The sequence below is a fragment of the Anabas testudineus genome, chromosome 6 (genome assembly GCF_900324465.2).
Source record: "Anabas testudineus chromosome 6, fAnaTes1.2, whole genome shotgun sequence".
In the NCBI taxonomy this organism is placed as follows: Eukaryota; Metazoa; Chordata; class Actinopteri; order Anabantiformes; family Anabantidae; genus Anabas; species Anabas testudineus.
The window spans coordinates 19,820,447-20,091,177 of NC_046615.1; the positions used below are offsets into that span (position 1 = coordinate 19,820,447).

At 40.0% G+C, this 270,731-nt stretch overlaps 12 protein-coding genes across 21 annotated transcripts; 10 read left to right on the forward strand and 2 right to left on the reverse strand.

The window, feature by feature from the left end:
• The first annotated feature begins 3,470 nt into the window (after nucleotides 1–3,470).
• LOC113165387 (WD repeat-containing protein 78-like) lies at nucleotides 3,471–9,392 on the forward strand. Of its 2 annotated transcripts, none has more exons than XM_026364815.1 (17): nucleotides 3,471–3,639; nucleotides 3,751–3,940; nucleotides 4,031–4,236; nucleotides 4,510–4,613; nucleotides 4,897–5,053; nucleotides 5,260–5,399; nucleotides 5,585–5,749; nucleotides 5,837–6,022; nucleotides 6,198–6,352; nucleotides 6,735–6,821; nucleotides 6,998–7,152; nucleotides 7,263–7,423; nucleotides 7,646–7,764; nucleotides 8,005–8,103; nucleotides 8,376–8,602; nucleotides 8,729–8,882; nucleotides 9,053–9,392. In XM_026364815.1, exons 1-17 carry the CDS (start codon nucleotides 3,590–3,592, stop codon nucleotides 9,095–9,097), a joined length of 2,400 nt encoding a protein of 799 aa, XP_026220600.1. In that variant the 5' UTR covers nucleotides 3,471–3,589; the 3' UTR covers nucleotides 9,098–9,392. The 2 variants fall into 2 exon arrangements, with proteins under 2 accessions (XP_026220600.1, XP_026220601.1); XM_026364816.1 differs by having other exon boundaries at nucleotides 4,031–4,191.
• A 2,063-nt stretch (nucleotides 9,393–11,455) lies between these two features.
• On the forward strand, nucleotides 11,456–18,514 carry snx22 (sorting nexin 22). Its single transcript, XM_026364675.1, has 8 exons — nucleotides 11,456–11,542; nucleotides 12,111–12,278; nucleotides 14,800–14,883; nucleotides 15,201–15,305; nucleotides 15,616–15,710; nucleotides 16,085–16,114; nucleotides 16,931–16,998; nucleotides 17,395–18,514. The coding sequence occupies exons 2-8, from the start codon at nucleotides 12,189–12,191 to the stop codon at nucleotides 17,511–17,513; spliced, it is 591 nt and encodes a 196-aa protein (XP_026220460.1). The 5' UTR covers nucleotides 11,456–11,542; nucleotides 12,111–12,188; the 3' UTR covers nucleotides 17,514–18,514.
• Nucleotides 18,515–20,006: 1,492 nt separating this feature from the next.
• adpgk (ADP-dependent glucokinase) lies at nucleotides 20,007–26,582 on the forward strand. Of its 2 annotated transcripts, none has more exons than XM_026365514.1 (8): nucleotides 20,007–20,221; nucleotides 21,332–21,574; nucleotides 22,458–22,683; nucleotides 22,794–22,856; nucleotides 22,972–23,092; nucleotides 23,173–23,369; nucleotides 24,234–24,332; nucleotides 24,490–26,582. In XM_026365514.1, the coding sequence occupies exons 2-8, from the start codon at nucleotides 21,348–21,350 to the stop codon at nucleotides 25,051–25,053; spliced, it is 1,497 nt and encodes a 498-aa protein (XP_026221299.1). In that variant the 5' UTR covers nucleotides 20,007–20,221; nucleotides 21,332–21,347; the 3' UTR covers nucleotides 25,054–26,582. The 2 variants fall into 2 exon arrangements, with proteins under 2 accessions (XP_026221299.1, XP_026221300.1); XM_026365515.1 differs by having other exon boundaries at nucleotides 24,493–26,582.
• A 1,006-nt stretch (nucleotides 26,583–27,588) lies between these two features.
• On the forward strand, nucleotides 27,589–31,545 carry ppib (peptidylprolyl isomerase B (cyclophilin B)). Its single transcript, XM_026365517.2, has 5 exons — nucleotides 27,589–27,844; nucleotides 28,813–28,926; nucleotides 29,302–29,395; nucleotides 29,948–30,132; nucleotides 31,119–31,545. The coding sequence occupies exons 1-5, from the start codon at nucleotides 27,710–27,712 to the stop codon at nucleotides 31,239–31,241; spliced, it is 651 nt and encodes a 216-aa protein (XP_026221302.1). The 5' UTR covers nucleotides 27,589–27,709; the 3' UTR covers nucleotides 31,242–31,545.
• A 13,679-nt stretch (nucleotides 31,546–45,224) lies between these two features.
• On the forward strand, nucleotides 45,225–56,608 carry oaz2a (ornithine decarboxylase antizyme 2a). Its single transcript, XM_026365216.1, is given in 6 exon segments — nucleotides 45,225–45,425; nucleotides 51,431–51,497; nucleotides 51,499–51,579; nucleotides 52,943–53,115; nucleotides 53,748–53,833; nucleotides 54,269–56,608. Coding segments are annotated over 6 exon segments (645 nt in total). The 5' UTR covers nucleotides 45,225–45,318; the 3' UTR covers nucleotides 54,400–56,608.
• On the reverse strand, nucleotides 55,626–62,794 carry psma4 (proteasome 20S subunit alpha 4). The gene is made up of 10 exons (XM_026365213.1): nucleotides 62,752–62,794; nucleotides 62,287–62,316; nucleotides 61,872–61,914; nucleotides 61,549–61,711; nucleotides 61,233–61,310; nucleotides 61,043–61,131; nucleotides 60,580–60,710; nucleotides 59,838–59,961; nucleotides 57,771–58,487; nucleotides 55,626–56,679 (listed from the first exon to the last, which is right to left on the reverse strand). The coding sequence occupies exons 2-9, from the start codon at nucleotides 62,287–62,289 to the stop codon at nucleotides 58,330–58,332; spliced, it is 789 nt and encodes a 262-aa protein (XP_026220998.1). The 5' UTR covers nucleotides 62,290–62,316; nucleotides 62,752–62,794; the 3' UTR covers nucleotides 55,626–56,679; nucleotides 57,771–58,329.
• Nucleotides 62,795–67,659: 4,865 nt separating this feature from the next.
• On the forward strand, nucleotides 67,660–176,172 carry LOC113165503 (unconventional myosin-IXAa-like). Of its 8 annotated transcripts, none has more exons than XM_026365062.1 (44): nucleotides 67,660–68,018; nucleotides 95,116–96,085; nucleotides 122,223–122,317; nucleotides 122,527–122,589; nucleotides 125,127–125,226; nucleotides 127,343–127,396; nucleotides 131,546–131,646; nucleotides 132,165–132,291; nucleotides 136,949–137,038; nucleotides 143,106–143,222; nucleotides 145,029–145,163; nucleotides 152,541–152,662; nucleotides 154,195–154,336; nucleotides 155,961–156,156; nucleotides 156,748–156,867; nucleotides 158,403–158,478; nucleotides 158,739–158,882; nucleotides 159,519–159,558; nucleotides 159,671–159,793; nucleotides 160,031–160,111; nucleotides 160,212–160,322; nucleotides 160,798–160,920; nucleotides 161,013–161,162; nucleotides 162,045–162,346; nucleotides 162,657–163,850; nucleotides 163,987–164,071; nucleotides 164,601–164,801; nucleotides 165,931–166,028; nucleotides 166,136–166,239; nucleotides 166,466–166,686; nucleotides 166,771–166,887; nucleotides 167,034–167,222; nucleotides 167,319–167,366; nucleotides 167,450–167,561; nucleotides 168,693–168,754; nucleotides 169,610–169,802; nucleotides 170,016–170,144; nucleotides 170,245–170,350; nucleotides 170,566–170,697; nucleotides 171,164–171,287; nucleotides 171,828–171,881; nucleotides 173,084–173,304; nucleotides 173,436–173,578; nucleotides 173,840–176,172. In XM_026365062.1, exons 2-44 carry the CDS (start codon nucleotides 95,183–95,185, stop codon nucleotides 174,226–174,228), a joined length of 7,437 nt encoding a protein of 2,478 aa, XP_026220847.1. In that variant the 5' UTR covers nucleotides 67,660–68,018; nucleotides 95,116–95,182; the 3' UTR covers nucleotides 174,229–176,172. The 8 variants fall into 8 exon arrangements, with proteins under 8 accessions (XP_026220847.1, XP_026220849.1, XP_026220848.1 ...); XM_026365064.1 differs by having other exon boundaries at nucleotides 166,139–166,239; XM_026365063.1 differs by having other exon boundaries at nucleotides 131,549–131,646; nucleotides 173,840–174,228.
• A 1,896-nt stretch (nucleotides 176,173–178,068) lies between these two features.
• Nucleotides 178,069–180,698, forward strand: LOC113165349 (protein PML-like). Its single transcript, XM_026364770.1, has 3 exons — nucleotides 178,069–178,223; nucleotides 178,368–178,416; nucleotides 179,907–180,698. The coding sequence occupies exons 2-3, from the start codon at nucleotides 178,368–178,370 to the stop codon at nucleotides 180,443–180,445; spliced, it is 588 nt and encodes a 195-aa protein (XP_026220555.1). The 5' UTR covers nucleotides 178,069–178,223; the 3' UTR covers nucleotides 180,446–180,698.
• Nucleotides 180,699–181,569: 871 nt separating this feature from the next.
• On the forward strand, nucleotides 181,570–183,814 carry LOC113165276. The gene is made up of 2 exons (XM_026364664.1): nucleotides 181,570–181,774; nucleotides 182,782–183,814. Exons 1-2 carry the CDS (start codon nucleotides 181,696–181,698, stop codon nucleotides 183,468–183,470), a joined length of 768 nt encoding a protein of 255 aa, XP_026220449.1. The 5' UTR covers nucleotides 181,570–181,695; the 3' UTR covers nucleotides 183,471–183,814.
• Nucleotides 183,815–184,558: 744 nt separating this feature from the next.
• mpi (mannose phosphate isomerase) lies at nucleotides 184,559–192,176 on the reverse strand. The gene is made up of 8 exons (XM_026366380.1): nucleotides 192,133–192,176; nucleotides 191,101–191,228; nucleotides 189,985–190,185; nucleotides 189,566–189,707; nucleotides 189,164–189,343; nucleotides 188,258–188,431; nucleotides 187,905–188,113; nucleotides 184,559–187,613 (listed from the first exon to the last, which is right to left on the reverse strand). The coding sequence occupies exons 1-8, from the start codon at nucleotides 192,146–192,148 to the stop codon at nucleotides 187,395–187,397; spliced, it is 1,269 nt and encodes a 422-aa protein (XP_026222165.1). The 5' UTR covers nucleotides 192,149–192,176; the 3' UTR covers nucleotides 184,559–187,394.
• A 776-nt stretch (nucleotides 192,177–192,952) lies between these two features.
• Nucleotides 192,953–203,290, forward strand: scamp2 (secretory carrier membrane protein 2). Its single transcript, XM_026366022.1, has 9 exons — nucleotides 192,953–193,131; nucleotides 197,086–197,163; nucleotides 197,407–197,484; nucleotides 198,118–198,229; nucleotides 198,740–198,868; nucleotides 199,294–199,453; nucleotides 199,681–199,782; nucleotides 201,055–201,172; nucleotides 201,838–203,290. The coding sequence occupies exons 1-9, from the start codon at nucleotides 193,075–193,077 to the stop codon at nucleotides 201,985–201,987; spliced, it is 984 nt and encodes a 327-aa protein (XP_026221807.1). The 5' UTR covers nucleotides 192,953–193,074; the 3' UTR covers nucleotides 201,988–203,290.
• Nucleotides 203,291–210,243: 6,953 nt separating this feature from the next.
• Nucleotides 210,244–262,408, forward strand: map1ab (microtubule-associated protein 1Ab). The gene is given in 7 exon segments (XM_026365652.1): nucleotides 210,244–210,508; nucleotides 214,930–215,025; nucleotides 252,243–252,325; nucleotides 253,274–253,411; nucleotides 253,583–260,422; nucleotides 260,424–262,197; nucleotides 262,200–262,408. Coding segments are annotated over 7 exon segments (9,333 nt in total). The 3' UTR covers nucleotides 262,337–262,408.
• Nucleotides 262,409–270,731: the final 8,323 nt, after the last annotated feature.

Below are 270,731 nucleotides of genomic sequence, written 5' to 3' on the forward strand. Positions count from 1 at the left end.
CCAGTCGACACCTTATTAACCAACATTTCATGTCATTTCATGTTGTAGGACGTGTAAACACCTTTTAAAAGAGGAGCTGAACTCAGGCACATTGGCATGGTTTAACGACTCAAGCAACATTTCACATCTGTGTTGTTTCCAAGGAGACAACAAGGTCGAGTTACTGCTTTTACTGTCATGTTTACGGACAAACTGGTTAAGCTACCTCCACTGCGCGCTCAAATCGATCAAACACAGACCTACACAGCAGACAGCCTGCACTCGAAACACTTAGCAGAGGCTGAATTTAACCAACATGCTTAAAATGAATGAGTAATGTTCAGCAGACAAGTGTCAAGGCAAAACCTCCTTCTCCTGATCCAAAGGTCACAGTTCACAGCAACAGATTCTATCATATATGAACAATGAGCTCCATCTGCTGGTGGGTTGTGGGAATAAATGAGTCCTGTTAACAGCTGGTGATACTGATACTTGACTTAAACTTAAAGCTCTGGATATGAAGCAATGCAGACATTATCTAAAGAGACTGATTTTATTGTAAGGCTGCATCCAACGAATACTTGTGTTATTACATATACAACAAGATTTAAAAGGTTGGATCTTATGTTTAATCTGAACTAATTTACTTTTTATCATAGGGGAAATTCTGTTTTTTTTTTTTTTATTATATTATCTGGTGGTGTGGGACTGAGTTTTGTATGAGGTCTTATGGGAGGTTTAGAGAGGAAGATGTGGGGATGCCCATTACTCCACGAGGCCACTTGACGCACCTGTTATTATTTGATATTATCATTAACTTTCAACCTTAGCTAAGTCCACATCAACCTGGAGTAAATTAAAACACCTTGTGTGCAGGTCCTGTCACATATTTTGATGATTCAAAGGCTCTTACAGGTCAACAAATAAGGTTCATGACAAACTGTACATTCCTACATTAATACATTAGCAATTTCCAAATAGTATGTTTTCAAAGCCGTATACAGAACCTCATGTTCCTTTCTCTGTGTCTGTTGGACCAAACACATTTTCTCTTTTTCACAGAAAGCATTTTGGCATTGGACAGCTGAAGAGACACATGTGATAGTGATAAAATGGTGATGCAAAGATGAGCTGAAAAGCTACACCTCTCTGTAGCTGTCTGCTCTGTGTGCAGACATACCTGCTAGTTTACTAACAGGATGTAATCATGGATATCAAAACAAAATGACTCTCTGACACTTACTTCTGTTACTTACAAAATTTAAGTTGGTTTGTGAAAAAACTGAAATATTTTCTTTGCATTTCTGTCAGATTAATAAAAGTTCAGGTGAATTAGCAAATCACAGATTTTTGTTTTTATATCGTTTTAGGAAAATCTCAAGTTTTTTTTAATGGGGTTTGAATTTTTTTGATTATTATTTTAAGTTCCATACAAATATCATGAATGAATAAGCTCAATTTAAAACTTTTTCCACAACACGTCTCTGTAGCCTGCTGCCTACTTTAAAGTTACTTTATGTAAGGGTACTAACAAATCAATAAGGCAAGTGCTGCATAAAACGTACAGAGGCTGTTATGTAGCTGTGTTGTGCTGCTTTAAAAACCAAAATCAAAGTGTAAGTTGCAGTTATGTCCTCAAAAAGTTTAGTGAGTCACATACAGTTGTGTGTATGCTCACCTTTGATCATCATTATTATTTTAATTATTAGTTGGTTTATCAATGGACACAACATTAATCCTATTATCACTTGTATTGCATGCCACTGATATAAAGTAGACTGTGTTTTGGTTCGGAGTGTGTTTTCAGTCTGACTGTGCTGGATGATGCACATGGAGCTGCTGCCGCTCTGCGCGCTGTCCAGCAGGGGTGGTGCTGAAAAGCTGCCGCTGCCGAGGCCTCGCATCCCGTGTAACCGAGCCGTTCACCACTCGGCTCACGAATACGGAGTCAATACTGGCGACACACACACCCGAGCCTCTCCTAGTCTAAACACAAACTAGCGAATGTGCATAGATGACAAGTGCACACCGGCACCGGGCCTTCGTTTGACGCTACGAGCTCAAATCACGGCGCGACCGGCAGACGCCGCTTTCCATCCCGGGCCTTCGCATAAACAAAGTGCACTATAATGTTTTTATTATTGTTGCACAAACTGCAAATGCACTGACTTTAAAATCACTTTCTGTGCATTTTAACACGCAGGAAACTGCACCACAGCCGAACCCCACCACCACAATCTGCCACACAAACAGCAGCACCGAGGCAGGTGGCTCCGTACCTTTTGTAGTCGGAGGAGAAAATCCCCCCGCTCGCCGGGTCGTGACCATATTCCGGCTCCCCGACACTGGACGAGCCTCCTTTCTCGTCGTTGAAGGAGCTGGCGGACATTGCCGTGGCTTTTCCGTTTTTATTTATTTATTTATTTATTTATTTGCGTTCTCGTCCTCACAGAGCAGCGATGGAGATTTAGTGCAGGAGGCAGCGGGATGATCGGCTCTTAAAGGCGCACAGACACAGCCTCTGTCTCCGGGATGCTCGGTGGACGGTGGGGGGGTGAGGGGCAGGTCACATGATGTCTAAAGCCGGAAGTGTTGGACTGATTTCCAAACATACACAAAGTTATTTATGATGATTACTTTGTGTGACATATGTAGGAATAAGAAAACAATGTAGTAGTGTTGAAGTGGTCTATAAAAATATTAAAGTCTCTAAAGACTCTATTATTGACACCTGGAAATGCTGCCTATCAACTAGTAAATGCTTATATTCTTTTATGTATTACGTAAAATCAGCCCTTTGTACTTTATAATGCACGTGGGAAAAAAAGTATCTACACTTTACTTGAGTATTGATTTTGTGTACTTTTTCCACATCTGTAAATAGTTGATCAGCTGCAGCTCCTTCACCATTCACCTTGTGTTAATGAGTATGTTGGACCACTACAGCAAATAAATGGGTTGCAAGAGTAATTTCAATCTTACTTTTTGCAGTTTATGCCAAAAGGAGATTTTCAGCAATAACATTACATCACTTGCATCTTGTAGTTTTAATATTGTGGTGGACGGGAGTCCATGTAATCCATAAGCAGGAAGATGTGATGCACTGTGTGCTCACCTGCTGTTTACAGCAGCTTTACATAATATCAATATTTTAATGTAGTGGTTAAATGAGTTTCATTATTCATCTTTATAAACTGCATTTCAGCAGCATCAGGCAGGTTTAATATCGTAGTCTGAGTTGTTATTTAACTTTATTTTCAGCATTAAGACATGACAGTCAGTCAGAAAGTAAAAAGTACTTCAATTAATGTACTTGTAGTATTTACCACCACTGTGTATTAGTATTTAATACTGAAGTCAGTTTCAGATTGGAAGAAATTGATCTTCCAATAATAACAGATGTTTACGTGTAAAAGAAAATCAACCTATAAGAAGCCAACTTCAACATCCTCGGACAGTCTTCTAACTGACGTCACAGGGGTCGTCATGGATACTGTGAGCGCAGCTAGCTTAAAAAGTGTTAACGACATATTCGGTGTTAGCTAAACAAAGAAACATTATTATTATTATTATTATTATTATTATTATCAGGAGACATACATAACACAACATGTATAGCCATACGAAAAAAGGGAACAAAACTAGTTTGGTGGCTAACTCGTAAGTCCAGGAGTTTATTACCGTTAGTTTTAGCTAGCTAACTAACGTTAACTAGCTAACTTAACGTTCTGTTAGCTATGCTAGCCTAAATGTAATTTTGCTTTCTCCTAGACCCTCTCCAGTGATGCATAGCTCAGGATCTGGAATGAATCAAGTCAGCCGAAGTTCAAGACACACATGGAGCTACAGAGGTTCTCAGGTCCGAAAAAGCTCCATCACCTTCGGCGGTAGCAGCCGCAGCAAACTTTTCAGTCTGGATAGAAGTGATAGAAGCGAAAAACCTCTCAGGAGAGAAGTTCGGGTAATGCACCGTGAGGCTATCCTCTGAAAAGCTAACATATGTATGTACATGTAAGCTTAACAGATTCTTGCTGTTGATGCCTCTTTGCAGGTGTTGGACAATGCTGGCAATGATGTCACTCCTCTGCCGCTCCACGCAGAGCCAGAAGATGTGCAGTCTAAAGCAGGCACATTGTTTCTGGGTGAAGTCTTCACCAGATCTGGATCAGACCACTCGTTATCCACTTCAAGCAGCTCCATACGCACTTCCAGGTACCGGGGTGTCATTGTTATGCAGCTGATTTCAATGTCATACAGGTAATTTGAAGATGGATGAGTGAAAGCTGTGATGTCCATTAGTTGCGAACATTTAGGCTTATTACACAATATATATATATATATATATATATGAACAACCTCATCACTTGGTACTATTGTGTACTGATTCAATGATAAAGTAAATAGTGATGACCATAAGATTATGAATACAGTTATTAAAGTACATTACTATATATGACGACTGTGTGTTACGGTAGGTTTCTGTGTAGCTTGTTAGATATGCTGTGACTCAGTAGTAACATTGTTTTGCAGCTCATTTATGAGTGGCAGCCGACTATCAAGCCTGTGTTTCAAACCATCACTGTCTTCAGGGATAGAGGATATTCCAATACCAATACAAATCCCAGTTCCATGTGGTAACTTATATATTTTGTAAATATTTATACATAATTACATTTTATATTATCAATATTATTGTCAATATACTATCATCTTTTATTCTTCAATTATATAGGGTAATATTATTTTTTTGTTTTCATGTGAAACAAAATATTTCCACATGCTGTAGAAGGCAGTTAAAGGTACAATGTGCACAATGTGGAAGATTTATCGCCATCTAGTGGTGAGAGTGCAGAATCCAACCCTACCCAAATAGTCTTTCATTGTATTTTATTATTGTTACCTTTTGATCTCCGCCAGTGGTGCCAAGACAAATAGAAACTGTGAAACAAGGTGTGACTGAAGAGGAGCTGGATGAGGTAGTAGACATCTGCCTCACTGAGACCGATACCATTTCACTGATGGACATTCCCAGCACCTTAGTGTCAGAAGATGCTGATGACGCAGAGGCAATAAAGTGAGTAAATTGCACAGCTGACAGGTTTTCTTAAATATCAGACAACATCTGAGGTGCATAATGCTTGGGAACCGCTTATCATGTACTGTACAGTATGTGCGAAGCTGCATACCAGTTTATGTTCTGTACAAACAGACTTGCCAGTAACATGTAGTAATGTTTTTTGTTTGTATTTTTCTGTTGACATTTTCACCTTGTCCGTACAGAATGGCAAACATTCGCTATGCTGAGCTATGCAAGAACCGACCGGGCAATGACAAGTATGTAGAGCGAGCAATGCAGACATTTAGTGGAGCTCATAAAGACAAACAGATCCAGTGTGACCACATTGTCACGGTGGAAGAAGGTTAGACCTTATTTGTGTACTGTTTTTAGCAGTAGCAGACTCTCTCAGGTTCATTATTAGATGAAATTACCTGCTTCTAAAAAAAGAGCATCACAGTTTTGCTACAGTATGGTATGGTATCTAGATAGATTCTGTGCTTTACTGTTAGTTATCACTGTTCAGTTAAAACTCTGTTATGTCCACAGGAACATCTGCTACTGTCTGGGATATCTATGATTCTTTCTGTAACCTATGTGAGAAGCCAGCAAGTGTGAATGGTAACTATCCACAATCCACTACTGTGACCATCAGCAAAGGTCAAGAGAAGAGAGGAGAAAAGAGCAGCAGCTATGGCAGCTCCATCAGCAATGGTAACAGTACCGGAGGAAAAAATGAGCTTAACAAACAAGAGTCCGTTTTCAAGTCATTCCTAACTTTCTCATGTATAACTTCCTCAGGCAGCATCGTTAGCTCTGTGTTAGAAACTGACATTTTGGGGAATAATACCAATAATGAGCCAGACCCACAGCAGATCCTGCTGTCAGAATCATTTCAATACAGCTTATTAATAATGGAGCGGAACATTGTGGCAAACATCTTTCAACCCAAGTTGGCTGCATATAGACAGCTGCCCATACTGGAAGGTAAACATGCTAATAATAACCTTCACTTTATTGCTGAAGTTACACCAGCCCATAGATTTAAATGCCAGGCCTCTCCTAAAACTACACATTTGGCTGGTTATAAAATGTACAGTAGTGTACTGTAAGTGTGTTTGAATAAATAATGTATTGCATGTAATAATGTTGATGATGTAAGACCCTGACAGCATGGTGAAGCCTGCAACGCAAGAACTGAGCAAGGAGGATGAGGAGACCTCTTTATCTCTGACGCTGGAACATCTCTGGGCTTTTAGGTGTGAGATCACCAAAGGACGCAACATTACCTGCATGGCCTGGAGCAAGAAGAACCCGGTAAAACGCCACAAAGTCTAAAACAGCGCCACCCACTGCTGTTGTTTAAGAGCACCTTGTCGTCATTATGTTGCATGTTGCTAAAATTAGATTTCTATTCAACCACCTCCTTCATAAGCAATGTGTCATAGACATTTGAATAATAACAATACCCAAACAATTGCACCTGCACTTTGGGAAACATTTGATGATAAGATTTGCACATAACAGACAAAGGCAAATTAATGATTACCAAAACAGCAGAACTGCAGGTGTTGTCCTGAGTACAGTTTGGAGTTACAGTGGGCAAACATTTACTTTTTATAGCTCTACTATTAAAACATGAATCGATGTGTGTTATAGAGGTCATTTAAACCTATGTTTGTGCTCTGCACTCTGTAAGGATTTCCTGGCAGTGGGCTATGGTGACCTTGACTGCAGGAACAACAAACTAGGTTTCATCTGCTGCTGGTCCCTCAAAAATCCTACGGTACATTTATGCATTTCTACCCTTTATTTCCCTTCAGCTACATTACTTCATCGCTTACCTCAGCTCCCTAATACTATATTTCCATGCTACATGAATATCCATGTATATAAATACAATACTAATACAGATTAGTTGTTTTGGGAGTTAAAATGGTTATAACTGTGCTTCCTGTCCAGTGGCCAGAGCGCATCCTCCACTGTCATAATTGTGTAACATGCCTGGATTTCTCAGCCAGCAACCCCAGTCACCTGGCTGTAGGGATGTTTGATGGCACTGTAGCCATCTACAATGTCCAGTGCCAAGACAACAAAGCATGTATAGCCAACAGCAGGTGAGGACTGTATGTGGATGGTGCATGGAAATAGACTCTAACATCACATATTAAAAGGAAGAGTTGCCAAACCCCTGGTCTGTTAGCTTTACTAATATATTTCTTTCCAGCAAGTATTTCAAAAAGCATCTACATCCAGTATGGCAGGTCATCTGGACAAAACAAGAGATGAGATTAGCAGGGGAGGAGAGGGCAGAAGTCCTTGTCTCTGTGTCAGCAGATGGCAGGATTACTAAGTGGCTCATTTCCGCCAATTCTCTTGACAGCATAGGTACTGTAGTTTAGAACAGATTGTGGTAATTAAAGTTTCATGCATACGTTTACTTTTAGATGATTTATGAGAAAAACACACTTAGATGATTTTAAAGGAAGGAAAACAGCAAAGCTTAATCTCAATGATTTATGCCATCTTTATTTAACCTTTTGATGTCAGTTCCTTAACATTATTATAATAATCATATCTGTATCTTTTCTAAAATGAATGTGTGCTTAGACCTGATGAAGTTAAGGAGGCTGCAGCTTCCTACGGAGCAGGATTCAGTAAAAGAGAAGAAGATAAAGAGCGTGTTGTCACCAATGACTCCTGGTCTTTGCATTGACTTTCATCCAATAGTAAGTCGTCCAAATAAACACAATAAATAGGGTGGTCTCAATAGACCCCAGGCTACAGCCTAGGCATTTTATTTTTGTGGGTAAACAAAGTTCACAGCTCTGAAGCCTTGCCTTTATCCAGGCAGTTAATATTCATAGTGGATAAGCTGAGGTAATTTTTTTTCAAGTTGTCTGTTTCTTTTCTTTTTGCTCTGACATTATAATTACATCAAAATAAATAACATATGTCTTACCCTGCAGAATTACGGTATCTACCTGGTTGGCACATGGGATGGCCTCATCCATAAGTGCTCCTACTCTAACAGTCAGCATTTTCTGGACACTTACGAGAAACACTTTGTAAGTCCTTCTGGATAAAATGTTATACACATGTTAAATGGTTGATCTCCTTGGGGAAATTGTGGGTGGACAGCTGCTAGACGGTATGTCAGCGCTACACTACGGGGTTTCGGTGTCTTGTCCAAGGACACCTCAGCAAGTAGCCAGGAGGAATTGGGAATCAAACCACTCACCCTGGGGTTCGTAGGCAACTGCTCTATCCCCTGAGCTACTGTGTTCAATGACATTGTTAATACTTTATAGTTTCAGTTGTGTTTTGTTTTTGCCCTCAGTCACCTGTGAACCATGTTGAATGGTCTCCATTCAGCCCTGATGTGTTTTTGAGCTGCTCGTCTGACTGGACCATTCAACTGTGGAAGCAGAGTCACTTTACTCCTGTGCTGAGCTTCACATCTATCCAGAGAGCCGTGTACACTGCTAAGTGGTCCCCAAACTGGCCCACGGTGTTCGCAGCCATAAATGGACAACAGTTAGAGATCTGGGACTTGAATTCAAACATGTGAGTTAGACTGATAAAGAGCAATTCTCTCTCCTAATGTCATATAGGATTTTTTCTTATCTTATTTTAAACATGGTCCACAAGTAACCACATATCAACTAAACATTACATCCCAACTTCTTCTAGCTTGTCCCCAACCACTGTGCACTATTCTACACCTGGAGTAAAGATGACAGCTCTGCTGTTTGCCACAAAGACAGACTGTGTCTTGGTAGGAGACAGTGAGGGAAAAGTGACTGTCTACAAGCTCAAGAACCTAAAAGTGAAAGCAGGCAAGCAGGTAAAACTGTAGTGAGTATGTATTACTTGTTATTTTATTTAATTTATAATTCAGATAGGGTAAGTTAAATTAAGTATTTATAAATGCAGGGTTCTAGAGAAGCAAATATAAGATTCAAGATAATAAATAAATAAATAATGCAGGAAAACTGTCTCCTGGTTATTTTTTAGGTGGAATATTTGGAAGACATCATTCGCGCTGCAGTTTCCAGGTAGATTTAGAGTTAAAAACCTGCAGAAAAACATTTGCTTTGTAATACTTCAAAGACTGACTTTTGCTAGAGACACTTTTGTGTTATCATAGTTAAATGTCTGGTGTGTTAAGTGTCAATTGTTTATATTTTTGGGAGATGTAAATATCTACAACAGCCTGTTTTATGTTTTTTGTTATTACTTATTTTTATTCCGTTTGCTGTGCAGTGTTTGTAAATCTTTATCAACAAAACAACAGATGAACAAATGTAAATGAAAGGTATGAATGTTAATAAATATGCAATAAAGGTTTGTAGTCAGGGAGAAGAATTTGTTACTTATTTAATTCATTCAATGTTATATAAGTTTTCACAGGCGATAAAAAGAGACAAAAGTAGACGTTGTGAATTATTTCAAGCTGCTATTCTGCTGGAGTAATCCAGAAATTAAGCTAATGCAGGGACACATGATACAAAACATCATCCTCATCATTTGACTTAAGATAATTATAATCATACAAAAAATTTATATGTTCACTCATGCTCATTTGATGTTTAGCTTTCATAGCATAGATTTTATGGCAAAGTTAGATTGTTGAAGCATCATTGCTGTTGTATAATTATGTTGTTGTTTTGTTGTACACGTGGAGGAACTACTAAATGGCAGCATCAGCTCACAACTCATACGATAGTTTTTCAGTTAGTAGCAGTAAACAACTAAGTCCAACTGTGTGCAGAGCTCAAGAATGCATCAGCTAACACAGTTATTCTGGATCACAGTGCTTTCTTTCATTCAAGCACCGGCTCTGACAAATTGCATCACGCTCCCCAGACCGGCTGGTATGTCTATAACTGGCAGACTCCAGTGAGTTAAGTGGTGGACACTTGCCTTCACATTCCACTGAAAAGAGGGTCAAAAGAAGGAATTCAAATGTCAAAATAAAAGCATTATAGTGAAACTCTTGTCTATATTTTGCATAACAGCTTCCTGATTTTAGATTCCAGTGAGTTGTACACTAAGTCCTGCATCTGTTTTAGATTTGAAATTCATCATATTATAAAATGTCTCTAATTCTTTAGCAGCATCTGCAACCATGATCGTCTGACATTATTTTGAATGTTAGGAATAGGAATCCTAAACCTTCTCCATCATAAGTCACTAGATCTCAAAGTGAGGCTTGTTTCTGCTTCATGAATGATGTTTCTTTTTCACACTTACTGCAGTGTTTGCTTTTTTTCCATCAGTAACATATGGAGGCTGATGGAAGTGAATAATGTAATTATTGTTATTGTTAAACTACAGCAAGGTTTTGGTAATTGAACTCGAACAAATAAGTGCAGGCTCAAATGACGATTGGAGGTAGGCCTAGATCTCCAGATGTTTATGCTGATTGATGGTTGATGGAAACCTTAGGACAGGGTCCTTGGTCATCACGGAGGTTGTGCTGATGATGTTGAGGTGGTCGGTTTTACAAACAGTACAGAGAAATTTAAAGAGCAAAACTCAATGATTGATTAGTTCAAGATATGCAGGCAGAAAGATCACTGTTCAGATAAGATGATGTTGGGAAATTTCCTTTTTGAAACTAAATGTTAGGTTTGTAGTTAAAAGACTTTCTATGTAATTGGAAAACAGGATTGTGTTTTCTGAGTGTGAGACAGCTGTAAATCAGATCCAAAGGTGTATTTCTATGCTTCAGGTTTATTTATTTGTTACATGTTGCAGGCAAAACCACAGTGACTGCGTATTGGTCTTTGAGTGACGTGAGTGTGAACACACACACTCAGACAAATGCTTCAACAAGCAGGACAACTGAGGCAGGTTTAGTAGGAGGCACCAACTAAAAACTGATTAAAAACTCTTACTGTGATCACGTGCTTCTGGATACAGTTATACTGTACTCAAGTCTGCAAGGAAGAGGAAGATAAATAAGTGTGAGTGAAACTTCCGTTCTTAGCTATTTAAACAAGCCATGCACTGACTTGCAATAGCAAGTGTTTCATGATTCTTACAATAAGTTGTTGGACAAGCTTCATGTTACAGCCACAAACCATGACTCACGTCCTTTTTGTTAATGTGTATGGTCTGTATCTGCTGAGCGTGTGATTTCAAACACAATGAGTGTTCACCGGGACGCGAGGGTTCAAAGGACCCACAAAGGTTGTAGTAAAGTGACGTCACACACTGTGTTTCCCCCACTGTGATCTATGACTCTTGAAGCACGCACCTCTTTGCTTAAGTCAGCTCTTCTGTCGCTTAAATTAAAACACAGTGAGCCACAACAGGGGATGGGAAGATATAAATCCCATGATGACAGGTCACAGACAGAGCATGTGACTCTAGTGGGAAAACTATCTGTGCACGTTGCTATGAAGGCTGAAAGGAGGGAACACTAGAGCAGATTTCTTTTAGTCTTTCCTCACTCCACGATGAGTGGTTAACATTTTAAAGAAGTGAGTTCCAGAGGATGTAAGTAGTACAGTTTTTTACTTTTTGTTACGTGGCCTGGGTTTACATCCCTTTTTTTACCCAATAGATTGTTTTTGTTTTACTTTGTCTTTCAAGTTCACTGGGAAGTGAACCTGGATTTGAAAGTATCATGTGACAGTGTGCAGTCCAGTGTAGTTTAACACTCTCTAATGAAGCATTTCACACTAAACTACCACTAAACTTTGTACTACGGCAACAGGCAGTTATTATGATTAAGAATAATCTTGTATTCTACATTAATAAATACATTTTGATCTATAAAATGCCAGAAAACTCTTAATAAAGTCCCAGTCTCAAATCTAAACATGTCCTATTCACTATAACATACACTCATCAAATCATAGATCATCAAATTCTCTCATTTGAGAAGCTGGAAGCACAAAGTTTCTGTGTGGTTCATGTGCACTAAACTCGCACCAGCAGCGGTCACAGACTGGATGTTTCCGATAAATGTCGGACTGCACCTTTAACGTCCCTGATTGTAGGTGGAGCGCAGGAGGAAACCGACGAGAGACACCGACAGACGTTTTTTTTTTTTTTTTTCCAGTTCCTGGACGCGGATAAAACCGAATGAAGTCCCCGTTCAGTTTCCACTCAGCTGGAGAAAGTTAATCAGAGTCAGCTGATGAAGGTGTTGGAGGAAGATTTCCCGATGATTGAAGTGTCGATACCATCAATGGAGAGAGAAGTGGACGAGTCCGGAAAGTCCAAAAAGGTCAAAGACGCAGTTTTATCTCCTCAGTTTTAATGTTGTTTCATTTGTATCTGCAGCATGAAACTCGTATTTCTTTTACCTGTCCTGTCACTTGGTGGTCTGGTGCCGTGCCGCCAGGTGAGCTGGTTTACCTGCAGGAGTGAAAGTGAGGTCACCTCAGCCTTTCTCTCCTTTCTCCCCAGAGGTGCTAGAAATACTTAAATCTGTTTAAAACCATCAATATAACGATGAAGTTTTTCATAATAATTTGTTTAGAATGGTTTGTGCCAAAGTAACAATGGATGAATTAAATAAAGTAGCAGTGCCACAGAATGAAGATAGAAAAGTGAGTGAAAATACAAACCCATAAGGAAATAATATGAACTTTAAGAAGACTATCAGAACTATCCCAAGATGGGAGGTTTACAGTGCAGCATATTATTTATAAATGAGTAATATATGTGTAAAATCTTAATCTGAAAGGTAACAAGTCACTTTAAGTGTCAGATAATACAGAATAAACAAAGCTGCCCTCTGAAATTTGGTTGTACATGTGTAGAATAGTATAGTCCGAAGTAAGTTGTCGAAATTGCATTTAACTACACATAATATACATAATGTGATAACGTATTGAACTTTTAAATTATTTTCTGCAGGTGGTATTTTGTTTAGGTTAATGTGCAGTATTCAGTACATGCTGAGAGTTCTTCTGAGGAAGTATTTAAATGGTTCACTTTAAGTAAAAGTACAAAAAGCACTACCACAATGTAAAAACATTAAATCACAAGCTATTGAATTCAAATTTAAGTATTACTTAAGTGTTTAATGTATAAGAATGGGACACGTGAGCGTTACACAATCATAAATTATATTGTTAAACATTAAGGTGGCCTTTTAAATGTTTGTTGTGATTAAGCTCATTTAAATTATTTTGTAATTATGTAGTTCAGTAGTGGAATATTTTAAAACTAGTGGAATGGAAAGTAATTATAATTGAAAATAGTAAATTATATTTGTCTCTGTATTGAAAGAAAGTAGAAGTATAAAGTAAATACACTTCGTCACTCTCACTACAATCCATCTTTACTGGTTATAAGCTGTAAACATGAATGCCATTAAACTGCTGAACCTGCCCCCACCCTCTGAATACACACAAACCAACAAACACACGCAAGACAATACACTGGGAACTAAAGACTTGGGTGTAGCCTCTGTAAATGCTTAAGGCAAGAAAAGGATCGTGTATGTAGTGTCTCTGTTACCAGTGTGTTACTAGTGAGATGTGAGAGGTTTTTGGATGTGAGACTTCTGTTGAAACTCCCAAAGCTACGTTACCTACTTATGAATTTATTACAAATCACACTCACATGTGGAAATAAAATAACAAAACTGACACTAGGCTGGAGAATTTGCTTCAGTTGACCCAGGGAGCAGTGACCTCAGTCTCAATAAGAAGGTAACTGCAGTATGTGAGAAGGAAACCCTGCAGTTTGTTCTGCACATTCAAGCGCCAAGTTTCTCCTCTGCAGTAAAAGGCTCTTTTCATTTGCACGGCAAGAATGAAAACATGTTTTCATTCATTTAGGGCTTTGGACGAGGGAGCAGCATCTGCTGCAAGGAGCGGGCAGGAAGAGCCGACTGTGTGCAGATTGTGTGTTTTCAAGGTGCTCTTCACGTGTGTCTGGGGAAATATTGTACTGTTTAACCTTTGTAAGGCAATTAATTATATTATATATGCTATAGTCGTCCTGTTGGGAAAAACCTGAGAGCTCCTGCAGCTCAACTGTCTGACTTGGAGATTAAATGCATTTCATTAAAGACAACACAGACACTGAATCCCAAATATTTCAGATAAACTTTTTTTTAAAGCCAAGACCTTATTACTAAGTTCTTGGCCCAGTTAGTATAATATCCCAGGCACCACTGTGACACACCGAGCTGACGGTCGGCCAGTGTGGATGAATGTCTGTCGCTCCAGTGCTGGTAATAGGCAGCGGTGTTGGTGAGAGATTCTGGCTGTTTTCAGCTTAGCGAGAAGAGAAACAGTTATGTATTAAAGTGGGTGTGACACAACATCTCAATGTAGAGGAACGTAAAAGTGATCGTGTCATTCATGTTCACAGCTCTATTAAGGAACGCATGCTCATTCATTTTCACTAAATGTGGTTCTGTGCCTCCTCCTGGTGGAGAAATTATGTCGTGACATGATGCAAGTACAGTGCAGTACACATCTGCACTACATAGAGAACCATTTAGCTTTATTAATCTATATAATTTAGAGATGAATATATATTTGAATCTCTAAATTATACTTCCTCTATGTTATTGTACTTTAAGAGAACCATATTCATTTGAAAAGAAGGAACTTGTGAATAAGTCAATATATTGCCTTCAAATTCCCGGTGGGGCTCCTCAGGCTAGACCTCCTTACTCTTACTCTGCCTTTGCCCTGTACTTTTTAAGTTGCCCTCTACCTTGTAAGTGTCAATATAGTGTAAATATAAAGGTTTTGTGTGTGTCTCCTTTTCTATTATGTTTGCAGCTCTTCAGAGTTGAAGTCTTGTTTAATGAGAGGAAACATTATGTCCTCAGGAGAAACAGTGAATTCCAGACTCTCCACAGAAAAGTATGTATGTTGTTTTTACATTAAAGTCACATTCATAATTAACACAGTGTTGCTGAATGATCGTGTAATGTACTGTGTGTACTGCATATTGTTTGATGAATAATACATGGAGAGAGAAGATTTCAAGTTACAAAAAAGTTATTTTGATGATGTCCTGTATTGGGGTTGGTGCATTTTGCACATGAACTTGAGTTCAACATATCCTGTGTGTCTAAATATATTTCAGACACCATGACTGGGGTTGAATAACTATTGTGTTTTCCAGAGTGGATTTCCTAAAATGCAGCTCCAGTTTCTCTATTTTGTGGTATCTGCAGCTCAGAAAGATCATCCAGACTCCTGATTTTCCAAGCAAAAGGAACCCCCACCTGAGGACCAAACCTGTGGAGCAGAGGAAACAGGAACTGGAAGATTACATCCAGGTAGAGCATCCAGTGAGGTGGACACTTCTCTGGGTGCTAGCAAGACGCCCCTGTGCTGCTGCAGTGTGACATTGTGCCAGATGGATATCTTACAGATCCCCAAAGGGGGTGATACTGTTTAGCTCAAAAACCATAACATATGAAATCAACACCATCATTGAAAACTTTACCAACCATCATCTTGCAGTTTGTAGAAAGAACTTCATGCATGTTACTATATGTTGTCACTGACGTACAGTGTATTAAAAATGTCTTTTTATTATTTGTCACTTGATTAATGTTAAAATTAGTTGGATTCTCTTCTGGCCAGGAGATCATCTGTCAAAATGAAGATGTGCCGCAGGAGCTTCTGGACTTCCTCCATGTCAAACACTTTCACACAGGGAACAAGATCAGCAGCGTAGAGTAAGTCCTTCAGTGCACACTCCTCTGACTGCTCCCGGACACGCTGGACACGGAGCTATATTTAGCCCTTCTATTTTCAGATTGGGGGCAATGCAGCAACATAATAAAACACCTCTCACAGGGGTGTGGAGCATCTGCACTGACTCTAACCCACAATAAAGGACTATTAGTTGATATTTAATTCTACACCTGTGTATCTTGGTGTGTCAGTGTGCTCAGTAGCTAAGTAGCTGATGTTCAGATGTTGCTATTTTAATTCTGACTCACATTCTTTACTCATGCCTTTAGTTCTGCTTCTCTGTATTTTACTGATTAAACTGTGAAATACTTTTATCCCTGCAGGAATCTATAATCTTTATGTGCTTACATTTCAGATCACTTGAAATGGACTGTCAGGAATGCAGGTAAAAAACACAGTGTCTGTTTTACTTTTCTCACTATTAGTGTGGTGCAGTATTTACGTGGCTTTTACTTCGCATACACACACACACACACACACACACACACACACACACACACACACACACTGAAGAGCTGCTGTGCAAGATTTGGGTTTCAGTTCAAGAATGAGTTGAGTAGTGAACGACTGGCCGTGTAATTACTGGGGAAACCTTCTGATTCACAAACTGGACTCAAACTTAGGGTTCTTCAGAGGAACAAGGACAGACTTGTTCCTTTTAAGTCATAAAAACATCTATGCACCAAACTCACTTAAGTGCCTCCGGCACATTCAAACTAGACCAGAATGTTCCAGTATCTGTATGTAAAAACATGACGTGGTATATTTTACCACGGCCATACTAATGGACAAATGTGTGCTACATGTAAAAGATGAAAGATAAGGTCTGGGTGAAGTAAAATTACTGATTTGTTTAAACAAGTTAATAAATTATTGCTGAAAACTTCTGTGAAACGTCTGTGAACTTACTACTGAAGCTTGATGATGCACTGCACTGAAGTGAACCTGAAACTCATGAAGACCCGATTGAAAATCACACTGAGATTTCTACATCACTTCAGAGCAGAGAGTGCTGCTTATTTTATCATGATTTTGAAATCTAATTATTTACACTTACCATTTTTTTCTGGGTAGTTATAACACCATGGCATGGCAGTCAACATATATTTATTACTGCTTTATTCCAACTTTAATATTAATACATATACATTATTGCTGGGTTGGGAGACTGGTTACTAATGTTCTGTTTTTGTTTGCTCAGTTATCAGTTACTACATCAGCGAGTGTTGGGCTTTTGTCAAGACCCATATCTGTCTGACTGCACATCAGGTAAGAAGAACAGACTGCTTTTCTAAAGAATTTTGTGCTTGAGCCAAAAACTCCACCTCCTGACATATTTTCTCCTAACAAAAATTGTCATTACACTACACAATCAGCCACAACATAAATACCAGCTGGTGGTTTTAATGTTGTAGTAGACAGGAGTTAGCATGGGAAAAGCTGCAGACTAGTCACAGCGGCTATGCTGACCTCTGTCTACCACAACATTAAAATCCACTAAGTGATGTTGTGGCTGACCAGTGTTAAGCTACTAGATTTCCTAACAGGTAAAACTACCTTAAAACTGACTGAATGCACTCTGATTTACAGCTGATTTGACCTCCTATCCTCACTATTAGAGAGTACTTGACAAGTCCAACTTCATAGTATAACCCTGTCTTCCAGATCTTCCTGATGTTGTTGTGGATGGGGTTCTTCAGGGTTTTTACCCCCGTGATGTCCGGGTCAGCTTTACTGCCCCCATTTCCACCCAGCCAAACCCCACCACCACTACTGAGAACTGAAATTGCTCTTTGTAAGATTTTGTGTTTTACACTAATCAGCCAGAACATTAAAACCACAGGCAGGTGAGGTGGATAACAGCGGTTATCTCATTACATTTACATCTGTTGGGCAGTAAGTTACCAAACGTGGTCACGAGCACGCTCACAGCTTACTGATGCACGTGGAGAATGAAGGGTAGCCCGTCTGACACGATAACACAGAAAAGCTACTCTAGCACAAACTGATGATAGTTGTCGGCTGTTATGTTCAGATAGTCAGAATGTTCATCCTGGTTTTAATGTTGTGGCTGATTGGTAAAGTAGAATGTATAACAGTCAAATACACAAAGCCATTAAGGAAGAAGAATGAACAAAACATAGACATGATATAAGCAAGTCAGTGAAGAAGAATAGCTTTTTTATATGGTTGGTCTCAGAGGGACTGAAACCTGTCACCCGGCCAAAGTCTCAATCTAGGTCAACGACCAAACTGAGCTCTGAAAACTGACTCGATCAGTATACTGTATGTATGTCAGTGTTTTTTATCCTTAAGATGACAAAGAAACCTTTTAATAATTTGTGACATTATTATATTGCCACAAGCGGAAAGCATTAAAACCCATACTTTATTTTAGTCATATTGTATCTTAAAAGACGTTGATTTCATTTAATGAAGCGTTCGTGATGCCGTTTAAAACTGAATGTGGAAACTTTAAGGAACACAAACAGTTTACTTCTGAAGATATTGGTGTTTACAGATAGTGTTTGCCAAAGTCATGGGTTGATAAACAGCAGTTCATGTGTGAGACTAAAGAATCTGAGACTCTACTTAGTTTTTGAATGTAGATTCACTGGCTGATTCAAATGTGTCCACTACTTATGCTGAGTCAATGATCTGACATAGTCTGTTCGTCCTATAGTATTTTGAAGGTATTTTGTTAGTGCTATAAATGTTTGTACATAGTTTACATGTTTTTTTATCATTTGTTTTTGTGTCAATTTTAATAAAGAATCTAACGTGACTTGTTCTGTGTAATTTGAAACCTAAGTGGAGATTCTACACTGTGATACCCCTTTATTTATCCTCTAATTTATTAACAGTATTTATATAACTCATATACAATATTTAATATTGAACAGAGTTGAAGACACGTCACAACACATCTAATTTACATGTGTCACCTCCCTCTTTCCCTTGGTCTTAAATGCCCTGTACAGTACTTATGGTCTTGTACGTCTTGCACTGTGTTTCTGTGTTTCAATAAAAAAAAAAAAAAAAAAAAAAAAAAACGTATGCACACCATTCTCAGATAGAAGGCGCCAGTTTCCACTACAGCTGCCACACCTCAAGCAAAATAGTTTACAAGCAGCAACAAGCAGATCAGGCAGAACAATCCATGCTATTTGCTCAAAGTAAAAATTGAGGAAGAAAGGGTTTTTGTTATGTTGTTCGGTTGTGATTAACTAGTATCTAATTGACCTCTAGCTTCTTTAATTAAAAACCTATTGGACCTGTTCTCTCTGAATTCATAAAAGTGCATTTTCTCATTAAACTAACTGGAAGTGTTCCCATTTCAGATGGAAGGACTTAGATAAAAAAACTTGATAACAGTCTCACGTGGATAAGTCACAAGTCAATGGGCCCCTGGGCACAGACATGTAAAAAGCAGCCCATCCCCCATATCTCATTGTTTGTGGTTGTTATGTGTTGCTTTGTGTTCCTTTGGGTTCTCTGTGTGGAAATTATACATCTCTCTTTCCTTAGTGTTGTTCTCTTGTTATTTACATCTCTGGTTACTACATACAAGAGGGTCTGGCCTCCTAACCCTTCAGACCCTCGGACCTCTGCCAGGTGGATCCAGTTGCTGTGCCATGCCCCTCATGTCGGAGCAGGGAGAATTAGGCTACAATCAGCATGTTGTGCAGCAAGCTGTGCCAAATGGGGATTACTACCTCACTAGATATCCAAACCTTTTGTACATGCAGTGATAATTACCTATGCATATTTTTCATATTTGTTCATCAAATAAAAAAGGCACATTAACATTTGTTTATTACAAACAACATAGCATCAGAACTAAGTTTGCATATACAAAACGAAGACTGGTAGTATCAGGGGATGAGTTGTATTCTCTAAACCACTTCTTAGGGGGAGAAATAAGGCCAACACTTTTTGGGCTTGCATTTATTTTCTGAAACTAAAACTAGGCAACCTTGACAGTGATTTTACTGAAAAGAGTTCTGGGCTCTTTATTAGGAAATTCTGTTTCTGTGATTAAGAGGCTATTCTATGTCTTAGTGAGCAAGGTTTTACATTTTTGACCTATGGATACATCAGAATCTAAAATATTTCTTCTTGTTTCTAAACCCTCATACTATCATCCTGATCAGATTAGCTCCAGGTTTACATGAAAACATCAGATTTGATGCTCTCAGGCTTTATTTACCTCCCAGCTTGGAGCGTCAGTCTGTGCTGTTGCGCATGCGCAGCTGAGTAGCCGGAAGCCGCTGCTGCCTGCGGTGGCGCTGTCTCCGTCTCTCTCTCCGTCTCTGTCTCCGTCTCTCTCTCTCTCAGTCATTGCTGCTCCTTCAATGACTTGTTCCTACTCTCACCTCTTCAGCTGCCTCTCCCTCCACCACCGGCATTCAGCAAAATAAATCGCCTGTATGTGAAATACCAGGAAACAGGATCCTCTGACTGACTGAAACTTGAAATCTGCACATTAACGGTACGTGTCGCTAACAACTAAACTAACGTTGAGAAGCTACTTCCCTTTTAACGAAAGCTGTTATCGTGCTGGGGTTTACACTGCACAGGGAGTGTTTGGCTGCCTGTCTCTAAACTAGATCGCTTGCTAATCCGAGCTGGTTAAAGTAAGATTAGATGTGATGAAGAGTAGCTAAAGATACACCCAGCCTGCTAGTGTTAGCATGTTAGCTAACAGGTTCACTGTGTCCACGTTAGCAGTAACTTAACCTCTGTAACATACTGTACCAGCATAGATACAACTGAAGGAGCACAGAGAGTGGGATTATTGTGGTTATAGATGGCATGAGAGAACAGGAAGACTAAGTTTTGAATCCTAAATGTTAGTTAAAGGGCGGCTTCACCGATTTTCAACTTGCCTTCTGTGGTTCCAGTTTGGGAGTGAATGAAATGTGTTGAATTTCCCTCTTAAATGACTGATTTTACTTTTTTCCAACAGGACCCCAGACATTTTTAGACATATACATATTAAAAATGATATCACAGCACTTTATAGAATTGTTTGCCTCCATATAAACATAAACTAGAACCCATCATGATACATTTTGTTTGCCAAAGGTTTGTCTTCATCTCTTTGAGCTATCTGGGCTCTGCCTTTGGAGTGATCTTGGCTGGGAGCCTTCTTCTATGAAGAGTAGCCATAATACCATAAAGTTTCCATTTATAGACAATATAAATCTGTGTCTGATAATTAGCTAAACCCGTTGATATTACTAACTTTTTCCAGCTAAATGCAAATCAGAAGCTCTTGTTTGTGAATATCACACGTATACTGTTTGAGTGTTTTTATAAGTCAACGTAGCTCTAAACCATACCTCCATTCTTGTTTTATTGATTGGACTCCAGGTTTGCCAACATCAACTTCACTTGATGTTTAGTGACATTAGAAGCCTTGTGCTGATATAAGGTTTTCCACCACTTTTTCTTGCAACAGTCATAGTAATAACAGTTCATTCTGAATTTATGTTTATCATTTCAGGTGAGAGTCTTTTGGATTGTGGTGCAGGAATAAAAATATTTCTATGTTTCATGCCATCATCTTGAGAGAACTTACTGGTGTCCTTTGTTGCAGTGTGCGTGGGAGCATCATGTGGCGGAAGGCTTTAGTAGCAGCGCTGCTGGCATTAGCCGTCGGCTTTTTCTACCATGGCGGCCCAGACCTGCAAGAGCATATTCTGCAGTATATTGGTCTGCCAAACTTTCCGTCATCTTCCCTGAGACTCAACAGCAAGGACAGTCTGGAGCACGTTATCTCCTCTGCCTGGCAGACTTTGATAACATTACCAACCCAACAATGGAGCAAAGTGGCAGTAGGGTGAGTGGTACAGATTCCTGCAAGAAACATGACTTATCCTGACAATTGAGGTTCGGGCTGTGTTCAGTCTGAGTTATCTATAGCTAGTAAGTATGTTGAATGACAAACAGTGATAAAATTACATTTGGTAAATGATTTGTTGTTTGAATGTTGCTCACAATTCAGTTAAATGTGGGAGTGTGCTGCGGTTTAGGGCGACAGTACTGTTCACACTGGATTTGGATGCATGTTTCTGACAAACAGGAATGTAAAACATAATCATAAACAGATGACATCTGACTAGAAAATCTGAGCATTAAGGCTTGATATGTGAATGTAACCTAAGTTATATTAAAGAGCTCTTAAAGGGCTCTTAAAGGACAGGATAGGTTGAGCATTTTTCCATGCTGTCTTAATACTATAGTCATATGAACATTGTTACATGATTTCCTTTCTATAATCATTCTGTTGATACAGGCTGGTAAGGGCAATATCCACAGTACTTCCTTGTATAAAAGAGTATAAAGCTTACGTCAGACACATTCATTAATTACAACAAATCTCTGCTACTCAGATAAACACCTCTGACCTGTGACACTGCTGAGCTAGCTACTTAGGCTAACAGGATCATTTTATTGTGGGATTGTTACGGTTAATTATGGCACCAAATCCAAAATGAGTCAGTAACAAATACTGTATTTAAAAGTTTACATTAAAAGATAAGTAAGGGCTTTTGATATAATAGCACATTTCGTCAATAATTAATTAAACAACTAATACAAGAACACTAAATGAATGTGTTTAAAATATTATTAGGCTACCAGCAGGCCTGTAGAGAAGAGAAGACATTTCATTATAATTTATATAATTTATTATGAAATAATCATTATTTCCTCCCTTTCAGTGTGAATGCCTGTGTTGATGTGGTCGTCTCTGGAGTGGGACTGCTGCAGGCCCTGGCTGTGGATCCTGGTACTGGCCAGGATCACGAAGTGTTACACTCCAAAGAGGACCTGAAGGAGGCCTTCATCCATTTCATGGGACGTGGAGCAGCTGCCGAACGTTTCTTCACTGACAAAGAGACCTTTCAGAGGATTGCGCGTGCAGCGGCAGAGTATCCTGGTGCGAAGGCAAGACCACTTCCCAAACTTTTCCACAGGATGAATTGTGTTTGTATATTATTTAGCCATTTATGAGGGAAGATAATTTAAAAAGCAACTTTACGTTTGTCCTCTTCCAGGTGTATGTGGGAGGGAATGCTGCCCTCATTGGTCAGAAACTTGCCACCTACCCTGATCTGATGGTACAGTAATATGTTTATACTATAAAGCTAAATTTAAAAACTCTCTGTGGCAAATTACAATAATTTTACACCATAACAATCCCATTTCAGATAGTGAATATTTTTTGTGTCACAGGTTTTGTTGTGTGGGCCAGTTGGTCCAAAACTTCATGAGATGCTGGATGAGCAGATAGTCGTTCCCCCTGATTCTCTCCAGGAGACAGATGAATATCACCTCATCCTGGAGTATAAAGCAGGTAGAGAGAACAGACTGAGAATCCTTTGCACTTAACAACAGGTTCAGTTTGTTAAAATGTGTTTTCTTCACCGTCTCCAGGTGAAAAGTGGGGTTCGACTCAGGCACCGCAAGCAAACCGTTTCATCTTCTCTCATGACGTATCCAATGGGGAGATGAGCTCACTGGAGACATTTGTGGCGAGTCTGGAGGACTTCCAGCCAGACCTTGTAGTCCTGTCGGGGCTCCACATGATGGAGGGTCAGGGCAGAGAACTCTGGGAGGAGCGGCTGAAAGAGGTCAGCTGCTGAAATAGAATCTCCATATTTGTTTTAATGGTGTATTTGCTCCTAAATGTATACTATATATTAATGTTATTTCTTTGTACTTTCCAGCCACAGGTTATTAAATGATAAGGCCGAGGTTATTTTATGATTTTATTACTGTCACAATACTAACAATGTAACTAAAACGGAACAATGCATCCACTCACAAAACTTGATTTTAGCTTATTTATCTGTGCTGTACACCTCGACTGTTGTCCAAACACTGTTAAAAAGACATTACTGAGCCACATCACTGGACCGGGTGATGTTTCCTCATGGAGAAGCCACTGAAGGAGCAATGTATTATCAGCTCTTCAAGTCCCTGACTCTCAGCATGTCTCTTTCGATAATCCTCTTGTGAATATTCTGGCTCAGACAAGTGTGCTTCTATCACATCTGACAATCTCTTCTTGAGCATCAGACTGAATGCCAGATTCTGGGCCTCACTTTAGTATTCTTGCCTTAAATTTGACTTGGTTTTCTGAATTAGCAAGTTGTTCCACATCATATTATTCAAAGTCGTTTTTTTGCATGAATCAATCATTTCAGAATGATTAGTGTGGTCTATTCACAAAGATCTATGCATACATATGATTTGATCATGTCCGTCTCTTCATGAAACATTAAAACAGATTTGGGTACTAAATTAGACTAAAATTGGTCGTACATGGCCGGCAAGGTCACATCTGTTTGTACAAGTGGTTCTTGTTTGTCAAAAACTAATCTGAAGACACTGTAATGTGTGATGGCCATGCAATCCTGAGCTGTTACTGCTTAGATGTATTCATGGTCTCACAGCAATAAATGAAATTCTATACATTTGTTTTGTCTTTGCAGGCAGTGTCAGCCATATCTGACATTCATAAAGACATTCCCATCCACCTGGAGCTGGCGAGCATGACCGACAGAGACTTCATGAACAGCATCATGCAAGAGGTACATGTGGGGAAAAAAAGTTATCTAAGAATGTCCTTGTTGTAGTGAAATTCACTAAGTGCCACGCAGACAAAAGATGAATGTGCTCAAATTTCACTCATCCCTAAAGAGTTCTGTATATTTAATTAAAGATTTTTTTCCCTCTGTTTCCTGTTAGCAGGTTATGCCCATTGTCAGCTCTGTTGGGCTGAACGAGCAGGAGCTGCTCTTCCTCTCTCATGCTGGCGAGGGGCCTCATGCAGACTTGCCAGCCTGGAAAGGCATCCCAGACGTGGGCCGGGTCAGTGACATCCTCCTTTGGATCCTGGAGGAGCACGGCCGCAGTGACCCATCGTCAGAGGCGGACCTTACTCGCATTCACTTCCACACATTGGCCTACCACGTCCTAGCCACAGTGGATGGATACTGGGGGAATCAGGCGGCGGCAGTTATGGCTGGAGCGCGAGTGGCCAGCACTCAGGCCTGTGGTGGCCAGTCTGTTGACATAAGCAAAGTGGAGCTCAGAGCCCCGCTAGAGTTTCACAGCTCACACACTGAGCCACGAAAGAAGTTGACCCTGAACCCAGCAGAACCTGTTACTGTGTGGCGTCGTGGAAACGTCACCTTTCATCTTACACCGGTGCTCGTCTGCAAACAGCCACTTCGGACAGTTGGGCTCGGGGACGCCATCTCTGCAGAAGGACTTGTTTACTCAGAGTTGAAGACCCAGCAGTCCTTTTGAGATTTCCTCCAGTGTGACTCACTGATTGTTTAAGGGAACTTGGATGGGTGGTGCTTAAAAAGGCCCAGTGAACTTTGACCTGCAGATGTCATTGTTGGGTTGGAAACATGTTTCTGAACTAAGTCTTGTCTTCTTTCCCAAAGCTCCTGTGAGTTTAAAAATGTGATGGATGGCGTCAGTTTTAAATCCTGCCTCGTGACCCCTCCACAAAAGATGAGGCAGAGCTTTGCAGAACTAGATCTGACCAGGCTGTGAGGCAGCCTGACTCTATGCACCGGGTGCAGTTCAAAGCCATCTTGACCAACTCCAAAGAGTTCTGTTGGCTCATGTAACTTACTTTGACCTGCATATATTCAGTATGCTGTGCCTTGACAAAATATCGTTAATAAATGTCATTCATATTTCAGAGCAAAACTTATAATTAAGCTTCACACTACTCACCCTACTGAGATGTATACATACACATATAAATAAATAATGATTTCCTGGAAACTGAGCGTCTTACTATAAGGTAGAATCTAAGTGGTATTCCTGATGTTGTTTCTTTTCAACTTTTGGTGCATTCATGGGAAGTAGTCAATAGAACACTTGAAATTTCATTCTCAAATATGTATTTACATGTTATAACTGTTTTCTAGATATACTTGACATTTTTGTTATTTGTTCTGAGAGGTTAAAAATATTCAACAGTGTTTTTGTATTGTGTCAGTTTATGGCCTAAACACTCCCACTGTAAAGATGTCTTAGTTTGGAGGCTCCATAGCACAGAAACAATTATTATTATCTCTATTACTTGTTCTGTGTTCAAATTATTGATGCAGAGTGATAATGTTTGGATTAAATATTGAAATGTTACACGTATAATTGCAAATTAACAATATGACTTAGTTTACAGTCAGTTGCCAGCTCGTTAACCTAGAGGTTCTGTTGGCAACATACTAAGTTAAAGGTGTCATGTAGGTTGTGTATTATCAGGGTTACTGTACATGTTTGTTTGCTTTTTATTTTGTTTGTACGACCACCTCATTTGCAGGTATTGTTGCCCCATACTATAAACAAAATGTGACACAATTGACTGGAGAGTGCTTAAAACTGCCAGTGTAACAAGAATCAAAAGAAAATTGTTGTTTCAAATTTTAGAATATAGGTAAATTTGACTTTTTTATGGGTGTCTTGTTTTTTTATTACATCTGCCTCACTTTAGTTGGGAAGTATATAACTGTCAGAACAATGTGTTTGTATACCTCAGAATGGCCCCTGAAGGCATGCAATAACAGTAGAGTCTTAATGCAAACATACAACAGAAAGACGTATGGCATTTTGTTTAACAGAACTTATTCTTTGCACTAGTAGGAACTGGCAGGCGTGGCTGCAAAGATGAATGTAACCTTAACTCCGAACCCCTCTTAACGTCTAGCAAGTACAATCTATTCAGCTTTATTCATTTTATAGTTTTTGTCTCATGTTTTTTTAACGTTTGTAACTCTAAGTTTCATTTACTTGTAGTTTGTCATTAAAGTATATATGTAGAGTGCTGTTTGGCTTGATTGGTGGTGTCTGGTTCATATACTGTTTTATTAAGTGTTTGATATACAATTGTTTAATTTTAAACAATTCATTTTCAGTTTAAAAATCAATCTGAAATCAGCTCGGATGTCATTTGATATTACCATTTTTGCTGTAAAAAACAGTTCGCGCCACTTATTGGGACTCATTTTAAAAATATATAATTTATAATGGAGTTAGCATCAATAAACGGTAAACGGTTTGGACACCCTTAATAGGAGGATTACTACTGAGTTCAGACAAAACCTTTGCATACCATTACACACTTGCTTAGATCAAAATATAAAAAAATATCATTTTATACATAGGTCAGAAATCAGGAGTTGTACAGTTTGATGGTCACAGGTAGAAAGGATCTCCTGTGGTTCTCTGTGGAGCACTTCATGTTCAGCCTTTGGCTGCCATCACACTGTGTAGTGGCTGGGAGAGAGTGTCCAGGATTGAGAGTAGTTTGGACAGCATCCTCCTCTCATCTACACCACGTAGAGGATCCAGCTCCAGCCCTCCTGATCAGTTTGTTCAGCCTGTTAGTGTTTGCCACCTTCATGTTGCAGACCACAGCATAGAAGATGACACTGGCCACCACAGTATAATAGAACATCCGCAGCTGCAGACGTTGACGGACCTGAGCGTCCTCAGAAACAACATCCAGCTCTGAGCCTTTCTATACTATGAAAATCTGTTCTGCCGACAAACGTCATTTTTAAAGCATCTGTCTTTTAGCCTCCTCACTAGTCAGAACTTACAATTGCCTGTAAATTCACTGTAAGTGTAATAATTACTATTAAACTTTATTTGACTTGATTCAACAATGATTAAATTTAAACATGTTCTGGGGCTTTGACCGAGCGCTGTTACGCGTCTGCATCTGATTGGCCGACACGCACAGCTACGTAACCAATCAGCGCTCCGTGCGTCTCTGTTGACGTCCGTTCCCAGTGGAGCGGAGGACGCGGCGAAGCCTGGACCGTCGAGCGGCCGCCGTCGCAGTCTCCACCCCCGGACTCCACACTCCTTCCCCCTCCCGGCTCATATAAAGGTAGCACAACTAACAGGCCGTCCTCTCGGGCTGCTGACTTTCTTCTTGTTGATGGTTAGACTGTGCGAGAGAAGGATGAAGTTCCTTGTAGCTGTAACGGTCGTTGTGGGGTCGCTCATTTTCCTCGCTTTCCCAAATGGCTCCTCCGCCGACGAGAAGAAGAAGGGCCCCAAAGTGACTGCGAAGGTAGGCTTTAGCTCGCTAGCTAGCTCCACTGTGGATCATGCCAGAAAATCAAAGCTCTTCCTCGTAGCTAGCGCTTAATGCTAGCAGCTTGTTAAGCCACGTCACAAGTTAGCCTCTAGCCTCCATCCTAGGCGAATAAAGCCAGAATATGTGGTCCTGACAGCTGCTTTGTTAGGCTAACATTAGCTAGCTGACGGTGCTAACAACATTAACATCCGTGTTGGATGACTAGCTACGTGAAACCAGTTCAGCCACTGCTGCCAGACAACCATACAAACCGCTTTTACTCCTCGCTAATCCTGGTCCCAGCTAGCTGTAATTTAGCAGCTTCGTTCGCTCTCGTTATTTCTACGAAATGCTCCACATTGTCTTAAGATGGAGTTTTAATTGACTTCATTTGAATAGCAAATCCTTCTTTAACTAGCTGATCTGTCTGCAGCTTGGAGAGGAGAGGCTCAGCGGATGTTATGTCTGTGTTTGTCCACGTCTACAGTTGCAAGGAAGCTTTGAACTGGGCCTGTAAAAATTATACGGAGATGTTTTTACACAGAAGAAATAAGAAAAGTGCATTAACACTGTAAAGGATAAAATGCAAACCTCTTTTTCATTGACTAATTTAATAATATTCTTCTCACTATTAAACATCTGCCATTTAACTGCAGAAACCCGGTTGTCAGTGGTTTACATAGGTTCTTTGTTTAAAATTCTGGCAGCAAGCCAGTTTTGCATTAAAGCGAGATGGACTATAAAGGCCTGCCCATTTAAATTGTGTCTTGCGCCACAAATCTGCTTTTTATTTTCTGATTAATCTAAAACAGACTATTTCTTATTCAGCTTATTATTTTCCAATAGGAAAAGGTAACTTAAAACTAGCAAACAAGATGCACTTGATGTTCATCAGTCTCTGGCTGAATGTGTAGAAAAAGCTGTTGCTGAACTGTAAAATAACTTCTTAACCTCTTCTATAGGTTTTCTTCGACATTAGAATTGGAGACGAAGATGTTGGACGAGTTGTCATTGGGGTGTTTGGGAAAACTGTTCCCAAAACGGTTGACAACTTTGTTGCACTGGCGACAGGAGAGGTGAGACATCCAGAGCATATTTGTGTGTTTGTCCTACAGTTTATGCATCATGCAACAGCCACAAAAAATGTCTGCGATGATGTGGTTTATGTTGTACTCGGCAGACAAAAGACAAAAAACAAAAAACGTTGTCCAAATTTACTGAGAAAAATGGATATGTGCAAAATCTGTTTGTTTTCACACAGTAACTAAAAAATAGCTGATTAGAAAATTGTTACTCTTCTCTTTACTTCAACCAAAACAAATTTGTGTTTCAAACATTGAATAACTAATTTGACTCGTTTATGTGGCCTAAAATGTCAGATACTTGAAACTGATATTCTTGTCAGACCTTTCAACTGTCGTTAATATTTTGGTTTTGTTTTAAACAAACAGAAAGGATTTGGTTACAAGGGCAGCAAATTCCACAGAGTCATCAAGGAGTTCATGATCCAGGGAGGAGACTTCACCAGAGGAGACGGCACTGGAGGTAAGACAGACACCGACACTTTGGTTTTGACTTGACGTTGTTTTTCCCTGTAAGATCAAATCTGCACATTTACTGCTTTAATTGTTTCAACACGGACTTTTGGGTTTACTAAAGCATTTAAGCTGTCAAAATGTAAAATGGTTAAAGTTTACTTAGTACATTTTATTTTTAATTAAGCTTAATCTACTTTATTTCTATTCAGTTCAGAAGATTTGCTACAGTCTCCTGAGTGTTTAGGCTTAAATGACCTGAGTATTATTTTAGTTTTATGTTTATGGTCCATAGACAATTTTATGTTTTCAAGACTTAAAGATGCTTAAATTGTGCGTTGGCAGCTGTTTTCAAGTGTCACTTTGTCATTCTGTGATGATAATTTTACAGTCCTGTTCACTGTTCACATGTGCCAAAAAGTCATCAGATAAAGTTAGGGTACACATTTGGCAGCAACAACAAAGTAATGTGCAAAGGTTGGTCAGAGCAGCAGTGCAACAAGGTAAACATGAACTAATTGTCTAATGCCGATGTAAATTGTGCAAATTAATTCTTTTACAGGCAAGAGCATCTATGGAGACCGTTTCCCTGATGAGAACTTCAAGCTGAAGCACTACGGCGCTGGCTGGCTCAGCATGGCTAACGCTGGCAAAGACACCAATGGCTCCCAGTTCTTCATCACCACAGTTCAGACTCCATGGCTGGACGGCAAACACGTGGTCTTTGGAAAAGTTCTGGAGGGAATGGTGAGTGTCAGGGCCAAGTTTATTTACACACTTGTGTCCGTCTCTATGGTACAACTGACATAGCTGCATGATGGTGACTGAACAAACAGATCTCTCCAGCATGGATTTAGCTGCTGTCAAAAAGGTGATCTGGTATGTTTGACTCGACTCAAACCTGCTACAAAATCCGATGCCAAATACTAAAATAGCAGAGTTGAGTTTCCTTCCTCAGCCCTCCTCAGGTGCACTATGAATAGAGCTCAAAGGAAGTACAGAATCATTCTTTATAAAGAAGACTGAGCAACGTTTTATGGCTCTGTTAATTTTATACATGCAACTGCACACAATGACAGCCTGCTTGGTCTCAGACGTCAGTAACAGATTGTACAAAATGACTCACAGTTCCATCAGAATGAAAAGAAATTGTCATCTAGTTTGCAAATGGCCATCTGTGCTAGTGATAACGTTCTTTCTCAACAGCTTCAACATTTTTGCTGTTATGACATTTTTATACACATAAGAACAACCTGCAATTGCAGTAAATGGTGTAAAGTGACTCATTTTGCATCATGCATACACATAGCATCAGAAAAATGTAGCAGCATGCGGAAAAATAGGCCAACCAAACACATTAATTACTGCAACTGAGTACTGTGTAGGGATGCTTCAGCATCAATTTGTACTACTTTACTTCCTCCACATTTGGCAGGTTTAGTTGGTACTTTGCAGATAAAGATTTTACTTAGTTTCTAACTTAATAAATATAATGTACTGTTCCCACAAAATTAGATTTTACCTGCTGTGGTGGTGGGTGACAACTTGGTGTACATTACAGAACACAGTGAATTTATAAAGAATAAATAAAATAAAAAAGTTAATCCAATCCAATAGTCATGCCAGAGAGCCCAGTGTAAACAGTGGAAATATATCTTCTTTGGACAAATTTAAATAAAAAAAAATATATATATATTTTGCTGAACCATTTTAATATTTTTATTCTTTTCCAGGATGTGGTGAAGAAGATCGAGAACACAAAGACAGATGGTCGTGATAAGCCTCTGAAAGACGTCACCATCCACGACTGTGGCAAAATCGAGGTGGAGAAACCATTCGCTGTGGCCAAGGAGTAGAGTTCTGCTGGGGGAGAACAAGGATAACAGGACTGGGGGGGGATGTTGGGGGGGGAAACCGTGCAGGCCACCTTGTTTTATCACTAACAGCCATGAGGTCCTGGAGAAGAGGTCCTTGGGTCATTCAGTTCAGTGGCCGCCGTCTTAAGCACCAGATGAGTGTTAAAACCTCGAGCAATCACACTGACACTTTGGGTCCATTTTACCAACGAGCATTCCAAGGTGCACTTAACTGTTCATTGCTGTTTGTTTTTGTAAAAAAGAAAAAATGAAATCTGAAATAAAGGTTTCAAATTTTGTTAAACTGGTGTGTGGTTGAATTTTATTACTCTTGGTTACAACTAGCAGCACAGAAATCAAAATTAAAGCATGAAAATCAGCACCTTCATAAATGTTTTTCAGGGCTTAGCATAATCACAAAATTACATTTATAACTTGTAATTCTAGTATATTACAGTAACTTTATTAGGCATATATAAAAACAGTCCAATCCAGTTGTCAGTACTTCAAATATTTGAGTTACAACAGTTGTAATACATACAATACAAAATACACAATATTTTAAATTATGCTTATTTTCCCTGCAGAGATTACAAAGTGCTTCAGATAAATAGAAATAGAAAAACAAATGCAGTCTTTGACATCATTCATTGAATGGTTTTGATACTAAAGACATTTTTAAAAACTCCTATTAGTCTGCCTTCTGTCATAATTGTTTTTAATTATGACATAGGGGTCTTATTACATGACGAAGTAAGTCAGAATCTTATAAGATCTCAACAAAGGATATATTGTGAATACAGTGTGTTTTGTATATTTGTAATCTATCATGCAACTAACTATAACTATAAGCTATATATGTTATTATTGTGGAAAATTCAATTTGAGACACAAACTAGTGGTTAGATGAGACCTTGTGAACAAAAAATTCGTAGAAATTAGTGACATTCTGCAGAGACTACAACAAGTGTCCTAAAATAGATTGATAGAAAGGCTTCTGTATGAAAAAAAAGTAATTTAGCTTTATGTGTAGGATCAGTAGTTAATCATCCTTTATGTTAATAATTAAAATGGGTTGAAAATTAGGAAAACATTCAGCTTATGAACCTTATTTTGCATCTGAACTGCAGAGGGCTCCCTCACACCAGATACTGGCTCCTCTGCAGATCAGAGGCAGCTCATGCTTGTGGTTTCACATGTGATTTTAGTGCAATAAAATGAGGAATTGTACATTTCCGTGGTTCTCTGTCTATTCTGGATTGTTGAGGACATAAACTGAGTCCTCTGGTTTTCCGTTTGTTTGTTCCACTTCTATCACACGTTATTGCCGGGGAAAGAAAGTGGTTTACAGAAGAACCGTGACACTTTGTTTTTGTCCTGTTCAATGCGACGTCCACACCGGGGCAGCGTGGATGGTTATGTGTTATTTACAGAAAAATGGAAATGAAAACTATAAATACATTCAAATAAATGTTAAAATACTTTGCAGATGTGCTGAGATCAGGAATACTGTCATGTTTGCACAGCATATTCTGCTTGACTGGATGTTGTTTCAGAGTCATTATTAGCAGTAGATTATGTAGAGTAGTAGAGTATGTTTTGCATTCATGCAGCTAAACCTTGGAGATAAGGTTGGACGGTTGGTTGGTTTTTCACACTGCATCTGGAATTTAATCCTGAAAACAATAATGGGCTTTTATAATTGTTTTAGCTTTCCTTCCTCTATACCATCCATGATTGTCCAAACAGTACCCCTGATAATAGCTCATATAATTGTAATATAATGAAATTTATTCCACAGTAGCCATTTTTAGAAGCAGTGTCTGAAAACAGAGGCCATGGGAACGATTCTGGGTGAAGGAGCGGTATTCCTAAACACAGCTGACCTCATCAGAAAAACAGCTTCTGTGCACTCATCACCATTATTGCATACATGGTGTGTTGCAGTGACTCTATGGCAATGCACTAAAAGTTCAAATTTGTTGAACTTTGACCTGAGCTGTGTGGACCTCTGTGGGCACAGCCAGTCAGCATTGGTGCTGAAAGAAACTGTAAAACTGTAGAAACTGTTCTGCCAAGCCACACATGCCCAGCTGCAGCTGCCCAGATTATATGTACCCCTCTCTGCCAGGTTGTCTTCACTCTCCAGCTCCTCTTCTTGCTAATTTCACTGACCATGCTGTTAGACGTCTTGCATTTCTTGAGCTGGTGACTTGCATTTTGTTCTAATGGTTTGTTTTCTTCTCTGCCACACTTTGCCCTGCGGCCACACCCTGCTCTGTCCCGGCTAATACAGGGCTAACACACACACGTCTCTCATTTCTTTGTGTTCCTCTGGAGAATCATCCCACTTTGGAGTTATTGTTCATCGACAGTCACTTTGCCTGTTTTTGATGAGTGTTTACTGGCAGACACTGACAGATTTATTGATCAAATTAAATAAATGTCCAAACATAATCTCACTGCTCACCGGTTGTACTCGTCTTTGGGAAATTATCTGAACAAAGTCTCAGGAGTCCAAGGAAAATCTGAGAACTTGTGGCCAACGTTAGTCCACCATCTTGTCTGCAATATATGATTCTCTGTCTGCAGGCGGAAGAACCCGCTAACTCAGAATATGTCAACGTCGTGTTTTCAAGTTCATAATGTGCTCATTGTTGTTGTTTGTGGCCTTTGGGGGAAGATTATCCAGTATAATTATGGGCCTTGTAATTCAGTCTATGAAAATAACGTGGATATGTATCTTCAGAAGACAGAAATGTGTGAAACTATTCAATCTACAGCACAGCTCTTGTCTGGACTGTACTGTAGATTCATGTTTAGTCAACAGATACAGTTTGCATGTGCCCCTTTCTACTTAAAAAATGCACTTCCCGTTTGTAAAAATACAGATTTGGCAGCTTGGGTTTCAGTTCACACTTGATCAGACATGCTCCATAACCCTCAGACACAGAAAAAACAAACACAGATTCCCTAAATGTGACTTTTGACCGACTGTGTAATGTTTGCATGTTTTCCTGTACAATTATTACTGTAGGTACACACCCTAAGTGAAAAGACTTCTACTAGTGGAGAAGTTCATCTTTATTTTAAGATGTGGTTTAGTATGAAATTGCATAATTACAGAGGAGTGTGGAGACTATGACTGGAGTCATTTGGAAACATTATCTTAATATAAAATGTAATTATATCATGTATTTTTGCTCAGATGGGCTGTGGTTAACATTTGTAAGGAATTTGAAGTCATAAAAGGAAACACTGAGGCACAATGTTTGCTTTAACAGCTATAAACGGAAGAGAAAGATCCTATCAGATAGCTAAACTGAAAAAAACAACACATTTTGACGAGAAAGCAGGTGTCCCGCAGGCCATGTTTTGCCCAGATTCACTCAGGCATCGAATGACTCACCAGAAGAAAAATATGGAAGGAATTCCCTGGAGTCGGCACAACCGTGGTTGTGGTTAAACCCTCTCTTGTTCGGTTTGGCCTTATTTGTGGCAACTGGGAATTGTTCAGTGAAACAGTGTTATTCTTAACTTACTGGCTTTGCTGGAAAAGCCGTGACAGGCCGGACATATCTGGAATAGCTTCCTGCAAGAGCCTTTGTCGAGGAGATTAAAAGAACACTGGAGAGAATCACAACACGAAGCGTGGAGTTATTCTGTCACACTGGACACCAAATATCCACATCCTGTCATCATTTCAGGGTCCAGTGGGCCATATTTTATACATTTGTCTCTTGTGTCCTTCAAAATGAATGAAGCAGATACAGGATGGGTGAATCTGCTATGATTACATTACTCAATATTCCTTCTTATGTTAATAGAATATCTGTTAGGCATTTACGCCTGATGTAAAAGTGAAAGATTTCTGGCTCCTCCATCTTTTGTGAAGCTTCTACCTGTTAAATTAAAGCTGCACTAATCAGTAGTAGAGTTTTCCTATAGGTAGCCTTAAAACTGATTAAATGCCCTTTTTGTGTTGCTTATTTAAGACGTAGGCGCATTTATGAAACAAAATAATAAATAATAAAATTATTATTTTAATTATAGTATAGTACAAAAATATCTCTGAGACCATTCCCCCTTTTCTAATGTTCATTCATTTATTTCTGCCTGTTTTGTTTTGCCAGCCATGCTTTTACCTCAGCTTTTACCCGATCACCTGATTCCCAACACCCATCTGTTCACCGGTTTCCTACTGCCAATGGCCTCATCAGCTTCCCAGTTCTAGTACCAGCACAGTTTCACTCCCTCTTTTCCAGATTCTCTATCATGTCATCATTTTTCAGTGGCTAGTTAACTGCCCATTGCTGATTCTTGGATTTATTTCCATTTGCCAACTGTTTCTACCCGTTACCCGTTTCCAACTCCTACCAGCTCTACTCTACTTCAAGCTTTCCCCAACATGTTCATTTAAAACCTCTGAGTCTAGGAGCTTTGCTTTTGATTCCTTCTTGTTTCTGAACTGGGATGTCCATTGCTTTTACTGTACTTGTCCTTGGTCACCAGAGACCAGGATTTGCATCTGAAGACCCCTCTGTGGTTTGGTTTAGGCAACAGAAGCACTTTGGTTAACGTGGACAGAAATGAATCATCACCCTTCATCACAGCAATACAGCAAGTTCACCTAAAAATACCAAAACAAGCATAAAACTTCAACAATATGCTTTTAATTGACTCAGAAATTAGCTCAGAAATTTACACCTCAAAAAACTTATAGCGACTATTTCCAGCATTTTCCAACAACAAATGTGGACCAACACTAAGCAGGTCTGAGAAACTTGTTTAGAACAACACAAAGACGACTTTGTGAGATATTAAGACCGCTTTGTATTTATATTTTTAGAAGCCAGAAATAACGCCATACAGCCAGACTTCCCCACCCCCCCACTTTATGTCTTTGTGCAGGGATGGACATCAACTCAGATACAAACAACTTCATAAATATTGCACGTCTGCAGCTGAAAGGCCTGAAAAAAACCCAGATCAAGTTCAAAATAACAACAGCTGAAGCACGTCCACAAAGATAAGGGAACACAAACGCGCAGTGTACAAGTGAAAGGGAAACAGTATAAATATACAACACCAGCAGCAGCGTGGGAAAGGTCGTCGTGGGAACAGGGCCTTGTATTTTTGTCAATGAGACTCAGAGAGACCGGCTCTGACTCCAGTACAACAGACTTCTGGGTTCCACCCAGAGCTATAGCTGAGCAGCAGTGTCACGTCCATTTCTTCATTGTTCTCCAGCTTCCTCTCGGGTTTCTGTTCCCCTCCTTTGCAGCTCACTGAGTTTGCCATATCGCTCTGTGGAAGCAGATTTCTTCAGGACGTGGCCAAGGCTGTGGTGACAGGCCGGTTCCCACGATCTCCTGCCCTTCCTCCAGTGTTACTGCTTGCTCACTGCTCCGTACAGGAAAATGGTGCAACAAGGCCACTGAGAGTCTGTGCTAATTTAGGCCGGCTCTGCTGGGTTTCCATTGTCTTACATGGGAACTACGTGAATGACTGTGTGCCTTCTCTGAAGCTCATCACCAGTAAATATAGTTATGATTGTGTGCGTATGATTTTAACTTATGAGTTTTAAATGTCCTTAAAAGGATGGAAAGAATTTTAAATTAGTGAGGACATTTTCCAGTGAAGTTAGCTCAGGGGTAGGTGTAATAGAACAACAACAACACCTCTTACATTTTATATATTAAAACAATCGAGCTCAACATGACACAGAACAAAGACGAAAAAATTCTATTAATGTCAGATAAACAAACACACAGCCAAACGTGTTTAACGTGTTGCAGCATGCAAAGGTGGTCAAAACCTGTTTACCCTCTCTGTCGAGCTACAACACACACGAAGGACCATTCTGAGCTACAAAGGCTGGAACCTTCCTGTCCCAACTATAATGATACCAACAAACAGAATGTGCTGTTAAAGTTGGAACAGCTGTATCACTTTTACCTTGTTATTATTATCATATCATTTTCATTTAATTATCATACAACCATTGCTTCTTCCTGTGACTTTGGTTTAAGGTCAAATACCTGCAGAACTAATGGCATTCATCAGACTCAGCTGTACTTGTTAGCAACAACATGTTAAGATGGTGTGGTGAAACTGAAAATCCAGAAAGTAGTAGCTTGCTTGCATTTGATCAACAGCAGCTTATTGTAGCTTATATTGTTGAGTTACCAAAACTCTAATTAAAACTTAAATTATACATAATTTGTCTCCGTTTTTCCATCTTATAACAAAATGTCTTGAGACCTAAAATCCATCTTTATCTCACCTCCCTCCTCTCAGCCTCAGGATTAAAATGTAAGTGTAGTTAATAAGTAAAATCACAGGGGATAATAGCTTTCTACTTTGCCGTGTGCAGACAGGGTGGCCTTCGTGCTCTATACACTACGTGCAGTGCAATAAGCTAATTAAAGCCACTTCCTTGCAGCCTGGATGCATATTTTTGGGGACATCATAAAACGATAAAGCTGTGGCATGGGAACACTGTTAAGTGCTCTGCCAGTGACAATAAAAGTGCTGCTGCATTCCTGCTCATCTTATGTAGTTGGGTAATAGTATTTGCACTGGGTTCTGTTGACTCTCTAATTTACAGTTAGAGTTTTGTAAGAGTGTGAAATATTTGTCTTACTGTAGTTTGTAGTGTTTGCAATAGAGAATGTGTGTCTGGAAGTAAGTGCCTGTATTTTATTGAAATTTTCATGAGCCCATGTACAAAAAGGAACGATGACTTATGATATTTACACAAAAAGTCTTGTGTGCCTCGCCACAGTCCACTGTTGTGTATGTATATACAGCATGGGGGGTGGAAGTGGGACAGCAGGTCTTATGTAACAAAGCACAGAGCTGAGAGGCAGGATGGGCTTCTTTTAGAAAGAGCAGGTCTGTTGGCAATTGAGGCATCAGCATGTACAGTCAGATATGGAGCCATCTGAGAGATTACCCACTTACACAGCTCCTGGCTCGATTACCCTGGGACGGCTGTCATCCTGCAGTCCTACCACTGCTACTGGTCTGCGTTAGTATGAAAGAACTGCAGCAATTAAATATATACATTTTATACTGCCAATGTACAAATTGAGCATGTTATTGAAACTGTCCATTAACATTAAAAACAACTGTTGTGTGCTAGCTGCTTATTATGACCCAAATTAGTTTTCTTGTTAGGTGACCTTATAGTAACTAAAGAGGAAGTTAAGTGATGTAGTATTCAGAGTGACTAAATTTGTGTTTGGAGGAGATTGTATGAGTCAACAACACACAGGAGACTAATGTTCATTTCCATCTAATTGTTATTATTGTAACCACAGTGAAGAACATCCTCTGATTGTGATGAAGTGTTTATTTAACTCAAACTGTGATTTGTTCATAAAGATCATAAACTTAACCACTTGGTTTTGAGCCCAAGCTAAACAAACCCTTATCAATCCACAAACTTGACTAAATGTTAAATGTTTCTAAATAATTTTTAGAAATATAAATATGGAGAACAAGAGGTTTTTTAAACTTATTTGTACATGGTACAATCACGTTAGAATACATTCACACCTCTCCAGTTATTTCACATTTTACTGGTTTGTAAATTGAATTTTAAATGCAATAAATCATAAATAAATAAATAAAATCTTCATTTTCCCCATTCATTTAGAATTTAATTAGTTTATATGTTTTTGCAAATTGTATAAAAATAAAACTTAAATATCTAATTAACAAAAACATTCACTCTCTTTTTTTTGGACCTGCAGACTCTACTCAGTTGCATTTTGCTTTCATTTGTCCACCTGTGGCAATTTTAACTGATTGAACATAGTCTAAAAAGGGACACACATGAGTATATAAGGACCCAAAATCCACAGTTAATGTCAACAAATGTCAAAACAGCTATGCTCTGTATTTTACCAGGTGTTTCTTAGACCTGGATTAATTTTGTCTTAGAGAAAACATAGTCGTCTTCTCTCAGATGTCCTCTCAGATCACACTTGACGGTCAGACAGATTATTGCTGCTTTCATTAACTGATGCAGTGAGACTGAGTTGACATGTGTCTGAAGATCGAGTCACCTGCAGGGCACGTCGACAGCTCTACCTGGAACACTGAGACACTCCTACAGCGCTGTATTAGAACAGACAATCAGCTTATGAAGTTGCTGAGTATGAATAGAGAGAGAGGACAACGAGGCTCTCAGTGAAGGCATCACATGGTCAGAAAGAGTATTGTCATGTGCAGGAAATATCCTGAGACCAACAAGGTGGCACGTGTGGGAACAATGGGAGCATCCTGTGAAAGAGTGACCTTCAGCTACAGTCTGAATAAACGCAGAACAAATATTTTGCACCTGAAATGCTCTTGAAAAAAGTGCAGCGGAGCTCCATCCAGCTCTATCCATCAATAACTTAAGCTAAATGTAAGTGCACAGAGCAGCCATACTTAAGGTCAAAATGTGGCTCTTCATTGTGTGAAATGTCCCATAACTACTGTATGTAACTACAGTATGTGCATAGTGTAAATATTGTAATATAAATGTGAAGTATGTGCATGTTATTTTTCCAGTAACAAAGAAATAAAGGATCAAATGCACCGGGATCATTTAAGTCACATCTTCTCCAAAACATCATGTAGTGTGATGATCTACTTTTTTATGAGGTTGGTTGCTAATGGAGAGGACAGTCGCAGTATCTACACAGATCTAGCCGCACCCTGTGGATCAGCCCCTGAGACAACACAATAAGCTGCTCTGTAAAATAACATCCGCCGTGCTACTCACAAAAGTACATGTAAACATTCTCAAATCATCTGAAGAACACAAGCGGACAATTTCTCCTTCCTGACGCCTGCACGCCCGAGTCCAACGTTGACGTTGATCACCACACCGACAATCACCATCATTATCAGCAGCAGCTTCACTTCCACTAGAGATTTGGCAAAGAGCAGTTGGCTGTCGCTGTCGCTGTTGTCTGGAGATCACAACAATCACATGTGAGTTAGGACCACAGTGGACATGAAGACAAGAAGTGTGAACAATAGCAAACTCTGGACATGAACTTCAGTATGTCTTTGTGTTTGTTGTGATTACCCGCATGAGTAAATCAACATTTCCTCCCACAGTGGGAGAGACGCTGCCAAAGAGGAACAATGGAAACTTTAATTAGAACAAGAGCAGATACATTAGACCATTTACTGTAGCTACAAACATGAAACCTGAAGATAGACTGTTCAGAAGATCTCATGTTTTCTCCTCTATGTAATATGTTTCAGTGTGGCGTGTGCATCTTACAATTCTTTAGCATCGTTAATGCATTTATGTTGGCATTGTTTTAAAATGTAAAATGTTCTTTGTGTCACTTAAAGCAGAAATTAAAAGAAAGAGGGAGACCAAGAGAGAGAGAAAACCAAACTCCTCCCTGGCAGGTGGCTGCATAAATGCCTGTTTGAGACACATACCTTCCTCAGTAATGGAGGCTTTAGCCCTAATAACACCTCTGTTCAGGTCTGTTTTCATGATCACACTTCAACATATGGTACATCAACAAGTGGAAACTTCTTCAGCTATAGTTTTCAACACTCCTTCCCCACAGAGCGCCTGCTCAATAATTCATCCTCGAAGCAGAGATAGAGTGTCCCATTCTGTTCACGTGATCTGTCTTTTGTCTTCGGTGTCAGGAGTGAAATCAGCCGGGGCAACAGGTCAGAAGCATTGGTCTTAAATAACATAGAGGTGACAAGTTGAAACGTGAGAGACGTTTTGTTTTTCAGCCAGTGTCTCATGTGTGACCCCGTGGCATCGCAGGAGGTCATGAAGAACAGCCGAGGGACAGTTTGTCCGGGAAACTACGAAGCTCAGTGTTAACCTGAGATTCAGCACAGGCTCAGATGCACCTGCACCTGCTGCAAACAATAAAAAGGACTCCTTATGTTCTGATAAGCTTTACGATGAAATGCGTCTTTTAACTACGCTTTTTCCAACTCCCTGACTCCCGGAACACTTGTGTTCTTGGGTCTGTGCCTGGTCGCCCCATTCAATAATCCATGCATGATGCTTCCATTTAGCCCTAATATGTGATTAATCCTATAACCAGTCTAATCTTGCTTTATGTCTTACTGTTCTGCATATTTCTTGTCACTTTTTGATTGTTCATTTGTTTTTATTGAGTGTGTTTTGTTCATAAATGAATATTTAATTATGAGAAACCTGTTGTTCTTTGAGCAAATTCTCACTAAAGTCACACTGTTCCTAAGCTTGTCATGTGAAAACAGCAGCGATCCATCAGTGTGTGTGACTGAAAACAACACAAATAGGGCAAAACAACATCTCAGCACATTTCTTTGCATTACAAATAATGAGGCCAAGAATTTGACCTCGGCCTCAGTATTTGTTTGCAAAATGTCTGATAGACTGAAGCAGAAATGGGCCACTGGTCTGCTCATGCAAGTGTAAACTTGCCGAACAGCTCATTTAATACTGTCAAATTATTAATTTATCATCACACAATGAGGTTCTGTGCTGAACAACAGCGCAGAGTGGTGTTAAAAAACTAATTGGGTATTAGCATGTTATGTGAAATGAGTATTTTCATTTGAGTTGTATTTTAAACGATAGGTCAGGTGCTCATGTGTCCACTCAAACAGGTTTTGCTTAATGTGTAATGGGCCTTCCCATCACCATTTATCGTGCACCTGTTTCTCACCTCGTTTTTCTCCAGCTCTCAGCCACCACACCTGCTTCCCATTCGCTGATAAACTCTCCCGTATACCAGCCCGTCACTTTCCCTCACGTTTGTGTCAGACTGTCTAATGAGTTTCTGTAGCTGTAGTGTTCCAGCTACTCCCGCCTGGTTCTAGTCTCTGTGTTCTGACCTGTTTTCTGGACTGTTTACCCGTGTCCTGATCTGTTCCTTTTGCTCTGCTCTGTTCACTAGCTGGTTTTTAAACCTTACTCAAAACAATATGTGACACTTTCAATGTGAGTGATGGTGCAACAAGCTCACTGATGGTACACCAACGGCCTTGATTTTCACCTTGACATGTAGATTTTAGCTTTTCTTTTCTCAAGTCTTAGCAATGATTTTACATTTTTTTAAATACTGTATATCTGTTGTGCAAAATTAGTGGTAAATATCAGATAAGGTAGACCTTGCTTTCACAATACCTGTCTTCAGATTAACTTAATAAATAGCAAGCTGATTACAATCATGCCCAGTGCAACCAGTGGCTTGTAGAGATGAAATGCCTTGCTCAAGGACAACTTATTGGCAGTTGAGGAGTTTTTACCTTCCCCTGTCTCTCTGGTGTTTCACATTTGGTCTGAGGAATTTAAGACGATCACACTAAAGCCCCAAAATGTTCTGTTATTTATGTTCTGTTATAAATTCCCCACATCTCTTCACTGAGTGTCATATCCTCTGCCTAATCCAATCTACACACCCCCTCAAGTCTAGGTTGTTCCTCTGTTAGCTGTGCATCCTTGCATGTTTGTTCCAGGCACCGCCTCCTGCTGTGACGTGTATTGAAGCAGTGATTCTCAGGAATGGAAAGTTCACTACTTAAGTTAATCTTAGTAAGATTCTTTTTATATCTATGAGAATGGGACAAAACTGAGATACTTGTGCTTTACTTGAATGTTTTCATTTTGTGCTGTGTTAGCTTTATATTCAATTATCTTTGAATAGAATAACTTTTTATTCCACAACGCTACTGTGGAGATTTGGATTTTACATAAAAAAACATGTTAATGGCAGCTACAAGGACAGACAAATGAAACTTTGGTCCTGTTAAACTTGTGATACAGACTCCCTCAGCAGCACTTACTGTTACATCATGATAGTGCTATTCCATGGTGGCCCTGACCCTCCATGTCCCCTGCCTACTCGGACAAGCTGGAAGGCCAACATTACTGCTGTGATGTGCCAGGATCAAGTAGCTGGGATGCTATCTTGTTACTAATCTGCTAATCTGTTTGGCACAGGGGTTATTTTCCATTCCTCCTTACATAACTGGGCCTATGTTCAGATACATACTGAGAGGCCAAAGCTCACAGCTGGAGACTTTCAGAGGAAGAGCATGACTTTGTGATAACTTCCGGGAGCCAAACTTAGCTTCAATTTCCCCAAGGGGATCAATAAAGTATTCATTACTATTACTATTAAATATCTCTTCATGTCAATCCCCAGTATTCTTTTTCTTGTTGGCCAGAAGAAAGACTGTGGAGCTGTTTTTGCTGCCTGTTGTCATTGTTTTTTTGTTGCCTGCTGCTCTTTTCTCTCCTCTTTCCACTCACCCCAACCAGTTGAGGCAGATGGCCGCCCACCATTAGCCTGGATCTGCTGGAGGTTTCTTCCTCTAAAGGGAGTTTTTCCTCTCCACTGTCTTCTAGTGCTGCTCAAGTGGAGTTGTTGGGTTTTCTATATAATTCTATGTACAGTTATATCTTGTAAGGTCTTAAACTTGAAACACTGTAAAGTGCCTTGAGATTACTTCTGTTGTGATTTGGCTCTATGCAAAATAAACTAAAATGAATTAAATTTAATTGGAGTCATTTTGGATACTCGTAAATGGCAGATGGGTGAAAGCTACAGTGCTCTGAGTTTTAAGTTGCACTCTAACTCGCAACCATTTGATCACTTTTACACATCTTGTTGATCATTTACTTTTACTCTGAACTCAAAACTACCTTCTTCATTCCACAATTCAAAGATAACAGATCTCACCACACTCTGCTTCAGGCTTAACACAACTGTATCTTTTGATCACTTTTATTCTACAAGTGTTAGTTCACCTGTGTTGCAACACCAGCTTCTCTTCCTCAGTGTAGTGTGGCTTTCATCTTCACTTACTTTCAACACACATTTTTAAAGAGTCACAGGAACATCAACAAATTAGGACCAATCAACCTTGTCCAAAGAGACAATCTATTAGATTTGAGCTACTGTATAAGAAACATCGCCAAGTACACAAGTATTGGGAAAGAAAGGAAGATTTACTACTTCAAAATGTGCCATATCTGATTTTTAAAAAGACTTTTACTTGTTCTTTCAATGATTAGGTTGAACATAAAGCCTACCTTGTTGGGTAAAGAAAATAACTTGCTAAAAAAAGACAGGATCTCTATGCAGAGCACTTCACTCAGGGCAGCTAATCCTGGAGAGAACTTTAGAGTCAAAACACCCATACAAGTAGGTCAGTCCTTGCAAAACACTACACTAATAGGAAATACAGACTGTATAGCTTGTTATTTACAATGCTGCCACAAGAAAATATGTAATGCATCTGCATGCATATGCATCTAATACTCAATAGTAACATCAAGGAATTTATTTTGATGGGAAATATCCAAGACTTTTTAATTAAGCAATAAGCCCAAAGCTACTAATGACAACATTAGGAATAATTTATCTAGAAATTAATGTATATGAAGTATTATATGATTTTCTTTTATCATGCTGCCTAACATATATTGTATTACACTGGAACTGCTTAAATTAGAAAATCTATAATTTGTTGTAGTGACACCCAAGTATTTTCTAATCAAACGTCTGAACAATCTGAAGTTTGAATCTAAAAATGTGAGCGCTCTGAACCACTTGTCATTGAGTGTTGCAATGACTTAGAGCATACAAACAAAAAGTGCGCCTCAATTATGTACAATTAAGTTATAAAACTCAAATTTGTGGAGGACATGAGAGGTCATACTGGCTCAACCATTGGAAATACTGTAAATTGGACAGCTGATACAAGACCATGAAGTGCTTTAAAAACAGGTAAAATAATTTAAAAACTCAGACAATATAATTCATTATATTACAGTGTTAACTGCGTGTAATGTAAAATCCCATAATATAATTATGATATAAATAATAAAAAAATTATTTTTCTACTTTTTTAATTCCGTAAAAAATACGTCACGCTCTGACGTAGGTTACCCATGATGCCTTGCTGAAGTTATAAATGCTCGCTGCAGCCCTGGAGCGCAGTTGCTTTACTTCGGTCGCGTCTTGACGTCCGGTCCCTTTTAGAAGCAGTCGCGCTTGGTGCCATCACTTTTGCAAAGTTTAGCCTTAACTTACGGATGGTGAACTTATCTGTGGAGCTTTTATTGAATAGTAATTGCTTTGGCTGTCAAAAACATAAAGATCCGTGTTTCCTCGAAGCTATCATGCTGAACACAGAGAAAAGGTAGGAGGACTGGACGTTAATCCTTCTAGAAACATCAACAGTTAACGTTAGTTGTCCTTAATTCTGTTAGTTTGGTCATTTTATTGGATATAACGTTATTTTCAACTTAACATCAAGCTGCCTTCGTTGAAGTAACTTGACTTTAGCTACTTCTAAGATGCTCGCAAGGTAACGTTAGTATCAAAACGGAAAAATCGGGAACTAGCTAGAAGATGCTGAGTAGTTAGCTGTAAACAGACCTGAACAAAAGAGGACGGTTTAATGTTTGCAGATTAAAATCCTGATGCCAAGTTGAACTGAGGGCAACTACAGAGATTTGTTAAAGTTTAGTTTAGTAACGTTAGAAGAAAAGTCCTCATTTGACATTTGACGTTGCCAGTAAAACATTATAAAATTGAGACAGATGTATAGAGAGTGTTTTTACAAGTCATGTTTTATCTCTTGTCATATCAGTTACTATCATAAAATATTTTTTATATTCCTATTTGATTATTTTAACAATAGATTAATTGATTAGTTGCCCACTTAATGTTCCCAGACCTTGTTTAAACCACAACCAGGATAAGTTTTTAAGTTGCTACTAATAATCATCTTCTTGATGAATTGTTAAAAACTATCAGATAATAGGGAATGATGCCTGTTATAACACCCAGAGCCTAAGTTTATTCATTAAGTTGTATTACTTGTCTGATGAACAGATGTACAAATATGTTCAGTTTATTGCTGTGTATGACAAACCATCCTATTTATTTATTCATAACATTTATACTATCAAATACATACAAGTAGTAAGAAATGCTATGAAAGGCTCACAGAGCACAATGTGGCTCCTTCATGTTGCTTCCTTTGTTTAAGCTAAAGTTTGAAATCTAAAAGATGCTATGCTTTTAAGTATTTTGCAGTTTAAAGTTATCAAAGAAAGAGAGAAGCAGCAGTGTTGCATTTGAGAAAAGACTGGGTACAATTTAAAATGATGATGTTCCTCACTATTCTGTTGATAATGGACAAATCAGTTGAACATCAAAATGCTTCAGAATTGAAGAAGTAATTTTAGACCTACTGGAGAAAATGCTGACATAAAAACTTGCAGAAATTATTAGTTGATTAATGAATTAATTGACAGAAAATGAAACCTGGATCCCTTTTATAGTTGAAAACTACATGAACTTACTATCGCTGAGCCACCATCAGGCAATCTGTACACCAGTGTCAATGGATCTGTGAACCCGACAATATATCCAATATGTCTGTGTGTCTGCAGCTCAGTAGTGATTTTATTGTGATGAGCTAATTTTGTACTGACTGTTCTCCTATCGCATCACTGGTACTGTAGTGCTGTGGAGATTTGTTCTTGCTGTGATTGTAATTATGCCTTTTTACTATGTGATAGTTATGTTTTATAGCATGTGAGAAGTGATAAAAGGCCTAAGATAAATATTTTTATGAGTGAGTGCATGGTTAAATTTTAGCATGTACATTTTTCTTTATCTCTGCACATAAGCAGAGTTTTGAGCCTTGTTCTTTGTCCTCTGTGGGTTTATCATCTGACATGCAGAGAGGATGGGAGAGCAGCACGTCGATGCTGTGACTATATTCGCTCTCTGACTGTTATGGCCCTGTCAGCTGAAGGCACCAACTGGCCTACATCAGCCTGGTTGTATAACCCCTCCGGTCTGTGGGTTCACTTCTCAAGCATCAGTGGAATCTGTTTGTGTTGTATATACTGAATATGAGGAGTATGGAGGTGCATTCACTCAGAAACAGCTGGATTATCTAACCTGAGCTAGCTGAGTGTGATTAAGTGCCCCTTTTAGTGACTGGCAGTTTGTGCTCTTTAGAGCTGGTTGCTGTGGCTGCTAAAAGATTCTGTGTCAGAACACTGTTGAATTTTCCGTAATGAAACCGAAACAATAACTGTGCCAGGCAGTTAAGGCTGATGTCTGGAATTATTTGCCTCAGCTATTATGGTTGGCTGCAGGTGAGTCTGTGATAAGAGCGTGTGAACAAAACAATAGGGAATTAATCAACTGCAAACCGGCTTGAAATGAACACCTCAAATAGAAAGCATGTCTACACTTGACAGGTGCAGATACAAAAACAGATCAGTTTCTGTCAGTGCAACAAATGACTAATAACCTGACGATTTATGGGTTATCCATAAAATGTCAAGCAGTAGTACCAAAAACCAGTCAAACATATTGAAGCAGATTGTTTTGGGTCACTTCTTTTCTGTAGGAAGTGGCTGTTAACACCAATCCGATAATGCCTTCTTCACTAATCTTTCAGTGTTTTTAATTAAGCAGTAGGCAAATGCTGGTATCATCTGCTGAAGTATAGCATGGCAGACATTTCATGTGACGCACCACTACTGTCACTTCAGGCAGTTTTATGCCAGGCACACCCTGTGTGTGTGTGTGTGTGTGTGCTCCTGCTGTTGGAGGAATAGGTTAAAGCCAATTCCTATTAAAGCTTATGTTTTCAATACAGGCAATAATCATGTAGACTCAGATCTTGTGTTGGACAAGATCATGAATTATAATGTTATTGTTGCATGTTGTTGCCACAGCCTTTGCAAACTGTACTGACAAAGCCTGTGAACATGCATTTCCTATTCACACATAGATTTCACATGGGTTCTCTGAATTTCTGCACCTTTCTGTCTTGTGATGGTGGCTGTTCCTATTCTGTACAACAGCTATTCTGATAGCTTGTCGTATTGATTTCCATAAATTCTGCTAAATCGATATTGTAATCTGTAGAGTAGTCTGGTTGTTGTTGTTTTGTATGTGTCTGAGCAGCCATGGTTTGGGTCCAGGGGCCAGAGCTGCATGTTTTGACAGGGATACGTCCATCTACACGCAGGTTTCAGAGCACGTGTTCCTTTCCTGTTTCTGTCTCGACATCGTTTCCAACACACTGCTCTGCCAAACTTCCAGGGGTCATTGGAGGACTCAGGACTCTCCTGTTTACTTTCCTGTATGTGCTGTTTGTGTTTGTGTCTCTGACCTAAATCATTTTCATCAGTTTTTGTTTTCTTCAAAAAGCTTGTTTGTGTTGACAATCTGGGTTACAGTTGAGTTTTTTTTTCCATGACTAAGCTGGTAATTACAGTGCTGTAAGTTGGTTTGGTGTGCTTCAGTTTTCTTGGAGGACCTGCCAAAGCACTTCCTGTTTTGGATGAGATGTGTGTTTCTTGGCTGTCAACCAAACTCTGCCTCAGCAGCCAGCAAACCTAGGCCATTCATCCCCTGAAACAATTCACCTCAATCAGTTCTCATAACAACTTGCAGCTCAGGAAGAGCAAACTGGCAGTGGAAGCCTTCATCCTAAAAAATAAAAAAAAATCTCTTATGTACACACACGGCCCCACCCCTCCTGCCAGAATCAGACGATGACGCATTGGCATCTTTGAGTCTCACTTCAACACACAGATGATTAAATCCTCACTGGCATATTAATACAGCCCAGACTTGTGAGTGTGCTTGGACTTTGACTTTGGTGCACAGAGTCTATTTCATCTGTCAAATTGACCTTCTTTAAGAATGTAACCTATATTCTGTTTTTAGGATGACCCTCCTGACCTAATGGGGAGCTAAAGGCTGCAGTGGCATCATGAGATAGGAGGGTGGGGAGAGTTGCTCAAAATGTCAGAGGACAAGGGTGTTGTCTTTCAAAACAAGCTGGCCTTTCCATCAAGGACAGGATCTTCTGTCAGTCCGTGAAAGGGAAGACGGAAAAAAAGAGAATCAGGTCTTGACATCTTGGCAGGCTTGCTTATCTTTTCAGTCCATCATTGGCCTACCTGTTGTCTTTAGTACAGTCCAGTTTCGTTACTGTGGAATAAAAGAAGTTAAACCGGGCTGTGTTTATGGGAGGTTTTTGTAGATTTTGTTGCAGCAGCTGCTGAGTAATGTTGCTTTCAGTGTGACTTGTATGTACTTCCTCCATCTATTTTAGTTATTGTAGTGTTTGTCAGAATGTACCAGTATTTTACTACTACTATACTAATTCTACAACTTTAATATTTACATTTGACTGTACTTCTTTCTGCTATGACACAGCATTTTAGAAAAAAAACAAAAGACTAAAAAGTATGATAGGAAAAATCATTGGCGAAGGGAGATGAAGGTTTCCCCCACTCTGTAATTCTTCTTCAGTTCATATGTTGTCTGAGCATAATTGCTGATTAGACGGAGAAAGGTTGGGTGCAGTTGCTGCTGCAAAGTATCATAATTAACTTTGTTTTCCATAGCTCACTCTGTTGGCTTGTAGCTATGCAGATCAAGTCATCCTGGTTACCTGTCTGGTCTGCAGGGAAACATGAGATGCACCTAGCTGTTTTGCTTTTTCTGTGGCACATTGAATTCAGTGTTCAGTCACAAAGACGCTGGTCTAACTGCAGGAGTTTCAGACAGAAAAATGTGTTAAATAAAGATGCAGGAATCTCAGGCAAAATTCTGAGCCAGGTATTGGAGGATATTCTGTCATTTCAAAGGCCAAAGAGTGACAAAATTAGGATCTCCACACGTCATGTTTGTGTCCATCTCATAAGTCTGTCTGGCAGCATCTGCCAACCAGTCTGTTTTAAGATGCACATGTAACTCAAAACCTTGAAGTGTTCCCGGGAGCTTTGCAAGTTATTTAGAGACGTGTTTACAGATCATGTGCTTGTTTATGATACATGCCTTGCACCACTTTTGGTATGTATTTCTGAATCATATGCTTTAATTTGGTCTGTATCATACTATCAGACTAACTTCTGTTGTCGTGCTGATTCTTCTGATTGCCTGGTAATGCAAACAGAGTGTGGCTTGTTGTGATAAAGTGAGTTATGTTTGATAATGACATTTTACTGTTTAAATGTTGAAAACCTGTATGTTGTATGGACCAACCCCAGATGAGCAAAGCGTATAATCATGTTACATCTGTCTGGCTGTATACTGCAGAGGGTGGGGCGTGTTGCTAGGTGCTTTGTTTTTGCTAATTACAGGGACATACTTAAGTTAACTTGGGGCTGTGAGGCAACAAGCTGAGAGGTTTACAGCAATACCAGCCAATCAGTGGTGTGTGTTGGAGTTGAAGATGCCCAATAAAGGTTTCTTGGAAAGACACCAAAGTTCTGTTTAAATCCCCAGCTTGTCCCGTCCACACCACACAGTGTACTTTCCACACTGTCAACCCCAGTGGTTAGGCCAAAACCTTGCATGGGAGCTTACCATCATTGGTGTATGTGAAAAGGTGAATAAAAGACAAACTGCCTCTCTAGAAATACAGCTATATACGTTTTTCATAATTGCTTCAGTAATTTTGTCCAAGGAAAAGTATTGAAAACATTCATATTCTCTGGTTCTCCAGCAGGTTACTTGTTGGTTTTTCTTTGCCATATCATGGTGAACTGAAAATCTTTTGGTTTTGCACTTTTGATCAGATACATCCAGATATTTGAAGGAGTCACATTGGGTTCATAAACTACATGATCAGAAATAAAATGGCAATGTCAGCAATTTTAGTTGTAGTCCCAGCATTGCTTTCATCCGTGTTTCCTTGTTAACCTTCTTCTTTTCCTTCAGTGTCCATGGATTACTTTTAGTCTCTGGAGGTTCAAATGTCCTGATTCAATGATTTCCATCACCAACAGGAATTTAAAATTGAAAGGAAATCTGACTTGGACAGTTTCTAGATTTCCATACAGTTAACTTTGGCAAGCTTGCAGCTGGTAGTGGGCCACAGTAAATACAGCTCTCTATTAGGAAATGAACAGTCACTGTAAATCAGGACCTCTTAAGCTTCTCCAGGGTATAGTCTGTTTCTTTACATGAAACAGCAGAGAACAGCAAAAAAAAAGAAAGTTGTTTCAATGATTGACTATTTAGATGTTTTGTCTCCCATTATAGTTTAGTTTATATGAAAGAAACTTGGAGTTTTTGTTGTTGGAAAAGAGAGATATGGGTGTGGAGAAGAAGAATGACATTCAGTGAGATGATTCTTCCTCTTTTTCTCTGCAGTTCCTGGTTAGCAGGGTCTCGGCTACCCAGCTCCATCCCTCAGGCTCCAGGGCCTCTGTGGTGCTCCTGATGCCCCTCACCCACAGCTGAAGATCCCGGGTGGGCGAGGGACTGTCAGGGATCACTCTCTCAGCGTGCTACTACACAAGGTGACTGTCCTGGACACACACTCGTTGAGCTATTGTCGAACATTTGCAAAGGTTCCTGGTGACACCTGCAGTATAAAAACACACCAACTAAAACCACAATGCAAAGTGCTGCTGCTGATAAAGTACTGGCATTTCACTGTGTGGTAGTTCTGTTCTGGTCACTTGCTCCATGTGCAAATGTCAGGCTCATTATAAAAACTGACTGAACATCTGTAACTTTCTATGATCTTTGTCCCAGATTGGTATTTTGAATGCTTTTTATTTAATGTAAAATATATTTTCTAAAAGCTAAACAGAGTAATGGTGGATAACAATAAAAGCTTTGGCACGTGTTGTTCCTATTTGCTGTGAGCACTTTGAGTAATAATTGTCATAAGTGCTTCATCCCTCAGGGACTGCACTGACTCTGTTTCCTCAGTTCCACCAGCACTGGATTAAATGTGTTATTAATTCTTAATGAGTTCTTTATTGAACCTGGTTCATCTTGGTCTTAAGATATAAATATCGTCTTAAATATAAGTGGCCATCAGTGTGTTTGTGTGAACTGTAGTATCGCCCTTTCAATGTGTATCTTTCATGCACGCGTGTCAGCTTGTACCCCAGACATGTGACTGACTGTCCCCAAAGGATTAGAGATTTAGACTCAGACAGATCAGTCACAACTGTCATATTAATGTCCTCATCTGCCCTCATTGAGCAAAAACCACTTTCTAACGCTACTTGTTTATCAGATTTGGTCACAACTCTGAACATGAAATTCATGCAATTGTGTAACTTTAATTCCAGGAACTAGGACACTTTATTTTTGAATCATAAGAAAAATATAGATGTAAAGAAATTAAAATTATGTATCAGACTGACAGGATACACATTTAAATTTTAAACATCACCAACATAGAACTGGTGCCCAGCTGTTAGATGCTGTTGTTGCACATGAGAAAATATCAGTAAAAAACATGATGAAGTTTGGTATTTAAAAGCCGAAGTGGAGTTTCAAGCCACGTATCAGTTACTGTAAAAGTTCTGTTTGCTGTATGATTCTCAGTGTTGCTTCTTCAAGATGCCCAAGTGGCTATAACCACTTCCTCTTGTCATTTCAGAGCTGCTTTCACATGCAGAAAACATTCATCAGTGTAAACAGTCAGTTTTCAACCTGTTATTACTCCTAGCTGTGTGTTACTTGGTCTTTTACAGTAGCACACTAAACAACAATTAAGTCATTTAACTATGTTGTTGAGGTTTTCTGATCTGTAGAAGGACAAAACATGCATGTAAATGGACAAAATGCAAAACTTAATTTTGATGAATTAATTTTGAAGAAATCAAACTGAACTTCTCTCATGTCCTTTCTGTATGAATGTAGGATGAGAAGTTAACTGTGATGCAGGCCACTTCAGCGACTGGGAGCACCTCTCTTCTCCGCTTTCACTACCAGCTGAGTGAGCGCCGCTCTGCCGTCTGGGATACAGCGTTGTCTGAAGACAGCCTTTTTCTGGAGATCCCAGGCGGGCCACTGGTGGAGGGGAGCAAGGAGGGGTATGTGAAAGAGGGGTTAGGACTGTTTCCTCGAAACACATAAAACGGCACTCTCTTTACCTGAGACTTGATATTGAGAAACACATTTTCTACTTCAGTCATGTTCATAACTATTACATTTAATGTTGTTTTAGCACCTTTTAGATTCTTCTCTCGAATACAGAAACTGAAACTGACTTGTTTATGTCAAACTCAGTCATTTCCCCCACAGTATCTGAAATTAAATCTGGTAAAATAGATGATACTGTAACCTGTAGAGTCTGGTCTATGACATTGAGCTAACCCACGCACCGTATGGGTCTAAATTCTATGTGAGAGCCTGTTTATTATGATCCTTCGAGGCTGCCAGTGCTCCCAGTTCAAAGAGTATGCTGATAGGTTTCTGTTTTCATTGGATTTGTGTTCGGCTGGAATTGATGCCAGGACAGAGTAACCTTGCCTGCTGCAGGCACAGAGCCAGTCCTACGAGCAGACGGCTTCGCAGCTGCCACTGCATTATTATGTAAAGTTGCAGAGCTTATGTAAAGAGAGGGGGGAAAAAAACGTAGTGTGCGTCATCACCACCCCTCTCTCCTCTCGTTCGCCAACTGACTCTAACTCTGACTCTGTCTCTGTGTCTGTGTCATCCTCAGGCTAACTGCTCTGCTCGAGTTTGCAGAAGAGAAGCTCAAAGTTAACTACGTGTTCCTGTGGTTCCATAAAAACAGAGAGGATCGATGTAAGAGCTCCTGTTATTAAGTACTGTCTTTATGTAGAGACTGGGCTTGTTTCACAGAAACTTTTAATACTGATGTGAAGATAAAAAGACTTTTAACTGACACGATCAAAACAAACCTCCTTGTACACCTTTAGGCCCAATTACCTAAAACATTGTGTCTTATCTTCATTGGGTTTCTCCAAAGGTAAATTTGTCCTGCTGTATTTGTGAACATGGTTGTAAAAAGCCGGTGGCACTAGATAGACTATAAGTTTCAAATTGTGAAATCTGGAGGTGTGACCTTTTCAAACCTCAGTAGCTCTCACCACATCTGTGCTGCAGGCTAACTCAAGGTGACATTAGCTGCTAATAACACAACACGCTGAACGTCTCACTGACCTGTTGTCCGTGTTATCCCAGAACAACCACTGAACGCTGTCTTTTCTCCCCCACCAGTGTCGATCATCAAGACCTTCCATTACATGGGCTTTGAGATGGTGAAGCCGGGCCACCCTCTGGTGCCAGCCCGGCCTGATCTGGCCTTCATGGTTTACTCTCTGGAAAACAGCAGCTCAGATGAGGAGTGACTTCCACACAGTCTCCCTCTCCCACCCTCCCTCCTTTCCTTCCTCCTTTCCTCCCTCCTTTCCTCCCTCACCTGTAGAAACAAGCTTTCAATCAGTTTCTCAGTTGATCCCACTTATTCTCACTCTGACACAAACCCCTCCTCCCGCTCAGAAACCTTTCATCACTGACTGGGAGATGTCATCTTTTCACCTTTTCTTTAGACTTCTGATTTAAGGGGATGCTTGGGAGTGGTAGGATTTTCACGTGACACAGACACCCTGGCCACTCAACCCTTCCCTTCCCTTATGATAACTGCAGAGTGGAGAAACAGGGAGCTTGAACTAAATCATGCATTCTGGATTTTGGCTTTCTTTCTAATTTTTCCTGCTTGGTGGTTTCTCTCTACACCACATTTGTTTGGACAAACAACTGTTTGACATTCGGGAGAAGTTGGTGTTTTACATTTAAAATCAGCATATCTCTACTCTTACCTTTTATAAGAAAGAGACTTTGGTTTGTCTTTGTGTGCTTTTTACCATGCAAACCGTGCTGTTAGGGGTAAAAATGAGGAATCATGCATCTGATATGGTCAATAAAATGTTGTTTTGCTTTATAAATTGGTGGCTTACATGTAGCAGCAACACACTTGTAAAAGTTTATTTACATTTCTTCCTGAAATCTGTCAAGGCATCATTCCAGCACGTCACTCACTTTTTTTTCTTCCGTCTGTCCAAAAGATGCAAATACCCGTTTCGATGCGTCAAAGCTTAAAAAAATGTGTGTAATGTTGCAACAAAGGAAAAACCTCCTCCTCATACTTCTTCTTCTTTTTGCAATAATCAATGTGTCAAGCTGACAATTTTGAATTATTGATGAGATGAAGATGGCCTTGCTGTTCAATCACTGTCATACAGAAACAACTGAAGCTTTATTTCTTTCCAGAAACAATAAGCTGAGTAATTGAGTGTCGGGTTTAAAAGTCCACTTACTGTTACATTGCATTAAAATGTACACAATGTTGAAATCTAATTAATTTCTAGCCCCAGTTTGTGGCTCTCATGTTGCCTTCAGTGAAGTAACACGTAAGCATTTAATTTTTAAAAGTTGGTATACAATAAATACCCAATGTACTTTGAAAAACCTTTGTCATTTAACAAATCTTTTCCAAACATCTGGATAAAGGAAATTAATCATTCACATGATAAAGCCTAACGTAGTTTAAACGTAGCTCCTATATCATGAATGACATATCTCCTTGCTTGGTACGACATAAGAAAAATAGGAAAATTTTATTTTGCAATAAAAGTACAAAAAATGCAATGTAAAATCAGAAATACAGCAATATAAATCTTTCATGCATCATACAGTTTGCACATATGTGCCATCAGAGCAGCAGTAAATGTTGTTAAATGACCTGGGTTTCTGAAAGATCACTGCACCATGTTTTGACTCCAGTATAATGATATGAGAGGCAGAAACAGGCTTGTCAAGCTTCATTCAGCCCTGTAGAGTCAGTCGGTAGTGTTGTCCTGCACCCATTGAAAGCTCAATTGAAACAGGATGTTTTGTGCCTAAAAGAGAAGAGTGCAATGTTAATATTTTTACTCTGGAGTCTTACTGAGGAATGTGTCCAGTTTCCATTTTCCTCTTCTTTTTCTTTTTTAATCCCATGGAGATTAAAACCCACGCTGTGTCAGGAAACGAGCTCATGGTATGTGTAAAACCGGAGCACTTCAGGTGATTAACATATATGCAACTTAAAACGCAGCAGTGATCCTGCACGGTTTTGTTTTTGTTTTTTAAGTTTTGTAGTTTTTAGGACTCAAAACGCCAAAGAATGTGTCTGCTTTCGATTCAAATCATTTTGCTTTTAAATGTCATCTAATTGAAACCTACAATGGTATGTAAAGCAATATTAATTGACATTCCCCGTACCAGCCATACGTCACACCTCAGAGAAACCCGATGGTTCTTTCTTCTGCATGTGTTCATATAAGTCTTCGTTGCTACTGATTGAGCCCTGACTATAAGCTGTTAGGAACTGTCAATATTTGAATTTTCTCAGAGGTATATTTTTATGTATGTATATTTCTCAAATGTTTATTGTGATAGTTTACTTTTTCTTTTTTTCCTGATTAGCATCCATTCAATGACAGTCCACTCTTGTATACTCTGGAATTATTTTGTTTTGTTTTTTGGGGTAAGAAACAATAAAAGTTGTTACCTGAACAGGTGGTTTGTTCAGTTTACCTTTCTTGATCCTGCTTTTGAGTTCGTCATGTTTTCATTGGGTTTGTTGTCTTTAACACAAAGAGCAGAAGGTGTTGTACAACAGTTGAGATGTACGGAGGGAACAGCACCAGAAATGAGCCATGGTAAAAAAATAAAGCTGAAAAACCAAAGTGAAAAAAAAAGCTTGTGTAAGACAAGTACATTAGTGGTGTTGAGGCAAATTTGAGGAAATGATAGCGTGAAACCTCAGTTTCAGCTCATTGCTGACTCAGGAGCTAATCACCACCGAGCTCAGCTGACAGCATATTACTGCTCACTGCTGGCCTCTCGCCAAACTACCTCCAGAGTCAGATGATCTACAGATCTATTTTCAGAGCCTGGTCCAGGATGGACTCGGCTGTGTTATATCTGTCTCTTTAGTGCAGCAGAAACCTGCTTTTAAGCTGTTGTTGTCTCCACCTAAAGGAGAAAAGTCATTCAGTCAGTGTCAGAGCTTCAGGGTACGGTGGCCCTGAGATGCTAAAAACAACACCAACAAAACAGAAACCACGCAAGCAAGTTTATTGCGGTAACTTGCTGGCTTTCCTTTTGATTTTTTGGTATCACAAAGCTAACTTGACTTTAACCAGTAACACAGTAATTCATGCTGCATCTTAAATCCAGAGAATCTCGTCAAAACCTGCCTGACCACTGATAAATAAGATCAGAGGAAAATCATATCGCACACTGTCCAGTAAATCTGCTGCATAGAGCTATAGGTGGTCGACACTTAACTGTTAAATAAAACAAACCTTTGTGTCTTTGTTCTGTTATACTGCTGTTTTCTATAATAATTTCCTCATTATTTTAAATTTTGTTAATCTGCTTTTTAAATTGAGTTTAATCCAGGATTTTTTGTGTTTCGTGCTTCGAGGCCACCGTGTTATTCACTTAATGGCAGCAATTTGTAGCAAAAAGAACTTTAAAACCTCAAATGAACCTCTGGAAAATTCATTTCGTTTGCACCGATATCCTCCTCCAGCAGCACTTATGTCACAGTGATCCATCACCAATGTGAAGTCAAGCATTGAAGCTGTGTCACTAATCCCCTGGACTAAAGGGCAAGAGGGAGATAGTCCCCTTCTGCCCTTAATCTTATGTTGACTTTATATAAACTCACCTCAGATTGAGGTTGATGAGCAGTTCCCAGCATGGCATTTCTCAGAAACCGCTTGCACATCCTCACATCTCCGTTTCCATTGTTTGGTTAGCAGAGTTTAAACCAGTTAGTCAACAGGTAATCCCCTCTGCAAAGACTTTCACTGCTGTTTGAACCAAAGCATACTTTTCAGATGAAATAACTACTGAACACAAAAAAAACAGCACAAGGCCCATTTGTAGTTGTTACAGAGGTTGTTTATCATAGCACATGATCGTCATCAGCAGATAAAGCATTTTAAGGCTTCTTGTCTTGTCAAACCAGCCCAAGAACGAGGTAAAAAATAATAATTTAAGTTTACAAGTGGCTCTTCCTCCAGAGTTCCTCCTAAACTCGTCCATTATTCTGTCATTTCAAGTGATCAAAACACTTAAAAAAAAAAAAGAAAAAAAAAGTTGTTAGCAATGAACCATTTCAATTTATTTTAGAAACAACACGTGCAAACATCCTGAAATCTCAATCTGTACAGACACAAGCTCACATTCGTTCTCATACACAGCTCAAACAGTGTGGTCAGGAGTCACTCCTTGTCCTTCTCTTTCTGTTCCTTCTCCTTCTTGTCTTTCTCAGCTTTGGCCTCTTCAGCCTCGTGTTTCTTGATCAGCTCCTCCACTTCCTTCAGCTGCAGCACCTTGATGCAGGTCTTGCCGTTCTCACGGGTCAGGGTGGCGATCTCCACTGGAACAGATGAGCACACACACACACTGTGAGGTGTCAGCTGCTGCGTTAGACAACTGTAGATCTAAAACCTTAAACTGAGCTGTTGTTGAGATATTGATGTCTGCAGGAGAAGATAAAGTAGGAGGTGTGTGTGTGTGTGTGTGTGTGTGTGTGTGTGTGTGTGTGTGTGTGTGTGTGTCATCAGGTTTTAAAACATCATTTTTGTGACTTTGACTTGACTTTTTCTTTACAAATATCCTAAAAGGATGTTCCTGTTTACTGTTCAACAGACCTACCAGTAAAAACAGGTTGACCTGGTACACACACACACACACACACACACACACACACACACACACCCACCAGCTGATGTCTCTCTCACTGTGTAGAGACCACGTAGACTCGTCTAATGTATAGTGTGTACATTCAATCTAATGAATCTAATGAAACCACATAGATAACAATCTCATGCTAGTGCTTCTACTGCAGATGTTTGTGCTCATGTTTTGACAACATCAGTTAGTGTTTTCTGCTAAAAGGAAAATGTACAAGTCAAGAGGCTTCACAGTGCAGAGGCAGATAGTGAAAGTTATTTTGTTTACAGTCATTTTTACATGAAGGTGTCTCAGCACCAGAGTTTCTTTTAGATCACGTGGGTGCAGTGGAACAAGCACTGAAATATTCAAATACGTTTGCCAACAGCTGCTTATTTACACATGCAGCAACATTCACATTCATTTTGAGTTGTTTTTTTGGCCACCTGATTGATTCAAGTCTAAAGTCTAATACCAACTCTATTTTAACTCTAACTTTTTAGTCTCCATCACCACCAAGGGAAATGTCTGGTGCTTGGGTTACCAAATGCTCCACTGTGCTCTCTAGCTACTCGCATATATATTTTGTCTCTCTGCTGTTTGGACAGTACAGACTGGGCTAACAGAGCCACTATGCTAAATAACACCTGTCTACTATGTCTGGAAATGAGGAGCAGTGAAAGCAGTGACAGTGAGCTTCATAGTTACAGGCTGAGAAACTATGACTATGAGCTTTAGGACACAAAAATCCCCAGATGACGTAAATACAACTGCAAAGGGTGTGTCACGCCAAGACACCTTTCACATTCGTCATTGGACCCATTGTTCAGAAATGCCGATTGAGTTTTTTCAGCTGTATACATACCGTTTCTGCCTGCTGGTAGTGTGACTGTAAATACCGTTTTCAGGTGAAAAATAATCTTTATCTTGCGGGATCTGATCTGAACTTTCCGAAACAGTAAAGTTAACATCATATAAAGTTGCTGTAGACTTGATTTTTGAAAACCTAAATATCCATCTCTCTAAACACTAAAATCTTTCAATCTTACTGCACCTTTCTCTGCAGACAGTTTGCTGACGTCTATGGTTTTACTGAGAACTTTAACGGCGAGGGCAAGGGCTGAGGAAAGGGTCATCTCTCCCTCCTTGTAGTCCTGCTTCAACATAGAAACGGCAGCCTAAGAGTGATCAAAGTAAACACACAGATACTCAAAGTGAAAATCAATTGAAATGCGACACAATCCCAAAATAGCACCCTTATTGTTAGTGCGGCAGAATCACCAGACGAAGACATGCAAAATGGCTTTCACATGAGTTTCTACTTGTTGCATTGAAACCCTCAGTTTGTCCCCTTCTGCAGAGTTGTCTGTCAAATCTCATATTCTCCTGCACAGCACAATGCTAACACTGTCAAGTACTCATGTTACTCAGGCCTCTCATACAACAGCATTAAACACAATTATGTGAGGAGGATCTGTTACCCACAATGCAGCCCTGTGGAGACCCAGTGAGATTAGCAAAAGCCGCCATGAATCAGGATTTACACAGTTAGCTGCCCCTAGAGTCAGCATTAAGTAGGCCACACTGTGTCTGTTTCTGAGAGCGTCCAGTGTTTTGCCATAGCCAATGTAGAGAGCAGCTGCACCCTCTAGTGTCACCATCTATGTTACTTTCATTCTCTTCTACTCATCTAGAATATTTCAGTCTGATGTTTTACTTCAAAACAAACCAATTCAAATAAAACAGTGGCTTCAGGGAACTGAACAGGAGCCTTAAAGGACATCAGAGAGACTTACAGCACTATTATTTCCAATACATGTGGCCTTCCAGCCTCCATAGTTTCCACTTGGGTCACTCTGGTAGAGCTGGAAGCCATAGTGTTTATCCCAGCCCATGTAGAGCAGCGAGACTCCAAATGGACGCTTTCCTGTGAGCAAAAGAACACACACATACAGAATCATTTTTATAAAATAGTTTTAACAGTTTCAACTTTAATACATTTTAAATACAGTTTAATAATGTTTAATGCCATACAACAATACCTTTATATTACAGCAGCAGTCATTAACATTTCAGGCCTATGACTCAGAAATAATATTATCTTATTATTTATCTTAATATAACCTTATTAATAAAATATCATACAGCAGCATCATGCATGTTGCTATTTATCTAATATCATACATCAGTAATAATTACAAATGTGATGCAAAAAACACATCAAACAGATACAGAAAAGTGCAACTGCAACATGAGTACCTCCAAACTGAGTGTAGGCTTGTTTGATGTCACACAATGCTGTAACCAGCTGCTCACAGGGGACTGGCTCCTGATATTGGAGTAGGTATCTGCAAACAAACGCACATCATAGTATTTGCATATTTCTTCTATTAGAAGACCAAGTGGCTGCTGCATTAATGAATGCAACTGGTGCAGTGTCAGAGCTCACCTCTGTGCTATAAGTCTCAGCTCGTTGGTCAGCACGTTGGCATCTGATGTGATTCCTGCCACACTGCACGCCATGTCTCTGTGAGGTGATGGAAAGATGGGAGATCAGTGCAGTAAGTGAATTTACCGTCTCTTTATATAATCTAATTGTCCATGCCAATCACAGGATGATGTAATTCACTTTAGTAGCAACTCTTAATAGTGTTGTGCGTACTTAATCCACTTTTTAAACTTCTCTTCTCTTAAATCTCTTAACTATAGATATTTGTACACCACTGCAACTAAAACATTACCACTAACAGAGTGAAGTAACTCACTCATTCAGTTTGTAGATTTTCTCTGAGAAAAACACTTCATCTAGCAGTTTGTGGATGTTCCTTCTCTCAGCGGCAAGTAGCACTCCATCCTTGGCTAAAATTCCCAGGCAGGTTCCAGCATGTCCGATGGCTTCCATGGCGTACTCCACCTGGTACAGACGCCCTGCAAATGACACTCTGTGCTGTCAAGATGAGGAATCAAGCATAAAGCACTAAAAATGTATGAAATTCAAAGCCATCTGCTGGCTTACACAAGTAATAGTTGGATATAGGACTTAAAACACGCACTAAACAACAAACTCACATTATTCAACAGTTCTTACCTTCTGGTGAGAAGATGGTTGTTCGTGAATCATATCGACGAGACTGTAAGGAAAGGAAAAAGAGAAAAGCTAATCAAGACATATTTATCTTCAAAATACACACTAAAGAGCTTTCAGTATTCAAGATTCAATAATAATTAAGTGTTCAGAAACTAAGACCAAGGTCTTGTGTTGTGTTTCCAGAAGACAGAACCAAACTGCCCACAGTTTTAGACCTTTACAGATCTCCCCTTCCATTTTTCCTGTACGATTTCTGGCTACGTGATGTTGAAATAAAAGTGTAAATATTGTTTGTTATCACCCACAAAGTGCAGCTGCTTTAGCCAAAACTGTGCCTCTAGATGTTTTTAATCCCACAATAAATTATAGTAAGAAATGAGCCAAACAGCACAGTGTCAACACAAACACAACTCACCATTGTTGGAGAGTCCTGTCAGACGAGCCACTGCGGAAACAAACATAAACAAACAGGATTGTCTTTGTGAAGACAGTGATGTTTAATGAAGCTAACCTGCTAGCTTAACGTTGGCTAGTTGAAACACATGCAAACAGACTTGCTTGGTCATGTTGGTGAAAGTGAAACGTATCCACGGGGTTTGTCGTGCCACTGTCTTGATAATCTGAGCTAACACTGCCCAGATTTACACTAGTTCACTTATTTAAATAAGTTAATTTAAGCGTCCATCACCTGCTTTACAGTGAACTGTTCATTCAAATGGGAATGAATCAACAACATTTTAGCTACCATTGCGACTAATAACTTCACACTCATCTTCTAAACAGTCTGCCTGTAAATGTATCACACATACACCGAGTAAAAAGACTTTATGTTCAAATGAGGAAGTATTAGATTGGCAATTTATTAAATTAAAGTGCTTACCGCTTATGGAGTTTTTAGTGGGACGCGTTATGATGACATCACCAAAAGGAAGCATGACGACATTGAGACGCGCCGCTTTATTTATCTTCCAACAGCTGACAACGGACACAACAGGGCAGTAAACACCTATATGAAAGTGGAGTAGTATAAACTTATTTTATCTGAGTTCTCAGTCTAACATACAAAAAGAATAGGTGGTGTCGGCCAAATAAAGCTGTAAGATAGATAAATCTAGTGGGGTAGAAACTACAATATTTTCATCTGGATGTTGTGGGTTGAAGTAAAATAAGATGGAAATAATGTCACTAGTACCTCAAAACCTTACTTAAGTACAGTTCTTGAATAGATGCATTATTGCTTTCCACTGCTTTCAAACAGTAGCGTACCACGTTCCAAAAGGAAAGAGTTTATAAGTTAATCAAATGTTGTCTTTTTTTATTTAATTCATCATTTAAAGATTATTTATGGATTTCCGACAAACCATTGCAAAATGCTTTGTCTGCTGCAGGCAGTTTAAAATCTGCTGATTTTTTTTTATTTCCAGCTGGGTTTTATTAGCAAGTTATTGTCCTTAATGACATTGTTGCTAAACACTTTTAATACATGTAGAAAAATCACAAACGGGTTTGTGTACATGTGTTAAGTCAAGTCATTGTGCTGCCAATAAATGCCTTTTGTTGTGGCTCTAATTAGAGTGCACTAGCTTTAAATAAACAATATTTATATATTTAATGTTTGTTATGATGTTCATTCTCATTGTATGTGTGCTTGACATTAGAATTCTGCTTATCACACTTCTTTAAGACTGGGACACTTTGTGTTTTTGTTAGGGCTGTGTAACCAACCCTTTTACCACCAGAGGGCACCTTGTCTTCAATGTGTAATACGAAGAATAAGACCCATTTTTGGTTAAGTACAATGTTGGAGAACTTTTTTATAACATAGTAATATCAATGATGAAAGTATCTATACAATATATTGAAACAAAAAAATTTCCAAATAATTATTCAGCTCACTCTTGTACGTCATTACTCAAATGAATAATGACTCATCAATAGTCTCCTGTTGACAGACGAGAAAATTCGTCATAAGATATTTGAAATGCCATTCCTCCACATGAAAAGGACAGAAACTTAACATCCACATTGTCAGCTGGCAAATGCTATGTGAGGGCCATGTAACATGACTCAATACTTAATATAGCAGCTAATAAACGGACCTTAAAGGGAGATTGTTTTATCAAGAGATAATTCCTTGTGATAAATTTTACAAAAGTAGAAAATATACTTAGTAGAAATCACACGATGAGATTCAGATGATTCATGTGAAATGGATACAGCACAGCACAGCACTGTTGAACAGAGCTCTTTGTTTCTTGTTTGAGGTTTTCCTCTCCGTAATGCAGCCCTGGGTTGCCAATGCCTGGCTGCTTACCTTGAGATTATCAAAAATAATCACATCCTCACATTGTTCTCTGGGAATTGGCGCAGGGAAGTGGAGAACTGCGGCTTCAACACCTCAATAAACAACTTGTAGCACCACACTGTTTATTCAGACGAGCAGTACACTGCGTTTTGATTTGTTTTGTTGGCCCCAGCATCCGTGGAGGAGCTGGCTCACAGATCCTCCTGGACAGGGTGCATATCTCATTCAGCTTATTTATCTTTTTAAGGCCTTTTACACTGGTCTCACATTGTTCTCCCTGCGGACTGTAATTTCTAACATTTGAGCCGAACCCATAACATCTATTGTATGACTTCTCAGGATAATCCTTTTTAGTAATAGCCACTTTGTTTTGACACACAGGCTTAGGGCTGCGTGATGGATGCAAACTATCCATTCATTTGTTTGGTATCACTGAAAGGGTTTATTCTGTAATCATTATTTAGCTGTCAGAGCTGGGAACCTGCTCCAAACAGATTTTTATTGCCCCCTATAAAACCCAAAGGCAAAGGCGGAAGGTGCCCAGCACCCAAGTGAAATATATGAGGCCGCGGTGGCCAGACAGATCGCCCTGAGGAGGATGGCATGGCTCCACAAAGAAAGCAAACGTTCACAGAATCTCAAACTGTTCCTGTTCATTTTCACATGTGCTTAGTTACCAGGCATGTCCACAGTGCCTCAGTATGTCCCATCAACCTTCTCTCAAACATAAAACATCCTGATGCAACAAGTATTTTTGATTTTCTCTGTTCAATATACTACTGTACTTCCACAGCGGGCGGATGTGCAAGAATGACCACTGGAGTGAAACTTAAGTAAAGAATAGTGTCATTTGTGTCATTGCATTTATTGCTGAAATGGAGTCACCAATCAGAAACTAACAGCATCAGACAAGTCTAATATATGACTCAAACCACTGGGGAGTAATTCATTTAAAACATTAGTTACCACACCCCATAAACCTTAAAGAAAAATATCAGATCAGACAATGTACCTTTAGTAAATCTACATATTTACAGTAAGCTGGTTTCAGTTTTGTTTTTGGTCAGTGAGTCATGCAGTCATCAGACATATTCAGGTAACTGTGACACAAAGCAAAAGTAGCAGCAGATTTTGAAATGGTGGCATGTCCAATGAAATCATGGTCGAGAACTGAGACAGGTATCACAGTGTGTCATCTCAGACGGGTGTGAGAGACAAAAATATCATCGATGTTTCTTTACAGCAACAAGTTTGTGTCAGGCTCTTATGGCTTTAGGTGTGAAAGGGCACCTTTATAGTACATAGACCAGCTGGTTTGCTTGTTCAGCAACAGCAAGTTCGGTTTCTACAGTTTTAATATTGTACAATAACGTAATCTAATTGTTTGATAAAGTCAAATAGACCTATTCCCTAGAAATTATTAGGAATAGTAGAAATCCTGGAAAAATACTGACTTCTCTGTTCATTTGCAGTATTTTTATGGCCTATAGGACTTTGTGGTTGCTTGCCTAAAATATGCAACCACAGAAAAGTCCGGTGGTAAACAGGGCCCTGCACAGACTCTGGAAATAGGGAGCGACGTTTTCTGTTTGACCGAAGAGTCGTATCAGCCTCCTGACTATACTCCCCTCTATTTCAACCTCTCCAGCATATTGTCTCCATCAGCCCACCCTCTGCCCTCAGCTACTGTCTCTGTTGTTTCATGTGAAGCTCCTGTCATTTTGGACACTGACGCTGACCTGAATGTGCATACCGAGGGCCCCTCGACGTGGAGTTGGATTCCAAATTTCAGGGCCGAAGGGAGGATTTCCTTCTCAAAATGTCTGGCTGATAAATATGTCACCGAGCTGGAAACCGATCTCATGAAAAACAGGTGGGATGTTTTCAAACCCTCCACGTGAGTGTGTGTGATCTACTTCTCCCCTCGTACTCACTGAAAGGTAAAGTGTGTCAAGCCACTGCCAGCAGAGGTGTTGCCTGTCAAGAGTAAGCAACCCTGGAACAGTTTATCTGAGATCTGCAGCTAAATCACCTTTAATTAGATCCACCAGAGAGTCACTGTGTGTGTTATTCCTATACGCCTCATGGAGGGATGTATTTCACTTAACACCCCCATGCTGATAAAAAGAAGAAGAAAGAACACCTCTCAACTGACAAATCCATTTTGACAACGAGGCGTGTTGTGTTTTTTGAGCATTGACTCACTGGGAACCTGTTGACATCACATGTCACAAACAGGAAAAAACTGTTACTCATTCTTATAATGAAGTCACAGAAATACTCGCAACGGAAATGAAACGTTTCATAATTAATAACCCCCCCCCCACAGACACACACAAACAGACACTAGTGTACATTTTCAACCTGTTATTTGAATCCCAATTACAGTACAAGTACACAGAGGCTACACATTATTTAAGAGGTAAACAAAAGCCACGCAGCCCGAGTACCTGTTACAGATTAAAATAACATCATACACTGTATGCCACCCTCCAACAGTTGTCCAAGGATCTAATATCAAATAAATCTGCTGTATTCTGAGCTGTAAAGAAAATATTACTGAGGCAGGAGTTCAGGTGCTGAGGTGTTGATGCATAAATAACAATTACACACTAATTAGTAAACTTCCCTTTGGATTTTAGCAGAGACATCAGGAGCTATTAATCTGACTTACACTACAGTTAATGTTTTGACATAGTTTACATCTCTTACATGTAACAAGTCTGTGGTAATTAAATTAATAATGCAGTCACTTGTGTGTAATATGGAGATCATTATAAGTTTTTCTTTGGTGTCATGGCATTAAGCAGCATATAAAACCAAAGAACACTAACCATAGCTGTCAGTAGCTTCAATTAGGCAAATTGTGCACTAGCAAGAACAGAAATGACAAGTTTAACAAGTTTTACCTTCTCAAGGAGTTCTTGAGAAGGTAAAGGACTTATGTACTTAAATATTTGGTAATTGAGGTAAAAGGTAAAAATACTCTCACTAACTAAAAGACTGTCTGATTCCAAGTACGCAAATAAAATAAAATAAAATATAAGTTATAAGTTAAATAAAAACATTTGTAGTTTTGTAAGATTCACCTGTTTATCTAATAAAAAATAAAAATAAAAATCATAAAAACCAAACACCCAACATAAAGATGATATTACTTGTTAAATTGGTAAATACATTCACTAATTCACTAATAAGAATGTTAATAAGTGTGTGTGTTTGTGTGTGTGTCTGTGTGTGTGTGTTTGTGTGTTTGTGGAGGTGGGGTCTGGGGGGGGGGGTCCACACTCATGGCCACACCCCACACACGTCACCTGAGCTGAACATTATAACATCATAAATCCAAATTGAATGGACAATTCTTCTAGTTCACTTGAAAACAATTACTGCGGGGAGAATCCTCCCATATCCCACCCACTCATAGCGCTCACACACTCACACACTCACACACTGTATATAAAGCTCCCATCCTACGGTCCGGGTGGACGCGCAGTGCGAGTGCGCGCAGCCGATTGTAAACGAGAAGAAAAAGGAGAGAGAGCGGAGCGGAGAGGAGCTGTGGGAGGAGGACGACGTGACAGGAGGACTCGAAACAGAAGCTCTCAGGACTACGACAGACGGAGACACACGGGGAACAAAAACTGGATCATATTCTGTAACAGATTTGGAGATTTGAGGAGCCGGATACGTGGTGCGGACTGTTACGCACGACAGCGTCTGCCTGCGGTAAAAGCGGAGCTCTTGGACAGGAGGCGCACGGGTTGCCTGCTCTTCCTCGTCAGTAAAGGGGGTTCATAGCCGGGAGGTTTGCGGAGCAGCGGACTGAAGGCACAGTGGAGGAGGTAAGCGCATTTTGCCCGCATACTATTTACATTTCGCTGTCAGCAAGGGACCAGCTCGGAGCGGGGAATGTCAGTCCTCCTCCTCGTTGCCTGCTTCTCGCTGTTTCACTGTCAGTGCCTGAGCTGCAGCCTCCTGCTCCCCGTTCAGATTACAATACGCACGCACGTAACATGTATTGACGTGCAACAAACGAGTCGGCACATTGAGACGGGTCCCCCACAGCCCTGTGCACACTCCGGGGGCTCCAGGCTACCAGCTCGCCCTCCTCACCTCACCCCTGCGTCGCCAGCTCCGCCGCTGCCTCGGTTAACTGTCACGCTCCTTTCTTACATAATGCGTAAATGTGCAGTTATGGATGTTGTCCGGTGCATTTTAGGCTGCAGCTTGTGTCTGTGGAGTCAGTGCAGCAGCTGAGATGAACATGACGCACTGCAATAAATGGACGAGGTGCTGTAGAGCTCGATCCATCCAGATGACGAGCCGCTCGGGTTCATTGTCGCAGAGGGAGATGGATCGGTGTGATGCTGGCGGTGTTTGGACTGCGGCGCTTTGTTTTCGTCATTTACTCTCCCTCTACTCGATCTGTGACGGATGGACGGGAAATTTTTTGTCATGTTTGGGATGTTAAGGCTGCTGACATCAGTCTGCTGCTGCCTGATGGGGCATGGCTCAGGCTTTTTACAGCTGCACTACCAGGATGTTCAGCTGCTGTGCACTTCTAGTTAAACACAGAATATAGGTTATGCATCACACCAGTGTAAAAGCAACAATGGCATCCAGTGGTTCACAATAAACTACAAACAAAAACAGTGAAATGATTATAGAAGAGAATAAAAATCATTTCCTCCTTAAAACCCCTGTTGCCAAAAGGGGAAACGTGCAGCTACTATGAGTTTACATAACTAAGATTACAGGTGAAACAATATTTGATTCCACAGTTAGTCGACTGACTGGAAAATAATCTCAATTCATGAGTAAAAATCCAAATAAATCAGTGGTTTTATCTTCTGAAATGTTGATATTTTATCGTTTTCTTAGTCTTGTGTGGGATGAAACTAAGTTTATTTGAGGTTTGAAGCGCTGGTTTGGAAAAACAAGTAATTATGAGATGTAGGTTTTTAAAATAAACGGTCTAAAAGATCAGAAGTGGGTCGTTTAAGTGGAAACATCAATTATACATGGCGTACAGTATAGTCAGCTGTAGTTTGCATGGAGCTGCTGAACCAAGGAAGCTGTTTTAAAACAGTGAATCTGGACAAGGAGCAGAATAAGATGATTAAGAGTGCATTTTTATATAAATGACCAAACCTTTTATCTAAGTTTGACACCATCAGCAAACAAAGTGAGGGAGCTGAAGCTGTTTCCATCCAGCTGACATGTCAAAACAGGCCTCACTCAGACCAGACCTGACCACCGCTGCCTCCGAGGTCTCTGTCCACGAGTCCGAAAGCTTCAAAAGGAGACCCACCCACCTTCTCCGCCTCTGGCTCTGGAGTGCTTTACAGGAGGAGCCGTGCCAGAATGTAACACGTCTGTGCTGCCTGTGGCAATTTGATGAAGTGATGTCTCTTTAAAGTGATAAAATAATTAAAGTGCATCATTTGGAGATACCAGGACAGACACGTGCTTTCCTTATTTCACAGCCCCCCGCTCACTGCTGGTTCAGTCAGAGGAGAATTGTTTTATTGCGATGTCAGCTTAGCTGACATTAAGATTTCATTCAGGTTATCATGTAAGTGGCAAAACCCTTGAGAACCAGACTGAAGACATTGCTTTGACAGCTTCAGCTGCCCAGCGAGTGTGGAGGCAGCAGAGCAGCTTAGAAATGCCTCAATGAAGACGTCACGGCAAAAAAGGAGCATCCACACTAACTTATTCCACCCAGTCACAGGTGATATAAGCACCACAACAGTCAGCACATGCACAGTAAAAGAAGGGGAACAGGAATAACAACTACTTTAATAATGAAGCCTCGATTCCTTTTTTCTAAAGCTACCGATACTTAGAGTCGTCACTTCCTTTTAACATCTCTCCTGTTTGTAGTCGACATCAGTGTCCATCTCAACCACTGCATCCTGTTTTCAAAACACTTTGAGATATGTCTGTCGTCAGGTGTTCGTTAAGTATTTATGAAGACAGCTCATCAACTCTGTTAAAAAGGGTTTCTTGATGTCCCGCAGGAGCGGTGCCTCTTCACTGTGATTTAACACAAAGCTGATATTTAAAGTCTTGATAGCTTTCAGAAACCATCCAGGTTCATTTATTTTGGTTCTACTGTGGGAGAAGTTCTTCTTGTGGCTGGCTTTCACACCTTCAGTTTGGTTGATCAAGAGAAAAAAATAGTCTAAAGGATGATAAACCTGCCAATGGACAGAAATTTCAAAACACAGACACCCACCAAACGACTGTGCTACAAAATCAGTAATTAGGGTGACAGCTTAGCATTTAAATTTATGCCGATTCATCTCTGAAAGTCCAACTGTCTAAAGTCCGTTTGATGGAAAAACTAGTGGATCTCATATTTGACCCTTTTCCATTTTTACTGACATCCAATCACTTTCCTTACAGATTTATCATAATCTACTGTACAAGCTCTGCTGATGATGTCTGTATTAGATCATGCAGATAAGCTCATCTGCAGATTTAGAGGCCATCTACAGTAAACCACTGAAAATCATTTCAGTCTACAAACCCACTGACCTGCATTTCTGTTTTTGACTGTCTTGCATTAAGAGTCACTTCACATTCAAGGCTGCTGCTGCAACGCTCAAGGCTGCATGTACCTAACCTAAGCTGCTTTTTTTATACAGATAGTTCATGATTTTGTTTTATTAGGTGCTTTAATAAAGACAGCACATCTCCTTTAAACCTTTTTAACATGTTGGAGCTGCATTAGAAAGTTTCATTTAATCTAGTTTTAATTTAAAGGAAATGAAAACCCCTGGTATATTGCAGGCTTTTTAATACATCCCAGGGTTATTGTGACTTATTTCGGGTTTCATCTCCTGCTTGTACGGCAGTCATTTCCCACTGTACCTTTCAGCAACTTCCAGAGACAGAGCGTGATCTTCTCGCATTAAGCTGTGGGTTTCGTGTCTTGTGAGCTGAAATGATTTTGGAGCGAGAGGGAAAAAAAAGACTCAGAGCCTTCATTCATAAACCGTCAGTCATGTGGCTCCAATGGATTCTGGACAACTAAGGCCACTATCAACAGCAGTAATTGGCGTGCCTTCCTGTTCTTTGATGCTTCTCACTGTATGTTTGTTGAAAGTCTGTGCTGAATTATGAGTTTGGCTTTTGCTTTTACCATCTAGTAGATAACAAAATGTGACATTTTCTGTTCAAGACAAAACTGTTCTACTATTTACATGAGTCTTGTAGTTTTCTGACTTTCAGCACAGACAACAGAAAAGAGTTGATCTGACTAAAACGTCCAGAAGCTGTGAGTGATACTGTAACTAATACAACACAAATCCACGGTTTGGCCTGTGCACAAAGGCAAGTGATGCGTCCTCTGACAGAAGAAATACCAGATTTTGGCCTCACTTTCAGACCCATTACACTCGTGACACGTTTTCATTACAATACTCGTGCACATTGCTGTTGTTGTGAATTTAGATTCAATCCTGCATTGACCATTAACCACAACAGAAGCTGTGTCTCTGTGCAGCACCGACTGATTCTGTCCTGTGCTCCATGAGTCGTGGTTCCTTCTTTAATGCTGCAGCCGGTCACATTCTCCCCTGTTAGCTTGGGATTTTTGTTGTGTTCTTTAGCTTGCTAATAACAAACACACTTTGGCGTACACATCCACACATCTGCACTGGAAAAGAAAACAGGCATTTTGACATCTGTGAAGCTTCTGCATACTTTCTGAATATCGCCTGGATCATTCGGTGGAAATGTGACTGCTCTGCTTGCGTGTACTGCTGGATGGGGCCGCGTGCTGACCTCTCTGATGCTCATGTGACACAGACTTAAAGTGGTTTGTCATAGTGTGTTTACGTGTTTAAGTGAAGCCCACCATATTGACCACAGGCTGAATTAGATAAGAACCACTGGAGACTCACTCAGGCTCTTTTTCCCCGTGTTTTTCATGCATGGTCCAGATTCATTTATCAACATTTGCATGTTCTTTAAAGAAAAACACTCAAAGAAGTTATGTCTAAAATGAAAACGTCTTTCTTGTGCAGCCGTCTGCCTCCATTAAAATCACCTTCACTTTTCTCTCAGTCGCTGCTGTGGTACAATACGTGTCGCTGGCATAAATTGTTAGTGTGATAGTAGAAGTCTTTTTGATTCCAACATGGCTTGATTCTGAGCAGGGTGCAGCTGTTTGTTGTTCCTTCAGTTGTTCAAAGCCCGGCCCTCTGTGAATTTTTGCATCCATTATCGCTTCTCTCATCTCTTTGTGTTATTCACTTAACCTCATACTATGGCTGTCGCTGCTACAGGCATAAACACGGTTTGATGAGGATTCTCTCTGTGGAAATAAACGTGTCTTGGTTTAGTTGCTGAAGTTATTTTGACACAGAGAATTGGAGCATTTAGATGGTGTTTCGAGCAGCAGTCACCAGCTGGTGAGGGCATGGATCAGTCCCTCGACGCTGCCCGGGGCAAAGAGCAGCCAGCAGCATTGCTGCGCTCTCCTCCGTCCTGTTCAGCTGGTTACAGATGGAGAGACAAGCAGAGAGAGTCTGACAAGGAACAGGGATGATGAAGACAATGAGTGCAGGCACTAATACATGTTATTATATATATAACTGAGCAGCAGCCAGATCCTCTCTGCCCAGGTCTGAAAGAAACATCTCACTAGACGGGCAGCTAGTCTTCACTATCTCCTAAGAAAGAAATCTGGCTTTATAGCGAACTGGACTGGTGTGACAGATGTGTTTTTAAGAAGACACACGATGTCTTTATTTGGACATAATGGTAAAAAAATGCTGCAATAACTCATAAATGTGCACAGCAGCTGTTTGCATGCACAAGTAAGGCAAGTCCAATAGGTCAGAGTCAAACCAGAAAGTTGGTCTGTGACCTGTGATGTCTGACACACTTCAAACGTTCAGCTTTGTTTTCTGTTCCAAACGACTAAAGTGAGTACAGGATACGATCATCTGACTACTTGTGTTTATTGCCCTGTCTGACATCTTTTTAGTGATGTTGTCATAAAGGATATGAATAAAAGGACAAAAATAAGACCTGGAACTGTTAGATATTCCCAGTTTACTAGGCCCAACCACATCATCCACAAGACCCCGAGTCCAGGCTGCTGAAGTGTCTCCTGGATCCCCACAAGCCTCAAAGTCTCTGCTACATCTGACCCTACTTTCAGAGGTCAGACTGGTGCAGGCAAATGGACTTACCCCACTCGCTCGCCGATAACATTAATCATTTTGTTTACTAACTCTGGAAGCTGTCCTTCATTTTTTATTGTGCTCCGACCATGAGTTGAACAGCTGAGCACAGCCAGGAGCCAAACCATGACTTCCGCAGCTGGGTGTTGGTTTGAGGAACCCGCAGAAAACAATGGGAGGACGTGATGCACAAATACTGTAACATATCAAATCCCTATTTATTCCAGTGTCAGCTGTTGTGTTGGCTGAGAGGTGGAAAACCGTCCTAAGTCCTGAACCTCTACTTAGTGAATTCAGGTGGTCAGTATTAGCCTCCAGTTTAGCTGTGCTGCTGATGCTTGCATTGTTTGCCTCCGTGTGTTGCCAGCAGATTGATGGAGCCGTTGCTCGGATTGACAGATCTAGCTCAGCCAGCCACTCTCGCCTAAAGCCAGCCAGACTCTGCCTGTGGAAAACGCCTGAGAGGGTAAATCGGCAGTAAGAAAAACTCTCGCCCCTCTGCAATTAGCACCGTGTCATTTTGGGGTTCGGAGGCAGCCGATAATGTCTCATTTCACTTGTGTCTGTGGTGCTGTTGTTAAACAACTTTGACAGGGTGCCTGTACATTCAGGAGCCGCTCGTGTTGCCACTCTGAGAGCTGAATGACTGTCTTTAAAACTGCTTGTCTCATATTTGTGCTGTCAGTTAGTTTGTGAACAGTGTCTGGTTTCAGTCACGGTGGACCGGCTGCTGGTTGGGAGTCGTAGCCAAATGACGCACCGCTGAAGGGTGCTGGCAGCCGACACACACGCGAGAGGAATTTGAATACATGCATGGTACAGCAGGCAGGCAAGACAAGCGTGCGACCTACTGTCTGCCACTGCTTTGTTGCAATATGCTTTTGGCAGTGTGTGTGTGTGTGTGTGTGTGTGTGTGTGTGTGTGTGTGTGTGTGACAGAGAGAGACAGTAGTGGCCAGAGCCAGAACAAAGCAGCCTGCGATCAGAGGACTTGGGTGTGGCGCACTTTGATGAAGCCTCAAATGCAGTCCGATCTCTCCTCCAGACTTCTGCTTTACTACATCTGTTCGTTTGCTGATGTGTCTGTGTATCACACCTCAGACGGAAATGATGCATTGAGGTCTTATTTAGAGATTCAGCGCTTGCTGTTTTGTATGTTGGTTTTTTCTTACCTTAATTTGTGACAATAGAAATACAGAGATGATGTGTTTGGAGAGAGGGAACAGGGGACGTACAGATCTGTAAATTAAGAATGAGGCTGTGATGATTAGCTGATTATTCACACTGTTCTCAGTCAGTTCATTAGGAAACTAATATGCAGTAATGAAAATAATCATTAGTTGCAGCCTTGGCTTGTCTAGTATAGTTACATAGCTTGACACCTGTTTTGTTCAATATAGTATCTGCATTCTAACAACATTTGTAGCTCTATTTCTTGCACATCTTCCCTCCTTTCATCTCTTTCTCTGTGTTTCTCTTTTCTCTTTCTGGCCTTAAAAGCTTAGTCATACGTCCAAGGTTGTTTGAAAGTTGCTCTGTCCTGCAGACTGTCCTACTTTGGTGTGCAACTCCTAATCTGGGACGACACGATGTGAATATAGCAGGTGTCTGACTGGCTCAAAGTCCCATCAGGTAACACTTTACAGAGCAAGGAAGACGTGTTTTAATTATTACATGTTAATAAAACGGCTTCAACACTCTCAAACAAGAGGTTTTACTAGTTTTTAGGTTGTATATTTGGGTTTGAGGCTGTTGGTTAGACAAAGCTCGACATTTAAAAGCTTCATCATGTGCTCCCAGTTATTGTTAGAGACTACTTTGTGTCATATTCCAGCTTAAATTAACCAAGTAGTTTGTAAAACGATCAACAGATTCACCGATAAGAACAATAAATGTTCGCTGAGTTGCAGCCTTAAAGCAACGTTTTACTGTTAGGATCCTCATTAGCTGATTTCTGTCTGGTTTTGCTCCATAAACACACGACATAACAATAAAGACCTGCTGCACAGTCTGCGTTAATCTATGCTAATATGCTAATAAAGCAACTGTCAGCCCCTTCATATGTTTTCTACACACTACTACTTCAAAGCTTGGTCTTTATTCCTCCTCTCTATGCTACGGTTCATCCATTCATTTAAGATCCAGACTCCCTCAGTTGCGCTCATATAAGCAGCTCGTTAGTAACAGTAAGAGTCACTGCTTGTTTTTATTAACAGAGGAGCAACAGAAGGTGAGACTGATCCTCGTTCTACTTCTTTTATATCTAAAACTAACCTCTAATGGCTTAATAGGACAGTTCAGTGCATAAACAGCTGATGAATAAGCAGCAACAGTTCATAGTTTTGAGGGACTGTGCTGTGTGTCATCTCTGCAGCTGTTGTTAATGAAAAGCTCAGTTTCCTCTGAGGTAGCAGAAGCTCTTTAACATAACAAGGCGGCAGCAACAGCAGCAGCACAGTGTTATTTGGAACAAGGATGAAAGCAGCTCGTATAAAACAAGCCGCAGACGGACTCGCACTCTTATTGGCTGGAGATGAATGAGGGGAAGCGAGCGATTGGCTCGTGGTTTCTGATTAGCAGCGATGTGGTTGGCTGTTGTCACGGGGCTGAAAATCCTCATCAGATAGAGTGGGTAGAAATGGGGGGTGCAGGTGGATCAATGACAGTGGTCAAGTGGTGCGTGCATGTGTGTGTGTGTGTGTGTATGTGTCTGTGAAAGGCTTAGGTCAAGGTGAGCACCATGGGATTTAATTTAGTCAGAGCAGGGTGTGAAAGCTCTGCCCGCTGTGGCTACATGGGTGTGAATGAAGGTTGTTTGAGTCATGACACGCTCTGTACACACACACACACACACACACACACACACACACACACACTACTAACTCGACTAACTCATGTCAACATATTATTATTATTAATATTTTTTTTTTATTTAGGAGAAAACAACTGTTCAACTGTGATCGTCTAAAGCTTTTCTTTTTCAAACACGATGGCAAACGAACCTTTTTTTAAAAATTTTAATTTAAAGTGTTTTAGGACATCACATTGGTTGATCAGGAGTGATAATGATCGATCAGTTAAAATAAGTACATACTATCTCGCAGCAATCAGATATTAAAAACGAGCCTTTCTTGTCTTCTTCTTAATGTTTATTCACTGTTAGTTTTTATTTTAGAAACTGTAAATGTATTTTCTGTGTTAAAATAAATAAATAAATAAATAACTGAGTCCAGATATAACTCTTTTAACTTCTGATTTAGGAATTTACACCCACTCTTCCCGTGGATCACTTCAGGACCATTCCTAAAAGCTTCATCTTCTTTTTCTTCAAGTAGTTCTTAGCAGACTTTGGGAAGTGCTTTGGCTCGTCGTCCCGTTGCAGGATGCCAGAGAAAGCGCCATTTTCACCCGGAGTTGACTGATATTTAGTGGAATCCATTCTTTCCTCTATGCATGTAATAGTCTCTGTGCCACTGGCTGCCACACAGCCCTGAAGACTAATTCACTATTTGGCAGTCAAACACTGCTCCTTTCTCGCCCAAACACACTGCTGGAGATTTTGGAGCTCAGCTTTGACTTTATCTGTTTGGCTTATCCAGATGTTGCTCTGCATACTTCAGATGTTGACTTTAGTGATAGGGTTGCAGGTGCGATTTCCTTCTGATGACTCATGATCAAGTTTATAACCTTTTTCTCATTTTGAGCCACATCAGCAGTCAATCCTCACCGTTGCTTCAGTGTGTGTGTGTGTATGTGTGTGTGGGTGTGTGTGTGTGTGTGTGTGTGTGTGTGTGTGTGTGTGTGTGTAGTCGTGTCAATCTCATTATTGTGAAAATGAAGTGCTCAAGCAGCCTCAATCATCGTCCTTTAAGCTGGTTTGCTCCTCAAATCGCCCCCTTCCTGCTGCGACATTGACAGTCACTGCAAATACATTTGTTTCTTGCATATTTAGCATTATATTAAAACAAAGGATGGTGTGTGTGGGGGGCCCATGTACCCTTTAAAGCCCTCATGAGGTTTGAGCACATTTGTCACATTGTGCGTCTGCTTTAGTCTTTTTAGAATTTCTGTTTCAACACATTTAATTTTATTGTTCTGCCGTCACCTTTGAATATTAATCGCTGTGTCATTTGCACCGATCAACAACAGACATTTCTTATTAAAAGTTCCATTTGTCCCTTTATTAAAATTATGTATTCATTACACGTGTTACAAGTGAAAGCTCCAGGGAGCCTGGATCTGTTCATTATGGAGGAAAATTTAAATCTCCCACCTTTCCAGTCCATCTCTGCCTGGCTGACAGTTGATTAGGTGGTCGAGACCGAGCAGCTGCCGCCAGAGAGAAAACAATCAGAGTCACACGCTGGCCTCTAAGTGGATTTGGTGGCTGGATTGAGGGAAGGGGGAGGGGAGACGGCGTCTGCGCTTCATGTCTAGATCGCCTTGTGGACTCTGTGTGTGTGTGTGTGTGTGATTAGATTTGCCTTTTGTTTTCATGATGCATGTGCGTTGCCAGTTCTGTGCCATGTTTTGGTCCTGCCAGCAGCGTGTTGAATGTGCGTATGTGAAGCTGTGCGATGAAATTTTAATGATCCATGTGGGGGAACTGGGTCGTTCCTTCAAATTAATAAGAAGGGGAGTGAAGCAAATAAAATAAATGACCACAAATGTGTGTGAGCAACAACATCAACAGTAAAACAAATCCAAAAATTAAAAGATCTGAAAAATATTTTCAAACTTATACTCTGCAAACGTACACACATATTCGCCTAAACACACATACATGTACGTTGTGCTTAGTAGTGGGTGGAGGTGAATCTGTATTTGTCATACAATAAGGAAAAAACAGAAGACCACAACCTGTAAACATACACCATAAACAAGGCAGCGTTTGCTTATCGTTTTCACACCTCTCTCCCTCATCACCCTCATGGTTTCAGTTTCCTCCTTCCCAACGGCCTTGTCTTTGTTCAGATGAGGTGAGCATGAAAAACATGAAGAGCATGAAGAGTTTTGTCCCCTCTTGACTACTTCTCCTTACTTTTGTCATTTCTGTTTCTCTTCTTGTGCACTGGTTCACTAAGCTGCAGAGACACCGACCAGTCTGCTACTGGATTGGCTGTAAAGCTGCTGTCAGACTAGTGGGACACCCTGCAAACGCTGAGATAACATTAACTGATGGCCAGTCGTCGACTTGGTGTGTTATGACATAAGTGGGCATAATGATAACGTAATGTACATGTTTTATCATTTTCAGGTGAACGTGGTGACAAATGGTTCATGGTCACATAGTTAGTGGAAAGATAAAACCTAATCTGCAACTAATTTGGTAATTAAATAATTAATTAATTATTATTAAAAATATTTGGAGCTTCCAGCTTTTTTAAAAGTGTGTTTCTTTGTCATTCATGACAGTAAACTGCTTATTATTGAGATAGTCATTTGAAGACATGATCCTAGGTTGTGGTAAATTATAACAAAGATTGTTCTGTCATGCATTTGTGCTGCATTATCACTGCAGAGACCCTGAACATGATTAGCCGAGTAGAAGATTGATGGTTACGCTTCGAAACCAAGACTCTATTGTTAGACTACGTGCATAACAAAACATGAAGAGTGAAATAAAAACTGGATCCGATGATGACTGATGAAGTTTCATCACATTTTCATTAGTGGCTGTTGATGCAGGACACCTTGTGACGTGCTCTGTGGGTTTATTTATGTTTGTTTTCAAGTAGCCGTGTTGACAGTGGTGAGAGTTTGTGGTCGTTCTTTAAAGGAAGTGAAGAGAGCTTTGGCTCTGTTTGTCACTCAACCCTCGGCTGGTACAGTACAGTCGTGTTCACACACTCCTTGAACATATCTGAGTTATTAGTTATTCATCACCTTCTTCGCTCAGCATAGGTAAAACAATCACCTTGCGTTTCTGTCCCGCTGACAGCTGACAGCATAGCGTGCTCTTGTTTTTCATGAGCAGTGTGCGGTGGTTTACAGTGAGGAGGAGGAGGAGGAGCGGTGAAGCAGACTTCCTCTCTGTTACACCATCCCATCCACATGTGATTTATTGATGAGGATGTAATCGTCTTTTTTGTTCCCGGGGCAGATTCACACACTTCTTTTTGTATTATTTATCTCGCCGTGGTCGTGTGTGTGTGAAGATTCACACAGTATAGCCGTATGGGTGTGTCTGCATGTATGGGTTCATGTGAATAGTTGAGAAGACGTGGTTACAGTATAAATAGCTTGTGCAGGAAGAGGATGATAATAATGATTTTGTGTGTGTGTGTGTGTGTGTGTGTGTGTACCTTTGGTCACACCCTGTGTTTTCAAACGTGCCCTGAGGCTCATACTTGTGGGAGATACAGTTGGCCTAATGGCTTCATTCTTGAGACTAAATAGAGTGTACCTAATCCATGTCATTGATATCCCTACACACACAAACACACACACACACACACACACACACACACACACACACACACACACACTTGAAAAGCTCATGTCTTCCCTCAGGGCCTCTGCAGAGGAAGCAGACTGGTGGCTGATGCTACAGACAGACCCTCAGTCATCGCTGCAAAGCTTCTTTCTCCTAAATGTCAGCATGAATGTGATGCATCTAAATGTTAATCAGAAAAAGCTGTTGGCCATGAAGCCTAATTACTGCATTAAAAGTGTATTTGAGGATCTCTGACATCATCTGGTGGGATTTGGCAGATGTGGAATTTGACACTACTTGCATTTTCCCCTCTCTCTTTCTTCTCCTCAGCCGTAGCCACCAGTTCTTCTTTTTCTGTTTCTTTTTTCTAGCTGACAGAAAGCAGACATTTGGTCTGCAGGCGACGTGAGGTTTTAAAAACATCCTCTCAGATGTTTGGAGGGTCAGCTTCAGTCTGGAATCTGAGTGCAGAGTGTACAGCTGCAAGTTTGTCACACAGTCTCCATTTCTGTGATAAAACCCTCCCAGGATTCAGCTTCTCTGTACGATGCTCATATCTAATCTGTACAGGATTGGACTGGGAGGGCAGAGAGGGCGATTTAGCCTGGGCTGTTGCCATGGAAACCCCTGGACCAGGGATAATCATTGGACCAGGCGTCTGGTTTCAGGAAAAGCATAGTGAGATGTTATTGAAGTGTTTCTGTAGCTCAGTAAATGAGAATCTCGCCTCAGTTGAGCTGCTTTAACAGCTGATCTTCAGGGCTGGGAAGCGTTGGCTGTTTTTGATTGGAGAGCGCAGACTAGAACAGCATAGACTGCTTTAACTTCAGCTCCGGCAGAGCTCTACATTTTTTCATACATAACAAAACAGTTTCAAAGAAGTCGACATTTTGGGAAATACACTTTTATGCCTTCTTGCTTTTAGTTAGATGAAAAGATTCTCGGTGGCCACTGTAACTCATTAATTAACTAATCTGCTTATAGGAACAGCACACACTCTTTTTGTTAGACCAATTTGACATCAGGACACTAACATAAAGATGTCAGTTACCACATTGTAATAATGCACACAGTTGCTATACTATAGTTATAGGCTTTAACTTACAAATAACCACTTAGAGCATCCCTCAATGACTAAATGTGGGCGGCTGTGGCTAAGAAACTTGCACTGCAGCTTCATAATCAGTGCAGACCATTTATCATTTACACATATAATGGTTAGCGGAAGCACAACTTGATCTAAACATACCTAAAAGATATACAGCAGGGTCTTGTTCGATGTTCAATCGATTGCAAAAGAATCTGTTAAACTTTGAGTAACCAGCCGTCAGCGGTAAATACATCCTGTAGCAGCTCCGCAGTGAGTAACTCTAACCAACTCTGCTGATCTTATTGAGGTAAGACACTGACGTATGACCCTATTTGGAGTCATCGTCGCCAAAGAGCCTTTTGTGTTTGCCTCTTAGCCTCCGGGGCCACAACTGAACTCTCTTTTAGCACATGATTCATTTTTCAGTGATCAGATGCGGTGGAGTGTTCAGCGCCAGAGGTCTTCACTTAATAACAACCATTTGGCTGCAGAGAGAAAATCAAAATCACTATTAGTTCCTGTAGTTCTGAACTGTAACCTGGGGTCAGTCACTCTTTCTATTGTTTCCCTCTGTGCTGCTTTTTTTCTGATGTTTGTCATCCCAAAAAGATATTTACATTTATTTTAGGTTAAACATGTTGGGACCAGTCTAATGAAAAAGGGGAAGGACAATGTTAAGAAAGGTAATTAACAGTTCTTTACAGTGAATAATGGGGAATTTGCTTTGTCCCCTCATCAGTCATCACCACTTAGTCTTCTGGGAGGCCGTACTAAAAAGGCAGGGTTGGTACATGTTGATAGACCAGTGACTAGGTTGTTGCATGTAACTCTGTAAATTTATGCTGCAACAATTCTTCGGTTAGTTGATGAGTCGATCGTGAGGAAAAACCACAGGCAAATCAGGTAACTGCAAAAATGCAAATGAGATGTTTTGCTTCATCTTTTATTTCATTCATTTTTATTATATTAGGTATATAAAAACACAAAGGGAGATGCAGGAAGCGTGTTTATATTTTGATGAGAGTTTGGTCTTTTGATGCTCTCATTCCCTCATTTTTCTCTTCTCACCTTGCTTTAATCTCTGCTGATGGGTTCTTTTTTTTTCTTGTGTGTGTTGTCTCAAACACTTAAATCAGCTTCAGCACAGTCTCCCTGTGCCATAATGATGGGTTAACCAGCCGTGCAGTCATTACCTGACATTGCACCACAGCTTATGTCCTCTGATCTGCACTTGACAGTTTCCTCCCCCTGTCTGTCTGACCTGCTCGGAGCGCCGCAGCAGAGACAGACGAGCAGCTCATCATGAAGGCTTCCAGGCAGCAGGCTGATCTGCATGTTTAGACTACCAAGCATGCTTCGATATTCTGCGTTCAAGCAGTTTTCACAGACACAGAAGAAGAACAAGACGAAGTTATGCTAATCTGTTGGTGGTGTTTTTTTAACTGACCATCCCGGGAAATGATTCACCGTACAGGAGGCTAACACAACACACTGAAGATGCTGAGGTGGAAGTGAAACTGCTGCGTTTTCTCCTCGCCTCTTATTGTGTCACCCGAGCGAAAAGAGGACCTTGAAACATCTTCCTCTTTCCCTAATTGGCGACTCATTTCCCTTTGGATTGCAGGGTGGGAGGGATGTGTGCTGATGTGGTTGAATTGAACTGAGAACTGAGATAAACTATCTACTATAGAGAGAGAGAGTCGGTGAACAGGGAGAAAGATGATGTGAGAGGCTGCCAGCGAGTTGACACAATCAAAACCCTTGTATTGTTTTTGTGTTCGGCCTTGTAGAATTTGCTAAAACGCAAGGTCGGGAACACACAATAGATGCGGTTGAAGCAAGTAGCACAGGCCTTCCTCAGACAACAAATCAAAATGTCAGTAATGGACATTCTCTGAAACAGTAGCACCACATAACCAACCAAAAAGTTAAGGCTGAGATGTTGTCAGAGCTCAGACATGTGGTCGGGGTACATTCTTTTGTCAGTGATCTCAGTCCCAGTCCTCTTTTTACCACTGCTTCAGTTCTGCCCCCGGTTGGATTAAGGCCCAGACAACAAACAGCCTATTAATTTCTACATACAGCACACTTGACCTGTGAACTTTACTTTTACTATTATTAACATTTTATGTCCTTCAACAAAAATTTAACTGCATGAATGCTGTGTGTGGTGTTTCACCCACTGAATGGCTGTTAGTGGGTCAGCATCAGACATCTCCGACCTCGAGCTTTGCTCTTCCTCCGCTCGTCCTTGCTGACTGTGGAGAACGTAAACGTTCCTCTTCCCGTCACTTGCGTGATGTCACTTCTCAGCACCCGCGTGGCCTCAGTTGGTGCCGTGACTCATTGTGACAGGAGTCAACCCTGCAGTGACTTGTTGTCTTCATCCGTAATTTCACATTGACCATATCACAAGTTTTATTTCTGTACCTCTGCATCCTACTCCGTGTCCTCCTCCTGTCCACTGTGCCACATTCAGACTTTTAACAGTTTATCCTAATAGTAAAGTCTGTGTTAAGAATTATCGTCCAACAACTATTTTAAATAATCATTATTGGTGTTGGTAACTTTCACCGAATTCAGCTCTACAACATTAGTGTATATTTGAGTTTGTGTTGCTTTTACTGCACTCATTATTCTCCAACCTGACCTTTATTTCACCAGCATATCACATTCATAGGTTCATCTATTAAAGCAAACAATAAAACCACATAATAGGTAACATATAAAGATAGATAATTTATCTCAGAAAGCCTCTAGACTTCTTTATTCCTTCATAATCCTACACACAACTATTGAAGCTCCCACCTAGCTCTGCTGCTGGTAGTGAAGCAGCAATTTGATGGACAGAATAAAATATCACATCATTATAGTTAATCTGCAGCTATACTGTGGTTTAAACCACAGACTCATCAGCTGATACGCATGATTAATGTTAGGGAAAGAAGGCTATGTACATAACATTTTGTGTGCTGTAAATGCTATTTCCGTTTTGCATTTGTGATGCGTTCCCCACCACACATGCTGTATGCTTTAGCGTTTCTTGAGGAAATCTCATGGTATAAACATTAAAAATTCAAAGGGTAATAACTGACCTTGTTTTCTCTTTATTGCGTCAGCGGTTTTACAGATCATCTCTTTTACAAAGCTTTTTGGGCCACAGAAGGATTGCTGTGTTTCAGTGCTGGGACCGACTCACTGTTCTCTATCCAACTGTCCTTATCAACACTCTCACTGTTTACACAGATTGCTAGTTTGATGATTAGAGAAAAATCAACTCCATCAATAGAATTCTCTAACAGTGGGTATTGAGGGAGTGCTTGTTTAAATTAAATAAGCCCTCTAATGTCTTTAGATGAGTTGTTAAATTAAATATGAGTAACGCCATTTGTGCCTTTGTAAGGTTTGTTCTGCAGCAGATAGATAGACATGTTAGATTCAGCAGGTGCTTCTGTCATTGTCTAAGGCAGCCATCTCCTTTTACTGATTATTAAATACTCAGTTTTTCTCTTCTAAAAACAAGACACTGTTCTGTTTGCCTTTCTTTGCCTTCATCTGGTTGTATGGTGACCATTTTTAGTGCTGCAGACCTCTTCACCTCGAAGCCATTTGACTCCGTCGGCAATGACAGGACTGTTTTGTTGTATTTTTCATACACGTACATGAATGCATTAGCTGCTGACCTGTTTTGCTCTACTGTTGAGGCCTGGCAGGTTGTTGATGTGATGCTCAAATAGCAGCCTGCAGAGAGGAAGTGGCCAAGTGTTCAATCACTCTACCTGTCACACTGTGCTGTGTCTTCATTCAGGTCTGATTTCACAAAGCTGTTCAGCAGACATCGTGTACGGTGAGGAGCCAGGTTCACCATCTGCATCAAAAAGCATAATCCCTTGTTTTCCATGTAAACACATGCACACATCCTGCCGGTTGTGACATGTTTGGTTCTTGTTGGTCCAGAGCTGCAAGGGCCATTATTAGGGCCAGACGTGCTTCACTTTGATCTTACCAAAATGCCATGGCTCCACCATTCATTACGCTGCAGAAATTATGCATGAGGAACTGTCAGTCGGCAAGCATTACTCAGCCTGAGACCCTTTGAGCATGATAGAGGAAAAAAGCGGAAGGAAAAAAGCTGTTTTAAATTAAGGGTTAAAAGAGGATTGCATCCTTTGTAACTATTTAATTGGTTCTGACGTTTTACATCTCAGACATTTTTATGGACTGTCACAGCGAGCAGCTTAGAGTGAGCACTGCAGCCTGAAATAAGCTTGTTGTACTGTTCATTCTGAAGTATCTCCTGTCTGTTTGCACTTAATTTGATGGCAGTTTTTCACATTAATGCCATTCACATTATTTAGCCTAAGCTACACCGTCCACTTGACATTTCAAGCTCTGCAGCAGAAATAAAACTCTGCACATTGATTATTTGAAAATAAAAGTGTTGTCATCTAATGCACAAAACAGAGAGGCTGATATTGATTGTCGTCCTGCAGACACAAATCCCAGCACAGATCTGTGGATCAACGGGAAACAAGGGTGGAAACTGGAGAATCAATGAGGATGATGGAGCCATTAGTGGCACTGTGACCCTGGTGAGGTTTGAGAGGTTTTTATAGCATTGTTTGGAAAGTAGGACTGTTGATGTTGGGTAGCTGTGCAGCGGTTACAGACACAGCTGATGGTACATCTGTGGTCAGTTTGTTGACATTTCAGACGCAGGTTTTCTCGCTTATGTTGAAGCCCGTGCGTCTTTAAGCGCGACAGTTGTTCCCGCTCACGTTATTAAGTTCTAGTCTTTCACTTTCCAGAGTTTTGCGGTGTCCAGTAGTACCTCAGCAATAACTCTCCTGGATGGTGTTCAGCTGACCGCACCTTGAGAGCCAAAGCTGTGGGTAGAGCATTTCTTGTTCTGGTACAGGAGTTTAGAGCAAAGCTGCTTTAATGCATACACACTTCGGTGTTTCTTTTGGCCTCGCTCAAGTTATGGGAGAGAAACCCAAGCAGAGCTTGTCCGCAGCTCTGAGTCAGATCCACTGATTCTACATGGCAACAGCCACAGAAGAGCAAGAGGGATTGGTGTAAATGATATAAAATTTAAAATGTAGTTTTAAACAATTTGCAGAGGTAGATATTTTACTCATGTTAGTTTTACTAAATTATTAAAGACTAAGCTTTTATGTGTCCACATTTGTAGTTGCATATTGTCTGAGCAGACAAGGCATGATGGCCTTTAGCCACATTAGTGTTGTCACTGTAAAGATGGAAATATTGATCAGTGCATTATTGCGATTCACACTAAAATATTTGACGGATTTTTGTCTCTTTAACTGTTCATTTATTTGGTAAATATTACTCCTAATAAACCCCAGCATGCTACTGTAAGCACATGCACATGTAATCTTCAGTCCTTTAAGTAGCATGGCCAGTGACTGTCTTTGACTTCCATATATATATATATATATATATATATATATATATATATATATATATAGATATATATATTCTGTCACGCAACTAATTAAGGTGGAATAAGTATGTTTTCAATAACCCCTGACCTGTTTTAACCTCTGTCAAATTAGTAGTTTTGACCTTTTATGGACCTTTGTTGTTAGTAGTGTTGCTAGCCAATAATTTATGTAGACTCTATAATGCAACATTTTTCATCTCAAGGCACTTTACATAGTAAGACCATACATAATTGAATGGAAAGACCCCATTGAACAAGCTCTAGGCAACAGCAGAGAGGAAAAAAACGCCTTTAATGAAAGAAACCTCCAGCAGAAGTGATTGGGTGGGCGGGCATCTGCCTCACCCAGTTGGGGTTAGTGGAAAGAAGAGCAACAATGCTCATAAAAGCTAACCACCCAAACAGGAACAAGTGATTTGTCTTATGCTCAGTTCCTGTTGGTCACATTCAGGCTAAACCTCAGGCAAACGTACTCCAAGACACGCCCCACCATCCTGCAGGGAGGTCGACATTTTCTCTCTGCACACAGGATCAGATCAATAACGACTTGCTGCTCATCACTTAGAGTCATTTCTGTCTCCCTGGGGTTTGTTAGCCGCATCCAGAGAGAGAATGGAGCATAGATCAAGAAGAAAACATGCTCTTTTCTATGCATGGTGCAGTTTTAAGCCAACATAAGAGTTTGTGATGCACTTAAAATATATAAAGAATGAACCTGCAGAAAATTCTCTTTAAAATGTCCCTGGTGATAAATTTTTATATGTAATGAGATTTATTTTAAGACCATGCAAAGACTTATTTTAATATGCAAATATACTTCTTTTTTTTTTGTTAAATATTATCAGTCAGAATGTCGTGTGTTTACTGTCCTGTAGTCGCTCAGTGTTACTGCAGACGCTGTCCTTTTAAACATACTTGATGGCCAGTGAAACACTTTGTGAGTAATGTTTATTTTTATGTGCACTCACACTGTCAATTCTTCTTTATACTGGTGGATCTGCAGCAGCTTATGTGGCTTTAAAAGATGGATTTAAAAAGAAAGAGATGGAATCGAGCGATTTGGGAAATGCGGTGATAAAAAAACCAGCCCCACCCACCGTTAACCACAGAGGAATGAGAGAAGAAACCCCTCGAGTGAAGTCAGTGTACGAGTGGTGGAAGCACAGAAAACTAGATCAGGGAGAGGATATAAGATGCACATGGCATAGATTGATTTCAATCAGCCTGTAGCCATGGCAACAGATGCTTAGTTCGTGTCTAATTGGTTGAGGAGGGGCCTTTAATCAATACAGCTCCCCAAAGGGGTGTTTCCTGATGCTGATGGTCTATTTGTGTGTGTGTGTGTGTGTGTGTGTGTGTGTGTGTGTGTGTGTGTGTGTGTGTGTGTGTGTGTGTGTGTGTGTGTGTTGTGCCAGGAGGAGAATGGTGCAGGTCTAGGTGATGTCATCCCCACTGGGGGAATAGTGCAAAGGATGGAAAAGTGACTCTGCATCATGTCTTTGACACGCCAACACACGAGAGCATTGACCTTATGAGTGCTCCAGTGTTACTTGTGATGGTTTCATATAAAGACATAAATAAGATTTATACACAGTATAATCCTGCTAAAGTTCAAATGCTTCTCTTCCTCTCCTTCTTACACTTTTAAGTGGTATTGCAGTAAAAGGAGAGACCATGTTACTTTTATGTTGATATAGTGCAAGTAATGTACATCACAACTACAGGTCTTATTCATTTTTATGCTTGCATATTCACACACACACACACACACACACACACACACACACACACACACACACACACACACACACACACATATGCACACACACACCTACGAGAGCTGCACTGAATGACTCTGCACTCTGTGCACAAGTTTCTGGGAGATGTTTGTGTCTGTGTGGGCTCAGTTCCTGTGAGCTCTGCTGGCCCGCTGGAATTCAGGAATTCACACACGCACACACACACACACACACAAGGCATTTATTATTTAGCATTTTTTATACTCTAACCTTTAACTTTTTAAGTACAGTCGCCTGAACACATTTTCTGTTTTCCACTAACAGTGACACATTCACACACTTAGTAAATGCTGCAGTGTGAGCACAGACTCTGTGTGCTTTCAACAGAATTCATCCAGTCATGTACTGTATGTGTGTTCTGATTTATGGTTGAGTCACATTTACCAGTTTTCCGACCATGTAATTTTTGTCTATATGTTCAGGTAAGCATGCCACCATTATGTCCTTCCATCTTTGTAAAAAGCCTTTTGCGGCATCTTACTCTGGTGTTTAGAGCACTTGACTGTACTTTTGTTTCTCTTACCTGCTGTGTAGTTGATAGAAGACATTAGTGGTGTTTGAGTGTGTTGTGTGGACCAGTCTTCAGCTTAATTAACTGCAGTCAAATAGCCCCTATTTTAGATATGAACTCTTCGATTAGTCTTGGCTGGTCAGCGTCTGGTTGTGTATTTGTGTTCCTGTCTGCGTCTGTGTTGTGCGGAAGAATGGAAAGTGAAACTATTGTGGAAAGAAGTGATGTGTACAATGAAATAAATTAGCATAATATGATATATCTATTGTCACATGATATAAATGGTCATATTGCACAGATATTGCAATATGCACGTATTGTTTGTTACTGAAAAGCGTGTTTATTTTACTTCTACATTTGCCTTCTCTCTCTGCAAACTCCAGTGGAAAAGAGACAACACAAGCAGTCAATGACAGTTCTTAGAACTTAGAACCATAACCGACACGTAGTTCCGTTTTTGAGAAGGTGTACGCAAGCTCATGCAGCATGTTGATTTTGATGACTTGTGATGTGACTTTGCAAGAAACGGTATTTGAACCTTTTGGAATTTCAAGTCAAAAGTATTAACAAATATAATATGACTAAAATAATAACACAAAAATGAAAGATCAGATTTTGTTTCTAATTTTTTTATTCACATTGTATTTGTTAATACTCTTTAAGTTCAAGGGTCGTGACAGACGCATTATTGTATACACAGCATACACCTCAGTAACACACTGTATGATGTTGTACTTAAATTAGATTTTTGTGTGAAGGGTAAAAAAATCTGGTTAAAAGAGGTTTTGATCCTGCCTATGCCGACAGGAGATGTGTGAAGTAGTTTTTAGAAAGTTACAAAAACTGTTGAACGCAGCTCCCTTTATTCCAACATCAGAGACTTTAGGGGGGAGATGAGGTTTCAGACGCTGTGATGATCAGAGAAACACACTGTTTGTGCAGCTCTGCTGGAGCAGTTTTAAAAGGACTGGTTGTGTTTCTAAAGGACATTTTAGTGGTAGATACTGATACAGAGAAAAACTTCCTGCGCCCACATTTTCCTTAGATGATGTAGGTATTTAAAATTGCACATATGTGGTGGCAGAACTTTCTGATCCTCAAAATGTGAACTTATCAGGCATCAAAGACAAAAATAGCTGTATGCATGTTATGAATTAATCATAATGAACCAAGTAAGACAAAGGATTTTCTCAACATACTGTAAAGATAGACCACTTAAAAATCCTTTCAGCGTAAAATATTTAATTAAAAACGTACACACAAAAACAAATTAGACAGAAATCAAGGTGACGGTTGGATTTTAACTGGCTTTCATGTATCCAGCTGTATGCAAATGACACACACCCTTCTTCCTCTGAATTGAGTGGGTGGTTCACAAGGTGTGGTGTTTGTCAGGGCTGATGTTTTAGGAGTGTATGTATATAGTCTTTGTAGATCAGAAACGTTACCAGCAGGTAGTAGCGAGGAGTAACCCTACAAACAGTTAAAAATTCCCTGTAATCCTGAAATGATCGTCTCTGATGAGTGATTAGGGCGGGAGCAAGTGTGTGTCTGGAGGTAGAAGAGCTTTAATGCGTTAGTCACATCTCTTAAATCTGTAATTTAACCATGTAGGTCCTATTCTACTAAGGCAGTCATCATGTAGAGTACAAGCCTGAGTTTCAAGAAGAAGATGAAAACAGACCTCCTGTGTTGAAAGATTTCTTACAGTGTCTTTATGTGTGTGAACACTATTGGAAAAATGCTGAGTTTGGGGTTTATTGCCGTTGAACTGGTGAGAACAGACTGTGGGAGAGGAGGAGGGGGTGTTACTGTTTACCAGCCAGACTCTGAAGACCTGCAAGACAAGTCGAGCTTCTCGCCGGGGTTTAATATTTTGGATGAAAGCCAGTCTGATGTGCGCTTCTGGCAACTTTCTCTACTTCTATATGATCTTAAAGACTTCATGTCTCCTCCTATGCATTTGCATTAGAAGCACAGTCCTTTGCTGCACGTTTGTTGCACTGTGCCTCTGTAAATATCAGCTTTTATTCTCTTTCTGGGCTTCACTGATCTAGAAATGTGGCTGATAGAAGAGTTGTTCATGAGTCATGAAAGTCTCACGTCTTTTTATTATAAGCCCCTTTTCAATCAAAGATTTACTGTAAGCTGCAGACACTGAACTCTGTGCATTCTGTTGTGCAGGATCCAGCACTTTTATTGCATATTGCATAAAAAATGTTGGAAAATGAGCAAGACAGTGGCCCTTGGGGACCAGGATTGGTAGAGATTACAGTACAGAGTTTGGTCCTAGAGGTCTACTGCCCTGCCTGTTTTCCAACCATCCCTGCCCTAAGCTCTGATCACCTGGGTCAGGTGTGTCCAGTCAGTCAGAAGCTGTACGATGCCATCTTACATGAGGGTTGAGTGAGAAGAAGATGAAGTGACTTATCTTCCAGGTTCTGACTAAACAGAATCAGATTTAATAGTTAGCAGGGGCCAGGGTTACACACCGAGAAATAGAAAAGGTTCAGGAGCCTGAAGACAACAAAGGGGTCGATGTTGCTCATATTTCATGCTTTTATCTAAACCCCAAAACAAATCTACTAGATATTACGGTATTCTAATGGAGCATCTAATGGACATATGCAACCACAAATGAGACTTGAAGACATCACAGAGGTCTACTTTTCTAATGAGATTAGATTGTTATTATAAGCCAACACATCTTAATTTAACAAATATATTTTGTAATACACACTAAAGAGTAACTTCTGTCCTTCTCTTTAAATATTAAAATATATATCGATCGGTTTCTCCTCCACCTGAGCGACAGCTCTGAATGTAACCGGGGGACTGGAACCTGTCCAACAGTCAGATGACTGGCACGTTCTCATTAAGATGTCCTCCACTCTTCCAGTCGCTCTCGTTTTAAAGCACCAGCTCATTCCACCGCCTCGTCAGCTTACGGGCTTATATCAACACGCTGTCATCGTTTGTGAGTCGACCGTGACAAAACACGACGTAACAGACGTTTAGCCTCCTCCACTTTTCTGCCTCTTTAAAATTCTCCTCTTTCCACAACTTTCTGTTTCTTCTTATCTCACCTCCTGCCTTCCTCGCTGCTTGGCCTGACTTATATCGCTTTCCAGTGGCATCAGTCATCATGAAAACTCAGTCAGCTATAGTTTTTGCAGTAAATGCTGAACGTACAGTATTGAGGTCATGTCCATCCATTGTGCTCGACGTGTCTAATAGCTGTCCATTTCCTGCCTCAGTGACTTCACTGCTCGCAGCTGTTCGAGGAAATGCCAGAAAAGTTTTTTCATCTCTCAAAAAATTTGGCGGCCAGCTTAGTATCTTCACCACATGTGATTTCTCAGACCTTTAGCTGGTATGCAACCGTGACTCCTCACTGTGACCTTTGACCTCTGTGGACCATCCATCATTGCACACCCTGATCACCCTGGGAGTTCACCATAACCTTCCAGTGCCTTCTGATGCGTCCCGCTGGTTCATAAATTCTCAGGGAACAGGCTACTGAAAGCAGGCAAAGAGGTTAATTTTCTCCAAATTGCTCTGGAGATTTGCTGTCCAGTGATTTTCTCCCCCACCCTAGTAGAGATTTGAGGGGTGGGGTGGGGTGGGGGGGGGTCTCAGTTTAACTCAGGGTCATTGCTTTCGAGACAACAGTGCAAGAGAGGGAATAATTAAACACACTGTATATCCGTTTTTGGGAAAAATGCCATTACTCAGAGTAGGGATTTAGATTGTCCTCCTATCCTTTAAACTGGTAATCCACTATATTCTTTAATTTTGCCAACATCTGTGGGGTTTTTCGATGGTATTTCCCAGAGATCATTTCATCAGAGTGACTTGTACTGTAAAATATTTAGTGTTTTGTTCTGAAAGAAATCGAGCTTTTGTGTTTATTACAAACAAGCCCTGAGTTTTATTTGAGAATGTACGTACAGTAATATTCTCTATAGTAAATATAAGCATGCTAACTGTTTCCCACACTTCCACTGTACACTCTCTTCCATGCTACTGTATCTCTCATTCTTTCTCATTTTGTCTTTTGCCCCAAGCGACTCCCGTTTCTCATATGAGGGCATGTCAGCCACACTCATAAGTGACTGTTTTCCAGCTTAATGATTCACTGAGTTGGACTGACAGCTGAGCTAAGTGAGCTACAGTGAACTGATGAAGACCAACCAGGCACCAAGAGCTGGATTCAGTAACTATATGTGTGGATGCAGTGCCCTTTGAAAGATTTTAAAATATAGCCATGTATTCTTAATATAATCTGAATTTATTTCTTCGTCCATTAATCAATCACAGGTGATCAGATTTAGATTCTAGCAGCTTCACAGTGACGTCAGTTTACCCGAGTAGGAGCCTTTGTGTGTTTGTTTGTTCGTCTGGTTTTCTTCTTTATTCATGAAACATCTAAAAGGAAACCACCAGACAGCACAAATGGACACAAATGCTGACTGTATTTACATTTCTGCATAATAGACTTGTATCTCTGACCTTTTACCCGTTTGAGGAGCTCATTAACGTCCCATCTGCATCAGTTGTGGGGGACGTTGTTTTGAATCTCGTGCACTCTCTCTCATCTCTGTCTGTTTCTCAGCTCTGCTTTCTTTGCCTCTGCTCGTTCTTTCATCCTGCACAGTTCATGTCTTTGTTTCTTACATACACCCAGCTGTCTGTTCCCGCTCTCTCTCTCTCTCTAGCTCTGTCTGGTGGTGGTGGTGGGCTGCTGCAGACTGCTGTAGGTGGTCAGAATCACTCCAGACAGCAGGAGGGAGAGGGGAGTCTGTCTGGGGCGCTCAAAGGACGACTGGCTGGCTCATCATGTGCTCAGCTCCGAGAGCCATTCAATTAAAATGCTATCCAGAAAATAAAAACAAGAGATGACATGAAAGAGACCAGGATTCAATTTTGAGTGCATACAAGTGCATTAGAACCTGCTTTCATCCAAATAGTTTGGGCTGCATTGCACTGACAGTGTTTGTTTTATCATTTCTTATTCAAACAGCTGTTTCCCCTACTTTGCGTTGTGGCTCTCAATAAACAGTCATATAAACGGTATTTGAAGTGATGTTTGCTTTGGCACTGAGTCTTCAGAGCACTGGTAAAGAGAGAGAGAGGGGAGAAGCATGAGAGAGATGGAGCCAGATAGAAAACCAGCAAAATAGAAAATAGGAAGATATGATGAGGTGCACTCACTAAAAAAAAACAGGCGTCATTGAAAGGAGCTTCCACCGGCAGGGCTCAGTTAATCCTTCACGGCGGTGGTCTTGGTGTTGGCCTACATTTAAATGTAGTTCCTGTTTGTGTATTTTTTGTTTTTCCATCCACTCTTTTGGCTTCACACACTCTGATATTGATTTATCAGTGTACAAAATAGCACAGTGCTGGTCATGGTCTGGTGTCCAGATAAACACTTCCCCTTTTTACATTTTCTATATTTATTTCTAATGATTGCATCGTGAATTCCTCAGTGGGGCTTAACTTCATATATTGCATCTATCTATTAACATGTGAAGCACGTTTTTCTTCATTGAATAGAAAACACTGCCAGTGATGCCAGAAACACTCACGATGCACTGATTGAACAGTGTGTTATGAGGGATTGAAGTGTAGAAATCATGCAAAAATATATATTATAATTATAATAATTGTTTTGTGTGCTATTTTATTTTAATACACCTTTATTAAATCAGATAGTGAGACTGGATTGTGCAGCCTGCACAGTAATTGTAGTAATTTAAGTAGGTAGGTTTTTCTATGTAGAGCATTTGAGCGAGTTTCTGTGGGTTGATTGTAATCAGCACCTTATTTACCAATGATTTACACTTTTTTTTTTATTTTGCATTCGACAATTCATAGTCTGTAAAAATGAGGACGTAGTGTGTGTTTTTTAGATACAGAGAGAATGGAGTGTCCACTATCAACGGGGAAGTTGTGAATTAAACCATTGTGCTCTCATTACTGCTACATCTATGTGCAAGGTGGCAGCTGTTAATCTTGGCACATGGCTACAGCCTTTGGATTATCACATGAGCACACACACACACACACACACACACACACACAATGCATGTGCTTCTGATAAGCTGTGGACAGTAGCTTTCAAATTCATGAAGCAGTTACTGTTTCTCATTGTTTTGAATAGCTATCAGTTCTTGTCTCATGCTCCCTTTGTGGCGTTTGTGATAGTAGTTCCCTTTACGATCCGAAATAGAGAGCCTATTTAGTCAGCCTACTCCGTCATGGGACAGATGAAATCGCCATGACTCTACTGACCCTGTTGGGAGTCAGTGTAGTGGAAATGCCTGGGACTGTGAGGATATGGAGTGATTTCTGAAATCGCTAGTATCTCCAGTGAACCCTTGTTCAGTTTTTTCCATCCGTTTTTAACCGTCTCCTCTTTCTCTGTCCTCTTCCAGTTGGGATGTCCTGAGTCAGTCCTACGGGCCCAGAGAGCCGTGTGCTGATGGGACCTGCTGCGCCACCATGAGCTTACAAGATGGCAGCTGCAGCTACGCTAGCAGCGCCAACATGGCCACCACTAGTGGCAGCATGCGGCGGCGCCTGGAGGACCAGGAGTTCACCCTGCGGGTCTATCCAGGCGCCCTGGCTGACGGCACAATCTACTGCCCCGTCACCGCCCGCAAGAACACCACAGCTGCTGAAGCCATCGAGTGCCTCATTGAACGGTTGCACCTGGACCGGACCAAATGCTACGTGTTGGCTGAGGTGAAGGAGTTTGGTGGGGAGGAATGGATCCTCAACCCTGGCGATTGCCCTGTTCAGCGGATGATGTTGTGGCCACGAAACGCACTAGAAAATCGCAGTGGACTGGGCAGCGGAGACGACTACCGCTTTCTCCTGCGGGAGAAGAACCTGGATGGATCTATTCATTATGGCGGGAGCCTGCAGATGTGGCTGCGGGTGACTGAGGAGCGCCGGTGCATGGTGGAGAGGGGTTTCCTCCCCCAGCCTGCAGGGAGTGACCCTCCATCTGACCTCTGTGCTCTCCCAGAGCTAACAGAACGCGCCCTTTTGGAAAGCCTGCGTGCACGTTTCCGCCAGGAGAAGATCTACACTTATGTTGGGAGTATTCTTATTGTGATTAACCCTTTTCAATTCCTGCCGATCTACAATCCTAAATATGTCAAGTTGTATGACAACCACACTCTGGGGAAGCTGGAGCCCCACATTTACGCTGTGGCCGATGTGGCGTATCACGCCATGTTACAGCGACGGAGGAACCAGTGCATAGTAATTTCTGGTGAGAGCGGATCTGGGAAAACTCAGAGCACCAACTTCCTCATCCATCACCTGACTGCACTCAGCCAGAAGGGGTTCGCCAGCGGGGTGGAGCAGATCATTCTTGGGGCAGGACCTGTGCTAGAGGTAAAGAACACATACTACTTACTGTAGGGTGTGATTCTTCTCATGTTGTCTGTGAGTTTGTCTGTTGTTAACTCATTATTTGATTTTAGTTTTCTGCCTTTTTATGAGTGCAAGCACACCATCAACTAGCTTAAAAGTCTGTTTCCACTGCATGAGCACACAGACCTTGTGGGACAAAGGCAGAGATGTGTAAAACAAATTTATTTCCTATTCCATCATTTGGTGGAAAAGCAGTTGAGTTCAGTCTGAGACGGCTACATTAAGAATCCAAGGCTGTAGACTGCATAACTCGTTAATTCTTCTTTAATTGTTTTGGATGGATCATGACACAGTGAGACTGGCACACGTTTGATTGACCCCTACGCTATAAAACCACTACAAACTATGCATCTGTGTTGTTTGTGGTTGTTTTGCGTCTCTTTCTCGTCATTTTAATTGTCACTGACGACTTTTTCTCAACTCACTGCAGATATTTTGCACCTCATTGTCCTACACTGGAGATGTAGTGTGTCTTCTTGTGGTTGTTTTATTCCTCTTTGTGGTTGTTCTGCATTGTTTTGTGTCTCTTTGAGGATATTTTACATCCCTTTGTAGATGTTTTATGTCTTTTTATTGTCATTTTGCATTGTTTTGCATTTTTGTGGGTTTTCTGTGGGTGTTATTTCGTTTCTGGGATATTTCGTATTTTGTAGGCAGAGACCTTTTGGGCCCCTGAATTGTACCCTGTAGGCCCATTTAGTAACCCAGTCTTGTGTTTCAGATCTCCCAGTTTGTGTTGACTAAATAAGTTCGTACCAAACTGATGTGGTATAGCTGCACTTACATTTGGGCAGTGAGCTCCGAAGGCCGATTCATGTGGTGTTAGTTTGACATCTCAGTTGAAGAAAGGAAGTGACAAAAGCCTGATGAAATCTGAAGTCAGCAGGCTTAGTGGTGGAATGTCAGCTCATGAGAAGAGGCATGAAATGGATTATAGAAATGTCCTTCTGAAACTGGAATGCCTCAACTTGAAGGGAAATCTATATTCAGCTCCAGCTTTACCACGTATCACTCTTCTATATATTATGTGACCCAGATATGGGGTTTTTGCATGGACAAAAAAAAAAAACCTAATGGAATGTCGTCTAATCCGCCCTGGATTAAAAATCAATAAAGGATTATGGAATTTCAGTTGGAATTTCATGTTTTGGGAAGGTCCTTTCAAGGGCAACACGTTCTCCTCAACCTTATAAATATGACTCAACAGGGCTGCCATTTTGTTCTGTAGCTCGCAGCTTCCTGTCAGGACATATGGGGATGATGTCAAAAGCAGCTGTGCGTGTTGACACCATGTGCGTCCCATGTGGAGTTCTGTATAGTAAAACAAAGCTGTGGTGCGTTCAAATGGACATACATTTTTCATCTGGAAATTATGAATCACCCAATGCATCACCTCCTCGCTGCATCTGGGGAAGAAGTGTTTGGATTTTAACTTTCAGTAAAAACCTAATGTTTTAAATATGCTGCAAAAAAAAACAACAAGCTTTAGTGTAACAGGGTTTTCACATGACTCCTCCTTTATCCAATGATATGCATCCTACAGTAAGAATCTGTGACAAGATTGCAAACAAGGGATGCATCTTACATGGAAAATGACTGCAATTTGGGTCGTGTAGTATTACACATAGATGAGCACCACACCTGCATAGTCGCCCTTTTCTGTAGGTGATGATTTGACTCTGGTGACTGAATGCCTGTCACAGCTCAGATGCCAGAGGCGACAGCGGCTGCAGGGACTGAAAGGCTTGTTTTTGATAATAACACAGATAGAGGAACATTACGCTCTGAGGAACTAGAGAGTAAGGTCCCGACAGAACTGCTGGTGGCTTGTGCGTGGGAGCATGACAGTGTCCTGTATAATCACTTCCCCGTCAATCACCTGTGTGACCAGGCTGTACTGTAAAACAAAGTGCACAGTTTAAATGTTAGAGATAAACAGGCAAAGAGAGATAGTGTAGCACACCATATTGATTTCTGGCTCCACTTTTTTGTGTTTGTGTCATGTTCTTATGGTCTTGGTCATAATTTGCCATCTTAGCAGAAGTTATCAACAGAGAATCAGCAAACTAATTAACATGTTATATCTCAATTCTTAAATTCTGCAAAAAACACTTTAACCTTTAAACATAAGAGCGTAATAGATGTGAGTTGGCAGATTCACTTACCTTCAGACAAAGCCAGGCTCCTTCACCTTCACGCAAATCTAAGTTAACCGTCTGCTGGATGTTGCTTCATATTTAACAGACACATGTGGGAGTGGTATCAAGCTTTTGGCAAGAAAGTGAACTACTGCAAAGATGAATTCTCCTAAAATATCCAAGTGTCTTTCGGGAATTTGACTGTACCTGCTTGGTGGTAACTGCAAAATGTTTAAAATAATGCTTCACTGTTTTTGCATATATAATAATATTTAAGTATAAATTATAATCCTTTGTAAAGCTAACAGGGGGATAGTATAACATCATGTCCTACAGTATGCTTCAGTGATCTAAAACACTAACAATTATACTACAGAGACAGTGAACATCTTGTTTTTTAACCTTTAACATTAACATTTTAATTATTTTTCATGTGTTCTGCACTTTTTCAAACTCTCCTCAAGAGCTTCACATAAGCTTCACAAAAATACACTTTGCATTTTATGAACGACAGCTGGATACAGACAGGTTATAGGCGGCTGTCAATGCCCTCGGGCCTGGAGTGTTTGTTTGAGAAGCAACTCAAAAAGTTTACAGGCTGCCTGAGTTGAACCAGCCGAATTCTTTGGTTGTAATGTCAATTACAAAACAATTTGCTTCGGTCAGATGCTGCTGCTGCTGCTGCTGCTGCTGCACTCGAGCTTTGAGAAAGTTTGAACGTTCGCCCGAGGCACAGTCAGGCTGAAAGTATGAGCTCAGCAAGGCTTATAAGTTGGATTGCAAATGCATGCCAGTTTTGAAGAAATGCTACAATTATGGCCAAATTATTGGTTTCCCTACATGTTCAACAAGATAAGCTCTCTGTCGTCCCACTGTTTCAAGCTACAAGCCTCATATACTGTATGATCCCTCCATCCTCTCTCTGTGTAAATGGGTCTGCTCTTTGTCTATTTGCACATGTATTACTTCATACACAGAAATGGGCAACTTATGGAAAACTGTAGTTACACTGACAGTGTATATTATATTATATTCACCACATTTATATCTGCAGTATCTGAAAGGTGTATTTTTGCAGTACTGACGTGATAAACTGGGTTGCTTTTAGCTAGGTGTACCTAATAAAGTGATAATTCAGCGTATTAGATTACAGTTCTGTGAAATGTGCCTTTAAACATCTTTGCACATCTGCTGCACAGATTGCAAGAAGCAAATTTGGGATTTTGGTTTATATAAATAAAATTTACTCCAACGCTTCCACCCACTGTGCCACATATTCCATATTTCACACATGCAGAGATTGAAAACCAGACATTATGGTTTAACAAGGTATTTTACTGACCATCCACAACTAGCTTAACATCAGCCCCAATAACTGAAGTCCCAAAAGAGAAACAAAACAATGAGAGAAAATAGCAAAACTGTGGCAAGAGCTAAAACTCGTGTCAACAAACAGACGACTCTGGAATAAGCAGTAGACATTCAGACTGTACCAGCATCAAGGAAGAAGGTCTGGATCAAAAAGGAAAACAGTTCTCAGGATGAAATATGTCCCACTGGCAGGAGAAGCTGTGGCTGGGCTTCAAGTTGAGAACATTTGTATAAGAGTCTGCAGACTCAGATAAGTCATTCTTTCTGGATTCACTTAGGAAACTTACTGCCAGCAGGATGAATGGAGTGAAGGTGGGGAACCTGCTGTTTTTTTACAACATTAACTGAATAACTTCAGTTCTTCTGCCCTCTACACTTGATTGACAACATTAAATGTAGATTAAGTAGCACCACAGCGTGTTTGTATTGTCTCTAAACACAGTGACAGCTTCTGTCTGCTCAAGGGAAATAAAGACAAATAAGCTTCAGTGAGCATGTAAGAGACGGTAACACTGAAAAGCGTAATGAAGACTTAATAGAGGCTGAAATGTGACGTCAGCCTCTTCTTTCTACCCACGTCCTCGCCTCCCTTGTTCATCCTTCTCTTTTGGATCCAGCTGTGTGCTGCACGAATCAGCCGTGCGCTTCACATCGTGTTAAAGTGAAGTGCAAGGTCAACAGCTATGCAGGTGAAGGCTATTCTAGTCATTTGTTGAGCAAGTGTGGAGGACTCGCACTCCCGGATGGCAAAATATACAAGCAAATATGTTTGTATACACAACATATGATAGAAAACAAGCTGACAAACGCCTACACAGCTCAGCTCAAACCACAATGCAATGAAATAAACGCAGCTGCATATCAGAGCCGCAGTTCACGTACATTACACTTCCTGACTGTTGGGCTTGAAAGAATTTGCTCAATAAACTATCCAATAAGAAACATTTGATATCCATATTGGCAAATAAACCCTGAATTTATGCTATTAGTTTTGGTTTTGAGATGATTTCCGCTGGAAACCTTTTCTGTCCAAGACCTTTCTCTGATTGTTTCTGGTTCAAAGTTTATTCTTATTTTCTGTCAATGCTTGGAACACGGTTCATTGAATTAGACGTATGTAACCTTGCACGTATTGCTATAATATTGTGTATCAGCATTGTTGTACACAACAGTAGGAGGAATGTTCTCATTACTGGGATTGCAAGTAGCTGAGAAGACTACACATCCATGCTTGACAGATATTTACATGCACACAACTTATGTTCACCTTTATTCCAGGTAAACTGCAGCTGTAGAAGCTCTCTGTGACTGACACAGTGGTGTGTGTGTGTGTGTGTGTGTGTGTGTGTGTGTGTGTGTGTGTGTGTGTGTGTGTGTGTGTGTGTGTGAGTGGGACTTTGAGGGAACTACACAACACTCGCCTTTTCAATTTAGCATTTTCAGCTGTTGACTCACTAAGACCGGGCACATAGGGCTTTATTGTCTTGATTGATAGTCTTCATCTCTTCAAGGACATGTCGGCTGCTGCAGGGATCAGGCTTGTGACCTTTCAGCTACAGTACAGCTTTTGTGGCCACTGAGCTACTGTGTGATGCCTCCCTGATGAAACACAGCATTGCAGTCACATGGCAAATTGTGACCGTCAGCATTACGCCAGGCCTGCGGTATCATCTAACAATTCTCTATATGGTCTGATCGACCACTGGAATCATGAAATGGTCTTTAATAATGCACCGCAGATGGCCAGTGACTGCAGTCGTGTGTAATTTAAGCTGCGTTCAGAGCCAGGCGACAGTAGAGATATGACTGTACAGGGGGAAAGCGCTGATGGGGAGACAGCTGGCAGGCTGATGGGAAGGAGTCAACTTCTGTGGACATGTGTGTCTGGTAGTCTGGTCATTGTTGTGCAGTCAGGTGATGCAGCCTGTTGAGTTTCAGACAGCTAATTATACAGGATACATGAGGGGAAATGTAACTATAATTACTCAAAGTAGATTCAGTGTTTGTCTTTATTTGTGCTGTGAATGTGAAAACTCAGCTCAATGCAGCATGATTAAATGTACTTAGTGCTTCTTTTACAAGCTTTTAGCGTTTACTTGCCCTCTAATCTGCTATGATTGTATAATAAAAACCCAAGTAGCTTTTCAAGTGCTAGTTGTGTTTGCAGACAGTTGTGAGTAACACAGGGAGATTTGTTTAACATGTTGTTGGTATTACAGCTACTGTAGCTGATGGTAAAACTGTTACTCTCCAGGTTTCATGGTTGTGAAGTCCCAGATTTGTTTGACAGATTCTCAAAGGTGAGAATTATGATTGAAATGTGTTGTCAGTAAAGGTGGAACAGATTTTAAACGACCTTATTTAGTAACAGGAGGTTAATCTATAAATTATATTAGTATTTATTAATAGAAAGGATTTTTATAAGAATCTAATCCTGCAAAAAGTAACTAGTAACTAATGATGTAGCGTGGGAATGGAAATACTCCAGCAAAGTACAAGTACCTCAAAACTGTACTTAAGTAAAGTACTTGCGTAAATGTACTTCTGCATGCTGGTGTAAAATAAAGATTTTAATATTGACTTTTAGATTAACTTAGAGAAAGGCTGAACTTGTGTTTGAATGATGTGCACGCTGCACAGACATCTTGGAAAATACATTATTTCCCTCCAAATGTCAGATATAAATATCCTCAGTAAATAGTTTAGGAGCTCATCTTATTCCAAGACGGTTTGAAAGGTCACGCAGCTGCTGAAGGATACGTTCGCTGTAGTTTCTCTGGCTTAAATCCAGTTAATGCAGGAATAATGTTGAATGAAGTTAGAAAGTAAGAAATTAGAAAATAAGTGAATATTTTTCCATCTCGGATTCGGTGCTGGTCGTGTTTCTCTTTTTGAGAACTAAAGGTGAACCAGGCTTCAGCTTCATGACAAGCTTACATCCGTGCCTCGGATCCTCTGAGGCTTTGACTGGGGCTTTGAGACCCCAGCTGTGTGGTGCTGTGTCTCAGGGCAGACAGGCTGAGGGGTCCTGTGGGGCCGCGGGGGCCAGATTACAGCCTGCCTTTGTTCTGGTGGTGTGGTCATCAGACCTGCCTGCTGCAAAGTGGCTGAGTACACCCCCCCCTTTACCAGATGGTTCCCATCCACATGTCCCCCCTGATCTTAACCAGGCCCTCGGGGACAAAGACCTGTCTTCTGAGGCTGATAGATGGCTCCAGGTACTACCTCGACCCTGTGGTTTTAAGTGTGTGTTCGAAGGCCTGTGTATCATTAAGTGTGAATGTGAAAAAGCTTGAGGAGCCGCCTGGTACCCCCATCCTGCACCACAGAGCCGGGGACTGGAGGCAGTTCCTCACACCTTGAATCCTATGTAGGCGTAAGGACACACTCACTGTACAGTACCAGTCCCACATCTGCTGTGGATGAACCCACTGAACCTGGCACACCAAATGAAAACCTTAATGCCTGTGACGAGCCTGGCAGCTCGGGAAGGGAAACATGCATTAGAGGACCTTTACTCAAGGTGTGTGTGTGTGTGTGTGTTTGTGTTGTAGGGACGCTGCATTCACTCCCACTTAAATAAGGGCAACACTGCTTTGCTCTGTTTCCACTGCAGAGTGTGTGTGTGTGTGTGTGTGTGTGGAGTAGAGATACCTGTCAGAACGTGTTAGCAGTCAGCTCTCCCAGCAAAAGGGGAATCTGAGACGTTCACCCACGACTGACTATGTCCTTGGTCTTTAAATCACAATGAGACATCCAAAAGCTCTCTTCTATCAAGGCTGGTCTCTGCAGAGGACAGGCAGGTTTTACTGCAGAGCACTTTGCACTGCTGTTCTGCACATAAGGGACCGCCTCAGTGGATGGTCACATCCGTTTTCATTCACCTTTAGCAGAAGCTGGACGTTTCATAAGGCTGTTGCACGCATTCATGTTCCTGGTAAAATGACCCACTTTTATATTGTCATCTTTCTTTCAGGTTCCCTTTTGTGCATTTTGCATTTTTAAAATGACACCTCCTCTCCAGAAGTCTCACTTCCTTACGTGTGTCTTAATAGCTCAATAGCTGCTGCCTTTACCTCAGAAGGTCATGCATTTATCGGGAGTGTGTGTTGACCAATCACATATGCCACCTCGGGTCCTCTATGTTCCTGTTAACACTTCCATCCCTCTAATCCGTATCCTCTGGGCAGCGAGCGCACTTCAATACGCTCCCAAACATCTGTTTGCTGGATTATCCCCGTCTCCTTCTCATTCTGTCTTTCTCCGGAACATTCCTGTTTTCCTCTCTCAGGAAGCTCAGTGAAATGTGCATTTATTCCTGCAGACAGCTGTGCACACTGTACTCAAATGCTCTGTGGTTGTATAGTTGACCTGGACAAGATTCCACCTGATATCAGCAGCCAAGTTTTCTGTTCTCGCTGCTCTTCTCTGCAGCCTGGGAAATTATTTTCTACAGTTTTCTCAGACTTAATTTGTGTCTCCTCCGTATTTTATGCTTAAAATCTCACAGTTTCTTTGAGCATCGCTTTAATGACTCTCTCATGTATAAATCATCAACAGAGCACATTTCCACATTTGCCCTACATGAAATGTAACAGATGACTTCTCCTGTTGACGTGTTAACTGATTGTCCAATGATAACATACAGAATACAAATAATAATTGTCATAATTTATGTTTTCCTGGAGTGACTCACACTAACTCATATTCAGATCCTGAGAGGACAAGAAAAATCAGCATATTTTCAAATTAAGGACGTGAACTCCAGCAGATATTTGGCATTTTTGATTGATTAATTATCAATATAGTTACAGATGAACTTTCTTTAAACTAAATTTGCAGTTTGCAGACACTCGGATTCTTCTGGCTGAATAATTGTTTAAATTCAACATTAAAATGTCAAACTCTCCCTTTGCCAACAATTGTCTGAATAATTCATCATCATCAGCCTGGGTTTTGCAGCATCGTTGTGATCACCTCGGCAGTTTTAAGTGAATTAAAGAATCACTGACACTTCTGTAGCGTGTGCAGGAAAGGAAATATTCTTTTGAGTAAATGCAAATTATCTCGGATATCACATGTTTGAATAAGTAAAAGTTTTATTTTGTGCAGTGACCCTGAATAAATGTGATATTGTTTAAAAACAATGGCTGACACAGTGTTTGTTATCAGGCTGTAGTGGCACTGATTCCTCTGTGATAGTGAAAGATTAAGCCATGTTTCAGTGAAGTCCTCCTTCTTTTTTTTTTTTATCTTGAGGACTTCAGGATGACTCCACCCAGTGGATTTAGTGAAAGGCTTGTGACAGGAAATTGATAGTCCAAATGGGCCTGATTCAATCTGAGTCTGCTTACGTGGTGTCACAGCAATCAGACACAGATGAGATTACAAACATTAGTTGGACACAAGGCCATCTGGACCGATGGGAGCAATTTAGCAAATTAGATCTGGATTAGTGATCTCATCTATTTGAACCTGTGTTACGGCGTCACCAATGAAACGTGGACATTAATCTAATTAAGCATCACTTGTTGAAAAGGTCAGCTGCTTTATTTTTGGTTTCAGGATTGTTTAAAATTTCAGTTTTATTCCTAGTAGGTTCTCAGTTTAAATTTACATCTGTCTTATGTTTAGTCCTCCTCATTTGGTCTCTAACATACACACACACACACACACACACACACTAGCATGTTACTCATTACCTTTTCTCTCTCTCTGCGCTCTGTGGTTGTGATCCACCCTTTTGAGGAGTTATTTTAAGTTTGAAAAGAAAACAAATTTGGCTTTTGTTTGTGAGTTTCTGGAGAAGGTTTGCCTCAGACTAATTGGTAGCCTTGGTGCATGACAGCATCATATGGTGTTGCACAGAGGACAAAACATCCGAGAGGAAAGAATTCAGAGATGAAATAAAAATATCATTTTCACATGTTGGAACTTGACTCTGCACTATGCAAACATGATTTATTGCCCACTGTTTGTTTAGTCTCTGTTCTTCACACTTTTGAAAACAAATGTTTTAACTGAATTTAGTTTAATAATACATTAAACCACAGTGAATCAAATGGCCAATACTTATATTAAATAAGTATCAAAATATGAGTCATAGTGCCTTTTTGGGACATGGTAATTTAGTCTTCATGACCTGAGACCAAGTATTTCTGTAATTTTATATATTATAAAGAATAGAAACATCAATCCTGAGTATAACCTCTTTTTTTGTAGCCACACTTAGTCATACAGCACCAAGTCTTCATTTCTTGTAAGTCTATATGAACTTGTTACTTCATTTTTCATGATTTGAAGGCCTCCTCTTTCAGAAAGTGCTGTTGTCCTTGTACCAACCTCTAAAAACCTCTTCAACCTTTTTAAATGAAACTTCAGTCTTCAGATGAAACCTGTGCTGCACTGCATCTATTACTACACTGTTACTACCTCTCAGACATCCTGCTGTAATTGATTTTGGACTATAGTGAAGTCCATTACCAGGGATGTTCTTGCTCCATCTTTGTGGTGAGACCCCCTGCTGTTACAATCCTGCTCATTTATATTCACTTTACTGTTACAGCAATTACAACTCTGAATCTTCCTAGAACCCCTTCTGCTTTTTTGTTCCGTCATTTTTTCTTAAGAACTAAATCTGTGTCACACTCTGAAGAAGTGCAAGCTAAGGCTGTCTTAACGTGTAATACGCCACATCACACTGAAATACTTTTTTGTATTACTTTGTTGATTCACGTCTGAAGTCTGTGATGTTTTTTTTTCTTTCTTGTTTTTGTTTTGTTGTTACACGTATTGCTGATTTTATCTGTCACATATAAATGATGTAGGATCTCTGAAGGATGGCGTGTTTTAGCTGAAGTGTTCTGAGATTCTGATTGGTAGTTTGAGGTGACGCTCACACTATTTGAAATGTACATATACACTTGTCTACACCCTAGTACCGCACCTTAAGTTGCATTTAATCAATTAATAAGTTAAATACTAATTAAATCACTCATGAGGTCACTCCTAGCAAGCCTAGGACAGGCATCCTGCAGAGGACTGTTTGCACGCTCCTCTGCGGCTGTGTGCATCTGCAACAGTCGGCGTGTTCATAACCATGCCACACAGATCTCCTTCACACTGTTGACAGTTCTGACTGTGTGCTGGCGCTGTGGACCAGGCTACAGCAGCACACAGGTAGTTGCTGTAGAAGAAAAACACTCGATTCATTACTGTACAGTTTTCTATCTAAGTTTTTTTCTTTTTGGTCTTCATGAATAGTCGTGTTATGTTTTTATTGATGTGTGTTGGAAGAAGTCGGAAGGGAAGTGGTTGGATCAGGATGACTTTCAAATGTTGAGAGGCCTGTGTGCCAGTTTACGGGTTTTGTGCGACTTTTCAGAGAAAGCATGACGCGAGCCCAGCATGTTTACAGTATAATGTTGGCACTGACTGACAAATCTAACTTCCCCCCAGACAGAAGGAGTTGGCCTGTCGAGCTGAGGGAGTGACAAGCTCAGCGTCTAGATATCAAATCTTATTGCTACATGTGTATTTTACATTTTCACAATAATCTATTCCACGAGTTAACTGCCTGAACTAAGCATAAAATACTGCTGAGGCTGATTTACTGAGTCACTCATTAGTTGTGCAGATATTTGGTCGTAACAGTTTTAAAGTTTTGACCTAATGATGCCACCACATTAAAAGCTCTAGTATATTTCATATCAAATCATTCAGTAGTGGCTGATGATATTGGAGAATAATTCAGGGGACCACCAAAGTTGCTCTCAATAGATTAAGAACTGTTGTTTTAGAAAGTATGTGAAGAAAACTGCAGGTTGTTGAAGTAGCATATAATCAGTTTTTAATCAAACTGCACTCAGTCTAGTGGGATTTGGTTTAGCTGCTGTGCAAGTTGAGTAATAATGATGTTATCAGGTTGGCATGAAGTCCTCATTGCTGCGTCTTTCTTTGTGAGCGTCTCTGTGTGTCCTTGTGTATCTGGATCACTGAGAAGGGTTTTTAGACAACAGTGCTCCTAATCATTGTCTTTGTGCGCTCTCACAACACACGTGAAGCACCTGGACATGCAGCCTCATCCATCAGGTTTCAACAGGCCTGTGTGGAAACACACTTAAACAAAGCAGAGCCTCTCCTTCCCACGCCAGCAACCAAAAAAAGTACAGTCCCATTCAGCGTAGCCATTGACAGCGAAGCAGGCTGTGAAGAAATGGGTGAATGAAGGTTGAGATGAATGGTGCATATGTGGCATTTTGGGTGTCCTGCCGCCTGTGTGAGTGGGTGGGTGAATGAAAAGCTTGGGAGGGACTGGTGGAAGTTTGAACATGTTCCCAATGGAGCTGCGGTTCCCAGACTCAATCTTTGTTAAGTGACAATTTGGTTTTAGCTTGTCAAACCATAAGTTAATGTACACACATACGTTTGTTTGTATAATTGCTGTGTTTGATCCTCTGTACTTACTAAATAAAGCAGCCATGAACCCTCCTGACAGAGCTGAGCATACTGTTCTTAAATCACCGCTACCACATTCTCATTCCTGCTCTTTCTTGCTGCAAATTAGTAATTTATCGTCTCTGTCTTTCCTTTCACGTCTCTATGGTTTCAACTAATAAGCCTTCTATAGTGCATTTACTTACATTAATCTTTTCCTTGCTCTGTGATCTCTTTTTACTTCTTGCAGTAATCCTTCACATTTTGAGTGAAACAAAACAGCTCTGGTAAAACAAGGCTGAATGGATTGAATATGCATTTTCACATCCTCCCATAGTAGTTTTATAATGTAACAGTATTTCAGTTTTAACGGCCTGCAGTCAGATCACTTTCTCAGTGGGGGTAGCCACTAACCCACGGACTGAGTTACTTTAGAGAGTCGGTTTTCTTTTTGTCTTTTGGAGGTCATCATCTCACAGCTGTAGTTCTTGGCACTGTGTCTTTCTGGTTAAAGTTAAACATGACGTCACACATCATCACAGGCTCTGGCGCCTCCAGCCACTGTTCCTTCATTAGTCTGGGGTCATTTTTACTATTATGATTCCTCAACTCAAACGTAATATGCATAGATTCAGTACTCTAAAGTACAAGCAAGTAATTGAAAGGGGACAGTAGTAGTAGAACTGAACAGAGAACATGACTAGTATAGTATTAGTATTAATTCCTGCAACTATGTGCAGGAAGTAGTTCAGCAGAATCCAATAAACATTTGCAATGAATAGTTTTGTGTTTGACCTAATTATTGTTGAATTGAGTCTAATAGGGGCATTGTGATGTGTTTACAGTGGTACATACATACTCAAATACCCTCCTAATAAAGGATGATAACTGCTGGAGGTGATGTATTGAATGTTTTCATAATACATCTGTGCTGTTACAGTAGCGGTGTCCTTGTTCTGCTGTATCTATGCAGCCACTCGCTGTGTCTTCTCCCTGATCCCTGATGCAACAGCCCAACAGGGGCAAGATGAAAGCGCTCTGTTGCACCCTACCTCCCTGCCTTCATCTTGTCTCCATCCCACCCACCCTACTACAGCACCAGGGACATATGGGGGATGGAGGGAGATAGAAAAAGGAGCAGAAGGATAAAAGAGAGAGAGAAAGATGAGGGTGAAGGAAGAGAGGAGGGGGAGGGACATGAGAAAAAGAGGATGAAATCCTTGCTTAAATAATGGAGAGTTATTTTCAAGCAGTGCCCCAGTTTTTGGGGTTTAGTGAAATTGAGACGATGCTGGTTAGTCTTCCCGAGGCTGTCTCCACAGTCTTCAGAAGTAAAGCTGTGCTGCAGGAATGTTACCTTCAGGAGCAAACCATCGCTCCTGCCATATCCAGTTGCCTCTCACCCCCTTAGCAGCTTGTTCACCTTGTAAACAAGCAGCATGAAGAAGTGTGTCTGAGTGCCCTTGGAGCTCCGATTTCTCTAAAGATCCTTTTAAGGTTTTTAATAGACGAGGTTTGTTGCAGTCTGCACCATTTATCGCTTCCTCCCCCGTAAATTCTAAAGAGTCCTGGCTTCATCCTAACGATCTCAGCCCGTCAAAGGGCACAGGTAAAAGAAGATGACAGAGCAGTGTCACTTTAAGCTCCACTGATGTGAATGGTGTTTCAGTAACAGAAAGCATATGGCCACAGTCTCTGAATTTTACACTCAGAGGTTTTGACCAAATGTTTTCAAAATACACTGTTCAGCCCGCTACTACCTAATGCTGAACAGGTTGCCTTTAAGATCCTTTAGGTAGCTACATGTAAAACAACTAGAGGGTTTGTTTTTATTAAGCAAAAATATCAAATATTTGATTATTCTAGCTCCTAGAATGCAGCTTTTCTTTGTCTCAACATTACTGTAAACGGAAAATATTTGGTTTCTGGTCAGAACATTTAATCACGTCACCTTGGGCTCTAGTTAAATTAAGACCAATTCATCAAAACTAAGTAGATTTATCACGAGTGAACAATTTTCCCAGCTGCACAGTTTCCACACAAGTCACACAGAGTCAGAGCTGTGTGTTTTTGTGTCATGGACCATGCTCTTCCACATCCATCATATAATGTTCATGCTTGTTTTATATGTTAACCTAAACATAGATGTGTTGCTGCGATCACTGCACTCTGATGATATGGGTGTTTGTTAGGGATTCGTTTTATATGAACCCTGGGGGTGGCTTTTTTTGTATTTGTTGGTGCGACTACGTACAGTAGTATTTTCTATGTGTTGATTCTGGAACTACAGGCAGTGACTGCTCCAGTGGCCTGTTGTAATATTTGCACCTCGCATTTTTGCGGCATCAGCGGCTGCTGCCTGATGCAAAAATAGACCCTGCTGCTATTACTGCTGCTGGTGAGGCATCATTCTGCAAATGGAAACATGTCAGGTCAAGTCCAAAGAGAAGACACAAGAGATAAGATAGAGAGAAGTTAATTATGCAGCAGATAATGAATCTTGGAAGCAGGGAGAGAGTTGTAATGAAGGCAATGAAAAGAAAGAGAGAGGTATAGAGGTCTAATAGTGGACAAATTTAAGAGGTAAAAACTTTAAAAGGAATGTCTGCTACAGCTAATTAGCAAATAGTAAAAGAGGAAATAGTGCAGTCTCACAGGAAGTTCAGAGTCCCGCTTTAGGTGGCTTCACCTACTTCCGATGTTTTCTTTCCCCTAAAGACACAAATTAGACTGGAGGAAATGCCATGCTCCTTTATTCAATTAGTTTGCCTAAGTCTGTTGGTGCAGACCAGTAATGCATCTTGCCTTCTCCTTCGTCCTTTAGTAGCACATCACATTCACAAGTTCAGAGATCGGATGATAATTTACACAAGACCTGTCATTTCAGCTCCCAGTCTGATGACTTATACCCAGTAAGGTGACTTTCAGTTAAAGTTGGAGTTATTTACTAGCATTTTTGCACAGTGTGAACATGGTAATGCAAACTAGACATGTTAGCCAGATGGGCTATAAATCCACCGTTTATCTTACAAATTTGAAAGCTGTATTTTTAAGAGGGAGTGAGTTTGCCTCCAGATAGATTTGACCTAAATATGGCAAACTGCTCAGCTCAGCTTTAAGATAATATTTTCTCCACAGCAGCACTGTGATAAGGGATGCACACATCCAACTTTGCTTTTGCCTGTTCTGATTCTGTTATTTATTTATAATAAAGCTGCGTGCTGCAAAGTAATCGACCACAACACTGCACCAGCGTATGTTTGGTTGTGAAACCAGGATGATGTTGTGTTGCAGCAAAAGTTTATGAAACTCTGTATTGTTTTATTTTTCAAACTGCATCAACAGATAAGCTCAATTTAAAAGAATGAGAGGGTTGCGTTCATAAACGCTGAGCCCAGATGGGTCAACCCTCAGCCAAACTGTAATGGACACAAATTAAACAAATGTGGATCTTCATTAGGAAACTGGGAATTATTGAAATACTGTTTTTGCACAAGCTTTCCTCAGCTTGTGTGGGATTTAAACCAGCTACTACCCTTTTAACAACTAAAAACTTCAGGAAACAGCCACACATCCCTCCTTATCCTCATCTCTAACCAGTAACAGCATTTGAATTGTAACAGTGCCAGAGCTTCTTTTAACCAGAAGGTCAAACGTTTGAAACTAGGAGAATTTGTGTTCATCATCAACCATTAGTTCTGTCACAATATTGGAACCACACCTGAGATGTTATATATATTTCTCCCTGAAGTAAAAAAAAGGCATTTATTATACTCTTATCAGCGCCTTCTTAGCCCACTTACAGATTCCCATCCAGCTCCATTATTTTTAGACTGAGCTTAAACATCCACTTTTTGTTTTTGCTGGCTGGAGGCAACGTTGGCTCAAACGTGCTTGTTCATCTAACCTGTCAGCAGACTGAAGAGTGAGGAATGATAACAAGAACAATGACAGAAAGTATAACTGGTGCAAATGCTTGTTTACCCCGTAAACTTGTGTGACATCCCTCAGTAGAAAGACATGGATTATAAAGAACAGATATGAGTGATGGGATACAGTGATGAGAGTTTGATGTTAGGTTCTTGTTGCAGAAATGAAGTTTCTGAAGAGTCTGTACAGTATTTGCTGCATTCATTAAGAGATCATTTAACCGAGGGAACCTTTCTGCATACACTTATCTGAGCTCTTCGGGCACCTGTTCCCACTAAACTGCAAATGCAAAGGAATGTAATCGCTACCCAATTCTGTTTTCTGTTAAAATAATGAGGATAAGTCGACAATTTCACCACCCACTTTGACCTCAGTAATAAACAAAGAATAGAAGAAATAGGAAATAAGGAGCAACAGTGTGCTACTGCTAATGCTGAGCTGAGTTAATGAAGTGGGTTTATGAGTGGAGGAAGACGAGAGAGAGAGAGAGAGAGAGAGAGAGAGAGAGAGGAAATGCCTAAGGTGTAACCAGTTCTCCCTTCCCCTGCGAAACCCCCAGTAAACAAACCAAACAAAGCAAATACGAAATGCACACATACCTCAGGATTTCTCTTGCATTTAATTCTTCTGCATGCAAAGTGTCAGACTTGCAGAAACAAAGAGGTGTGACCGTGAGGAAGACTGGTCACCTACGCAGTCAGACTCGCTGTTAAACCTGCTGTCATGTTAAAAAGAAGCTGGTTAATTTAGAATTAAAACCCAAAGATATTATTACTCACACTTCAGAAGCTGAAACCACTAACATTTTTACAAAAGATCATCAGCACCTGTTGTCAAAACAGCTGTAGACTAATTAGCTCTCACTCACCTATTTGATTAATTACAACAACTAATTGTTTCTCTAGTTAAGTCACACATGCACAAACATCCTCACACACAAACATAAACACTACTGTATGCACACACTATCCACACACTGCTCCCACTCAAATCCCCAAATTAATCATCTCTCACTGCAGCATGTAGGAGTCCAGCTCTCGAGGGATTAACACTTCAACACACTCAGTCGTGGGATTTTCCCACACCACCTCGTACACTGTTACATTTTCTGTCAGTCACACCTCGCTGTGCTACAGGATCGCCGCCAGCTCCGAGCACACTCCCAGAAACTCTCGGGATTTTTCCGAACGTGTAGAAGCTATGTTGAGTTGGAGCACTGGATCGAAGCAAAGGTGGTTTGGGGTCGAGTGGGCATCGTAATGTTTGTTGAAATGTGTTTATTTTCATTCTCGGTCTTGCTGGTCTTTATTGGACAGGTTGTAGCTGCGAGGTTGAAACTCACTCTGTCTAATAGCTATCTTGGCAGAGGCAGAAAACACGACACTAGGACATTTATGAGGCATGGCTGGACTGATGTATACACACACACTCTGAAGCAGCATGTTCAGAGCTGGCCGAGTAAAAAAACGGAGCAAAAACACTAAAAAAACACTTGATAATAAGCTTGGATAAAGTGCAGATCACCCCAGTGACCCTGTTCCCAGCCCTAATGCTAAGCTATGCTAACTGCATGCTGGCTGTGATGTGAGAGTGGTGTCGAGATTTAAAATAATAAAAGCACTATTGTAGATGGGATGCATCTGTCTCCCTAATCCTTCTCCTCTCCCTCGTGTACCTGTCCTCAGTCCCTCCATCTTCTTCTCCTTCTTTATTGCTTCCCAACCTTCTCATCCACTCTTTTCTGGGCTTGTCCTCCTCCACCTCCTCACTGACAGTGGCGGAGGGCCTGTTGACAGTCCTGTGCAGTGGAGGGAGGCTTTTATTGGGCCTGTGTGTTCAGCCCTTCCTGAGACCAATGGGATCCAGATGTGGCCCAGCATTGTAGTGACAGCAACCATTTATGGAGAGAGAGAGAGAGAGAGAGCAAACGAGTGTGACTGTGTGTGAGAGAGTGTGAGAACAATTTGTCTTCTTCACATGCTATCCTACGTAACTTCTCTCGACACATGTACAGATGTTTTCAGCTGTGTGGGACTTCAAGCACATTTTCAGAGACATGAATACATGTAAGGTTTAAACACACAAATGTGCCACAAGGTCACAAGTCGGAGCCACGAAGTGGCCCCTTGAACAAGACAGTGAAGTGACCTTTCATCAGACGCTCTGGATGAAGGTGTTGGCTGCATGTTGAACAGGTGACGGTGATTATGTTGCCAGGACTTTGTGGGTGTTCTTTTGAAGACTGATTTGATTTGTAGACCCTGAGGAGGGAAATTAGGACATTTTTCACATTCTTTATATCTTCAAATGGCTGTTTGAGCATTAAGCCATCAAGTCATTTGGCTGTTTAAGAGCTGAGGTTAGAATGAAGTTCAGCGAGGGTTTGTGGACTAAGATTTGTGGTACGTAACTGCCACATGATTACACTGCAGCCACTGCACATATTTTTTCATTTTTAAAAAGATAATAAAACCTTTTTTGCACATAAAAGCTTTGAGGTGATCATCTCCTATTGAACACAACATGTATCTGTGTTGTCTCGTGACAACATTAGCCCTATACTATAAAAATAAATGGAAAAACAGCTTTTGAATAGCTGTCCACTGTAGTGACCACTATGCATGAGAGGGTTAATCATGTGGAAAGAGTCACAAGCAAACAAACAATGCCATTCGTAACACGCCTTGTTTTCTGTGCCCAACAGTCTCCATAATGTTTGGAACAAAGGTCCTTTATCAATTAGCGTGTGTATTCCACAATGGGGTTTGTAATAAAATCACTCTTAAAAAAATTATTTTATGGGGGGAGGGGGTCCTTTTGTGCAAGATGCATGCAGGGACGTGAAAGGAGTAATGGGCTCCTGTTGAAAGGATGACCCTGAAACAGCCGCAACACACAAGCAGGAAGAGCTGCAGATGACTAATACTGTACATTCATGCATGCACTCCTGTGCAAAAACACAGTTCTTTAGACACGAAAACCCTCATTCTGGATGGTTATGGATGGATATATGCAGGACTGTCTCTCTGGAAAGTGTCAGTATTTCCTCTGTAGACCAGAAAAATTACTTCTTGTTAATTTTCTACTCTTTCATAAAGCTCACAGCCATGTGAGCTTCGATGGGGATCATTGGATATGTTCTCACATTTGTTCTTTGTTTACAGTTTGTCTATCACTTCAATTAAAAAAAGTCTTTCTTAAGTGCAGTATTTCTGTGATATAAATTTGTAAAGTATATTAGATGCTCACCAAGTATAACCACATATATTCAGATTAATCCGATCATATTTTACAGCCATGTCTGTGAAACCTTTTTGTGGATGCACAGGCCAAAATGAGCTCGATACCCAGTTTTAAACCTCCTTGTGGTCAAATTCAGCAATAAATACTGGGCAATTACTCAACTGGGTGATTGTCAGAGCACCAGTCATTAGGCCGTGACATTAACTGTTCGCGCTCGCCACATGAAACAAACCTCCATCCCGGAGTGTGTCACCTAATAGCAGAGCACTATTAGCCAATAACTACACCCACATGGAGAGTCATGGTGAAGCTGCTCTTCACGAAGCTGAAGCCAAAGAAAGTCGATTGTTGGTAATAAAAAAACACATCGTGTCATTCTTCAGCCGTGCATATTATCTATTCACCAAGTTTACATGTGCATTAATAGGAAATAAAGTCATAGACAGACTTCAGAACAGTGTGACAATACACGGTAAACTCCGCAGCTCAATACTGTGCAGCTTAGATGCTAAGGAAATGAACTGTAACACCGTTTTATTATTTCTACTTTTGTATTAGTGCCCCTTTCCTGTGCTAATTAAACAAATTAGTTTTAACGGTGGTGATTTGTTTCCCTTTTGTCAGAGCAGGCGCAGCTATTTCCTTGTTTCCTGTCTATATACAAAGCCACGCCATCAACGTCCTCGCTGTACCTTCACATCAACATTCTGTACATATGTGAGAGCGGTCTAACTCTTAGCAATAAACTTCATTCTAAAAATATTTCACAAAATGTTTAGCTACGGTATTTCTTGGATATGTGTAGGTGTAGGTTTTTCTAACTTTTTGGAAAGGTTATGTTTTTTAATTGGAAACCATGTGTGTTATGTGTGTGTTTAAGTGATATTACTGAATATTCAGCCAGCAAATGATGTAGATGGCAAGTTAACATTTGAACAGGAAATAAGGTAATGCTCATTTTAAAAAAAAAAAAAGGGAAGTGCTTGACAGCCAAATTAGATGATGTGTGCTTGAAAGCACGTATACTTTCAGGCCATATTCAAATACTGTATTATCATCCAGACTAACTACTGCTGGCTGCTACCAGGAGGCCTCTTCACGCTGTGACCTTTCATCATTACGTAACCGTACTCCTTCGTCCACGCCGCCTTTTCCTACCCTTTCTTCCTTTTTTCCTAGAAAGGAGAGCTCATCCCATGAAGTAAAGGAAAATGAAGGAACAGGGAAAAAGAGAGGAATGAGAGGGAAGAGCCTGGGGAGTGATATACTGTAAAGATGGCCAGAGAAAACGCTAAAAGCACGTCATAAAGCTGCAGAGAAAGACCTTACTTCATTAGCTTGTCCACATTATTTAAAGTCCCTGCTGATTTTCGAGATACAAACAGTGGAGTTGGTTTAGGTTTACTGTGTCTGTGTGGGTTGTTCTGCACATTGGATGAAGTTTGATGCGGCTTATTGTTGTAAATCAATTTGTTGATTCACATAAACATAATTGATTAATTCATTTGATTTATCAAGAATACATTTAAAACGTTTCCAGTTTTCTGTTATAAAACATGAGAATGTGTTGACAATGTGTTTTTGACTTCAGCTTGGACTTAAAGAGTTTTACTTAATTAACTAAGCAGCTTGTTGAAAACAAAAAGTAACCAACAGATGAATTAAGATAAGGTAAGATAAGATATCTTCTTATCTTAAGTCTTTATTGATTCCACATTGGGGAAATTCAATTGCTACAGCAGGTCAGTGCAAAAAGAATGAAAGGGTGTTTAAAATGTGCAAAAATACAAAAGTAATAAACATGTACAGAATCTACAACTATATGCACTATTCCGACGTAACATATATAATATGTTAAACGTAATAATAAAATAAAGTAAAAAACAATATAGTAAGATGGGCTATGGATGCATGATAACCGGTTTTGTACATGTATATGTAAACTGTGGTTTAAATATAATATCATTAATCAGTTGATTGTTTCAGAGCATTTTGGCTGTGTTAAAGGGATAATGCCACCATTTTCTTCCATCTTTATCCTGTTGGTTTAGAATAGAAACATCCAATCAGCTTCCCAGCTGCTTGTGGCCAGTTAGTGCAAGTTAGTGAGGACTTGTGAACATCATGTAGGTGATAGTGGTTTACACACTCAGCGCTGGTCTCAAGAAGGTTAAGGATGTAACACACACACACACACACACACACACACACACAGTTATAAAATATTACCATTTGTCACGTCTTCTGAACATTACAGACTGCTGCTGTGAAGGGCAGAGCTGTTTGCAGCCACCTGCTCTCGTGCATGATTGTGTGTTTCAAGGATGGCTGCTCACCTAGTGGAAGTCCTGGCATTTAAGCTACTCCACACCACACACACACACACACACACCCACACAAATACAGACAGACACAGCCTGTTTTCGTAGCTTACTACATGCAGCCAAGCTAGGGGAGGACTGGGATGTGATGTCATCTGTCTGCGAGTACCTCTTTGAACGTGGAAGTAGTTACACCTTAACACGAAAAAACGCTCGGTCTAAACTCCGACTCAGACAGAACCTCCGGGGGAATCCACACAGCATGAGATCATTTCTGCTGAACCAGATGCTTTTCAACAACAACAAGAAACAGGGAGCACAGGTAGATAGACCAGATGCGAATGAAGGTCAAGACATGAATGGAACTGACGTACCTTCCCTTGTTCTGATTATACTGAATCAGGGAATCAGCGTTGATGACCAAGAATAGACAAGACGTCGACTTTAATAATCACCACATGGGCTAAAATTAGCGGCTCTGGAGTAAACGGGCACGAATCAGTTAAACAGAACATGTCTTTGAAAGAGGAAGCCTTTTATTTCTTTTATTGCTGTGCACCCACAGTACAGTAGCACAGAGGAAGCTTCAGTAGACTTTTTTTAAACATGTTTAATCTAAAACAAAATTAAAAGGTTTGTATCATTCGCCTGAATCCCTTCTGAAACAGATTAGATTGGCATCATGTCTGTGGTTACACAAAATGCCACCGTCTCTGTCAGTTTGTTATTGAAGGGAGAGCTGCTGGCAAACAAAACCCTACTGAATAGAAAGCGTTTGTTTACTATTGTTGGTTCTTCTCATGCGACTTCTGGCTTTTTTCATATCCCAGTGTTTTTTCCTGAGGTGGAAAAAGAGTTTGTTGGTGCAGATTTCTGACACAAATTGCAAATCACTGATGTGTAATTCACATCTGATTTGTTGCCAAACTATTTCCAGATGATGGAGCAACGCAGAAGATTTTTTATATTTAACTCTTCTGAGGTGCTCGTTCTGTTTGTAGGTAGACGCTCACGTTGTGGTGCAGCCACTGCACATCATCTGTTTCAACATCAACACGTTCGGACCTGGATACTTATGCAGATATCACTGACAACAAGCAGCTGCCATCACCTGGACATCACTGCTCTACAGCCATACTGTTAAACACTCAGCGCTCCACAAAACTGGCTAATGGAAGCGAGCCCAGCAGTGGTTTTGGCATGTCTCCACTTGTTTTTCATAATCTAGGTCACCTAATGGTTTTGGAGAGTGTTTGGGGAAACGCTACAGCTGCACTGGGGAAAGAGACAAAAGAAGAAAGTGAAAGAGAGGGAGAACAGAGGTTATTACCATTAGTAGTTGAGCTGATTTTAGCCCTGCTTTGAGGAAGCTCTTGACATACTAATTAACAGGCTGGCTCCCACCTTGTCCCTCTCCCCTCAACACCTAACACGCTCACTGCTGCTCTGAAATAGCAGAACCACTGTTTGCTTCCTTCTTCAGGCTGAGGAGCTGGGGCTTTCTGCAGCGATGGAGGAAACAACCGGCTAACGTAATGTGACAGCGTGGAAGAGCCCACAGGGGCGAACACAGCACATAAGCATACATTAGCATACTGTCAGTAGGAAACTAATGTTGGCTTTTGCACGTAGACATAGAGATGCACACACAGTCACTCTGGGATTTAGCTGTGGGGTCAGCACATTTGCTTCAACATAAAATCTAACATATGGCCGGCTAAGCTGCATCTTTGATTTGTGCAAATGGACGTTGTGCTGAGCTGTTTCTAACACACTTAGTTGGTTATTTCTGGACTTTATATGGCACCACAGGATATATGCATGAAGGCTGGGGTTAATTTAGTCTTTCAATCCAACGGGAACTGCTCATGTAACTCGTCATCAACAAAACTGGATATTTCCGTTCAAACATTTTATTGATATGTTCATTATCATATATTTACATTTTACAACTAGCCTCTGACATTAGATGTCAACATGTTGTCATCTGTCATTAAATGTTAACCACAGTTGTTGTATTTACGTGTTTACTTACTAGTTTTCCTGGTAATATTCTCAACATGTTCTCATCCCATAACATCAGATAATGACACTTTGAAACGTCCTTTGGCATCACTGTTTGACAACATGGGAATCATAGAGGCGGCGTGTTCGTCCTGTCGTCAACACAACAATCATAAATGCTCAGCTACAGTTGTGGAAACATCACAGTTTGGTTGGGTTTTGACACAAACACATAAACTTTGTGGAACCATCTTTGTTACAACACACAGTGTCTCACTATAGTATGACACCAGAGACTTGTCATTATTTGGCGCCCAGTGTGTGTTTACACACAATTCAGATGTACAGGTCTGATGAGCTGAGAATGATGTAATTTAGCAGAAAAAAACATCCAATTCTTTAACTTTACAAGCTATTATAGTTGTTTCATCCTCCTGAAGAGGACTTTTATTGTGGCTGTTCTTCAAAATAGGCAGTAGAGAGAGCGGGGAAATGACTCACTGAAAGGGGGATGAGGCTTGATGTGTTGCTGACAGGTCTGCATGCATGTTTTTTATATTTAGTAACTAACCACAATAAGGTTTATTTTCAGTCTTACGCTTTGTTTGGTTTTTACTGTATGTTGCTCTCTTGTGCTGTCACTTTTCTCTTTCTCTCCCTCTTCACTCGTGTGTTTTCATAGAGTAATCACCAATTCGCAGTGTGTTTTCCTGTGCTGTGGTCACAGCAGGCGTTGACCATGAAGCAGAGTTCACCACTAAATCACCCAGACACTGCCGCCATGCTCATTAATCTCTTTCATGCACAAACAAACTGCACAAAGCATGCTGCATGCATCCCCGCACATGGCACACATGTAAACAGCACAGCCTGGATTATGAGCTCAAGCAATACATGCATCCTCCAAAACTCGCACACACATATATAAACACACAATAACAATAATATCCAGTGTACGCCTCTCTTCCCTCCGTGCATCTTTTGCCAACAGTGGTTTGATTGTTATTGACAGTTTCCATTAGAGCTGGTCTCATTTCACTCCCAGTTCAATCATTTCAGGAAGTGGATTTTCCTCTAAAACTCAAAAGTGGAACTCTTTTGCCACAGAGGGGCTCCTATATCCAGAAATTATTAAGGATGAAAGGTCTGTCATTATCATGCGAATTGCAGTTTCAACTTACATTTTGGATTGAGGAAACTGAAGGAGATATCCCTGCCAGTTTATTCTCTGTCTGTGGCGGAGTATGTGTCTCAAAAAGCCCCAGCAGAGATCTGGAGAAGACAGATGGATGGATTTGATGGAAAAATGATTGAGAGGAATGGCTAGGCATGGAAAATGACAGAAACATACAATAAACAGAGATTGAGAGAGTGTTGTTCTGTCTCTCTTTTTATCCTCGTTGGCTTCCTGAATGTGTGCCAGGTTGGTGGTGTTTGGGGGGTGTTTTTGAATGAATCATCGCAGAAATCAAAGCCCCAACGAGGAGCCGGATTTTACTTTTATTAACCGTGTTATTCCAGAGCTGTAGTGTTCACCCAGCAGCCACAATCAATTATCCGACGCCCACTCCTCTCTCTGTCTCCCCTCCTTCTTCCCCCGTTTCGCTCTCCTCCTCTCTGCTGGTTCTTATTTAGTCATTTATCATAACTCCCAAGTACTGATTGCATCAGCTTGAAATCTCACCCCTGCTTCTGTGAATGTATGTCTCTCTACCTCTCCTGTCCTCATTTCCTCTCTTCACGTGTTTTGTTGTTTTCTCGTCTTTGCTTTATCGTCTTCTCTGTCCTAGATGTCTCCTCTGCTCGTTCCTGCTTCCTTTGTTTTATCTCCTCTCCTTCATCCTTCTATTGTGTATATTTCCACTCCTCTTATTCCTTGTGTCCTCCTTTCTTTTCTCTTCTCTTTTCTTTTCCTTGTCTCCTCTTTTTGTCTTCATTTCATCTCCTCTCCTTGTTTTCTCTCTTTCCTCTGGGGCCCCATCAGACTGCTAATAAGAACCTGAATGAATCCTTCAGGGGCCTCTAATGATGCACTGTGTGTGTGTTTTAGCAGAAATGCCCACAGACTTCTGTGAGTGCGACTAGCTCTGTTTTCAGGTTTGCAGAGTGTTAACCTTCATCGGAATTTGGCACTTTAGTACATGGTCGACGTGTGTGTGTGTGTGTGTGTGTGTGTGTGTGTGTGTGTGTGCCTCTTGCAGGCCCCTTCATGAGCCCCATGACCTCTGTTACAGTGCTGTGATTGGTAGCTTTCCCCACTACTTCTAACACATTTTTTGACATTGCTGCAGAGTTCACTTCCCATCATAAAGTTTGCCTGTAAATATGCAGGATTTTTAAGACCGTGTAGACTGGGATATAAACCTCAAAAGCTTTTTCTGTTTGTTAATGATCATATTTTGTGATTTTGTGCTTCTCCAAAGGAAAAAACATTTAATAAGAGGGTTAGAAAACTGTATTAAAGCAACTTACTGTGCACTTTTACAGACTGTCACTATGCTTTCATGTATTGGTGCCGCATTTCCTCTTGTGTGTTGTCTAGTGTCTAGTGTCTAGTGTGTAGTGCCTAGTGTGGCTACAGTCGCCAATCCTAGCCTTTATATGAAGATATGATGACCAGGGGGTGACTGTTTGCTTTTACCATTTTCTCTCCAGGCTTTTGGAAATGCAAAGACGGCCCACAACAACAACTCCAGCCGCTTCGGCAAGTTCATCCAGGTCAACTACCAGGAGAGTGGCACCGTCAGGGGGTCAGTCAAATACACACAGAACATGTACATGTATGGAAATGAATACAAGTAAACAAGTCACAGACATAAGCAAAAAATATAGTTCTTAACATTAAATGATGATTTAATGGTGGGGTAATCTATACTACTAATAATTATATAATCAATAATCTGTGTTGATAGGTGTGTTTTGATTGCACTGACTGTTCTACTGTATGTGGTATTTTCAGAGCGTATGTGGAGAAGTACCTGCTGGAGAAATCACGTCTGGTTTATCAGGAACACAATGAGAGGTGAGTGAACGATGATTCACATACAGGAAACATTGCAGTACATACAGCTGCATGTTGTCCACATCTGTTGGGATCCTATTCAGTGTTAACAACACTTTGTATTTCTTAATTTATTTAGAGGGAATCACTAAAATATTAAATCATTAACCTTAAATAACCTCTGGTGATGTGGTGCAGCCATAAATAATCTAAATCTGAAATTAGAAACACTGAGAGTCACATTCTCGCCTGTTTAAAAGATATCAAATCCATAAAGTATCTTTGCACTCGTGTATTCTTTGTCTGAGAAACTCGATACTGAAATGGTCGTGACATGTCATGTCATTTCCTCTGCAAACAGATGATGGATCAGGTATCTGTCTGAAATAGCCCTCCAACTATCAGGTCGCCTTCCAAGTTTGGTCATTTACAGAAATAGGACACGATTGTGTTTCAGTAATTTGCTTTGCTACACTTCAGAAGTCTCCTGGAAAACGAGGATGCAGATTTTAGTTGTTTTTTCTCGTACGGCGTCACAACAACAGCGTCTCTTCTCAGTTTTTGCCACTTTTTGCACAGATGTGTTCTGTTTTCTACTCCGCTGGAATCTCTTATTTCCCTAGAAAAATGAGCACAAACACACTTATGCAGGAGGCTCCACCTGCACCCACATCCCTAAAACTATTTTTCTCCTCTCCGCCGACACAAACACACAACCTGTCCGCTACTGGCCGGGCCCTGGATCGCTCACCTTTCCCAGGTGACAGTTAAAAATACACAGTTCCCTCCAGCGTAATGGCAAAAACAATGTAAAACCCTTCTGTGGTCATCTAATCCCTCTAACCCTGATTGGCCCACAATCTCTATTTCATCCTGATGACAGGCGCTGGCAGCCATATAGATAGGGTGGAAATTAAAGAAGGGACCTCCCAGATGGCTTAGACCTGAAGCAGAAAGGTGGTGGAGGAGTAGGCAGGCTGATGATAAACTACAAACTATCTTGAATCTTAAAGCCTGTGTGATGACAGGTTGCCTCTGTACGACCCCGCTAGGGAGGGAACTAGCTGCGCTTTCCAGGTATGCTCCAGGAATTTATGACTCTGTACTTTAACGGGACAGTAGTGAAATCAGAAAATAGTTTAGGTGCAAGTGGACCTAGTTTTTGAAACTTTTATCTTTTTAACATGTTTGTTAGGTGAGAGATTCTGTATGTTCAGTAAAAAAAATACAAAGAAAGAAAAGATGTTGAAGGAATATTTGGACAGTTTGGGAAAAGAGTAAATAAAAGATTTTATGTTAGCACAAAGAGTGAATGCAGGGGGAGACGTTACTGATCCTGGCCAAGAAATAATTCAGCACGTTAACTCCCTGAATGTCATTTTTCATTGTTTGGTTTTTGGACATGTAAATGGATGAGTTTTAAATGCTGGGACTCTGAAACTAACCAGCTGAGGTTTATAGCTTCATACATAGCATGCTACATGTTCCTGAAGATGTTTTCTTTTATATACTGCAAATTTGTAAAACAAAATCTTTTAGGCACACTTTGTTTTTCAGCTGGTTTGTCACTAGTGGCGTCTGTTCAGTGTTTTGTTCAGTGGGACATACAGTAAGGATATCAAGCCATGAGACACAGTGCAGCTAATTTATTATTCCTGTTTTATGTCAGCATTTCAAGACTGACTCACAAAAATCCAAGTAAATATATTTTAGTGTTATGACACTGTCTGTGTCAATCATTCATGGCTACATTTTTTTACATCTTTATTGACAATTTTGGTGAATGTTTCAATATTATTAATGTTGACTTGATTCATTATTCACCTAACTGTTAATTTGATGTTAATTTGAGGTCACAGCATAAAAACGTAGTACTACTGACAAGATCAGTGACAGTTATAAAAATAATAGACGATAGTTGTTAAATAACAGCCAGTTACATTTAAAGCAGTACTTATCCCATATGTCCTGTGTTCAACTGGCCACTCTCCAGATTCACGTATCGCATCTGCTACTATACACTAGTATTAGTTGAAAACATCATTCCAGCCATCCACCAGTAACAGTTTGGGATTCTTTAATATCCTCCCTGGGCTTTCGAGCTTTCCACCACTCCATCAAGCTCTAAATGCCTCTGTGCAGAGAACTGGAGCTCGTTTCCAGCTGTAATACAATAACATCTCAGTGTGTTGGCCGAGGCTCCAGCTTTTGTCACAGCTAATCACTACTTTTTACCTCCAGCCCACACACACCACTGTGCTGCTTCGTTTGACTTGAAATGCAAGACTGCAGGGTCAAAGGTGTGACTTATTTGTTACATGCTGCAGAAATGTGTTGTGAAATCTGTAGCTGTAGTCAGAGTTCTGTCTCTGTCCTCTTCTCCTTTGAATGGAGCCTCGTCCTCGGGCATTGTTTCAGTGGAGTAAAGTGAAGCAAAAGCCGCTGACCTCACTTCACTTCGTAGGGAATTTAAAAAATTCAAGAAATCAATATGAGAGAAATGTTTTCATTCTTTCCATTCAGTTCCTCTAAGTTGTTGTGTTTGTGTGTGTCTTTAGGAACTACCATGTGTTTTACTACCTGTTGGCTGGAGCCAGTGAGGAGGAGAGGAAGTCCTTCCACCTGCTCAAACCTGAGGAATACCACTACCTCAATCAGGTCCGCTCACACAAACATCACTCAGTGCATGTATAAACAGGCTTAATACATATTTCTAGAGAAACACCACATCGGTATTGTGCATTTATGCTATGTTCTGTGTTATTGTAACAGATTAGCACCTTTAGGGAATCCTGTCTGGTTATGATGCATCATCATGTATGTAAAAAGTGGCTCATACTGCAAAGAGGTTATCTGTATTATAAAAATCTATAGAAACACAATCCATCCCAACAGGAGTGAACAATCAGAAAGCTCAAGGCAACAAAAACATATGTTAATGTTGAATTTCTTGTCTCGACATTAATTATTGACAGCGAAACAACACTAGGAGCTGTAGGGTAAAACAAATAACTTGAAGAGCTGATGTGTAATATGAAGAATGTGAGTTTCAATCATACGAAATCAGAGCTGCAAAGAAAACGATGAGTTATTTCTAAATGAAACCAAGGTACCATGTAGAGAGAGCGATAGAGGCTCCGTAGATGATGGTAGACAATTCCTCTCTCTGTTGGATCCTATTTACTCATCACGTCTCCATGCTCTCAAGTGTTGATTGCATCAGCCTAAAAAAATGTGTGTGTGTGTGGGGGATTGGGTGTGTGTTTATGCTTGTGTACATGCCAGAAGCCCCCATATGTGTGCATCTTTTGCAGTACATCTGTGTGCATTGGCAGCAGATGTGTGAGAATTCAGATTCCCTCCTCCCATGGCAGCGCGCTGGGGAGGCAACAAAAAGAGAAGGAGAATTTTCTTTGTTCGTCTTGTTTGGCTTCCCCAAAAAAGTAACAGTTTTTGTTTTTTTATAACTCGTCCTCTCTTTATACCCACGACAACAAACTCCCGCCTCCTCCTCCTCCGCTGCTGGCTGCTTGTTACTATGCAGCCCTGTTTCCATGGCAACAGCAAGAGTTAATCTCACTGTCGTGCTCTCGTGCAAAGGGCGCCGGCGGTCGCGTGTGTTTGTGTGCACACGTGTTTTGCCTGCATGTGTATGTGTATGTGTATGAGTACACACACACACACACACACTTCTTACACAAATAGTGTCACAAAGAGGCAAAATGATTATCCATATTTAGCTCTCTTCCCTCTCAGAGATGGAGAGTTTCTCTGAAGTGGATTATAGCTAACATTTACCCAGGTATTCTAGTTAAGGTTGTAATCCATAAGCAGCTATAACCAACATCTCATAGTATCAAATGATAGTGTTAAAACAAATTTAAAAATAGGGACAATACAGATAATTATTACATGAATCAGCAGCTTTATATGGAATGTTACATCATTACTTTGGCGTCTGTCACTCTCACTGCTCTCATAGTGTCATTTTTATCTGCAACTGGCAAGAGAAACCCAGCTGTACAGTACTGTACGCTACCTGCTCAGCATATAGCAGCTAAAAGGAGTTATTAGACTTTCATTCATCAGAGGAACAGAAACACAGCTATGTAAATTGGTGAATGTTTAATTTGTTTTTCTGGTGCTGATACGTCAGTGCTGTGTATGGAACTTGTTTTCACTGCCCCCAGTGACCAAAAACATCAGTCGTTGCAGATTTAATATTTCAGTTATGATAATAGTAAAAATGTTTAAGGCGAACAGCGCAGATAAACATACTTTACTCCAATTGTTTTCATAAAGAACTCAGTCAAAAATAAATAGTTGTAATTAGATTTATGTTTTCTGCACAGTGATATTACGTCTCTGCAGCAGCTGTAATAGCCAAATATTTTGCTCCAGTAAAAGTTCTATAATTTAATCCATTGTATTAATACTTTTACTCTAAAATCCCTGAATATTTCTTCTACTGTTGTTGCTTCTGAGTTTTCAAACATAAATTACACACAAACACACACATACACACTAAAACTGTGCGGTTGCTGAAACTCAGACCACTTGTATCCATCACCATCTCTGATTAGGTCACGCCATGGATTCAATTATTACAGCTCAGGAGAAGCATGTGTCTGGTTGGTGTGTGTGTGTGTGCGTGTGTGAGGATTAGTAATTCTTTCCTCTGGTATTAAAACCATGTGTAATCTGTCTCTGTCTCTTCAAAGTGTGCAAATCCTTGTTGTTCATGCCTGTTTAACCCGCTCTGCCATGCTTCCAGATGACAAAGAAATCACTCAAACTCCACTGGGACAATTACTATGAGAGTGAGCTGGTCAGTATCATGTGGATGACAAGCTGTTTGTGTACGTCTGTGCTCATGGGTGTGTCGTGGTTCTCTAGGTTTCTGGTGCCAGTCTTGGTCTTGTTGTTTCTCTGCTGTCCACACACGCCTGCTTTCACTAAAATGCACTAAAGATGGAGTCGACCTGAACTGACCTCAGCTGATCTCGCTCTGTAAAGAACCTCTAAATGTTTAAAGGGATACCCTCAAAGCTGATCATTTTTCTTATTGTGCACCTTTGAAGAAGGCGGCAAAAACATGACACTGCAGAAAAGATGCATAATAAAACAAAGCATGATGATGATGATTATAGATAACAGAGAGGAATCCCTTTAAACTAATGTTTAGCTTTGGAGGCTTTGCTGTCGGTGAGGGGTGATGATGCTAAACATGGAAACTGCCATCTTTAAAGGGAAGGTTCAGGGTTTATTATGGCACACATACCACAGGGCAGGAATAAAAACTCAACAACCAACAATCATGTTAAAGTCAACATGGACGATAAAGCAGGAGATTCTAAATTTCAGACCTTAATGAGCCGTTACTGGCGTTTTAAGTCGAAGACTGTACTGAAAATGGCCAGTGGCGTAAAAATCATATGAATACTCCTGCAGACAGTGAGAGAATTGTAAGTTTAAAATTACATCATCACAATAACCTTAGCAGAAAGCCAGTTATTACATGTATTTACAGGACATGATAGTGATAAATAAATGTAATCCTAATATTTGTATTGGGCTTTGGCTCTTTGTAGGAGGTGAAATATTCCACAGTAGTAGAGCAGGAAAATGCCACCAGTAAATTGCTCATATAAATAATATACATATCATATAACTACTGTGAACAGAACAGTGTTTGTGGGCTTGTTCTGGGTTATTCAACTTTATAGCAAAACCGTGTAGTGAGTTAATTAATCTGTAATAATGTGTTAGAAAAGATCAGATAACAGCAGCTTTGAAGCTGTGAACCTCCCTGTTACAGAGTTAAAGTTACAAAACTACTAGAAAAACAGCTAAAAAGCATTTTTCACCTATAATTCCTCACATGCTGTGAAATAGCTTCAGCAGTGATCAATAGGCTTCACATCCTGAAGCTTCCCTCTAAGTGTGTGGTCCATTTGTGTGTATGTATGTGTTTGCTGTTTCAACGGTCTCTGCGCCTGCCACTGTCTTGCCAACCTCCACCTGAAGTGAGTAATGTTTGGTCAGTGGGATTTGTTGTGTGTAGTTAAGGGTTTCAGTATCTTATAATAGGAGATAATGTTACTTTGACTTTGCCAGAGCGCAAACACTTGACATGAGAGTTAGTTCGTCTAAATACAACTCGCCTGTCACTCTTACTGTATTTCCATTCTTGGCTTTGGCTCTTTGTCTTCCACTTTTTTTACTGCTCTTTTATCCAGGAAAGGGTTCCTGAGGACACTCACTGCAGTTCTAACAGTTAAGTCATGTTTCACAGTCATCCATTAAAAAAACAGTTACCACCTCTCGTAGGTTTAAAGAAGTGACTTTGAAAAGCTGACATCATTTTGGATTCACACCAGTTACTTTGGATTCCAAGCGTGTCTAAATGTGTCCTGCATTAAAAACATTTATGGAAACTTTTCAGATCATTTCTGCAGAATCTCCACCTCACAGTTCTGCCAGAAGTAGCGTGTTTAGTGATTTACTGTCAAAATGAGGATAGTTTGGAGCATAGTGAACGTGTGGACCAACAGTGATGAAATGGATGAGGCTAAAGAAGTCATTTGAGTTTGGAGCTCAGTTTTGTTCCTCACTATTTAACAGTGAGCTTCATTGTAGTAGTTAGACTCAGTGAGGATTTCTTTTGTTTCACACTTTAAAATATGATGATCTCACAGTAGAAGTTTCAAGTTTTGATACCATTATCCTCAAATCTTTGCTCCCCACAGGTCTGGAGATACTATAACTACATAGACTAGATGATTTGACAGTTTTGTTATTGTTATGTATGTTTGATAAAGCTGTTAAGGCTAAGATATGAGATTGTCATTCATCTTCTCATCTCTCAAAATAACTAAAAACCTTCACCTGTGTCTCTTCTCTTTCCCTCCAACTCCACTCTTGCTGACATTTTTCTTACACAGCTATCCCCTCTCACTATTTGCTGACACACAGTCTTTCTCAGGGGTCGGCCAATGACCTCATCAGTCTGTGACCCCTCCGTCCAAGTAGATGATGTCACTGTCTTCACACTGAAAGTTTGACAGCCCTGACAGCTGTCCGAGCATCTGACCATCCCCTTGGGTCTCTTTAACCTCTGACCTTTACTGCTGGTCACTGTGCACGGCACACTGCAGTAAATAGAGACGTCCAGCACTTTGATCAGCGACAAATATACAGATTCCAGATGTAACGTCTGGAGCCAAAAATAGAAAATAAACAAAGTTTTTGAATGAAGATCCCAAAGACCAAACATATTCTGGATGTTTGCATCTGTCAGGTGTTTCGTTTTGGGCCTCGGTGACTGTGGGTTTGCATTTTGTGCCTGTTTGGGTGTCTATGGTTTTTGCTCATGTGGAATGCCTGGTGACAGAGTGGCATGCAATTATTTTGGCTCAAAATTAACTGGGTGCCTCAACAACATACAGTAAATGATGTTTAGCTCATGGTAAGTAAGGGGAAAGTGTCAGTTTTAGAGTTAGTTTAATATTGCAACTGGTTCAAATGTACAATTTCATGTTCTGAAGTGAGAAACGATGCTTTCCTTTAAAAAAAGTGACCAGATTGTTTCTTAATCATCCCCCTACTGTACTCTATAATCTCCTATTTCTAAGAACCAATAGCCAAGGTTTTGGTTTTTGACCAAAATATTCCCTCCCAACTAGCCCAAATTGATCTCTTTATTTGCTCAACTTCCTTCAATGTATCACGTTGTGCTGCTTGGCGCTTAAGTACAACGTACCCAACAATTGGAAATCTCGCCTTTCCCGGGTTTCGTCGTAGCTCTAGAAGCCTCAAAACCCTTTTTGTTGCAATTGGAGAAGCTCAGTGGAGAAATACGCTGCATGTTGGCCCTGTCGTTCCTGACAAGTTCTTCGCCAAAGGAAAACAATGAAGCAGCAGACGAGTGTTGAAGGTTAAAGTGTAGAAGAGGCAGATCCAGAGTGTGGATTATGGGTTCCTGTGTTTTCTGTCACAGGCTGGTCACTGTGGTATGTGCTAATTACAGCCTGAGAGAGGCTCACTGCCGGAGCAGAGACATGTTGACCGACCAGAGAGCCTGAGGAGACACATAGACAGTCAACGTACACATTTCTAACACCAGTGCTCATTTAGTATCTCAATCATGGCAGCACTCATTCATTCATAAACTCACAGGCAATCACAGTGTGACGTCAGAGTCTTCCAATTACACGGGAATGCACCCATGTTTTCAGTAAGCAGGGTTTCCCCCAGAAAATTAGTGAACAGAGACGACTTGACTAGTTAATCATTGACACAGTGGTGGATGATAAATAAGTATATTTACTCAAGTACAGTAATTCAGTGTAATTTTGCAAATAGCAAACAGATCGACTATAAAATATAATTTTTTATAATTTTTTTTTCTAGTTCCTATGTTGAGAACCACTGGTTTAGGAAGTAGTTAAACTAAAGCAGAACCTTCACAGGCTTCATAATATGTGATAATATTTGTGAAGCACTGCATTAATATTAACATCTGATAATGTAATATACTGCACCATAATTTATTTTAGTATTTTTTATTAGGCACAGGAGACCCAGATTTCTACAGTGTTGAATTTGTTCTATTTTTATAAGTAAAAGTCTCGGGTATTTCCTTCACTGCATCGTTTTCTCCTGAGATGAGTCAGAAATGACAATGACAACATCTCAGCTGCTGTTGCCTGATTTAGCCTCTTGATATCTTTTCCCGAGTTCTAAATCTAGAGACTTTAGATTTGACTTTACAAATCTAAAAAGGCTTTTTAAACATGTAGTAAAAGAGAAAGTAACTCATGGCTTCACTTGAATATATTATTGTTAAGGGCTTAGAGGAAAACCAGCTCTTGTTCTACAGAACTTTGGTAAATATGCTTTACTATTATCCTTTGTGATGTCTTTTTTTCTGTCTTCCTCTTTTCTTCTGCCTTCGCGTGTTTCCACTGAACACCAGCAGGACTGCTTCACAGTGGAAGGAGAGGATCTGAAACACGACTTTGAGCGGCTGCAGCTGGCTATGGAGATGGTCGGCTTCCTGCCTGCCACACGCAAACAGTAAGATTTGCTAAGTGATGACTATGACTGCTCTTAGATAAATGCTTGTACAGTGGGACCTCAACCCCACAGTCTGTCAGAATCAGGACCAAGAATGAATCTGCAGACACACTGAATATCTTCTTACATTTTTGTGGAAATACATTACCAGCTCAGCAGATGTGGTTGAGGGACTGCAATGGAAGCAAATAATCACAAGCTAATTGCTATGTAAGAGCTGCTACTCCTCATCGGAGGTATTCCCACACCACATCTTAATTTGCTTAGATTATTTTTTTACCGTTTTACCTTTTTTCTTTTGTCCTGCTTTGGGCAGATGAAAAGGGTTCCAGTGGTTGTTACCATTTAGTTAAATTCAGTCATTAGTTAAAAAGTGAAGCTATTTTTATTATGTGAGTGAGTTTTTCCACAGTGCACTGCGAAAAGCATTGTGACCGAGATAATTTAATAGCAGAAATGTCACTCGACATGTCCCACACTACTGTATATATATAAGAAGCACATTTCTTTCTCGTCAGGATCTTCTCCCTGCTGTCAGCCATCCTCCACTTGGGAAACATCCGCTACAAGAAGAAGACCTACAGGGATGATTCCATTGACATCTGCAACCCAGAGGTGCTGCCCATTGTCTCGGAGCTGCTGGAGGTGAGCTGCATGAAACTGTTTTCCCCAACACTGGAGTATTAAAGTCAATACATATGAGGAATTAGTGCAAAGTTTAAATCAACACTTTTATAGACCTGCATATGCCTGGAAAGAGTGGTTCACTTTATTAGTAATCCACTTTTCATCTGAAATTACAGTAAAAAAAACTCCAGATTAACATGTCTGAGTCAAACACAGTACTTCTTGTCTTGCTGACTTTATGCTGAAATTCAATACTCTAAATACTTTGAAGGATAATAAAAATGAAGAATGGGAATAGAGCTATACCACAGGGCTTGTTTATTCTCTGTAAAACTTTCTTTGCCCTTTTGTCTTCCAAAGTTATTCCATCACATGCCCACTGGAGATACTTAAAACTCAATGGACTTAGTGAACTTTTAAAAAGCAAGTAGCATCTACTGGAGCGAAGATGTTTTCTCTGTCTCTTTTTAAACCTGTGAGAAATCATGATTACTGTTGCCAGAGTTTACCTCCCATATGTGGGTTTCACAAAAAGGCTTTTAGAGGAGCTGAGGGCTCTCTTTGTACAAGCACAGCTTGTGGTGACAGCGGAAGTTAAGAGGTGCTTCAGGTCCCAAAGAGAGGTCCAACTATCCAGTACTTCCACAAAGTACTGTTTGTATAGAGGCTATTTTCAGAGCTCTTGTGGTGTTGCATAGTTGAGTTTTCCCACCAGGAGCAACGGGTCCTTGTTATTCTACTGATACAGTATCACCTGCACGGTTCAATCATATTTACTGTAAATTATTATGGAAATGTATCAGACACTTACGTGATTTTGCTTAATTTTAAGGTAAAATGTTTTTCTTTGTTTTTTGCAGCTGTAAATTGTCTCTTATGGCTGCATAGAGGACAACCAGTGATTGTCTTATCACAACCTTGCTTGCACAGTACAACTGTTGTGTATTTCGCTATTTGCAAACAAATTATTCTGATCGTCACACACTTTTCACTCTGAAACAGTGCAAATGCAATTTCAGTCACCCTCTTATTTAAACATACATGCTACTTCTTTGTTTTACAAAGAAAAACACATTTCCACGCAATTCAACTTGTACTAATGGAGCAAACAAGGGAGCATGGCATTCTTTAGGTCAGAACCTGTAAACAAACATCAGCAGTTGTTTGTTTACAGGTTCCAATAGGTACCAATAGCCTGAAACAAAGAACTTTCATTAGAGACGCATCTGTCTATTGTTGTTCTTAGAAAGGAAGTGTACCCAATGCTAGAAATTGTGAGGAAACTGACATTTTCTATCATGTTGTTACCTACTCCCTAATACCTTTAGTTAAGCATGGTGGAGGCAGCGTGATGGTGTGGGGGTGATTTAGAGGAGGTAAAATAGGAGAGGAAGGGACCTTGAGGAAGGAAATCTATAAAAATGAACAGGTAGAATGCCTAAGATCTGCTGGGCTGCTTTTTATAAAGGCAACGTTTGAAGAACATATCCATAATTTCCATACAAATCTTGATTTCTAACTCCGATTTCTAACTATGTCAGCATGTCCTTTTCTTTTACTATATTTCCTATTCAGACTTATTTTATGTGTGTTTCCTTGGAAAACAAAATATCTAGGTGATCCCAAACTTTTTAGCGGTTGTGTATGTATTTAATTATATTTTGCACAAAGAAAAACAAAAATACTTATTATTATGGTCAGTGCTTTGGGCTTTTTATTATCCAAACAATGAGACATGGAAAAACATTTTCTGGCATGGGTTTGTCTGCCATGCTAATCAGTGTAAACCGCGAGGGCAGCTCAAATATTCACATGCTGTTCTGATTTACCTTGGGATTGAAGGAGGGTGTCACCTCCCAGTCCTTGATACAAACTACAATGATAAACCGGATGTTCTTGTTGAGTCGCTGACAAAACAGTGTCCAAAGCGCGCCGGAGATTCCTGTCATCAGCACAGTGGAGATGTTATGACTGTGGCGGAGCTGCCAGTGTTCCCCTTTAACATTCAGACTGGTCTCCAGAGAGCCAGAGTGGCCGTGTGACATGAGCTTAACAACATGCTCAGGAGTTTTGTTTTTTTTTTTATGGTCAAGTTTATTTATTCGTGCAGATGCAGCAGCTTTTTGTCCTGAGGGTCATAAAAAGCATTCTTAAAATGAAGAAGAAGAAGAAAGGAAAGAATGAAAGCTTAATGAAGTTTCCATTCATTGATTTAAATTTGCACTTGTACAGTATTTACTGAGATTTACACTTAAAAGTACATTTCTTTTCTAATTTAATTAGCTTAATACCAGGATGTCAGATAAATGTATAGACCAGAAAGACGCCACCAGAAGTACTCAGCAATTATTGTTTTATTCATCATGCATGACTTTATTATAAGACTTTCAAAACTCTAGTGGCTAAAATAGCTAATTGAGGTTTGCTAAATGCACTTGTGTGAGTCACTTGTGGCTGGTAAGTGCACACTGACTCTGAGGGAGGTCTTCATTTGCATGAAAAAACACTTGGATGTGTAAAATTGTTCAGCGTTTTAGACAGGATGGATGTGAACCACTGCTTTCACTACGAGTTGGCACACTAATGTGAAGAACCTCTCAAGGAGGACTGATTGGCACAAGTGTGGATAGATGAATGAATGGGATTGAAACTGACTGGGACTTCCTGTTTCCTGTGGAGGTGGAACTGGAAGACAGAGCAGGGCTCGTAGGGACGGCTGACAGACTGGATCCTCTCAGCTGTGGAGCTGAGTGATTTGACCTAACCAGAAACATTCCTGCACAAACCGGAAACTGGTCAAAAGAGAGTAGCTTTCTGTGAGAAGAAACACTCTGTAATACTGAAAACACAGAGCTTGAACTTAGTCCAGTCCAAAGGTTTTGTTCAGTCACCTCAACATGTTGTTATTTTTCATTAAAGCACTGTTTTAAACCTGTTTTTGGAAATAGGACCAATTTGCATCCTCCTATGAAACAGTTTTAAATGTTTGCATTCAGAGGCAAGAACACAGTGTGGGTCATCTGTGTTTTGAAAGCCCTTTCCCCAAGAAAAAATAACAAAACAAAAATCGGACTGAACCGACACATGCATTAGGAGAATCTTACAGCGTTAACATGATGTTAGTACACTGTCTTTAGATGGATGCATGCTGTGATAAGTTTTTCCTCTTCAAGTATGGAGAATAAACAGCATTTATCAGAGTTACAGATTTGCTAATACACACATGATGTGTTTACATCCCAGGTTGACTGCGAAATAGAATCACTGACCCCAAACTGGTGCTTACAAACTTGTGTGTATTATGGTATTAGAGCTGTGATCATAGAGCAGCAAGTCTGTTACTAAGCGACTAATACATGGAAATGCACCGACTAAAGACCAATCACTAGGCTGCAGAATTGGCTTTGCTCTTAGTGGAGGGATTACCAGGCAGTGTGAAATGAAGTCTGATTATGCCACCCCCCCACCCCCTTTCCCCACCTACACTAACACACACAAACACACATACACACTCCCCTCCTCCTCTCCTCCCTTCTCAGTTTATGTCAAAGTCTTTACAAAGAAGGCGACTGACAAAACTAGATTCATAATAGTATTAACTGCAACATTAACACCCTTGCCTTCTATACATGAAGACATCAGGCATTCGCACAGAGACATGCTCTCACACATATTCATGCACGCACACACACACACACACACACACACAGAAATGAACGTGTGGTCTCAGCAGCAGCTGTTCAGCCCACTCCCATAATCCCTATAGACGGAGGAGATGTGTGCAGTGACATCTGCTTCTCCCAGTGTGGCCCTGTCATCAATGGTTTGTCTGCGGCCAAGTTTAGAGTCTGTGCAAACTCACATGCAAGGTCACCGAGTATGGTACTATATGTGTGTGAGTGTGTGTACTGAGGTCAGGGTTTATGGGCTCTCTGTGCCCCCTGCTAATCTTGGTCAGCCATGTTAGTTAGAAGCAGCAGCTCCGGCTTAGTAGAATGAAGGGTCAGTTAGGGATGATATGGATTAAATGTTCTGTCATGATTGTCATGATGTTATTTTATATCACTGCCACCATGTAATAGCTCTTTATGCAAATGTATATTCTCCAACTCTGGGTAGAGATTATAGCAGGGCAGTTGTGCTTCTTCAGGGTTTAATGACCAGCTCTTTTGTTGGCTGTGTATTTCTATTCAAGGGTCTAGGGGGGGACTCCGGTCAGTTTAATAGTCATGTGTGCTACCACTCTGAAACCAGTTGTCCTCTATAATCCTGAGGAGCATTGTCAAGTCAACAAGTAATAACCCTTAATGCTGTAGCTAGGGTTATCTAGACTTTGACTTGACTTGATTTTGAGAAGCTCAGTGCCATGGACTTTAAAGCCATGGATATTTTGAGACCGGAAGGGTCTAAAACAGAGATGTATTGGGGGAAATGTAGGATTATCAGGGTCTGAAAGAACCTCTCTTGAAGAGTTTATCTGTCCACAGCACAATATTACATCACTTTAACAACCACAGAGCCTGTTTGTGCTCTGTGGTTTCATACAATACAGAACAACTGCAGCAGTTCAGCTTCATGGGACAAGGCCACAGACTCGACCACATAGTCAAGAGAGTTTTATTCCAGTGTTGTCACTTTGTACAGTCCTTTAATTTTGACTTTTTGTCTCTTGCAGGTGAAAGAAGAGATGCTGCTTGAAGCACTGACAACCAGGAAGACTGTGACTGTTGGAGAGAGGCTCATCGTGCCCTATAAACTTGCTGAGGTGACCTTTTCAGTAACCACTCTTATCACATACAGCACGTCAGAATGTGACACCTACCCACCTGAATCCTAAAAAGAGACTTCATCTGACCTTCTAAATCTAATGACCTGTTATTGGTAGCTCCCCCTGGGAACGTTTGTGGTCTCTTATTACGACCTCACAAAATCTAGAAGATGCCAAATGACTTTCTTTTTACAGTTTGTCTGTGCAGAGGTGGGACATGACTAAATTCCAAATCTGTCTCAAATTGTTATGAATTGCGTAGGCTGTAGGGGAGAATCTGTGTTTGTGTTTCAATGCTTTGGAGCTAGTTTAGGGAGTTTGTTGTGGCGCTCCTCCCCACCCCCACCACTTCTGTCTAAGACTCTTTTGATAGGGGTCTCTTCCTCTGCAACTTCCTGTTTCCTGTTGAATGTTGCGACTTAATCCTGTCCATACAGCCCTCTGGGCTCCCAGTCTGCAGAATTCACCTCCATGGAGCTGCTGTTGACCTAGATAGCCCCCCCGATATGTATCATAGTGATGTTAATATTTATTGTTTTTTATTTATTTATTTTTTTATCCTTTGATGGTTGTACATACAATTTAATTTGGACTTTTGAGGAAGGAGATGCTACCCATAGATAAGTCTGTTACTCCGCTCAGTTCAACCCTCCCACATCTACACTACTCTACGAGTTAGTTTAGCCTCCACTCTCCATCACAGCCCCATCCCTCCAGTCACATGGTGTTGTCTCAGGAATGTGCAACCTCCACTGGAATATACAGTACAGAGGCCAGAAACCAGATCCTCAGCCTCTCTGTTTGTCTCAGCCTCGTTCTCTTTCTTCTTCAGTCACACATGTTTCAAACCCATAAATTCCCTTTGTCAAGAATATCTGTGTAGCAGAGGCTCAGACAGTGTGATCAAAAGCCCAAGGCCGGATGATGGCTGAAGCTATAATAAACCCTGTCCTGTAGCTTCTGCTGTTGTGCCATGGAAGTTCCCTCCTGGCCTTCTCAAGAAGGCCTTATCTCAAAAGGGGCAAGAGGGTTTAACAAGGTGCTTGAGAAAGTGAGGCGAAGACCTTCCAGTCTCTGAAAGTCCCCAATTTAGCAGAAGAGGCAGAGAGAAAAATATTTTAAATAGTAAAGGGCGTTATGGGACATCCCCACCTTTGTACTGACAGAGTGTGAAAGAGCGTCATATGTTCTGTCACGAGAATTATCTGGGACACTTTATTCTGAAAATATGCCTTCAAATGAATCAAATTCATTTACAAATATGTTTTCTAGCCTTGTGTAGGCAGTTTATGTATGATTTTACTAAACATGACTAAGTGTATTAGTACCATTGTTCTCCTATAACCTCACACATTCACTCTGATATCACGTAAAATTCATCTGTGACCTTAAAGCTGCAGTGTTTAACATTTTTCTAAACATTTTTAGTTACAACATGCTCCAGAATGTGTTGTCATCGGTTTCTGTGATCCAGACTCTTTTTTGAAGAGCCTTGCAGCAGTGCAGAGATATCTCAAGTTTTTGAGTAAGTCTCACCTTGAGTCAGAGAAGGCCAGAGTCAGGGGTGGGAAATCGTGGCTGTCGATCAATAAGTCAGCTTCTGCTCTCGCTGCGAGGTTCAAACCAGCTGCATTTGTGAATTCATGAATTAGCTGAAGAGAAAATGCAGTGATAATGAAAATGAAGAGAGCAGACAGAGGGTAAGGTAGAGTGGTTTGCTTTCGAGTCCTTTCTGGTACTATCCGGATTTACAGCTCTCACACAAGATTTTCGAAGACGTGAGGATGGGCCAAAATGTCCTGAACTGCCCTCAGTCGATTCAGTCCTCAGAATGATCAACAGCACGGAAACACACACTGCGAGAGGAACGAAAGTGCAGCCCTGCCCCGGTGTGACCAGGGGCCGTGGGAGCGAGTCGAGGCCACCTGTGGAATCCATAACACGGCTGTTTTTATACAAAGGAAATGTGGAAAAAAGGAACCTGGCAAATGTTGCTGGTTCTTCTCAGAAATGATTTTTTCCTACTTGGATGAGAAAGTTTGAGAAAGTCCCGTCCAGCCACAGTCGAGTTTGGGAGCTTTGAACGAGGCGTCTGACCTGCTGAACTTTAGTTTGCTGCAGAATAGCTGGCATTATGAATTTCTGCCGGAAAGATCCTCTGAATTCACTGGGTGGGCCCCGGTCGAGACACAGGGAATACGTTTATGAATTGCTTGGGTTTGGTTCCAGAGTAAGAGTGAAAGTGAAATCTTGAACCTCTGGAGAAGTCAGAATCTGGCAGTGACTTTGTTACCTGAGGATGCTGAAGAATATTTATTTTATTTTTCCTGTGTGAGTTGAATGGATCATAAAAATACAACATTTTAAAGTTAGACCTGGCTTTGTGTCCGTCCCATACGTCTCCTAATTTTAGCTTTTTGTTCTGTTACTCACAAGTTAAATCAATAAAGACTACAGGGTGTTCACAGATCATAAGAGCCGCATATCTGATCATTTCATCACCCTGAGCATTTGTTTTGAAGATGTTTTGGAAAAGATTAATTCAGAAAAAGCAAAAAGGACGTCTGAGCTCACGTTTGTATTATCAACTCTGCTCTGTGAGGTGTTCGCTCTTTCTCCATTCACATTACATGGCAGACCAGGGCCTCAAATCACAGACTTAGCACAGAAATAAACTTTTTTGGACTAAACATCAGATTTCAAAACTCCGTCACTCTGCATTCAGGGTGAAAGAAATAGGAAGTTTATTTTTCATTAATATTTTAACAAATGAAGACAACAATAACACAATAAACAAAAGCTATACCTCATCTCAACTTTACTTTAAAACCACTATTATCATGTTGACATTGACAACGTTTACCGTTTTCTATTTCTTCGTCCGGTCAAGCTGGGAGCAAATAAGCTTGACGTGTGCGGTTTAGCGTGTTTTGCGTGTTTACACACAAAGTTTAATTTGAGTCTTTGATGAAGAAGCGAGAAAATGTCAGCCTGTGTGTCTGGTAAGGGAGTCGTGCATGTAAAGTTATGTTTGTCAAGATAAGGTGTGCTTGTCTGACTTTTACATTTTTGATGTGGCTCCAGATCATCTGACTGCACCACTTCCTTCTTCCTGTTTGTACGCCAGACATGGGGAAAGGGGAAGTCAGGCGGTAGCAGTCAGATACTCATTGATATGGTTTGCATTCATATTTAAGTTGCTGATTCACTCTGAAACCTTATCACAGTGATTGTAGCATCATTATCAGAGTGTGGAGGTACTCTCCCACTGCTGGGGAAAACATATCAGGAAATATACGGTGGCAATTTATTAGGTACACCAGGCCAAAACTAATGCAGTCTAAGATAGAAGACAACAAACAAACAAACAAAATAAATCGCTATTAGAAACATATGTAGATTGCACACACACACACACACACACACACACACACACACACACGCACACACATACACAAAACATCCTGTAGTGAAGAAGCTAACAGACCACATGCAAAGTGAGCTCATGCTGGTGTTTCACACCTCCTGTGGTTTTCTGGAAAAAGAACGAGAGAAATAAATGAGAAAGCAGCAACTTCCCTTCTGCAAAGTCTTATAGTCACAAACTCTACTAAGAGCTAGTTTAACAGCCAGGAGCATTACGGTTTACAAAAGTCTTTGATAAAATCCTGCTAATTGTTTGTCAGTGTCTTGTGTGGCCCTCCAGTAAAACGTTTCCAACCCATTTGCATCCAGTCATGTTGGCTCCTAATTGCTAAATGCACCCGTTGTGGTGGATAATTAAATTATATGGCAGAGACAATACATGCTCAGTGACTGTTCACATCAAACCTGCCAATCCCCCAAGTTTCTGCTGAGGCATTGAAGTCAGAATTTTTTAAAATGTTGTATTATTCATAACAATCTTACATAACTTTGTGGGCGCAGGGACGTCACAGGCCTGCATGCTAAAAATATCATAAACAATCAATAATGCAAGAGAGAAGAGGTCGCTTTTAAAATGCAGGGTTTTGCTTCATCAGTGCTGCTGGCTGCATGTGGCCTCAGCAGGAAGTGCATCGAACAGTCCTCCAAAGTGAGTGCATCCACGCTGGGGCTTGACCGGGTTCACAGTGTTCCCAAAAACTTTACTTTCTGTTGTTATATAACTCATTTGAGAACATGTGTTGCAGAAATCATTAAACCAGCTTCTTGTTCTTTATGTTACTCAGGTTGTAACTCTGCAGGTAAAGCTGTTACGAGCATGTCGATGAAATGCATGAATCACAGAACCCACTTCTTTTTTTACCGTATCATATCTTATTGTTCGCAGAGACTCCGGTCTGCAGGCTAGTTTCAGACAATTAGCTGATAAACGACAGAATTACACTGAATAATTACCAGGTAAAAGTTCCTGAGCTAAAATGAACTCATTTCCACAACGAGCACATTGAACAGTGTTCACTCATCGCACAACAGTGTTGATTTCATCCAATTTTTTGTCACTATAACTGTTTGATAGTGAGAAACCAGCATCTGACTCTGAAACTTGACATGATCACAACAAATACGTAACTTCATTAGTATCTGGATTGGATTTAGAGACTTCTCATGCTAAAGGTGCAACCTCCTACGTATGATTGTTAAACAGGTTAAACAATCTGTTGTTGGTGATCCAAGAGGCCCTTGTTAAGGTTTAATGATGTTCTTTAAGGGTTTGTGTGTTGTTTTTCTTCCCAGACGTTGACACAAACCTCTGTCTATTACTTCTGTTGCATTACACTGGACCGTCTTTTTAAAGGGGGGGGTGGGGGGGGGGGGGGTCTCTATGATGTACAACTGGTACCTAACATAAAAATATTTAATGTAATTAAAGCAGATTTCCTTTGTCTTGTTCAATAATAACATCTTTCCTGCTAAATAACGTTGCGTAGCTTAGCGTGCCTTTCATTGCTGTGTAAAGCGAGATTATTGTTTCTCTTTGGCTTGCTGAAGCCTAATAATGGCCCCCACCCCCCCAATGCCGCACCCTCACCCTTTGGCAGTATTGTTTTTTATGGATCAAAAAGTAATCCATGAAAAGTCGTCCAAATAGTGATCTGCAGGTCTGGAGGCACTTAAGGCACTGGCTCCTGACAGAAAACACCTAAAGTACAGTATTACAACACCGGGCACAGCAGGACCAGCACACGGAAGAACGGTACCTCTAAGTTGTGAGCAGTCTGGGAGCTTTAACACCGACTCAGTATTTATCCTCTGAATACAAAGTCGCTGTTGTTATAATCCTTGTTATAAAAATATTATACAACAGCCGGAGATGAGCTTGTGGTTTTACGGCGGCTCCCTGGCATTTTCCATCTTTAAATTACACTAGTACTGTTAGCATTGATGGGGCTTAGTTGAACTTATGAAATGTCCTTGAAAGAGATTAATGCTAGTTGACTGTTGGCCTAACTCGATGACCTGCTCTTCATTTCCTGCCAATCTACCAGCTAAATATTCAACTATAATTTTCAGCAACACTAAATCTACATATTTGACCGTCTCTCCTCAAACACTTACCATCTATTAACTGTTTTCCACAGAATTTGGTTCTGCTTTTCCTTAGGATTTCTAGATCTTTTCCTCCTCTCAGTCAGCCCCATCCGGTGACTCAGCAGCTGCAGTACTTCATTAAACCCATTCTCTGCCTGTTTCACACATTTAATATGACACTAATCCACTTCCAGAGAAGAGATGTTCTCTTTATCTTCTTGCACAGACTGAAACTGCTGTTTGCAGGTGTTTGGGTTTGATATAGCAGAGAAGTAGGCCAGTTCCTATGCTGCCTGTAATAGTTGTGAAAGCAGTAACAGTAATAGCAATGCTGCAGAGTTACTTTGTGCTTATGAAGACGAGGAACAGCACAAAATAAAAAGACACCATAAATAGGCTTTAAAGCATCTTACTGGCTGCAGAGGGGTTCACTGTGTATTCTTTCAACACTTGTGAGCTTTTGTGGTTTTTGTGGGTCCTGTTTCTGATTAAGAAGCTCTCGTGTTGTTGATCAGCAGTTAACTGATGTTTTCTGTATGTGTGTGTGTAGGCGGGCACGGTGAGGGACTCCATGGCCAAGTCCCTGTACAGCGCACTCTTTGACTGGATTGTGTTCAGGACCAACCACGCCTTGTTAAACAATAAGGACCTGGAGGACAATTCAAAGGTAGGAAAACACACTCATGCTCAACACAATAATATGAAACGTGTTGGAGACTGTAGCAGAGAATTCAACTTGTACATCAAATCAGCTGTTATCACCATCACTGTTTCTTAATGTTATCAATTTCCTACTAATTCTATCAGACAAATTAAGGCAGGCAGAGAGTTTTCACTGTGTCTGTATTTGCATGAATTGCATGCGTATATTTTGAGGCTTCTGCCTCCTCAAACTAAAAAGCACCTTCAACCACACTCTAACCCATTTTACCACATGGTTACAGCGCTCAGACTGACACTGTCACGTGCAAAGGTATAAAGTCGTTAAGTGAATTGCAACACGAAGGTTTCAGTACCACTGTCTGAATGAAATAGTGTGAAATCTGAAGCTACAGGTGTAAGTAATGCATGTAAAGCATGTTTACTTGTTTTGACCTTGATTTGCATGATTTGTACTGTAGCTGGGAAATCAAACACCAACACAAACGCATCTGCACTCAGTTGGCAGTTAGTGGCAGTTACTGTAGGTACACTAATCTAAGAAGAAACCAGTCTGTTCAGCTATGATGCTGCTGTTTCTGTCACTGAGCTTATAACCTCATTAATATAAGTTGGGAGGATAAAACAATAGAAACACCTGTCAGTAAAATACAATACAGTTTAACAGGACAACACCCTCTATATGATGAAATCTGAACATTATCACCTTGAAGGGAGGATTTATTGTAGGATGGTTGCATTAAAGTGTGTTAGATTTACCTAGGTGTACATAATAAACTGGCTCCAAATGGATCCACAGGACTCGAAATGATAAATGTAAATTGGGCCACTGACACACTTAAGTGTAACAGAGCCCCCACTAACGTATTTAATCACACCACTATGACAGGTGGAAATGTCTGCTTTGGAAAAGGCATGTTATTCTGATATTTAACTCCTACATTAACATGCAGTCAGTCACTCGACCCCATTTCTCTTCTTCTTACATATTCCCTTTGTTCTTTCTGTCTTTTCTCATTTTCATTTGTCTGACTCATGCTCCCCGTCTGTCAGTCAGTCAAGACTTGATTCCCTGCTCTCTGGCTTCTTTTACTCCCGGAGGCAGTGGTGTGATATGCAATTTCACTGTGTGTGTATGTATGTATGTGTGTGTGTGTGTGTGTTGGAGTGGCAGCTGGCAAGTCATAACCACCAGGGGCATCTAAAGGATTGGAAAACAGATCGCTCTGGGTGAGTGTGTGAGTGTGTGTGCCAGCAACGCTTGGGCAGATGGCATCAAGTTCCCCTCGGCTCATATTACCCCTGGTGGTCCTCTGCTGTCCCAGTGCAGTGTGGATGTGTGCCTTGGCACTGGCATCATCTGTGTGCGTGTGTTTTTGTGCTCCCTCTGCGCTGTCAAGGGGTCGACGAGGTTGCACTTTGTGTCAAGGCCATTGTTCTTATGTGCAGATAACAGCAGCGTGTGCTCGTGTACGTCATGTATTTTGTTTAGTTTTTTTTCACGTCAGAATGAAATGAAATTGGAAACTTGTTTTATAGTCCATTTCATAATTAACTGCTTTCTTTGCCTCCTTCAGATGGAGTATGTTAATAATATATGATGACATGAATCTTGCTGACAGCCAGAGGGCAACTAGGCCGCTGAAGCTGCAGAGAATGTGATATAAAAAGAAACGCAATAAAATTAAGGAAAATAAATAAAACTCATTTTTACAGATTTTACAGTGGCGCTAGAGGATGAAGCGTTTTTAGAAATGATCTCATAAATATGTAAAATTTAGAAAGAAAATGAGCTCTTTGTGTTTTCCACTAGATCCTATCCATAGGAGTCCTGGACATCTTTGGCTTTGAGGATTATGAGAACAACAGCTTCGAACAGTTCTGCATCAACTTCGCCAACGAGCGGCTCCAGCACTACTTCAACCAACACATCTTTAAATTAGAGCAGGTAGAGTGGTATTACAGTATCTCCTTTCTTTTCCTACTCTCTCCTTTGCCCTCCTCTCCTCTGCATCCAGACAATGATTATTGTTCAGCTCCTGATAACACATCATAGCATTTTGTGTTTTTTCTGCCACTATGACGCTGTTGACAACAAACAGCAAACAGCATACGTGACCTGCTACGCCGTGTTTTAGTGACGTACAAGACACGTTGGCATGTTTATGCACTGCCATCGTATTTTTGTGGCTGTTACACGTTCTTCACAAATGCTTTTGTGCCTTTAACTGATTTAGCTGATGGAGTAAAGAATGGGTCTTTCTAACCTTGGTAGGAAGGGGTTTCGTAGTTTTCCTTCATATGTCAGCCTGGTGAAAATGAATGATTTCCTCCTCAGTGGAAAGCTCTGAATATAGGGCAGTGAGGTGCTTGAGGTGCTGCTTCTCTAATGCTGTCCATGTTTTTTGAGGTGTTATTCATACATACAGTACTCAGCTGAGTAAAGTACCTTCACTCAGATACTAGTAGTACTAATCTGAGATGTTTGCACTTACTCTAGTACTTCTACTTTATCCTCATGCATATATTTTTTTGGAGATTCCTCTAAATGATGCAGTATATTTCATGTTATTCAGCTTTTTTATGTTGTACTTAGTCAAAATTGGCAAACAACATTTTTTACAGGTTTTTCTGTAAAAATGCAAAAATGCTGCAAGAAGACTTTAATCATTCTTCGCTTTTGCTGAATTCCCCTTTGGGAATAATAATCTTATGTTATCTTACTGGATAATCAGCCCATAATGCTCACTTAAGGGTTAATCATACCCACACTGCCAATTTGGGAATTACTACCTGCAGCTAACTAGACTTAACAACACTCAACAAAACCTATGGTGTCCTTATTCTGACGTCCAAACCCCATAATCTAAGGTAACAGCTATAAATATGAGAAACTCAGTGTTTGCTGGGCTGTAAATCCCACACACCATGCAGAGAAAAACACTTTGTAATACAAATCCCTTAATTCTTCATCCCAGTCATGGCAAACTAACATGGCCAGAGCTTTCACTGACGCAGGCAACCAATCTTTGCAAGCCGAACCTTCCCTTGTGTGACTAATTTGTGCTCTTCGGCCACGTCCTCTCTGACATTACAGTACAAGCAGCTGTAATTATGTAGCTAGGTTAAGTTAGAACTCACATCTATTTGAGTAAAAGGTCAGGAAGAAAGTGCTGAATGACCAGAACAGGCTGACAGGCTGGGTTAGAGTGCAGGAAACAGTTAAACAGAGCGGCATGTTTCCTAAACGCTGCTAAAACTGGACAACACTTGTTGCTGTGAATGATTTTTTCTAACTGGGCTCGGTTTGTTTTGGCTTTTGTATCCTCCTTTCTCTTGAATGGCCTCACTCTCTTGTTTTTTTAATTTAATTTCATCATTGTTTTCCCTCTCTTTTACACAAAAGGCTTATTACCACAGGACTAATCCCTCACCAACTATTTTATGTATTCATTATGCTCATTTATTCAGATACACACTAGCAAACCACTTCATATTCTGTGTGCAGGTTTCATTTATTTACACATCATACCCATAGAAGAAGTGAGCAAGCATTGAGAGGGGAAAAAACAGACAGAGGGAGAGAGATGAAGTTGAACTGTGTTGCAGTAGCTGTCAGCTCTCGTCCCCTTCTACCGAACCCTGATAGATTGTGGCAATTTAGCAGGCGGGCTTATCGCTGATGGCTAAACGAGGAAAGGAACAAGAAGAAAAAGAGCAACGTTCCAGTAAACAAGTGCAGTAACGTCCCTCCACCCTTAATGAGGATGACAGACTGACAATAAGCCTGCACTAATGGTTCTGTCATCCATTTCTGACAGTTAACCTCAGGCCCTACACACACATACACTACACTATACTACACACTAGAGTCAACATACCTTCACAATTAAGTAAAATTGACTTGAATCTTTGTAAACAATCAGTTATATGTATTTATTTTTTATATATTATGCTAAATCACAGCTCGATGTTGCAGCCTGTACATTACTAAGTGGTGAAAATACCTTTTTATACAATTTCAAACATATATACATTTCTATAATCATTTTTATAGTATATTTTTTACCAATAGCTCTCTAATGTTTTTTTGAAAGTAGAATTCATCACTTTCGTTTTCTGACAGCAGGTGCTCCTTGATTCTTGATTTCTCTGCTTTGACTGAACCTTTCACTTGAAGACGTGTTATGTTCTGCAGGTAACAGTCCTAGTGCTCTGAGACCCTCACCCTCGCAGTCCCTTGCCCAATATTGTTTCAGTAGAGTTTATGTTTATTATTTTTAATCAGTGGGGTCGTCCTGACATTTAGCTCCCTGCTGGTCTAGAGTTTATTTGACAGGGCAACAACTGTCATGAGGTGGAGCTGCAGGTTGGTGTAACTTCCTAATCAAGGGTTGCCAGATCTCCACTGATTTGTGTTTGTTTAAATTAGGTTGTGCAGTCCACACCTCAGACAAACCATAGATGTTATTACTTAATCTAAATGAATCACATACATACATTTTTGGTGTAAAACTATATATATTTTGGCAGATGAATAGCTCAATGAATAATTGACATAAGCTTTAAAGTTAAATGTCTCTTTTAGTTTTCAGCTCAGACCTCTGGGTTCACTGCTAAATGTTTTGTGTTGAATTAAGTGTCGTCCTGTGACGACTCAGACCCCACTCTATTCGCTAGTTTTGATGGCATGTCAGGTGCAGGTGGGCCTCTGACAGCTGTGCGAGGTTTTCTAGTGATCACTTATCCTTTTCAACTAATAAACTTGCATTAGCAAACATAACTTGCTTCTGCAAGTCTGTATGTACTAATTTGCTGACACCGCTGTACATGTGCTGCAGAACCCCAGTCTACTACACGGAGGGTAGTGATCTTACCACCACACTATCCAGCCACTTGATGTTGCTTATATAGACTGTTTTACCATATAACCTATTATAATATTCTTGACCCACATTACTCTGCACAGTAGTAGTTTAGTATATTATAGTTCTATACGGTGCTGTTTGGTTCTCTCTCCTCTCACTGCTCTCCACGCCTCCCTGGTGCTGAAATTTGCAGCATTAACATCTATTTTATTCTGTGATAAATTAATTAAACACGCTTGTTTTGACATTTAAAAAGTCAATTGTAAAAGAAAAAGAGACCTTTTATATAAAGATATGTTTAAGAATTCTTCATATACTATTTAGTATTTACTGTTTTCTCCATTCTTTTTAGAAATAAAGGAAATGTAATTGACTATAAACTGAAAAATAAAGAACAGAATATGTTGGCCTGTCATCCTGCAAACTGATTTTTACTTTCTAACTGGACTCTCTCTGTGTTACTCTTCTCTTTCCTCCGGGCTCCGTCTCAGTCAGTTGGTCTTATCAGCAGCCCGTGTTTACATTCAGAGCACCATCCAAAGCTAATAGAACCGCACCGACCACAGCCCTCAGCTGGGTGGAGGAGGGGTGTGTGAGGACTCTCCAGTCCAGTGTTTATACTCAACATGCCAATTGGTGCTTGATTTCTCTTTTGTGTGGGAACGGTATATGAATGAGAGAAAACACACAGCAGCCACCGCCTTAGGCAAACGAAGCTTGTATCATGTTTAACTCGTGAGATATCCTACTGACTTCTTAGAGAAATAAAAGACGTGTCCAGGTGAACTACCCTCTTATTCCATTGAATTTCTTAATACACTAAGAGCTGCAGTATTTTAACTGTCATGTTGATAAAGTGGCTGTTGATTATTAAGACATGGGAAAATCAAAGTGGACACTTTGATGCAGATTTTCCGAACTCCTCGCCCTTATTCCGATCAAACCGCCCAGCTCATTCCTTGACATCATTCCTGTGAGTCATGCTGATCGACAGTCCCAGTTGCAGGACCACAAAAAGCTAAATCCACTTAAGGAGCATGTTTAATGTCGGCACAGAAAGCTTTTTCTCCTTCTTCTTCTTCTTTTTTTCAAATCTGTCTTCATCAGTTTGTACATCTCTTTCTGTCAGTGCTTTAAAAACCACCAGAACCTGCTGATTACACCACTGTTCCTCCAGTGTGCTCGGTGAAAACACTCTGCTGTCATAACAAGAGAGCCGGGCGCTGAGGGAGGGAGAAGCACATAGAAAGAAAACAGAGATAGCAGAAGAGATGGAGAATTACACACACGAACACACACACAGCCTCCCTCACCTCTACAACAGGGCACTTGGCCAAACACAGTTCATGCTCGAATGCTGCACTGCATTACACAGCAGAAAACAGACACTGAGCTGACTTAATGGTCGGAGAGATGGCCACAAATCCTGACTAACCTCATCAACCACAATAGAAGTCCCTGGTTTCACATAACAGCAGGAAGTTGTAATGCTTTTAGTGCTCGCAGATTGGTTTAAGTCTGGAGCTTTTACATCTGTGTCTATTTTATGTCCCAGTGTCTGACTCCCTGTATCAGAACAACATACACCAACAACTTCACTCACACATTGTAGTTTCAGTATAGACTGAAACAGCTCACATCTTATTTTTCAAAAGTGTTTAAGCTGAAAATGTTCATAGTACTGAAAACAGTAATTTCACATTGACAAACTCAGACTTTCACTGTTCGATGCAGCAGATTGCTGCACTGTAGAACCAGTGATCGACTTAATTTTAGCTGATTTTGATCCTGTAAAATATGCCTAGATCAGCACCGATACCACCACTTAGTATTGACCTGGGGCATTTCTATATTTTATTAAAAGGAGCTGATATTTAGGATTCACAGCACACAAGCTGATCAGCTTTTTCAGGCAGTAAAAATATTATATTTCTACTTTGAGAGCTCTTTGAGAGACAATGATTGTCCATTATGATCTGCTATGCGGGTAGTCACATCTTTGATCTTGTTGCAACACATTTCCCATTTTCCATATCACCCCATAGTTATAGTTAGTTTAGTTCAGACAGTAGTAGCTACACTCCTGCTCCATCACATTCACACCTGAGGGCACTTTGAAGTGATCAGTCAATCTGACGTGCATGTTTTAGGACTGAGGATGTTTAATTATGAAGCACCAGTGAAATTCTGCTGTTCAGTCGAACCGTAGCAGATACCACCTCTGCGTGTTTCACATACTGAGTCACAGCTCTGTAGTCCACGTGTGCTGGGCCGAGCTGTTTATGTAAATATGCATAAAATGGCTGATGAGTACTTGTTTATCTCTTTATCTGTGTGCCTGCATCTAATCATCGTTCTCGCTCTCTGAGTCAACACACGTTTGCAAACTCAGACACAGACACAACAAATTTAGGCGGATGAACTGAGTCAGTCATTGGCTGGTGCGCAGCTTGATGAGATTTAAACAAAAGCACACACGTGCCACTCCTTCATGGCTCTGTTTTTGTTTTTGCATGCTCCATCACAACCTCTGAATGAAACCAAACACGGCACATGTTCTGAATGCCTCATCAGTGATTCAGCTGCCTAAACAGACGGTGTCGGGGTAGACGTATCACACATGTAAAAGTATGTTCCAGAGCTGCTTTGAATGCTTTGAATTGCAGAGCACGTGTTGCACTGTCAAAACTGCTATAGATACATACAACACCGTACAAGTGAACAAATATGTTTGAATATTGAGTTGAGACTATTTGACAGTCTGATAAGATGAATCCTGACACCTTGAGGAGGGAGATTTACAGTAGCTTTATCTGTCCTATTTGTGTATTTTGTGTATAAAGTTTATTTGGTTTTTTTTTTCTTTCTCCACCATTTTTGGTAAGCTAGCCAGGCCCTGATGCATGAAAGCAGGCCCAAATCATGATGTTTCCTCCACCATACATTAGGATGATGTTTTCAGGATGATATGCTGTGCCCTTTTTATGCCAGATGTAGTGTTGTGAGTTGTTTCCAAAAGGTTGAATATAGTTTCATCAGTCCAATACTGCTGTGGAGTGTCGATGTGCTCTTTGGAAATGTCCTTTTTAGTAGCAGCAGCTTCCTTTGTGGTGTCCTGCCTTAGACACCCTGCTTTTTCAGTGTCACCCACTGTAGACTCATGAACACAGATGTTAGCCAGTTCCAATGATGCCTTCAAATCTTTGGCTGTCACTCAGGGTTGCTTCTTTACCGTATTGATGAGTGTTTGTTGTGCTCTTGGGGTAGCTCTGCTTTTTCCACTAGCACTATGAAGTTTGTTATGGTTGTTCTTAATAATAAAATCTGAATGTCTTTGGTGTTATTAGTTTAGGCACATTATATTTGTTAATACTTGTGACTTAGATGAAGATCAGATCACATTTTATGACAAATTAAAGCAGAAAACATGATATTCCAAAAGGTTCACATACTTTATCTTGCCACTGTAAGTGTAAACGGATGGGAAAATGTACTAAGCACATTCATCTTTCTCTGAGAAGCGTTTTTTTCAGTGTTGCACACACAATGTGAGCTATTCCAGGAGGCAGAGGGCCATAAACATTTCTCCACACACTCCAAGGGGGATAAAACCTCATGTTTGTTATAACCCAACTGCTTTTCATCTTTTAGCAGGGCTCTAAGAATTACCATCATGTTGTTCTTTGCGTTTTGTGGTATTAGACCATAGAATCTAGGTACTGATAAAAGCTCTTAAATCATTATTGGTTATTGATTTACTTGATACAAGTCCCTCCTTGTTTTCTTCTATTTTTGCTCATGCTCACTGCTTTGTTAGTGCCGACCTTGAAGATTTAGAGTTGCATGTGTTTAGGGAAGGTTTGCTGAGTGTGCAGCCGTCTGACAATAAGATGCACTGTGATCTGCGAGTTATTGGAGCAGCAACTGTTTACAAACCTTGCTCAAATGTCCTGTAGCTCGGCAGTAGTTTTCCAAAGAGCAGGGAAGATGAACCACTTTTTCCACTTTTCATCCCAACTGGAAGAGGGATTGTAATTGGTGCTTCTCACTGGTTTCTCCCTCAGGAGTATTTAGGGGCTACGGGTCATAAACCTCAGCTGTCCCTGGCCTCTGGGGGCACATAGATGTAACCAACCTACTGTGGTTTTACTGACAACCAACGAGCAGCCAGGTGCTTTCGTATTAGAGATGCAGGTTTTTAGTGCTGTGAAATCATTGCATGGACATTTTGGTCTAATGAGGATTATGTATTATAAAGTATTATAAATTCTATCACAAATATCCTCAAGCTGTTGCTGCTGTGGGACAAACCATAGATGTAAATTACATTGCTGTTCTACTAAGACTTTGTTTATTTCTGAAAAGAGATGATGTAAAGAAATGTTAAGCAAGGCCAGTGAAGTCAGTGCAATCGTGTATTTACTGACCTCTTCTTTCCTCTCCGGTCTCTCCTGCAGGAAGAGTACAGGGCAGAAGGCATCACCTGGCACAACATCGAGTACAGCGACAACAGTGGCTGCATCAATCTCATCAGCAAGAAACCCACAGCTCTCTTCCACCTGCTAGACGAGGAGTGCAAGTACGCCACCTGCAGCACAGTCAATAATTTAAGCAACAATTAGTCAGGGTCAGGGTTAAATTTGGTCAAACATAAAACCTAGGAGTTGGGGGCACATACATAACAGTTGCTTTATACATAACATGTTTATTAAACTTAAGCCACAATCTATCTCTGCTTAAGTGGAGTCACACTTGGGTCTGTGGTTGCTCAGTCCTGCATATTACACACCTACCATCCTCCTCCTCAACCTCTTTGTATCCTGTTTCTGTTAATAACGATGGTGCTTCATTAATCCAAAAAAGTATGTTGCATCAGAAGATAATTATAATATGAATATGATTTGCTACAAATCTCACTTGCAGTTTAGTTGCCTGAGAGGACGAATGCTAATGTTATTGTTGTTTTAGATCCAAATACAAACTGCTCCCTGTGCAGGCAGTTTGCTCAATAGCTTGAATGATACCAATGCAGAGACTCTTACCAGGACTTAGCTGGTTTCCCTTCGCGCAGTCGATTGTAAAATTCTCTCCTCCTGCAGTTCAGCAGGCTGTCACACATCTTTCTCCTCCACAAATCAAATCCAGCCCTCTCTCTCGCCCCCCCCTTGAATAAAAACACATCAGGCGTTACACACACAGCCGTATTTATCCGAGTTAGCTGTCATCTTGTTTGCCACTTAGTGTAGCGGATTCATCTGGATCTAATAATGCCTGGAATAGACCGAATGGTGTGTGAATGCTTGCGTGGACAATGTATCGCTATTGGAGAATTAGGGTCAAAAGGGGGATCACAAAGATAATAAATGAAGGGGGACAGGACCCCTTCTGGGGTTTAAGCTGTCGCAGTGAGGAGCTTCATGCTAAACGATTATACAGAAAGCAAGAAAGACGCTTAGAGATCTCATCATTCACAGTCAGTGAGGCTTGTGGGGCTTCGGGGGCCGCCAGAGAAGTGGATTAGGTTACTGCAGGATAAAAGGTGAGACTGGTGGTTCATTTGTACGGTAACAGCATCAAGCTTTAAGACCCTTGTGGATATAGTACTTGAGCCAGCAGTGTGTTACGGAGGTGCTGTGAGGAGAGGTTTAGATAATATAAAAGATCCCTTTAAGAGTCTTGATCCAGCCCTTTGAGGTCAGTGGTAAATGGGTAAAATGTCCATGAAGCAAAAGTAAAAACACCAAACAAGAATGTGCATGTAGAGCCACTATACCTTTGGTTAAATCTGAGCTGCACCGCAGAGTTTGTGGCAGACGTTGAATCTGAGAGGGTTAGGGGAATGGAATTAGAGAAAAGCACGATGCTGTTGAGAAATGCAGTGCATGATGATCAGCTGCTGCAGTGGGAAAAACAGACATTTATTTAATAGAATAGTTGGTTGCTGTCTTGGAGAGACACAAACAACTCTTTCCTATGCATGTATGTATGTATGTACAGTGTTAGTACTTGGCTTATGCACAAAATCAGATTTATCCACATTAGATTTAAAGTTTTGATGCTGCCGTGCTTTGTGCTCTGAACTTGTGCCTGATTAAATCCCTGTTTCTCTAGTTTCCCTCAGGCTTCCAATCAGACCTTGCTGGACAAGTTCAAGCGTCAGCATGAAGGAAACAGCTACATCGAGTTCCCCGCTGTCATGGAGCCAGCCTTCATCATCAGCCACTACGCTGGTAAAGTCAAGTACGGAGTCAAGGTGAGACGTGTGCTGTATGTGGCGAAATGTGTTGTTTAAATAACTTAATCAAGCCAAACACAAATACCATTTTCTCACTGATGCCGATACTTTATTTGTTCTTACCTGATGTGAACCAGTGACGTTTGGCATGCTACCTTTAAAAATGTAGCTAATAAATATTCAGTCTTTTATCTAATTGACTAATTAGCTAATAGATTAATGAATGCAGTTGAGTACTGGTTGCTTTCTGGGTGCCTGGTTGTACAGTGAACAGATATGTTGGGAATTAAAGGGACTTAATACATTTTTTTAACAACCCAACCAACTCAAAATCAGTTGGATAATGAAGTCATTTTTGGACTTTAATAGAAGAATTATAATGAATATCTACTGTTGTCCGTTGTGTCTTCCAGTGGGCGAATGAATAGAGAAAAATTTCCGTCACCACTACAGTTTTTCTTTGGCTTACTAAACTGTTCCTAATACCATAGTTTGTGTTTCACAAACACAGATTTCGGGCTGTTTAAAATATATATTTTAGCTTTCCCGACTTTTTAAACAGCCATTTTCTTCTTGGTCACAATAAGTAGATAGATAAAGGATGGTGTGAAGCCCCGTGTGCATCATTATTGAATCTACAATGAAAGTTTGAGCTAAATACCTCAACTGTCAGCTCCAAACAACTATTCTGTCTGTTATGAAAGTATAAAATTCTTGCTCTGAACAGGAGAGAAAGGAGCTTCTTCTCACTTCGCTCGAACCTTTATGAATCCTGAAAGTCTGCAGCAGACTCACTTGGTGTTCTGTCGACTTATGTTTCCAGCTAAATCTAATTTTCTGTTCACCTCCCAGCTGCGTTTTGATAAAAAGCACATGTGCTGGAATGGGTCAAGCGTATTGTTGTTCAAGTGTATAATATAAATCCATAACAGTTGGCTATCGTGGATGTGGAGCGGTCTCCCGTACGCGCTGAGAGCCAAAGAGTTGTTTGGCGAGATCCATAGTTGTGAAATATGTCGAACGTTGGCTCGAGAGTCAACGTGCAGCTGAATCATATCATATGAAGAGAGTGTACTGTATGTTTAATGGTTTATAGTTCATGGATCTGTTATCACACTGCGGCATCAGTCAAAATATTTACACACACATACACAGATGGTGGTTTCTGCATTTATATGCATGAGACTGATTTTCTTTACTTCAATTTAAACGTAAAGAAATGGAACACGTCTACATTTATTGCATTTTTGGGGTTTCTATAATCGGTTTGCTTTAAATATGATCATTCATTTCATTTCAAACCTAGAGATTAAAGGAACAGCTATGATCTAATTCCTGTCTATACTGTATATTTGATATGAAACTAGAACCAGCAGCCAGTTAGTTTATGAGGGAGGGAGGAGAGGGCTCAATATTCAACCTGTTCTCATCTGTTTAAGCTGTACAAACTGTAAAAATTACAAGTTTAATATGGGGTAATGTGCTGGACCAGATGTAGATCTGTGCAGAAATGACACCACCCAGCACAAAACGATAGCTTCTACTCGTGTCTGTTGTGATATTTGTGCTCAATGTTTAGTTTAGTGTTTATTTTTTTAAATCACTGATGAACTTATTGAACACGTGCCTTTGATTCATTCAGGACTTCAGGGAGAAGAACACTGACCACATGCGTCCCGACATCGTGGCCTTGCTGAAGAGCAGCAAGAACGCCTTCATCTGTGGCCTGATGGGAATCGACCCTGTGGCGACTTTCCGTTGGGCTGTGCTGCGAGCGTACTTTAGAGCCATGGTGGCTTTCAGGGAGGCCGGCCGCAGACACACACACAAAAAAACAGGTAAGGACAGGTCTTTGAGGCAGAATAGGGCAGCAGCATGAAGGGTAAAGACACACATGTGAGTTATCCTGCGTCTTGTAATTATAAAGAATGCAAGGTTGCAGCAGGTAACAACAATTGTGCTCCATATGATGTTTCTCCACTGCTTATACACCACTGGATGATCTTATTATCTATATATGTGAGCTGGGACGGCTAAATTCCTGTTTTAAGAGCAGGAGGGTTTGTTTGCTGCTGTTGAGGATGAAGAAGAGGAAGGGTGTTTATCCTCACAAACTGGGAGGATCGTTACAGTTCAGAGTGTTGGAAAATGTCACCACGGCCTTATCTCTGGGAGTTTTTGTGTCTTTATTCCTTTCTTGGAGAATTCCCTCTTTAATTCTTATCTGCCTCACCCTCCTTTTGTTTTGTTATTGTCCATGTGCTTTCTGTCTCATCTTTCTAAATTCAGCTTCTTTCAGCCCCTTTTTATCTCTTATTTCCTTTGTTTGAGGTATTAAAAGGATTTCTTCTTCACAATCTTAAATAGAAATGCTTCACTGCAAAACATTAAGTCTACTCTTCTCTTTTATTTGCTGTGATTTTCCAAAGGTAATGATGCAGCAGTTCCTTGTGCCGTTGTCAAAACTGTTGACAGCTTCAGTTTCCTCCACCATCCGGTTCACCAGAGGAGCCTTGAGATCCTTCAAAGATGCAAAGATGAGAAATACAGTAAGTAACTCAAAATATGCCTCTCTCATCTTTTGTTTTTTAATCATCATCATCATTTAGGTGTTCGGTGCTGTCAGCTGATCATAAACAGGCACCTCAGAAAACACTTATAGAAACTGACTTGTGTTTAGCCACAGTCACAGTCATTCAAAGTAACCAATAGTGAAATCAACTGAATGACATTTTCTGATGAAACTCTTCACATCATATCATCACAGCAGCATTTTAAAGGTGCTACATGTCACAGGACTTTGTAATTAAATAGTCGGCAAAGCTCCCATTTCCTATTTCTACCATCAGAAGCTCCTCAGTCAGCTCACCATAATCAAAGAGGTCTGTTCAAGGTCAAGTTGAGAATAATGAAATAGACTTGTTTTATTACAGCTGTTAATATATTCTGGAAATCAGATGGGGGTTTTTCTGACTCACCCAGTCTAGGAGCAAATCCCCATAACCAGGAATATACCCACGCATGAGTGATCAGAGACATGAATCAGTCCCATGATGATCCCTACTTTTAATAACACCCACAGATTTTCTGCTTATTGTTTATCACTCGTTTTACCACTGAGTCCACTGGTAATCATGTGTGCGGCATATTTCTGTGGTTCTGTGTCTTGTTGTGTCATCTAACATCCAGTCTGTAGGTCACATCTCTTTATATGGTAAAGCAACACTTTGGTTTCATGTGTGTAGCTCCAGATTATTAAGAACATTTCCATGTAAATACCCTCAAGGTCCATCTGTCAAGGAAAACACAGCTACTACACATGAAAATCAGTGTTTTAGTCATGATTAGTATCGTCCAGCCTGTAAAAACAGGAATGAGTCCCCTTTGAAGTCACCACACGTTATCTTTTAGTTTGGAAAAGGAAGTTGAAATTCGGTGTTAGGTTTAAAAACATGGGGATTTACCAGACGTAGTTTCTACCAAAAAAGAAAAACACTAATGGGTACTTTTTTGCATTATGGAAAATTAAGCATGATGGAAGCTGAAATATTTAAATGTCTGCCACATCAAATGGAGCCATTCTCCTAAATCTGCCTCCTTCTGATTTCCCAACTTAATAAAAGTACAATACAAGAAATACAACATAAAACCTGATAACAAAAGTCAACGCTGAATTTGTGAAACAAGTAATTGCATTGTAAAATTAAAAACTTTAACAAGAAAAAACCTCAGGCTCTTTAGTAGGTTGTTAGTATCTGTGGAGGCATGTTCCAGTGAAGAAAATACCAAAATCTCACGCACACATATAAAACTTGATGCTGAAAAGAAGAAACATACTGTAAAGCCGGTGTAGGGAAAACACCAGTCCAGCAGGATAAAAGATTAATGAGGAATTGAGGGAGATTATGGTTGAAATGCAGCATGTCCGTGATGAAGGCAGCTGGTGGAGTTTGGAGAGTTAGAGTAAGAAAATGTTGTGGAGACTAAAGTGTTGGCTTGCAAGAAGAAAGGAGCGACTGAGACACAGATCAGAACAGTTTAGATAAATCCAGCGAGCTCTGAATCTTCACCTGCCTCTGTCCAGGTATCACGAGGAAGAACCCCCGAACACCGTTGTCAGATCTTCAAGGCACCAACGCCCTGAATGAGAAAGCCAGCTGGTGAGTAAAAGACAGTTACAACAAGTTACAGCCTGGACTGAGACTAAAAGTTGGGACTTACCCATAACCATATATTCATATAGGTTACCCACAGTGTTTAGTTATGTTGTTAGTTATGTATATTTTCCTAACCAAGACACTTTCTCACAGGCACAGGTGCTTAGTATACACTATATGCCTGATAGAGTCAAGGACAGAGAACACTAGAACCTTTTGCCTGCAGTAAAAAAAATAATTACTTTCCTCCCCATCGCCTGTAGGGATGGCTGTGGTGTTGGATGTAATGGTCGTAGCTCCAGGTCGGGTCGCCTCTCCTCGATGGGAAGTCCCGCCCTGGAAGAAGAAGGAATATTCCTCAACTCGGGCAACAGCAAGCTCCTAGAGAGAGCTCAGAGTATCCTACTGTGAGTGAGACACACACACACTAAATTAAACTCTGCCTCTTCAACCAAAACCTCTGAACGAAGAGTGTTAATATTCCTTGTTTGAAAAATTCAAAATGAACAAATGGAGACATTTGATTACCAAACATAGACACATAATGACCACAAACAGATGTAAAATGACCAAAAATAGAAGCAAATTGTCCATAAACTGTTGAAATTTACCAATAAGATCCACATGGTGACCAAACACAGACACATAATAACAACAAAGAGATGAAAAATGACCAAAAATAGAAACAAAATGAGCACAAAAAGTTGGAAAAGGAGACACACGATGGCCAAACGTAGACATATAATAACAACAAGGAGATGAAATAATTTAGAGAGATTAGAAATAACTGACTGTCTCTATCCGTCTGGGGGTCCTGAATACGAGGGTCTGGGGTGCAATTTCTCCTAACTGCGCCCCCAGGCTCTCATAATTCGTCCATGTTAATAAGCTGATGCAGGAAGTGGAAATGTGTGTCAGTGTATCTTACCAAGCTTAACTTTCATTTCCTGTAATGGACATTTTTAAGTGAATTAACTTTGCTTCATCTTCCATGAATGTTGCGTTCACTGTCTGCTAATGAAAATACTATTTCTCACTTTTAGGAGAAACAGGAACTGTAAAAGCAAGCCAACCCTTCCTAAGGTAAGAAACAAGTAGGACAAAGCAGACAACATCATCAGAAACAAGGACACGGTATTTTATTTAAGAGGCTAAAACACAGGATCCGGTGTATTATGTGGTTTTGTTTGAGCAGCACTTGTTGGACGTGAAGTCTCTGCGCTACCTGAGTAGTGTGACGCTCCACGACCGCATCACCAAGTCTCTGCTTCACCTGCACAAGAAGAAGAAGCCGCCCAGCATCAGTGCACAGTTCCAGGTCAGTGCTGCCGCCGCCCTCTGCTGGAAAAGTTTACAAATTACAACAACATTGATAACAGCAGATTGAAAATGTGCAAGTGTAAGAATAATAAAGATATAGTTTTAAGATAAAATACATAATGTTGGCAATAAAGTATGACTGTAAACTGAATTACCACGAGACAGGTGCTTTATTATGGGAAATTTCTCGTATTATTATTACATGAGGATGTGGTGTTGTTGTTTGTGTTTGTAGGCTTCCCTCAATAAGCTGATGGAGACTCTTAATCAATCGGAGCCGTACTTTGTCAAGTGTATTCGATCCAATGCTGAGAAGGTAAATTCCGCTGCAGGAGAGTCATCACCTACATCTCATAATGATCAGCTGCAGGTTTCAGTTTTGTTGTGTTTACTCTTTCCCCTTGTGTCTTGCCCAGCTGCCGCTGCGTTTCAATGACAGTCTGGTGCTCAGACAGCTCAGATACACAGGTATGCTGGAAACGGTCCGGATTCGACAATCAGGATACAGCATCAAGTACACTTTCCAGGTAATCCTCTCCTGCTACCTGCTAACAGCAGCTCCACAGTTATGTTATTGGTTCCTAGAACTCAAAAGGAAAAAAAACATTAAACAGAAATATTGTTTTCTGTTTGTTATAATGGGGCTTTGCCTCTATCTTCTCTCAAATGTTAGTGTTTCATAACTTTTAGCTGTTGTTGTTGTTGGCACTGTGTGAAAAAACACTGAGCTACTGGAAACTAGTCAAATTGTTTCAAGACAAAACATCCTATGATTTTATTGTTGCACTAATATGGTAAAATTATTCGTCTTAGTTGTTTGACTAGATGTTGAGAGCCACAGTTATCAGTCTACAGTTCAGTTATTTTAATGTTATTACTGGAAATATGACTTTGAAATCGAATAGCAGGCTTTTTAAGTGCAGTGAAAAATGATTATAATCTATTTTTATTCCAACTGTTATGAAACTGATTTCTCAGTCCCACGCGTTCACTTCCTTCTAGGACTTTGTGCGACACTTTCACGTGCTGCTGCCTCGAGGCACGAGCCCAACCAAATCAGGCATCAGGGACTTTTTCAGGCAAATCCACCTGCCGCCCGCTGGGTATCAAGTGGGAAACACAATGGTATTGATTCTGGAAACCAGTTCATCACTTTCTTTGCTTTCCTATCACATTTGTTTGACAGCAGTGAATTTAACTGTTCCCGTTTGATTTAGGTGTTCTTGCGGGAGGTGGAGCGTCAGCGTCTTCAGACCCTCCTACACCAGGAAGTCCTGCGGCGAATCGTCACATTGCAGCGCCGCTTCAGGGCCGTCCTGGAGAGAAAGCACTTTGTCAGCATGAGACGATCTGCCTGTGTCGTCCAGGTGAGATGCTGCAACAGGAAGAATTTGGTCATACTGGTCCCTGTGGTCTCCTTCGTGCATCATTAATCAATTTAACAATCATGCACAGCAAAGTCTAAATAGTCTAAAGAGGCAACATAGCCTTAGACTGTTTAAACAGTAAGTGCATGAATGTTGTGCACTTACTCCAATTATACAGATACAGCCTCTGTATTAAAGATGATCAGCCTTCATGCCCCAACAACATATTCCACCTATTACTCCATCTATTATTGCTCTCATACTGTATTACTGAGTATATATTTGTCTTCTTGAGTCATTGGCTTTCATTCTTAAATGAGATTTCAACTATTTGGAGCATATCAGAACATAATAATGACATTAAAAACATATTAAAGTGTAACTCAACACCCCTTCAGATTTTCCTCTGATGGTTTAACGTCTTACCTTGTGGCAGTGATTTACTGACTTACTTAATGATCTGTGACTCCAACTTACTGTATGTGAGTGATGCATTCAGGGCACTGTTGGCATGCTTTTTTTTTGGAAGAGCTGTCCAAATCTTTATCAGAAATATAAAAAGACAGTTCAGAAACAGTGAGCATAAACCAATGAGGCAAAGGGGAGACAACTTAGTGAAAGCATCAAAGTATAAACTGTAAAGAGGTCAAGATTGTTATTTTACAAACAAAGGGAAACAAAAGTGTTTTCTCTGTGGAAATTTGCCAGAAGAAGCTGTTCTGACAAACTTAGGCTTGTGTTTAGGTTTGTGTTGATGTCATTTCTGTCTGCACCTGTCAGTAGTAGAGTCAGGAAGGAACTTATCATACATCTGAAAACCAAATGAAACTTCCAATTTTCATTACAAATAAAAATATTTTCTTTTTCTCTGTTTTTCTGCAGCGGTGGTGGCGATGCTGCCTTCTCAAACAGTCCACCATCAACTCCAGCATTGAAGAGGGGGCAGTAGTTTGTCTGCAGGCAGCCTGGAGGAGCTACAGGGAGCGAAGGAAGTTCCTGCAGTGGCGAGACTCCGCCATTATCATTCAGAGGAGCTGGAGAAACTGCCTCTGTCGCAGATCTTTAGCTGCACTAACGATTCAGTCATCCTGGAGGGGATTCAGGGAGAGAAAACGCTACTGTCAGACGTACAGGGCTGTGACGCAGCTGCAGGCGATGAGCAGGGCATACTTGGCACAGCTAAGGTGAGTGGCAGATGACTGGGTCTGTGGTTGGGGCAATTTTTGAGATTTTTTAATTCAGATTTTATATGAAATCTACTATAACTGTATTGTTATTTTTAACAAAATTTAAAGGGAGTGTGGTGCATAATTGAACAGCGATGCTTTTGTGCAGCATTTTCCCAATATAGTGAAAATATCTAAAAATAAAACCAGCGGTCAGGTCATGCTTTCAACACTTAATATACGATAATGTTCTGTATAATATGTTTCCTCCCTTACATGGAGATGGTTATTTATTATATGTATGTTTTTTCACCAACGACAACTACAGTTTCAGAGACCTGAAGGAGCAACATGAACGACAGCAGCTCAGCAGACAGCAGAGTTCACCAGCAGACATGGAGGAAGGAACCATGGAGGACGTCGCCTCTTCAGAACAGCAAAGTTACGTGGATAACATCACTGTGCAACTGTCTGAAAACTCTGAGGCTGTGTCAGTCGGCACGGACGAGACAGAAAGAGAAGATTCAGAGATAAGTAAGAGCACAGATGAGACGAGCCATAAGAACCGATCGAAACGAGAGAGCAGACGAATGAGAGAGCTGGAGCAGGCTCAGTTCAGCTTAGAGCTTCTGAAGGTCCGAAACACCAGCGTGGGCGGGCCTGTGCAAGAAGACTCTGCTCCGGACAACAGCACTTCTCAGCTGTGTGATCATCACAGACATTCACCCCGGGGATCCCCAGCTAGTCATGGAAGTTTTGAACTGCTCAATGTGGAAGACATGGACACTGAAGGCTCTGGAGGTTTTAGTTCCCAGTCGACTGCACCTCAAGAAGAACCCCAAGTGCTAGATGTTGAACTACATAAGGAGCTTAGAGATGTAAACTGTAATGAAAAGCCTGCGAAGGAGGGTCCCAGAGCAACCTTTTATATCGCTTCCGACCAAAGTCCACTTCATGAACCAAAATTTGAAAGCCCCAGCAAATCTTACAAAGAGAGAAGAGAGTCCACATCTAGAAGGCCTGTAGTGGTTTTAATCAGTATGCAGAAGGAGAGCCCTGTGGAGGAGGGGGAGCTGCTGGCAGCTCAAATAAAAGAAAAACTTTCTCAGACAGGAGCTACATCATCCACTTCTCAGATGACACCCATTGCAGGTTTGGAGGTGGGATCACAAATTGAGCAGCCCGATGGGATTTCTGCCCAGGCCAAAAGAGATGCATGTGGAGAGGACAAGTCTTCAAAAGTTCCCGCTTCATCCTCTCATGGATCAAGTCCAGAGGTATCAGGGATTCGCTCCTCAGAGGTGGGCATCCAGATCGTCCTGGAGCCAAAAGCTGCTGTCGTCTCCGGTGAGCAGGAGAAGCAGCTGATCCAGGCTGCACCGGAGGCTCCCAGCCCGGTGCTGGATACCAAACCACCGAAAGCCCAGAAGAAGAGCTCGGCTCAGACTGTGATTGTGAACATGGTGGAGAAACCCCCCAACGCTATCATCTCCCCGCCAAGACGCAAGCTGCCTTTCTCCAAGTAAGAAAAAAATAATACTGATAAAAGCTACAGTCCTGCTTTTATTATGGATTTTGGTGTGTCGTGGTTTATCTAACGTGGCCGGTGTGCATCTCAAAGCACTTGCGGTTTCTTAAAATCTGCTTCTGTGTTGCAGGTCAGACAAGGACTTGATGAACCAGGAAAGATCTCTGTCCATGTACAGAGACGACTCCAAATCTGGCGGATCCAGAAACAGAGAGGTAGGACACACACACATACACACACATACTGCCTCACATCACGTCCACACTGACGTCATTGCGATTTATCATATTTTTTACAAACCCTAGTAAACAGTACACTGTAGCTCACTGTCAAATCCCCAAAATACGTTTCACCTGGAATTGGCTGCATATGCTGCTGACACAAAGTGGGACTTTTTAATCTCAGTAGTGTCAACTGTGCCTACGAAGCATAAAGAAACAGCAGGTTTATCTAACAGGTTTATAGAGAGATAGAAAAACACAGATACAACTATTATGTGCAGGTGATAGACATGAAAAAAAAACCTATATGTAGCTTCAAATGTAGTTTTGATAAAACGTTTACAGGGATTGATTCAATCAAGTTTACCTCATAAAAGAAAATATCAGGGTCATGTAAGATTTGCTCTATTTACGTGTCACTAGTCAGTCTTTTATACTTTCAACCCCTTAAACCTACATTCAAACACAAACGCACACACGACGCAGCAGCTGACCTGATGTTCCTGTGGTTACCTGGGAGCAGGTGGGCCGCCCCGGCCCTAAAAAGAAAGCTCGAATGTCCCGGACGCGCTCCGACTTCCTCACCCGCTGTAACTCTGAGGGGGCGACCCAGTCAGATGACGACGATGAATACTACATCCCCGCCCACTCCCGCACGCTGCCCCCCTTCCTGTCTCCCCCACGAGCCCACCCTGAGGCTGACTGTCACAGCGACTCAGAGATGGTAAAATACCGGAGCTCCAGAGGTCCCATGACCTCCAAACAAGTTTTCTGTCCACTCTGGCCCCTCCTGCCACTTTGGACCTTGGACCAAGCAGCTTCTAACTCTGCTTTTAACCCCACTATTGTTGGACTGATCCTCCGCTGAGCTACACTCTGACCGAACAGACTGATGTTTCTCTGCTTCACAAGCAGATCATCACCGCGGCAGCTCTGTGCTGAATGACCAGAAAATCAACTCAAGCTGAGCTGTTATTTCTAAGTTTCTCTGCCTTTTTCATCTCAAGAGTAAATTCTGGATCTTTATCAGGGGATACTTCGTCATTTTAGAGGTTAATCTTATAGTTTCCTTCAGTAAATACATGCCACAGTGAGACAAATAACATTAATGATCCATTAATTCGAAAAGATGTTTAACAAAACAACTGGCAACTGAAGTTCAGGCGGCTGAACCTGAAGTGCTTTATTGTCTTGTTCTAAGTTAACTGTACTTCATTTAAAGCACACTTTACAACCTGAAATTATAAATATTTAGCTGTTCAGCCTTATTAAATAAAGTCAGTTTGATGTGAAAACAGTGTGGTAGTGTTGTCATGAAGGAAACACAGAAGATTAACACTCAAAATGCCAGTGTATCATCGTATCCCTGCATGAACTTCTACTTTAACATCGAACAGATTTTCACAGTAAGAAGTGAATCATCTGTGGACAAACATCGTGTCCATTCGCCTATTTTGACGTCCAACAACTGGCTCGTTCTGCAAACACAACATCCGGCGTCGGGTTGCACGGCACGTCAACTGCTGCTCCTGCATGCTGCAGTCGTTTAAACCTCACGTAGAGTAACTCTTTACTAACGAAGTAATTTTCTAACAGGATCTTCCAAGCATGGCTTCTGTTTCAGCGTACATTTACTTTATTTACAGTCATTTAACTGTAGAGATTATACATTATACCTTCTACACTCTATAACTCTATCACACTGAATTACTGTCAGTGAGATGTTTCCTAATATTCCTGTGTGAGACTAAGCTCCTGGAAGCCCCCACTGAAGTCCACCCATTACACAACAACAGCATACTGCCTTATAAAAACACTTTTTCCTCACCTGCTTGGTGTTTCCTGCTCTCCAGTCTTCTCACAAAGATCCGAAGAAAATCCATAAGACCATGTCGTCAGGAGACCTTGGCAAGGTGGAAGTCCTCAGGAAAACCTCCAGTCAGGATGGAAGGTAGACATCCAAAGATGATACGTCATTACCGAATGTTTTATATTTGCTCTTTTTTTTTTATTTCAACTTCCTTTCTTTTAAATGAATCCACTGTGTTTGTGATTTAGCAGGATGAGAGGGAAGATGCGTTTCTGGAGTAAGACGAAACACAGCGAGAAAAAACTATTGCGAGAGAAGCAGACGAGCAGGAGTGAAGCTGTAGAAACACGAGGTGACAAAAAAGACACCGAATGCAGTAACTTTGAGCACAGAGTGCAGATTTATAGACATGCATGTAGATTACACACAAACACAAACTGATACCTGATGTTTATACCTGGAGATACATTTTTGTTTTGGTTCATGCTGAGAAACAGCAGCAATCAACACAACACAACAAATCAAGTTAGTAATCCATCCTTCCTCCACCTTCCTGCTCATTTCGTTTTGCCTCCCAGAGGGCCCGTCTCCTCCTCACAGTCCAGATTTGGAGGCGGCTTCTTCTCATGGGGTTAGAGACAGTAAGGAGAACAAGGAGCTGTCACCAAAGATGAGGAGGCGTCGCAGTGTGAAGATCAGCAGCATCACTCTGGAGCCCGCTCAGTGGCAGAACGACGCTCTGCACATCCTCACCTCAGCCCACGATTATCGCAGCATGAACGACTTCCTCATGAAGAAGGTTAGTGGACAAACATGTACCTGCACATACACACAGGATACATCCTTGGTGAGTTCTTTACTTTAAAACTATCTGCGCCTCCAGATCGCTGACCTGGATTCTGAAGACAGTAAGAAGGACACTATGGTGGATGTCGTCTTCAAGAAAGCACTGAAGGAGTTCAGGATCAACATCTTCAACTCGTACTCCACTGCTCTGGCTGTGAGTCCTCGTTGATCTTTTGCCTGTGTTTATTCTCAGCTGTTTAATTTTCAGATATCTGTACTGTTTTGTCCAGTCAGTTAACACACCCATCACCAAACTCAGTAGAAGAACTTCCTTGTTTTTTGCTTTGCCCTCACCACCAGATGGATGATGGGAAGAGCATCCGTTATAAGGATCTGTATGCGTTGTTTGAGCACATCCTGGAGAAGACTATGCGCCTAGAGCAGAGAGACTGGAGCGAGTCGCCGGTCAAAGTGTGGGTCAACACCTTCAAGGTCTTCCTCGATGAATTCATGACTGAATTCAAGCCCATGGAGGGAACCATCGGCAAGGTAAGATGAATAAAAACTGTGGAGCACTTTGTAACAGAAAAACATTTAAATGAATTCACAATAAACACACAAATTAACTGAATTCTCTATTTACAGGCTCCTAAACGTGAGCGCAAGAAGTCAAGGAAGAAGGAAACTGACATTGTGAGTTTAGCGATACTTTGGAATGAAAGCAATGATGTTTAGATTTTAATTGAGCTGACGGGTGGATGTGCTGCTCCCTACAGGTGGAGGAACATAACGGGCACATTTTCAAGTCCACGCAGTACAGCATCCCCACCTACTGCGAGTACTGCTCCTCCCTCATCTGGATGATGGACCGAGCCTGCGTCTGCAAATGTGAGGATTGGAAACATGAAAACACAAACAAATCTTAAAAGCTGAATACTTAATACTTACAATATTCTTTTTTATTCAAGTGACTCAGATCTGATTTGTGTGAACCAACCAAATTAAATATTTTCAAATCAGGTCTGTCAGACCTTTATATGTGATTCTAGATCCAGTTCATACACCTCTGGTTATGCAGCTGCTGCTGAGATTGATGGAATTACCTGGTCATTCAGTATGTTCAGGTAGTCAGCTGACCTCATTCTTTGGACACATAAAGTTACTGAACTTAGACCTGACCAACTGCAGCAACCCCAGATCATAGCACTGCCCCCACAGGCTTGTGCAGTAGACACTAGACATGATGGGTGCATCACTTCACAGTCCTGTTCAGCAGATCTCCGTGTGGATGCTGTGTCCACACTAGAGTTTAAACATGAGAGCTCATATCAGCCTAAACAAACGTGGTCAAAAGAGTAAATGCACCAGAGTTAATGTTAACATGAGCTTTGACATAGATAGTCGAAGATGAAGAATTTTCATTCTGAAAGCCTAAACTCAAAATAATTCCTAGTTGTGTTTGTATTAGTTAAAGGAAAATCATATAAATGTTATGTTAGGGTGAAAAAAGAATTTGTACTTTGTATTCTTACTTTTTACTTCACATTTTTGCCAGTTATAAAGATCTGCCAGTCTGCCCAGTATGACACACAAATACCCACCAGCATCAGTTCCTAATGTTCTTCTAACTCACTTACTCACAACACTCACACCCTTGTGCGTCGTTTTTATTTTCACCCACACAGCACATTACACCCCCTCCTACTCTTTTTACACACGCACACACACACACACACACACACTAGGCATTCATTCTTATGAAGCTGAGCCTCTTGCCCTGCCTCCCTGTGTGTCAGAAGAATTTGATTAAACCTCCTGGTCCTTTCATAAATCCATCTTATATCTAGTTACACAGCTCCATCTGCACTTTCAGGAAGCAGACATCATGCAAACTCTCTCTACCTCGACGTCTACCTGCCTGAGTCTGTGAGGTGGTGACTGACTGCAGCTGTCGTTGCAACAGTTGTGATGTGAGGCTGTAGAAATACCAACAGTTTGATTGTGTTGTGTTGTCTGCAGTGTGTCGCTACGCCTGCCATAGGAAGTGCTGCTCCAAGATGACAACCAAGTGCAGTAAAAAGGTAGGTGGAGATTTTCTTTTGCTTTATTTTGTGGTATCTTGATTCAGGCTCCAGTAGCACCGGTGCTAGCACAGAGCGCTCAGAGAGCCCAGAAGGAATGGATATAGATATCATAACCCAGTTTACTCAGTTTAAAACATGGATGAAATTTTGGATTTTATTAACAGTACTTTGTCAGTCATCCTTAATAAATGGGATAAACAAGGTTTATTATATTAGATATTCTCTGTAAGATGCAAACAAAAATAATTGAAAAATGAAAAATTGATTTTTTTAAACACAAACTATGTAATGTCTAATATTTGTTTCTTATTAAAATGTTTTTTTACTCTCATATTATATTTATAATATATATATATATATATATATATATATATATATATATATATATATATATATATATATATATATATATATATATATATATATATATATATATATATATTGGAAATATATGGAAATATCTCCACATTTTGTCAAACAACATCCGTGTTTAGAAAAGGTTATTCTTTGGATATGTCTCAGACTCGAGTGTAAAGGAATTCATGAGAGGCACAAGCTTGGGCTACTGTGTTAAGGTTGGAACACACACTATAACAAAGCAAATGTACATATCATTTGCAAAGTCCAAACTGTGGTGACCTGGTTTACTTTGTAGAATCTGGGGCTCCACCCATACAGGAAGTGGACGGGGACTTACTTATTTTGGAATTACTGTTGGTAGTAATGTAATATCATGAGCGAGTGTATTGACTTTTTTCATTCATGATTATGGTGTAATGCCTACCTGTGATATATGTATTAGGCCTACTTGTGATATATTTCTGTGTATTTTCTTGTGTTTTTGTACATAAGTACGATCCGGAGCTGTCATCTCGACAGTTTGGTGTGGAGTTGTCCCGTCTGACCAGTGAGGAGCGAATGGTGCCTCAGCTGGTGGAGAAGCTCATCAACTACATCGAGATGCACGGCCTCTACACAGAGGGCATCTACAGGAAGTCTGGCTCCACCAATAAGATCAAAGAGCTCCGTCAAGGCCTGGACACAGGTAAGACAGAACGGGCAGGATTCCTAACGGAGGAAACATGTTTTCTTTACTTACTGTCACTTAATGTTCACTGCTAATTTAATTATTTAGTGATACACTCAGTATTGCTCAGTGCTCAACTCATAATGCCTCCCACTTCACTCACATTGTACCCATATACTACAAAAAGAAAAATGCAAAAAATGAATTCACCTGTGTGTTTTCCTGTTCCAGATGTGAGCAGTGTGAACCTGGATGACTACAACATCCATGTCATTGCCAGTGTTCTCAAACAGTGGCTCCGTGATCTGCCCAGCCCTCTCATGACCTTTGAACTGTACGAGGAGTTCCTCAGGGCCATGGGTAAGCTCATAATTATCCCCTTCAGTGACTCCTGACTGCTTTTCAGTCCAGTCCCTCCTCTGTGGTCTGAGGGTGAGTCCGTATCTTTTTCTTTTTTCAGGTCAACCCGACAAGCGGGAGGTGATCCGAGGGGTGTATTCTGTGATCGATCAGCTCAGCAGGACGCACCTCAGCACACTGGAGCGACTCATCTTCCATCTGGTTCGGTGAGTGATGAAATAAGAATCACTATCAGCAGTAGAGCCCGAGGCAAGAGAGCCTGAATCTGAAAATGAGGTTTTGAAACAAGATCTGAGTGATGTGTTTCCCAGGACAGTCAGCTCATTTCAAATCTTTAAAGTAGTGTTTCAGTGTGAGTTTGTGTCATATACTCTGATGTTCAACATCAGGATTAACAAGAATAAATTCTGGTGTGTTACAGGATAGCCCTGCAGGAGGAGACGAACAGGATGTCAGCCAACGCCCTCGCCATCGTGTTCGCTCCCTGCATTCTTCGCTGCCCGGACACCATCGACCCGCTGCAGAGTGTCCAAGACATCAGCAAGACCACTGCGTATGTCCTCCGTCTTTAGTCGTATTCTGGAGTCTTGCAAATAAACAACCCAAACAAGGCTTGTTAACATCACATTACACCACACAAACTAGTTCCGGTACAAAGATTTCTTGTAAATAAATAAATAAATTCAGCAACTGCCAGGTTTAACTTATGTTAGAATTAATTGACCTACAATTTGTAATCTTAAAGATTTTAAAAATAGCAGTTTACCCAGAAATAGACTGGGGACCTGTTTGCTACTGTGAAACTTTCATTGTTTAAGTTTTCCTACAGCTGCAGTAGCTTGTTTTGATAAAAGAAAACTGATTTTTAATGGTACAATTCAATTTATTAAGTTATACTAATTTTAAACCAGTTAACAATCTAAGAGAACAGGACGTCAGGAGATGGGATATTCAAATGTCTTGTACAACTAAGTCTGCTTTGCCCTGTACTGTTGTAAATGGATCCTTTTCCCCTGCAGGTGTGTCGAGTTGATCATCAATGAGCAGATGGGCAAATACAAAGCTCGTCTGAAGGACATCAGCAGTCTGGAGTTTGCAGAGAGCAAAGCCAAGAGCAGACTGACCCATATCAGGAGGTCCATGGTAAGACCAGACTGTAGCCGCTCTCAGTCATTGGGCAACTGCTGACTCCGATGTCAAATCATACAGTCATGATGCTAAAGATGCTAATATGAATAATCCCTATTATTCCTATTACCTGACACCGAGGTGTTTATTTTTTCTGTTTGTTCTACTCACTCATCATTTAACAGTTTCCAGCTCTGTGAGCAGCTGGCATGGTTTTCACACGGCCATGGCAGGAGTTCATTCCTCTGTGTTTATTTACATCTTTCATCAGCAGGTTTTGACACTGACCACTTTTGAGAGGATATTCCTGAAAAATGTAACCTTACAGTAAAAAAAACACAACATAAATGTAAACACCATCGTACTATGGCCCCTTGCAGTCTCTCTCCCCTTTGCTCCGTTGATAATCCAGCCTTGATTTTCATATCTTCCGTTTATCGAAAACATCTAGACTTTAATCTGCAAGTCACCAAATTCGTTCTCACATGGTTACCTTCACCACTCCCTAACCCTAATCTGTCCCTTCTTCCTTCCTCCCCCTACCCTTCCTTCCAGAAACCCGTACTAATTGCTGTTAGATTTATGAGCATAACCCGCACTGCCACCCCGGTATGTATGCCCCTCTCACTCCATGTGCCCACCACCAGTCCTGTCCATCAGTCTATTCGATCCGTCCACTCATGCTGTTTGTAACTCACAGTACTCACATCTGTCTGTAAGCTAGTTTTCTTTTTTAGGTGTCTGAGTTTCTGTTTGTCTATTTGTTGCAGCTACAAGTTGGTTAGTTGAACACTGTGGCTAACGTGATGTTTCTAAATTCAGACAGTATAATGTGACCTTAGACAGTGTGAAGTCTCACTATTAATCATTGTTGATTATTCTATGTTTCTTGATAATATCTGGTGATAGTTAAGTCGGACTTCAATCAATTTTGTTGCCTAGAGACTTGATAAATGCTTGTTCTTCCAAATCCTAGCATTTATTTTGTGCCAGGTTTCCTGTGGCACTTATTCAACTATAATCAGTTTATTACCACTTATATAAAATTATGTTTAGAGGCAGAATGCCAATATGTGCCAGCTTTGCAAAGATAAGTATCAGAAGAATTAGTTTTTGGTTGTCTTTGTCAGTTTATTGTGGAAAGTGTAACAGCCCAGCTTGTTGATACAGTGCAGAGCTTTTCAACTATCAGTATTAAAACAGACATGAGACATGAATGTTCCTCTTTCTTGTATTGCACAAAGATAGAGACAAAATACAAAGTAATGCTGTCTTTTTATAGCTTAGGTATAATAAACCCAATTTAACTTGTGCTGAAACTGTAGCTCTGTCTTTGTAATGTTTGTGGTGAATGCTCTGAGCGAGTGACACGCAGTCTATAGCTGCACTGACCGCTTCTTTCTGTTTCTGCTTCACACCGTATTAACATGCAGCCTAACACAGCTAAACTTAAGGTAATGATGCCTACATGTTGTGTGTGTGTGTGTGTGTGTGTGTGTGTGTGTGTGTGTGTGTGTGTGTGTGTGTGTGTGTGTGTGTGTGTGTGCGCATATTGACTCTCATAGTTTCACGGTGTTGTTGTGAAACATGGTCAGTCCGCTGTGCAGTTACTATGTGCTCAAAACATCCAGCAGTGTATATAGTGAGTCTGCTGTCTGAGCTCCATCTCTGTCACTGTACAGTGGCCAATAATAAACAGTAAACTAATTATTATAATAAACATAATAAACAGTAAACTGATTATTATTGGTCAGACACACACTCTAACGCACTCTGCAACTTTGTGTAATCTTCTCTGTTTAAATTTCCAGAGCAAAAGCCGCGTTCGCCAAAGCAGCACCCACTCGTCCTCACCTCCCCTCAGCCCCAAAGTGCCCAGTGTGCCGGATGGAGAGAGCACAGGAGGGGGAGGAGGAGGAGGTGGAGGAGGAGAGGAGGGAGCTGAGGCTGGAGTAAATGAGCAGCAGCACCTGGCGATGCAGCAGGAGGAGCGAATCCTCACCGAGCAGATTGAGAGTCTGCAGAAAGAAAAGTATGACGTTTCTCTAAATGCATTATAAGGATCAGATGACAAGATAGTTGTAGTTAAATGTTCTTTTAAGTTAAAGTGTGAATGTGTTTATTTGAATAAGACACAAGTCAACATTGATTGTGTGTCGACAGGGAGGAGCTCACATATGAGATGTTGATCTTGGAGCCACGGGCGTCCGACGATGAGACTCCTGAATCTGAAGCCTCCATCGGCACAGCAGACAGCTCTGAAAACATCACTATGGAGACCGAGGGAGCCACCTCTGACCCCTCAGGTGTGTGTGGTACAGTATTTCTCAATCAGGGGTGAATCTACAAGGGGGCAACAGTAGCAGCATCCACTCCCACGTGGGGTTTGCTTTGTCTTTTTTAATTTGAGGAAGCATTTTGCACCTCATATTAATCTGCAGTAATAACAAATATACAGTTTATATATTAGATATTTTGATTTGCCCAAAAAGACCCAACTTGCTCAGATGAGATTAGGTGAAATGTTTCTTGAACCCCTCTCTGCTTGCTCCTCTCTCTCTCCACAGAGCGCGGCACTTATCGCTCCAGAAAGTCAGACCCAAAGAGCAGACGGACTCTGCGACGTCAGCCAGATTCCCAGGACTCTGCAGACTCCACCTCTACCATCTCCTCCTCCTACCACCCCTCCTCCTCTTTCTCCTCTAACGCCTCTGGCTCTCCATCCCCTCACTATCGATTCCGCTCCTCCTCCTCTGGACCCTTGCTGAGCTCCTGCGGTTTGGGAGCCCCACTGGCAGAGGCAGAGGGGGGCCACAGAGCCAGTAAGACACGACACAGGCTCAGACTGAGCCGCAGCTCGCCACGTGAGCCGTCAGGAGGCCACCGGAGGGATTCGGACTTCAGCTCGGGGCCACAGCAGCTGGTTCTGTACGGCAGCAACGAGTTCATGGTGTGAAGCAGATGAGGGAAGGAACGCCTGTTCGAGGGCAGAATACGGAGGAGGGAGAGTCCAGGGTCGGACAAGACTGGTCATGGGCCAAGTTGCATGCCCAGTGTCACCTGCTGCTTCTCCTCAGTGCACCCCCCTCTCTCCTCCCCCGATCCAATGAAAGCTGAAGACGGAAGATATTATGCAGAGGGACACAAAACAGGTGGAGAGAGGAGTAAGACTGATAATTAATGTGAACTCCAGAAAAGACTGAAGTGAAAAGACAATAGTCAACCATGTTTGTTGACCATCTGACCTTTGTGCTGTTTGACCCCTGCTGGAGTGCCAGGGGTCAGTTAGAGGAGAGAGGATGAGAGGAAGACAAAGGGAAGGCCGGGTGGTGAGGCAGAGCAAACCCACACCTGCAAAACCCAATGTCACAGTGCCCGTCTTTATTTTTTAGCATGTGGGCAGGTGGTAAGAGCCACCCAGAAGAAATGTAGCCATACAGAGTGAACTGGCGGACATTTTGTCTGTAACCAGCGCCAAGCTTCGTCTGCTTTTCACGTTTACACAGGACACACCAGCCAAGAGGCTGCATGCTTCTCCATCACATGTTTTCCTACGTCAGTTTGAAGAAACTGTACAGAAATATGTTTCAGCTGTATGTTACATTATTATTATTATTATTATTATTATTATTATTATTATTATTATTATGTTACAGAGGAAAAAACATGTACATAGAAAGAAAACTCCAGTGCTGCTCCTGGGTCGTTCATTGTTAAGTCTCTGTTTGGTCTCTTGCAAAGTGAAGTGTCTGGAATTCAAGTTCCACTTTCGTTTCTGTGTTGGTTTTGCTTTCCGGCCACTTGAGTTTTCTTATTTCTCAATGAACAGAGCCAGTTTTGAGTGTCCTCGGATTATCACCGTTGTAAGCTGTCAATCTGTGCTACGAGTTGGGTGTGACGCATACTTGACCTGAGGTGTCAATCAGCCATAAGTCTTTTTGTCTCTGCCTTCCCCCGCAAACTTTTGTTTTCCCTTCAGTTTTATTCGGAAACATCAGTGTTACTACATCAGGACTTGAATTTTTTAAATATATATTATTGCTGTATTATAGGTGTTTTATTGATATCAAAGATGTTTTTGATGTTGATATTGTTTCATAGTTTATTTTTGTTCATTTAAAAGCCATTTTCTTTCCTATCTGAGTGTGTGTGCATGTCAGAATGAATGAATGAATAATTCCTGCCACTGTATCTGCTCCCACTTTGTGCACATGTAGTCATCTCTACTCACACACACACACACACACACACACACTAGCATTTTCCCAAAATGTTCCTATTTTAAGATTCAGAAGCGTCTCTGCAACCATCATGTGACACTAATTCATCTGAGTTTGTGGGGAAAGTCTTGCACTCGTCCACACTATTAAACCGTCCATGTTGTCCTCTGAGCCATTCAAAATACTCTCTTCTTCTCTTTTTAAGAGACGTGACAGTAGCTCTTCCTCTGCTCTCCTGGCTCTATCTGTGAAAAGTAGCATTTAATCTACCTGTTAACCAGACAAAAACAAGTAGCAACATACTCACGCCGTCCACGTGTTTCTACATATTCGTACTCTCTTTCTGTCTCTGTCCATACAATATGAAAACAGTCAAAGTAATATTCTGTTTCTCTACTACTACTCAGTAGCTTAACAGCAATGATGTCGCCGTAGTAAAGCTGCAATATCTCTCCTCGCTTGCTGCGTTAGTCTCAACTTTTCCTTGAAGCTGGAAGTCTCAGTAAGGACCGTGCTGATGTCAGTTTTAATGCAGGTGTGTCGTCTTTTTACTGCATAGACCGCTGAAAGGACATAACTGATTCCTGCTAAAACATCTTAAAGGTGATATTTGAAGGGATATTGCAGTATTTGTACATGTCCAGACTGTCTATAGCGCATTCTGCAACAAAAAAAAAAAAGAAGAAGAAGAAGAAGAAGAAGAAAAAAGTGAATGTACCTGTCACTGGAAGGCATGCTCTGCTTTCTCTGGTTGTTTGTGTTCCTCTTTTATACACAGTGTATGTACTATTTATGATCATGCATTTGGGGTGTACATTAGTTTAAAAGAATCCGTTATCAGATGTGTTATAAAAGGATATATTATCCTGTGTACGGTTCATTATCTCCTATTAATCATTGCAACATTTTAACAGGCCACACTCAGTCTGTCATGTTGTGCTAACAGCGAGAAAAAGAAAAGCATTGTATTTCTTTGTCTGCGCCACTCTGGACACAGTTACAGTATGTATAAGGTGCAATTTGTGTTATATTTCTTTTTTTTTATGACACAAACATGTCTATGGTTGTAAGAAAAAAAAAGAATTTACTTGGGGAAATTCATCTGCTAAATAAAAAAGCAAAACTGCAGCCAAAGACAAATGAGTTGTGCAATATTTCACATACATTATTTCACATTCTGAAAGAAATGTTTATGCCCCTTTATATTTTCAGTGTGTCCTTATCATTTTGCAAATCCTTTTTATTTTAAATAGAGTTAAAGTTATATTTAAATGCACTGTGACAGACGATATCATTTCAAAACGTCAGCTTGAGAATAAAGTGCAGCATATTTGATTACTGCTGTTGGCCATCAAACCTTCTACCTCCACAACTCTCCACCAACCTCCTGACATGCTGCACTAATGACATCTACTGGCACCAAACATCATTCTCTGCTCCAGCTCCCTCCACCACCCCAACCTTGTCACTGAGATGCTGATTTAATGAGAGATACGTGTTGCAGAGCTTTTCCCACTAGAGGTATAATTTCACGGTACAAATCAGTTTCTTAATGTAAATCCCAGAGGTGTTGGATGGGACTGAACTCAGGGTTTTGTGCAGGGAAAGGTTTGATAATAAATAATGTGTGAATGCCTTTCAGCTGCTTAAGGTTCAGATAAAGTCGTGGTTACTGGGACACTTGACTGACATCCATGGTTGATCTCATCTGTTTAGTCTACTATGACAAGTCAAAATATCCACTAGAACTGGTTTGTCAATGCCAGGTGTGTGTGTGTAATATTGGAAAATGGACTACTGTGTTCAACCTAACAGAAATATTTGTACTAACGTGCTCAAATTTACATGAGAGGCACAGCAGGTAGAACGAGTACATGGAGTAAAGAGTCCTAAATCCAAGTATTTTGTTGCTTCAGTGCATTAGTAGCCTCCAGCAGATAAAACTATTTGTTAAACAAATCACGTTTGACTGAGCTGAATTTAAAATATGTATCAGACCAGTGGTGGAAAGTACATTTACAAGTACGGTATTGAGTACTGAGGTATTTCACCTGACTGTTTCCATTTTTTACTATCTCATACTACGACTTCACTACCTTTCCAAAACCAATTTTGTACTTTTACACCACTATTTACAGCTTACAGATCATCTGCTGAGAATTATTGAAGTAATTTTAATTAGTAGATTCAAAACATATCATCATAATAGGTAATAATATAATAAGTGAACACATCACTAATTTCAATAATATAATAATTAACTTATGAACATTTTGAATGCAGGACATTTCTACCTTATGTTATTAGTGCTTTTATGTAAATGTAAGTAAATGATCTAAAAACGTCCTCCTATATTATTATTTTATTTTGAAATTAATATCGAGACAAATTAAATTGAATTAACAAAAGATTCTTTTTCATTTTCATCTATTGTGTGTTCATTTATTTAGTAATAAACTTATAGGACAGTCGCTTGTTTCTATTTAAAGTCTGCTCTTCTCGTCATCCACCGGGACAAAAAAGACACTGAGCGAACACCGGGGAAGATTCTACCTCCACGGTGAAAAGCTTTTGTTCTGTGACTGCGACATGTCAACAAGTCAACAAGTCGCTAAAGAGGAAACCACGAGTTTCTTTTTCAGTAAAGTGAAAGCAGCTTGTAGAGATCGTTTCTGTACACTGAATCACCTGTTGATCACTTACAGCTGACAACACATCAAACTCCAACACGGTGAGTTTACACCTACACCTTTTCTTTACTGTTCAGTTTGTCAGTGTTAGAAGTTCAAATGTCATCACTTTGTTTTTGAATGTGATTTTTTATGAATTTTGAGACGTTTATAACTTCATGTTTTTTTTTTGTGAAATCCTGCAGATGTCTGATGATAACATCGTTTTCTTTGACTTGGAGACAACTGGATTAGGTAACTTTATGTTTATACTGCTCTTTACCTTATACTATAATAAGTAACATTATAATAAGCATGTTTTTATCAGTAACTGTGTAAAATAAGCTATGTATATTTTTGTTATGTTGTTGAATTATGGCTCAGACAAGCTCCACTTCCTGCAGGTTTTCCATTAATATTTCAGAGCTTTCAGCCACATCTCATTGTTTTAATCTTATTAATTATTTAAAATTTTACCACTGGACATTTTTATGGGATTATAAACACTTGTAATCCTGTAGTAGTACTTCAGTACTTTAGTAATACTCAATGGGTACTCTCTACATTAAAGGGTAGTGTCTGTAAGATCTCCTTCGCTGTGTATCAGTATCATAAAAAATAATTGGCATACTATTATTTCTAACGCCCACACACACACACACACACACACCCCTGTCTCATGAACATATGTAGAAATCAAAACTTAAAGTCTGGTTAGAAATGGGAGGAGAATCACTGCAGCTGTCATTTCACTTTGAACCAATAACATCCAACCACAAACCAACCAGAGATGCTTTTCCTGTGGCTGCCACAACATGCATTTGTTAAACTGCAACACAAAAACAGAATGATTATACCCATAAAGTAAAATGTAAATATGCTCTAACATTAAATACTGGCCACTGTGAGGAGGCTGGATTAAAAAGCTAAGGAGTTTCTTAAATCTTCAATTTATAATTACAGTGGAAATTTTTATTTCATTTTCAGTATTTAATGACGGTATTTATATATTTCACAGACCAAACAGTTGATTGATCTAGCCCCGGTTTTTGTTTTTGTCAGTATCACTGATTCATGTTAAAATTAATCTTTAGGCCATTGTGGTCTTGAGCAACAGGTTTGAAGAGACTCAGTGAACATGTGAGTGTGTGATATGTCTCAGATATGACTCAGTCTTTGAGCATGACTTCATGACCTAAAACTATTTTACATGTATTTAGCATGAGTTGGATAATGGACAGCGCCACCTACAGACAAAAAAGTGCATGAGAATCCCCACAAATATCTGTGGAACATAGGGGGAACAAAATAACATAACAATATATTTTCTTTATTAATTAAAAATGTCAAGTCTAAAGTGGCTAAATAAAGAGAAACTAATCAATTGCAACAATTGTATATTTATTTTATTTGCACATTTATTTATTTTACATTTCTCCATATGTGTTAAATAACATTTTTAATATTTAAATATTTCTACAAACATATCTATTACGGATAAATGTACACTATGCATTTTTAGTTTCAAACATGTCATGAAAAGGGGGAAGAAATTCAGACAGCTTTTATTTATTGATTGATTATCGTTGTGTGATCTATTTTAAATATATTTCAAAAAGAACAATTACAGCAGTCAGTAGATCTCTGATAGAAAAGACAATGCTACAATCATTTTGACTAGTTATGCTTATACTTATTTCTATTTTCTTTCATCCTACTTCAATCCTTTCCTCTTCTACTTTCAGACACCACAGTGTGTGACCTCATCCAGTTGTCAGCCATTTGTGGAGAGAGGACCTTTAACGTCTACACTCTCCCCCGTCGTGCCCTCACTGAGAGCGCCACCCACGTCACTGGCTTCACCGTCAGGGATGACCGTCTGTTGCTCCGTGGAGACCCAGTGGTCACTACATCTCTGTCTGAGGCCCTCACCTCGTTTATCACCTTCCTCTGTTCCTTCCGCCGCCCCATACTGCTGGCAGCCCACAATGCAATGCGGTTTGATGCCCTAGTCCTCGCCAGAGTGCTGCAGAACTGCTCCCTCCAGCAGGAGTTCCAGCAGGTGGTGTGCGGGTTTCTGGATACCTTCCTGTTGAGCAAAAAGCTCTTTCCTAGTCTGGCCAGCTATTCTCAGCAGTACATGGTCAAGCATTTTCTGGGAAAAACCTACAATGCTCATAATGCTGTGGAGGATGCCAGGATGCTGCAGGAGCTGTACAAAGCATGGAGACCGAGTAGATTCCACATCTCCAGATGTACCTTCCGGACGAACAGAGTGTTTTGAAAAAGCAAGAATAAAGAAAGAAAAAATCTGATTGAATAGAAAATTTGTAATTTAAAAAAAATGTGTTTCACATGTTTTAATCATGAGACCTCTGACGGTTGGACAGATTGGCATTTGTAACATCCAGATATATATATCTATATCTATATATCTATATAACTATATAATAATATATATATAGTTATATATAGAATATATATATAATATATTATATAATATTATAATATATATAATAGAACAATTATTTCTTGTGATTAGAGACAAATAATGTTATGTTATGTGTGTTATTCACCAAACTCACAGATATCCCATGTTTAAACTGTGTAATGATTTTTATTATATAGTTTTTAACTTCTTACATCTGATGTATTGTAACTTATCTTAAACACACAAGTGTTTTACTCTCGTCTTTCCAGCTAATAGATAGCAACTTACACAGGGGCCAATAAACTTCTACTATATCCTTCTACATATCAGATTCTATATCCTTACTTACTGCAATGCAGTTGTTGAAGTGTTTACCTACTATCATTGGTTTCATTGCTCTAGTTACAGCATCACTTCTACAAAGCATTCTGGAAGATGTACGAAAACACTGATTTAACTTAACCAGTGAGAACTATTCTAATTGGTTTATATTGGTATTTATCAAACCCCAAACATCACAATTGCAAATCATTCATCGTTGATGAAGATAAAATCAATGCTGTTACAGGATTAACACATATTTTATGTAAATTCTGGACAAACTGGATTTTTTGTGTAAAATAAAAAGTAAATACAATCCCTGCAGCAAATAGACATAAAAAATCGGTCTGTCTTTGAATTTTAATGCACTCCTAGTTTTATTTAATGAGTTCAATAAACACAAAGAAAACATGAACCTGGAAAATCTGCTCTGGGAGGTACTGGCATTTAATTCTGTCTAAATGGGGTTAGGAATAAAAAGAAGCAGTGCATTAATATTTACAATAAAACCAGGGGTTGTATTTTAACTATTAACTATTTTGCTTTAGAAATCACAAAATATTACATTTGTCAAAAATTTTAAGTTTATTGTCAAAAAAAAAATAAAAAAATAAAAAAGCTTTTGTTTTGAAAGTTGAATTTCCGGTTCTGTTCCTACGCAGGTGTTGACTCCGTTTAGTGTCACGATGCGCAGCTAATCTACGAACTTTAACGACTCTGGAAGTTTATTTATTACCGAATTAAAGTCTTACAGTTAGATTTTAGAAGCTGGTTTGGACGTGATGCAAAAATCCTTCTCAGACGGAGCTGAAAACATTGAACAGCCGCTGGTTTTCTTTGACCTGGAGACAACGGGACTGGGTAAAGATAATAATAATAATAATAATAATAATAACCCTCTACACCCTTATATGTCACTTATTTTGGATAACATTGGGTTTACACGTGTGTTTATTCTCTAGGGCTATTATAATACACACTGTCTTAATATTTCCTTGTGGGTTCTTGAGTGGACACTTAAACTGCTAACGTTAGCAGTTAGCTACAACTTACGAGCATCTTCGAAGCTGATCTTTTGTTTCTTTAGCCTATATTCCTTTTAATCATTTACATTTTGAAAAATGTAAGTAAGCCGAATTCGTTAGTAACAGGTTTGATTTGCTATATACCGTGTAATTTGCATATAATATCAGTAAAATATACTTTTAAACTGGAGAAGAGCTAAAATACTTATGATTTTTACCCCAAGTTCTGGCGTAAGACACTATACTTGATCTATAATGATATAATTCTAGTTTTTCTACTTTTTGTGTGTTATACCCCTTTAGGTCCATGAGTCGGACTATTTTATTTTTATTTAACATTTTTATCCTGTATGATGTTCCCTCCAGTCTTTTAAAATAAGTTGATTTATCAGGTATTTATTTCACTGAAGTAACCAAACCTGATATTGTTATTTTATTCATTCAGTCTTTCAATTCGGTATCATGGTAAAAACACGGTGGTCTTGATATTATTAGTATATTACTTATACCCCATAACTTTTAATTCACTTACTTGAGTTTAATTTAAATTGAATACATTGACAAGGCGAAACATGCTAAGGAAATTGCTTTAGAAATGCATTTTAGAATAGTTTTATTCTATTAAATCAACTGTATAACGCAATAATTTACCCAAAACACGTCTGAATACTTTTTGAAGCAACTGTATGTCAACATGATACATAGAATTATAATATGATTTGAGTCACCCCTCAGTGTTGATTTATTTTTGGTAATTATATTAGCTTATGTTGCAGTCTATACTGTTTTTTTCAACACCCACTGTCTGGAAGGTCTTTCTGGGAAACACTTTTATTTCACCAGGTCAGAGCTGTGAGATCATCCAGCTGGCTGCCGTGAGTGGAGGTCATTCACTGAACCTCTATGTGATCCCTCGGCGTCGAATGGAGCGAGGTGCTGCCAAAGTGACAGGTTTCAGGGTCCGCAGACAGAAGCTGTACCTCCACCGTCAGCTTGTCCTCACCAACTCCTTGCGAGAGGTCCTAGTGTCCTTCATCGCTTTCCTTCAAATGCTCGGGCATCCACTTGTCATTGGCCACAACATTCGGCGCTTCGACTGTCATCTGCTGGCTCGAGCACTTGATGAACTGAACCTCAGAGCAGAGTTTGAGTCGTCAATCTCGGGCTGTGTTGACACACTACCACTGTCCCGGGAGATGCTGAAGGACCGTTGTCTCCAGAGTTTCCGACAGGAGAATCTGGTCAGGGAGCTGGTGGGTGTGAACTACAAGGCCCATGATGCCTTGGAAGATGTGCGGGCATTGCAGGCACTTTATAGTGCGCTTCAGCCCACTCCAGAGTTGGTCTGCAGGCATATGTTTACTCTGGACACCATGGAAACCAAACCAGCTGCTACAGCTGCCAAATGTAAAGTGCCCTGTAAACTATCAGGACAGCGCCCCCTGTGGGAGCACTTCAGACAGACAGTGAAGGTCACAGAAGGCAACGCAAAAGACCAAGATGGAGAATTACAAAATGTTTTACATCATTAAATTATCAGATTGAGACTTCATTTTAAAATACATTGTAAATAAATGAGATCATAACCCAAAGAAGTGCCAACCTGTATGGTTTAATGTTGTGTTCCACAAGGTGGGGCCAAAACAAGAAGAGGGTCACATTCTTACGCTGCGAACTGAACCAATGTCAGTTCCTGTTTTCAGTTGACGGTAGGAGACTTGAGGGATTAATGGAGAACAGTGACTTCAAACAGGTTTTTTCTGTGAATCAAAAAGTCAAACTGTGCAACACTGTGGATGCTTTTGAAAAGTGAGGGAACACATCCACATCTGGAAGTCACACGTTGCCGGTGTGACTTCCTGGTTTTGTTCACTTAGACTTATAAACGTAAGATTTCAGACTTTATATGAATTTATATGGAATAGGTGGAAATATTGATGACTTACACAGGTTTGGTTACTGATTCGGTTCAATTTATGTTTATTGTCTATTAGCCTCTTGTTTCAAGGTACTGCAGAATGGTTTTATTGGAAATAAATAAATCTGCTAATAAATGTATTCCATTTACAACTTGCCAAATTATAGTTCATTTCTGCTCAGTGATATTGCTGGTTATTATGATAATATTAAGGATAATGATTAGTGCTTTAAATATTAATTGATTTATTATTGAGGCAGTCAAATGATGAAACTAATTTCACAAAGCCCAAAATGACATGTTCAAATGCTTTGTAAGCTCCAACCAAATTGTAAAAAAACTAAAATCATAAACTCCTGAAACTAAAACATATTCACATTTGAGAAGATGGAGCCCGGAAATTTTAGCTTTTTTTTTAGTTGTGTTGAATTGAATTAACTATTTAACTTTAAAGTATTTACATTATGAAATATTAAACATGCTAAATAATACTAAATGACATCTGTCTTGGAATTTGGAAGATAACACAATATGGCGATCGCATCACCATGCAATTCCAACAGTAAATTATGCCAGAAATGTCTTAATTATTACATAGACCTCATCCTTTCTCCATTTTTAATGATTTATAAGGATGAACTTTGGTAATTAAGATCTTACCTAACCTGGGCTGTTAAGATAATCATAAAGAAGTCCAGATAATTTAGTAAACCTCTGCAAAGTTTATCCAAAGGTTACAGGCACAAACATAAAACAGTTCTTTGCAGTAATGGAATCAGGCTTTATTAAACCACTTTTACATACAGTACATGTGTTCTCTGCAGTTCCATGCTACAGCATCACCATATTCAAAAATGCAAAACCATGCCCTCACTAGAGTAATATTCCAAGACATGTTATCATCAGTAGTTAAATAAGCTAATTAAGGTAAAACACTGTGGCCTTCAGATCTTAAAAAGAAAAAAAAACCTAAATAAAATAACCTCTGTGCAAAGTCAACATACAGTATTAAAACTAAAAGGTGACAAGAACAAATGTGACCTCTACAAGTATATGTCACTAAATGAAAACATTTTGAAGCTGTGACACACAGTAGGTTGTTTGACATAAATAGCTGGAGGCTCTACAGTGCTACAGACACAGATGAATTTGAGGTAATGGTTCTTTAATCAAAAATATGCTGTGATTTTAACTAATAACACCCTGTTAACACTTTATAATCTTTCATTTTACAATTTCAGCAACAACAACTAAAGGTTTAGTGCATCATATTCAAGATCAAACAACATCACTAACATGGTCATCATGGCATAAGTAAAAGCATTAGTAGGGCTAGCTCAACTCACTGTAGTCATTCATTCAGGTCAAGCTAGAAAGAGAAATATTTATTCACTGGCAGGATGATAAAGCATTCCTTGTCAAATATTAGATTCAAGATAGTCTACAAAAACTATTACAACAAGAAAATACACTGCTTCGTGTAAATGATTTGGGTTGACCCATGTATGAACTGGGATGTTACACAGTAATCTAGTTACTACAGTGTACCGAGATGAATCACATATCGGTGTACAGGTAAAATCTTTGTCTCTGACTGGTATTTTCTTAGTATGTTCTGCCACAAATTGATGGATCAGTACAAACAACAAAACATACAAAGTCTGAAAAACTTGGCTTCAGATACTTGGAAAGAACCATGTTTATTTGTATAATACTATAAAACTGAATGCAGCATATTGTTGTACCACTGTACAGGAAGTGGAGGAGTTAAATTGAGCCAAATTGTGTCAGTACGTAACAAGCGGCAGCAGTGCATCTTCATTTATAGAAAAGTTGTTTTTTTTTATCTCTTGCATTTCTGAATTCCATGTATTTCCAGTTCCTCTCTACTTGCTTGCTTCTGTTTTGTTTCTTAATCTTTGGAAACTTCACTTTGCAGGCTGTAAACATGCGTAGGTAAAAGTTAAAAGCAGTAATACTCAGCGGGGTCAACTTGACTGTGACTAAAGTGGCTTGTATTGTAATCCCAGTGACTAAGTCCCTCTTCGGTATTACTGCTGTAAATCAAACATGCACAGGCATCTTAGTATTACACTATATAATCTCAACTGTGGATATTTAGTCGTTCAAGCTAAGGTTAAGATGATAAAACTGGTAGTTGCACCATTGGCCCTGGGGGAAGACAACTACTGGCTCATAAACAGACGTGCTGGGTCCTCAACAAGGTGGTGCTGTAGTTGTACTAAAGTAGTGACCGGTGGTTTACTGCCTCAGTGTAAACATATTCTGTGCCCTGCTTATTTGAATAAGTCGCTTTGTGTGTTATCTTATTTAAGTCTGTATATAGAATAAAAAGTGAAAATGATATCCAGAACACTGTAGGGCTTCAAGTCTAGATCAGCAAGTGTAGATCAATTCACTGGTTGTGCTATGATCATCTGCAGATAGTTTGTTGTCATGAAGTTATAGGTCATCAAATTTACATTACGTCTCAGCTCATTAAGGTCTTGAAGCTCCAAAACTTCTACTAAATGGTGAAGACACTGCAGTTTCCAAGGTCGAGACTTAACTTACTTAACATATTCATCACCTGAAGTTAACAATCAAGTTCTTTAACAAGTGATGAGAGTCAAGCACTCTAAACAGGTGTAATGTGCCCTTCAGTGTTTCAGACACACTCGCCTGCCTATTTATTAGGTCCTAGCTAAAATGCAGTTTAATACAGCAGACCCACAAGAAATTCTCCCTTGTGAAGATGTTACAGGATGTTCTAGAGAGATCAACTGTGTAATTGTATTTTATTATTTTATATATCAATTTTTACTGAATTGATCCCCTGAGGAAACTGTTTCTTTACAGTTGCACATAGATTATGCCTCTACTGTCGTGTCTTTCCCAAACATATGTGGCCAGGAGGACACGTGTGACCGGGGATTGAAGTACCAGTCCACAAACTGATCCACAGCTGCAGTTTGTGGAGCTGGAAATAATGGCAAATGTTTGTTACTTGTTACTTCCGTTTAACAAAGAACTGGGTAACAGCAGCACGAAGTACAGACTCCAAAATTATCCTATGGTTGAACAGTGGCTTCCATGAAGGGAGAATTTATTGCAGGACTGTGTTAGACTCACTGTATCGAGTAAACAGGCATCCGAGTGTATTTACTTGCTATTCTTAGTATGTGTCCAGCACCTAACAAGAATTTGGGATGCATACATCTTGAGATGAGAAGTTGTACTTGCACCACACAGGTAAAAAAGACAGTTAAAACCAATTAAAATCCAACAGATTAATGGATTGGATTTTAAAGCTAAAGAACACTGTTGCTGGTATCAAGAGCAGTCAGCAGGTTGAGTTTGGGTTTGGGACATGGGTAAGACAGGAATCGACAGTGTCTGAAAGCTCCTTTAGCATACTACTTACTAAAAAGTGCACATCAGTCACTGAGTCTGATCCATAATGCAGTGTAGACCTTGCTGAGGCAAACCAGAGAAGAAACAAAAGGTTACTATGACTTTTCACACAGCCATGGACTCCCTACAGGAGGCAGCAGGCTCGAAACATGGTCATCCCTGATGGAGAGGTAATGTGCAGGGTGACGCACTCATTGGCTGAGACAAACAGGACGGTGCCCCGTCTCAGGGCGACATCGGAGAGAGCAGCAGCGCAGGTAGCTGTAGCATCCCCTTCAATGACCAGGATAATGCTAGCACTGTCGACTGGAGCCACAGTGTACTGTTTCACTGAGGCCGGGATCTGCAAGAAGGACAGAAAGAAACAAGGTGAGAATGCTTGAAAATTAGCATGTAAGTTACTAAGTAAGTTTACTGAGACATTTACATACAACCTGTGGTTTTGCTGCTATGACAAGTTAAAACATTTGTGGTAAGAAACATTTAAAGAATTTCTTTTTAAAAACTCTTCCTTCACAGAATTCTTTATTTTTATTTAGAAGGGACAGTAAAAGATGGAAAATATATCAGATTTACATTTGTGAAGGTGGGAAACTGGTAAAGTACACTCATTTAGTTAAGTGAGGTTTCATACCTGTATCCTCATGACAGTAAAGTCTGGCACTGGGGGGTCGTACAGGGTCACACATGGGTCAGAGGCGTCCTGGACACATGGGAAGATTTTGGAGCTGGCAGAGGCGGGGTTGTAGTTCAGCATTTCACACAGCGTGTTAACATCGATGTATTTTGGTGTGAGACCAGCCCTCACTGTGTTGTCTGAGCAGGCCATACACTCAATACAGTCTGGTTGGATGGATCAGCAGCAAAGAAAACCAAGTGTAAGTAAGCAGATTGGATAATCAAACTCAAATGGTGCATAACATTTGATTCAACATCTTACTTAATAAGCCTCTGATGTTAAATGTTAAATGAAAAGCAACTACTGACCTCCATAAAGGTAAGCATGAGGTTCGTTGGCTCCCAGGAACATGGCCTGGCCTGGATCCAGAACCACATAGTTGAGGAAGTAGATGGAGAAGCAGCCAATGTCTCCGGGATACTGGGAGTGGAGGCGAAGCAAAAGGTCACCGTTGCTGCTTGATGTGTCCTTTCCTGCTGCACCTGCACAAGTCAAACATCCACAAGGGTGATTATGTTAATAAAATGTGTTCAAGGAAATTAACTGTTGTCTGTAAATGTGTTTTAAAGCCCACAATGTGTAGCATTGGAAGATGTGTGATGTTGATACCTCTAGGTGGTGATATGCACAGATCTACTCCCCTCCCCCAACTATGGATGATGAATTTGCTTAAAGCATCACTTTCAGCAGACTGCAGCTATTCTCAATATGCCACGAGAAAAATCTGATAGAGGTTACAATTGCGCAGTTTTTGTGTTTCAGTGAGAATCACAGTTTCTTTTTCAACTGGTCAATAGCTCACTTTCTAACACACTCTCACCTTATACCACGGTGTTGGTTAAACTTTCATGAAATAAAAAGATTAGTTATTGAGTAATCCTCTCATAGTCAAATGTCACTACCGTATGTAACAGTCACAGCAAATCCTGGATTCCTTATAAAGATATCTAAAATAGTCTAAAAGGATACTGAACAGAAATCTTTTTCACCTCGACTTTCTTCCCTGTTGTAAACCTTAAATACATTTTCTTTGTGTATAAAGAATAATTTGCAATAAGACTGTAGCAGAGGGTTCAAGCACGGGCTCCATCTCTACTCTCGTACACACATCATGTAGTATTAAAAATGTTACACCAAACTACACCAAATGAAAAAAAGTGAATATGTTCTGCTACTTTATAGTGTTAATTAACTTATTCTCCAAGTATCCTCACCTTCTTCAGTAACTCTCTTCACCAGCATGTTTAGCTGATCTATGAACACCTTCTTTTCGCAGTTCATCATCCTGGTGAAGCACTTCTTCAGAGCCTGTCTTGTGCGAACCGCATCTTCCACACTGCAGCGCAGCTCTTCTGCTGCTTCGTTCCCCACAAGAGCATGGAACTCTGGGACAGCTGAAGGATGCACATGTGCAAAGAAACAAGGTATACATTTCTTTTAGTTATAACATTTATCTTTTAAAATATTCTAGCACATATCCCTTCTCATCCATAATTATATATCTGTTATTCCAAAATAAAGTACTATGGCAATATCTAAAATCTTTTTTTCCATCTTTCAGTCACTTGCCGACAATCCAGAATCCTCTAACGACCCTGTGGGACTTTGGGACTTACATTTAAGGAAACCCAGGATCTCCTCCACTGGTCTGAAGCCACAGAGGCCCTGGAAGCGGGTGAGAGCAATAGCCATCTCGGGTTTGTGGTTGTTGTCTGGATAGTGCTCCGGAAACTGAGCATGGAGACGAGCAGCTAACTCCTGACCAAAGCACAGTAACAGAACCGAAGAAAATTACTAAACAGGGAAGGCAGAGTGAGTATGGACTAAACTAAACTTGGTTGTAATACTGTATAAGACAACTGTCCAGAATACAGTATGCTCAAAAAATTAGCATGGTGTTCTTATGACTCTTCTTTTTCAGCTCTGCTAAAACACAGTAAACAGTATAGTGTTGCAATAAAACATCCAGTTCTGATTAATGAGTCATCCTTTACAGAATCTAAACACTGTTTTGGATGTGTATTTGCAAACTCACCCTGTTGGGGTGGGCCTGTATCGACAAAGCTGTATTGATAGAGAGGACTTTGAAGAGGAAGGGTAGCTGACCGTGGAAAATGTCTTTGACCTTAGAACCCAGGCTAGCAGGAAAGTGAGCAATCCACTGGCCCAGTGTGGTCTGCGCGATCCTGTTGTCTTTAATCTGGGCATCACCTTTAGGGTGGGCGCCCATCCATAACTAGAAGAGACAACATTGCTATCAGATAGACAGATTATGACATTCAGCCATTTTCAAAATATTTCAGTTGATTTTAGTGGGTGAAGACTGGAGTAGGCTAAGGTGGATTTGTGACTGAGAGGATGCTTCGTCTGAATTGATCTGTGTAATTAGCACCAAATCTCAATTAAATCAAAATCTAAAGTGTATACATGACTGTTCTGTTGTTTCCCTTATATTTCCTTTGGTGTTAAGCATCCTAATACTGCTAAAAGGAGTCCAAGGAGTTTGTGAATGTCTGAGACAAAGGCCAAGTGAATTTTTAAAATCCAAATTAAATATTCTCCACCATCAAATCACTCTGAATAAGAGGGTTACTCTAATGTCTTAAAGGTAAATACTATCAGTCAAGGACACACTGACTAATACTACTACTGTCGGGGACAGTATAGTAATCTGTATAGTATATTTATTCATGTATTTACATATTTCCTTTTATAATACATTCTGTCATATTAATAACTGTGTGAATGAACAAATGTGTAAAGAAACAAGGACCACCATCATTTCTCACCTAAAACTTAAGACAATAATAGGACACAAACTGAAACAAATGTGCTAATCAAAAATGTACTGCAGGTTTATATACCACTCTGTATGGATAACCATGAAAGCTGATACAAACAACCGTGGCATGTGACACAACTGTGGCTTGTAGTGCATGAAAATGTCACCCTAGCATAACTGAACTAATGACCTTTGTGGCAAAGCTGGTAGAGCTGCTGTTGCTAAATAAAGAAAGACTTGTGAAAGGAGAGAATATGGCTCTCTGCCAATATACATCTGGCTCAGTGCTGAAGTGTAGTTGGTTGGGACCCAGTACAGCGTTCCTTATTCAGGAACCAGTGTAGTGATAAGAATCTCCCCAGCAATTACCTCAGCATAGTGTTTGCCATCCTCTATGACAGCTAATAGGTCTCCGCCAACCACCAGTTTGGCCACCTCGCTGTCCATCCCAATCTTCCCCCATGCATAATTTTGCACAGCACAGGTCAGGGGAAACACTGGAGGGGGCAAATAAATTAAGTGTGTAATTCTGAACACATTGAACAGAAAGTCAAAAGTCATAAATATATACATAAGAAAGTAAATACACAATTTCTTTTTTACTTAATAATTAAATGTTGGTCTCAGTTGTGCTTCTCACTTACAGTACAAAGATTTGATGTCATTTTATTGTACATTATTTAAACTGGATTTTTTTGGGGGGGTTGTAAAACTTGAATTGACTGGGAAATTATAATAAAATAGCCATTAGTTACAGCCCTAATCCATAATATCCCAGAGTCCCCTCCTACAGATGTGCCTATTTTAATATAAAAGGGTCCCAGACTGTGCTTATCCACCTGTTACCACACATTAATATAGGAGACAGGGGAAGAAACAAAACGCACAGTGATTTAAAAGAAATTATAAAGCATAACCAGTCCAGACAGAGTCTATTCACTCTTGTTAAACCCTGCACAACAGGGTTAGCAGGTTAGCCGGACACTGCTAACGCTACATTATTTGGCAGGACACCCGTCATCCGAGCTGACGAGGCAGCCTTCATTAACACAAACACACGCAGTAAGCAGGCTGGTACGTCTGCTGGGGACTGAATATGCTCGCTCTGAATAAAACACACAGTTCCTGTATCGCTGCAGGCATTTTACATGCTGCCATGCTATTTCACATTGATGCTAACAGCGCTGCTTTAAACCTCATCTTCACATTAAACAAATGAAACGCCGGCTGAAATAATGAGGGATGTCCGCTGACAATAATCGTTTTAGTCCGTCTCTTCGTGCTAATAACTCATATTCAGCACCATGTCTTTTAAGTAAACGATGACAGGATTAGCTAGGTAAATGTGAGCGGACAGAAAAGATGATTTAAAACAGCTCTGAAGGAGAAAATCTCTCTCACCTCTCACTTCCTCCATGACTGCAACGTCCGCTGTTCAGCCGCCGGTGACGTCACGGCCGCGCGATGAACGACCCGGTGGATTTTTGTTTTTTAATTTATTGTCACGTTCACAAAAGTAAATAAAACAAAACCTTTTAATAGTCTTTTATAATTTTATAACTGATTTTAGTAATAAAAACAGTGTGGCATTTTAGCACTTTATACTTTTGTTTATGTTCTGTGTTTTTACTGTATATTTTCGTTGTAAATCTGCATGTTGGAAATAAAAATAAATAAATTAAAATGAAATTCTAAAAACATATATACGTTTTCGTTTTAAACATAGTTTATATGTTTATGCATATTAATACATATATTTTAATATGTGTACATTTATTGTAATTTCCATCTGTCAGGTTGATGTAAAGCATGAAAAAAACAAACAAACAAAAATGTATTACTTTTGCCATTTTGCTTCTAGTTAATAAGTTAGTAACGTAATAATAATAATAATAATCTTAAAACAAACAAAAAGACTTTTAATGTCTTTAACCTTCACCTTGACGTACCTAAGAACTGACTTGTTGCTTGGCAACCACGTTCCTCATATGTACCCCTTCACGAGAACCCTGCTTTTTTTATATCATTTAACGTTTTTTTTTTTAAGGTTTTTTCGTCACATGAGTTATTTAGAGCATTTTAGAACATCATTTCCAACTCGTAAGACAAAAATGACAAGTTTTTCTTTTTCGTTTTGAACTATAAATCCACGGGTGGCGCTCTTTTGCGTCGTGAACGTAGATGTGTCAACTGACGTACACGTCACTGTCCAGCTGTCTCAGTGCGCCTGCGCTGTCAACTTCATTCGAGGAAGTGGTTAGAAGAAGCAACTGAAGCGACAGAGCACAGTTTGTTGTTTATTACCCTTTCAGAGAGGATAAAGCAGCCTGCGGTGTTTCCAGAATGTCGGGATTTGATGTCAACCCGTTCTCAGATCCTGCCAACGACAACCCTTTCAATGTAAGTGTGTAGTTTTCTAGATTTTGTTAAGTAGTTGGTAAGCAACAGTTGCTGACAGATCATTCGTTAGAAGGAAACTAGTTGGGTGGATGTTGGGGAGGGATCTAATTCTGCTATCGTGACAGCCATTTGTCAAAGAAGACATGACTGACAGACCTGCAACCAATCAGCAAGCTGTGTTAGAAAAGAAGGCGGAGTTTCTTTTGAGTTTAGTTGCAGGAAGTTAAAACTTTCGCCAAGTGGGAATGTGTTTCAATTCTTATTTTATTTATTATTACAGAGGCATAAAATCCTGTAACGTTACCTACATTTAGTGGTGGAAAAAGTACTTTAAGAAACATATCAGTAGCCCATCACTGCTTTCAAAATTCTGCATAAGCAAAAGTATCCCACTGTTCAATATTATGAGTAAATGTACTAAAAGTGAAAGTACTTTGATGCAGTAACCTGTCGCATGTTACTGTGAGGTGTCTCATTCCGACATGGTTAGGTGTTAATATTGATGGATCAGTGTATAAAGCAGTATTTTACTGTTGTAGCAGATTATGATGGATATAGAATTACCTGCAGTTGGAGTCATAAGGATTTGTGTAAAAACAGGTAAAAAAAAAACAAAACACAAAAATAGATAGTAGGATATAGATTCAGTTTTCAGTTTTTGCACTTTGTGTGTGTGCGTAAAAAAAGTGGATCATCTGTATTGTTACTGAAATGCAGTGATGTAAGTTTAAAGGGGAAATCACTGTACTGTAGGAACTCCTAAGTGGTAATGGGACTGAACTATTTTAACTTGTCACATGTCAAAGCACTTTTAAACCACAGATTGAATCTTTAATGATGCATTGTATTTTAAGAAGGTATCTTATAGGTCTTCTTATAGGTTATTATTAAGATCTTATAGGTCTTCTTTAAAATGTAAAATCATTTAAAAGCTTAATGTAAGGAGCTAGTAATTGTATTTGTCAATTTAATATTAGAGGTAAAACGTGTTTTTTCCACTGAAGAGTGGGAAATATGCCACTGTATTGTAGTGTACTAGAAGAAGGTTGCATAAAATGGAAATACTCTGGTGAAGGAACTCACCTGAGTTCCTGAGTTCCTGCCTCTGTTAATAAACTAACAAGTAGTAGTAGAAGTAAATGTACCTAGTTACTTTTACCACTTACTACATTCCATAAATCTCAGTCTAAAAAAAGAAGCGTTTTAAAAAACGTATAAGTTAAAAGTCAAATATGACAAAGAATTCTTTACATTTCCCAAGGTAGAAGTGTTTTCATGATTATCTAAATATTGAATAATCTTCTGGTGCTCAACTAACTCATTCGTCAACTGATCCTTATAGCTCTACTCTTCGTAAATCTAAGATGACTGGCATGCCATTTTATTATTGCTTACATAGGATTAACATGGGCGATATTCTGTCTTTCATCTTTAACATGAGCCAAGCTCCAAAAACTCTGGAACCTACACTCCCTACTTCTTTATGTTGGATCTTCTTTTCCAAGTTTTTGTAAAATATTTCATATTCAAACACCACATATTGGTACATAACTACATTTCATCATTTAACAATCTAGATTTTTTATGTCTTCAATTTGTTATTATGTAGGTAATGTTGAATTAAAAATAAAAAGGTAATGGCCACATCTCCTTTTTTTGTTGCTGTGCTCTAATAACAGTTTTAAAGGCATGTTATTTGGGTCACAAGAACCTTCCTCAGAAATGTAGGAAGGGTCGACATGCAACACAAAAGATGAATTGTATTTATATGACTTTCTATAACTACTTTTCAGTATATTGTAAAGAAATCCATCAGCACCTGTGGCCTCTAAAATGATCAAACATGAATCATTATTTCTCTAAAACAGTTTCAACTTTCATTTAGGTAGAATTCACATCAGGATTATTGTAGTAGACTGACTTTGTTGCTCTGCCTAATAGACTGGCAACAAGTTTATTTCCATAGTTATAAGAACGAGTTTGTGAAAACATGTATGATTACACTGAGATTACATGACGCACTCACTTTACAGTACTGCACAGTCACACTTTATTATCTCAGGTGCACAATGGCTGTGACATTAGTGGAGACCACTGTTTGTTTGCTGGGCGTGGAAGCGGGTGAATAAATAATCTAGTAGCAGGATGGATATGTTGTCTGTGCTGTGGTGGAGATCATTTTATATTCATAGAGGCCTGTAGTCTGTGATTACATTCAAATCGTCAAAAACGTTTGAAGGAATTTTCAGTATAATAACACTGAAAACTGTCCTGTTAAACATGGTGGTTCTTCCCACTCTCATGCACAGTATATTGTTTTGACGGTGCTTTTAAAAGTTCTAGCTTTTAACTTAAGCCTATTTAGTAGGGATCTTCAATGGGGCCACTCCTAAGCAACCAAAAGCCGTCAAAGAACGTGCTGTTTCCATGTATAGAAACGATAAGATCAGGAGTTAACGCTGATTTTATCCCAGATTTAATTTAGATAAGGTGTGGGTGTTTTTTAAAAATGTTAACTTGCTTCGACTGGTCCCAGCTTAGTACTTAGTCATAGTGTCATAGGAACTGTTTAATCAAATAACACAAGCTGTTCTTCAGACCCAACAGAATATTTTTCTAGCCTTTACATATCGTCAACACACACACACATACATACACACCCGTACACTTGCATATGTTTTGAATATTTCCATAAGCCGCAGTCAGCAGATTTTAAAACATCTGCCATGTGATCAGATGCTATTTTTTCCTCATAATGCCAAGTGTTAAAGGGTGAAACTCTTCAGACGTCCTGTGTTTCCTGTTGGGAATGTGTGCAGGTGTGTCAAGTGCAGATAACAGTGAATGAGGTCACACTTTAAATCACATGACCAATGTGTTACGTGTTAGGTTATCATGTGAGGTCCTTGTTCTTAAGCCTTGACAGGGAAAATTCACATTTATTCAGAAAAAACTAGTCTTTGTCCCACAGTCTTTGTGGGATCTACAAGCTGCACTGACCTTAATGTCCCAGCCAATTATTATTGCAGTTGTCAATTAATCAGTGTTTGTTTCTATATTAATTTAGTCTCTAAATTGCCATACATAGCATAAAACATCAAACACAATTATCCACTGCCCACAGTGACATCAGATGTCCTGTTTTGTGCAACAAACAGACCAAAACCACAAAATGTTCATTTTACTGTAAAACAGAAGCATTGTGGCATCTTTTCTTAAGAAAGGACATAAAAACTATCAACATTATTTACAATTTATTTCATTTGATCAATTAATAGTGGAAACATATTAAATACAATTATTTCTTTTGATGGTGATTTTCAGTTAGTTTCCTCCAAAAACCAAATGCCACTAAGAACAAACACATGGCAAATAGTGTAAAAATCCAGTAAATCATGCAGTAGTTTAGTTACAGTAATAGGAGGGTTTTTATTTAGTCTTGGAATTATCCAGGGCCAAAGCCTTTTAAATCAATATGTAAATGTAAAGTCTGTTGGCAGCCTCTCATATCAGTTAGGAACAGTTGAACTAATATTTAGGTTTTACATCATACAGAACCAATTAGAGTCAGTTAATGTTTACCAATGACTCCCGTTGAGAAATGAGCTCTCCCCAGGTAATGATTCACTAGCTTGATGTTGTTGTACATTGTTTTATGACTTTGTAAAACCAGGTTTAGAGTCTGTGCTGTTTCAGGAAATAAAAGTTCATCTAAAGATCAAAGAGAGATCAAATATCAAGACAAGGTTGGAGTGTGGTCAGTCCTACAGATCTTATAAAATAGTTTTATGCATTTAAGTGCCAAGAAATGCAGTTCTGCATCTCCACTGATGTTACGGTCAGAGACGCTGCACCTGTAATTAACCAAGAGACAAAACCTTTCTTGTTGATCTTATTTATGTAGATGCATTTGTGGCGTTCATGATTGGTGACGCACGTTTTGTTGTTTTCCAGGATCCTTCTGTCACACAAGTGACCAACTCCAGCATAGAACCAGTTGACCAGTACAACCTGTTCCCTGCCCGTACCACAGTGAGACACTTCAAAGATCATTTTCTTCATGTTCTTCTCCTCATTCTCTCATGTCTTCTCCCATTTTTAGTTTATCTTTCTTCTCTTAGTTTTCATGTTGCTTCATCTTGTTTTATCTTCTTATACTCTCTTTTTACCAACCCCACTTTGTCTTTTTGTGCCATTTGTATTGGTTTTTTTCACAGTTATTTGATTTTGTTCTCTTGTTCCCTGCTTGCTCTTACTCTCCTTATTACTTTTCAGGATGGTCATAGCACTCCAGCCTCCACCTCTCCCTATCAGCCTGCTGTATTACAGCCATCTACAGAGCCCAGTCCTCAGGTAGACCACATATTTCTGAATACATGCTGTTACATTTATCTGCCACAGCTAAAAAAATACTTAATTTAAGTATACGGAAGAACCGTACACCATGATTCCAGTGCCATATACTGTATATTTTATTGCTACTATAATAGTAACTTGATGTAGTTAGAGACCTAGCTGTTCAGGCTCCTGCACTGTGTCCTCTGATAGCAAGTGTTACTTGAGGATGTTTGGAGCCTACGCCAACATCTACTTGGTTTACACAATATTGTAATGAGCCTCCTTGTTCCAGTGGCAGTCTCATAAATATTCATGATACAGATCCTCAACCTTTCTGCCAGGTCAAACCTTAGATATGATGATGGTGAATATGTATCACAGAATCTGTGGCATGTAAGTAAACATGCAACAACATGCAGGTATGCCCTGCTAGCACCAACTGACTCTCCACTATTTAAACAGGAAAAATATTGAAAACATAATCCTGGTTGCAATGTTCTCTGTGTTATTTTGCATAGTTGTCTTGACTGTCTGTGAAAGATCCTGTTGTCTCTGTATGTAATGTGAAACTACTGAAAGCTAATATAACCCAGATAAATTCCTGCACATTCACTGTTGATTAAAGTGTTTCTGACTGTTCTTATTCAGGCTACTGCTGCTGCAGCTCAGGCCAACCTGCTGAGGCAGCAGGAGGAGCTGGAGAGGAAAGCTGCCGAGCTGGACCGCAGAGAGCAAGAGCTACAGAGCAGGGGCACGACAGGTGATTAAAAGCAAACCTCTCCTCCCTGCAGTAGAATCAGAAGAAGCACAACTCACTGAGACATAAAAGCTGTGCATTGTATTAAAGAAGAAGTATAAAATTCACTACGTGAAACATTACATCCTTGCACAGAGGCTGTAAAAAATCCTCTGATATCCATATTAACAAGTCTGCAAACGATCGTGTGCCCCTCCCAAAAAACCAGGCAAAAAGTGTCCTTGGATAATTACAGATATTATATCACCCTTCATTTTAATTTGACACTTACATAGAATAAATGTAGAGCTGCATTGAAAATTACAGCCTCCACTGAACCCTTAAACAGGATTAATTAAAATTATTAAATTGTGGTCACACTTCTTAGTTAAAGTTGGTTAAAGGAATGAATATAATTTACTCTTTCTTTGGCCAATAGCAGAAATAGGAGTGCTACTTGATATTCATTTGATGGATGATGGCGTCACTATTTGAAAAATAACTACAGATTCCCTGTTGTCTTTGTTTCGACAGGTAAGGAAAACAACTGGCCTCCACTTCCCAAAAGCTTCCCAATCAGACCATGTTTCTATCAGGACTTCTCAGAGGAAATCCCCCCGCAGTACCAGAGAGTCTGCAAGATGATGTATTATCTCTGGATGTGTAAGTACATTAAGATAATAGGTGCATGAATGCCTCAAGGCTGCAATGGAGACAGAAATTCAAATCTAAATCTAATTTTCTTTGTATGTATAAACCTTTTGGCCATGTATAAATGTTGACATTTTATAATAACAGTGCCGCATTTAAACACTCTTAAAAATATGTCATTTGTTCACTGAGATTGATGTTTTCTGTCTCTTCTTAGTCTCACTGACTTTATATTGAAAGTTTCAATTAGGATATTTTCTTGTCGTTAGTTAATCTCCAGTTTTAGCACAAACGTTTGTTATTATGTTTTGAAGCATGAAGTAACAATTAAGTTAATCAGTATTTGCACAAGTTGTAACTCAAATGTTTCTGTGAAGATGATCAACTCTCTGTTGCTGACTCTTTTTTTTTTCTTTCTTTCTCCACTGTTCCTCCAGTCAACTGTGTAACTCTGTTCCTCAACTTGTTGGCATGTCTTGCTGGCTTCACCACTAATTCAAGCTATGGTGTGGATTTTGGACTCTCTATTCTCTGGCTCATCCTCTTCACTCCCTGCTCCTTCCTCTGCTGGTACAGGCCTGTCTACAAGGCATTCAAGTGAGTCAACCCATTGTCTCTGTTAAATACTCTAAAATAATAGAGTATAATACTCACTATACCTGTTTCTTCAAGATGAAATAATACAGCACACTAATATACTCTAATTATAACTGCTGTGTTTCCAATAGCAAACACTCACCTGTAATGCATACCAAGTTATTTAATGGCATTTTCCAATATTTTGAGTGAAATTTATTTTGTGTGTGTTGTTTTCAAATTTTTAGGTCCGACAGCTCCTTCAGTTTCTTCTTCTTCTTCTTTGTGTTTTTCTGCCAAGTGGTGATTTTTATCATCCAGGCTGTAGGCATCCCCAAGTGGGGCAACAGGTGAGTCACATGCTGTATGTTACATTTTGTTTATGGATAAACAAAACAGGTTTCTAATCAACACTTTGTTAGAATATAAGATAAAATGTACTTAATGTAGATGCATTCATGTTTAAACTGGTGCATTGTAATTGAGTAATATCTTATCTGACCATGTTAGTGACAAATCACCAGGATGTATAGTTGATTTTAACATTCCTCCCAACTGATTTAAAGAAGTCCTCTGTGTAGTTGTGGTTCCTAGCTTCAGTATCTGAATTACTACCAGTCCGGTGGCCTATAAGCTGCTGCTTTCTCACTTTTCTCTTTTTCTCATGTTCTGCATTCTTCCATCTCTTCTGACAGAGACTTTCCATCCTTCAGCCTCTAGTCTGCTGGTAACTCTGTAAGTTTCTGCTGCTCATTGTCTCTTCTGCGCTCTGCTGCTCTGCTGCCCTCTCTGTTCTCTTATTGATTTGTTCTCATAGAGTAATTTTGTTTCAGAACTAAGTAAATCAACACAGAATAAAACATGCTGCTGTACAGCATGAGTCAGATTTTAATCTTGTTACAAACTTTGCCTTCAGGCTGTTGAACTGTACTTCAACTCACTTTTTTAAACTCACTTATGCAGAATCATTTTTAAACACTGGTCTTACTCTTCTTGCAAACTTATGCAGAATAAAAAGAAACAAAACTAATAGTAAATTAATGCAGACTGTTTTAACCTGTTTTTAAAGTGATTCAGCATTGTCAATGTTTGTGCAAATGCTTATTTTACCAGGTAAAGTACCTCATAAAAAAAGAGTAGAGGTTGAAAAATGGTAAAATACATAAATATGCCTATATGCACTGAGTACCATGGTGGAAGTGAATACTTAAATGATATTCAATATAATGTTTAATTAACTTTAGAGCTGTGAGCAGTGGTGAGCTGTTCCTGTGGAGATAGATACAAATCAGAAAGCAGCAGCATTTTATATTTTTAAAACAACGAAGGGTTTTACTTGCAGTGGTACAGTATCTGTTATTTTTAGAGCATGCAATCATGTTATAACAATACCACGTGTATTATGTTCAGTCCTTTTATTTGCAGCCTTCTTCTTCTTCTCAGTTTTTCTCTCTGCTTCTTCAACACATTCTTCTTCTCTCCCTATATTTAACCTGACTCCATTGGCGATTACTGTACACTACGTAACTGTATATAATTGTTTCCTTACAGTTGAGGATAACCAGTTTAACTACTGCTGTTCATGAGATCAGCTAAAACTTAATGATGTTTGTTGATTCCAGTGGTTGGATCACTGCTTTCACTGTCATCAGCACAAACCAAGCAGTGGGAGCCATCATGATAATAGTGGCTATCCTCTTCACCATGTGTGCCGTCCTGTCTGTCATCCTGCTTAAGATGGTAAGATATTGTGAGGCTGTGTCCCTGGATTAATCTGGATTAGAGTTAGTTTGTTTATTTTATAAACTTTAATTTTTGAATGTTTTGACCATGACCCTAAAATTGCTGTTTGCATTCGGATCTCAGAGGTAAGAGGGATAATAGGGATGGGAAATGGTCGGTTTTCTTCTGTCAGCTTTAAGCTTTCAGTGAAACATTTTTTGCCAAAATGTAAAGAAAATTGTATTAAGTAATAGTAGTTATTAAGTATAACTTATTATTACAGGACTTGACTGTGGTTTTTGACTGTCGTGGCATTCCTTCATTGTTTCCTTTACTTCTTTTATTCATTTCCTCTATAGCTATTTCCATAGTTTCCTTACTTCTTTCCTTTCTTTGTTTCTTCTTTTCTTTGTTTGTTTGTTTCTTATATTATTGTTACTTCCATCCTACCTATTTAATCTTCCTTTCCTTTTATCATTCTTTCTTTCGTTCTTTCTCACCTGGTCTCATCTTCTTCATCTTGTTTCATCATAATTTTTGAATGCGTACATTTGTCCAGTACATTGTGCCCTCTGTAATTCCAGATATAAAGATATTTTAGAGGTAAAGGTATTCTATGTGTCACCATCTCTCATCATTGTGACCCTGAACAGCAAATTTGATCACAATTTCTACCTCCTCAGGTCCACAGCATGTACCGCCGGACTGGGGCCAGTTTCCAAAAGGCCCAGCAGGAATTCTCACAGGGTGTTTTCACCAGTAAGACCTTCCAAACAGCTGCCTCAAGTGCAGCATCTTCTGCAGCCCAAGGAGCCTTCCAAGGAAACAACTAAGGGTACACTGAGCTAAACTAAGCTCAAATCAACAGGCCAAGGTCTATATGTTGTCAGGTCTAGATGGCAAAATCTACTAATATTGAATTAGGTAATTGAGAACTTGCTGGTTGACATCAAAGTAGCAGTCATTCTTCCTGGAAGTTATTGGTAGTCTGGGAACCTTTTTTTTTTTTTTCATCCAGCGGCTGCAAAATAACAGTCTAACCATATAATGTGTAGACCTTGAGCCAGGTGAGGCTATATTTTTAGCCTTCCTCCTTTCACCATTAATGCACGTGTATCTCCCCACGTTAATTTAGCTTTTAACATTGAGTGCGGTTCCTTCAGAGTGACTCTGCCTTGCTCTGTCTGTGTCTAAAAGCAGTTGAGGGGGAAGTCCCACATCCAGTGCATTTATACATAAAAAGCATGAATGAAGTTGACTGATTGCTGGCTTTGTACATTTTGAGTGCACTTTTTGGCATTGCTCTTCAGTGTAATGTGTGACTGTGTGACTGTGTGTGTGTGTGTCTACTGATACGCTGCACACACTGCATATCCTGATCCTGTAATATAAATAAGTGATGAGGTGTTTGTGTTCGTCATTGATTGACATTTTTTTTCTGCATTTCTCTTTGTTGTTGAACACAGTCTGGAGATCCCTTTTTTGTGTTCTGCAAATTTCAGCACAGCAAGAAGTAGTATTTAACAGATAAATCATGTAGTTACTTACTTTTTTTTCCTTAGATTTTTTTGGAACCTTTCATTTGAACCTGGGATCATTTATTAAAATTATTATTTCTCATTGTCTCTCCATCATGTCCAGATTGCAATATTGTGTTGTCTGTTTCACAACGTTTTTCAAATGTGACTCTAATTTCTTTCTGGAATCAAAATATAGCTTTTGACAATTTTGAAGAACCACTGTGGTATTAGGAAGCTGATGGAAATGTTTTATTGTGAACACGTTCCTGATTCTGCTCCAGGATGGTTCCTACTTCAAGATCACATCTAAGTGTTACGTTTCAATTAAGTCCATGCTTGTACACAGCTAATTTAAATCAACTTTAATTTGGAATATAACAAGAATTTAGAGAATTTATTGTTTCACTTTTGGGTGAATTTTTTTGCTAAAAGTATCAAACTGATATATTTTTCTGCTTATCGGTATCATACTGTAGATTTTTCTTCAGCAGCTTCAACTGCATCATCTTTGAACACTGTCTTAATCAGAGATGTTTCTAAGCCATAATGTTTCTAAACCAAAGGAACACTGACTAACATGTAAATTTTGCCAGTAAAATAAATGAATTGACTTCAAGTAGACTGACACTAATGAATAGAGGTTTCTTGTATGGGCTCTGTTGATCCAGTCTAAGGGTTTTTGTATTAATTGAACTTGAACTGTAAATGCTAGAGGACTGATGGTTTATTTATCAAATCAGTTTTTAAGGGCATAATTTTGATGTGGAAATTTACCAAAATAAAAAAAGTGTATTTAAGATTTTTTTTTCAGTATTCATGGCACTGTAAATGCCAGCAGATGTGAATTCCAGCCTTCTCTGATGTGCATCCGATTTGTCATTTCTACCTGCTGCATCAGGACTAGAACAACTTGGCATAATTTAGGGAAACATGAATTCTGCTCTTTACCTGTGAATCTTAAAAGAGAAGCTCGGACTCAACTGGTTGTGCAGCAAGGCAATGATCCCAAGCATAGGAGTAAATGGACCTTTAGATGGATTAAAACAAATACAATTGACATTTTAGTGGCCTAGTCAAAGTCTGGACCTGAACTATCTATTCATTTATGAGGGTGATTTTTTATGTTAGTGATTTAGGTGTCTTTGTTTTATGTCAGGTTTTGTTAAAGATCTGAAACAGTTTTGTATGAGATAAACACAAAAAACATGTCTTAACTGATGAACCTTTTGTCATTTCACTCCTTTATTAGCATTTCACTTCTCAGATGTCTTCCTTCCCCCTCTTTAACTGCCACCAATCTCTAAATTATTTGTTTACCGGTGTATAGTTTCTGTGTGATTTCTTGTATTGGAGAACATGCATATGTTTATTTGTACTGTTTCAACACATCAGCTTGGCTGTATTAAATGTTAGCATTCCTAAAAAACCCTTGAAAACTCATTTGTGTGATGTTTTTTAAAACATAAAAGCCTAATTTAAGATTCAATTACACAATCCATTTTATACTACAAGATTTGTATTAATTTACACATCTTTGAATGTATTGTCGCGGGAATGCAGAAATACTGCATCTATTAAAATGCTTTGCTTCCATTTAAAGTTGCAATTGTATTTTTCTTATTTCATTTTATTTTAGCATATTTGTTATACTGTAGTGTTTGAAAGAATCTACCTAAAGGAAAATGTTAAAAATAAATCTAAAAACAAAATCTCCATAGCGGCATGATTTAGTTTGGAAATATATCATTGTTATTATCATTATTATTATAATTAAAGTTAGTGGACTTGTCAAAAGACTTGTCCCCACTGACTTGTCTAAGTGTAGGAGCCAGATAATGTAGCAGGTGGAATGACTGGGCCACTTAAACAGAAAGGTTACTGCAAATGCCCTTAAACACTGTAATCTCAGATTTCTAATCTAATTAAACAATCAATTACAATGTGCCACATGATTGAGCTCTGATTCTATTACTAACAATTAGCATGTTATGCTAACTTGTTGTTGAAGCTGAAGCACTGGATGGCCACGCCCATTTACCTTCGTAGAAGCTCGGTGATTGGCTGGTTCTTGAGGCAATGCACGATGGGAGCGTGAACGCGGCAGTAACGGTGGTTCACCGAGGGTTAGCTAAATTGCTACTGCGGACACCGAAACAGATATTTTTCACCTCTTCCTCTTTTATTCTTTTCTTGCATTTGAAAGTCTGTTTGTAATTCGTGGTATTTTTTATCACTCCGTGGGCTGTTTGACAGACATTTGACCTGTTAGTCACCTGTAAGCTAATTTAGCCACCATTCGTTTCCGGTTTCGGTGGCACAGCGGCTAATTCCCAGCACATGACAAAACATGATACTGTTGTGTTAAACGTCCATTGACCTACTTACTATAAGAAATCAATGCATAAACACAATACAGTTATATAATTATTGAATTATTGTTTCTTTGTTTATTTCTTCTTTTTTAAATTGTGTTACAGGTCCCAAGAAGAGATGCTTTGGAAGTCTAAGTACTGCCCTGTAACAAGCAGCTTTGTGTGATTTGACATGTCACTATTTTCAGTAAACATGTTATATTTAAAAACAAACAAACAAAAAAAAAAACAACTCTAATTCAGTCCGCTAGTACTTACACAATAGTAGAATTTGTGGCTGGGAGGGAAATGCAGAAGTTGAATCAGTTGTGATGTAAGGTAAGGAGATGAAGTGTTCTCAGCTTTATATTATATTGAGGATTCGTTTATTGAATAAGAAACAACAAGAAAGTGAATTCAGACAGTTTTTTTGTACAAGATTTTTTGTATTGGAAAATTGTAAACATAAGTGGAATTTCAGAGGTTTGAAATTTTTACTTGAACTTTTCTCTTAATGTAACAGCCGTATGAAGTCAATGTGCCCTTCTTCAGTATTTCTTTTTTACTGACTACTGTTATTAATTATAAATTTTCATTGACAGTATTTTAACAATAATTATCAGTTTTGTAATCTGTACAATTTCTGGAATTATGCAGACAAAATAATTAATGATTTAATTTAATTATAATGAAAATGACAGCTACTGCATTTTCTCCTTAAACATTTCCATCCAGCCATCATCTTAATCACTTGTCTGCTAGAGGATCACAGAAATACTGGAGCCTATCCCAGCTGTGATTTGGCGAGAGGCGGGGTACACCATGAACAGGTCGAAAGTCCATCGCAGACAATCAAAAACAGACAACCACTCATTTCGTTTTGAACCCGGGTCCTACTTGCTGTGAAGTGACAGTGCTAACAGTTTTCTTTTGCTCTATTTTAAGGACAGAGGAGACCAGACACAAAGAGGAGGGAAAGATCATTTTTGTGACCAGTCTGTTTCTGCAGTGACCCAGACAGCCTGTGGGGAATCTGCACTGAAACCCAAACTGCTGCTTCAACCATCTGTCTGTCTGTCACTCTCTTGTGTTTCTCCAGGCACTGTCTGTCACTCAGTCTGGAGCTCAAAATAACAGCAGCCACTTCCCATCAAACACAGCCAACAACTGGGCCAGACAGTATGGCTACCTGAGCAGACAGGCGCTTACAGTATTTGTGCTGTTTCACTCACACCAACAACAGTAAAATCAAAGCCTGACCCACACACGATACAATAAGCTACAGAATTCACTTAGTGCTTTTAATTCTGTGGTCAACCAGGGTCAGCATGTTCACAATACTGTTCACATTAAAACCAGCAGGTGGTGATAATGTTGAGGCTGATTGTACAACTCTACATTCTGAAAATGGCGTTTTTATGTTTATGAATGTGAAAAATGGCACAAAACAGTTGTTAAAGTAACAGAACAGTTTGTGAGAAATGAAATCTCCTATACTGCGTTGATTTCTGTTGGTGTTACTTATTAATACGAGACCAAGAAGGACTAGGTTTGCTTCCACATTGCAGAATTAGATATTATACTTTAGTTCCTCTAAAATTGTTTCCAGTCATCAGTCAAGTAATTAGATCAATTTAGGCACAGTGTGGAACATGTATATCATGTAAAATTGTATTCTCATATTTTTTCAGTGTTCTTTGGTACATTTGTTTTAACTCTTATTATATTTGTACAAGCCATTACACTTTAGAAACTAACCCTAGACCTTACATTTAATTTAAACACTCACTTGTATTGAGTGTATTAAGTTTGTTTTCTTAAATCTTAACACTTACTTCATACTGGGTGCTCGTTTCCCCTGACCTCAGGAGCTCTATGCCTGGTAGCTCTGTTCAACAATACATCCATAACAAATAATCTATACTGTTGGACTAAAACAATGTGTTTTAACATTGTTTGTCCAGGAGATGGTAGGGTAGAGAGTTTTTTTTTTTCATATTTGGTATAAACATGTGGTAAAAGGATAAAAAATAAAATCGTTATAGTTAAGTATTAAAAGAGTTAAAAGCGACAATATATTTTAAGAAGCTTGTTCACGATTAAAGTCAGTCTTCAAAGCAAAGTAAATATCTTATGTTTTACATTTAGTGTGATATTATGCCTGTTGTACTATAGGTGAAATATTTTGAATTGTTACTATATATTACTGAATATTGGATGAAATTCTTTCACCACTGTGACTTCAATCAATCCAATCAAAAACAGTGAACTGTAATTGTAACTGTAAATGTATTGCAGCTTACGTCATCTTCTAGCTGGCAGTGAGTGTGGAGTCTTGTTTATTGCCACTAGAGGGAAGCAGGCTGTGGTGTTGCTGCACTGTGGAGTGAAGTGCTGACTCACTGTCAGAGACCTGCAAAGAGATACCATAGGCTTTGGGTTGTCTTTCCATTGATATGCTGCATAAACTGTGGTATGCACACTGAACGCTGTTTAGTTTTGTCTCGTCTGACTGTCGCAGCACTTATGATGCTCAGTTAGTAAACTTACCAACAGATGTGTTTCATTCCAGATAAGCTGGCTTTAAACAGTCTTGACAGTTTGAGGATATTTGAAATTTGCACTAGATACACAGTGAAAATATGGCACATAGAAAAGGACATAAACACTAATTTAAAGGAATTGATAACTATTTAACACCTTACCTTCAGCGATAATGTAACTTTAAATAGAACAGATTTGAAAGTGGATGAATCTGTTTATCTACAGCTGTGTGTTAAATCAGTGATAAGTGCAGTAAACTAAAAGTTGTGGCTCACTGTCCTTATTACCGCCTCAGTGTGGTGCTGACGGTTTATGCTGAGACACCCTCTGCTACACAGTGAAATGAGCCGAGCTCAAGGTTAAGCAGGAGAAAAGCTGAACGAGGAGCGTTTCTCTGGAGAAGAAACAGGCTATTTTAAGGCTATTCTGTATTCTCTGGCTGTCTTTATCTGTGTCTCCTGATGTGTGTGTGTGTGTGTGTGTGCGCGCATTTAAAGATGTTTGAACCCTGAAGAAACTGTCTAATTTTTCACAGAGTACTTTAATAAGTCCTCCAAATTCACTGCACTGGACTGACAACACTCATACAGCGTCTGAATCCTAAGTTGGAAGTGAGTGAGTTGTCTAATCCTGCTTTACTTCTAAATCCTGCTAAATGGGTCCAATATTTTCCATAAAATGTCAGTATCATATATCATACATGAGCACAAATGAAGTAAAATCAAGGTTTGTCTTAATTTAATTTTTTTATTTAATATATTTACTTGAAGAGAAAAGGTGTTTAATGATATACAGTATGTTCTGGAACAAAATTAAGTTGAAAATAAAGGTGAATCTCAGTTTCTACAGTATATTAATCAGGTTAACATAAATTCTACTGTAGCTTTTAATAAATCCTCCATTTATGAAGATATCTGTGTTCATTTAAAGCTCCTGGACTCTGTAGATCATTCTGGAGGATGTAGTTTGTTATTCCCTTTCTGCTTTAGCTTTAGCTTTAGCTTTGTCTGCTAACAGGTGAACACAAACTTGGAGTGTTTTCAATTAATGCAGTTTATTCCAGACCAATTAAATAGTGGCTGTTAACTTAATAGAGTTTACTCTTTTAGGTTGTTTAAAGCCTTAATATTAACAGCAGGTTAATTGTTCACTGTTGGATGTCTCTGTTAGCAGCTGCATGTTCCCCACTTGTTACCTACTTTAGCTTTAAATTAACTGCTAACGGAGTGCCGGATTTCCTTTTTTCCACAAAAATGTTCCAGAACCATGTGTCAAGTCATAAAGATCATGATTTAAAAAAAAAGATGGAACCAAAATTCACCTTTAGTGCAACGATCTTTCCCTGTGTTCCCAAACTCTTCCCACACAACAGCAGAAGGAATCTACGGGACAGGTTAGCTGTATGCTAGCATGACTCGCAAACACACCTGGATAGGCCGCGTAAAGGTAAGATTAATGTAATATTGGAAGTTTTTTAAAACAGTATGTCGTACTTGTATTTTTATTAATTGCTTCAATCACCAGGGCAGATCATACATGTGCCAATTTTAGCTTTTGTAAACTTCCCTCACTATTAAAAAAAAAGAGGCGACTATATGCTAACAAGCTAGTGATTCTGTGACGCAGCCCTCTGTAGGAAAACCGCAGTGGTTTGTAAATCTATGTATTTTTCTCTTGTTATTCTTCACCGGATTACACCCTAAAATATATATGTTAATCCCACAGTTGTTTACTGTTTGGCTGGGTTGATGTAATGTTTAGCCGGGGCACCAGCAACGTTTAGATCCACATTTTCCAAAGTGAGTCGATCCGCTTTGCCCCTGAGCACCGGCTACTAGTTAGCTAGGTTTGACTGGCGCAGTCTGTGGAAATAAAACATTTAACATTTAGTCACTGCAGTCTACTGTAAATACACTTTAAAAGCCTAAATTACCTAAATAAAATCAAATGTGTATAAATGCTACATTAAGTTAACTTGAAGGTATTGATTGAATCCTTTAATTTGAATATTATTATTTAAGAATATAATAATGTTGTCGCCGATAGTGGCAGTGATTGTTGTCGACTTGTTATGATGTTAGTCCATCAAATGCACCATATTTCCTGTTAGAAATTCGACATGTTTATTATATTGTTTATTGCTCTGCACTCCACTCTTGACTATTATAGACCATCTTTATCTATCTAAATTTATTTTCATCTTTGTTGTCATTGTCTTATTGAGTTTGCTTTTTATTTAGATATTGGGTTTCCTTTTTTTTTTTTGCGTCATTCTGTGTTTTTGCTTCATTATATTTTCCTTTTGAACATTGAGCTGTAACAAAGCCATTATCCTCTGTTTTTTGACTCTTAACCACCTCTTAACACTACCTTATGCTACTTTTCTACCCATAACCTGAGCATACATTTAAAACATATTAACTATGTGATATATCTTTATCTTATGTTACTTCTTGAAATGTCTCCTCATCTTAAGAATAAACAACCTGCAGGTTCATTGTTTATTTAAAGTTATTTAAATGCCACACGCTCTTATTTTGAAAGCTCAGAAGTTCCACGCTCGGTCCCTTGTCTTCACCTCCCTCCCCTCCCTCTCACCTCTCAGCCTCCTCCTCACCCATCGTCCCCCCCCCCCCCCCACTAGAGCCTCCCCTGGCTCACACCGGTAGTTGTCATGGCGATGGAGTCAGCCTCGGCGTCGGCTCCAGGGGTTGTTGCCATGGAGATCCCGGTGCGAGGTGCGCTCCCGGTGGTGGAGGAAGACGAGGACTTCAGCGCGCCGCAGCCGGGGTCCGAGGAGCGACTAGGGTACCGCCGAGGAGGAGGGAGAAGACGACGCGGGGTGCCGTTCAACCGGGGCGGCTACTATATGCTGATAGTGATCGGGGAGATCGGCACGGAGCATCAGCTGGAAGCCGCCAGAGCGCAGATCGAGCGGGGTGAGTGATGGAGGAGCCGCTGCTGTCAATCTGTGTTTATTATCTGTTTGTCAGGTGGATTCAGTGTTCAGCTGTGAGGTGAAAAGTCACGTTAAACATGTTTAAAAATGGTGAGAACTGTTTTGACGCAATGCCCAGGATAGTATCCATAGGTAGGTAGAGGCAGTTGCTGCAGCATTGCACCATGGGACACCAGGCATTGCCCGCTGTGTACTGTATGACTGTAAAATTGCAGAGTCAAGTTATATATGTCGCAGGAGTCTGTTTACCTTAACAGAGCGATGTTTCAGAGAGCAGCCTCCCTCTGTGACTCAACCACAATACTGTAGCTTATATAAATGGATCAAATCAAAATGTGAATCACTCATTTCCAGTTTAAAAGGACATTAGTCCATCTGATAAACGAGGATACATGAATTGCACAGTGTTTCGGTGTGTGCTGTGTTAGCTATTTAACTAGTAGCTCATATTTTTAGCAGGCAAATGTGTTTTTAATGCGTGCGCGTTTGTGTGTGTGTGTGTGTGTGTGTGTGTGGGAGTATTCCTGCATGGGGTGCCATGTACTCTCAAACCTGTAAACAAACAAAATCTGCAGGCTGTGTTCAGCAACAGGAACAGGACTCCTTCACAGATATTATTAAGGGAAAGACGTAGTTTTCAGTTTCCTATCCGGCTCTTATTTTTGCCACAGTCGGACATCGTTACTCAGCTGAATATCTTAGTGCCGGCTGAGTTGAAACGCTGCTCCTCCTCTTGATGAATTGCAGCAGGCTGCCGCCGTTCCTGTCACCGAGAGCTGTCTCAAGTTTGGAGATGTAAACAGATTGTTGTGCGGTGGTGAGAAATGTTGCTGTCATCAGATTCATGAATATTGCAGTCAGCAATTTTCTTCTGTGGCGATTTCTCAGTTCAGATGACCAGCCGGACTCTTTTAGATGCTAGTCCGGTGCCATAGCAACCCCATCCCTCCCCTCTGACCTCCTCCTTATCACCATCAGGGAGTTGACAGCTCTGCTGCTCTGTGGCGAGTTCAGTATCGCACCCTCTCGGCTCATTACAGCATCGATTCATAAGCACAGGTCGGTGTTTTAAGTGTGACTCAGTGCGAATGACCTGCCATCGACTCTCATTACACGTCAGCTGCAGGGTCCTTTTGTAGGCCTGTAAGTCAACCTCACTGCAGTGATCAAAACAGAGGCTACAGATCTTTTAATGGGGCGGAATCTTTGTAGTACATAAACTACATATAACGGTTAAGGTGACAGTCTTTTTGTTTAATATTTATTTAGTCTCTAAAAGCAAATCAAATGAATGACTTGGCCTTTTCTGAACTGCTAATTTTGTTCGACATGGCTACTGTTTTTTTCTTTAATTAATCTCCTAAAGTCAAACATTCAGCCATTCAGTTCTTTTGCAGACTCTCTTATCCAATCATTTGTTGAGTGTTTGGTGTCTTGACTAAGGACACTTTAACATGGAGACCATAGGAAACAGAATTCTACCACCTAGCCCGCAATTAGTGGATTATCAGATCTACCTCCTGAGACAGCCCCCAAACCAAGACATTTCATTTAAAGGGTAGGTTTGGGATTGTTCAAGTCCTAAACAATAAATGCTGATGTGCCCAGATGCACCATCATGCAGAAATATAATCCAAACACAGTCTTACTGGGTTTTAATCAATTATTTTACCCTTAAACCACAAACTGTAAAATACTCCAACTATTAAATTTGCTGTTGTCAAGAGCAGGTTATCAACAGTGAACTTACATGTGACTAATCGAAAGTGTCCCTTGGCTTCTGGTCATGTATGACATGCACACATCAGGGTGAATTTATTCATCCTATAACATCACAAATTATTAAACATTGATTGACACTAGAAGTCTGTAATTTACTGTGTGCCTTGTCATCTTGCCCCTTGGTGGAAAGCAACAAAGAACATTTCCTTAAAGTACGTTTTTGAGTTTTAAATGAGGTTCATTCTTCTAATCAATCAAAGAATTTAAATTATATAACATTTTTAAAACTGACATGCATCTTTACCTTACTTGTTAGTGAGTCTGTATGTTTCCCCAAGCAAACCAAACAAGTGAAGATTTCACTGCATCTTCGGCACGTCGCGTTGCTTTGTTTAATTCATCACGTTAGCCCCATTTGGGACTGACTCATCCACTGATAAAGCACCTTTGTGTTGCTTTTCTAACTACGCTTTTGAGTGCAGGGTCTTTTTCACCCAATTTTGTTGTGTCGAGGTTTAATGAGCTCATTACTGAAGCTGAAGAAGATATCACTGCAGCAACAGTTAGAGCAAAGAACCATTTGAAAGCAAGAGCTCAAACCTGCAGTAGCTACAAAAAATGAGACTCATGATTTAAACTGAAGCTGTTTTCAACCTGTATGTTTTGCTTGGGATGAGGCTCAGTTTGTAGGTTTGGCAGGTGTTTTGTTGTGAGGATTGGGATACAAAGGCAATATTATGCGACCTGGGAGATTTTTAAGCGCAAAGAGACATTTAGCCACTGAGTGGAAACCAAATGTTAATAACAATGACACAGCATATCTGAGGACAGGCTGCAGTCTGCAGTGTAGGAACATTTCTCCCCAGTTAAGGGCAAACAAGGTCTTCAAAGTCCTTTTTGTGAAAGAGGAGATTTAAGCACAGGGCTATGGATTTGAAAAATTAGAATAATCTAATTTCTTGCTGCTGCTGAAATAATCCACAAGTGGATAAGAAGAGAGAGGTGTGAGCATTGGTTTCTGTTCTGCTCGATGAGATCTGACTCAAGTTCCCTCTGAAGTTTGACTCACTGCGGCTCAGTAGGATCTGATAAAGCTGCTGAGTGTGTGTTTGTGTGATGGAGAGAGAGAGAGAGAGACAGCGAGTGGGTGTGTAGGATGTTGATCAGTTCTTTACTGAGTCATTCTAACGATCTCTTGAGCTCCAATTAATTTTTAGAATTAGTTCTTATGTTTATGTTGCAAGTTATTACCTCATAAGATGTGAAACATTTTATGATTTTAGAATTGAAAGGTTGACCATCAAAAGTACCTCCAGTTCAAATCATGACGTAAAATTTGACATTTTATATTTATTCATCAATATATCAGTTATATCAGTCAATAGGAGGATAAACCAATATTTTACTTAAAGCTGCACCAGTCAATATTGTTGTAAACAATATGTGTTATGTAAATGATGTCACTTGTGTTAGAAATCCACAGACAATTAAAATGTTACTTGCTTGCTTTATGGACCAATTTCAGCTCTTTTAGTTTTAGTTTTATGTCCCACAACGTCACTGCTTTCATTAGCATTGTCTTGTTTCAATGCAGCATTTAGAAGCTTTAAAAAACTGCTGTAATCTACCTGGTCAGCACAAAATGGCTGACAGACAAAGTCAGCAACTGGATGGTGAAACAGTGGAGCATTTAGTGGCTAAGACCCAAATATTTCCCTCAGGAGTTAATGGAGAGTAAAATAGAGCTAAAGAGGTATAAAAGGCATACTACAGTATAGCATGTGATGGCCAACAGTGAAAAATCATTTAGCAATTAAGAAATATTCATAGATTCTAAAAGACCTGTTAATATTCAGAACATATTTGTCTAAGAAAAACGTAAAGTAAAGAAACTTAGACAAAGATAATTATGAGACAATAATCAAAGTCATGAAATGGGTAGATGGACTTTAATATACAGGACAATAAAAAGGTTGAATCCAGTGCAATAAAATGTTTCCAATAAGACACAGAGGCTGAAAATTGTGTAATGGATTTTATGTTTTTTTTGAAGTAATAAGAAAGTCTGCATTTAGAGGTGCTAGAGTGATAAGTGTGTGTGTGTTGTTATTTGGCACTTTTAATGAAGTACAAAAAATACAATACAAACGTACTGTAATTATTGTTTTTTTAGTTGATGGTGCAGGTAAAATTTAGTTTGAAAGTTTGAGCTGAATACAGGCAGGTTGTTGTGAATCTGAGTAAGTTAAGTAAATTAAGTAACTACAAAAATAGAATACAAGCCAAACACGCATCATACTATATAATATTATACTATGGGAGTACAGTATTAATATAATATGATACCAGTTTTATTTGAGGTTACTCTTGATGTAAAAAAATGTTTTTCTGTGAGTCTCAGGACATTTTAAACCGAAAAAGTTTTCTACTTGGTGACCTTCCCTGTAGCTCAAACAGAGTGGAGGGGATAATGTGGGAGGAAGTCAAGATGCTACAGCAGCATCTGGTAAAAGGTTACCTCAAGTTCAGAGAAACAGAGTGAGGAGACTACTGGCATGATAACTAGCATGTGAATGTTCTAAGGTTCATCAGAAACTAGTTAAAGACGTTTTACTCATCTCTGTCCTTCAGTGTGTTGTGTTTTTGACCTCAAGCTATTTTTCTCTTCCTCCCTGACAGGAATCCGATCTTGGGACGTCGACCTGAAGTGCTGTGACCTTGATCAGCAGCTGCAGCTGTTTATAACTCGTCACTCCGCCCACTTCGAGGTCAGAGGTCAGTGTGACATTGCACTCTTTGATCCAGAGTACAATTAGGGTCTCTTATTCTGAAAATCCTCTTGATGGATATGGCTTTATGGAACAACTTTGATAAAGCAGCAAGAAATGAAAAATAGAAGCTCTAACACATTAGTGGTTTATTTATATTCTAATTGCCTACATTAGCTGGTCTAAATGTAGATTCACTGCAGGTTAGGCTCCTGGAGTTATAGTACTAATGGTACTTAGTCTTTATTATGTAAAACATATGCTTCACATCGTCATTGTAGAGCAAACATGTGATGTGTCCAATTTACTCCGGGATGTATAGGCCAAAAATCAGGTTAGATGCTCTCACTGCTGTGTGACTGTAAAACAGTTCTCTGCCACTTACTGAAAAGACAATCACCATTTTTAAACGATGTATAACAGTCAACATGATAATATTCAACAAATTTTAAAATATTAGAAATTTTTATGCTTTCATGAAGTTCGCAGAGCACAGGCGCACTACCAGTATCTTATACTACCAGTATAGGCAGACTAACGGGGTAGTAAATGTGCTCTCTGTATAGTCAGTTTTATACGGATTCTTTTATTGTAGTGAGATTGACAGTGAGTTGAAATTAGTAGAAATTTTATCCATCTGCATTGCATCAGAACTGAACTGTGTATTATCACCATGGTGACTGATCAGGGAGTTGTGGTCCTGCAGTGTTAGGCCTGTGTGTGTGTGTGTGTGAACGTACTGAAGATGCTGAATAGAGAATTATTTCAATCACCTGCCAGGCAGAAGTCTGATGAGATCAAACACACAAATACTGGGAAAGAGAGCACCACCGGATAGATTATAACAGTCGAGTGCTAAGCAGCAGTCAGCAGAAAATGGCACAGCATTTTTCAGCGCAGTTGTTAAACAAAGCAAAAACCTTCAGAGCAAGCAGAGGGATTACAGTGAAACAATCAATACTATGAATTTTCTGCTGCCTGTTACCACTTGTCATCCAGCCTGTCCTTATAGGTTACTTTTATAAAGAAACACTCCCCTACTTATGTGAGTCACCTTCATTTATGTGTACAACTGCTGTAAACCTATGTATTTATTTATTTACTGCTTTTAAGACATACATTTAATTATTGAATCCCCTCAGGTCTGCTCCATGTGTAACATATGAGACCATTAACATTTATAACACAGGGTGATGCAAACATGCAAAAGTCCTTTTTATTTTATTATACGGTAATACACTGCTAATGAAAATTAAAGAAACACTTTAAAAACACATCAGATTTCAAGGTGGAAAAAATCTTTATACTGATATGATCTGGGTGATGTGTTAGGAACAACAAGATGGGTTATCCTCCTAATTAGACAACAGATGATAACCAGGGGTATCTCCTCCCAGGCTTCTTCTGTCTCATGTGCTCAGGGTGAACCTGTTCTCATCTGTGAAAAGCACAGTGGCCCAGTGGCAGACCTTTCTATTCAAATGTATGGCAAATGCCAATCAAGTGGCCTGTTGGAGGTCATTTTGTAAATCTCTGACAGTGTTATTCCTGTTCTTTTTTGCACAAAGGAGCAGATACCGGTCCAGCTTTTCAAGAGTCTCCTGGAATCTCCTCTGCTCCTCCTATGCTGAGAGACACAGCAAACCACCTGCTGTTGTAAAACATAGTAGTAGTTAATTAGTCATTAACACCAAAGCATTGACAACCTCTTCTGCTACTTAACTGACCGGATTAATATCCAGAAGTTTAACTGACCTGATGCTGAACTCTGGTTAAAAAGTGTTCCTTTAATTTTTTGTTATTTTGACATTTAATATTTTGTGGCTGCTTTGAGAGAAGCCATATTGATCTTTAAATGGTGTATTGGATTTCTAAAGGCACTGTTCTATAATGTAAAATAGCACAGTGAACTATCAGTACGTTCTGTCCAGTGTCCACTGACCTTAAGCTGCTGAGGGGAACTCGATCCTTTCAGTACTGGCTTTTGCTGGTATCTCTGTGAAAGTAAGGGGTAAAAACTATAAACAATATTTCCCATAAAACAACATGTATGGCCTATTCTATGATTATCTTTAACTGGGAAGGGACTTGTTGAGTCACAGCCATATTATGCTGTTTGGAAATTAACTGTTGTAATGTTGAGTATCTAAATAAAGTAGAAGTTAGCACTGTCGCCTCACAGCAAGAAGGACCCTAAATTTATCTAGGTAGGCCAACAAATATTTAGATTTACCATGTTGATGTCCAGCATGCAGATGGTTAAAGTATTTCAGTTACTGCATCAGAAAAAGGAGCAGAATAATTCAGATTCTTTACTTAAGTTAAAAAATACAATGTAATGTATTATAAAAAGTGATTTCTTTCTTTCACATCATGCACTTCCTTCACCTTCTATAACTCCAAAAGTTGAAGCAACAAAGTAAAATTAAAGACCAAACCAGACAAAAGAACATACAAGAAATAAGCTCTGCAGAACCTTGGAAAATTTCCTGGAACTGTTCATGTAAAACCACTGGTGGGATGATTTTTTTAATGACTTGGAGCCATTTTTGAAATTAGAAAACTAAATTTAAATCTATATCCAAAGACAGAATTGAGCTCTCGTGCATAAAACACTGAATGCACAGGCATATTTTAGATGAAGACACACACACACACACACACACACACACACACACACACACACCTTTGTGAGTTCAGAGTGGAAAGTTAATCAGAATAAATCACTGACACCAATTCACAGCCTCTCTCACTAAGCCCTCATCTGGTTATTTGTGCGGGTTGACTGTATGTGTTTCTTTCTATGCTTGTATGATGAGATTATAGTTTGAAACCAATGTTGTGAGGATGTTATGGGAAGTTCTTACAGAAAGTTGCATGTAGGTTAGGTTTTATGATTAAAGTTGGAATTTGATTAGGTTTAAGGCCATTTAGAACATAAATATCTCTGGTAAAGTCCACCAGAGTCCAGGTGGATTGTGTGTAAATTTGAGTTAAATCAGACATGTACACTGAACACCTGAACACTTGTTCCGACCACATTGGGGATCACACATTCCCAACTTCACACATTATAATGATGACAGAACAGAAACATTCTATTCATAAAGTATTTAATGATGTCTTGGTACCGCATATTTAAAGATGCACATGGTCTACCTTTGTGCTTGTTTGAAAATACAAACAACACTAATAACACTAATAGGTCATGTATCTGTTGGCATTAGGTTTGCTGTCTGAAGGTTTCTGACAGTGACCAGATGCAAAGCTACGGTAATCTGCAGTAATTGTACATTCACCTTCTGTGCTGTGACCTTGTGATGTGTCACTACAACATGAAAGAAAACATGTTTATTATTAATATTTACTGTAGTATTATTCCACCAAAGTGTAAAGTATTAAAAAACACTGTACTGTGACAGATATAATGACAGAATTCTAGCTAATGTGATAAATGTTGCACTCTGCCACCCTGACAAGCTCAGATTAAATTGCTTTTGTTCATTTACAAATGGAGATGGTAGCATCAACATCAGGAGACTGCAAATGTCATTTTGAACAATTAATCAAGCTTTGTCATAGTCAAACAACCTTCTCAGCAGCCATCATAATAAGTATCCTGTAGTATTTTAAACTGACACACAGATTTTCTTAGCAGGTAATATGATGCAGCTCAAAGGTGGTGTTGATTTCAGTGAACCCTGAGCTGAAAGTATATATTTAGAACCCACACATCTCCCAATACTTGTATTAACTTTACCCTTCATTCAGTTAATTGACAACTTCCAACAAAAAACAATACATTCACAAGTGGAGGGTGTCCATTGAGAGGAATCAAGGAGAAGCTGTGAAAAAGTTAACAGATAAATGTCTCTTCACATTAGTCCAAGACTTTATAGTTTTGCTATTAAATGAGAACAGAAGTGAGTGTTTTCAAAAGGCCTGACAGGACAAAACTCAAAGTAATTTGTGTATAAAGAAGCTGGTAATAGCTGAAGGCTTTGGTTGGCGCTGTGAAAAAATAACCATTACTAGTAAATCACTCTATTAATGCTTAAAGTATATTAAATTGTTATTGTATCGTCTAAATTGATATATTTAGGAAATTCACTTCTTAATTATCTAATTATCTTCTAAATATGATTGTCAGTCTGTGAAACTGAATTTGAGTGGTTAGCAAGAGCTGCTGCTGTCTTTCCCATAAAGGAAATCCAAAGCAATGTTATACTCATTATCTATTTCTGAACTGCAGCCATTGGATTTCTACCCATTGATGTGCTATTGATCTGTCTTTTGTACAAAAAAAAAGAAGAAGGGAATGATCAATGCGCCTCAGCCCTGGTCCTCTGGTCCTCTGGGCCTCAGTTACCTCAATACTAAAGATGAAGAAGCATCATTAGTTATTCCCCTTATTAGTTTGGGTAAAAACAATGATACAATTCAGCACCATGAACTAAAAATAAAATAAAAACAATCCAATATACAGTATGTTCCTGTATGTTGACTAGTACAGCACTCCAGTAGAATGTGTTACCTTAAATAAGAACAATAGTATAAGGTGTGAAATTTTTTACAGTACTTCATAACACTGGGTCTTAAACAGACCCTGATGATACCTTTACAGACCAATGACAAGATGAGTTGTATTAACTAGAACAAGCAGGTAAGAAGAAATGAGAGTTACAAAGATGCATTGGCAAGAAAAAGTATGAACCTTCAGGAATTTCATTTTGCATTTGTTTGTCATAAAACTTGATCTGATCTTCATTTAAGACAAACGTATGAACGAATATGATGTGCCTAAAATAATAACACATACATGTTTTACATACTGTAGACGGGTGAATTTGTAAAGTCTTTGACATCACTCCATAACCCTTTCCAGCTTTATGTAAATCAACAATTCTTGATCATAGATCAGAATCTTTTTGTTTTATTATTTTAGGCACATTATATTTGTTAATACTCTTGACTTAGATGAAGATCAGATCACATTTTATGACAAATTAATGCAACAAAAAAAAACAAAGGTTCACATACTTTTCATACTACTTTACAGTATATAGTGGGAGCACATGCTACATGCAGGTACTTCTCTGAGATCTCTATGAAACACATTGAACAAAGCACAGAGAATGCTAATTGGGAGTATAGCAGTCATTGGTTTATGGGAAACAGGCTGTATTGTCCCAAAGGTCCAGAAATCCTTTGAAGTAAGATGTGAAGCATCACGTCTGTCTTTTCCTTTTAACTCTCTCTTAGTTTTCACCGAGGGCGACGTGGGTGCAGGGAAAAGGAAAAGAAAAAGACAGTCAGTGGGAATAAACTTGATGTAATGATTAAGTTTGGATCCTCCCTACTACACACAGACTCCAGTTCTCACACACATACAGGTTGAGCTTAGTAAATCCTTATTGACGCATTTTTTTTACTTTTACTAATCTTTCACACTGTGTAAACTCGCACTGCATGTTTTAATCAGAGATCCTGCTCGGTCAGAACCTGCGACTTTTCTGCTCACCCTGAAGCTATCAGTTCAATGTCTACGATGTGGAAATCACCCTGATCTGTAGGCACAGAGCAAACAGTTTTATTAACTGATAATTCCAATAGAGTTGATTCAAACAAGATGAGAGAAGGGCAGTGCAACTTAGAACTAATGCCACAGAGAGCAAAAAGGAAAATATGAAACCTCTGAAGGCAGGAAAAGACAAACAGTGCAGTCTGTTCTTAAGTCTGTTCTTAAACATACAAGTATGAAAACAAGCTCAGTGCAGTTTAAAGCGTCTTTTAACACCAGCCGTGTGGGAAATTGGACCCTGAAACAGCTTAAACTGCAAAACAGTGCTGCTCAAACTGGAATTTAGCTGGCGGAAATTTGTACTGATTCTAAAATTAGTAAGGGCGAATTGTCAGCTAAAGTTGGGCTGAATCCTGTACAGTGTCTACCTTGCTTAAGATGGCTTAGACAGACAGGGAGCTTATAAAGGACTAATAAGAGGCTTCCAGAGTGATCTGCAGTGAGGACATCACTTTATAACTCTACTGCAGATAAAAGGTAGCGACACTGCTAACACTAGACTTTGTTCTGAAACTTGTGAGCTGTGTGAATATGTGACCTCTGGAAATAAAAAGACACATGCACACAATTAATAAATAAATAGAAAAGCAAAGAATAGCAAAGCTTATTTAATCACCTTCTCATAAGTGTTGTATGTTGAGTCTTAATTTGTAAAGTAAACGTTAGCTATAGCTGCTAGATATATGATGATATAGAATATTTAACCCACACACACACACACACACAGACGAGTTTTATCTCTTTGGCACTGTGTGACATGGATGTGGTAGAGGTGAGAGTTGTCTTGGAGGCAACGTAGAGTGATTAAAGATTTATATTCGATGGTGAAGCCAATTTGCTCTGGAGCCCGGGGACCGTCCTTTTTGTAGCTGTCGTCATAGCAACATGGCCATCACTCTCTGAGTGGGATGCTGTTTCTGAGACCTTGAAGGTGTCAAAGATGAAGGGTTAACTAGTTTGTATGCCCTTTATCAATATATCATGACTGCAGTCAACGAACAGTGGTGGAGGATGGACAGGATGCCCCGCTTAAAATAACAAGAAGTGGTTTGTTTTTGTCTTGTTCAGTAATTGGACGTACTTTGGCTAAAACTGGATGTTGGGCTTACAGTCTGGAGACGTGATGGTGTCTCTGTAAGTTAAATACTCACAGAGCCATTTCAACATGCTCACAGTGACAGTGTTAATATTTAGTGTCCTTGCCATGCTCAAGTCTTGATTTTAAGATTTTAATTTAGCGTGAATACAACAGATTCAGACTTAACTGTTACATAACATTAGCATCTGTTTTCAGGTCGTTTAGAACAATTAACTACAATTAGCATAATGTGCAGGTGCATACAGTACATAATCACACTTAAACTAATTTTATGAGTGAAGAGGAAGCTTCAGCTGAGAAGTTATCACATATTAGTAAGTTTATGTTCTGCTTTTTAGCTACTGTTAGATAAATCGCTCATGCCGACTCCCATCACTGATGATGTTGTTGCTTGTATGGTTAACAGGTAACAAGGTAAGGGAGGAGCATTCTTCAGGAGGGACGAGGCCCCCAGGTTAATTGTCTTAACCTCTCACATCAGCAGCGCACTAAGATTTAGAAGCTGATTCTATTCTTTAAAATATACCTAGAGGCATGGCACCAATACCATTCCTAGTATTGCTAATTTCTACATTTAATTTAATTACATTTTAATTGCTTTTTTAATCCTTTTTGGGGAAATTGTGGACATGATATAGTTTATAGCTGGCATTTTTGGTGCTGAGGCCACTTTGAGTGCAATATCTTGCTCAAGGACACTCCAGCATGTGAACCGGAGGAGCTGAGGATCTAACTGATGACCCACTCTACCTCTGTAGCTGTAGCTACCCTATAGAAATAGTCTGCACTGGACTGAGGCTTAGACTAGACCATCTGAGGGCTGTCAGACCTCATAGTGCAAATGGGTCTAGAGAAAAAGTTGGGAGATTGAAAGTCATTAGTTGTCAAGGCACAATAAATGTCATGACAGCCAAGATATTTCTGTCTGGATCAAAGTGGTTGGTGGAACAAACAACCAAAAGATCCACACTGTCATCCCTAAACACAAATTGCTAGTATGGCTAAAAGGTGTTTCTAAAAGCAAGCGTAAGAAGGTACCTTGCCCGTGAAAAACTCCTTTCTTGCTTTGGTAGTGTGGGTTAGTTCGTAATCTTACCTTCATGATCTCCTGATCAGTTCGGTTGCATCCGTCTTTAAATTTGCAGACAAAATGTTTCCGAAGCCCTCTGAGTTCCTTTTTCTGCCCCCATCATGTGTTACATCATCAATGAGAGATTATTGAGCCAGTCCCAGAAGAGGCCATGCAGCGCATGCAACGACATTACCTCCACTGTGTTTCACAGATGAGTTTGTATGTTTGAGATAATGAGCAGATGCTTTTTTTTCCCCAAACTTACATTTACATTTACATTTACATTTAGTCATTTAGCAGACGCTTTTATCCAAAGCGACTTACAAGTGAGGAACAAGGCAAGCAAACAAAATCTAAGTCAAGAAGAAACAACATTAAAGCAAAGTGCTATCAAAAAAGTGTTACTGTTTCAAGAGATGTTAGAAAGAAAGGGTAGAATTTTTTTTTTTTTTTTTTTTTTTTTTTTTTTAAGTGCAAAGGAAGATGCGGAAGAGTTCTGTTTTCAGCAGTTTTTTAAAGATTGCAAGTGAGGTGGCTGAGCGTGCAGAGATAGGCAGCTCATTCCACCATCTTGGGATCACTGAGCTGAACAGTTTTCCTTGGTGTCGACTGTGTGGTGCTGGTACCTTACTAACTTTAGTCTTTTCGTCACTTCAGTAAATGTTCATCTTTGTCTCATCAGGTCATAAAACTTTGTCCCAGAATTTTTAAGGCCCATTTCTGTACTATTTGGCAAGTTCCAGCCTGGCCAGCAGTACATTGATACCATCACCTCTGATTGCTTTTTCATCTTCTCACAGCTTCACAACAGTTTTTCACCAATAGACAGCCCTGTTATACCTCCTAACTATAAATCCATCCAAATCAATCTAAACATGTAAAACCCAAATCTGAAACTCTGGAGAGTATTTATATACTCCCATATAAGCATTAAATGAAGGGTAATTTGTGTATTATGACTCAGCAGACCATACATTCAGTAAGATTAACATAAAGTACTTATTCAACTTGAATAATTCTAGTAACTTTGGATAAGTCTACTAATGTGTTATCACTTAAACTATGCAGAAATATTAGCCTTGAGCTTCTAATCACTACTTCAAGTTAGTACTTTAATAATACTAACTTACTTAAATAACTTCAATACGTTTGCAAAATGGTCAGCATTCTATAATATTCCAAAAAAAAAGCATTGCATGTAGAACTTATCAAAACTGTGAATGTATAAATGCTTGCGGTTGAATTGGTTTAATATAAAGTAGCACCTCATTTGTTCCTCTTCCCATTGTGTACTATCCCTTCTTGCAAATCTACCTCTGCTTACTCTTATTTAATTGGAGTAAAGACAAAATTCTCTCTCCTATAAGCTCCCATTGGTGTTATTTCTTGCACTCCTTTCTCACGTCATCATTTTCGGCTTAAAGCAATATTTTTACACTGTAAGTCGGAGCAGTATCTTCCTTTGATTGCTTCATGAAATCCTTTCTATCTCTTTCCTCAGTTCCTATATTATTACTGTTCCTGACATTTTCCTCTTCCACGATTGCTCCCAGGTCACTGTGGCTCTGAACCTTTGAAACACATATTAGTTTCTTTTTACAGCTGGAGCTCTTGTCTTATTTGACTTATACTGAATATTACTAATAGTAGTTTTGAGAGGGAACGTCGTATATGAAGATTGAGCATCTCTACTGACACCAAACATTCACTCTGCTTGACTGAGGTCTTAATAACAGGGTTCATTATCTTCTCACTAAGGCTGCTGGTGGTGTAAATGAAGAAGTCGATGACCCTGGCTGCATGCTTACATTGCTGTGCACCAGAAGTATGACCATTCGTCCTGTTTGTTTAGTGAGGATTCCTTTACTACTGTATGTCTTTCTGCTTTTCAGTTTTTTAAAGGGAGAAGAACCCCCCACCCTCCATTTTTATTTTTTTGACGGTAGGATAACTGTGAGGGAGAGAGGCAGACATAAGCTTAGGCTGAGCAGTTCCACTTACTGCTGCTGTGGTGGATAAGAAGATGGATAAGTCATGAAATGACTTGATAAAAGTCGAAATTTCTCTACAGATTTAAATGGTGGTTACATGTTGATATTTGGGTGGTTCCTTTTCTAAACATTGTTACAAAGGCTGACACAGAAACACATGTAGCCCAACAGATCACTTGAGAACTAGGCAAACAGTGGATCCCCTGGGGGAGAAACCTCCAGCAAACAGGCTCAGTTAACGGTCATCTGCCTCGACCGGTATAGGTGAAAAGTCTTGGTGGCCGAAATTTCTTCTACTCTCCACAGCAGCCACAAAGCTTTTTAGGTGGATTGTAGTTATGCTGTAAGAAATGCAGGATAAAAATTCGAAAATGTGCAAATCAGTGTGTGTTAGAGAGATAAAAGAGCACTATAGTGGAAGCAAAAACTGGGAAACAGGAATGGCTTTCTCCTTCCTGCTGGTGATTATTAGTGTATCTGTCCTCAGAATATCTAAAAATATCTTCTCACTCATTTTCTCTTGGTTTGAGTGTGACAGTGGGTAAAAATCAACATATATACGATAGATTGTGAGGAACAACCCATACAGCTGCACATGGTGCCTTCATCTGTGACCTTTATCACGTTGCACAAATTTCTAAAGCCGCACTGTAAAAAAATAATGTTGTCATTCCTCTTGTTTAGGGCACCATTTTTTCGGTTCTCTTCTCTTCACCAATCACCTCCTGTCTCTGCAATATTTCTTCCTGTGTCAATCTTTGTGTCTGTCTCCTGTATTGAATGGCGAGAAGAAGACATTTTCACTGTTGTTACGCTCTGCTTGATTGCCTTGAAGGAATCGATTGAGCACAGTGGCAGCAGAAGTTATGGGAAACGGGGAAATCTTTTCCCCAGGATACTTTGTCGACTCTTTCTGTTTTATCTCCTTAGTGTTTCCCCTCCGAGAAAATACACTTCTCATTCCTGCATTTCCAGATTGTTGTGGTTTTATATTGCATAAACTTCCTTGTTATTCAACTTGCACTGAATATTCAGCTCACAAATTCTACAAATTGGTTGCACCTCACATGTCTCACAAGCCTCGCAAATCAGTTTGAAGAAAAGCATTTACAATTAGGCATCATTTAATTATGGAGGGCGTTCATTATGCTTCATGCTAAAAATGCGTAGAACTGCTGCCCTCAGTTTTCTGTGTGAGTAGTTTTAAATTTAACTATAACATTGGACACACACACAGGATTTATACGGCTGTGGATGTGTTGTAACCAAGACGTTTCATTTTATTTAGAACAGCCTCCAGAGCCAAACCTGAGAATCTGACAGGACTATTAAGTGTGTAAAACTGGTGAAGTTCTCCTTTAAGTACTGTAATGGTGTAAGACCAGTGGGAACTGCATCTCTTGAACTCGTTTTCATGATCCCCATTATCATCCCAGCTGTGTGCCACCCGCTGTGCTACAGTCCAGGTCCAGGTAGCCGCCATTTTTAATTTTGCAGTAGAACAGTTTTCCGATTTACAGCATGACACAGCAATTCTGTTTTCTCACCTTGTCGCAGCAGGGATGGGAGGGAAAGGGGTGTGTGTGCTTTTACCCCTTCTGGTGCTGTTGAGTTGAGTAGGGAGGGGTCATCCCTCTCACTGAGATTTGGTGATGCGTCCATTCAAGCCAAGGTCACAGAGACTCCCTCCTGAGACACTTTAACCTTTGTAAACACTCACAGCACAACCTGCTCCACAAATACCTGCACCATCAGCTGTTGTTATGTCATCTGAGGAGCTGTCGGTTTCCATTTCGCTGCCCCTGAGCTGAACCGTCGTGAAAAAGCCTTTCCCGCTTAGTCGCCTCTTTTCTTTCCGCTTCTCTACACATCGTCTTGTCTTGTGCTTTCTAGTAAAACACTCCCCTGTTGCCCAGAGACAGTAAGTGGGGTGAGGAGTTTAAATTCCCTCAAGTTCATGAGTGCCGCTAGCTGCCATCGGTTAGTAGAACATAAAAGTTTCATGTGTGTTTCTAGTACTAGTTTTAACATGAAGTAGTAGTAGTAGTCTTCATTCAGAATCATTCCCATACTACAAATGCTAATGCTAAAGATGAAGCTAAATGCAACTTTTGAATACTTTCTGCAGGTTTATTTCACTGTTGGTTATGAACATCAACTGAGTATTAGGAGAAGTTGTTTCCTGTATCTGTCCCATGAATAAAGATCCAGTTAAATTTATTATCTCTGGTGTTTTTTTGATAAAGCTAAAAAAATACAAGCGTAGGATAAGTAATTTACGTCTTGGGTCTTATGTCAAGGACACTTTGTAGATGCTTAGTAATGTGTTCAGTGATCTAAATCACTATAGTCAGTATTAGTTATTTATTCAGAAAAATAAAAAGAATAGTTTGAAATTAGAATATACTCTACTCTATCCACAGAGCTATGAACAAGGACCTCATCCTTCCTGACTGCTAATAAAATGCTAATGCCAGAACCTCAGATTAATTGTGGTCATTAAGTTTAAGACCGGCATTAAAGTCTCCCTGCTGAAGCCTCATAACCGTCCAGAATAGAAAATGTTTCTCTGGCAGTGCAGGATATCATCTGATTACAGTAGATCCAATCATACACAGACTGGTGTATGTTCTGTAGTCACTGACTTTATGTATGAGATAACTGGAGATTGTTTTTACAAGTGTAAGTGTGGACCTGAGTGAATCCACAAATGTGTGTACACTAATGCTAATCCAACGGTGCTTACACTGCAGCGTCATCATGGACTACCCCCATGTAATCTCTCAGAGATGGTTCAGGCTCCACTCTAGCCCTCACCATATGGGCAAAAGAAAGGATATGTATTTATTATGGTAGAATATTTTAGTCTTGTCATTCGGTTTTAGTCTACTCCTATTCCTTCCTCCTATATAACCAAGAACTGTCGACAAATTGATATATTTTTCACAACCCTGGAGTGAGAGTGATAACATCTAAAACAACTTTATCAGGTAAAACTTGTCTAATATTTCCTTTACTTTAAAATGGAGAAATTTATGAACCATCTAAATCATGAATAAGCTCTGTGATTGATCAGTGGTGGCTGTGATGTTGGTGTTAGTGCTCTGCAAACCAGCTTTTGATCCAGACCAGGCTCTAAGATCAGAGATAAGATGCAACTTTATTCATCTTGAAGCACACTGCTGTGCCGACATGGTCCAATTTACATAGTACAGAAACAAATAAGAAATACACAGTGCAGATTAGAGAGTGTGCTTGCATAGACTAGAGTATATATATATATATATATATATATATATATATATATATATATATATATATATGTGTATAGATATATATATCTATAATGTGTGTCTTGATATAGAATATTGAATATATATATATATATATCTAGTATATATATATATAATATATAGATATATATATATATCTATGTGATATATATATATATATATATATGTGTATATATGTATATATATATATGTGTGTATATATGTATATGTATATATATATGTGTGTGTATTATTATATATATATATATATATCTAGTATGTATGTATATATATATATGTATATATATATATATATATCTATATGTATGTATATATCTATATATGTATATATATATATATGATATATATATATATGTATATGTATATATATATATATATATATATATATGTGTGTGTGTGTGTAGTATAATTACGTGTAATAATGCTGTAAAAATAACAAGTAATACTACTAATGTGTTGCATTGTCCCAGCTACAGTAGCAGTCTACCTCAGTGTTAGATTTTGAATGAATCCTTCCACGCCCACAATAATCCTCTTTGCAACAATGCTGATTGCAGAGGTGAGGCGCGATGATTCAACAGGCGGATGCACAGCCTGGTGAATCATCGTGTTTTTTGTTGCTCTCTGTGACATTTAGTTTAGTCATTATGTTTATCGGAGGAACAGGAGGAGCACATTTCAAGAGCGTTTACGGCCCAAAGTGGCTCAATATGGAACTAAGACTTTCAGAAGCCAACATGGCCACACATAAAGTCTTTTCAGTTCATTGTTTAAAGGCTGTACATTTGTCATTAATGCAAATAGTGCTTGTTGACTTCACCTGGCTGAGACAGAGGGAGACAGAGAGAGCGAGACACAGACTAAGAGAGGGAGGGAGACATCTTTCCAAAGTGGCTCATTGCGTCATACATTATTGAGGCAGCTGTTGAATTATGCAAAGCTTTGATATTGATCCCACGACTTGCCATCACTGCAGTCTGAGGGATAGAGAAGGGAGGGAGCGAGGAATAGGAAGATTGGAAAATGGAAAAATAAGTAAAAGAGGAAAAGAGATGTACTGTATGCTGGGAAAAGGAGTTGTGAGAGATAAGGGTGGTGCATGGAAAGGACAGAGTAATCAATTGAGAACAAAGTACAAGGGAGACGAAGACATGCTGAGATGCACATACGGGCTTTATAAGTTCATTTTACACCTGTGGGAAAATTAATTTTCATGTCAGTCATAACAGACCGACAGAGAGAAATGTTTACAGATAATTCACATCAGGGACTGGTGCTGTTGTCATGACAGAGCCAAGCGTCAGACCGTGGCGGATACCATTAAAGCTTTCACAGAACTGTTTGTCATCTATCACATACACAAAGCTGACAGACAAGTGTTTTTTTATTTTGTTTGTTTGGTAAAACTTCAGACTTGTGAGAAGAAATGATTTAGAAGCTTATGTAGTACTGAACACCATCTGTGCCAAGATGTTTTCCTAGATCAAACATATAGGTGGGCTAGTGATGCAGACGTCACCCACATGATACAGAACCTACTGTATAGATGTTTCTGGACAATCTTTGTACCAAATGCATCATCTCGTCTGTCTGTACAACATCTAGTATTCATACTGCAGCATTATTTATCTTTTTTATGGTCATGTCCAGGTACTCACAGCTCTTGATTAAGGTTGGGGAAAGATCATGGTCCAGCCTAACACAGTAAAATGTCTCAGGCACAATATCTATTACTCAGCTGTCCATCTACAGCTAATGTATGGAAGGCTAATTATTTCTAAGTTATTTTGTTTCTAAAATAAACACAGAAAATATTTTCCTCTTCTTAGCTTAGTGTATTATTATTATCTTCTCTTATGCAGAGGTGTTCCTCCACCGCGAACTGCATCTTTCAAACCTAAAAACATCATGAAGAGAGGGTTTAGTTTAGCATTGTTATATTAGACTGCATCAGTCTTAGCTAGTTGCACCTAATAAACGTCCCACTGAGTGAACAAGCATGAAGCAAATACCTAAAAAGAGCAAACACAGAGCCCCACAATCCTCTTTAGTAGACATCGTCATCATTTACCTTTACGATTTAAGCTGTTTTTATTATACAAAATGGTGAAAGAGGTATAAAATACTGAAGAGTGGGAGAGGTTGGGATGCTCCTGGTTGTCACGTAATGTGACTCTAAGCCAACAACTGAACAAGCTATCAGTGTTGTAGGCGGATGTTACGTGCTCAGTACGTGCAGCATTATGATCAGGCCTCTTTAGGTCACGTTTTATATTTTCATATGTGAACTTCAACAAGAAGGGACTGTTGTCTTGCTGCCTGATGACAGATGCCATTGAAGTGAGATAATCAGTGTTATTCACTTCACCTGTCAGTCATTTCAGTGTTGCATCTCATGGGTTTAAGTAGATTCACCCTCTTCTGCATGGACACAGTGCAGTCTGACTAACCTTGTGTTTACTGTATACGTGTCCACCGATGTCCCCATTTTTGCCTTTGAACCTCTAGAGTCCTCCCAGAGATGTCCTTATCCTTGTCCTTTCCTGGGCCCCTCTACATTGTTAGTCAGGGAATGAGTTTTCAATAGTCTTAAACCTCTGATGTTGAATCCTGATGATTTTGGTGGCTCTCCGGTGTTTCCTGTAGTGCCACTATTGGGTTAACTGCATGTTATCTAGTGCATTGGTTCTGGTAGGTTTCATTATGTACCAGTAATGTAAAGACTTAGCCCTTTTTGCCTTTCACTTAATCATGTCACTTATGTCTCTGTAATTTTGTGTCTGGTGAATTCAAACTATCAAGTTAGCGGTGAAGTTGTAGGCTTGTTATGTTTTACTCTCCTATAATATTCATAAAATATCACAATTTTAAATTTGTATTCTACATAAATTGTAGAGCTACTATTTTGGTTTGTGACTGGACTTGATATAAAACTGCTGCCTAATGGGCCGCTGTAAAAACCGTCCTGTCATTGTAAAACTGACGACTGTCTACCAGCAGATGTTTTTATTAAGGGCTGTGAGATATGATGCGTAACACACACAGAGCTCGCTCGCTCTCTCTCTCTCTCTCTTTCTTTCTGCCTACAAAAGCACTCAACCCACCCACACCACCTTGGCAGTGAATGAGTTACTGCTGGTGCAGTGTGTGAGGCTGGTGCGCCCCTCCCTGGTCGGACCGCACGCCGCTGTTCGTCTGTCTGCAGACTGATGTTGCCGCATCTCGACGCGCTGCGCTCCACCAGTAGGCTGCGTTCCCCTCCAAATGTGCCAAATCTCCTCCTCTGTCCTCCTGTCTCCGCCTGACGCACACAAACACACACGCACCGCCGACGCTCCTCTCCCGTTTCTAGACATACAAGTCTTAGTCTCCGGTAAAGTGGCTCCTCATCCACAACGGTACGTAAACTGTTTCTGAAATACCCCAACCGACGTGCGATGTGTGTTTTTCTGCTTTTTGCACGGAGTTCATTGCGACTGCAGGTTTCTTGAGTGGGATGCTGCGGAGCGACCGCTGGGTGTTTTGCTCGGTTTTAATTCCAGCACTGGTTTTCTCCCTCTTCTGCGCACAGACGTGACGTTTACCGTCAAACCACTGCATGACAGTCGGGTTTCTTTTACCCAGTTTTTGTTGCGTAATATCGTCCCAGCATCCGACACCCAGGAACAAAACATTTACTTTTTGCGCAGTGGTTTTGATGGCGCGCAACGGGAAGAGAAATGTCTGGAAGAAATTGGGGCATGAGACAGCATTAACTTGTTAGACAACCAGTCCTCTTAAATCTACCTTGACATAAGAGGAGGCACCTAAGGTTCAGTCAGAGGATTTCTGCAAGTCCCGTCTTTATCCAAGTAACGGGATTAATGAAGGTGCCGATTTAACCTATTTTCTCTGTCAAATCAATAACAAATTAGCAGAAGTTTCCACAAAGAAATCAGTGCAGCCTTCTTCTATGTTTATAGGTGAAATATTTATTTAAAAAGTTACCCCAGATTTAAGAGTTTTAAAGATGATCTAGTGGTTCAAGAGACAGGGGTTTGATTCCTTCAGTGAGCATCTTTCTGCCCAGTCATTGTGAGTGGAGCTGCATAAATGTGAGAAATCTGTGAAATGCTGGTGATGCAGATGAACTCAATGCTCCCTACTGACATGTAAAAAAGAAAAACCCTGTACTGTGTTAGTTGTGGTATTGCTATGGTTTCCTGTTGGCATGCTGGTAATGTAATGGGATGAGGTCAGTCTCCCTGGCTGTGTTTTGACCAGATTAGGACAAATGACCAAGCAGGTTCAGACTTGAATGTGCACAAAGGGTATAGAGACAGTATTGTGTGTGTGTGTGTGTGTGTGTGTGTGTGTGTGTGTGTGTGTGTGTGTGTGTGTGTGTGTGTGTGTGTGTGTGTGTGAGCGAGCATGTGTGTGTATATATATGTGTGTGTATATATATGTATGTATGTGGCTGGAAGGTATGTGTTTCAGTGGTTGCAGATAACGGACATCATTTGTACTCTTAAACACAGAACTGTGTTTCTGATGATTCATTCATGCCGAGCATGTTGCCCATTGCAGTGAGACCAGCCGAGTGTGTGTGTGTGTGTGTGTGTGTGTGTGTGTGTGTGTGTGTGTGTGTGTGTGTCTTCTGTATGAGTTTACTGAGACTGTGATGTTTCCAGTGACTCAGCAAAGGTGGTCGACCCAGGACCCAGGCGCCGTGTGTGTGTTTGTGACTGATCTAAATGAGCGTCTGTCTGCGTCCAGGATTATTTTGGTGCTGTGATATCAACTCTGATTGTCTGCATGCATGGCTGTGTCTCCGTAATTACTTTGCAGCATACTAATCCCAACTTTAATTTAGGGGGGGATTGAACCATCAACTTCTATAATCATGTGTCATGAAAGATTTCCTCTGATTGAGAATTTGGCCGGTCAGGGATGGTGCATGTCTGTCAGTGGCTTTGTTTGTAATAAATATTAAGTCCTTCACAGCAGTAATCATTAAAACATGCATAAGGCGAGGAGTCCTACTTATAAATTAGACTGTGCGATGCCATGAAGGATGCTTTTGGAGTCAGGGTACTAACATTCTGCGTGAGCTGAACTGGGTTAACATGGCCTAGATGAAAGAGCTCTGCCACTATAATAAGCTGTGTATGTGGGTTGTGTTTGCTGTGGATTTAATGTGAGCATGGTTTTGTCGATTTTACTATCTGCACTAAAGTAGTACATGTCTGTGTTTTTATGAATTTGTACCAAAACTAACACATTTGATCTTTCCTGAGCCATCTTTGATTCTTCCTAGAGCGCAGTCTGGGCCCTTGGCATGCTGGGAATCCTTAGCACCATTTTATTTTCACTGTACTATCCAGCCTGCCAGTAAATCAGCTGTTACCAGCTCAACTAACATTGTGAGTCACTATTTGACAGTTGCTTCCCAATGTCCAGCCAATGCATTGTTTAAATCTTCTGATGTACCACTAAGCAAGGCAGTCCAGGAATGATGTATCACTAGCACAGCTGCTTGGTTCGCCAGTGAATTAACAGTTAGTTTGTAAGTGGATGAGTCAATTTTTTACTTCTGCTTCCCACGATTCTGTCCTAACATTTCACACGTAAATTCAATATTTGTACCTGATCTGTAGGAAACACTGTGGGCCATAAATAATTTCAGTGCTGTGCACGTCCTCTCAAATCAAAGCAAAATGTTTTTTACCTTTTTTCTTTTGAAGCTGATATTTTCTGCTTTTAGATGTTACTTAAACGTTGAGCAGTTGTACTCGTGTTTTGTCCTAAAACAGAAATTCTGTATTCATTAATAAATCCTCTTGGGTCGCTTTGATGGTACAAAAATCCTAATGGAGTTTTGAAATAGATATGCTTTTGGAGGGAGTGCTGAAGCTATTATACTTTTAGACTCACTAAAGCTTTACACATTGAGTGGACACATGTTTTAGTTAATGCAGCTTTAAGGACAGAAGAGTATTTAACCCCAGAGATATAAATCTCAGTGGAGAAAGTAATCAAATGAATAGCTGTGGTGTTTGATTTAGTCTACTGATAAAGTGCCACTAGGCAGATCGACTTCTGAACTGCTGCATTTCAGCTGCTGAGAGGAGTTATTGGTTATTATTTTATTACACTCTTCTCTCGGAAGACTAAACATGATATTGGTGTAAAACAAAAAGATGTACAGCCCTTTGTGCTTCAAAATAAAAGCCATTTAACAGGTTTTATTAGGCACCACAGGAACAGAATTAGTCATAGCTAGAAAACATCAGTTTAAACATCTTAAAATAATAATGTTTTTATGACAAATTTATTAAAATGTGTACTGAACAGAATCAATAAAAATCTTTTAATGGTGCACTGCATTATTTTGGTCTGTCCCAGATGAAAGGTGACCAAACGTGGCTGAGTCACACCGCGAGTCAGGTTCAAAGATGGTTAATGTCAGACAACCAAAAATAGTGTTAGAAATTTAAGATGACCATCTCGCAGCATAATTTTTGCAAAACCCACAACTACAAACCAACCAACAGGACTGCAGCACAAAATGATGCAATGATCAACATGACGCTGGCGCCATCATTTCAGTAGATGCTACAACACCAAACATATATGTATGTGCCTGGACCTCTACTTGCAGAATGGGCATCCCAAGTTGGGCACCACTGAGTCCATTTTCTCCTCCTCACCCTCCTCATTTTTCCCCATATTGCAAGTAAAGTCGATGTCTTACATACGTATATTACGATCCATGTGGCAAAGTGTGTTTTGCAGTAAACATATAATATTGTGTAAATCTCTGATAACATCAAGGTCCCCCAGTTCAAACATGGATTTTGCTTAAGGGCCTAAATACAAACAAAGAATGCTACTAATGGTTGGAATGGATAATTTGGTGTAAATGATTGATTGTTTACTATATACTGTATACTACTATAATGTCACTATTTCCTATAAAAAAATAGTCCAAGCCCAAAATGATGATGGGTTAATTTTACTTGTTTTGTTTGGCCAACTCAAAAGAATCAAATTATATTTAGTTTATTATCAGAAAAATACAAAAGCAAATCCTCACATTTTGAATTAATATGTGTCATTTTTGCTTGATTCAAATAATTCATAAACCAGTTGGTTAATTTACCAAAGGTTTCAGCTCTAATTCAGTCCTTTCCTGGAAGCAAAACAGGAAAGTTTTTTGGCAGGTCAGTCCATCAGGTGATCTGAATTTATGCTGTGGTGATTACTGCAGGTCTTGTACTGTACATGTATAATTTGTCTCAACAGACTCAGCTGGATATTTTCAAATTACTAACTCTTAGCTCGAGAAGGTGCTTATTTGTTAAGCTGCTAGGATTTGAGATTGTGATGGAGACAATAAACCGCGCTCGCTCACAGATTAGCTGCTGGCCAGCTTAACACATTGGAGTGGAGCGAGGCGTCTGGGGAAAAGCATCACATGATAGGGCAGACACATTTAGATGGCGTTCATTGATTGAAATCATACTCGCAGATGCATAAACTCACCGCTGTACACATCACACACACACCGCAGTCCCATTTAAAACCTCTAAATGGCTTAAACACTGACCATTGTAAAATACCCAAAAGCCCTCATGACTCTCCCAGGACCACTTGGCAGAGAGCAGAGCTGCAGACCACTGTGATCATTGACATACTTAATTAGACAGTCTTAATAAAGTATTAGCTGTCTTATGTCACCGGGTAAACACTCAAATGGGGACATTAGATTGCTTTCCAATTAGAGAGCAACTTGATTATGTAAATGCAGTGCCCGAAATCGGCTTGACCAGCTTCTCTTGCATACCAGTTGGACTTTAAGCGATCCTCTTGTGTTGGGTTAGTTGTCAAAAAGACCTGTTGTTACTTGGAAATAAATATTCACTCATTTCAGCACGTATCAAAGTCCAGTAATCTGCAAATTGGCCAACACCTTCCACTTTTACCACTACTCACTGCAAACTTGTAAACCTGCTTTTTTCCTCACACCCATTTCACTTTAGAAGTCATCCAGCTCCAGCGATTCCAGCTATTATCTGCTCTCCACAGTCCCAGCAGTGTAGCTGAGGTGTTAGAGACGCAGCCTCCTAGCAGTAAAGTTCCGGCTTTGATGCCAGTTTCCATCAACAGCAATGTTTTTGGGGCCCACACTCTGAGCCCCCACCTGCTCGGTTCAGATAAGAGCACCAGCTAAATGCCGAATGCAGTTCTGAAACACTGGGAGAACATAATAAAGCCAATCCAGGAAACTGGTATCATTATACCTCCTGCTTATTATCATTGGAAAAACCTGTCTGTACAGTAAATTGGTGTAGTCAGTGTTCAGAATTAACTTTCTGGCTCATCCTCCAGTTACTGGCAAACTTTTAAAAAGTTATTTTTAGTGTTGTTGTTTTCAACCATTGGTCATGACTTATTTTTCTGCCCAAAATATTCTGTATACCGTAGGTTTTAGTTTATTTCTCTGTAGTATTGTTCCATAGTGACTATACAGATTTAATTAATTTCTGTTGATGTATTTTCTCTTTGGTGGCCTAGATTAGTGTTTAGTTTTATTCAACACTAAGAGTGAAGAAATGGTATCTGAAATGCTGCATAGTCCCACTGTGGGGATGTTGCTAGTCCTCCACTGTGTCTCTTTTTTGTCATACGACGTGGTGCTGGAGAAAGTGGACACTATGGTTTGTTAGGCTGTGCCTGGATGTGTACACATATTTGTAATTCTTTCATTTATTAACCAGAAATAAGTAATATGCTTACATTTGTGAATCATTTTGCTGTTAGATTAGGCCTATAATGATGTATGTACAGTACTTACGTGTGTAAATTTTGTTTTAAAATCAGAGTATGCCAGAAAACATGCACTAGCTACATATATTAAACCACTGATTTCAATTGAACTAACCATTATTCACATAGTTGTTCAGTCTGTTTCTTTGTCATTAGTGGCTTTGGGGTGGCTGTGGCTCAATAGGTAGAGCAGTTGACTGCCAATCACAGGATTGGTGGTTCGATTCCCGCTGCCACGTCACATGCCAAAGTGTCCTTGGGCAAGATACTGAACCTCTAGTTTCCCCTGGCTGCATAGCAGCTCTGCCATCAGTGTGTGAATGAGACGCAGTGTAAAGTGCTTTGAGTACCAGCTAGATAGAAAAGCGCTATGTAGACCATTTACCATTAGTTCTTTATTCCCTGTAAACTTGCTATTGGGTCAGCCCAACATAACGTGCAGCTCATCAACCTAAAATCTTATATGTTTCTGTGCAGTGTCCCAATTTAAAGTGCTGGATCAGAGGAAGCACTGAGAACTGCACTTGTATTTTTGGGGGCATGAAAATTGTGATTAACAGTTTGCAGAACATCATTATGAAACATTGCCTTAGAGTCAAGAATGCTGTAATAGTACTGATTTCCATACTAGGTAAATGCCTGAATGAGATACAGCATCTTGATAATAATATGATTTGTCACAATATAGTTGTTCAGGTCTCCTGGTGATATTTACATAAGTGTCTGGTATATAGATAACAACCAGGAAGAAATCACTGTCATTACTGTTTGGGGCATAAAGGTCTCTACATATATTATTTATGTTTCCAAAGTCCCTGGTAGAGTTAATAAAAAAAGAGGACAACAGAGAGAACGATATTGAGCCGAGAGTCTCGGGACTCGTCGACAACAATAGAGAGAAAAGAGGGGAGGTTCTGGCTCAGAGAATGCAGCAGTGAGCAGTCTTTGCAGTGTTTCGCACCTCCCTGTTTGCTCTGCTGCTTTAGCCTGCTCTCCCTGCTGCTAGAGTGTCTGTGTGTGTGAGAGAAAATGTACAGATACGCAGAAGATAGCCATGCTGTGTTTGCATTATAAAATGTAAAAAGGGAACATTTCACCTCTCAATACAGACAATGTGACAAACCTCTTTTTTTTCTGAAGAGTATTTTTGTCTCAAGGTGCAGCAGATGTATAGTTTCTGTGTTAAGATTTCTATCTCTGCATCGCTATGCTTGACAAGCTCTCTCTGTCTTTACACAAGAGCTATAAAAATCTAAATTTTACGTTGTACTTGCCTGAAAGGTTCTTAAACGTGCAGCCATGAGCCGGTAGAACCAAATGAGGGACACACAGGGTTACGCATCAAACGTTTCTGTTCAATTTCTCTCATTGTCTTTATAAAGCCTGGGGGTTACAGAGAGGGGTAGTTGTGAATGAGAGAGAGACTGCAGCTTTTTTCAAGATGGAGAGAAATAAGTTTGAGTAAAAGCGACACAGATTGAAGAGGCTGGATGACAAAGCAAGAATCAGACAGGAAGAAGGAATACAGCAGTGTTATATAGAGTGAGACACGGTGAGGAAATTAAATAAGGGAAAATAACAGTGTGAAGAAGACAGAAATTGACAAGACTATCTGAGAAATAAGTAGACGAATATCCAAAACAGCGATGACACAGACAGACACACAGGACAGGACAAAGAAGTAACTCTGCAGACAACCAGTTCATGCTGATTGCAGCCATATTGGGCCAGAATGTGGAGGTGATGCCTCAGTGTCTGCCATCGTTCCCCTCTGATGGTGCAGAGCAGCAGTAAACATTGATCCCTCCATCAGGGGCTGTTCCCAGGGGCCCCAGCCTCCATCCCTCTGTCTACTCTGATGTGCTGACAGGGACGTTACAGTGAAGCCAATGTGCCTGACACACCCAGGCTCTGAGGAGATGGACCCCAGCCAGCAAAGTAATGTATGGACAGTGTAAATGTAAATTTAGTGTTTTTCATTACACCTTACAGGGAAAATCTACTCTGACAGCAACACCTTTCCTTTCTCTCAAACCGCTACCAGTGACATTTGCTGCATTGCAGCCTCTGTGCATATTTTGTTTTCCCTCTATATAACTGACCAAGTGTGGATGATATTGTGTGGCTCTGTTACAATACACAACATGTCACTTTTTTGTCATTTTAGTTTATTGTATCTTGGGACATATTTTTGTTTATTTAGCTATTAGTTAGTGATTGACTGAGATTTACAAGTAAGGTGATATATTCCTAAAACCTTCACTAGGGCAAAACACTATTGACAAACCCGTTGACAACGATGGAGAGTAAACAAACACCAAAGTTATTAATGCGACTTTTGTGTCTCCCTTTAAATTTTTTAACCTCCAGTGACTTTTGTGTCTTAATGAAATGATAGGTGAAAATATCTCTGATGTAAACGTCCTTGTTTCCTCAGATGTGGACTGAATTTGTGTTTACTGATTCAGGTTCCCACAGAACAACATTTCTCTGTTTCACTTTTATCAGGCAGCTGTGTTTTACGCAACAGTCTTTAGACAAAACATGAACAAGGAACACAGCATAAAAATGATGGAGTTTAACCTGACTACCTGCGTCTTGCTGAACATAGCAGGTTTGAATGTGCTTAGAAACAAGGTGATGCAAATCAGGAGGGAGACAGTAATTAATGACGAAGTGGTGTCCATGGTAACCTGTCCTTCACTTTACTCTGTGTAATGTGAAAAACTGTCCTAGAGGTATAAAAAAAAAAACATCTTTCTAGAAGATTGTACTATTTTTGTATGTTCTACACAAAGCGTCTTGAGTAACTCATGTAGGAGTCTGCGTGCTTCATAACTATTTATTAGTTTATTATATCTGGCAAAGTAGAGGTAATTATTCAAATACTGGATACATAAGTTTGAAGTTCACATTTTGGAAAAACTCCTGCAGGCTCTTAAAGCTTCAAACACAACAGCAGACTGAAAAACAGTCTCCATATTAAGCTGGAAATCCCCTGGAAAAAACAAAAAGTGTGGATCTAGATCTGAATCTACGAGTAACTGGAACAAACTGGATTCTTTTATGTTTACTTTGACTTGAATATTGACATTAAATAAAAGGGAGTTGTGTGCTCGTGTTACCTCTGGAGCTCAACTAGTCATAGATTTGGTTCCTCTGTGATGCAGTGCTGTATAATCACTGTATATTGCTGCAGTTAGAGCAGCTTCTGTACGCGTTAGACTGGATCAGCATGCAAGTCATCCTCAATCCAAAGCTGTGTATCTATGAGGCTGTTGTTTCTGATAAGCTGTTATTACTAAGCGACCAGCCAGTAACTTGAACCCGTATGCTGGCAGTTTTAAAACCACCTTAAGCTGAGAGTAAATCCCTGAGGGCCAGTGCCTCTCACCCAGGAGTCGCTGCAGAAATAAGCTCCAAACAAATAACAGTGTGTCTGCAGCCAATTTAACAGCCTGTGACTTCTGAATGGCATTTTTTTCACCTCTCCATTCCCATTTTCTCCTTCTCAAGCTTATGATTTTTCTTAAGTCTCCGAAGTCTTCACTGTCAGCAGAGAAACGCTTCTTCTTTTCACTTTCCATCGCTCTCGGTTTTCCCACCTCGAGGGGTTGAGTATCTTGTCAGCGTGTGAGAGAAGGTCACATCGACAGATATTTTTCATAACTGCCGTCTCTCTCGCCTGTTTGGGTCTGACCTAGAGACCCTGTCTTGTGTCCGTCACCATGATGAATGAGACGTCTCTGCTCGTCAACATATTGCTGACAGCAAGTTTATAATCACTGCGTCTCACTCCTGATGCCACGAGACCTCAGTGATGAAAAAGACATGGGCAAAAAATAAAATAAAAGTATGCATTCAAAATATTACAACCAAAAAGTAACTCGTAGACCAATGGACCTTCCACAGTCTGTCGTAATAAACGCTCTCAGTGTCCACAAACATTAAATGTTGATGTTTGTGTCAACATGATCAATACACTCAACTCGAGATCAATCTTTTCTAGCATTGCAACCTCAACAACTAAATCACAGATTTATACATTTAAATGTGAAAGAAATCATTTTAATTTTACACTTTTTTAAACCTTCACTATCATAGTGAGCAGCAACACTGACATACTCTTTTAAGTGCATATAGTGATGTTATAAGCATTTGTTTATTTACAGCAGTTGCATACTAAACTCATTTGTCATTGTATTTTATGGTCACCTAATAAATAGTATGTCGGAGATTTACACTCTGTTAGTGACACACGATGCAGATTCATGTGATAATTCTCTGTAGGTTTATCACTTTTACAGTTTCCACTGATTCACTTTAATTCAAACCAGTTTATATAGATGGTGCTAAATGAAACAAAACCAGGCACTTTACAATGTAAGGTTTAGGATCTTTCAGAATATTACAGTACAACAATATATAATAATAATAATAATAATATAGAAAACCCAACAAATCCCACTGGAGCAAGCATTTAGCGCCAAACGAGACATATTCAAGTTGGGACATTGTAAAAATCTTATAATCCAGTGCCAGGCAATTAATCAATTGTTCCAACGGTCATCGACAGGATTTAATAATACGCTAGTTGCAATTTTTACAATCCAAGCAGCCATTTTATCCCTGTATCATTCGTTCATTTGTTTTTCGTTTTTTAAATGAAAATTCAAAAAGCAAAAAAAAAAAAATACTTTTAAACATTTTTTTAATTTTTGTTTCCAAAACCAAAATGACAAAACTGATATTGACTCGTGTTCCGATTTCCTATTTTATGCTCAAATCAAAAATGGAAAAATCCATTTGAATTTTTTCATTGGGAATCGGTGGCATGTCATTCCATAAAGTCACTGTTTGCCAGAAACTGATCTGTGGGAGCGCGCACACCCTGCTTAAAGAAGTTTCTCCCGGTTTATCTGCAACTCCAGCTGCTTATGTCGGTATCAAACCGACAGCTTCTGGCAGACAGTCACTTTTTGGCACAAGTCACTAATTCTCAATGAAAAAGTGAAAATGGAATATGTTTTGTTGGAAAATTATTTGTTTAGTTTTTTCATTTTGGTGTGAGAAAAAAATAATAAGAAAAACAAGTTGTTTTCTGTTTTTTGATTTTTTATTTTAAATTGAAAAACAAACGATTTTGTTTAACAATCAATGATTGAATTATTTGCAGGAAACTGGATATCACATACAACAAAATAAGAATATAAAAGAATTTAGAAAAAAAAGAAAAATAAGAATTTAGAAATATAAAATGTGAAGTAAAAAATTTTATTTTTGCTTTCTTTTACATCTTATGTTTTTTTTTATCTTATTGACTAGTTGTGAATGCGATTTACCCTTGAACTCACCTGTGTCCTCTTTGAACATGTGCGGTATACTTGTATATGTGTAAACTTTGGGCCACTTGAACTAGTAGTATGTGTAAACAAAGCTTTGAAGCTACCCTTCAGAATAAAAGTCTCCGCTTAAACCAGAAAAAGATTTATTAGGACTTTAAATTAGCACAACAGCACACACAGTGCCACTTTTCTCATTTAGGACTAATAATGCAGACGTGTCTGAATGTGACTTCTTGTTCCACATATGGTCTGAACACAAAGGCCCATTAGTGTGGGTATTTTTACTGGTACATAGTGTGGGGAGATGTTTGTGGTGGCCTGAAAAAGATGGTCTGACACATTTTAGTGTGATGCTTTGGCAGCATGAAGTGTGTGTGTGTGTGTGTGTGTGTGTTTTTGTGTATTTGAACTTAGATTGCTTTCAGCGTCTCTGTGGGTCTTTAGACGGTAGGAGTATGGGGGTAGCAGTGATGTCATACTTGGCACGCTGTGGACCGGACTCTAAGAGACAATGACACTTTGCCAATATCCTCCTGCTGCCCTTTTCTAGCAGCAACTCTTACTGCATTTTCATGCCTCTCCACACTCTCTGGGTGGTGTTTTTTTAACTTTCACTTTGATTGTGTTTTTTTTCTTCTTAAAGTTTATCATGCAGGTCTTTTAACAAACTGCCTGGTTCATTTGACTCACATACGTAGGTTTGTGTGTATAAACTAGTCTGTTTAATATATCACATCATTTAAATCAATGATATATTACTAATGTAGAACAGTATAGTTTAATATATCTGCACTTAATATATGCAGATTTAAATGCCAGACTTACTGTTTTAATATTTAAAGTTACACTGAATCAATCCACTCGGTCCAGTTATCCATCAGTCTGCATTGACACAGCTCTCCTTCCCGGTAATTTTTATTTTGAACATATTATAGTCAGACCAATACCAGATTTGTGAGGATGACTTTGAGATTTATATTTAAATCTGATATTTTCTACACAAATACTTGTATGTTAAATTTAGTCATTAAAACATTATTGGGGCTTTTTTCAAATTTGACACTAAACTGTGATAAATAAAAAAAAATGACAGTATATATATGAGCTCTAGAAAATTGTCAGATTTGTAGATTTTTATCTGCAAATGTAGTAATGAAATAAAAAGTGTGTGTGTGTTAGGGCTAGGGGGCATCACCATGGCAGTCTGCAGCAACAAAGCCTGAATGATTGACTTGCAAAAGGAGCTCAGAGGCCCTTCGAGGAGAGCATGAAAAGGGGGAGAATGGGATGAGGTATCGTGGAGGTTGAACTAGTTCTGAGCAAGTCTGGTCTTAAATACTGTGACACTTAAATACTGAGATACCAAAGAGCTCTGACTCTTTCATCGACAGTTCCTTTGCCCTTTATCCGTCCCTCTTATTGCCATTGATTTCTTCCTTTTCATGTGTCAGACATGATCATAGCGAGCGAATACGTCAGTCCTGTGTTAAATCAGGTGAAAAGTTTTGAAAAGATTTGAGGAGCTAGTTAGAAAAGCACTTACCAGTCATTTGTCTAATGTTCTTTGTGTTCGTCTCCTTTATTCACATGATGGTGACTAAGGCTGATAATGATGTTAAGCTATTATAAATCCCAATTTAAGGTGGTAAGGACAGGGTTTGGAGCTGAATTATTTTCTTTGTTGTAAGTTAAGATTTGATCATAATCATCTTATGGCTTTTAATGTTGAAAAGGCACCAGGTAAACTAAAAATGATTCAAACACTATCTCTGTTGTAAACATTGATTTTATCCAGTTTTGGGCATTTAAATGTCACAATAGCAGATAAACGAAACTAAAGTAGCTAAACCAAATCTAGCTTTGTTTACTGCAGATTCATAGCTCACTTTTGGCCCCAAGCAAGCCATTTATACTTTTTTAGTTGCCAAGAACCAATTTATCACCAATAATTTGCCAGAATAAGAATTCAGTAGAGACATTAACATTGAGGAAAAAACCACCACTGGTCACTGTACACTACATATTTAAGCTGTGGCCAGAGAGACTAGATGTTTTTTTTTTTTATTTTGTACAGAGAAGATATCCTTTAACTGACCCTTTGGGAAATCTAAAGGATTTTAACACTCATTAAAGCAACACAACATACTGTAAAACATGACTGTGAAGGATTTACATCAAAATTGAGTGAGATCTCTGACCTCATCTCCCTCTTAGTTTAAACACATTCCATGCAATTACTGAACTTCACCTTTGTAATGCCAAATACCGCGTTGTTATCGCGCCCTTGTCTAACAATTATTGCACACAGTATGTGGATAAACAACATTTATTTGCCCCTAAAGCCAAAACCAATTTCATGAAGTAGCTTGTCTTGCTACATTTTTAAAGTTTGGACCTATGGGAGAAGTATTCAGATCCTATACTACTACTAATGTCACACACATACAGTAGATATATACTTTTATTTAATTAATAGAATATAAGTACAATTAGGAAAATGTAATTAGAGTTTTTAAAGTAAAAGTACTCAAAGTTGGGTAATGTCCTGTGTGAATATAACAGTATTATACATTAAATAATTAGATTATTGTTACGGATACGTTAATGTGTGAGCAGAATTATACTGGTGCTGGTTGATGTAGAGCTTTATGTATGAATTATTTTGACCAGTTATTTGTGTAGTCCTTTTCTTTTCCTAGAAAGACTAGCAGCTAACTGTTATGGGATTGAGGCTTTAGATGACTTAGCAGCCAATTCACAGAGCGCTGCCAAATCACAGGAGCAGGATTAGCATCACAAGCTAAGACTCTGGCTTCCTGTTGCTGTGGTGAACTAGTGACAATGACTGTAGACAAACAATACAGTATATCATCACTAAGAGAAACCGTCTTTATCTGAATACCTTACATTTCATAACATCCCCACAGTTTGAGAGGTATTTTAGAGTTACAGGAACTGCATGTCATTGATCTGCACTGCAGTCTGCTACAGTGACTCAGCAGCCACTTGATGCTCTGACATACAAACAAATGGTTGGACTTGTAGTTTTGATGTATGCAGGTTCTACAGCTGGGTGACGGCGCAGTGCTGGAATGAGACGGCTGTGTCTGTACCGGCTTCTTTAATTTTCCAACCCACTTCACACCACTCTATCTCTAAGCTCAGACAATAGTACTGAGTCCCGGGGAAGGAATGAGCTCACATTAGGCAAATAAGATTAAGAACAAGGTAATAACTTTTTGATGTCATCTTTAGTCAACCTCTGTTGATGTGACGGGTGTATGAAGAGGAAGCTTGAGGCATCAGTTCAGCATCATTAACTCCCTCATTACTTGACTTAAATGTACTTGATTTATCTATAACAGAAAACAAGGCCAAAGTTAAAGTGACAGGATGTTTGGAAGACCTGCACCAACAAAATGTTTTGTTTTATTTTCAGTTGATGTGTACATTTATAGTATAGTGGAGCTGAAGTTATGAAACGTTTTAAGCATAAATGTCCACAATGCAGGGGTTTCTTTCTTCTTTTACCATAGTAATTACTCTTGGTTTGACTAAACTAGATATTTAAAGACCTCAACTCGGGTTTACTGGCAATAAATTAATCAAAAAACTTAATTACTGATAAATAATTATCATTTGCAACCAGTATTTAGACATTCAGATGTCATCATGAAGTCATTGTTGGTTCAAAGATGGTCCAGTTAGAGAAGGTCTTTAGTGTCAGATGTTTGTTTTTTTCTATAAAATTGATTCTATAAATGTTACAGTCATTAAAAATAAAAACAAATAACAGTTTCTCATATTTTTAAAATATTTTTTAATAGGCCATATGTTACGGTTTTAAACCTTTAAAACCTATAATATATCTTTATTATTGACATTTCAGCTGTAACATTTAACTTGCCATTTGTCATTTCTTTCTTCTTCAATTGTGGAGACAAGGAAAACCTGCATTTTACCATTTCACCTTGTGTGTGTCTCTGTGCTCATGTGGGTGGCTTTGCAGCAAAATACTACCAACTATTAAATCAACTGGTTTCATATTGATAGCCGGATGTCGGCTGTCTGTCTCTCATCACATCAGAGTTATGACTTTTACATTTGAAAGAGGAGCTGTCCTTGGTACTGAATCATTTTCAGCTCTGTGTCGTACTTTATGATACACTGACACCTCCCTGAAGCTAATCTAAAAAAAACAAACAAAAAAAAACATCTTATGCTGCGGTGATGTAACTTTCCTTTTTTATTGTGTCACCTCTGCTCTCACCTATACTCGGCTCTTTATTTTAAATATCCAAATATTTAATGGGAATCGCTCCCAACAGTTCTTCTGTATCTTTGTAAAACATAAACTCAACTACAAACTAATCGGCATTAGAGTCTGCCTCCCTTGAAGTAGCTACTGCCTGAAATGTTTTACCTGTTGTCTTCAAATTCCTTGAACCCTCCTCTTACCACCCCACCACTGTAAATGTGGAACATGCTATCTGGAGCAGTGCAGTGGCTGGGCCTCGGTCGATCAGTGCTCCGTTTTAGTCGCCTTTAAAGAGAGCGTTCTCCTTTGGGGAGTTCAGACGTGGATATTTATATCAAGCAGGTCAGTTGAGGAAGAGCTGGAATGAGCAGAAACACTGAGTTCTGTCTGACAAATAACCTTCCTTCCTCGGGGCATTGCAGTTATGAGTTGTTTAAAGGCCAAGAAGAAGCGAGGAGTTCACCCCTTCAGTGTCCTTAAGTCACCCAACAGCAGAGCAGGTGACACACAGTGTCCACTCTGCCATCGATGTTATGTTTGTCAAAAGTGGATCATTGACGTTGCATGAACTCAGTTAACACAGATGGCCCTGCTGGATGTCACATTATGAAGGCTATGTTCACGTTACTAGTTCAAGTGGCCCAAATTAGATTTCTCAGCTTCCAACGGACTAAAAGTGTGAACTAACTATACATCAGGTCAACAGGGGTCAATGGAGAGATGTTAAAGTTTGAGATTCTATACATCCACCCATTGTCATCCATCTATCTGCAGTTGCAGTTAATGACCACAGGTGAATTGCTGGAACTTAGGCTAAAAATATTAGACCTACATGTTTTTTTTGGTCTGTTGGAATTTTTTGCACATTTTTTTTAGATCAAGCCATGTGCTAAATGACAAATTCAGGTTTAACGCTTCTACGCATGTTTGTATTAAACACATTTGCACCGACACGTGGCATATATTACATATAAAGTAAAATACATAACATACAATACAACTGTACAATCTAATCTGAAAGCCAAATCATTAGAAACTCAATACACATATTTTTTATATTTTTCAGGTCTGTCAACTAAAAATACAGTAGTTAAATTGGTATATAATAACTGATTCTCAACATGATAGTTTATTACTGCATTTCCAGTTTTGGCACTCTGCCTGTTGACAAATACTTTGCACATTTAGCATCTTGTTACTGAATGAAGAACGAGGCGGAGATTTTTAAATCCCAGACTCAGTTGTTGTCTTTTGTTGTGGACTTACTGAACTTCAGAAATATGTCACAATGATATGCTAATGAAGCGTGCCACATTGAAGTTCAAAATCACAGGCATATTAGCAAGCTGCAGAGCCAACTGATTTGATAAGAAGCTAAGAGTACTTAAGATTAAATCAACTGACAAAGAAAGCAGGGAGCCTGTAGCAGCCTTTGCAGAAATCAGAGATATTTTAAAATAGTGTAAGTAGACTATTTCAGTAAATGTGAGCTTTTTCATAAGTCTCCTTTTTAACTAAGATTCTCAAATTGCCTTTGGCTGCGTGTGACATTATGTGATGGGATGATGCTTCCTTTTCTCTCTCTGGGATGGCGGTGAAGGGAAGCCACAGGGATGAATAGATGAGGGCAACTTGGCTGAACATCGCTCTCTTCAAAAAGATTGTTTAAACAAACACATTTAAGCTGAGGAACAGACGCTGGCCTGCCGGAGGAGGCTTTAGATTTCACACTGTTTGTAGCTCAGTGGATGCAGTGAAACCCTGAAGGCTGACTCACATCGCTGGGTTGTAATTTCCAGCATCAGCCTCGTTATTTATTACAATTTACAGTGCACAAGGTTAAAATAGTGGATGGTGTTTTTTGTCATGAGTTTTCCGGTTTTGCTAACAGATACTTGCAGCGCTCTGCTTTTATTGAGTTTCTAAAAATGTTTTGAAATTGGATGGACGGACAAAAGACCGGCATGCGGGCTTTAGGTGGATTGATGTCTGACATACTGCAGAAGTTGACTCCCACCTCAACTTAAGTCACTGAAATATCCGTCACTCTGTCATTCCTTTGGCCAAGCACATTTTTAATTATTCTTATAATCCATTAAGCATGAAAAGAAATAAATACAGATACAGATTATATACTGGAGCAAGTATGTTGCACTTTTAAATTTTAATTTGAATCTTCTTAAATAGTTTAGGAATAAATTTTAAAGAAAAAGTGTTAGAGAAAGTGATTCCACCTTTATTTCCACCATAATTACTTAAACATCATATAAATTTTATGGTCAGTTACTATTTTCTACAGTATGTTTACAGATAACTGAGGTATCTTTTATGTCTTCAGTTGTGGAAAAACCTATGTTTTAGGATATGCTGTGTAGAAAACACAAATACAGGCTGTGATAAAACAAAACACCCACATCCGACAATGACCCAACTTTTTCTTCAGCAGTATGTACTTTAGCGCCTTGCCCAAAGATCCAGTTAAACAGTACAACTAATAAAAGAGAAAATAAAAATGTAAACATCTCCTCAGTAGGAGGGATGACTAAACACATGCTGTAGGCCTGCATTCACTTAACTTCAGATTACTAACTTTACATGCGTTATTGTCTCTGCAGCATTAGAAGTCCCATTAAAAGCGCAGGTCCACAAGCTTCAAAAAGCATGTAGATCACACACAGTACTGAAAATACTGAAGTTGAAAACGTTGTACGAGCCTTTTAGAATTGAACAAAAATCATTATGTTAATCAGTACTCAATATGCCGAGTGATAGCTAGGTTATATTTATTGATTCATTCATTGTAAAGTTCATATCTTAACCTATTTATTATGTTTTTACTGTTAATCTGATTAAAGTAAACTCGTGATGATTTGTTGTAAAAGTAAAGTATTCATTGTCTGTTCCCTGCACAGTCTATGACATTCAGACTTTTAACAGCACTTTAAATTCACAAATTTTGTTCTTTCCTCTCACGCTCTGTGGTCCAAATTAACATTTTCTTAAATTAAGATTTTGAGATTACATCAGCACTGTTATAGTTTTTGGCATTTAAACCTAAGAGATTTAGAATTGTGACTAAAATGCAGATGAAGAATTTACTACGACTAAAACTAAAGGTTATTTTCATCATTAGATCATTAAACACTTAAGCAAGATCATTTCAGTTATTTGCTTTTTATTGTCTTGTACCAGATCAGTCGACCTATTAATCACTGGAGCTCTAGACTTGGATTTGCATTTACTAAACAAACTAAACTCTAAATAAAATAACTTCATATTCAAAACACGTATCAAGATTAATGGTTTTTAACCTGAGTTGTACAAAATCACCAACGCTGAGTGCCGCAGGACACTAAAAGTTCTTTGTGCACCAATGTCACCTACACTGATTCCCATCCATGAGCTGTGTTTGGGACTGAAAGTGAATCTGATATCAGAGCCAGCCTACACTGGCAGTGACAGCCCTCTCAGACGCTCTGCATTGTTCTCTGACCCACCGGGGAAACAGCAGCGTTTCAGACTGACTTAAAGTGTCTTTGTTGTTGTAGTATCACATTGTACCAGTCTGCAGTGTCACCCTGCAGGCAGCCATCAACAGCAGCTAATGCAGTCTCCTCTCCTCTGTTTTCACCTGAGGAAAGCACATCGGGAGGTCACAGGGACATGCCGTCTCTCTAGGCTTCATTCTCTTAGAATGTGGATTTATTCATTTGTACCAAAGCTGCATGATGCCGATGTCTCCGGTGTATGCGTTGGTGAGATGCCTCAGTGCTGTTTGTTGGAAGTATCAAAGCTGACTTGCAAATCATCACTCACCCGAGCAGCTTCGTCATTGTGCTGTGAAACCTGACGCGTCTGTGGGCAGAAGTGTTTGAACTCCTCCTGTCTGCTGTACCAGCAGGTTCATTTGGACACCGAAGGGTACCGTTCTCCATTCTCCGGTCATAAACAAAATCCTTCAGCCACCTCTCCGCTCTCACAGTACTGATGGTTGGTGCTGTTTGTCCGCGTGGTGAAAATTTTTTAAAAAGCACATGGTTACCATTGTGTTGTTATAGTAACATCAACAGAGGGAGCTACATCTTATAGTTTGCTTTAGTGATGCTCCCTGAATGTTTTTAGAATTTTGAATATTACATAGTATATTGTAAATATTTAGAAACTAGCATCAATTTATTTTATTATTCTAATAACTTAAATTTGACCATTCTATTACCTCAGATCTTCTGTTACTGATTACATTTGGTACTCTTTGATGGTTATTACTGGTTACATCCACAGGCTAAAGCAACTTCAGTTTTCATGCAAAATAACTTGAAGATAGAAATTGATAAACTTATACATCGAGTAAAGCAGAAAAGTTATTACGGTCAAGACAAATGGAAGTTGTCCAACACGTTAAATTAGAAGAACAGAGCTTGAGCTAAATCAAACTGCAGACATTTATTCAAATGAAGGCAACAGAGCAGAAGCAGATTTTTGAGTAAACCCTACTGCAGATGGAATTAGGTTGGGTTAGTTTAAGAGCCACCAGAAGAGTCCGTCGAAAAGTTTCCATGACATGAATAGTTGAAATAGCAGAAGAGGAAAAACGTCTGACAATTCAATTCACTTCAATTCAGCTTAAGCTTTTTAGCCATTGTTATAATATTAATGGCATACAGTTCAGTGAATAATAAGAAAGTATAAAGTACAATCATCAGCTGAAAGCAGATAATATGGCCTTGATGATCGTCTGTAATGTAACAGCTACTTATTGAGTGCTTCTTCCTCCGACTCACAGATGGTCTAGACATATAAGTACCACACTGATTACCTTATTGATAGAGAAGCTGAATCATTTCAGCAATGAGGCTTTTTAAGTATAAAATTACTTTTATCAGTTTCATTCAAATGCCTCTTTGACTTAACTGCTGATAATCGTCCTGTAGTAGTTTGTCAGTTATTTCTACATCCCACTGTCAGAGGCGAAGGATGATTTACATTAGAGATCGTTAATGGAAAACACATGTTGACTGTGCAGAACCTGAAAAGATATCATAGCACTGCAAACTCCGGGGATGCACTGAAGATCCCATCGGATTGTAGAGTCACTGAGATCCCACTATTATTAGACCTCTCTAATATTAGAGCCTGCATCTGTGCTGAAACAAAGGGGAATTAAAAGCTTAACATCACCTCTGAATGGACTGAAGGGCTGATGCATAATTACTGTATGTTGAATGTGCATATGGACTTATGAAAACATGCTTAATAACTAAAAGCATTTTGTGGTGTTTCTCTTGTTTTTGTGTGTGGATTTCCATGTACTAATGTTCTAACTTGCAGAATCGTTTTTATTATTCCTCTCGTCATGTTTGTCCATCGTCAGAAGTAACAGAAAAGCATGAAATCAGGTTTAACATTGGAAATATTGGTCCCAGCTTATCGCGTGTTACGTTGACGGCTTTAATATTAAAATACACAGGCATGAGCGACCTATTTCATATTCCAACTATTCTTGTGTTGATGCACAAGTGGGTTGCCTTTGTCTCTATATAGTGATTGTCCCACATACGATGCAGAATGCAGTGTAGTAAATCTCCCTGACTCAAAGAGGTTTTCCAGATTGGGCTTGGGTGATGTCCAACAGGATGTCTTCAGGCCAGACAGCTGAGCGTCTGGCAACAGTGACGGTCAAGTTGTTTACCTCATCCGACCTTCAGGCCTTGATGGGCCTAAATCTTATGCCAGTTAAAAGGCGTTAACGTCTTGTTTGTTCTTATCTTCTTCTACAGGACAAAGGACTCTCCACCACAGGAGTGATGTCCTAGAAACTGTTGTGCTTGTCAACCCTTCCGAGGAAACTGTTGTATCAGAGGTAAACCAACATATTCTGAGGTACAATACAGTGTTTGGTTTAGGTCCACGCTGTGATACACAGTCTTAGGCCACCGTTGTTTTTGGCAATGCCGTGAAAGCCATATATATACATATATATTTTAATTTGTTTGTGTTTTTAAATACTGCGTACATGTATGTATTTATCCTACATTTTTAGTTGTAGATACTGAGAAATAAACTTTTGCACAGTACTGTATATATTTGAAAATGTTTACCTGCAGCATATTTACCTGTCTGTAAATACATTTTGCAACCAGTATCAGTTTTTATAGTTTTTACATAATATTTGACAAGAATCTCTTAAAATTAGTTTAGACAAATGTAACATATGTACTTGTTCACATTGAGACACTGGGCCATTCATGGACCATTCTAAAGAAGAAGAAGAATTATAGTACCCAATTTCCTACAGTTTCTGACACTTACTAGCGTTTTCTTATTTAGAATTTGCTTTATGGTATGAAAAACTCTAGATTGGTGAGCTCATACATTTTTTACTACATCATACTCTACTACACTGCTGTAAAAAACTATTTGCCCCCTTCCTGATATTATATGCCAATATTCATATATATTAATTATATTTTCCCAGCTAAAAATTGTGAGTCAAACTTGACTCACAATGACTAACACTTCGTACCTTTGTTTGATAATTAGTAATTTTCAGTCCTACAGATAGATGACCTACAGTGCTTAACGGATATAACAAATATTTAGTAAGCTAAAGACTGATAACCTTTGTGTTTTAGATTTGTTTTGATTTTGTGCAAACATTTTCAGTAAATCTTTTTCACCTTGACACAGTTAATGTTCATCTTCTTCTTTGACAGTGACACAGGTATTTCTCCTTCTATCTTGGCAATGCTCTCTCTCCTTTAACTGTCCTCTGCCTCCCTCTCTCTTTCTGCTTGTGTGTCTGTCCCAGATCCAGTGTCTAGTCACAGACTCAGCAGGACACAAGCTTCTGGTCTTGAGTGGCCAGAGCTCAGATCACAGTGGCCTTCTTCTACAAACTGGGGTTTTCACCCACCAGACGTTTTCACGCATCTTTGCTGATCCTGAGGTAAAACACATCTACTGTACTCTGACACATTTATTGTTTTTTAATACAGATTAAACAGATTTACTCAATAAAAAGACTGAGTCTCTAAATGTCACATCAATTTCTTTATTTCACTTTTTATTTGTCTGCATGCATCACTGACTGATGTGTCTGGGTGTGTCGCTCCTGCAGGTCACCAAATTACTGGGCACAGCAGCCCCCAAGCAGCAGGCTACACTTACTGTGTCCTGCCGCGGGGAGGTGGGCTGGAGCTCCCTGGGACCGCAGCTACGAGAGTTCCTGGAATACAGACTAAACCCCGAACCTGTGCTCCCCAAGATGGAGGGGGTCACTGAGTTCACAGAGTACATCTCTGAGACAGTTGACGTCCCTTCACCGTTCGACCTCCTGGAGCCACCCACCTCAGGAGGCTTCCTGAAACTGTCCAAGCCATGTTGCTACATCTTTCCTGGCGGACGAGGAGACTCTGCTCTCTTCGCTGTGAATGGCTTCAACATCTTAGTGGATGGAGGTTCTGAACGAAGATCCTGCTTCTGGAAGCTGGTCCGCCACTTGGACCGCATTGACTCAATATTACTTACACACATCGGAGCTGACAATCTCCCAGGAATCAATGGGCTTCTTCAAAGGAAGATAGCAGAACAGGAGGAGGAACAGTCTCAAGGCTCCACCAACTACAGCGACTGGATGAAGAACCTGATCTCGCCTGAACTGGGTGTAGTGTTTTTCAATGTACCAGAGAAGCTCCGCATGCCTGAATCTAATCTCAAAGTGAAACGCAGCATTGAAGAGGCCTCGCTGACTCTGCAGTACCTTAACAAGCTAGGAATCAAACCTGAACCTCTGTTTCGTGTGGTCAGCAACACTATTGAGCCCATTACTCTCTTCCACAAAATGGGAGTGGGCAGGTTAGACATGTATGTTCTTAACCCTGTCAAAGATAGTAAAGAGATGCAATTTCTAATGCAGAAGTGGGCTGGAAACAGCAAGGCCAAAACTGGCATTGTGCTGCCCAACGGGAAAGAGGGAGAAATATCTGTGCCCTACCTGACATCAGTTACAGCCTTAGTTGTTTGGCTCCCTGCCAACCCTGCAGAAAAGATCGTAAGAGTGCTGTTCCCTGGGAATGCACCACAAAACAAGATCCTGGAAGGGCTAGAAAAACTAAAGCACCTTGACTTCTTGCGCTATCCTGTAGCCACACAAAAGGACATTGCTTCAGGAGCTCCTCCCTCTGTTATAAAACAAACCAAGTTAAAGCAGAGAACAGATAGCAAAGAAAGTCTTAAATCCTCCCCAAAGACCACTGCAAAGGCCTCAAAGAAAGAAAGTGAAGGTCAAGATGATGTGTCAGCTGCCACAGAGGCAAAGAGCGACTCTGTAAAGGAAAATATATCGGAGAAAAAGGAGGAGAAAAAGCCCACTAAGACTTTAAAATCTAAAACTGATGTGCCAGAAAAGAAGAAACTCCTGAAAGAAAAATCTTTAAAAAAGCACTCAAAGGAAAGGGTGTCAAAAATGGATGAGAAAAAGGACAAGGAAAAGAAAGAGATCAAGAAAGTAAAGAAAGATGACTCTGCTAAGAAAGACGAGAAGAAAGATATCAAGTCCAAAGAGGACAAAAAGAAGGACACATCCAAACCAGAGCTGAGAAAAATTACAAAGCCTGACTTAAAACCACTTACACCAGAAGTGCGAAAGACACTGCATAAAGCTAAAGTGTCCAGTAAAACCAAGACCGGAAAAATCAAAGCAGTAAAGACTGAATCTGCTGAACCGAAACCCGAGGAGCCAAAACCTGAAACTATTCAACCTGAGCCGCTCGAGAACGGAGCTGTTGAGGGCATGTCTGCACCCTCCACACCTGAAGACCTCACCAAGGAGTTTGAAGAACTAAAAAAAGATGAAGTTGTCGCTGTATCAGAGGAGCCTCCAGACCGTACAGAGGTTTCATCTGAGCCAACAGCTCAAGAGCAACAGGAAGTGCAAGAAGTTACATCTGAAATTCCAGCTGGCACAAAGTCTCCTGAAAAGGAGTCATCAGCCCCAGAAGTAAAAGCTGAGGCAGAAGAGCAAGAGAAAGAGCTGACACAACAGAGAGAATTAGAAGAGGCTCAAAAGTTTGAAGACGAGGGAGCAGCGACTCAGGATGAGGAAGACGAGGAGGAAGAAGAGGTCCCAGCTGCTGAAAAGAAGAAAACAGTAGAGGAAGATGAGGAGGATATGGGAATAGGTGAAGAGGAGGATGAGTCCAAATGGAAGGAGGCTAAGGACATTGGACTTGACAGGAAACATGAGATAGAAGAAATGGAGAAATCAGAAATTCTCTCAGCTGCAACTGTGATACAAGAGGCCCTACACATGACTCCACCCAAGGCCGAGCAAGAGGAAGATGAGGAAGAGGAAGCAGTGGAGAAAGCTGAACTGGAAGAGGTGGAAGATTTAGATGTAATAGCAGATGAAGAGATTAAAGTCAGCCCCGAAGATGACGAGGCAGCTGATGAACAAAAGGTCACTGAAGGCAAAACTGCTGAAACTGTAACTACAGCCAAAATTGAAGCAGCAGCAGCAGAAGAAGAAGAAGAGGAGGAGGAGGAGGAAGGCTATCTGTCACATGTGGGAGGGCCCACAGCACCCATAACCTCAATCGCTCAAGGAGCTGCTGCAGCTGAACCCATGTCCTACATCCAAGACGAGACCATCCCCGGCTACTCTGAGACAGAACAAACCATCTCAGATGAGGAGATTCATGAGGAGGCAGAGGAGAGGATACCACACCTTCAGTATGACGTTGGTGCCTATGACATCTCTGTCCCAGATCAAACTGGATCATTTGTTAACATTCATGGCATGAGGGAGATGCAAGCTGCAGCTATGACTGAGAAAGGTTTTATCCCGGGCGTGCAGGAGCAAGTATCTGTGTTCACCAACATTATCACTGCTCCTCTGGCTGAAGAGGAGCATGTGTCCTCTGCAACATCCATCACAGAGTACGACAAAATGTCCTCCTTTCCCACATCTATTGCTGAAGACCAGTCTGTAGCATCTGTTGCAGCACCTCCAGCTGAGGAGCAACCCAAAACCCCATCAACCCCATCTGACGCTGCCCCAGGCAAGGAGCAGCCACTCTCTGCAGAAACTCTGTCACCACCTTCTTTAGAGGATGACAAACAATCTAAGTCTCCAGCAGAAGACCTAAAACTTCCTGTTGCAGAAGTGAAGATGGCAGCTAAAGCTTCAGATGCTCATGATGTAGAGGAGGAAGAAGAAGAGGAGGAGGAGGAGGAGGAGGAGGAAGAAGAAGACCAAACTCCTAATGTTGAAATTTCACTTGAAAAACTCCAAAAGGGCTATTCTTCATCCCAAATATTACAGGGTGAAGAGAAAGACATCAAACAGACAGAAACAATCCCTGGCTCTTTCTCTCCTGTTTCAGAGTCTATAGGAGATACCAAACCTGTCTCACTTCCAGTTGAAGAGCAAAATATAGATGCAGTTGCACCTAAAGATACTTCATCTGTTGTGCCTACTAGACCTTTTGGATCAGACTCCATAACTTCAGAGAGTGAGGAGCGTTGCTTCAGTCCGGATGATATCACTGTGAAAATGGCCTCCCCTCCACAGTCTGGACCCTCAAGTGCAGCTCACTCTCCAATTCGTCAGTCACCAGTGGAAGACAAGATGAAGGTCTTCCCTGATTTTGAGCAGCAAAAGCAACTTGAGCTCCCTGATGTAGAGATTCCAACTGAGGACAAGACAAAAGATGAAGCAGAAACAGGGACACAAAAAGATGATAGCAAACAGAGCGCAGATGTTGCAGCATCTTTGGACAAACCATCTGTAGACATTAAAGAAGTTCCAGTGATGAAAGAAAAAGATGCTCCAATAGTGGCAAAAGTTGAAGGGAAACCGACAGAAACAATCCCTGTTGTTGCTGAGTCTTTAACAGAAATGCAGCCACCTGTATCAGGGAGGGATTCCCCCATCTCATCTAGACAACGTGATGAAGACACTGATGGGCTCAGAGAGAAAGAACATAAAGTGCCTATTTCAGGTACACTTCCAGAAAGGGAGAGCCATTCCCCAGATGATAATGATGATGACAAGAAAGATGATTATGACAAATCTGCAGTAAAAACTGTTAAAGCAGAACAGGACACAGAAAAAGATGACACCTCCGATGTAAAACAAATCATAGATGAGGAGAAACAGAAATCCGTCACTGAAGAAGACGCTTCTGCCATTAAGTCTATCACGGATGAGACAGCAGAAAAAGAGGTGGGAAAGGATGATATATCTGATATTACACCTATCAAAGAGGAGAAAATTGAAAAGGACACTGTCACTGTTGATAGAGAAGATGAACAGAAAAGACCTGAAAAAGACCACACGCCTGAAGTCAAACTTCCTACAGAAGCAGAGAGGGAAATCTTTGCATCTGAGGCCAAACAAATCAAAGATGAGCAGAAAAGACCTGAAAAAGACCACATGCCTGAAGTCAAACTTCCTACAGAAGCAGAGAGGGAACTCTTTGCATCTGAGGCCAAACAAATCAAAGATGAGCAGCGTGATTTTGATTTTGACCTCAAAACCAAAGGTGATTTTAAAGAGATGGGAGACAAGATGGATGACATGACTGGTAGTAAGATTTTGAAAGAGGAGGAGAAGAAAGAGACAGTAAAGGATGATACTTCTGATGTTACCTCTATAAAGACTAAAGAGGAAGAGATCAAAAAAGCCCCCACTACAGATATCAAACCTGATAAAGACCAGGTGGAGAAAGAGGCAAAGAAGGATCATATATCCATTACTGAACATGCTAAAGATGATGAAACTAAAAAGGACACAGAAACATTTGATATCAAAGTAATGGATGATAAGAAAGAGGTAAGGGAGACAGAAAAGACAGATGTTTCTGCTGCCAAGCTCATTCCAGATGAACAGAGGGCAAAAGAGACGAGTGACATCACTGTTGCTAAACTCAGCAAAGAAGAAGAAATTACTAGTAAGGATGATAGATCTGCTGTTACCAAGGAAGAAGAAAAGGAGCCAGAGATTTGTAAAGATGCCATCTCAACCATCAGCCTCCCGACGATGGAGGAAAAGGATGTAACAGCAGGTAAAGATGAGACTGTGAAGCCAACAATAGAGCAAGAAAGGGAGAAAGAGATGAGTAAAGAAGATACTGACACAAAAGTTTCCAAGGAGCAAGAGCAAGATTTGACACCAAGTGAGGTTGATGCTCATGTCCTTAAATCTACAACTGAAGATAAAATACAGGAAAGTATACACGAAGATGGTGCTGCTGCTGCTGCAAAACTTACAAAGGCAGAGGAAAAAGATAAACTGCCAATTAAGGAAGATACGTCTACTGTTAAAACAACAGTTGAAGAAAAGGTCAAAGAGGAAAGTAAACTTGATGCTGCTGCTGCCATTACACCTACCAAGATGGATGAAGAGCATGTAATAGTGTGTAAAGGTGATGATTTATACACGCCAACTGAGGTAGAAACACTTAAAGATGTTGTCAAACCAGTCATAGAAAAAGAAGAGGCGCAAGAGACAAGTAAAGATAAAGATGTGACCTCTGCTTTCAAACCTATTAAGATGGAGGAAGAGGAAGTAATGATTTCCTCTGTGAAAACAGTCAAAGACGAAACAAGCACAGTAGATGACATTTCCGATGCCAAACCTACCATGCAGGATGAAAAAGAAATCAGTAAAGATATTTATGCTGTCAAGACATCAGTTCAGCAAGATGAGGAAAAAGTAGTAGTTGAGGAGGAAACCTTTACTGTCAAACCATCCAAGGAAGAAGGAGAAGAAGTGAAAATTCTGGATCATAGTGCTGATATCAAACTATCGAAAGAGGAAAAAGACGAAAAAGATACAGGTACACATAAGGAAGATATGTTTGACATCAAACCCACCAAGCAGGAGGAAATCAAAGATGCTGTTGGTGTAAAACCACTCACAGATGAGAAGGTAGAATTAAAAGAAGCTGCATCTGATGTAAAACTAACCAAAGAAGAGGTAAAGGATTCACATAAAGAAGAACCTTGTGATCAAGAGATTAAATTTAAAGAACAGGAAATGGAAAAAGAAATAAAAGAAAAGAGTGATATTTCTGACTTTGCATCTACCCAAGAGCAGATGGAAAAGGACATTGGTGATATGTCTGTCAAAACCTCAAAGGATGGCAAAGAGGTGGAAAAAAGTGACATTTCTGACACACAAATAATACAACAGGAAGCTAAAGAGATGGAAAAGGGTGATATCTCAAAGCAGAGACCCATTTTGGAAGAAATTAAGGATAAAGAACCTGAAAAGGCTGAAATGAAAAAAGAGAAAGAAGCAGATGCCAATGTTGAGCATCCTAAGGATGCAACAGAGAAAGAGCCAACAAAGGTAGAAACTGTCAAAGAAGAAACAAAAGATGCTGTTGGACGGGTCAGTCATGAAGCTGAATCAATTACACAGGAGACAGAGAAGGAGATTTACACACCAGCATTTAGTGCTGAAGAAGAAAAACATGTGAGAGACGATTATCCTTTTGATGCTGAATCCAAGAAGGATGATAAAAAAGAGGTAGATCTTCCTGTGACTCAGCCATCAGAAGTGGAGAAGACTAAAATAGATGATATTTCTGCAACTGCTGATAAGTCCATAGATAAAGAAAGCTCTGATAAGCTTCCTGAAACTCCGAAAGATAAGGAAATGTTTGATGTTGCATTCGTAGAAATGCAGAAAGACACCTGTGGAACAGCATCAACTGAAGTCCTAAAATCAGCAAAGGATGAAGTTTCTCCTCAGCACATCCAGGAGGAGAAAAAAGAGCAGGATACAGAGGCAAAGGTCATTATTAGTCAAGAGGAGAAGGTGGAGAAAGAAAAAGATGATGCACATGTTGCAGAACTTAGTAAAGAACAGAAAATGGAAAAAGAGGAGGAAAAGGAATACACCTATGAAACAGAAGACATCAAAGATGAAAAGACAAAACCAGAAGAAGATGGAAAAGAGGATAAAAGAAAAGGACGCTGCAGATGTAAAGACAGATGAGATCGCAGACAAAGAAAAGTATGACTCTTCTGATGCGGACCACATCAAGGAGGAGAAATGGGAGAGAGAAGAACTACAGGAGAAAGACTTAGACAAAACCATTAAACAACCTCCACAGACAATATTGGGAGAGGCAGCTGCGTTGTCCAGGTCAGATTACAAACCTGCATTTGTGGTACAGTCTTCAGATGAAGACAGAGAAGATGAAGAGGAGGAAGACATATGTATGGGAGGAGCAGGCTCCAGACCTTTGTCAGTGGAGCCAAGAAAATCAGACCATGACATCTCTGCAGGTTTGCTGCCATCTCCAACAGCACAGGCAAGTGACCAAGCTAAACCACCGCCAAAATCAGAACCGACCCCAGTGATCATTCCTACACTTACAATGCAAGAGCCGTCGATTGATGAAGACATCAAAGAGTTAAGCAAAGAAGAACCCAGGCTTTTATTTGAGGCAGACAAAGATGTGAAAACAGAAACCACACCTGCCCCTCACGTCAAGCCAGAACCTTCAGTTGATATTGTCACATCAAAGGAGGAAACAGCACCTGTTCAAAAACAAAGTCCAGATTCTGATATTCTTGCTCCTAAAGCAGAACCGGTGTTAATCCCAACAGAGCAACAGCCTGCACTGTCAGCAGTATCAGGCACTGAGAGCCAACCCTGCACAGTTTCAAGCTCTGAGAGCCAGTCCAGTGTGGAGCAACCACCACAGCAACAGAAAGCAATACCGTCTCAGACCAGCTCAGGAGCGGTTGCTACAGGAAAGACGACGCCAGATGAGAAACCAGTGAAGGAAGCAGAGCGGGAGATGGAAGGAGAACGAGAGCTGGCTTCCCCCGGATTATCAAAGCATTCAACATATTTTACATTGGATAAAGATTCTGAGGACACGAGACACATTGATGCTGTAAAATCAGGCACCACAACAATGGAGAGTGGGGAAAAAGGAACCTCAGCGGAGGAGATGGTCAGTGAAAGCTTACAAGATGAAAAGCAAACTTTTGGTGCATCTAAGTATGAGCCATATGAGAAGCCCATTCCCAAAGACCATGACTTGGAAACTAGAGAAGAAAGTGAGATTCCTCTCAGTTTTGATCAAGCCTCTGATATCGGTATTGATGACAACAGAAGAGCAAGTCAGACAGACGTTGGAGGGGCCATGTTCCTCCTGGACGAGCAATACAAAGAGGAACCTCTGTCCTTCAGCAGAGTCGACTACAGCCCAGTGTCCCTGACCCAGAGTGAAAGAAGCAGCCATCGCAGTCGAAGTGCATCCCCAGAATATGAAGACAGAGAGAAAGGCCAAGAGGAAGAAAGCGTGAGAGAGGAGAGACCAGATACACCTTATGTCGACAAGAGCTTCACATCCACTGACATGCAGGACAACAAAATGTCTCAGGCTGCTGAGTCTTATTGTTTCAGTCCAAAAGAGGACAAACCTGAGAAGTCAGAGAAGGAGAAAGAGGACACAAAGGAAGGTGCTGCAACAGCTTTTCAAACAGGGGCGTCAGGAGAAAGTCATCAACTTCCTACCAGTGATGCCGTTCAGCCCGGTGCATCAGTAAGACAAGATACAGTCTCCCCCTCATGCAGTCAGTCGGATGTTGGTACCAAAGCTTCAGCTTCTCCTATAGCTTCTGGAGAAATCACAGAGAAGAAAGCATGGGAAAAAGAGAGAGAGAAATCTGCTGAGTCACTTCGAGACAAAATTGAATCCAGTGATCACGAAAGAGAGGGCTCTCTGTGTGGTCGGCACTCACCTGCAGAAAAAGACATTTTACCTCAACAAGCATCACCTTTAGAGAGAGAAGAAGCTTCAGCCGGTTTGAGGACGTCTCCTGCTGCCACATTTTTAAGACATGAAATCGATGATAATGTTCTTGCCTCAGATAACAGTCAAATTAGCAGCTCTGCCACTTGTAAAGCCATGTTAGAAGGGAGCCTAATAGATAAAAGATTACTTGTAGAGGGAGAGGATTTCAATGTGGATGATGATGACGAGGAAGATGAGGAGGAGGATGAAGAGGAGGAAGAGGAAGAGGAGGAGGAGTTAAGTGATATAGATATAGAAAAGGGTGCCAGAGAAAAGTCTGAAAAAGAAATGTGCAGACGTAGCTCTGATGATAGTGGGAAGTTAGCAGAGGTGGAAGACTCAAATAAAAAGTCTCCAGTGCCTGATTCAAGCTTCCTTAAAGAGGAAACGGTGAGTAAACCAACACCTGAAGTCTCAGAGACAGACACAGAAGATAAAAGTAAAATACCACCATCTCCTGAAACAGAACCACTCAAAGAACATGATGCAGCCACAGTTAAACCCCCTGAGACAGACAGTGAAGATGTAGGTAAAACAACTCCAACATCAGGTGCAGGGGCTCTGAAAATAGACCCGAGCAGCTTTGCTAGACCAGATACCTCAAACCTTCCTGAGACAAAGCAAGCAGAGGACACAGACAAAAAACATTTGTCTCCCGAACCAACCACTGAGAGAAGGTTGTCATCGGCAGATGTAACCTCATCCTCATCTGAAGTGCTACAGTCAAAAAAAGAAGAGGAAGACAAAGCATCGGTATCGCCAAGCTTTTTGACCAAGGAAACTTATCAACCAGCTTCCACAAGCAGCTTGACAGGCAGCCCTTTGCCACCTGATCATTCAGAGTCCAAGATTACATCTAGTCCCTTACCTCCACAAACAAGCAGCTATGCTGATATCGGACAGAGACAACCCGGAGGTTATTCTGAGCATTTTTACAGTGAGGGGAGTCCAGTCGACCTGAGAGAGGAAAAGCAAGAAACCCTCATGCACACAGATGCAGCCCAGCTATCCAAGCTAAGTGATGATAAGTATTACAGCCAAAGAGACATCCAAGAGGAAACTCTAGTTGAGAGACATTGCCCAGATATCGCCACAAAACATGAGGCAACTACTATATCAGCTTGCACATACACCACTTTAACATACTCTACTTCATCATACTCCTCCACCACATACTCGTCCTCATCCTCAGCTTCTGCCCTCTTGAGCCAGCAGTTTGGAGATAAAGTTGAAAATATGACAACATCAAGCTCTAAAGTGCCACTAGTCAAAGAGGAGCCGTCAACCACAATGGCTTCTACAAGCTCCTGCTTTGGTGGATTTCAGAGAGATGAGTACATGGAGGTGACAATGAAACCTGCAACAAAATCCTCTTTACCTACTCAGTTTGAAGAGACCAAACCACTCCCAGTCTCATCTACAGCTGCCAAACAAAATGAAGCTCAAAGTGCTATCAAACCACATGAAACTGACACCAAGTTGAGCACTGATAGTTTTTATATGCTGGAAACTAAGGTTACAACATCCACTACAGCACAGTCTCCACAAAGTACTGAACCAGTAAAGGCATCAGTGAGTTTATCGACGTCAGAGGTTCACTTTGATGTCTTTCCCCTTCAAAGGGCTGACTCCTCTGAAAGGGTGTCCCAAGGGTCAGCAGAAGATGACGAGCCTGATACACTTGAAATGGAGGACAGCACCCTACCATGTCGCATTGAATGTGAAAAAACAAAAGTGGCTGAGCAAAAAGAGACTCCTTCATCAACAACTGAGTCATACATGGTAGAAAGTGCCATACATACTACAGAGGCCAAGACAGTCACCTCTACTACTGTTGTCTCTAAACCTGATGTGCAACCAATCCATCAGACAGCCTCTGTCACACCACGAAGTGATAGTGGAGCTTGCATAACCTTATGTGCCATAAAAGATGTGTCCAGAAAGGAAGAGGAAAAAGAGAAAGATGAGAAAACACCAGAGGCAAGAGAAGAAAAGACAAACGGAGCAATTTTACCTTTGAAGGAAAGCGCCATAGTGGCAGAAAAAGAACCAAGCAAAAAAGATGAAAAGACAGAGGCTGCTAAAGACACTGAGGTCAAACAGAAAACAGAGGGAAGGAAAGTAGAAGAAAAGACGTGTAAGGACGGCACAGAAGAGAAGAAAGAAACAACTGATCACAAAACGTCTGAAAAGTTAGAGTTGCAGAAGGAAGGAGAAGCAGAAAGTGTAGAGGAGAAAAGTCTGTTGGATATACCTTCAGAGAGATTAGAAGTTAGGAGAAGGAGCAGCATATCTGATTGGGAGCTGCTACAGAGACCTGATGACTTCCCAAGTGCTCCTCCTCCAGGTTATGGTGATGATGAGGATGAGGAAGAGGAGGAGGAGGCAATGGAAGCGATGGAATGGATGGCCAGTGTCCACGGTACCTCTATGGCCTGTTCAAAGGATACCTATCAAACTGAAACAGCCGGTACAGAAGACATCCCTCGTCCCTCTGATTTGAACACCGGAGCCACCTCCTCCTCTGCCTCTCCTCCAGGCTACTCCTCCTGTGAATATAAACATCGTAAAGGCGAACTTTCCCCATCATTCATCAACCCCAGTCCTCATCAGCTTTCCAGTGATGATGGCGAGGAGGACAGCCACAGCGACCACTCCCAGGATGGGGACGAGGATGATCAGGACCAACACTCAGTGAAGAGGAGGTCGCACAAGCATAGGCGCCACCATACACCAACTTACCATGGAGAAGCTCGACAGGAGTCTCACCAGCTGCCCGGTGACATGTCATCTGGATTGGCTGTGACGTTAGCTGGAGAGGAAACGCCTCCGACATCAGTGAGCGAATCGTTGCCTTCGCAGTCGGACTCTGACGTCCCTCCAGAAACTGAGGAGTGTCCATCCATAACAGCAGAAGGAAATCTGGACTCAGACGAAGATGCTGAACATCTGCCCGTAGACAAATTATCTGCATCTGGAGCTGGAGGGGGCCATCACCCTACATCACCAAGATCAGCTCAGAAGACTCACGATCCCCTCCCTTTACCAATGAAGGACCCTCTTCCTCACCCTCCCCATCCGGATGTGTGCATGGTAGATCCAGAAGCTCTTCTCAATGATCGCAACAGCACAGAGAAACTTATCAAGAAAGAGCACAAGACCACCAAAGGTCTCAGAAAGAGCAAAACCAAATCAGCCTCTCCTGCTCGAAAGGGAGAAGTCAGGAAGAGGTCCTCTACTCCAGTGAAGCAGACTAAGGAGTCCCCCTCACCACGATCCGCCTCCCTCAAGAGGAAGGACACAGAGAGAAGTTCCAGACTGATCAAGATGTCTGAGACTCAAGGCTCCAGGAGTGAGATCCTCAATCCAGGGAAAGGCCTGGTCAATGGTGTCAAGAACAGTGCTGGTGTGTTAAGTTCTTTCCAGCCTGCATCACAAAACATTTGCTTATCAGTGATTTTACATTAGCAGCCCTATGAAGAACTGCACAGTGGAAACAAAGTGGATTACACTTTCTATGCAAGCTATTTGGCTTTGTCGATTATGTACCTTACCTTAATAACTACATTTCCAGAGCCTTTAGGATCGCGTTTGAGAAACAGGATATTAGATCTTTTGACTGAGTCTGCTGGTGATAATGCCAGGTTCAGACATTATTAAAAATTGTGCTGTTAAGAAGGTTTAACATGACTGGAAAAGAAAAGTACCAGTTAATTCCAAGGGTTCACATACTTTCACCACTGAAAGATCCGATTTCTTTTTTTGTTTTATTATTTTAGGCAAAATTTGATTTAGATGAAGATCAGATCGTGTTTTAGACAAATTAATGCAGAAACCACAAAATTTCAAATGGTTCAAATACTTTTTCTTAGGCTAGGTGTTACGTTGTTTGATCAGCAACAGAGACCTGATTGCAGTTGTAAACTACACTAATACACTAATGTTGGTTTGTGACCCCGATTTCCTTCAGGTAACAACTCACAGAAAACTAGTTCAGCCGTCCCACCGGGACCACCTGTCTATGTTGACCTGGCCTATGTACCCAACCACTGCAGTGCCAAGAATGTGGACCAGGAATTCTTCAAGAGAGTGCGTGCTGCTTACTATGTAGTGAGCGGTAATGACCCGGCCAGCGGAGAGCCAAGTCGTGGAGTCCTGGATGCTCTACTGGAGGGCAAAGCTCAGTGGGGCTCCAATTTACAGGTATTTACACTCTGTCAGGTCTGTAATGAGATAAAAAAAAAGTTAAGTAAGCTTTAAAGCATGTTAGTTGGCAGACTTTGTCACCTCTGCACAGAGCCAGGTAGTGTTTTCCCTCAGTTGAGATAGCTGCAGCTGACTGCAGCAGGTCGACACCACTTCCATGTCTGTACAGGTACACAATACCTGTACAGACATGGAAGTGGTGTCGCTGTAGTTGGAGTGAATTGATGAACTGTCCATTCTTGAATTTCGTTAAACTTCATCACATAGACTGAGAGGAAGCATCCTAACTATCTCATGTTTCAATCAGGTGACGCTGATCCCGACCCACGACACAGAGGTGACCCGGGACTGGTACCAACAGACACACGAGAGGCAGCAGGACCTGAACATCATGGTTCTGGCCTCCAGCAGCACTGTAGTGATGCAGGATGAGTCCTTCCCTGCCTGCAAGATCGAGTTCTGAGCTTCATAAGCCCCCTCCCATCCTCCCCGTCCCTGTCATTTGTTCTCTCTGGAGGTAGAGCGAGAGCGAACAGCGCACTCTCTGCTTCATCAAAGCTTCTCACTCTCTCATGGTACTAGTCTCAAATGCATTTGCTGCAGCCCTCAGTACTCTAGATTCCGTTAGCTGAAATCAAAGTCAAAACTCTGGGTTTATGCTTTCTGTGACAGTGGGGTTATCATGCAAGTAATACTGTACATTTATGTTTGTTTTCTCCTGTGAGTTTGCCGTCTGCCCTAACATACGTCTTATACTACTTTACTAGCACTAACAGTTGTGGTAAAAAATGAAAAGCATTGTCAATAACAAACACACTTGATAGCTTTCTTTTCCTCTTATCTTACAGACTAATGGGCATAATTACTGTATCTCACAAATGAATAATGCAACAGGTAAACTATAGATTAGTGACTTGTAGTTCTTACGCTGGTAGCTCGAATCACAATCAACTTGGAAATTAAATCAAAGTGACAGATTTCTCATCCAAAGGGCCACAACAGACCTAAGGCTAAATCATAAATTCCAAAATCCTAAGTTAATCAGCGATCAATCATTTCTTAGAAAAGTAGATTTTCCATTCCTTACAGTATTTTGAAGCGTTCTCTTTCATCAGTGCACATTACAAAATATGTACTTATGTAATTCTGCTCATGCTACAGTAGTGTTTGGAATAACTCATAAGACATAAATGGATGTGATGTAAAAATAATACAAAAAAAAATCTTTCTTGTCAGTTGTCGTGACGTTTTAGGAGGTACCTGAAGTTGCCACTGTTTGAAATTTTTCTTCTTGGCTTTCACAGCTTAGCTGGTGCATGATGCTTGCATTTTAGCTCGGACTGTTTCAGAGAGAACTGCATAGGGTTAATCCTTAATTTAGCCGGCCTGTAAGTGTGGAATGCAGTATAGTGCAGATTACTTAGGTTACTACACTGTTTGGCTATCTATGCTCAAGTGAATTCAATAGACATCAGGCAAAGGGACAATGTTTGTACTCTAATCATATCTCTGCTGGATGTAATGGTTCTTTAAGTCTTTCATGGGCTTCGTTGGTTATATGTACTCCAGTATACTAATAGGGTAACTCTTTCTATGTCACTACAGAGGTTATGTTCAATAAATTATATATTTTGTGATGATGCAGCAAATTATGATCCTGAGGCAAATGCAATGTTTTTGATCAAGCATTTGAGAAGAACGAACATTTCTGTTATTTCCTCCTGTTCAGCTACATTTTTACCATCTGTCAGTATCACAAAGCGATGGAAACTAAAGCAGTGACCTGTAAGAAATGTAGCAACGGAAGCGCGTCTGTTTGTCCCTTCAGAGGGCGCGATAGGCCAGCGAGAACTGCAATATTTCTATTTATGAATGGGGTTATTTTTCAGGAAAACAAATGAAGTGCGTTACAGGAGGCTTCTTCATGTGCCTTTAGCTTGTGGTTTAGGACAGAGGGGGATATTTTAAGGACACGTCAGCCATTTTGAATCAGAGCCAGAAACCAGGGTAAATCAAGTATACAACTTTGAGGACCAATCAATTCATACAGTGCACACAAACCCAGGACACACATTAATAAAACACATTATTCCGACTTTGGAGCTGTATAATCTAATTAACTGTTCAAACCTTTCAACCAATATGAATGTCTTTGAGTAAGGTTTTACACCAAATAGGAATGCACTTTTCTGAGGCGGGAGAGTTCAGAAGCCTGGTTTTTTTGTTTGTAGTTGAAGCACAGAGCAGGTAGTAGCAGAAAATAACTTTTCATTGTAATATAAAATTATGTACAAGAAACTGAGGTTGCCGTGATTGAGGGATGGTATCTTAATACGAAGAGTTTATCTAATATTAATCCCAGAGTAATGTTTGTAAAATGAGCATGAATGTGATGATTCTGATTGTACTGGACGCAGTTATAAAGTAGGAATGCTTTAGAAGTCGTTTTGTGCGTGTGTGTGAGTCTACGATACACACCGACTAGCTGTTTTTATAAACGCAGCATGGTTTGTTTCTCTAGGTGGCGTGTGAGGGTTTTTTTTTTTCCTGTTGCAGTGTGAAAGGTCTTTCTGCTTGTTCACAGTTAGACACGAGAGCAGCTCATGCTCACGATAAATTTACATAAAGCGTTTTATTGTTCATTTATGTCTGAACTTGTAAAGTGAAAGATTAATGTTCGCAATTACTTCTGGGTTTATTTTCTCTAAACTTTTGCTGTTTTTTTATTTTACTTCATATTTTTGTCTAAATAAGAAATACATCTCTGCTCGTTATCTTTGCTCTGATTTTTTGTTTTGATTTGACCTATGATTTAAAGCTAAGGGACGGACCGGGCTGCATGAGGCAGGGCCGGCTTGGATTTCCAGAGCTATTGATGATTCACTGATTGCTGTTGCCAATCAAAAGCAGGGCTAACCCTCCGCTTGCACTCAATTCTTTACCTCAGTCTGATTCTAAATGTGGAAGAACCTCCTCAGAAGGCTAGAGCGTTTTGTCAACTTGTGCTAGCCTGGGACCAGTGCCATTTTCTTTCCCTGTGAAACACTCACACTGCTTTAAAGCTCGTCTTCTATGCTCTGTGCTCCTTGTTCTGCCTGTGCTCCCTTACTTTTAAATCAGAGGTTGTTGATTCATAATGTTGGCACTGAATGATTTTGTTCCTTTCTTTAGCATAATACTCTGACATTATGCACAGTGTATGCCTTGATATGCATCTCATTTCTTGTGATGTTTCAGAGGCAGACATCTTTTTGTTTTCCCACTGTGGGAGAATTTTTGAGTTTGACGGAGGTTGTATATTAAATAGCTGGGTACGCACAAGTACACACACACACACCTTAGTCTGGAGGGAGCTGATTAAGGGAAGGGCCCTTTACAATATGCAGACACAGGAGACAGAGTTAAAAATAACTCCTTTCAATTCAGACCTAAATGTTTGTGAAATGACCGAGCAAAAAGTCCTTTTCACTCCTTCTTTGATGCTGCATGAAATGTGTCTAAATGAAGCTTTTTAACGTTCAGATCAGATTTTTACGGATGGTCTGATAGTCTTGAAAAATGTTTTTAAGTTGGCAGACTCCAAATATCGGGTCTTGAGAATTTTCAAGGCGTCAGTAAAACGCTGTGAATTCTTCAATATGGAACTGTGTGACTATGTTATTAGTTGAATGCACTATACAGGAGATCTATTTTTCTGAATGTAGAGTTGGTACTACCATACGAATGCTGCTGGATCAAAACGATAGACAAAAAAAATAAAGGAAAACTTTAAGGTAGCAGAGGACGCAGGCAGACACCATTTACTGTACACAGTTATGGTTCTGTTCCAAAGGAGGAGAAAGGTTTGACTTTTAAACGAAGATCCCATCAACACATTAACAGTAACAGAAATAGTACCAACTATAGCTGCAACTTTCCTTTTCCTGAATATGACTTGAAACACATGTAGACTCAAAAACCATCAATTAAATTAAACAAATGCTACATGTACACTTATGTACTGTGCACAGACTTGTACATATCGCTCTAGAAAAAAACAACAAAAACAAATCTGAAAGATATAAGAAACTATCCTTCTTGTGATAACTGTTCATTTTAGCTGATTTTAGTGACACTATGGTCGAAACTGCTAACTACTCCTTAGACCAAGCAAACTACATAAAACGCTGAAGATCCAGAATGAGAAAAGTGCATCTTTCAGTTCAACCTCATTGCCATATCTGCATTAAATGAAGATAT

Bases quoted from the DNA above. Each gene is read 5' to 3' on its own strand.
- snx22 (XM_026364675.1), top strand. From the start codon at position 12,189: ATGAAGGTGTTGGAGGAAGATTTCCCGATGATTGAAGTGTCGATACCA. The intron at 14,884-15,200 runs GTATGTATGTTG...TGGTATCTGCAG, and splicing joins TCCAGACTCTCCACAGAAAA to CTCAGAAAGATCATCCAGAC. The intron at 15,306-15,615 runs GTAGAGCATCCA...TCTTCTGGCCAG, and splicing joins AACTGGAAGATTACATCCAG to GAGATCATCTGTCAAAATGA.
- adpgk (XM_026365514.1), top strand. From the start codon at position 21,348: ATGTGGCGGAAGGCTTTAGTAGCAGCGCTGCTGGCATTAGCCGTCGGC. The intron at 22,684-22,793 runs GCAAGACCACTT...GTCCTCTTCCAG, and splicing joins CAGAGTATCCTGGTGCGAAG to GTGTATGTGGGAGGGAATGC. The intron at 23,093-23,172 runs GTAGAGAGAACA...CACCGTCTCCAG, and splicing joins CATCCTGGAGTATAAAGCAG to GTGAAAAGTGGGGTTCGACT.
- LOC113165503 (XM_026365062.1), top strand. From the start codon at position 95,183: ATGAGCTTACAAGATGGCAGCTGCAGCTACGCTAGCAGCGCCAACATG. The intron at 152,663-154,194 runs GTACGCCACCTG...CTGTTTCTCTAG, and splicing joins CTGCTAGACGAGGAGTGCAA to TTTCCCTCAGGCTTCCAATC. The intron at 167,562-168,692 runs GTGAGGATTGGA...TGTTGTCTGCAG, and splicing joins CCGAGCCTGCGTCTGCAAAT to TGTGTCGCTACGCCTGCCAT.
- ppib (XM_026365517.2), top strand. From the start codon at position 27,710: ATGGTTAGACTGTGCGAGAGAAGGATGAAGTTCCTTGTAGCTGTAACG. The intron at 27,845-28,812 runs GTAGGCTTTAGC...CCTCTTCTATAG, and splicing joins GCCCCAAAGTGACTGCGAAG to GTTTTCTTCGACATTAGAAT. The intron at 29,396-29,947 runs GTAAGACAGACA...ATTCTTTTACAG, and splicing joins CAGAGGAGACGGCACTGGAG to GCAAGAGCATCTATGGAGAC.
- LOC113165387 (XM_026364815.1), top strand. From the start codon at position 3,590: ATGTATAGCCATACGAAAAAAGGGAACAAAACTAGTTTGGTGGCTAAC. The intron at 7,424-7,645 runs GTACTGTAGTTT...ATGTGTGCTTAG, and splicing joins CAATTCTCTTGACAGCATAG to ACCTGATGAAGTTAAGGAGG. The intron at 8,603-8,728 runs GTGAGTTAGACT...AACTTCTTCTAG, and splicing joins TGGGACTTGAATTCAAACAT to CTTGTCCCCAACCACTGTGC.
- scamp2 (XM_026366022.1), top strand. From the start codon at position 193,075: ATGTCGGGATTTGATGTCAACCCGTTCTCAGATCCTGCCAACGACAAC. The intron at 198,869-199,293 runs GTAAGTACATTA...CTGTTCCTCCAG, and splicing joins GATGTATTATCTCTGGATGT to TCAACTGTGTAACTCTGTTC. The intron at 199,454-199,680 runs GTGAGTCAACCC...TCAAATTTTTAG, and splicing joins CCTGTCTACAAGGCATTCAA to GTCCGACAGCTCCTTCAGTT.
- LOC113165349 (XM_026364770.1), top strand. From the start codon at position 178,368: ATGTCTGATGATAACATCGTTTTCTTTGACTTGGAGACAACTGGATTA. The intron at 178,417-179,906 runs GTAACTTTATGT...TTCTACTTTCAG, and splicing joins CTTGGAGACAACTGGATTAG to ACACCACAGTGTGTGACCTC.
- psma4 (XM_026365213.1), bottom strand. The intron at 61,712-61,871 runs GTAAGAACTGTT...TGTCATTTGCAG, and splicing joins AACCATCTTCTCACCAGAAG to GGCGTCTGTACCAGGTGGAG. The intron at 60,711-61,042 runs GTACTCATGTTG...TTTTGCTCACAG, and splicing joins AGCCTACACTCAGTTTGGAG to GAAAGCGTCCATTTGGAGTC.
- mpi (XM_026366380.1), bottom strand. The intron at 190,186-191,100 runs GTAATTGCTGGG...TGTCTCTTCTAG, and splicing joins ATGGCAAACACTATGCTGAG to TTATGGATGGGCGCCCACCC. The intron at 189,708-189,984 runs GTGAGTTTGCAA...TGCTTTGGTCAG, and splicing joins TACAGGCCCACCCCAACAGG to GAGTTAGCTGCTCGTCTCCA.
- LOC113165276 (XM_026364664.1), top strand. From the start codon at position 181,696: ATGCAAAAATCCTTCTCAGACGGAGCTGAAAACATTGAACAGCCGCTG. The intron at 181,775-182,781 runs GTAAAGATAATA...TTATTTCACCAG, and splicing joins CCTGGAGACAACGGGACTGG to GTCAGAGCTGTGAGATCATC.